The 279,254-nt window shown below is 45.0% G+C and overlaps 14 protein-coding genes, 1 long non-coding RNA gene, 1 other non-coding gene and 3 pseudogenes across 40 annotated transcripts; 9 read left to right on the forward strand and 10 right to left on the reverse strand.

The window, feature by feature from the left end:
- The first annotated feature begins 1,884 nt into the window (after positions 1-1,884).
- On the forward strand, positions 1,885-3,599 carry LOC122489315 (annotated as a pseudogene).
- A 1,476-nt stretch (positions 3,600-5,075) lies between these two features.
- Positions 5,076-5,179, reverse strand: LOC122490680. Its single transcript, XR_006299220.1, has one exon. It is a non-coding gene; the product is annotated as a U6 spliceosomal RNA (small nuclear RNA).
- A 28,835-nt stretch (positions 5,180-34,014) lies between these two features.
- GNL1 (G protein nucleolar 1 (putative)) lies at positions 34,015-41,070 on the reverse strand. The gene is made up of 12 exons (XM_043590978.1): positions 40,959-41,070; positions 40,384-40,549; positions 39,874-40,010; positions 39,564-39,715; positions 39,385-39,456; positions 38,204-38,411; positions 37,940-38,035; positions 37,347-37,541; positions 35,394-35,572; positions 35,154-35,316; positions 34,730-34,870; positions 34,015-34,364 (listed from the first exon to the last, which is right to left on the reverse strand). The coding sequence occupies exons 1-12, from the start codon at positions 41,029-41,031 to the stop codon at positions 34,123-34,125; spliced, it is 1,824 nt and encodes a 607-aa protein (XP_043446913.1). The 5' UTR covers positions 41,032-41,070; the 3' UTR covers positions 34,015-34,122.
- A 733-nt stretch (positions 41,071-41,803) lies between these two features.
- PRR3 (proline rich 3) lies at positions 41,804-47,320 on the forward strand. Of its 5 annotated transcripts, none has more exons than XM_043590979.1 (5): positions 41,804-42,260; positions 43,000-43,062; positions 44,959-45,141; positions 45,490-45,780; positions 46,030-47,320. In XM_043590979.1, exons 1-5 carry the CDS (start codon positions 42,155-42,157, stop codon positions 46,134-46,136), a joined length of 750 nt encoding a protein of 249 aa, XP_043446914.1. In that variant the 5' UTR covers positions 41,804-42,154; the 3' UTR covers positions 46,137-47,320. The 5 variants fall into 5 exon arrangements, with proteins under 5 accessions (XP_043446914.1, XP_043446918.1, XP_043446919.1 ...); XM_043590980.1 differs by lacking the exon at positions 41,804-42,260 and adding an exon at positions 42,401-42,516; XM_043590982.1 differs by lacking the exon at positions 41,804-42,260 and adding an exon at positions 42,580-42,748.
- Positions 47,321-54,083: 6,763 nt separating this feature from the next.
- On the forward strand, positions 54,084-69,075 carry ABCF1 (ATP binding cassette subfamily F member 1). Of its 4 annotated transcripts, none has more exons than XM_043590991.1 (25): positions 54,084-54,227; positions 58,589-58,635; positions 58,855-58,944; positions 59,057-59,186; positions 59,337-59,374; positions 59,460-59,567; positions 61,003-61,077; positions 61,159-61,275; positions 62,118-62,222; positions 62,825-62,947; positions 63,357-63,457; positions 63,551-63,636; positions 63,911-64,050; positions 64,136-64,284; positions 64,608-64,691; positions 64,892-65,016; positions 65,205-65,317; positions 65,437-65,608; positions 65,774-65,848; positions 65,941-66,011; positions 67,499-67,531; positions 67,614-67,782; positions 67,959-68,023; positions 68,110-68,182; positions 68,307-69,075. In XM_043590991.1, exons 1-25 carry the CDS (start codon positions 54,155-54,157, stop codon positions 68,471-68,473), a joined length of 2,529 nt encoding a protein of 842 aa, XP_043446926.1. In that variant the 5' UTR covers positions 54,084-54,154; the 3' UTR covers positions 68,474-69,075. The 4 variants fall into 4 exon arrangements, with proteins under 4 accessions (XP_043446926.1, XP_043446927.1, XP_043446928.1 ...); XM_043590992.1 differs by having other exon boundaries at positions 59,060-59,186; XM_043590993.1 differs by having other exon boundaries at positions 54,085-54,227; positions 58,570-58,635.
- A 5,448-nt stretch (positions 69,076-74,523) lies between these two features.
- PPP1R10 (protein phosphatase 1 regulatory subunit 10) lies at positions 74,524-95,536 on the reverse strand. 4 transcript variants are annotated; one of them, XM_043590987.1, is made up of 20 exons: positions 95,227-95,536; positions 93,233-93,755; positions 86,935-87,052; positions 86,161-86,247; positions 85,871-86,006; positions 84,612-84,663; positions 81,261-81,338; positions 80,949-81,122; positions 80,626-80,731; positions 80,401-80,513; positions 79,168-79,268; positions 78,761-78,908; positions 78,525-78,683; positions 78,177-78,423; positions 77,929-77,992; positions 77,634-77,828; positions 77,390-77,465; positions 77,037-77,150; positions 76,077-76,877; positions 74,524-75,784 (listed from the first exon to the last, which is right to left on the reverse strand). In XM_043590987.1, the coding sequence occupies exons 3-20, from the start codon at positions 87,039-87,041 to the stop codon at positions 75,675-75,677; spliced, it is 2,868 nt and encodes a 955-aa protein (XP_043446922.1). In that variant the 5' UTR covers positions 87,042-87,052; positions 93,233-93,755; positions 95,227-95,536; the 3' UTR covers positions 74,524-75,674. The 4 variants fall into 4 exon arrangements, with proteins under 4 accessions (XP_043446922.1, XP_043446924.1, XP_043446921.1 ...); XM_043590989.1 differs by lacking the exon at positions 95,227-95,536 and adding an exon at positions 94,302-94,429; XM_043590986.1 differs by lacking the exon at positions 95,227-95,536 and adding an exon at positions 93,978-94,103.
- Positions 94,547-100,778, forward strand: MRPS18B (mitochondrial ribosomal protein S18B). Of its 2 annotated transcripts, XM_043590998.1 has the most exons (7): positions 94,547-94,697; positions 95,877-95,985; positions 96,095-96,192; positions 96,320-96,388; positions 97,727-97,793; positions 99,563-99,622; positions 100,199-100,778. In XM_043590998.1, exons 1-7 carry the CDS (start codon positions 94,620-94,622, stop codon positions 100,492-100,494), a joined length of 777 nt encoding a protein of 258 aa, XP_043446933.1. In that variant the 5' UTR covers positions 94,547-94,619; the 3' UTR covers positions 100,495-100,778. The 2 variants fall into 2 exon arrangements, with proteins under 2 accessions (XP_043446933.1, XP_043446934.1); XM_043590999.1 differs by lacking the exon at positions 96,320-96,388 and having other exon boundaries at positions 94,565-94,697.
- Positions 100,779-101,290: 512 nt separating this feature from the next.
- On the forward strand, positions 101,291-115,301 carry ATAT1 (alpha tubulin acetyltransferase 1). Of its 3 annotated transcripts, XM_043590995.1 has the most exons (13): positions 101,291-101,397; positions 101,831-101,891; positions 102,018-102,109; positions 102,229-102,289; positions 102,407-102,520; positions 102,716-102,817; positions 109,709-109,754; positions 109,874-109,942; positions 111,509-111,580; positions 111,751-111,994; positions 114,520-114,599; positions 114,691-114,733; positions 115,066-115,301. In XM_043590995.1, the coding sequence occupies exons 1-13, from the start codon at positions 101,291-101,293 to the stop codon at positions 115,238-115,240; spliced, it is 1,266 nt and encodes a 421-aa protein (XP_043446930.1). In that variant the 3' UTR covers positions 115,241-115,301. The 3 variants fall into 3 exon arrangements, with proteins under 3 accessions (XP_043446930.1, XP_043446931.1, XP_043446932.1); XM_043590996.1 differs by lacking the exons at positions 114,520-114,599; positions 114,691-114,733; positions 115,066-115,301 and adding an exon at positions 112,517-113,664; XM_043590997.1 differs by lacking the exons at positions 109,874-109,942; positions 114,520-114,599; positions 114,691-114,733; positions 115,066-115,301 and adding an exon at positions 112,517-113,664.
- A 147-nt stretch (positions 115,302-115,448) lies between these two features.
- Positions 115,449-119,410, forward strand: CB2H6orf136 (chromosome B2 C6orf136 homolog). The gene is made up of 6 exons (XM_043591001.1): positions 115,449-115,879; positions 117,232-117,630; positions 117,901-117,989; positions 118,172-118,372; positions 118,964-119,033; positions 119,112-119,410. The coding sequence occupies exons 1-6, from the start codon at positions 115,808-115,810 to the stop codon at positions 119,223-119,225; spliced, it is 945 nt and encodes a 314-aa protein (XP_043446936.1). The 5' UTR covers positions 115,449-115,807; the 3' UTR covers positions 119,226-119,410.
- A 48-nt stretch (positions 119,411-119,458) lies between these two features.
- DHX16 (DEAH-box helicase 16) lies at positions 119,459-135,485 on the reverse strand. The gene is made up of 20 exons (XM_043590985.1): positions 134,758-135,485; positions 133,096-133,343; positions 132,847-133,009; positions 132,482-132,538; positions 128,676-128,930; positions 128,286-128,489; positions 128,014-128,205; positions 127,258-127,368; positions 126,971-127,086; positions 125,096-125,306; positions 124,801-124,899; positions 124,544-124,696; positions 122,995-123,135; positions 122,193-122,355; positions 121,976-122,094; positions 121,795-121,862; positions 120,922-121,084; positions 120,657-120,818; positions 120,192-120,365; positions 119,459-119,677 (listed from the first exon to the last, which is right to left on the reverse strand). The coding sequence occupies exons 1-20, from the start codon at positions 134,962-134,964 to the stop codon at positions 119,549-119,551; spliced, it is 3,135 nt and encodes a 1,044-aa protein (XP_043446920.1). The 5' UTR covers positions 134,965-135,485; the 3' UTR covers positions 119,459-119,548.
- Positions 135,486-137,210: 1,725 nt separating this feature from the next.
- Positions 137,211-146,717, reverse strand: PPP1R18 (protein phosphatase 1 regulatory subunit 18). Of its 3 annotated transcripts, none has more exons than XM_043591012.1 (4): positions 146,328-146,717; positions 143,632-145,323; positions 138,776-138,986; positions 137,211-138,131 (listed from the first exon to the last, which is right to left on the reverse strand). In XM_043591012.1, the coding sequence occupies exons 2-4, from the start codon at positions 145,255-145,257 to the stop codon at positions 138,112-138,114; spliced, it is 1,857 nt and encodes a 618-aa protein (XP_043446947.1). In that variant the 5' UTR covers positions 145,258-145,323; positions 146,328-146,717; the 3' UTR covers positions 137,211-138,111. The 3 variants fall into 3 exon arrangements, with proteins under 3 accessions (XP_043446947.1, XP_043446946.1, XP_043446944.1); XM_043591011.1 differs by having other exon boundaries at positions 143,632-145,335; XM_043591009.1 differs by having other exon boundaries at positions 143,632-145,473.
- A 545-nt stretch (positions 146,718-147,262) lies between these two features.
- On the reverse strand, positions 147,263-150,239 carry NRM (nurim). 2 transcript variants are annotated; one of them, XM_043591014.1, is made up of 4 exons: positions 150,001-150,230; positions 149,229-149,425; positions 148,437-148,613; positions 147,263-148,087 (listed from the first exon to the last, which is right to left on the reverse strand). In XM_043591014.1, the coding sequence occupies exons 1-4, from the start codon at positions 150,131-150,133 to the stop codon at positions 147,806-147,808; spliced, it is 789 nt and encodes a 262-aa protein (XP_043446949.1). In that variant the 5' UTR covers positions 150,134-150,230; the 3' UTR covers positions 147,263-147,805. The 2 variants fall into 2 exon arrangements, with proteins under 2 accessions (XP_043446949.1, XP_043446950.1); XM_043591015.1 differs by lacking the exon at positions 148,437-148,613 and having other exon boundaries at positions 150,001-150,239.
- Positions 149,940-156,115, forward strand: LOC122489328. Its single transcript, XR_006298892.1, has 4 exons — positions 149,940-150,047; positions 150,477-150,630; positions 151,325-151,466; positions 153,198-156,115. It is a non-coding gene; the product is annotated as an uncharacterized LOC122489328 (long non-coding RNA).
- Positions 152,951-169,169, reverse strand: MDC1 (mediator of DNA damage checkpoint 1). 7 transcript variants are annotated; one of them, XM_043591002.1, is made up of 16 exons: positions 169,086-169,168; positions 167,771-168,037; positions 165,408-165,546; positions 164,475-164,855; positions 164,320-164,389; positions 162,568-164,033; positions 161,756-161,821; positions 161,498-161,587; positions 160,015-160,791; positions 159,866-159,909; positions 157,362-159,395; positions 157,161-157,280; positions 156,850-157,032; positions 156,494-156,619; positions 156,272-156,382; positions 152,951-154,473 (listed from the first exon to the last, which is right to left on the reverse strand). In XM_043591002.1, the coding sequence occupies exons 2-16, from the start codon at positions 167,771-167,773 to the stop codon at positions 154,306-154,308; spliced, it is 5,778 nt and encodes a 1,925-aa protein (XP_043446937.1). In that variant the 5' UTR covers positions 167,774-168,037; positions 169,086-169,168; the 3' UTR covers positions 152,951-154,305. The 7 variants fall into 7 exon arrangements, with proteins under 7 accessions (XP_043446937.1, XP_043446943.1, XP_043446941.1 ...); XM_043591008.1 differs by lacking the exon at positions 160,015-160,791 and having other exon boundaries at positions 169,086-169,169; XM_043591006.1 differs by lacking the exon at positions 161,498-161,587.
- A 289-nt stretch (positions 169,170-169,458) lies between these two features.
- Positions 169,459-174,130, forward strand: TUBB (tubulin beta class I). Its single transcript, XM_043591013.1, has 4 exons — positions 169,459-169,906; positions 171,279-171,387; positions 171,658-171,768; positions 172,066-174,130. Exons 1-4 carry the CDS (start codon positions 169,850-169,852, stop codon positions 173,121-173,123), a joined length of 1,335 nt encoding a protein of 444 aa, XP_043446948.1. The 5' UTR covers positions 169,459-169,849; the 3' UTR covers positions 173,124-174,130.
- Positions 174,131-175,398: 1,268 nt separating this feature from the next.
- FLOT1 (flotillin 1) lies at positions 175,399-187,924 on the reverse strand. 3 transcript variants are annotated; one of them, XM_043591017.1, is made up of 13 exons: positions 187,816-187,924; positions 187,196-187,252; positions 186,827-186,902; positions 186,645-186,735; positions 186,265-186,408; positions 186,009-186,128; positions 185,825-185,920; positions 185,449-185,601; positions 178,273-178,454; positions 178,066-178,111; positions 177,810-177,947; positions 177,387-177,551; positions 175,399-176,043 (listed from the first exon to the last, which is right to left on the reverse strand). In XM_043591017.1, exons 2-13 carry the CDS (start codon positions 187,236-187,238, stop codon positions 176,014-176,016), a joined length of 1,284 nt encoding a protein of 427 aa, XP_043446952.1. In that variant the 5' UTR covers positions 187,239-187,252; positions 187,816-187,924; the 3' UTR covers positions 175,399-176,013. The 3 variants fall into 3 exon arrangements, with proteins under 3 accessions (XP_043446952.1, XP_043446951.1, XP_043446953.1); XM_043591016.1 differs by having other exon boundaries at positions 187,559-187,849; XM_043591018.1 differs by lacking the exons at positions 186,009-186,128; positions 187,816-187,924 and adding an exon at positions 187,559-187,730.
- A 172-nt stretch (positions 187,925-188,096) lies between these two features.
- IER3 (immediate early response 3) lies at positions 188,097-189,738 on the reverse strand. Its single transcript, XM_043591019.1, has 2 exons — positions 189,153-189,738; positions 188,097-189,053 (listed from the first exon to the last, which is right to left on the reverse strand). The coding sequence occupies exons 1-2, from the start codon at positions 189,360-189,362 to the stop codon at positions 188,793-188,795; spliced, it is 471 nt and encodes a 156-aa protein (XP_043446954.1). The 5' UTR covers positions 189,363-189,738; the 3' UTR covers positions 188,097-188,792.
- Positions 189,739-211,702: 21,964 nt separating this feature from the next.
- On the reverse strand, positions 211,703-211,798 carry LOC122490720 (annotated as a pseudogene).
- A 33,702-nt stretch (positions 211,799-245,500) lies between these two features.
- Positions 245,501-246,475, forward strand: LOC122490430 (annotated as a pseudogene).
- Positions 246,476-279,254: the final 32,779 nt, after the last annotated feature.

The raw sequence follows: 279,254 nt of genomic DNA on the forward strand, positions 1-279,254 counted from the left end.
TTGAGATCATACCAAGCATATCTTCAGATCACAATGCTTTGAAACTTGAAATCAACCACAAGAAAAAATTTAGAAAGCCTCCAAGTTCATGAAGGTTAAGGAACATCCTACTAAAGAATGAATGAGCCAACCAGGAAATTAAAGAAGAACTTAAAAAATATTTGGAAGCAAATGAAAATGAAAACACGACAGTCCAAACCATTTGGGATGCAGCAAAGGCAGTCCTAACAGGAAAATACATTGCAATCTAGGCCTATGAAGCAAGAAAAATCCCAAATACAGAATCTAACCTCACACCTAAAGGAACTAGAAACAGAGCAGCAAAGAAACCCAAAGCCAGAAGAAGAAGATAAATAATAAAGATTAGAGCAGAAATTAACAATATAGAATCCAAAACAACAACAAGAACAAAAACACGGTAGAACAGATCAATAAATCTAAGAGTTGGTTTTTCAAAAGAATAAATAAAATTTATAAACCCTCAGCCAGACTTCTCAAAAAGAAGAGAGAGGGGACCCAAATAGATAAAATCATGAATGCAAGAGGAAAGATCACAACCAACACCACAGAAATACAAACAATTATAAGAAAATACTATGAAAAATTATATGCCAAAAAACTGGGCAATCTGGAAGAAATGGACAAATTCCTAGATACCCACACACTACCAAAATTCAAACAGGAAGAAATAGAAAACTTGAACAGGCCCATAAGCAGCAAAGAAATTGAGTTGGTCACCAAAAGTCTTCCACCATGATCAAGTGGCATTTATTCCTGGGTTGCAGAGCTGGTTCAATATTCACAAATCAATGTGATATACCACATTATTAAAAGAAAGCATAAGAACCATATGATTTTTTCAATAGATGCAGAAAAGGCATTTGACAAAATACATTATCCTTTCTTGATAAAAACCCTTAAGAAAGTAGGGGTAGAAGGAACATGCCTCAACATCATAAAAGCCATATATGAAAGGCCTACAGCTAATATCATCCTCAATGGGTAAAAACTGAGAGCTTTCTCCCTAGGGTCAGGAACATGACAGGCATGTCCACTCTCACCCTGTCATTGAACATGGTACTGGAAGTCCTAGCCTCAGCAATCAGACAACAAAAAGAAATAAAAGGTATACAAACTGGTAAAGAAGTCAAACTTTCACTGTTCACAGATGACATGATACTCTACATAGAAAACTCTACATAGAAAAGAGTCCACCAAAAAAACATTAGAACTAATACGTGAATTCAGCAAAGTCACAGGATATAAAATCAATGTACATAAATAAGTTACGTTTCTATACACCAATAATAAGGCAGCAATAAAGAAAAATCAAGGAACCAATCCCATTGACAATAGCACCAAAAACTATAAGATATTCAGGAATAAACCTAATCAAGGAAGTAAAAGATCTGTACACTAAAAACCATAGAAAGCTTATGAAAGAAACTGAAGATATAAAGAAATGGAAAAACATCCCATGCTCATGGATTGGAAAAACAAATATTGTTAAAATGTCAATACTACCCAAAGCAATATACACATTCAGTGCAATCCCTATCAAAATTATGCCAGCATTCTTTACAGAGCTAGAACAAACAATCCTAAGCAAAATTAGTCAGTCAGAGAAAGACAAATATCATGTGACTTCACTCATATGAGGAATTTAAGGTACAAAACAGATGAACATAAGGGAAGGGAAGCAAAAATAATATAAAAACAAGGAAGGGAACAAAACATAAAAGACTCTTAAATACAGAGAACAAACTGAGGGTTGCTGGAGAAGTTGTGGGGGGGGATGGGCTAAATGGGTAAGGGGCATTAGGGAGGACACTTGTTGGGATGAGCACTGGGTGTTATACTATGGGATGAATCACTGGAATCGACTCCTGAAATCATTATAGCACTATATGTTAACTAACTTAGATGTAAACTTAAAAATAAATTTTAAAAATATTTTTAAATAAAATTATTTCTGTCACACATGGCCCAATTTCATATGTAGAAAAACTTAAACATTTTTACAACAGATTTGTCACCAGAACACAGGTGTCATGAAAACCACCACTAAACCTAAGCCAAAATGGGAAAGGAAGACTAATATCAACATCATAGTTATTGAATATGTAGATTCAGGCAAGTCTACCACTCCTGGTCATCTGATCTAAACATGTGGTAGAATCAACAAAAGAACTATTGAAAAATTTGATAAGGGGGCATTCAAGATGAGAATGGGCTTCTTTAAGTATGCCTGGGTCTTGAGTAAACTGAAAGCAATGGTGAATGTGGTATCACCATTAATATCTCCCTGTGGAAATTCAAGATCAGCAAGTGTTATGTGACCATCATCGATGCCACAGGGCACAGACTTTATAAAAAAAAATCTCAAGCCAACTGTACTGTCCTAATTGTTGCTGCTGTTGGTGAATTTGAAGCTGGTATCATGAATGGCAGACCCATGAGCATGCCCTTCTGGCTTACACACTGGGTGTGAAACAACCATTTGTTGGTGTTAACAAAATAGATTCCACTGAGCCACCCTACAGCTGGAAGAGATATGAGGAAATGTTTAAGAAAGTCATCACCTACATTAAGAAAATTGGCTACCATCCCAGTAGCATTTGTGCCAATTTTTGGTTGGAATGGTGACAACATGCTCCAGCAAAGTGCTAACATGCCTTCTTTCAAAGGATGGAAACTCACCTATAAAGATGGCAATTCCAGTGGAACCATGCTGCTTGAAGCTCTGGATTGCATTCTGCCACCAACTTGTCCCACTCACAAGCCCTTGTGTCTGTCCCACCAGGACATCTACAAAATTGATTGTATTGGTACTGTCCCTGTGGGCCAAGTGGAGACTAGTGTTCTTAAACCTGTTATGGTGGTCACTTCTGCTCTACTGAATGTTAGAACTGAGGTAAAGTCTGTTGACATGCACCATGAGACTTTGAGTGAGACTCTTCCTGGGGAAAATATAGACTTCAATGTCAAGAACATATCTGTCAAATATGTTCATCATGGCAATGTGGCTGATGATAGCAAAAATGACCCATCAATGGAAGCAGCTAGCTTCCAGGATAATCACCTGAACCATCCAGGCCAAATCAGTGCTGGATATACAACTGTGCTGGATTTTCACACAGCTTACACTACTTGTAAGTTGCTGAGCTGAAGATTGATCATCATTCTGGAAAAAAGCTGGAAGATGGCCCCAGGTTATTGAAATCTGGTGACGCTGCCATTGTTTGTATGGTTCCTGGCAAGCCTATGTGTGTTGAGAGCATCTCTGACTACCCTCTTCTGGGCCATTTTGCTGTTTGTGACATGAGACAGACGATTGCTGTAGGTGTCATCAAAGCAGTGGACAATAAGATAGCTGGAGCTGGCAAGGTCACCAGGTATGTCCAGGAAGCTCAGAAGGCTAAATGAATATTATCCCCAATACCTGCCACCCCAGTCTTAATTAGTGTGGAAGAATGGTCTCAGAACAGTTTGCATCAATTGTCAATTTCAGTTTAATAGTAAAGGACTGTGGCACAAAAACAGACACACAGACCAATGGAATTGAATAGAAACCCCAGAACTAGACCCACAAACGTATGGCCAACTAATCTTTGACAAAGCAGGAAAGAACATCCAATGGAAAAAAGACAGTCTCTTTAACAAATGGTGCTGGGAGAACTGGACAGCAACATGCAGAAGGTTGAAACTAGACCACTTTCTCACACCATTCATAAAAATAAACTCAAAATGGATAAAGGACCTGAATGTGAGACAGGAAACCATCAAAACCCTAGAGGAGAAAGCAGGAAAAGACCTCTCTGACCTCAGCCGTAGCAATCTCTTCCTCGACACATCCCCAAAGGCAAGGGAATTAAAAGCAAAAATGAATTACTGGGTCCTCATGAAGATAACTTCTGCACAGCAAAGGAAACCAACAAAACTAAAAGGCAACCAATGGAATGGGAAAAGATATTTGCAAATGACATATCGGATAAATGGCTAGTATCCAGAATCTATAAAGAGCTCACCAAACTCCACACCTGAAAATCAAATAGCCCAGTGAAGAAATGGGCAGAAAACATGAATAGACACTTCTCTAAAGAAGACATCTGGATGGCCAACAGGCACAAGAAAAGATGCTCAACGTTGCTCCTTATCAGGGAAATACAAATCAAAACCACACTCAGATATCACCTCATGCCAGTCAGAGTGGCCAAAATGAACAAATCAGGAGACTATAGATGCTGGAGAGGATGTGGAGAAACGGGAACCCTCTTGCACTGTTGGTGGGAATGCAAACTGGTGCAGCCACTCTGGAGAACAGTGTGGAGCTTCCTCAGAAAATTAAAAATAGACCTCCCCTATGACCCAGCAGTAGCACTGCTAGGAATTTACCCAAGGGATACAGGAGTACTGATGCATAGGGGCACTTGTACCCCAATGTTTATAGCAGCACTCTCATCAATAGCCAAATTATGGAAAGAGCCTAAATGTCCATCAACTGATGAATGGATAAAGGAATTGTGGTTTATATACACAATGGAGTACTACATGGCAATGAGAAAGAATGAAATATGGCCCTTTGTAGCAACGTGGATGGAACTGGAGAGTGTGATGCTAAGTGAAATAAGCCATACAGAGAAAGACACCATATGTTTTCACTCTTATGTGGATCCTGAGAAACTTAACAGAAACCCATGGGGGAAGGGAAGGAAAAAAAAAAAAGAGGTTAGAGTGGGAGAGAGCCAAAGCATAAGAGACTCTTAAAAACTGAGAACAAACTGAGGGTTGATGGGGGGTGGGAGGGAGGAGAGGGTGGGTGATGGGTATTGAGGAGGGCACCTTTTGGGATGAGCACTGGGTGTTGTATGGAAACCAATTTGACAATAAATTTCATATATTGAAAAATAAGTAAATAAAAACTCAAGTCAGGTCATATAAAAAAATAATAATAGTAAAGGACTGGTTAATGATAACAATGCACTGTAAAACCTTCAGATGGACAGGAGAATGTTTTGTGGACCACTTGGGTTGTGTTTGTGTCTGTGTGTGTGTGTGTGTGTTATCTTTAAGTTACTAGTTTTTAAAATCAGTACTTTTGGCATATCATCCTTGCACATGGGGCCATGCTGATCTTCTCTGCATCGCTCCAACTTTCATATATACTACCAAAGCAAGCCCTAAAATCAGTACTTTTTAATGGAAAAAAACTTCACCAAAAATCTGTCACAGAATTTGAGACCCACTAAAGCAATAGTTTAATAAAAAAAAAAAACTTAAAGATTATACACACACACAAACTATTAGAACCAATAAATGAAATCAGCAAAACTATAGGATAAAAATCAACACATACATATCAGTTGCATTTCTATACAGTAACAATGAACTATCAGAAAAGGAAATTAAGAAAATAATTCCAATTACAATAGCATCAAGAAGAGTAAAATAATTAGAAATAAACTTAGCCAATGAATGAAAGATTACAAAATGTTGCTGAAAGAACAAGTAAATGGAGACACATCTCATGTTCATGTTTTGAAAGGCTTAATATTGTTAACATATCAATACTACCCAAGAGATCTACAGATTTAATGCAATTTAATTCAAAACGACAATGGCATTTTTTGCAGAAACATCCCAAAATTCATATGGAATCACAAGGGAACCCAGAGCCAAAACAATCTTGAAATAAGAATAGAGTTGGAGATCATGCATTTCCCGATTTCAAAACATATTACAAATCTTCAGTGATAAAAACACTGTGGTACTGGCACAAGGACAGACATATAGACTAATGGAGTAGAATAGATACCCCCCCCCAAAAAATCCTCAAATGTTTGGTCAAGTGATTTTTGACAGAGGTGCAAAGACCATTCAATGGGGAAAGGAACTTTTCCAACACATGGTGCTGGAAAAAACTTGATATCCACATACAAAAGAATGAAATTGTACCCTTACATCTAACATCAAACAGAAAAAATAACTCAAAATAGGTCAGAGACTTAAAACTATAAAACTCTTAAAAGAAACCCAGGGCAAAAGCTTCACAACATTGGATTTGGCAATGACATCTTATATTTGACACCAAATGCATAGGCAACAAAAGAAAAAAATAGTTAAATCATACTTCATGATAATTTTGTACATTGAAAGACAGTAGCAACAGAGTAAAAAGGGAACCCACAGAGAGGGGAGAAAATATTTGCAAATAATATATCTGATAACAGATATCCAGAATATATCCAGAATATATAAAGAACTCCTAAAGCTCAACAACAACAACCACAAGAAAAACAAAAACCCAATTCAAAAACGGTCAAAGGACTTGAAAAGACATTTCTCTGGAAAAGATATATAAAAAACCAACAAGCACATGAAAAGATGTTCAATGTCACTATTCATTAGGGCAGTGCAAATCAAAACTACAATGAGATCTCACTTCACACCTATTAGGGTGGTTGCTATTAAAAAACACAAAACAAACAAAAAAAGACTTCTGGCCAGGATGTGGAGAAATTAGAACCCTTGATCACTACTGGTGAGAACAGCCACTGTGGGAAACAGTGGTATGGTGTTTCCTTGAAAAATTAAAGGTAGAATATGATACAGTAATTCCACTTCTAGGTATATGCCAAAAGAACTAAAACCAGAGTCTCAAAGACAGATATTTGTACACCAATGTTCACAGCAGCATTATTCAGCATTACAGCTAAAACATGGAAGCAATCCTAGTATCCATTGACAGATGAATGGATAGGCAAAATGCAATCTACATACAAAAGGATATTCAGCCTTAGAAAGGAAGGAAATTATGACAGGTGCTGTAACATAAATGAACATTGAGCATATTATGCTAAGTGAAATAAGGCAACCCACAAAAGGACAAATATTCTATGATTCTACTTAATATGAGGTACATAAAGTAGTTAAAATCATAGAAAGTAGAATGGTGGTTGCCAGGGGATGGGGGAATGGGGAATTACTGTTTGATGAGTAAAGAGTTTCAGTTTTACATAATAAAATGAGTTATGGAGATCAATGATGGTGATGGTTGCACATTATGAATGTATTTAATACTACTGAATTTTCACTTAAAATGGTAAATTTATGTCATCTGTATCTTACCACATATTTTAAATCAGAAAAAAAATGTTTTTCAATATTTACTTATTTCTGAGAGAGAAAGAGACAGAGACAGAGCACGAGCAGGGAAGGGGCAGAGAGAGAGAGACACGGAATCCAAAGCAGGCTCCAGGCTCTGAGCTGTCAGCACAGAGTCCAACGTGGAGCTCAAACTCGTGAACTGCGAGATAATGACCCGAGCTGAAGTCATTTAACCGACTGAGCCACCCAGGTGCCCCAGAAAAAATATTTTTTTAAAAAAACTTTAAACAGAGTAATATGACCAACCAATTCCATTCACAGGTATATATCTGAGAGAAGTAAACACATACATCCATACAAAAACTTGTGCACAAATATTCACAACAGCATTATTCCTTAATAGACAAATGGTAGAAATAACCCAGTTGTCCATCAAATGAATAAAATAAACAAATCATTGCATGATTCCATTTATGTGAAATATCCAAAATAGTTAAATACATAGAGACAGAAAATAGACTATTGGTTACTTAGGGCTGGGAGATTTGGGGCTAAATGGGAGAGAGAAGTGACTGCTAATGTGTACAGGGGTTTCTTTGGGGCTGATGAAAATGTTCTAAATTGATGGTAGCGATGATTGCAAAACGCAATGAACAGGGGTCCCTGGCTGACTCAGGCAGTAGAGCGTGTGACTTTTGATCTCAGGGTCATGAGTTCAAGCCCCACATTCAGCATAGAGCTTACCTTAAAATAATAAATATTGGGGTGCCTGGATGGCTCAGTTGGTTAAGCCTCCAACTCTTGGTTTCAGCACAGGTCATGAACTCACAGTTCATGTGATGGAACACTGCACTGGGCTCTATTCTGTCAGAGAATCTTAGGATTCTCTCTCTCCCTCTCTCTCTGCACCCCCCCCCCCACTCATGCTCTCTCTCTGTCTCAAAAATAAACTTTTAAACAAATAAATAAATATTAAAATGTTATGAATGTACTAAAAACCATTTAATTGTATGATTTAGGTGGAAAAATTGTATGGTATGTGAGTTATATATCAATAAATATATTATAAAAACACATATCTGTAAAGACGATACACTGAAACTAGTTAAGGCATTTTTAAACATTTGTAACATAGATTAAAACAGGTATTGATTAATATTTGTACATACTGCTTGCTTTTTTTTAAATTTTTTTTAAACGTTTATTTATTTTTGAGACAGAGAGAGACAGAGCATGAACAGGAGAGGGGCAGAGAGAGAGGGAGACACAGAATCTGAAACAGGCTCCAGGCTCTGAGCAGTCAGCACAGAGCCCAACGCGGAGCTCAAACTCACGGACCATGAGATCATGACCTGAGCCAAAGTCGGACGCTTAACCGACCAAGCCACCCAGGCGCCCCACACACTGCTTGTTAAACTTTGTAAATAAATTCTGCTTCCTGAGGGACTGTCTACATTGACTGATACACATATGATCCACATTGTGCTATTATCCCTGGATATGATATACAAACAATTGTAATCCACCTCAATCCCAAAGTCACACAAATATATTCCTTGATGGAGTGAACTCAGGTGCATTATGCGAAGCTTGCAGGACACTTTGGCATATGAGAAGTGGCCAAAATCCTCATGGAAACTACCTTGGGCTCCTAGCTCTTTGCGGGGTATAGTTCTCAAAACAGAAGTTAACAAACAACAACAAAAACTGTAAGAGAATCACTATCTGACCCGATGCAGCCATCAGTTGTCTCCTGAACTAAAGAGAGAGTCTCCATCCTGCCACCTTCCATTGTCCAGAGGTGCTTATTATCTGTCCTTGAGCTCTTTGAAGAAAGATATTTTTCCAGAAGGGAATAGGAAAGACTGAGGAGAATCTTGAGTCAAGAGTCTCTGAGTCCTTTTCCCTGCCCAGTTCAGGGCAGAGATTCTAGAAAATGAAGAAGAAAAGTAAGCTGAGAGTCAAGCTAATATCACTATGTCTTCTTTCTTCCTCCTTCTGAGTGTTTCGGGGCAGGACTTGGTCTTGAGACAATGGGCAAGGGTTCCCTATGTGGCAGAGAAGAGGGCTCAGAGAAAGGTACCAATGTCTGCAACTTTGATCTCAGGGGTCCAGCACTGAGGGTAACCTCTGGGATGCAGAAAATAACTGTGGTGGTGTAGTGTGGCCAAATGTGGAAGGAGGCATCTGGGAATCCCCATTCACACAAGGGTTAGTTTTATGTTTGTTTTTTTCAGAAGTTTCACTTTTCAATTTCACAACCTCTTTCATGCCTGGAGACCCATGACACTTGTCAATATCTGTTTCCACTGGGTATCCTATTCTAGAGAAACCAACTAGATGGAGTTTATTTTTACAGAGGAGCAGACAGGTAGCCAGAGTTCCCAGACTCCGAAGTCCTGAGGCACCAGATCACTGTGGTCCAAAATCTCCACCTGTTCCTCTCAGGGATGCTAATTCCGACAGAGACCCAGGAGAGTGAGTGTGGGATCTGGAGTGAACCTGCCTTTGAGGAGGAAGGAAAAGAGGTATATCCCTTTGGATCTCTTCTCCTTCCTGCCTCCTTCCTCACCTGCCTTCTCTGATCCTCGTCACCTTCCCTACCACCCCAACACACACACACACACACACACGCACACACACACACACACACACACACACGAGACCTGCCTACCTCAGAGGGTCCCACTTCTTGAGGTACTTCGACACCACCCTATCCCCAGCCCAGATTCGCAAAGCCTGGGTACTTCAAAGGCATGGATAATGCACACAGTTGTATTCCTGGGACACCACTGGCCCCACATAGAAGAGAACTGTGAATGACCCCTGATCTGGCTAACTACTGTCTTGGAAAGGGGATGCTGCGGGGCTGGGGCCAGGGTCTCATACCGTCCTGTGCATGCCCCAACCGAAGCCTTTGCACAGTTGTGAGCCGCCTCCTACCCCTATGCACATTGCATCTTCCTCAAAAGGGACCTGAGCTCTGGAGTAGAGGCTGGACTACTCGAAAGGGAAGGCAGCCTGGTCGGTGCTGTGCTTCCAGACCTACCTGAAGGGTACTGCCTGGATCCCCCACATAGATCCCTGGAGAACCAGAAGGGCATGCTTCTTCACCTAGGTACCTGGGGACCACAGAGCAGCCTCCCTGGACCTCCTTTTTGACTGGGACAGTGTCTGTAGCGCTGTCCCTAAGAATGGGAACAAGGCAGGGATCAGAGAACCTTTCATACAGTTTAAGGGGTTCTGATGGAGAGGTTGAATTTGTCTGGGTCTCTAGGACAGTTTACCCCCATCCAGGGCCACTGCTTTCTGGATCATTTTGGAATAAGAGGTTTTGGGGAAGGAAGGTAGGGAGAAAGACCTCCAGAAATTGAAAGGCAATTTCTCTTTGAAACTGATCTTAGAGACCCAGCTTTGTTTGGATTTCTTTCCCTTAGACTTTGCCCTAAACCACTTTCCAAGGCCTGCTGCTCAGTCTGATTCTACATTTATCTCCGATGGAGCCACAGTTCCTCTTCTGCTGGCCTGAGGCCTCCATCTCTGTGTGGTCTCAGCTTTAGCCTAGAATCTGCTCTAAAATAGCATTTCCTTCTGTGCCTTGAGGAGGCTAGTGTTTGATTTTCTAGTTTCCCTCATCCATTCTCCTGTCCTTTCCCAAAGTGGTTACATATGCATTTCTTTGATGGATAACAGGAAGAAAATCAACAGAAATTGTACAAGTAGATAGTATGTATAACTGTATAGAAGTGGTCATAAACACAACAAATCATCTCAGCTTTTTTAGCTGAAAATAAGTTCTCTAACTTTATTTGCCTTTTTAAGAATTGCTTTAGTTGTTCTGGGTCTTTAATGTTTTCATATAAATTTTAAAATCAGCTAACCAATGTTTACCAAAAGTTATCCTCAAATTTTGTTTTGGGATTTTGTTCAATCTATAGATCAATTTGGGGAGAACTGTCATCTTTACAATGTTGAGTCTTTTTTATATGTTTATTTATTTATTTTGAGAGGTTGAAAGAGGCAGAGAGAAAGCAAGAAAGAAAATCCCAAGCAGGCTCTGTGCTGTTAGCACAGAGCCAGCCCAAGGGGAGACGGACTCAATCCATGACCTGGGGGGAAATCAAGAGTCAAAAGCTTAACCGACTGAGCCACCCAGAACCCCACTTTTTTTTCTTGATTAGTCTACCTAAAGGTTTGTCAAGTCAACAAAGAACAAAGTTTTGCCTTTGTTAATTGTCACTGTTGCTGTCTGTTTTTTATTTAGTTGATTTTTTTTTTGTTATTTCCTTCCTTTTATCCTTTGGATTAATTTTACTCTTTCTAGTTTCTTAAGGTGAAATTCATGTTACTGCTTTTAGGGTTTTCTTTTTTTTTTTTTTTTTTTAGTATTTTTTAATGTTTATTTATTTTTGAGAGAGAGAGAGAGAGAACACCCACAGGGAAGGGCCAGGGAGAGGGGGTCACAGAGAATCTGAAGCAGGCTCCGCACTGTTAGTACAAAGCCCTACTTGGGGCTCCAACCTATGAACCGTGAGACCATGACCTGAACCGAAGTCAGATACTCAACTGACTGAGCCACCCAGGTGCCCCGAGGTCTTTCTTCTTTTCTAATCTAAACATCCAAAGCTTTAAGTTTTCCTCAAGTGACTCTTTTAACTGCATTCTACAAATGTTAATAAGTTGTATTGTTGAAATTTTTAATTCTAAATATTTTTATATTTCCCTTGTAATTTTGTCTTCAACCTATGAACTATATAGAGGTGTGTTGATTTCCAGATATTTGGGCCTTCCTATATATTCGATTGGTATTAATTTCTAATTTAATTACATTATATTCAGAGAATACATTCTGTATGATCTCTATCCTTTTTAATTTATTGAGACTTGTTTTCTAGCACAGTATATTATCTATCTACTGCATGCACTTGAAAAGTTTTATTCTTCAATTGCTGTGAGGTAATGGTCTATAAATGACAATTAGATCAAGGTGGTTGATAGTTTGTTATTGGGTTTTTTTCAGGTTCTCTGTCTGTTAACAGATAACTCAATATCTGTTAACAGATAACTCAATATCTGTTATTGATATTTTGTTTAGTTGTTTTATCAATTGCTAAAAGATGGGTTATATAAATGCAATTGGAGGAGCAGGGATTTGGGGAATTGAGGGTTTTGTTTGTTTGGGGGGTGTTTGTTTTTCTTTCTTTTTCTGCCCCCACCCCCAACTCCACCCCCCATTTCTGACCTCCAGGTAACCACAGCTCCACCAGACAGGGGTCTCAGCAGCTTCAGCGAGGACAGAGCCCAAGAGGCTTTTTAGCTTCCCCAAAGGAGAGGCCTCCCTTGAGCCCCAGGAAGCTGAGGGCTGATGCTGTTTTTGGAGAGAAGTATACCAAGAAAAAGACACGTTCTCCTGCTGGCCCCTACCAAGGTCAGCATGCCAATAAACCGGTGCCAGGAAACGAGTTAGTGGAGGACGATGGGCCTCCCGGCTTTTGTGCAGCTTGTCCCTCAGGCCTGGTGCCCCCTCCACTCTCCGGATAACTGAGCCCCTGCAGACTATCCCCTCCCTGAGGCCGACCACCGGACGCCAAGACAACCGTCTCCAAGGGGGCCGAAGTGCCCACAGTAGGTGACACATTGGAGACTACTGAAGCCTAGCAGGGGGGCTGGCGTGCTGACCGTCCTGCCAGTCCCCCAAAGCCTGTCCTGGAGCAGAAAAAGCCTTCCCGGTGTCGCACCAGGACAGCAGAGCCCTTTAGGGAGCTTATTGAGGCCGTGGATTCTGCCAGTGAAAAGCCCTCCAGGCAGGAGCCAAGGAATGGTGACTTGGGAACCTCAGACCTCCTTGTGAAAACGCCACAAGTGATTTAGTGACTCGTGGCTTTAGAAGCCAAGAACCGAGCTGAGGAACTGGCTGCCCAGTCCGAGTAGGATGAGAATGAGGGATGGGGGTGGGGTACAGCGAAGCACAAACGGATCAAAGAGAGGCGGGGTTAGGGGCACCAGGCTGGGAACCAGCTGTGTGGGGTACGTTTTATCCTGTTTCATACAACGCAGCGGCGGGACCCAGGGCGCTGGGATGAGACCCACCATGTGTGGGCTCCGCAAGGGGGTCTTGGCCCAGCGCTTGCAAGTCACCGCTCCTTCCCGCCCTGTTCATCTCTCTTATTTCTTCCAACTCTGCCAGCTTCTCCCCCCTCCTCCTGCCCCTCAGGCTGCAACCCCTCAACCATCCTTCCCCTCAGAGAATTCAGGGAGTGAAACGAAGGTGGCATCAGGCGTTCCAGTTAGGGTTTTGGAGAGATCCCAGGAGCTGCCCTCTCAGGCATTACCATTGACAGCATGCTCTCTGGTTACAGAATACTTTCCTAAAAGATTTCCTCTCCTCAGCTATGACAGGCAGGCTGTCTGATCACCCTGTGCCTGGGGAAGGAAAGTGAGGTGCAGGCGGAGAGGCTGGCCAGAACACAGAACCCCTCAGCTAGACTAGAATCCAGGCTTCTCTGTGATGGAGGCCATCTCCCAAGACCCCCAAGAGTCAGAGACTCCAGTCCAGGACATTATATTCTGCATCTTGTTTTCAGAAATAGGGATAGAAATGGCACTAACTTTCCCCTGCACCCTTTGGGCTGGGGAGGAGGTGCGAGAAAGGGGGGAATAGGTCCCCTGAGCCTGGGCACCCTGCGACTGCCAAGACTCAGCTTTCCCAGCCACAGCTAGCCTTGACTCCAGAATCTGCCCCTGAAAAAGAGGAAGAAAATCCCATATGCATGACCTCAGAAGTTTACCTCTGCAAACCACATGTCCAACCAAGGACTTATATCTTGAATACATTTTTAAAAAATCTAAAAATTCAACAGTTAAAAAAACAACCAATACAATAGGAAGATGAACAAAAGACATGAACAGACATTTCCTTAAAGAGAACATGCAGATGGCAAATAAAGACATGAAAGGATGATTAACAGCTTTGGCCGCTAGGAAAATGCATATTAAAACCAAAATCAGAATGGATAAAATAAGGAATAGTGATTAACACCAAATGCTGGTGAGGATGCAGAGAAACTGAATTCAATCATTGCTGGTGGGAATGTAAAATAGTATAGCTACTTTGGAAAACAAGTATGGCAGTCTTTTTTGTTTGTTTAATTAACATGCAATTCACTATTTAGACATTTATCCCAGAGAAATGTAATCTTAAATTTACACACACACACACACACACACACACACACGTGTGCATGAATGTTCATAGAGCAAATGTGTGAGCAAACAAGAAGAGCTCATTGGTACAACCAGACAGAATCAGCTCCAAGAACTCCCACAGGGACCAGAAGCCACCAAGGTCTGTGGCCTGCACTGGCAGAGAGGGTCTCAGAAACATGGCCTCAAGAGGGAAGATGAGACCAGAATTGAGAAGCAATCCTTTTATCACAGCAGTTGCAAACACAGATGAGGAAGAGATTATTATCACAAGTCAGATGAGTAATTACTAGGGGCGCTGAGAAAGGGTATAATAACGTGAGAGGTGCACAGTTGTGGGGTTCTGACCCCATCTGCTTCTTGGCCTGCATGTTGCTTACATGATCATAATCACTAGTTAACTCTATATGTGGTTTCAGTACTTTTCTGCATATATTTTATATCTCATAATATTAAAAAAGAAAAGAACAAGAGATCAAACCCTTTCAAGAAAAAAAAAAAAGAGGAGGTGTCATACAAAACACAGTGAGACCTAGTACTTGCCTTTGCAAATACAACCAAGTACTAGCTCCATGACCCCACTGAATACCTAAACCTTCCTATCCTCAGTTTCCTCATCTCTATTGAGACCCTACATCTGCAAAGTTTGAACAGATGAGAGTGGATGGATCTTACTACCACAAAGCAGGGCTAGATCTTGTGATTACACACACACACACACACACACACACACACACATCCTCTTAACCACACTCCTACCCCACCTTCATTCTCATTCCCTGGTAATGCAGTAATGGAGCTGGGCTCTGGATCCTGAAGGTCTACAAATTTCACCAGAACCATCAGCCTCAGAATCACTTGCTCATTGTGGCAAAGACTCTGAGCCTCATTTCTCTATTGGCTGCTACAAACTCAAGTGCTCTGCAGCACACAGCACCCTGGCCTCATATTCAGGACTTCTGAGTTCTAACACTGCCTCTAATTCTCTACCAGGCTTTGGTTAAAGCAGTCATCAGTTTCAGACCCTAGTTCACACCTCCAAAAAGTGAAGGACTCAGACTGAGTCATCTCAATGTTCTTGACAAGTATAAGGGTGTACAATCTCTAAATCCCCTATCTGATGACCAAGAATGAATTAGGTCTGTAGTATGCTGCCCATCCCCTTCTAAATAGAGAAGACAGGATCTGAAAAATTGGACATAGTCTTGAAAAGTCCCATGTCAAACTAGTTATAGGATCCTGGAAAATGCAGCAGGGAGCAGGAGGGCTCCTGTTGGAGACAAAGGAGGTTGTGAGGTACCATTAGTACTCTAAGGAAATTATATATCCTCAAGGATTCTATCTACTCATTTCTGTGCCCAGAATTACTTTAACCAGCACCACCACCCTCAAAAAACCTACTGTTTTTAATGATAGGAAGCATAAGAGAATGGTGGTAATGCAACTGCTTTCTCAGAAGGAACATTTTGACAACCTAAATCTTTACCTTCACCATTCCTCACCCACTTTATTACATATACAATTCAATAGTTCAACAATTTTAGTAAGCTTATGGAGTTGTGCAACTATCACCAAAATTAAGTTTTAGGACATTTCCATTATTCAAAAATTTTCCTTGTTCTAATCTCCATTCCCAGCCCTAGTTCTAGCCATCCACTGATCAGTTATTTTTAGCCCTTTTTAGATGTATCATATAAAAAAAATTTTTAATGTTTATTTTTGAGACAGAGAGAGACAGAGCATGAACAGGGGAGGGTCACAGAGAGAGGGAGACACAGAATCTGAAACAGGCTCCAGGCCCTGATCCATCAGCACAGAGACCAACACAGGGCTCAAACTCACAGACCGCGAGATCACGACCTGAGCCGAAGTCGGACGCCCAACCGACTGAGCCACCCAGGCACCCCTAGGTGTATCATATAAATGAAATTGTACATTACACGGTCTTTTGTGTCTGATTTCATTAACTTAGCATAATGCCTTTGGTGTTCATCCATGTGATAGCATGTATCAGTTGTTTGTTCCTTGTAATTGCTGAATAGTAAGTACTCCATAGTATAGATTACCAAAGTTTGTTTTTCCCACCATCTATTGGTAGACATTTATGTTCTTTCCAGTTTGGAGGCTATTATAAATATTGAAGCCATGAACAGTCATTTATATGTCTTTGTGTGAACTTGTGTTTTTCTTCATCTTGGGTAGATTCACAGGAGTGGGATGGCTAAACTCTATTTTAAATTTATGTTTAATGATTTTTAAGAGAGTGTCAAATTGTCTTCCAAAGTGACTCTACTAATTTACTTTCCCACTAGCGATGTATGAGGGTTCTAGTTTCTCCTTGACAATGCTCTTCTCTTTATACAATGTTTTTTCTTATAATAGCCATGCTATAATTGTATCTCAGTGTGGAATCTCATTTGGTTATAGTTTTCCACCTGATGACTAAATTGTTGAAATACTAATCTTTTCATAAGCATAATAGGCATTCATATATCTTCTTTGGTAAAATGGTGATTCAAATCTTTTGTCCATTTTTTATTTTAATTCCAGTTGGTTAACATACAGTGTAATATTAGTTTCAGTGTACAATATAGTGATTCAACACTTACATACATCACCTGGTGCTCATCACAAGTGCACTTCTTAATCTATCACCTATCCTCTCCTCTGGTAAATATCGGCTTGTTCTCTATAATTAAGAGTCTGTTTATTGACTTGTCTCTCTTTTTTCCTCCTATGCTCATTTTTTTTGTTCTTAAATTTCACCTATGAGTGAAATCATGCTATCTCTCTTTCTCTAACTGACTTATTTCATTTAGCATATTTTCTGGCTCCATCCATATTGTTACAAATGCCAAAATTTCATTCTTTTTCATGACTTAATAATATCTTATTATATATACATATATATATCCACTAATATGTATGTGTATCTCACATCTTCATTATCCATTCATCAATGGATGGACCTTTGGGCTGCCTCTGTATCTTGGCTATTGTAAATAACACTGCTGTATAATGTTTATGCATAGGGATGCATGTATTCCTTTGAATTAGTGTTTTTGTATTCTTTGGGTGTTCAATTTTTAATCAGCTTATTTATATTATTATTGACTAATAGTTCTTTATATATTCTGGATACTAGTTCTTTACCAGATGTATGGCCTGTAAATAATTTATTCCAGTTAGTGGCTTGTTTTTTTATTTTCCTTACATTTGGACCTTACATTTAGGTCTATGATCCATTTCGAGTTAATTTTTGTGTTTGATGTGTGGTAAGGGTCAAAATTTATACAATGCATGCAGATATCGAAATGTCCAAGCACTATTTGTTGAAGAGACTTACTCTCTTTCAACACCTTGAAAACGAACTAACCATAAATATGAGAATGCATTTCTAGATCCTCAACTCTGTTCCATTGCTTTATATGCCTGTCTTTGTGCCAATATAACACTATCTTGATTACTACGGCTGTATAGTTAATAGAATTCTGCTACCAGTTTCCAGTTGTGGGGGTCCCCATACAGACAACAAACAATGCTTCAGACACTAGCTAGGTGTCCTTCAATGTGACTCAATTCTGACTATCTATCCAGAGTTAGCATCAGATTCCACGGGTTAAAGATTCTGTCCTACAAGACTGCCCCCCTCCAACCCACTAAATTCAAATGCCAGTTGAAAGCCCAGGTTGTTACCTGTGCTTCTGACCAACTGGCTATAAATCAGAGGTTCCAAGGACTCACTCCTCTGGTTCAATTAATTTGCATACAGAAGCTCACAAAACTCAGAGAAACATTTTGTTTACTAGATTACTAGTTTTGGGGCACCTGGGTGGCTCAGTCGATTAAGCATCCAACTTCAGCTCAGGTCTTGATCTCCCAGTCTGTGAGTTCAAGCCCTGCGTAGGGCTCTGTGCTGACAGCTCAGAGCCTGGAACCTGCTTCGGATTCTGTGTCTCCCTCTCTCTCTACCTCTCCCCTGCCTGCACTCTGTCTCTCTTTCTCAAAAATAAATAAACATTAAAAAAATACATTTTAGATTACTAGTTTCTTATAAAAGGATATACCTTAGGAATAGCCAGATGGAAGAGATGCATAGGAAAGGGCACAGTTTCCAAGCCCTCTCTACATGTGCCACTCTCTTAATACTTCCCTATGTTTACCAACTCAAACCTCTCCAAACATGTCCTTTTGGGTTTTTATGGAGGCTTTATTACATAGGTGTGATTGATTACATTATTGGCCATTGCCGAATGGATTCAATCTCTAGCCCATTTTCCCTCCCTGGAGGTCAGGGGTTGAACTAAAAGTTCCAATCTTCTAATCACTTGCTTGGCTCTATTGGCAAATAGCCCCCTTCCTTAGGTGCTTTCCAAAAGTCATGTCATTCACATAACAAAAGACACTTTTATCATTCTTAACACTTAGGAAATTCCAAGGGTTTGGGGGGCTTCGTGGAACCAGGAACCATGGAGAAAGACCAAATATATATGAGATATATGAATCATAAGATCACAATAGTAAATTTTGAACCTGGGTGGTATGAGTCCTCCTACTTCATTCTCCTTTTTCAAAATTGTTTTGTTATGCTAAATCATTTGTATTCCTGTACAAATTTTAGCATCTGTGAGCCAATTTTTATAAAAAACAGTTGCTGGGATTTTGATAGGGATTTTATTCAATTTAGAGAGAATTGTCATTTCGACAATACTGAGTCTTCCAGTCAAGAACATTAAATGTCTCTCCATGTGTTTAGACCACTCATTTCTCCCAGCAATGTTTCAGTTTCCAGCAGACAAGTCTTGCGCTTATTTACTTAAATTTATTCCTAAGTATTTGATGCTTTTATGAATTGAATTGTTTTCTTAACTCAATTTTCAGTTGTGCCTCTTTAATGGCCTACCTGCCAGCACTGGAGACTAATGCTCAGCCTATAATATGGCAATATTCTTCAAAAATACTAACCAGCTACTTGATGGCAAGTTGACTACATTGGATTTCCTCCACCTTCAAGAGCCAGTCGTTCATTTCTTACAAATAGACACTGATTCTGGGTAAGAATTTGCATTTTCTGTTCTTAGAACCTTGGCCAAATACCACCATCAAGGGAATTACAGAGTGTCTGGCCCATACAACATAGCTCTGTCCAGGAGACCCACTTCACAACAAATAAGAAGTGAAAAGTGGGGCAATGACCGTGGTATCCACTGACAATATCACACATTGCACCAATCTGAAGCTGCTGGCAGAGCCCTGGGATAATCTGCTGATACTGCTGCTGAAGCATCAGCTCAGAAGTAATACTTTTCAAGATAAGGTGTCAATGTTCATAATGTAGTGTATTTATTGAATCAGAGACCTTTATCTGGTGTTATGGCCCCAGTGAGAACAGTACACAGGACATTGGTCCAAGAATGAAGGGATGGGAGGAGTGGGCTCATTTTCTATTACAGCCAATAACCCATTGGGGGAATTTGTGCTTCTTGCTTCTTTTAGTCCTGGCTATGCTGGATTAGAAGTCATGGAACCCTCTTGCCAAGTGATACAGTAAGGGTCATACTGACCTAAAACTGTGGCTGCTGTCTAGACATTCTGGTCTCCTTGGATCCAAACACCAATAGAAGAAAAAAGGAGATTCAGTACTGGTAGGAGTAACTCTAACAGGAAGAGGAAGTGGGCCTCCATTATGAAGGCAGGTAGGAGTCTGTGTAGAACTCAGATGATCCATGTGGGTGTCTCTTGGTACTCCATGCCCAATTATGACTATGAAAGCATATGTGCAGCAACCCCAGCTGAGAAAAATATGATTACCAGGGCCTCAGATCCCTTGGGGATAAGGGATTGGATAACACCACCAGGTAAACCATCAAGACCCACCAGATTCAGGTTGCCTAGGTGGCTCAGTTGGTTAAGAAGCCGACTCTTGGTTTTGGCTTGGGTCATCATTTCGTGGTTTGTGAGTCCAAGTCCTGCATTGGGCTCTGTGCTGACAGTGCAGTGCTTGCTTAGGAGTCTCTCTCTCTCTCCTTCTCTCTCTGTCCCTCCCTCTCTCCTCTCTCTCTCTCTCTCTCTCAAAATAAATAAACTTAAAAAAAAAACCTGCCAAATTCAAGAAGATTTTCAGCTTCCCCAGATTAACAACAGGCAAGACAGTACCAGACCATGTAGTGCTCAGAAAAGCCCAGGGCAAAGGATGCCTTTGGAGAGAATTATATAATGAAAAAGTCAAGTTAGATGTTTTTCCATCCCCTAACAAGTCCAGTTTGTCAATTAACTGGGCCCAGAGAGGATGGTGTTTGAACTGAAACTGGTCACCTAGGTTCTTATCCAGTACCTCTCCTTTAAAACTAGATCTCTCCAGGGGCACCTGGGTTGCTCAGTTATTTGAGGGGACAACTCTTTATTTCAGCCCAGGTCATGATCCCAGGGTCTTGGTATAGAGCCCTGCATCAGGCTTTCAAGCCTGCTTAAGATTCTCTCTCTCTTTCTCTCTCTCTCTCTCTCTCTCTCCTTTTGCCCCTCTCCCCACTCATGCGAGTGTGTGTTTGCTCGCTCTCTCTCTGTCTCTCTAAAATAAAAAATAAAACTGGAACTCTCCTAATCTTAAAAACCAGAGAACCCCCAGCAGGGGATCCTACCTCCCATGCCTTGAATTCAGCACCCATATCCTGCCACTCTGCTTGATCAAACACTGCTTGGGAACTGATAACACCTAGAACGGATTATAGCTTAGAATGCAGGAAGAGCATGGTCGGGGGAAGGTGAGTAAGTGCAGAGGGAGGTGAGTGAGTACAGGGAGTTAGTTGGGGCACTGGAGCTATTTGGTTGTCCTGCAGGCTGTCCTGCAGGTTCCCATCAGGCAAGTTCTGGCGCTGAAAGGGTGTGTGGAGAGTGCAGAACAAGAGAGGGAGTTGGGGGACAGGAGGAAGCTCCAGACTACAGAATGACAAGGAAATGAGTGCTATGGTCACTCAAGGCTTTGCTGGTCATGACAGGAGTCCCAAAAATGGCTACCTTGAAGAGTATGATGGGAAGAATAACATGATGGGAAGAAGAGCACCAGGGAAAGAGTTGGGGATGGGGGGTGAGGAGATAGCAAAGAAGTAAAGAAAGAGCTTGGGGATGGTGATGGTGCCAGTCTAAAAATCAGGAGCTCAGTTCCATTTTAGTAGGTTTCTGACCAAGTTGGTATGGATCTCCTGGTAGATAGAGAAGTGAGAACTGTAAAAGCAGCCAAATGTGGGTTTCCAGAGATATTCCCAGGTTCCACCCCTCTATCACACTTACTGTGACTCATTCTGCAGGCTCTTCCCCCATCAAACTATCCTTCCTCCTCATTTCCCCTTCCGACCTCTTATGCTTTTCCCTCCATCCTTCTGTTCTCCTGGCTGTGATTCCCATTTGCTCTGCCTCTCCTCTCTTTCTTCCTCCGTGAAAGTTCAGGAAGGAACATAAATGCAGGCTGTCATTTGCTTTTTGTTTTTTAAAATATGTTTGTTTGTTTTTTAAGTAATCTCTACACCCAACACAGGGCTCAAACTTACAACCACAAGAACAAGAGTTACATGCTCTAGTGACTGAGCCAGCCAGATGCCCCTTTTTAAATTTTGTTTTATTATTATCAAAGCATTTTCCCCCACATCTGATCCTCAGCTATGTGAGGAAGGCCTTCCAATCAGTACATTGCCCAGGGAAGGAAACTAAGACCCAGAGCCTAATGATGCTTATACAAGGTCACCTAGTCCTTCAGCTTAATCTCCCCAAACAGGGACTTATTTTTTTTTTATTTTTTATTTTTCAACGTTTATTTATTTTTGGGACAGAGAGAGACAGAGCATGAACGGGGGAGAGGCAGAGAGAGAAGGAGACACAGAATCGGAAACAGGCTCCAGGCTCTGAGCCATCAGCCCAGAGCCCGACACAGGGCTCGAACTCACGCACCGCGAGATCGTGACCTGGCTGAAGTCGGACACTTAACCGACTGCGCTACCCAGGCACCCCCAAACAGGGACTTATAAGGGACCTAAGAGTCAGAGAAGACCTCAGGCCCTGGTATTATTGTGCTGCCTGCTTGGGTAATCGGGATAGGGATGATTCAGATTCCTCATCAGGAGAAGGGCCATCTGTGCACCTTGATGGGGATCTTCCTGTGACCCTAGATGTCCCTGCTGGGGATGACCATGACTCCCAAACCCACTCCCATAAAATAGAAGGAAAATAAGACATTAAGGAAACTAAGATTTTCTTCCTGTGAACCTTTTTTGGGAAGTATAGGGATGTACTCCAGGAAAAGGAGGGTGTATACCAAAAAAGATGTGGAATCTTGGAAACCAGAGCATCAACCCACAAGAGAGAAAAGGGAGTCACCAAGAAAAGTCAGGAGGAAGAAGAGTCTACGGGACAGCTGGGAGAGGCCTAGAAGGGCTAGGGTGTCCTAGGTGCTGGGAAGGCAGAAGGGAGCCTTCACCAACAAAATGACCTAGACAACAACCATAATGAATCTGAAGGGATTGAGAAGGATTCACATTTATAAAATTAAAAGATCATGAAAAGTAAGAAAATGAAAACATCAGGCAATTATTAAATCCCCGAGAAACATTAGTGTGTATGAAAAAGACAATTAAGGGAGCTTAATGTGTGACTGAGACGTCAGTAACATTCTTATAAGTAAATAATTGTAACTCTGACTCCCAGTCCAGTCCAAACTACCATATACCTGCACCAGGAAGGTAAAATTGCATGGGAGGATGTGTTCTTGGGGAGTGGGGCACCAGCATTCAGGCCAAGCAAGGTCACTGAGGCTGCCTTAATGAAGAGAGAGGTAAGAGAAATTACGAACCCTTTGACCTGAGCAGGTTGGCATACTCTAGTCTCCCTCATGGCTCCTTTCATGGGATTAATATGACAAACTGCCTCTAAATTCATTCACTTGGGTAGAATTCTTCTCCCAACTTCCTAACAGCCCTCGCCACCACCATTTCATGAAGATGATGTTCTGCACATTACTCATGGATTGTTTTTGCCAGCTGATGAGAGAGGATAGAAGGGGAGTTTACCCACCACAGCCAGAGGGAAGCAGCTGCAAACACTCCTGTGGTCACCAGAGCCCACCACAACCCAGAACTTGAAGTGCCCAGTGAGATTCTCAGCTCTGAGGGGGAAATCTCCTGTGGGCAGGAAGGAAAAATCAGAATTGGGAAGCTATTCCTTACTTCACAGAGAGTGCAAACACAATGGAAAAGCATACAGCAAAGCAAAGAAACTATTACCACAGAAGAGGGAACCATGCTTAGTTGGGATGGGGGTGAGGGGAGAAAAGATGATTATGATGGAGAAGGGGCACTCAGGACTTCCTGGGCACTGGCTGGGGTTATAACTCCTGACTAGGAAGTGGGTTCTTGAGGATTCAATATAATTACTAAAAGAAGACTACACGCATGTTCATATATTCATATATTTTTTAAAAACAAGCTTTGGTATGGTATAATCAACACTCAGCTCTGAGTCCTGCATTTCCAAATCCTATTCAGCTACTGGCCCTGCACCCCTCAGTTTCTACTCCTGTAATGAGACTCGAGGACAAAAAGTAGAAGACAACTCCCCTGAGCTGAAGCCCAGTCACCTGTACTCACAGATGAGAAACCCAGTCTAGCCTGATAGGGCCTAAATATGCAAAATAAATAAATAAATAAAGTTTCCACCCCAGGTCAGATTTTCCCTCCTTGAGATCCCCAAGTGCTGAAGGCTGAACCCTATCACATTTTGACCATGAGCCTCCTCCTAAACCCTGGGACCCATTTTCCCCCTTCTTACTCCAGTCTCCCAGATCCACAGTTCTGGATTCAGGTTCATCATGGGCACTGCTCCCTCTTATATGGCGGAATTTTCGGTCCAGTCTCTCCTGACAATTCGGTCTGGCCTCCTCTGGAGAGTGCCCACCATGCCCTTTGCTGAGTAGTTTGGACTAAGGGAGATCAGGCTGTGCAGTCGAAAGGACCTGTGTTAGGAATGGGTGTGGTCTTCTAACCCCATACAAGCTTACCCAGCTGATAAACAAGAGAGACCTGTGGTTTAGCAAGGTGACAGGCCAAACCTCAGCCCTCTGCAAAAGGAGCCAAAACCTGAAATATTTTAAGGCTGCCTGCTTGGTTTCAAGGGTTAGCAGAAGAGGAAAGGCAGGGAGGTTTATCCCAGAGGGCTTCTGGAGAGTGACCCTGGGCTCTGTGAACAGGACCCCTGCTCCTTCTCTCCCTGGCGGAGTGAGGTGGCTGGTGAATAACCCTTCCTTGGGCCTTGGGATATTCAATTCTGGTTCCAAATTTGGACCACTGGGGAAGCCCTGAAACTCAGCCAAGCCAGGTTGACAATGAAGGCAAGTCCAAATTGAGAGGACTGGCTGGGTTCACCGGGTGAGCAAGGTAGTGGTAGCTTCTGTTAACATTGTTTAGCATTTTTACTTTTTATCAAACAGCTTTTAAGTACACTCTGTACCCAACTTTTACATCATTAGCTATACCAACTACTTTCTGTCTTTTCTTTTTTTTCTTTTCTTTCTCTCTCTCTCTCTCTTTCTTTTTCTTTCTTTTTCTTTCTTTTCTTTCTTTCTTTCTTTCTTTCTTTCTTTCTTTCCTTCTTTATTTATTTCAAAGAGAGAACACATGTATACAAGCAGGGAAGAGAGGCAGAAGGGGAGAGAGAGAGAATCTTAAACAGACTCCACACTCAGCGCAGAGCCTGATATGGGGCTTGATCCCATGACTCTGGGATCATGACCTGAGTCCAAAATCAAGAATCAGACACTTGACCAACTGAGCCACCCAGGCGCCCCACCCCACTATTCTTTTTAGATACCCAAATTGCCTTTCATTTAAAAACACAAATTATTTGTCATGTTTGGTACTACTTCCTGCACAATATCAAAAGATCTTCCCTTGGAATACAAAGACTCAACATCATAAATATATCGATTTGCCCAAGTTAATTGATAAATTTCATATATTCCCATTGTTTTCTTCTGGAGTTATTTAGTCTTATTTTAAAGCTCATATAGAAAAGTTAACAACCAAGAATGTCTGAAAAGGAAGAACATTTGAGGGCAGGGCAATCTGATTAGATATTTAAGTAATATGAATCCTCCATAATTAAAGCAGTATGGTATTAGCAAGTGAATAGAGAAAGAGATTACTGGGGAAGAATACTGTGTTAAGAAATAGGATCAAGTAAATATAAAAATTTAGTGTGCAATAAAGTGGCATCTCAAATGCCTGGGGGAAAGATAGGCTTTTTAATTTTTTAATTAATAGTATTGAACAACTAAATAGCCTCTGGGAAAAGATAAAAATAGAGCCATACTTGATTTCACATACTAAAATAAACCCCAATAGATCAGAAATTTAAATATAAATAATGACACCATACAACTGCTGAAAGAATACATTGATTAATTCCTTTATAACCTGTGGGTTGGGAAGGCCTTTCTAAGTATGATTCAAAATACAGAATAAAAGAAAATATTAACAAATCTGACTATATATAAAATTAAAAATACATGTGTTTTTGCAAAATAATAAACAAAATTGAAGGATAAATTATAAAGATGTATAACATATCACAAGTAATTTATAGCTTATCTCCCTGCTATAGTTCTTAAAAATACAGAACACAAACACACATACCAAAACAAGAAAACTGAGCAAAAGACATCAGTGGAGAGTTCATAGGAAAGGAAAAGCAGGGGAGCCTGAGTGGCTCAATGAGATTGAGCCTCGCATTGGGTTCTATGCTGAGTGTGGAGCCTGCTTGGGATTTTCTCTCTCCCTCTCTCTCTCTCAAAGTAAACATTAAAAAAAGAAAAAGGAAAGGCATATGGCCTTAATACATATGAAAAGATGCTCAATTGTATTCATAATAAAAAATAAATAAATAAATAAAACTACACCAAGATACAATTTCCCATTGATCTGAGTGACAAAAGTGCCAAAGTTTTTCAAAACAACCTATTAATGACTGTGGAGAAACAGGCCCACTATAACATTGCTGATGGGAGGGCAAAATGTTTACTAGAATCCTTGTGGAATAAAATTTAGCACCATCTAACAAAATTACATCTATAATTACCCTTAGACTCAGAAATCCCATTTCTAGTAATCTACTTACAATACATGTTTCTACAAATGTGAACATGGATGAGAGTATTCATTTTGGCATTGTTTGTCATAGCAAAACACTAGAAACGACACAATGTCCATCTGTAGGATACTGAATAAACCATGGTACATCCAGACAACAATGCTATGTAGCTGTAAATAAAGAATGAAAATAACCTATACATACTAATATGGATCAACCATCAGGATATATAGTTAAATAACAAAAGCAAAGTGCAAAGATGTCTATATAATGCTACTCTTTGTATAAGAAGGGAGACTAAATAAGAATCTTATACATATGTGTTTATTTTTGTAAAAAGAAATTGTGAAATAAAACAGAAACCAATAAAAATGGTTAGAGGGGGAAGGAAGAAATGAAAGAGAGGATAGGATAAATATACTTGTCTGAGTACATCTGTTTTTAATTGTGTTTTTACTTTTAAACACTTTAAGCATTTTACATAATAAAAATGAAATTAATTTTGAAAGAAAAAATAAAAGTCTAAAACTGAAAACTAAAGGAAATAAACCTATTTATTTAGTAATTTTAAGGTAGCCATTAGAGAAAATAATTATCTCAGGTGACTTCTGAATGCAGTACTCTGTACATCCTTTACAGTAAATACTCTAAGGAGTAAAAAAACAGCAAATAAATATTAAATTTCATTTAGCGATTTTATTGTTAGTAGTACTATGATTGTTGCAGTTCTGAAGCTATTTTATGTATATCTTAAGATAAAGCAAATAGGTAAATATGTCCAGGTTATTAAGAGCCAAGATTTTCAATTACCTTGGGGGCACCTGGCTGGCTCAGTTGATAGAGCACAGACTCTTAATCTCAGGGTCATGAATTCAAACTCCATGTTGGGCATGGAGGCTACTAAAAAGAAAAAGAAAAGAAAAGAAACCTACAAGATTTTCAATTACCCTGATAAAAGATGTAAAGTATAAAATCAAAGAAAGGAGAAAACTATAATATAAAATTTGAATTGAAAATATCAATATAAATTCATGATTTTTCTAAACACTGCCTTAAATGTCTGAAAGCGGTGATATTTCTGAAGCAATGAACTCTCCCAGCTCCTAAACAGTGCTTTCTAAAAATCATTCCTCATTAAAAGAACCAGTGATCCTTGGAGAAATGGCTGATTCCATGTCCAGAGCTTGGGAAAGTAAGATTGGGCCTGGGACATCTTGTGCCAAAAGCAAGAAAGTGCTCACAGACAACTTTGGGGGCACCTCAAAAGGACACAGAAGTCAAGTTTTAAAGGATGCCCACTGGACATATTTTAGTACAGTTTGAGCACAAAAAGAATGACTGTAATTGGTTGTAAAATACTAATACTACAGGATAAAAACCCTGATCTCACAGTTAAAGAAAAAGACTGATTTTCCACCTGTGTAGATTAATATGCCACCACCTTACTCTGAAAATTGGTAATTAATGAGAGATAATAAAGCATTTACCCTGCGTTTTTAGAAGGAACTCTAGAGTCCTAGTTGATGAAGGAAAGCTCCTCTCTAGATAACTACTCCCTTATAAATGCAGGAAGGGGAGAATTAGAAATGCACTGCTTTGTAACCACTGATGAAATAAATTCACTCAGGGAAGGATCACTATAGATGCCAATTATTAGGTGAAAGTGTTTTAGAATAGTCATGGTGTCAAAGAACCTTGCAGATGACTTGTTAATTGCAAAGGGGGAAACTTTACAGGACAAATCTGACAATGTCCACCTTAACCAAGTGATCACACTAAGCATCATTAGTTGTGGGATGATCTCATCCCTTCTGATGTGAGGCAATGTTAAGCACTTTTAAAGAATTAGTCCCCAAATTGGGTAATCAGAATCTAAGTTTTTAATTGAAAAGAAAAAATACAGAGGGATTGGGGAACAAGTTAAATGCCCAGACAGAAATAATAACAGAATCCATAACGTTGGACATTCTATAAAACAACTGGCCTTAGGGTGCCTGGGTGGCTACTTGGTGGAGCATCTGACTCTTGATCTCGGGGTTGTGAGCTCAAGCCCCACATTGGATGTGGAGCCTACTTTAAAACAAAACAAAACAAAACAACTAGCCTAATGTCTTCAAAAAGTCAATTCTATGAAGAAAAAATACTGATTGTTCTGGATTAAAAAGAAAAAAAGAGAGAGGAGGACATAACAACAACAACAACAAAGCAACATATGGAACTTGACTGGATCTTGGGGGTTTTTTAATTAATGCTATAAAAGATTTAAATTGGGAAAGTTTGAATATAGATTAATGCTAGATGATATTAAGAATTATTAACTCATTAGGGATGATAATTTCATCTAAGTGATGCAAGATATATACTGAAGATTTAGGGATGAATGGTCATGGTGTCTGTAACTTGTTTTCAAATAGTTCAGGAAAAGAAAGATATGTACACAGATGGATAGACAACAGAGACTATTAAAGCAGATACAGCAAAATATTAAGATTTGTTGAGTCCTTGTATTGAGTGTTCGGGTGTTTATCATCCTTTTTCCTCAGTTTTTCTGTGTATCAGACAATTTTCAAAATAAAAAGTTAGAAAGAATTTCTACATGAATATTCTGATTTTTACACAGTAATGGAAGACATTCCAGGATGCATCTCGTTAATATTTCTTCTTTGTTCCCATCAGCAATCAAGAGAGTCTCACTTTGAGACTTCAAAAGACATATTAAGAAACATCCAAACTTTGTTGTCTCGTTATGCAAGTTTGGCATCAGTATTTTATTAAAAATTCTTGAATTTTTAAATATTAAAACACTGCAACTTACTGGCACAAGAATGACAATATACTAGCAATAAAATCAAAATGAAGCTAAACTATTTAGAAGCAGTAGCAACTCCATAATTCAAAGATAATTTAAACAGGCAATTTTAAAGAGTGCTTCATAAATGTGCAAAGCAACTCTCAGCCTGCAGTGATGCTGCCACACCAGCAGATAATGCTACAGAGCATTTCAGGTGCAGGGGAAAACCCTTTACCCATGGCTGTTGCAATCTCTTAATTAGCTTGAGTTGATGAGTTCATATCAGAATTTGTTTTATTATGTTTATTGCTTACTGCAGTTATTCTTATACTACTTACTAACTGGTACAAAAGTGTTTTAACAACTGGTTGAGCTGTATCAGTGCAGACCAGCTGAATGTCAGTGCTGTTTCCTTCTATTAAGACAGAAGCCACTCAGCTCCTGAGGGAGGGTACTTCCTGCACTGGGACTCTCAGTGCATTACCTGCTCTCCAGGGCTTGTTCCATCCTAATTCCCACTTTCCCACATTTCCAACTTTTCCTCCTCACTTGATCCTTCTTCCCAACATGTTAACACAAAGTATTATAAAAAAAAAAAAAAAAGCTTCTCAATTCTATATAATCTGCCCCTTCCATTTTTCTTTCCTTGCAAATACAGCCAAATTTATTGAAGACTATATCTCTTCCTCCACTGCCTCCATTTTCTTCCTCCAAATTATTCCTCCATTGCCTTACATCCTGGGGCTTCTGATCTCACCTGTCCAACGGAACTACTCCCACCAATATCACCAAGGCTTCTTGTTGCCAAATCCAGTAGCCACTCTTCATTCTTGGTGTCAGCATTTCTTAGGAACATCCCACACTTCACCCTTCCTTCTTTCTTACCTGGGCTTTCATTGCACCACACTTTCCAGGTTTCATCCTGTCTGCTGGCTTCTCTTCCCCTGCCCACCCTTTTATGTATGTTCTCCACTTTCTTCCTTGGCCCTCTTCTTTTCTCATGCTGAACTTTCTGTGGGTTATCTACTTTACTCTCCTCCCAGTGTGTTGATGCTGCCCAAATCTGTCTGCAGCCATGACTCCCCCCTTCCTCCAAGCTCCACTCGAATAAACCCTGTCTCAGGAAATAGCACCATCACCTACTCTGGTTCCAAGTCAGAAATGGTACAAAATCTTGCCTTGTCTCTCTCCCTCCCCCACACAGCAAAACTATTCCCCAGACATTAACTCTACCCTCTAAGTACCCCATAAAACTATTTCTCTTCTTTCCATCAGCCACTACCTTAATTCTTGTTTCCATTCTCTTCCCTTGGATCACTGCAAAAGCCTTGGATCTCTCTACCTTTCCAAACCAGTCTCCACACTGAAACCAAAGTGATCTAAGGCACAAATCTCTCCTTGTTCTTAGGCTTAAAGTTCTTCACTATTCCTCTGGATAAACTCTACACCTTTAGTATGTCTGACAAGGCCTAGCAAGAGCTGGCCCAAGCCTCCCTCTCCAGCTTCACTTTTCCCCACCTCTACCTTGCACCCTAAGCCCCTAAGCCATGCTGAATACATTGGTCTTCCCAACTTGTCAAGTGCTTGTTCCTTGAGCTTTGCTTGTTCCCTCTGGAATCCTCTTGCCTTCTCAATGCCTGGCTAACTCCTGCTCTGTCTTCAGGTCTCAGCTTGGATCTCTGTTTCTCTAGGCTTCCTCTGACTCACCAAGACTAGCTTAGCTGCCTGCTTAGTATTTCCATAGCAATTATTTACCATAGACTACTGATTTTTTTTTTTTTTTGCATCCTTATATAACTTGCTATCCAAACACAGCTTCCAGCCCTATACCACTCCTTCCTGATCAGATCCCAAGCACCCCCCCACCAACCAAATGGAGCCACTACTAACTCACGGGATCTTGTATGACTCTTCTCACAGCACTTACTATACTCTTTTTGTAATTGTCTGTTTCCATTCTCTAGTAAATTGTGAGCCCCACAGAGGACCACTTCTATATCACTTACCACTTAGGAGCAACTGGCAGATAGTGATTGCTCAACAAAACTTCATTGGGTGAATGAATCCTTGGGGTGATTATAGTTCTATCCACCTTGGTTATGAAGTTCAATAGATACATATAATTAATTTGCGTAGTGCTATAGAATTATTGTATTATTAGTATCTAGCTGTTTTACTTCTTGAGGGTACAGTCTATGCCTTATCCAATTTCTTGAAATGTTCCAGAAAACTCAGCATGTCTGGCACATATCGTTTTCAACCAACTTGATTGTATTGGTGATCATAAGATATTAAGATAGAAAGGCCCAGATAACTGAACTACCCTATATTGTACACAGCTACCTTGTCCCAGAAACAGGATTAGAACTCAGTCTGAAAAAAAAAAAAAAAAAAGAGGGGGGGGAGGAGGAAGTTGCTCAATATCTAAATAGAATGCCAGCATGAATGAGAGAAGCAATGAGTTCTCTCCATCAAGAGACTGGTCAGAGAGGTACCTGGCTGGCTCAGTCAGTAGAGCATGTGACTCTTGAGTCACATGAGTCATGAGTTTGAGCCCCATATTTGATGTAGAGATTACTTAAATACATAAACTTAGAGAGAGAGAGAGACAGAGAGACAGAGAGAGAGGCCAGAAGCAATGGGAACTGTCAGGGCCCCAGACCTCCATGGTCAAGTATCCCCATAGTGGACATGACCCAGGCCAAGGAGTGTGAGGACGGGGGTGTTGGGTATATCAGCATGGAAGGGAGACTGGACCCTGGCTTGTCTCTTTTAGGCAGTTTCAACCTTCAGCCCCAAGCACTGGTATTAAGGTATTATTTGTCCTTCTCTGGAATCTATTTATTGCTAAGATAGTTCTTTTCCCAGTGTTACTTTACTACAGTGAGTGAGTCACTGACAGGGGCTGGGAAGAATCATTTACAGTATAGCCCATTGGGGATGTTAGAATTGCCTCCTTCTAAGTCTTTAGCATAAACCTACCCCCTCTTCAGCTTCCCCTCCAGCTCCAGGCCTCAACTTTTCATCCCCACCCCCAGATTCTCCCTATGGCCCTAGTGAAACTCATGAGAGAGACAGCAAAGATAAAAAGATAAATGAGAAGCAGCATTGTGGTGGAGGCAGGGGGTGGGCGGACAAGTAGAATTCTGATTTTCTCCCCTTTCTCCATTTTTTGAGAACACTAACGTCCCTACGTCTAAGCAGCAGATGAGTCTCTTGCTTCCCTAAACATCATGAACCCTCAGAGGAAGCTGAGCCTGGAGCCCCTTTCTTCTATCAGAGCCTTCTAAAGAGCCAAAAATGGGAGACAGGTGGGTTTTTCGCTAACTGGGACTTTTTCTCTTTTATAGCATATTTTGAGCAACCTTTAAGCACATTCACATGCTCACAGTATTTAATCTGTGTTCTGGAGTGCAAATTCCAGGACTTATGTCTGCACTGCACCAACAGAGGATGAGCTTGGGAGTATGTGACTAGGCTTCAAAAGCCAAACATATCAGCTTCTCCTAAATATACTTAGTTTCCTTCACTCCTGGATTGCAGGGTTTCTATTGGCATTACCGAAAACTGCCCCATGTCCCAGATCCTGCATGGGATGCTTTAGAGTGAAGGAAAAAAATCTGGTACTCGCATTTTCTCCTTCCCCTACACCTAATGGTTTGTCAATCTGTTAAACAATACTTTTTGCTACCACTCAACCCAGACAACATTGTGGCAGCCAACAAAACAAATCTCATTCTCCTTTTCCTCCAAGAATTAAGTCTAGGAGTCCAGTTGCTTGCTTAAGAAAGTACAGCAAATGTTAAAATACCCTGACTCACAAAAGAACTGCTGCTGAAATGCACATGACTCCATAAGACAGCTGTCTACCTGCTGACTTCTAGCTCAGACCCTGCACTGCTCATTTTAGCTTCATTCCAAAACCAGGGCAAATGGGATTCAGAAGGCTGATTCTGTGCCCTCCCTTATGAATCTCACAGACCTTCCATGCATGTAGACCTTTAAATAATAAAGCTTAACACTGTACTTAAGAGGCTGGTCTGCTCAAATCGTAAGTGTGCACACTAGTTGTTTGCCAGTAATTAAGATGTTACTTCTACACATTTAATCACCATTTTCACAAACATTGTCTTAACTAAAAATTCTATCAACAGGAAGTCCTAGAATTATAGTGTATGAGCCCCAAAGATTTGGAGAACATCACATACCCTTCTTAATCCAAAAACTTGGTTATCTGAAAATGGGATCTTAATCACGGCAAAGCTGCACATTTAGGTCAGGTCCTGTTCGTGCATCTTTATATGCTCAGTACTTAGCACAGATCCAGACAAACAGTTGACCCTCAAAAAGTAGTTGTTGAATTTCAATAAATCCTGTAAAAATCTCACATGGAGACATCAGCTTGTCACACCTCTTACCACTTCTTCTCCAAAAAGATCCTAGTATAACCCAGGTCTAGCAGCAGGGAACACACAAGGCTGCTGCTCAAATCTGAGAAGGAAGGAATGGCATGAACTCCAAAAGAGGGTTGGATTTAGACCAGGCCTCAAAGCCTGAAGTGACTTCCCCGCCCCATGTTGATAACAGGATCCATAAAGTGCAGAATGGGAAAGTGAGCAGAGACAGTGGATTTCAGGGCCTTAGAACCCAGTGAAGTAACCCTTAAGAGAGCTCTTCCTTCCCAAAAAGAATGCACGAGAAAAGAAGGGAGAAGAAGAGAGAAGTCTCCCACAACTGTCGGCCTAAAACAGCCGCTCTCACCTCAGTCCATCTGGGGAAGGGGCTACAAAGCAGACAATCTTTATTCACAATTGGGATGGCAGAGGGGAGGTACCCTCAGGTCAGTCCAAAAGCAGAGATACTGGGTGGAGCAGATGGCACAGGGCAAGGACTCAGCACTCGTCCTCACCCAGTAGGGCATAAGGGTTTCGGGCAGCCAGGCTGGACCCTGGAGCTGAAGTCGGGGTGTCCTCATCCCCTTCCCCCTCCTCATCCGCATCCCGGTCCTCCTCTCCCTCCTCCTCACAGGAGCTGCTCAGCTCTTCTTCTTCCTCCTCCTCCTCGTCACCTGCTGGCCCCACCCTGCCCTGCAAAACCACCAGCTCTGTGGTCTCCGGATGGGACTCCCAGGTGCCTGGGGAACCAAAACAAGAAAAGAATGGAGGAGACTTTTAAGCAAGGAACTAAAGCCAGAGAAAGATGGGGAAGAAGCAAAAACTAAGAGTAACAATCAGTTCTGTAGCTGCTGGCATTCATTCATTCATTCATTCATTCAAACTCCCACGGGCTGGGCACTGAACAACAGCTCTGCATACATTAACTCTACTCTCTACCACCACCTTACCAGGAGGCAACTATCACCCTGGTTTTGCAGATCAGGAAACTGTCTCAAAGATGTTTAGTAACACAGAGCTGGCTAACAAGTGTAGAATCCAGATCTGACCCTGAGCCACAAAGCCTTTTGCCTACATCATAGCACAGGAACACTGGCTGTCTGACCTTTCTGTTCACTGTAGCCTGGCGGATGAAAACACAGGCTGAGCCGGCCATCCAGTGCCAGCCGCAGGAGGCTATTGGCTGCTCTGTACACATCATTCCGGGCTGCCTTGGCTGTCTTATAACCACGTTTCTCTGCCCAGGCTGAAGAGAGAAAAGAATAATGGGGAGGGAAGCCGTTAACCAGACCCAGTCACCATCACCCTATTCCCATAATGTAGTCCTTCCACTTTTCTCTGGAACATTTTCTCTTTTCTCTGGCCACAGCTTCATTTCACTTTTCTCTGGCCACAGATCTTGCTGGCTCCACGACAGAAATCCAAGCATGAGTAGCCAGATATTTTACCAAGAGCAGAACCTCTGAGAAGAGGAGAGGAGATAGAGCAGGGTAAAGGGCAAGGGGAGAAGCCAGGAACATGGAGCCCACCTTCACAGATGTCCCAGGCACACCAGGGATGTTCTGCTGAGGGATCCTTGGCCTCTGGGTGGCGCAAGTGAAGCAGGACCTGCACAGGGATTCGAGAGGCCAGATAGCCCACTGCAGTGTATGGCTCCTGGATTTGGGCAATGGGGTAGATCCCCGCCAAAACCTGAGGGGAAACAAGAATGCTCAGCCTGTTCCTGGCCTTCTGCTTTCTCTCCCTCCCTGCCCCATCATACCTCATACCTGCAACTGCCTGGGCAGAAGGGAGGGGAATATGAGGCCAGGGCAGTCACAGAGCTTCACAGAGGGAGTGAGAAAGTAGGTCTGAAAGTATCGGGTATGGCCGGGGGTTCTGGAGACACTCACGACCTTCCGCCCCACCAGCCCGTTGATCAGCGAGGACTTTCCCACATTTGGGAAACCTAAAGAAGGCAAGGAAAATTAACACTGGACAGATCCCTACTCTGTGACAGGTAAGACAACAGCTATAGAGAAAAAGGGAAGTAAAGCTCAGAAATCAAGGAAGCAGTATAACCTTAAAAGTTTCAAACAAATCAGGCTCTGGGCTGCCAGGGTTGAATCCTGGCCTCTCCACTTACCAGCTTTGTAACCTCAAGGCAATTTGCTTCACTTTCTGAGCCTGTTTCCTCATTTTACAAGTGAGTAGTCAGGATTAAATAAAACAGAAACAAATAGAACTGTGTGGTTCAGTGCCTGCAGCAGACCAAATGCCCAACACAAGTGAAACATGTATCTCATAATCTTTACAACTTGTCCAAGAAGAAGACTATAAACCCTTGGGGGCTCACTGCTGCTCTCTTCAGGACCACCTCCGTCATTCTGGGTGACTTTGGTATCTGCACAGGTGTTCTGTTTAGCACTCTGACCTCTCGGTGCCTGCATCTATTTTCCAAAGATCATTTCCTCAACTACCCATTGTCAAGGTTGTACTCTGGACCTTGTCACTTCACACCTTCAAAATCTCAACCACAGGCACCACTCTCTCTGCCCTGACATCCTATCAATTCAGCTCACTTACTCTGTTTCCTCAGTTCCAATAAATCTTCAACTCTGACTCTAGTACAAAACCACTATTCAATACTGAACTCATGTCCTTACTTCTCTTCTTACCCAACTGAGGTCCCAGGCCCCAGCTCTATAGCCAGTAGCTTTCACTCTTGAGTTCACCTTGAACTTCCCGGTCCTGCCCCTCTCCTCCATCTTACTCAACCCCATGGCTCCCATCCCCCAATGCCCTGACACTCTGGCTTATCCAAAAATCACCAAGCTCATTCCCACATGAAGACCCTCTCATTTACTGACCCCTTGGTCAGGAAGGCCCTTTTCCCATTATCTCCAAATAGCTACTTCCTCTGAACATCCTGGGCTCTTCTCAGAGGGAGTTTTTCATGAGAACCCTCCTCGCTGGATCACCCTCTACCTTTCAATGCCCCTAAATAATATGATTTCAAATCATGAATCAACTTACTTTCAAGGAAATAAGCTCTGTGAGGGTAAGGACTTCTCTGCCATTTTCACAACAGCATAACCCATCCCTGGAACAGCACCCGGCACTCAGTAAATATTTGCTAAGAACTAGAGGTAAATGAAACCTCAGGACTGCCTGTCCCACAGCAAAGGAAAGGGTCTCTGGGCCTTAATCATACATTCCTTTCCTCCCCAAAAAGAGCAGAGACAAGGCTATTAATTCAGGGAAGATGCTCCTTGACAACAAACTTAATGGGATAAGGCTCAGAAAGATACTAATGCTAACAAAGCTCCTGCTCTGATTTAATGATTGCTCTACTATTGATTACTACCATGTAAACAGTTAAAATCTATGTCTTTCAGAATGACGCCTGGTACATAGTAAGTACCACATAAATATTAAATTTCAACAATCATGATTATTACCATTATCACTATCTGTCAGGCATCATTAGGCTCTCTGTATGCCATTCCCTTCATTCCTGACATCCATTCTAATTGGGTATCAGCATCCCCATTCTAAAAATCAAAGTAACTAAGACTCAAAATGGGTAAATAACTTCCTCAAAATTAATAAAAGGTAAGGAAAAGGGGAATTTAACTCAGGGGTGCCAGGATACTTCCACTATTGCCGACACCCTCCTTTTCCAAATAGTGAAACTCTGTACCTCATAGGAGGCTGCCATGCATGGGCCATTGCTTCCTTACCCACACAGCCAATGGTCACCACTCCGTCTTTGTAGCGCTCCCGGGTTGGGCCGGTTGGCTCCATTGCTGAGTCAGTCTGCTGCTCCACAAGGACTGCAGGTCCATCCTCTTCTTCCTCCTCCTCCCCAGAGCCATTTCCCCAGGTGGCCCCAGCCACATCTCGGGCAATCTTCTCCCGCCAGCTATTTAAGTCCACTGTTCCAAGAAGGAGATTATGATGAAGGTTCTCCCTAGGGCCACCATAAATGACTGCACAGACTATACACTGCACAGCTGATGTAACTGGCGCCCCGAGAGTGCCAACCTGCACCATACATTCTCCCCAGCCTTCACTTGACCCCACACAGAAATCATATGAATGTTTGAGTTTCAGAAAAATACTGGGAAGACTGAAAGCAACAGACCACTGGGGCTCCTGTCTACCTGCTGCCTCTGTTGCCACCAAGTCAGTCTGCTCCCTCTTCTACCCCTCCCTCTGGCTTCTTGCCTACATCCACAAAGAAGGGACTGACTTTAAGGAAGGTAAGCAAAATGACTTCAAGCCTTGGGCTTTCCACATATCGTCCCACAGCTCCCCTCTAAGAGGTATATACCTTTCCCCGCAGTGATGGCTTCACAGGCTCTCAGTAACTGCTCTGGCCCCAGTGCCCGAGTCCATCCTCTCCCCCGTCTCCGACTCTTCTTCAAAACTGAGATCAGAGGGCACAAAAGTGTTAGCACATGGGCTTATGCACCCCATCTCACCCACCACCCTTAAGACCAATATCAGGTGCTCCTTTGTCAACAAGCCTCTCTGTTCTCCCTGTTGTCCCCTGCCACCCACCTCTCCCATACTGCCTTCCTCATTGCCCACTCACCACTACTAGGGTCCTGTGGGGTCCGTGGGTCCCGAGGGAAAGAGGTAAAAAGGACTATGTGGAGCTGGGGATAGTGCTGGTGAAAATAATGCTTCCAGGCAACGACGAGAGCCGGTGGGGCTAGATCCACCTTGTTCAGGACCAAGACCAAGGCCAACCCAAGTTCTCCAGTCACGTACTCGTAAAGTGCTGGTGGGAAATTCACAACCTGGGACAGGGTTGGTGAGAGGAGGGAGCAATGAGAGATCAACCCAGAGTTCTCTGCCTCTAGCTCCCCACTCACCAGGCACAGCTCAGAGACAAGGCTCTAGTGGTAGCAGATTCTGGGGCAAAAGGGTAAATCAGCCGAACTAAACTAGGAAAATAAAGTAATGGTAAGCAATACCTGCGCAATTGTCTGGGGAACTTCTTACAGGTCCTAATTAGGAATGGAAATGAGCCAAACACAAGACAAGGAAATAGTGATACCTAGCACACTGGGATAAAGGCTGGGGTCAGGAATAGGGGTGGGGGTTGGGATCAAACTTCGCACCTATTTTTATGTGCATGCACTTATGTTTATACACATGCGTATGCACACACATATGCGTGTGCATGTTTGTGGCAAGCATGTGTGGCTGTGTGAGTGCATGTGAGTGCACACATATGTGTACCAATGCGTGTATATATGTTGTTAAGGACTTCCAACCTAAATGTTCCCACAGACCTCCCTTTCTCTCACTAGAGGACAACAGTGAAGTGGTAAAGCCAGATTAACACAAGGGTCATCTAGCAGCAGGGACTAGAGCCTTAACCACTGTCTTAACCACTATTGCAGGTGAGGCTGAATTCTGTAGTGACTAACATGATGGAGCAGGGGAAGCCCTAGCTGCCTTCACAGAATCCCCTGGAGCTCCACACTAGAACTTTCTATGGGTCTAGCTCTGGTGGGATGGGAAACAAATTATGTAGTTTTTCATCAAAGGAAGTAAAAAAAAAGGATCAATTAACCAGAGCAGAAGTGGTAAGCTGTGACACTGATGAATAAAAGACTGAGTTCCTGACTGCAGACATTAGTCATACTGACAGAGAAGACTAGAAATGAAAGATACCTCTCCAGCTCCCAATTTCTGCCTCTGCCCTTTACCCTACAAGAATCTTCCTTCCCCCTCCCCCTTGCCACCCTCATTCCCAGTACTCACTGGATGTCGGATATCAGTGATAAGCAGGACAATGTCAGACATCTCCAACACGCGCCACAGCTGCCTCCATGTCTAAAAAGACAACATCAGTGGAAGAGTACCTAAGCCTGGAGTCCCTCTCCTACCCGACCCCAGACCAATTTGATGAAAGGTCACTCCTGTCCCCACTGCATTCTCACCTCCAGATTATGCTCAAAGTAGCTGAGTTTCTCAGAGGTGTAAGCCCCATGAATCTTTGCAAGATACTCCTGGAAGCTACGTTCCTCCTGGCTCATTAGCTGCTCCTTGGACATCTCATAGCTCCAAGGAGGACGTCGGGGAAAGTCCAGGACTGGGAAATCAAGAAATAGTCCAAGTAAGTCTAAGAACAGTTTCAGGGCTCAAGAGTACATCGCAGAACCTCTCCTTCCCAGCAGTCAGGTCTTCCTCTTCCAAGCTCCTTCCCCGAGCCCACTGCCTCTCCCAAACATCCGTGTGTTGAGCTCTCACCTGAGCCAGGCTGATAGACCTCTCGGATGTCCAGCTCCAGCAGCTCAGCACTGACTGGCTGTAGCACTTGCTCCCGGGCTGCTTTCTTTCTCCTTTCCACCTCCTCCCGGCTGTCTCGCTCAAAATGCAGCCGGTATCTAATGGGACAGGGACCGCGCCATCTCTTGCAATCCTGTGACCACAAACTCCCCTCTTGGGCAGACAACTTCGTAGAGCTTTCTCTTCAGAGTTGTTCAAGTCTCCTTTCAGTAAGCCCTCCCTCAAGTCTCTCTTTCCCACAGTATTCGACCTTCCCCTAAGCCTCGCCCTTCTAAAAACCAAGAACTCTCTCCAGCCCCTCCGGAAGAGAGAACTGTGGCCTGCTCCGGTGAGCCCAGCTGCCTGCGGAGAATGGTGGCATCCCAGCCCCATCTCCTCCACCAGCAATAGCCGAGTTTCCCCCAATACTCTCACATCCGGGTAGGCGGGGAAGCCCGGACCAGTACACCCCCCTCCCCCGCCTACTCTCACCGATTTGGGTCATAGCCTCGAGGACCCAGCCCCTGGGAAGGCTGCTGGTTGAGCCTGCGGATATGATGGGTCACAGACTCCCCGTCTGAGGTGTCGGTTTGCTCCTCCCGCCGCTCCCGGCTCCCGCTGCGGCTGTTGGAACTGGATCGCAGCCCATCTTGGAGCCCTGCGGGGAGGAGTTGGTGACGCTGAGCTGGCGGGTTCTAAGGGGCTGTAAGACCCCCTCCTCGGTCAGCCTGGCTTCTCACAAGACCCCACTTCTTTTGAGGCCGGGGGCTCCCAGCCATCCCGCTCAACACCCTACCGGATGTGTGTGGGGGGAGTCATTCCTCCACCAGAGACCTGCGGGGATGGCGCCCGGTTAGAGCTGGAGGGGTTCCCCTCCCCCAACTATCCATCCTTTCCCACCCCTTCCAAGGAGCCTGGGGTAAGAGAATCCCCTCTGCGGTGGCCCGCGAGCGTCCGCGCGCGGCCACCGCCCACTCCCACGCCCCGCAGAGGTGCGGCCGTCACACCCCTCCTTCCAGATGTGCGGGAGCCCGAGCCCCGCCCCCTCCCCTCGCTCCTGCACTGACCTCGCTTCCGCTCCCGCTTGTCCTGCAACTGCTTCTTCTTTTGCTTCACGCTGAAGGGCTTCTTTCTCGGCATGGCCTGGACCAGTCACCTGGCCCAACCTCCGCCGAGCTCCGGCCGCCTCAACGGACTCCCCCCCGGCAACCCCCGCCGCAAGGGCCTGGGACCCTTGAGGGGGCGGGGCTATGAGGTGACGTCAGCGAGCGGGCCTGGCCGATTCGCCCCAGTGGCCTGGGTGGAAGGCGGACGAAGGGAAATACAGCCACTTTCCTCTGGCAGCGAGGCGAGAGGAAGATGCGGGGTGGGCTACCCGCACGTGAGACTCAGTGGCACGGACAGGGCGCAGCTGCGGCGAGGAAGGAGGCGCGCGTGGGAGGATCAAGCTAACTTCGTCACGGACGCTACCAACTCGCGTTCGGAAGAGGGGGGACGCGTGTCATCACTACCTTGCGCGCTGGGGGAAGCTACCACTCACCTGGAGGGGTCGGTGGAGCAGAGGGCGGGTCCTACCACCTAGGGGAGAGAGAGGCGTGGATGCGCTTAAGATATTTTAGCAACCCCCGGGCTTGACCTTTGTGGAAAGACCGGACTGCGTGTCTTGGCAATGAAGTCAAGTTGCTGAGCTACACTGGGGACAGGGTCTGACGTCTTGAGGGACGGGTGGCAGTCTAAAGAGTCCTGGGCGCGCCACCTTCGTGGGACCAAAATTCCTTGTGGGACGATGATAGGGGCACAGATCATACAATACGGGCAAGCGCGGGCGAGGAGGGAAACCCAGGCGGGACAAGGACTTTTGAAGAGAGGTCAGAGGGCACGAAGTTGTGTCTGCAGCTGTTACCATGGTAACCCGGGACCGGATGTGGCGACTTAAAGGTGCGACAGTGGCCTCAGGCCTCCTGGCCCGACAGTCTATCGACTCTATGGCACATTGTGAGGAGCCGGTTGTGGGGTCTTTTCAGCGAGGAGAGAAGAGAGGAATTTTCTTTAAGCATTTATAGGAACGCAACAAAAGAAGGCTTGGGCCTGCCATTATCGTCTGGCAGAGACCGAGCCCCACAAAGGCTCCCCGGAGCCTTCCGGAAATGAAGGGGCAGGAGCCTCAGCTTCTCAGTCCACCCAACGGAAGCGGAAACAGAATCCCAGTGTGCCCCTTCCTCACTGCCCTCCAAATCCCGCTGCAGCCATTGCCGCAACCACGATGCCGAAACGAAAGAAGCAGAGTCAGCAGCAGCAGCCGCCACTGCAGCAGCCCCCGCTGCCAGAGCGGGAAGAGACTGGAGACGAGGAGGATGGGAGTCCCATAGGTGAGGAGCCCGGGAGGGGTGTGCACATGCCTGTCAGCTGGTCAAGGCAAGGGGACGGGGTCTGAAAAGGCGCGGGGGAGGGGGCTCTAACGGAAGGAGGAAGGGCGCAAGCGCTGGGGCGGGGATAGGAGGCTGTCCGATGTGGAGTCCTGAGCGAGTTCTCTTCCTTGACTCCTCAACTTCCATCCGGCCCCTAACCTTTCTGAAGAAGACAAGGGAGAAAAGGATAAAGAGCTCGTGTGCGCAGCCGCAGAAGGCAAGGGGGGGGGGAGGGGGCTGGAGAGGTTGCAGATTGCGAGGTCTAGAATAACAACTTGTGACCAGACTTGCACAGAGAAAGTGGAAATGCTGCCTTCTCTAAACTGCTCTGGGGCGGGAGGTGTGAAGGGATCGCTCTGATTGGCCAATAGTTAGGGAGAGGAATTGGATCACCTCTGGAATCACCTGGGATGTTTTGGATAGCAACTATGTGAGGGAAAGAGAAAGCTGTAAGTATCCTTTCCGCATTGTGTGCTCTCTTTGACTGAGTCTCTACTTTTTTTTTTTTTTTTTTTTTTTTTTTTTGCAAACTCAACGCTTGGCAGAGGAAAGGGCAGATAGATGGGCTAACAACTTGTAACACTGATGAGAATATATCTGGCTGTACTGATTGGATTAAAAGATGAGTAGCAGAAAACCATAACAGGATCATCAGTACTTTAGTCCATTCTGGTGACTATATTTTCGTGTCTACTCTTAGGACCACCCAGCCTTCTGGGCCCTCCCCCCATGGCCAATGGAAAGCCTGGTGACCCCAAGTCAGGTGAGGACAAGGGGGCTCTGATCCTTTGATTAGGTCCTGGAGAAGGGAGCAAGGGAGGGACTACAACCCCGGAAGGACTCAAAACCAAAACATCAGGGATTCTTTACGTAAATTAATGGAAAAATGTTGTATATTCACAGATTGGAAAGTTCAATGATGTAAAAATGTCACTTCTTCCCAAATTGATCTACAGATTCAATGCATTCCCAGTTACAATCCCTATAATGGAAATAAGCCTGTGTTATTACGTGGAAATGCAAAGGATCAGGCTGAGAGATTGCAAAGACAGTCTTGAAATAGGAGGACTTATTACTGTAAAACTATGGTTACTATGATGTGGTATTGTCATAAATCAGTATCTCAGTTCAAAGAGACTAGTAACAGGCCTGCAGATATGTAGACAATTCATTTGTGATGAAGATGGAGCTGAAATAGTGGTTGTTGCAGTAGATCATGCTGGATCAATTGGATATTCACGGGTGGGGGGGATGAAATCTGAACTATTCATGTGTAAACATCAATTCCACGTGAACTGTAGATCTGAGTGTTAAAGGTAAAGAAAATAAATACATTTCATAGTCTTAGAGGAGATACGAGTTCTTAAACAGACAAGAAGCACACACACACTAACCATAAAGGAAAGATTGATAAACTGAACTACATTAAACTTTTATCAACCAAATAACACCATTAAGAAATTAATAGGAAGCTAGAGAGTAGAAGATATTTGCAATAAGTATAACCAATAAAGAGCTCATATCTAGAATATATACAGAACTCTTCCAGACAACCTGTTAGAAAAGTGGGCAAAGGACCAGAGCAGCTGTTTCTCAAAAACTGAGATCTAAGTGACCAAGAACATGTGAACAAGAACTCAGTATCATTAGTTGTCAAATAACTGCAAGATAAAAACACACCACTTTGAAGTTGAGACCCTTGTGCACTGTTGCTGAGATAGTAAAATGATGCAATTCTATGGAAAACACTATGGCGTTTCCTCAAAAAAATTAGAAATAGAGCTACCATGTGATACAACAGTCCCACTTCTGGGTACATATCCAAAAGAATGGAAAGCAGGATCTTGAAGAAATAATTGCACACTCCTATTCTTGCAGCACTATTTACAATAGCCAAGAGCCAGAAGCAACCGAAGTGTCCATTGAGAGATGAATGGATATACAAAATATGGTATATTCATACAATGGAATATTATTCATCCCCAAAAAGGAAGAGAATCCTTGTGTGTTATATAGCATGGATGAACCTTGAGGCCATCTTGCTAAATGAAACGAGCCAGTCAGAAAAAGACAAATGTATGATTCTACTTATTTGAGGTATCAGAAGTAGTCAGATTCATAGAAGCAAAGTAGAATGGTGGTTGCCAGGAGCTGAGTGGAGGAAAGGAGAGTTGTTAAAGATTTGTTTCACAACAGTGAGGATTTACTGAACACTACTGAAACATGCACTTAAAAATATTTAGATGGCAAATTTTACATGCCTGGCTGGCTCATTCAGTAGAGCATGCGACTCTTGATCTCAGAGTTGTGAGATCGAGCCCCATGTTGGGCATGGAGTTTGCTTTAAAAAAAAAAGATAGCAAATTTTATGTTATGTGTTCTACCGCAATTTAAAAACAAAAAACAAAAACTCCCCAGAATGGCAAAAATGAAAAAAATTTATATTACTAAGTGTTGTCAAGGCTATGGAACAATGGCCAGTGGGAGTTTAAATTGGTACAGCCACTTTGAAAAAGAAAGTTTGACTTCATTCAATTTTACCATACATATACCCTAGGACCCAACAATACCTATACTACGTTTATCCTCAACAGAAATGCATACATATGTGTAACAAAGACATGTATAAAAATGTTCATAGCAGCATTTTTCGTTATAGCCCCAAACTGGAATCCACCCACATGTCCACCATCAGTAGAATGGATAAATAAGTTGTTGTGTGTGCATGCAATGGGATACTACACTGCAATGAAAATGAACGAACTCCTGCTACAGGCAACTTGGATGAATCTCACAAACACGATGTTGAGCGAAAGGAGCCAGACAGAAAAGAATGCAGACTGTATGATTCCATTTATGCGAAGTTCAAAAACAGGCAAAAACTAACCTATGGTGCTAGAAGTCAGGATAGTGGTTCCCTTTGGGGAGGAGGGTGGAATAGTGGGGGAGGAGGGGCACAAATGGGGGGAGGACTTCTGAGTGCTAAGAAGGCTCTATCCCTTCACCTGGGTGGTAAAAACACAGGTGTGTTTACTTTGATGGTAATTGAGTTGTGCTTTTAAAATTGGCGTATTTTTCTCTATGTATATTGTACTTCAATAAAAAGTAAAAGAACAACACAGGGCTTTTTTCTCAGGATTAAGGTGGCCACTGATCACCTTTCTGTGTCTGTCTTTCTCTTTCTCTCCAGCTCTTCACAGAGGTCCTCCAGGCTCAAGGGGACCAATGATTCCACCACTGCTGAGTCTCCCACCTCCTCCCCGGGGCAGAGGCCCAATTCGGGGGGGCGTAGGCCCCAGATGTGGCCCATATGGTCGTGGTTGGTGGGGGGCCAATACTGAACCTCCTTTTCCTGGACCAGGCCATGGGGGTCCTTCCAGGGGAGGCTTTCACAAAGAGCAGAGAAATCCTCGAAGGCTCAAAAGTTGGTCTCTTATCAAAAATGCCTGCCCACCCAAGGATGGCCCCCAAGTTATGGAAGGTGAGGTCCTTTTTTTTTTAAATGCCTGTGACTCTTCTCTTTTGGGCTATCCTTTGTCCTTTTGAAGTAGAAGTAGCCCTGAATGTGTTTTTCTGCCAGAGAATGACTACCGTTATCACTACCACTACCAAATAAATACCTGGAAATGGTAGGGAGTAGGAAATCTGACTGCCCTCTCTATTTCTGGTTTTTGTTATATCTTGTTTTCTTTCTTATATTTTAAACTGACCAATTTTTACTTGTTCACAGACAAATCCAACCGCCCTGTCTGCCGACACTTTGCCAAAAAGGGCCACTGTCGATATGAGGACCTCTGTGCCTTCTACCACCCAGGCGTCAATGGACCTCCTCTGTGAGACTGTGCCTTCCCATCCAGGCTGGAAGGAGCCCTCTGTGACCTAGCGGCCATATATTTCCCTGTGGCCCTGTGATGGCTACTGTGAGGCTGTTCACCCACCACCCTCAGTCAGTGACACCCACCTCCATCTGTCACCTTCCCGTTTGGGGTTCAGAGTTGTGTTTCATCACTGGTGCCCAGTGTGTGATCCAGCCTCCAGAGACTCGCCTTCGGGACCCCATCTTTGCTCCCTTCAACTGCCTCCTGGATCCTCTTCCCCCTCACCAACTGACTGCTGAACAGGAAACCTCTTTGGTGCTGTTTCTTGTGCATCTGCCCACCCAGCCCCCAGTACTGCCCTCGATTCCTGAGAGCTCTGGAGCAATTTCCTACCATTCCCATCTAGCTGCTTAAGTCCTTTTTATGTGACAACCCTTACCCCAAAAGTTGCCAGTTGCTCTGTGAAACTCACCAGGTTGACCTGGGGTTGAGTATGGATGACTGGTGCAGAGTTACTTCCTGAAAGGCCACTCTCCCTGCTTTTGGATTTTGTAGTTTCTGCATCAGTAGCATGATCCCCACCGCTCTGGTCTGTGATCACTGTGCTTTGTGAAACTGTGCATCCCCTCGTACGTAGCCTCTCTCAATGTCTGTGGCATCTTTGTGACTTCCCAACACTAGAGTAAGTTTTTCTGCCAAAACAAGTGAGACTCGGTGCCCTCTAGACTTTCCACGCCTCCCAACGTGGGAGAATTGTGAACCTTTCTGCAAGACTGCCTCCCTGGTCTCCCCATCCTGGTGTCGGTTTTTCTGGGTTTGACACAAGCCCATGAGATGTCCTCTAAAGCTCCTGATGGGCAACCCTGTCTCCTCTCCAGCCCACTTTAGTTAGACTATGTCATTGTGAGGCCACCAGCCCTTTCGTCTGAATTCTGTGAATCTCCACCCGGCCTACCTTTGGGTGGAACCTGGACAGTACTGTCGCCCTCGTCTAACCTTCTTCCCTGCATCCCTGGCACTGGTTGTTTTCTGTGAAAACGGCAGTGAACAGGCTCAGTTTTGAACTGGCCCTGAGGAAATGGGTCAGGAGTTGTGTGGGCAAGAGGGAAGGATGAGAGCCGTTGGAGAAAGAATGAATTTTTTTTCTTTTTAACATTTTTTTATATTAGTAATAAATGCAGTGGAAACAAGCATTTTCTTCAATCCCTGTGTTCCAGTCATCTCTGGAGGTACAGATGAGGCTGTTCTTGTTGGAGTCAACTTTATTCTTTCATTTGTTCATATACAGTAGTAATAGAGAAGACAACGCTTGAGTTTCTTTCAATCTGAAGGAACCAGTGAGGTCCCATTAACCTATAAGCATCAAATACACACCAGGCTGTATTACGTTCAAGGGTAAAATTTTATAGGAAAAAAGAAAGGCCAAGTATCCGTGGAGTAATTTCTAAAGACTTTACCCATGTTTGCAGATTTGATGTTTATGGGAGTGGTAATGACAAAACAGTCTTTGAGCAAATATATGTGGAGTGACTGTGGGCCTGACAATACACTAGGCACTAGAAATAACAGACGAAACCAATGAATTTATAGGGGACACCCGTTAATCATAAAATCAGGAACATGTGTAAGGTTGCATTTGTCAAAAGCAAGACATGATGAGAAGGGAGTATGTAATAAAGGGAGACTGGGAAGGTGACCTTTACACTAAGCCCTGAAGGAAGTGAGGTGGGAGAGTGAAGTCTAAGAGTGAAGCGTTTGGTTAGAGTTGGGAAGAGTAGGAGATGACGCAGAAGAAAGAGGAACTAGACCACTCAGAACCTTGCAGAACACAGATTTGGGTCTTAAGACCAAAGCCTTTGAAGAGTTTTAGGCAGGTGAGTATAATGGATGAGATTAGTTTTTCAAGAAGATCCACTCGATATATACAGCTGGCCAGGCTTGGAAATGCCTTTGAAGGGAACTTCAGTAGTCCAGGTGAGTTGTGATGATGGTATAGACTTGGGGACTGGAATGGAAGAAAAGTAATTTGAAAATAGATCAAAATGGAAGTATTTTAGGTTTTAGTTTTTACTATGTTAGGTTTTTCTGGTTTGCATAACTACCATTTAAAAAAAAAAAGGTAAGAAAACAGGCATAATGCTGCTAATTTGTTTTTGAAATTAGTGAGCTTCCTTTTAAGACTTACAAGAAGAGAGATAAAAAAAGGTATTTGCACATATAGGTTTGGTATTTAGATTAAAACTGGTGACATAAATGTCTGCTGCATATCTGAGTTTTTTGCATATAGATGGCAGTTAAACCATATGCATAGAAACATTTATTCCCTAAATATTAAGTGCCTGCTATGGCCCAGTTTATCAGCTTTTCAGTTCAGTTGTAACAGAACAAAATTAGTCTTAGAAGTTTGTTTCACAACTTCAGAGGTAGTCCAAGGCGTCGTGCCACCACAAGGTCCTCAGGTATTCAGAACCCATCCCTCCAGGTTTCAGCTCCATAATTCCTTGAGTCAGATCCTTTTATTCATGGTTTGGGGAGTGAAGCTTTAGCTTGCTTATCCATGCTCCAAGCCTCAGTATGGACCAGGAAGGGCAGAGGATACCACCTGTGTTGGAGGAAATTTCCTTAAAGCTAACACAACTTCAACCTTGTGCCACTGGCCATAACAGTCTTGTGGCCAATACCTAGCTGCCACTGAGGCTTGGAAAAGTACTCTTTATTCAGGCAGCTACATATTAAACAAAATAATTGGACTTTCAGGATGAATGTCCTCAGCTACTCTGCTAAAATTTGTGGATGCAACAGAGAATAAGACAAAGTGTCAATACCCTCTAGCCAAAGCCCATGAGGAACATACACACCTGTGGTTAAACAGTTGGATTTATTTCGTCTGCAGAAACCATCTCCCTAAGAGGGTTAAGAATGACAGAATTAAAGGTTTGTGTTAGGTGATTTGGGGGGAGGGTTCAAGGAAATGAAATGGTTCTGGATTGGGTGCTGTCAGGAAGTGAGGGCAATTCTATGATTGCACTTCTTAACTTACCTAGAAGGAGGGAGGAATGAAACATGGCTAAAGCCATGGCTGGTTAAAAAAACCATTCATTTTAGCTGAGAGGGGGCTGTTTAATATTTATGGTTTGCACAATGATCTTATCTTTGTGTTTAGAAAGATTCTAAACTTTGTCTTACTTTATGACGGTCACAGTAACCTTGTCTGACATTGGTGTTCTATGAGGTTATGTTCAACCTGAGCTCCATGGCCTAGCTGTTAGGATCCCATCGTCAGGGGCTGTTTTTCTCAAAAGTGAACAGATGAATAATTACAGGTTGTGATTGGGAGTACTATATAGAGAATAATGGTTGGGGGCTACTCAAGACATGGTGGTTGGGATAGAACTCTGAAGAATCTGTTGCTGAAATCACCTGAGAGGAGAATGTCAAATGGGAAGAAGAGAGGGCTCAGGATAACCTGACAGCCTTGAGGAGGGCTGACATTTGATGGCCAAATAAGGACAAGGATGAACCTGACAAGGGGATTGAGGAGAGATGGCCAGAGAGGTTTGAAGAGAGATCTCAGAGTGTAGCGTCTTCTCTTTGCTTCCTCTGTGCAAGGTACCATGTCAAGTTTTTACACTTACTGTCTTATGTAAGTTTCACATTAATTCAATAAATACTTTAATGCCTACTCTGGGCTAGGCATTGTTTAGGGGCTGGGGATATAAAAATGAGAAAGACAAAATTCCTACCTATATGGTGCTTACAACCTATTGAGGATGATAGACAATAAGTACATGTGTAATATAATCTTAAGTAATAAGTGCTCTAAAGAAAAAGTGAAGGAAGAGGCTGGAGAGTGACAGGTGGAAGAGAATAAATCAATACTACAATAGGGCCTCTTAGAGGAGATAAGATGTGAATAGAGGCTGAAATTGAATAAAAAAGCAACCATATGAATTTTTGAGGGAAGTGCATTCCAAGCATTGGGAACATCACAAAAGCCCTGAGGCAGGAATGAATTTGAAGTAAAACAGAAGGCCAGTACGGCTAGACTATGGGAGATGAGATCAGGAAGTTCAACAGGGGCCGGGTCATACATAACCTGGTAGGCTTTGGCAAAGCACTTGAATTTTATTCTGAGGGTTTGAACAGCTGATTTACATTTAAGTTTATTTTTGAGAGAGAGAGAGAGTGCGCGTGCATGCGCAAGTCAGTCCCGCGAGAGCAGGGAAGGGGCAGAGAGAATCCCAAGCAGCTCCAGGCTTGAACCAGAGAGATCATGATCTGAGGTGAAATCAAGAGTCAGATGCTTGGGGCATCTGGGTGGCTTAGTTGGTTGAGTCTGGCTTCAGCTCAGGTCATGATCTCACAGTTTGAGAGTTTGAGCCCCACATCTGGTTCTGTGCTGACAGCTCAGAGCCTAGAGCTTACTTCGGATTCTGTGTCTTCCTCTCTGTCCCTCCCCCACTCGCACTCTGTCCTTCTCTGCTTCTCAAAAATAAAGAAATGTAATAAAAAAAAATTTTTTTTTAAGAGTCAGATGCTCAACTGACTCAACAGCCACCTAGGTGCCCCACAACTGATTTACATTTAATTTTTTTTAACGTTTTATTTTTGAGAGAGAGAGAGAGGAGAGAGACTGGGGTAGGGGCAGAGAGACAGGGAGACACAGAATCCAAAGCAGTCTCCAGGCTCTGAGCTGTCAGCACAGAGCCCGACATGGGGCTCAAACTCATGAACCGTGAGATTATGACCTGAGCTGCAGCCATGCAGGTGCCCCAACTGATTTACATTTTAAAACTACTACTAATGTAGGTGTGAAGATAGACTAGAGAATGAGAATGACAGCAGGGCCACCAGTTAGGGACCACTTTGGTGGTCCAGGGAAAAGAGATGGTGGCTTGGTCTGGGGTAAAGGTGGAGAGAGGTGGGCAGATTTGGGATATGTCTTAAAGTCTCAGTTGATGGCAACTCCACCTTCCTATTTACTCAGTCCAGAAACCTTGGAGTCTTATTTATTTATTTATTTATTTATTTATTTATTTACTTATTTATTTATTTATTGTCACACCTGACATCCAAAATCCAACTCATTACAAAACCCGCTGGCACTTTTTCAAACATATCCAGAAATCAGTCCTTTTTTCCACCTCCAATACCATTGCCCTGGTCTGAGTCACCAACACCCCCTAACATGTCACCCTGCTTCTGCCATTCCTCCCCACCCTGTGACCCTCAGTTTATGAGAATAAACTGTTGAACAATTTATTCTCAGCTCGACCTTCAAAGTCATCCTTTTAATATGTAGGCCAGGTCATGTCACTGCTCTGCTCAAAACCTTGTAATGACTTTCTATTTTAGTCAAGAATAAAAGCAAAAAAATTTTTTTAATTTTTTTAAGTGTATTTATTTTTGAGAGAGAGAGAGACAGAGTGCAAGCAGGGGAGAGGCAGAGAGACAGAGACACAGAACCCAAAGCAGGCTCCAGGCTCTGAGCTGTCAGCACAGAGCCCAACGTGAGGGTGAGGCTCGAATTCACGGACCATGAGATCATGACCCGAGCAGAAGTCCACCACTTAACCAACTGAGCCACCCAGGCTCCAAGAAGCCAAATTCTTGATGACCTGCAAGACCCTTCCCAATCCAGACCCTGCTTTACTTCTCTGTTTGCCTCTCCAACAACTTCTCATTCCCACTGCTCCAGCCACTCTGGCCTCCTTGCTGTTTGCTCCTCATATATGTCAAGTATACTTCTGCTATAGAGCATTGCTCTAGCTATACCTTCTCCCAGCAAGCCTCCTTTCCTGGAAATCCATACAGCCAAAAATCTCACCTTCTTCAAGAATTTGCTTGAATTTCACCTCACTGAGGCTTCATGAACATTTTAGTACTATAACCCCTGCCCTCCTGATACTTTTTACCTTGACCTGTATTTTCTTTTTTCCTTAGCATTATCTCCCCTGCTAGAAATGTAAGCAGAGATCTTTATTTCATTCACTGATCCCAGGAGCCTAAAAGAGTGCCTGGCATATACCATGTGTGCGCTCGCTCGCGCGCTCTCTCTCTCTCTCTCTATATATATATATACATATATATATTTAAATTTTTTTAATGTTTATTTCTGAAAGATAGAGTGTTGGTGGGGGAGGGGCAGAGAGCAGGAGACACAGAATCTGAGGCAGGCTCCAGGCTCTGAGCTGTCAGCACAGAGCCTGATGTAGGGCTTGAACTCACAAACAGTGAGATCATGACCTGAGCCAAAGTCAGACGCTTAACCAACTGAGCCACCCGGCACCCCAATAAATATATTTTTTAAAGAAATGAAGTATGATGAGGGGGAATTGAGAAAGAGAATGACTTTTCAAGTTTGGGCCCAAGTAACTAAATGAAAGGTGGTGTGATTTCTTGATGGAAAACCTGGAAGAGAAACAGAGTTGACAAGTAAAAACAAGAGCTCGGTTTAGTATATACTAATTTGAGATATTTATTAGGGATCTCAGAGAGGATATCCAATAAGCAGTTAGATTTGTGAGCCTGGAGCTTAGGGCAGAAGTTGGGGTCAAAATAAGATACACTTAGGGATATTCATCAGTTATGGGTAGTAAAGTCATGAGACAGGTGATAAGTCTAGATAGAGAAAAATGTCAAAGAATGTGCCCCAAAACATTTAGACTTCAAGGGAAACCATGAGAGGGGCACCTGGGTGGCTCAGCCGGTTGGTTAGGTGTCCAACTTTTTTTTTTTTTTCAACTTTTTTTTTTTTTTTTTTTTTTTTTATTTTTGGGACAGAGAGAGACAGAGCATGAACGGGGGAGGGGCAGAGAGAGAGGGAGACACAGAATCGGAAACAGGCTCCAGGCTCTGAGCCATCAGCCCAGAGCCCGACGCGGGGCTCGAACCCACAGACCGCGAGATCGTGACCTGGCTGAAGTCGGACGCTTAACCGACTGCGCCACCCAGGCGCCCCTCCAACTTTTGATTTCGGCTCAGGTCATGGTCTCACGATTCACAAGATTGAGCCTGAGTCAGGCTCTGCGTTGACAGTGCAGAGCCTGCTTGAGATTCTCTCTGCTCCTCTGGAGCATGCTCTCATGCACGTTCTCTCTCAAAATAAATAAATAAACATTTAAAAAAAGAAAAAAGAAAAAAATCCAGGAAAGGAGAGAAGGGGAGCAGCCTCTGAAATGGAAGGGAAACCTGCAGAGAGCAGTGTCCCTGAAAAAAAAAAAGAAGGTGGGAATGATCATCTGTGTCAAATGCTGCTAGCACAGTATGATAAAGACAGAGAATTGGTCCCCTATCTGTTGACCTTGGGAAGAGTGGACTCAAGCAATGGTAGGGACAAGAGCATGATTGTAATGGGTTAAGGAGAGCTGAAAGAGCTATGGGAGCATCTTGCTCCCACACCTATTAAGTGGTAGGGTTAAGAAGAGGAACTCAAATCTTGATTGTGGTGGCAGTTTAATGGGTGTATATATGTAAAAACCTTGATCAAAGTGCAATTTATTGCCTGTCAATTTATTGTATGTGCGTTTATCATACACCAATTATATCCCAGTAAAACTGTGACTTCCCTCCGCCCCCCAAACTGCCCCCAAGCTTTATCACACCGTTATTTCTGTTAGGCTACAATTCCTAGTTTACAACCCTACACTCAACACCCATCCTCTTCCCAAGTAGATGGACTACGTCTTTCTGCTCCTAACCACTTAAAAAACAAAAACAAAAAGAAGGATGCTTCTGCTCCTTCGTACTAATCCGAAATTACTGTGCTCAGTACCTATTCACGCAGCGTCGCGGACTCACTGCCACAGCATTCGCACACAGCCATAAATGCTTTATTGACTTTGCGGGGCCAAGCAGACGCCGGCCCCGCCCCATCGCCGCTGGCATGCCCCCGAGATGACGCCGCGGAGCGCACGTGCACCGCCCAGGGGCCGGACCGTGGCGCCAAAGTGGAGAGCCCGCCCCATTCGGGACCCCACGCTGCCGGAAGCGGAAATACTGCCCGGCGTCTCCAGAGTAGCTGTAACTGCCACCAAGATGCCGAAGGGACCCAAGCAGCAGCCGCCGGAGCCCGAGTGGATTGGGGATGGAGAGAGCACGAGCCCCACAGGTGAGGCTGATAGGCAGGGAACCAGCGAGATAGAAAAGGGAAGAAGAGAGCGGACGTATTTTAGGAGGGGGGGTCACGGGTTGTGAAACTGACCGGGCCGTGAGGGAGGCTACTGCACATGCGTGTAATGGGGCCGGCCGGAAAGAGTTTACCCAGCACGCCAGTTTGGGGTGGGAGTGAAGGTGCCTGGCGGTCACGCACGAGTTTCAGTGGGATTTGGCAAGAAACGAGGGAATGCGTATGGTACCGTGGAAGAGATGGGTAGAAATGAGAAAGTCCTCCTTTCTTCCCTTTTGGACATCTTCCCCACCGCGCTGTATTCCACGTTCCATGGGAATCTGTCAAGCAGGGCGACACCCCACCCACTGCGCGCTCACGCACACATAAAACGTCACACATCCACCCACCCACACCCTCTCAGGAGGAAGAGATGATTCCCTGGGTTCTTTCATAATACACATCAGACTCATCTGGAGCAAGAGTGCAGGGTAGCTGCTAGGTGTTGCAGTGAAGGCTAAGGTTTACTTAAAAGCAGCGAATGTTTGTTAAACGTAAGCAGCACCTATACTGTGTTTTGGGAAGGGAGAAAAAATATGAAGACATCCTCCCAAATTTGAAGGCACTTCAACGGGAGATAAAATAATTACAGTAGATACACAGTGACTCATTTTACAAGCAATTTTTGGATGCCTGCTGTATACCTGATACTGTGCAGAGAAACTGAGAATGTAGAGATAAAAGATCAGACTTGCCCCAAAGGGGCACCCAGTTTAGTAGAGGGGACAGCATGAATCCAAAAGTGGTTGACAGAGTGATGAATGTGCTTGAGAATGCTGTGAGACTAGAGAAGAGAGGAGAAGCATCTACTCAGACAGCTAGGGTAGGAATGTCAGCAAAGCCTCCCAGAAATATGTAGCAGCTGAGTTGATTCTGAAAGAATCAATATGAGTTAGCAAGGGGAAGAGCATTCCAAGCAGAGGAAGAAATTTGTGCAAAGGTAAAGACGTAGGTGAGCCTGGCCGTTCCCCATATTGGGTGACTAATGTAATGGGGTTGGAAAGGTGTGCAGGAGACAAATAATGGGACGCTTTACACGGTATTCCAAAGACTTTAATTCTGAAGACATTAAGACTAATTGAAGTGCATAAGGCATAGTGTGATCAGCTCATCCTGACAACACTGAGCAGTGGAGAATGACTTGTATTGGTCAAGATTGGAGGCAGGGCTACCATGTAAGAGGTGCTGGCAATGATCTAGGTGAGAAGCAGTACCAGGGTAAGCCAAGGCAGTGAATATTAAAGAGTTACTAAGGACATGGCATTGAGCAGGTCTGAGAACAGACTGAATGAAGGGAGAAGAATTAAGGATGACACTCACTTAAGTAACTCAAAGGGTAGTATACTATTGTTTGAGATCAGAAATGGGCTGTAGGGTTGGGAGTGGGAAGAGATAAGGTCAGCTTTTGAATGTCAAGTTGGGGATTCCTGGGGAACTTCTAAGAGGAGATGGCAGGGAGAGATCTAGGCTAGAAGTAAACACACAAGCAAGTGTTGTTGAAATGTTGAATTCAGAAGAGTCCCCTGAGAGAGTATGCAGATTGAAGCCAAAAGAGGAAGAAGACAGGAACCCAAAAGATCCTCAACAATTAAGGGAAGGTAAGGAAGGAGGTAGAGGAGATGACACTGAGAAAAGTGAGCAGCCAGAGAAACTGAAGGCAAACCAGGAGCCAACAGGATCCCTGAAATTAAGTAATGACAGGAGGGAAGCAGAGGATGAGGAGGTGGTAGCATGGAATATTGCAGAGAAGTCATGCAAAATCAGGACTAAAAAAATTCTTTTTGGGTTGAGCAACTAAGGGGACAGTGGCAACTTTGGCAAAGGTAGTAGTCATTAGGAGATGATACCCAAATCAGATCGGAGTATGCTCAAAAAGGAATGGGAAATGAGGAAGCAGAGCTAGTGTGAACCTGTGGAGACCAAAGTAGAAAGCAGTAATTGGGGGAAGAGATAGTAAGGAAGTGTTCTATTAGGCTTTGAAGTTAGCTTAAGTTGTGTGCTGAAGGGGAGGAGCTATTAGGGGAGGAGCGATGGAGGAGCAATGGAAGAGCGCATTGCTTTAGCGGTACTTAGCTTTTTCCTCTTCCTTGGTGATCATACCTTGTCGCACTTGAACCTGTGCATAGGATTTTCCTTTCTATGGTTAGGAGGATCAAAGTGAGGTTTAAAGTTCAAAAGAGAATTAAAGGAAGGGAGAGATGGTTGCGTTGTGTTAGTCCTTGGGGAGAGATTAATACCTGGGAGGAGTCACTCCTCAGTGTTGTCAAGGTGAGCTGATCATGCCATTCCTTCCTCTGTACTGCAGTGGGTCCTCCCTCCTAATGTCTTTAGGATTAAACTCTCTGGAATAGCATATAAAGCCTTTCATTATTTCTCCACATCTTTCCAATTCATTGACACTATTCACCCAATATGGGGGATCAAATTTTGATGAAATGTGTTCTGGTTGGAAGATACAGATTAAGCAAAGACAGACCTACATATGCCTGAGACTTAATCAGGGGGCAATAACAGGTCAGTGTCCAGAACATAGGTGTGGGTAGGAAAACAGAGATATAGCAGAAAAGATAGAATAGGACCCTTTTAATTTGTAAAGTCTTAAGTTATAGGGATTGTTCTTTGATAACACTAGTTTTGGGCATATGGGTGGTCAGTAAAACTTTCCTCAATAATTGGTTACTACAGACTATGTGGAATTCTAGTTTAAAAATACTTAGTCAGTAGAGCATGTGACTTTTTTTTTTAATGTTTTGTGTGAGAGAGAGAGGGTGCATGTGCATGGGGGCGCAGGGGGAGGGGCAGGGGCAGAGAGAATCCCAAGCAGGCTCCACACTTGGTGCCCCACGAGTTCAAGCCCCACATTGGGTGTGGAGCCTAGGAGCCTACTTTTTAAAAAAAATGAAAAATAGGGGCAGCTGGGTGGCTCAGTCGGTTAAATGTCCAATTCTTGGTTTCAGCTCAGGGCATGATCTTGTGGTTTTGTGAGTTCAAGCCCCATGTCAGTCTCTGCTTACAGCACGTAGCCTGTTTGGGATTCTCTCTCTCCTCTCTCTCTGCCCCTCCCCCACTCGCACTAAATAAATTTTAAAAACTTTTTTTTTAATGAAAAATACTTAATGTAGGTAGCAGAAAGCCACTGATATATATATATATTTTTTTTTTTTTAATTTTTATTTATTTTTGAGAGAGAAAGCAGGGGAGGGGCAGAGAGAGAAAGAAAGAAAATCCCAAGCACACTCTGCTCTTTCAGGGCAGAACACGATGCAGGGCTCAAACCCTCAAACCGCGAGATCATGACCTGAACCAAAATCAAAAGTTGGATGGTTAACTGACTGAGCCACCCAGGTGCCCCTGATTTTTTTTTTTTTTTTTTTTTTTAACTAAATGATTACAGGAGTGTTTCTGGATAGAATTGGAAAGCAGTGGATGGATAGGATGATTTGAAGGGGAATGTGATAGTGGGTAGGCCCGGACAGGAAGAGAAATCATAAAGCTGCTGGCTGCCTCCCATTCTCATGGGGGAAGGGAGAGAGGGAGTTAGACATAGTCTCCTGCCTTCAGGGAAACAGGGTTGGATAGAGGGGAGGAGCTGGAATTTGTTCAGTCAGTCAGGTTTTGTATAAGACTTCCTACTTTGTTCCATGGGAACGCAAGCTAAACAGTCTGTCAGGTTGCTCTCTGGGTTGAAAGACTAATGTACAAACAGTTAAATATAACAGTGTGATTTGTGCTAGAATGTTATTTGAGCAGACCAGGTGGGGCATAGACCCAGATGTTCATTTATTAACCAGACAGCTCCGTTTACACAGTCTGCAGCTTTTCACAAATTACATATGGCAAACCAAATTTATACTATCTTTGTCCTTTTAGAGGGGACCTTCTCTTCCAGTATGTCCTGAGTTAATAAATGGTACCACTATCCCAACTAATTTTGCCCAGCTAAAAACATAGGAGTCTTTGGGGCACCTGGCTGGCTCAGTCGGAGGAGCATGGGACTCTTTGGGTTGTGGGCTTGAGCCCCGTGTTGAGTATTGAGATTACTTAAAAATAAAATCTTAAAAAAAAAAAGAAAATGTAGGAGTCCTCTTTGAGTACTGTGTCTTCCCACTTCTGTCTTCACTCTATAAATTCTACTTCTCCCTTCCACTGCCACTCTAGACCAAGGCACAGTTGGGACAGTGCAAATACCTAAGGAATGATAGAAAGTAGTAAAATAGGATGGAGCCACTGAGAGCTTTGCAGGGGATGTCAGGCTGCTTTGGAATTTGTAGATAAGCATTCACAGTGTCTGCTTAACCTTCTAGACAAAGTGGTGAAGAAAGGAAAGAAGGACAAAAAGACCAAAAAGACGGTGAGTAAATGAGGGTTGTGGATGAGAAATGACAGTGGGTGTTTCCAATCAAAATAAGCCCATGTGAAGGAGGCAGGGGGTCCAAGGGAGGAGGAAAGATCTTTTCAAGAAAGGAAGCAAGGTGAGGGTGGACTGGAGGTTCAGTGGGCCTGTGTGTGGCAGAGAAGGACTTGGTTGGTCTCTGAGCCACATGTACCTATCTCTTACCTCCTTTTACAGTTCTTTGAGGAACTGGCAGTAGAAGATAAACAGGCTGGGGAAGAAGAGAAAGTGCTCAAGGAGAAGGAGCAGCCGCAACAGCAACAGCAGGTTCTCAAGTGTCAGGGGGTCCAGCCCACATTGGTTCAGTCGGTTAATGGGGAACTCTCTGTGCAGCGGAGAGGGCCCTGGGCTTCGTTGTCTTACTCTCTTTTCCTTTCAGCAGCAAAAAAAGAAACGAGACACCCGAAAAGGCCGGCGGAAGAAGGACGTGGACGATGATGGAGAAGAGAAAGAGCTCATGGAGCGTCTTAAGAAGCTCTCAGTGCCAGCCAGTGATGAGGAGGATGAGGGTAAATGACCTGAGGGGAAATGGGTTCCCAGAATCCCTGAGTCATGAATAATAAAGTGCCTCATTTCTTGATTTTGAGTTGGATTAGATTGAGTAACCAGACATTATAATTGTTTCCTACCTCATCTTCCCAACCGTCGTGTCATTTCAGTACCTGCCCCAGTACCCCGAGGAGGGAAGAAAACCAAGGTAAGCCATCTGTGTGATAAACAAGAGACCCCAGGGCTGCAAACTTGACCATCCCACTGATTTCTCTGGCCCTTTCATTCTCTAGGGTGGTAATGTTTTTGCAGCCCTGATTCAGGATCAAAGTGAGGATGAGGAGGAGGAAGAAAAACATCCTCCCAAGCCTGCCAAGTTGGAAAAGAATCGGATTAATAAGGTGAAAGTGGCCACTCTGCTGGTCACTCCCACCCCATGTAGCACCTTCTGGCCATGGTGTGGTAATTCCCCTGCTCTTTTTCCTGCTTTTATTTTTTTAATTTTTTAATTTTAATTTCTTTTAAGATTTTAAGTAATCTCTATACCCAGTGTGGGCTCGAACTCACAACCCTGAGATCAAGAGTCACATGTGTCACTGACTGAGCAAGCCACACTCCCCATTTTCCTGCTTTTAAACTAGTTCTTTTAGGGGTGCCTGGGTGGCTCGGTCAGTTGAGAGTCCAACTTTGGCTCAGGTCATGATCTCATGGTTTGTGGGTTCAAGTCCTGTGTCAGGTTCTGTGCTAACAGCTCGGAGCCTGGAGCCTGCTCCACATTCTCTGTCTGTCTGTCTGTCTCTCTCTCTCCCTCTCTCTGCCCTTCCCTTGCTCACACTCTCTTTCTCAAAAATAAACATTAAAAAAAAAAAAAAAAAACTAGTTCTTTTAGTAGGTCTCACACTATCAAAATCATCTTTTTTTTTTTTTTTTTTTTTTTTTGTTAACGTTTATTTGAGAAAGAACATATGCGAGCAGGGGAGGGGCAGAGAAAGGGGGACAGAGGATCTAAAGCAAGCTCTGCAGTGACAGCAGAGAGCCTGATGTGTGGCTTCAATTCACAAACTTTGAGCTCATGACCCAAGCCGAAGCTGGACGTTTAACTGACTGAGCCACCCAGGCTCCCCAGATTAGACTCAAAATCTAAAACAAAGGGCCTCAAGTTTTTGCTTTTCCACTCGGACCCCTTTTGCAGGGTTACTTGGGATTCTTCTGTGTATATGTTTCAAATTAGCCTGTTCACACCTTGGCGTTCAGTTTTATGCCTGTGTTGAAGTATTTGTGGTTTTGTTTGTTTTTTAAGTAATCTTCACATCCAACTTGGGGCTCAGACTTAACCCCAAGATCAAGACTTGCATGCTGTACTGACTGAGCCAGCCAGGTTGCCCGCCCCCCCACCCTTTTAAGCACTACCCCAACATAGAGTTTGATTGAACCCATGACCCCAACATCAAGAGTCGTGTACTCCACCAGCTGAACCAGACACGCACCCCAAAGCCTTTCTTTTTTCTTTATGTTGTGTCTTCCCTTTTCCTTAGAATGCTCTCTCTACGCTCAAGTCCATTATTTCCTCTCAAGATGTGCCCTCTCGAGGAAGCCCTCCAGTGCTAGTGCCACCCCACCCATGTTCGTTTTCCTGACTCGTGTTCCCTTAGCTTTGCTGACATCATCTAACTATTTTTTCACTCTTTCACCTCAAGGTAGAAACTAGGGTTTTCCTAGGTCTCATTTGTTTTCGGAGGAGCACTCAGTATAGTTAGCTCCTAGTTCTAAACTCCCTAGAAATGCTTGATAAATAAGTTAACAAATTAATTTTCTGTGTGTGTGTGTGTTCTCCAGGCTGTATCTGAGGAACAACAGCCTGGGCTGAAGGGCAGAAAGGGAAAGGAAGAGAAGTCAAAGGGGAAGACCAAGGTGAGGGAGTATTGGCAGGAGGAGGTGCTGGGTCTCAGGAATTAGAACATTTCATCAGATCTGTTGTTTTTTCCCTGTTAGCCTCAAAATAAATTTGCTGCTCTGGACAATGAAGAGGAGGAGGATGAAGAAGAAGAAATAACAAAACAAAAGGAGCTTCCCAGACAAGGGAAGGAGAAGACCATGAAGGCAGAGGAGGTGTGTATTTTGGTGTTGGGGGGAAGAAAGATTGGCTGAGGGACTGGCCTTCTGTGGCTCTTGGTTGGGGGAGGGGAGCAGGATCTGGGGGTGGCATTACTACCCAGAGCAGGAATTAGCAGGCTTTTGTAAAGGGCCACATAGTAAATATTTTTGGTTTTGTGGACCACATACAATCTCTGATGCATATTCCTGTTTTTTAAAAAAATTCTTTGAAAATGTAAAACCATTCTTAGCGCTTGGGCCGTATAAAAATAGGCATCAGGTGAGATTTGGCCCGCAATCCATTTAGCTCCTGATTCAGAGAGGAAGGGACCCTGGTGGTAGCCTCAGATGATCTGGGTTCTGGCTCTGCCACTCACCACCTGTGTGACCTTTCCACCTTCTCAGGGCACGGTTATCTGTATGATCTAGTGATCTCTGCAGTCCCTCCACCTCTAGAACTTTCTAATTCTGGATTCTGTTAGATTTCTTAGTGCTGTAAGGGTTTCTGGACGTTTTCTTTGCATGTTAACATGTAAGCCACAGATACTCATTTGATACACGAGTAAAAGCTGTTTCATTTATTTCCTCCCCAGTGGTATGGGCAGTTTTGTTTGTAGGTGGGTAGAACTGTTATACTTTGTACATACACATTCATACTATTTGTCTTCTGTCATTCCTGACACAGAAGTGGGTAAAGGACTCCAGGGAGCCCAGGAGTGTGTGTGAGAGAGTGAGAGGACCCACCAAGAAATTTCAGGACTCTGGGAAAGGAATGAGCTAACTGTGGGGCTGGGTGAATGACATGAAATCTGAGTTCTAGAAGGGGTCTCTTGTTTTTCATCATCTCGTTCTCACAGGGTTCAGAGGAAGAAGGAGAAGAGGAGGAAGAAGAAGGGGAGTCTAAGGCTGATGATCCTTATGTGCACCTTAGCAAAAAGGAGAAGAAAAAGCTAAAGAAACAAGTAAGATCTCGGTCAGAATTAGGAGCGTTTGACTTTTTATTTATTTATTTATTTATTTATTTATTTATTTATTTAAAAAAATTTTTTTTAACATTTACTTATTTTTGAGACAGAGAGAGAGCATGAACAGGGGAGGGTCAGAGAAAGAGGGAGACACAGAATCTAAAGCAGGCTCCAGGCTCTGAGCTGTCATCACAGAGCCCGACGCGGGGCTCGAACCCACAGACTGAGATCATGACCTGAACCGAAGTCGGACACTCAACCAACTGAGCCACCTAGGCGCCCCGTGTTTGACTTTTTTAATATTTCAGTTGGACTCCTGGCTGGCTCAGTAGGTGGAGCATGCAACTCTTGATCGAGTTCCAGCCCCACATTGGGTGTAGAGATTACATAAAATCTTTAAAAAAAAAATTTTTTTTAAACTAGGGGACATCTGAATTGGGGCAAAAGGGAGCTTTTGATGTTACTGCAAGAACAACAGTTGGAATAAAGAAACAGGTGTATTTTGTGGACCTTTTTTTGGTGTCTGATGACATGTGGCTGTGTTGTGACGGGTAACTGGCAGACAGTGGCCTCATATGTGGGTTTTCCTTCTTTCTCAGATGGAGTATGAGCGCCAGGTGGCTTCATTAAAAGCAGCCAATGCTGCTGAAAATGATTTCTCCGTGTCCCAAGCAGAGGTGTCCTCCCGCCAAGCCATGTTAGAAAATGCATCTGACATTAAGGTAAGGTCTGAGAGGCTCCCTCCCAACCAGTTTGCTCAAGGAAGTGCCACCTTTCCCTGAGTGGCCATGGCAGCCGAGGAAGCCAGGTATGAGTGGTATATTGGAAGAAAGCTTGGAGGTGTTTTCCATACCTTGACTTCTGCCAGCTTCAGTGAGAAGATAGGAAAACCAACACAACTAGAGGGGTCCACCCTTGGGGGGCAGGAAGGGTGGGATGGGCTGGACTCATTTAGAATTTGGGAGACTCCCCTTCAAAGCAGTGGACAGGAAGTGGACCAGCATGGTGAAGAGGGTCATGCTGGAGCTATCTGTTTTGTCAGAGGCTTCCCAGCAGGGAGAAAGTTGTCTGAAAGAGGGGGGTTCTCATGTGCTTTTCTTTCTTCTGCCACTGCTTCCCTGACAACTGCAGCTGGAGAAGTTCAGCATCTCGGCCCACGGCAAGGAGTTATTTGTCAACGCAGACTTGTACATTGTAGCTGGCCGCCGCTATGGGCTAGTGGGACCCAACGGGTGAGGAGAAGGGCTGGAGCTATAAAAGGGAAGGGGCTGGAAAAAAAAAGGTTTTTCAGGGATGGCCTGGTCTTAATAGTTCTCGTTCCCCAGCAAGGGCAAGACTACTCTCCTCAAGCACATTGCCAACCGGGCCTTGAGCATACCTCCCAACATTGACGTGCTGCTGTGTGAGCAGGGTGAGGCCAGTGGTGGGATGGGCCTGAGGGGTGGGCAGTTGGGGGTAGAAGAGTCAACCAAGAACAGAAGAAATTGTGGTTATGGAGTGGGAAAGGTTCTAAAGTAAGATTGGGGACTGGGAGATGGATGCTAAGGAAAGACTAGAGAAAATTTCTTTGGAATAAGTACAATGAATTGGGCAAGGTCAGACAAACCTGAAATTGAGCTGAAGAAAAGAAGGAATGGGAGACTTGGCCCTCAGGGCAACCGGCCTTTTCTCCCCTGACCCCCCAGAGGTGGTAGCAGATGAGACGCCAGCTGTGCAGGCTGTTCTTCGGGCCGACACCAAGCGATTGAAACTGTTGGAAGAGGAGCGACGGCTCCAGGGGCAGCTGGAGCAGGGAGATGATGCAGCTGCTGAGAGGCTAGAGAAGGTAGAGGAGATGGCGCAGGGGACATGGGCTAAGAGTTGGGGGTTCCTGGAACCTTTGGACATGTGTCCTCTTCTCCCTCCTCCAGGTATATGAGGAATTGCGGGCGACTGGGGCAGCAGCTGCAGAGGCCAAAGCCCGGCGGATCCTGGCTGGTCTGGGCTTTGACCCTGAAATGCAGAATCGGCCCACACAGAAGTTCTCTGGGGGCTGGCGCATGCGTGTCTCCCTGGCCAGGTGGGCCACCCACCTCCCTGCCTTTCCCCTTTGCAGCATCAATCCACGCATGGGCAGGGATGGCAGGAGGCGGGGCTTTCTCTTCTTCCTGTTCTTCTAAGGCCAGTTGGGAGTTTCAAGTCTTCCTGCTCCTTCCTGTATTGTCTGCATTGCCAGACTCAAGATCTTTCTTCTTGGGGGCATAATCTTTTCAACATCTCCTGCTCTCTGAGGAGAGATATGGAAGGAGTGTTCATGATCTCACCTGCCAGAGGTTTCTGTGGAGTTCTCTGAGCGAGAATCTTCCTACCCCTGACCCTACATTCTGGTGCCCCACCTTCTAGGGCATTGTTCATGGAGCCCACGCTGCTGATGTTAGATGAACCTACCAACCACCTGGACCTCAATGCTGTCATCTGGCTCAATAAGTGCGTCACCTTTGACTACAGTCTTTGCGTCATTGGTTGTCATTCTGTCCTTGTCTCCTCTAGCTGTTTACACTCTGTCCTTGACAGCACTCTATCCAGCCCCTTTCTCTTTTCCTCCCTGTTTTCATTGTCAGTCTGTTTCCCTGACTTAACCCTAAACTGACCATTGTGACCTGTCCACACTCTTCTCTAAAACCCAGCTACCTCCAGGGCTGGCGGAAGACATTGCTCATCGTTTCCCATGACCAGGGCTTTCTGGATGATGTCTGCACCGATATTATTCATCTCGATGCCCAGCGGCTCCATTACTATCGGGGCAATTACAGTAAGGATCATTTGTTGGGGGGAGGAAAGAGACGAGGCCTTGGAGGGAGGACCCATAGGGATGCAATGATTAGCTAAACCTTAAAAGAGTCTAGACAGTGATGCCCAACTCTGTCCTCACCAGTTCTGGTTGTCCCTCTGCTGGGGAGGAAGACAACCGTTGTTGCCCATCCTCCTTTTCTGCCTCAGTGACCTTCAAGAAGATGTATCAGCAGAAGCAGAAAGAACTGCTGAAGCAGTATGAGAAGCAGGAGAAGAAGCTGAAGGAGCTAAAGGCAGGTGGCAAGTCCACCAAGCAGGCGGTAAGCACCTGCGGGGCTTTTCTCTCAATATGGAGAAAGAGGGAACTCTGTGACACTGCTCTCCATTTCAGGGACTGCTGTGAAGGGTGTGAATTTCTCCTTTTCCCCTTCCTCTCCAGGAAAAGCAAACAAAGGAAGCCCTGACTCGAAAGCAGCAGAAATGCCGGCGGAAAAACCAAGATGAGGAATCGCAAGAGGCCCCCGAGCTCCTGAAGCGCCCCAAGGAGTACACTGTGCGCTTTACTTTCCCTAATCCCCCACCGCTCAGCCCTCCTGTGCTGGGTCTGCATGGTGAGCAGCTGCAGACCCCACCAACGCAGGGCGGAAGTGTGTGCACCCCATGTCTTCCACCCAGCGTGGGATCCATTCCTTTTCTCCAAGGCCAGGAAAGGACTTTAGGACACCTTCAGAGTGATTCTGAAAAGAAAGTATATCACTTCTTTTCCTGATTCTCAGGTGTGACGTTTGGCTATGAGGGGCAGAAACCACTCTTTAAGAACCTGGATTTTGGCATTGACATGGATTCAAGGAGTGAGTTGGTGTCAAGTGGCTTGGGGACGTGAAGCAGGGCTACAGGGACAGTTTCTGAGGACCTCTTTGACCACCTGTCTTCCTCCTTGCAGTCTGCATCGTGGGCCCTAACGGTGTGGGGAAGAGCACCCTGCTTCTGTTGTTGACGGGCAAGCTGACACCAGTAAGTCCTGGTGCCAGGACCAGAGAGCATGACGAGTGTGAAAAGGCAGCTGTTCACCAAATGCTAGAATCAAGGAGCCCCCTCTGTGCTGGAGATTTAAATACAGAATTCATCGTAGATGATTCCTTTTCCTCAGAGGTGCTAGAGAGGAGAACACTGTAGATCAGGGGAGAGAGCCAGGAGAAGTGGGGTTGGACTGGGGGCACCACTCCCCCATGTGTGTTTTGGTTATAGAATAACTAGAAATTGCATGAGTCAGGGGCACCTGGGTGACTCATCCGGTTAAGCTTCTGACTCTTGATCTCCGCTCAGGTTATAATCTCACGGTTCCTGGGATTGAGCCCCATGTTGGGCTCTGTACTGACAGCAGGGAACCTGCTTGGGATTCTCTCTCCCTCTCTGCCCTCTCCCTCTCTCTCAAAAATAAAAAACTTAAGAAAAAAAGAAATTGCAGGAGTCAGAAAAGTCTGGAGATAACCAGTATTAATTTAGATGGATTACTTTCTCTTCTCTGCAAATGTGCATATAATTTTTTTTTAACAAAAGTGGGTTCTCAGATGAATTGTTTCATAGCCAGTTCTCAGATAATACACATCAAGTATTTTTCCATGCCAATAATTACCTATGTACATTCGTTTCTTGTGGATTTATAGTTTTTGATCACAGTCGTTTAGATTTTTTTCTGGTTTTTCACTGAAGGTCAATCCTATAGTAAACTTTTTTTTTTTTTTTTTTTTTTTTGAGACGGTGTAAGTGAGCAAGGGGCAGAGAGGGTGAAAGAGAAAGAGAATCCCACTGGCAGAGGGAGGGAGAGAGAAGGTGGGGCTCATCCAAAGGGGGGCTTGAGCTCACCTGATGCGGGACTCAAACTCATGTATCGTGACATCATGACCTGAGCCGAAGTCAGGTGTTTAACCAACTGAGCCACCCAAGTGCTCCAGTAAATATTATTGTACATGTTCATGACTGTAGTTTTTTTTTTTTTAGGATAAACTTCCTAGAATTGTTTTTAGGATTTACAACATACTGCTATACAGTGCTTTTGATTGGTTGTAACCATCTTTACTCCCTCCAGGAAAATGTTCAGAAGGGCCCATTTCTTCATACACCTCAAGTTGTTTTTTCTTAGATCCTCTCACAGTCTCTTGACTCCCATATGAGGCAGAACCCTGAAAAAGTTGCCATTGGTGGATCTTGCTGGGTGGGAAGGGGGTGTTTGTTGGTTGTGGTCAGTCCCCTCTTGGTTCTGAATCTGTGCTTTTTGTGTCCCCTCCTTTATTGTCATCTCACTCCCCTTTGCCCCGTACTCTTGTCATTTCCTGGATGTGCCTTTGTCACATTAGGGAGGACATCCGCGTTCCCCTTCTTGCATGGACTGATTCCCAGCCCAATTCTGGTATTTGTCTCCCCTTAAGAAAGGTGACGATGTGGAGGGGCAGCATCTTCCTCTCCATTCCCTTATCTTCCCACTTGCTTTTTCCTTGCAGACTCGTGGAGAAATGAGAAAGAACCACCGGTTGGTAAGTTGGCTTTGGGAATTAGGGAGGAAGAGTCTGATAGAGGAAGTATGATTTTTACAGACCGCCTTCCTCTCTTGGGCAGAAAATTGGCTTCTTCAACCAGCAGTATGCAGAACAGCTGCGCATGGAGGAAACACCCACTGAATATCTGCAGCGGGGCTTCAACCTGCCCTACCAGGATGCCCGGAAGTGCCTAGGCCGCTTTGGCCTTGAGAGTCATGCCCACACCATCCAGATCTGCAAACTCTCTGGTACCACTGTAGGGGGCTAGGGAAGGTGTCCTCAATTTTCACACCTCCAGACTGTACCTAGAGTCAGAAGAGAACAGCTAGGACTTGGGGAATCTCTGCACACACACATCTTCAGAGTTTATCTTCAGAAACATAAGGCAGTGAAGTGTGATGGCCCTCTTTTTCCTTTGCTACAGGTGGGCAAAAAGCCCGAGTTGTGTTTGCTGAGCTGGCTTGTCGGGAACCCGATGTCCTCATCTTGGTGAGTGAGCTGGACTATGGGAGGGGGTAAAGGTGACAGTAATGAAAAGAATTGTAACACTTGGTCATGGAATGTTTCTTCCATAGGATGAACCCACCAATAACTTGGACATTGAGTCTATTGATGCTCTTGGGGAAGCCATCAATGAATACAAGGGTGGTAAGTCAGCTCAGGGTGCACCCTCCTCCTTTCCTGGTTCTCATTTGTCTCATTTGTTCTTCACGTTCTCATTTGTCTTTGCCTTCTTTGTCCCTACTCTCCCTGCTCACATCTTTTTTTAAAGCTGTGATCGTCGTCAGCCATGATGCCCGACTCATCACCGAAACCAACTGCCAGCTGTGGGTGGTGGAGGAGCAGAGTGTAAGCCAGATCGATGGTGACTTTGAGGACTACAAGCGGGAGGTGTTGGAGGCTCTGGGTGAAGTCATGGTCAACAGACCCCGAGAGTGAGTTTTCCTTCCTGGAAGTCTCCTGAAAGACAAGCTTGTGTGGCCTAGAAGTCCCCTGTTGTCTCCCTTTCTCTGCTTGGAGGCCTGCCTCTGGTCTGCAGCTGACCCAGCAACTACTCAGACACAGGAAGGCAGAGCATGGTCTTGATGTGACCAGGGTACCACTTTGGTTCCTTTTCTCTGAAAAACTAGCCTGTTACAGTTTTCTTCAGATAACTGAGCTGGCCTTATCCTTGACATTCCTCCATATACACGGAGATGACCTTCATCATTGTGGGCTCCATGTAGCCAAACTTATGTGGCCAGTTGTCTAGAGACTTTCATCACCAAGAACCCTGCCTGTGGTCCACCAGAAAGCTTCAGGGCTATCTGGTCCCCTGGTCTTTGAGTGGTGCTGTTCTTTTCTGGTGGATTTAATGCTGACTTACTGATACAGTTACTGCAGCTCAGTGCTGGAGGCAAGTTGTGAGGCCTAGGCTGTTACCCGGCCTAGGGCTTGGTGCCTGCAGTCTTTTTGTAGTTGGGGACTTGGGGCAAGAAAATTACCCCTCAACTTGAATCTCCCTTTACAAGGGGAGGAAATAAAGGAAAGTTGTTGTTGCCGTCCTGTCACTGTTTGGAGATTCATGGGCATTGGGACTATTTTTAGTTTTGATTCACTTTATTGCTAGCAGCATTCAGTATCCATGCTTCCCCACTAATACAGATGGATCTAATTTGTAGTCTTAGGCATTTTAGATGGTGCTTGCTGTTTGAGGATTCTCCAACCCTTCAGATAGGAACAGAAAGGGGTTCATCCCTTCCATCTGGGACTCTTGGGCCTCCCATTGTCCAAGCTTTGCTCTGTGGTCAGGGCCCCACAGTACTGATACTCTGAAAAGTTCTTAAGTAACTGACATCACATACAGCACTGTGGAGTGTACAAAAAGGAAAAGACAAGGTCTGCCTACATCAATAGTTTAGCTACAGAAGACTTTAGAAAATGAGACATGAGTGTAAAGGTGATTTGGTTAATTGCCAAATGTGTGTCCTCTAGATGCTATAAGTTGCCACGTGCTCATAGAAGGGAAAGATGATCCCTTGATTATTTGATAGACAGGATCACTTCAGGGTGGGCCTCTTGAAAAATAAAAAGAATTTGAATAATGAGAAAATAGGGAGTCATTTTTGGAATGTAGGAAAAGAGAGATCTCAGGCCTGGAAAGAAGAAAAAACTATTTGGGAGTTAATGAGAAAGTGAAGCTGGTGTGGCCATTTTTCTTACTATTATATTGGAGAGGTAGATTTGGAAAGTAACCAGTGGCAGGTGGTTAGTGACTTTAGGTGGTGATGGGTGAGGTCGACTATAGAAGTATATGGAATGGAATCCATAACTTGTGGGTGAGGTAACTAAATGCTGAACTAGGGTAGGGGAGGCATGGGAAGGAAAGGACGGGAGAGGTGTGTGGGAGTTGGGGAGAAAGAAGAGAATGATCTGATGTATCCAGTTCCAGAGGGAATATGAGGAGCTGTTTGGTTAAGTCTGACAGCTTGGATATCTATTTTGGGGAAACTATTTTTTGACCAAGTGAATAAGTAATAGCCTGAGGTACAGATTTTGTAGTGAAGTGTAGTTTTGGTGTGGAAATAGTGTTGTTAGGGAACATCTCAAATTAGAAAGGAACTACTCCTCTTACAGAATTTGAGGGGAAAAAATCAGGGTCTTAAACCAAGCACCTGAGTAAGATGTTTTATGTAAAGTAATTTCCACAATTATGTGAAGTAAATCTGTCATAGAACAGTGGGAGCCAGGTTTCAAGTCTACTTACTAAGAGTATGATGTTGGACAGGCTACTTAGCCTCTTGGTACTGGTTTTCTCATCTGTAAAAAGAAGATTGAAAGTGTGTACCTAGGGACACCTGGGTGGCTCAGTCTTAACCGACTGACTCTTGATTTTGGCTCAGGTCACCATCTCATGGTTTGTGAGATGGAGCCCCGCATCAGGCTCTGTGCTGACAGTAAGGAACCTGCTTGGGTCCCTCTCTCTCCCTCTCTCACTATGCTCCTCCCCTGCTTGTGCACTCTCAAAATAAATGAATAAACTTAAAAAAAAAAGTAGCTACCTTGTAGGATTATTAAGGGATTAGGCAATTATTTTCTAAAGTGTTTTAAATTTTTTTGTTAGATGTGTTTCACGTTACACTCTACACTTTTCAGTTCACTGGTCTAGATGAGATGATGCATAAAATATATAGGAATGTTATTTATAAAGTGAATACCAAAATTTTGCATTTCAAGTTTTTTATCAACTTCACTACAAGTACTTGATGCTTCAAAACAGCTTCCATACATGGACACAAATTGTACTTTTTCCTTCAATATACATACTTAGTAATGGAGTTATTAATGCACTTAAATGTGGGCAAAAAATACAATGCAAAAAGAACAAAAAAATATGGTTTATATGGTACAGTATGTATGGATAACCCAAAGCCTGGAAAATGGAATTTTGTTAACAAATATTGTTACTCATAGACAACTTTTATTATCTATAAGTCATGCACTAATGTACATAATAACTACCATAGAAATGGTTTTGAAAAGCAGAGATTCTTCTGCATACCTTCCTAATGAAACAGAGGACACTGACCTGCCCACAACCATCCGCCCTCAACAGAGATGGTTGTTGCTGATATGATGGCTCTCATTTAGCTGACTCCAGTGTCCTGGATATTTTCCCTCTTGTGTAAAATGTGGACAGGGTAACCAAAGCGTGAGTCCTGGAAGAGCATGAGAGCCAGGATAGCACTGTGTTTTAGGAACACACAAAGAGGTTTTAGGAAATAGTGCCAGTACACTACAGTAAGAAACTACAATAAGAAAAGTGAAAACCAGGATTGAGCCTTGTGGCCATACAGCATGGGGGTATCCAAAGTTGCCATTGTGTGGCCAGTGCTAAATGCAACAACTGGGACACCGAACTGGCTGTTCTGGGTAGTGATGTTCAAAGTGTCCCAGACCAGCAGCATGAGCATCGCTTGGGATTCTGTTAGTGCAAGGATAGGAACTCTGCTGCCTTTGGAGCTAGGATAGAAAGGGTAGGGGGTGGGCTTTAAATCCAGTGAATAAGAAAGACTTCTCAGGAATAACATTAAAGCCAAGGCCTGAAGGTGGTGAAGGAACTAGGTGAGTGGCAAAGAGCCCTCAGGGAAGAAACCATAGTGTTTCAGGGACCCTGGAGCCAGAAGAGCTTGACATAGACAAGATAGGCAGCTTGAAATAGAGCAGGGGCCAGACACTCAGAGCCTGTAAGCCTTGATGGTGAGTTGGGATACTGTTTGAGGAGCAATGGGAGGCCATTCTCACACAGTGGTGAGAATTTATTATTTTTAATGTGTATTTGTTTTTGAAAGAGTGGGAGGGGCAGAGAGAGGGAGAACACCCAAGCAGGCTCTGCACTGTCCGCACAGAGCCCAATGTGGGGCTCCATCTCGTGAACCAGGAGATCATGACCTGACCCAAAATCAAGAGTCCGACACAACGATTTGAGCTACCCAGGTGCCCGTGTTTTGATTTTTACAAAATTGTTCTGGCTGCTGGGTGAATAGTTGAGTGGGTAGAGGAGATGCTGAGAGAGGGTTAGATACTGCCTTGAAAACTGATACCCTTCTTCCTCTGGGAAAGGAAGATCACATAGGCTCAGATATTTTCAGGTGAAGAAATGGTGCTCACACTGGATGGATCTCATTCAGGAGCTCGGGTGCCAATCAAGAGGAATTGCCAAGTAGCAGTAAGTGTTGAGTTGGTGTCAAGATGGTAGGATTTTGTGTTTTTTGCAACATTAGGTTTACTGCCCAGGAGCAGGAATGGGGAAACTAGAACAATGATGATCCAGAATTGGAGATGGAACTGGTGTGCTTTGGGTGGGGTTGACAGAGAATGTCTAAAGTTGAAAGGGTATTTCAGGGGCAGGGGGAATGGAAGCAGAAAGGAAGAACAGACCAGCTGAAATGGAGAGAAGTGCCTGCAGGGGAATTGGTGAAGGCACGGAAATGGGTCGCTTTGGATTTCCATGGAGAATTTGAAAGAAAAATGGCTGAACTAAATTTTAAATTAACATAGAAAAAACTTTGAGCTCTAAAAGTTCCTGTGGCTTGATGCCAGAGATAGGGAAGCACAAGCCAGAGAATGGCCCACTAGATTTTTCCACTTGAGCTGGTACTACATTTTTTTTTCAACGTTAAAAAATTTTTAAGTAATCTCTGCCCCCAACGTAGGGCTCCAGCACACACCCCTAAGCTCCAGAGTTGCACACTCCACTGACCAAGCCAGCCATGCACCCCTAATTCATTCATACTTTATTTTTTTTTAAATCTTTTTATTACCTCATATTTTACCTCTTTTTAGGTGCTTTTCTCAGGTCCTAAGTGCACAGAGCTTGTATACGCTGACTGGGCACAACCCCTCTGAGGACTCAGCAAAGAGAAGATAAAATTAGCCCCATTGGCCTTGCTAAATGTAAATGACACCTGTGAAATTTAGGTTATGCCGTCGTGTGACCAATCCTGTGTTCTAGGGCAGTGTCTTTTTAGTGTTTTCCAGATCAGCATCAGCAACACATGGGAACTTGTTAGAAATGCAAAATCTCCAGATCCATCCCAGAACTACTCAATTAGAAAATTTGCTGGACCCCATTCCTCATGTCTTTTAATAAGCCCCTCAGTTGATTCTGATGAACACTAAAAGGTTGAAAACTATTCCTTTTTTTTTTTTAATTTTTTTTTTAACGTTTATTTTTGAGACAGAGAGAGACAGAGCATGAAGGGGGGAGGGGCAGAGAGAGAAGGAGACACAGAATTGGAAACAGGCTCCAGGCTCCGAGCCATCAGCCCAGAGCCCGACGCGGGGCTCGAACTCACGGACTGCAAGATCGTGACCTGAGCTGAAGTCGGACGCTTAACCAACTGCACCACCCAGGCGCCCCTACTGTTCCTTTTTAAAAAAAAATTTTTTTTTAATCTCTGTGCCCAATGTGGGGCTCAAACAACCCCAAGATCAAGTTGCATGCTGTACTGAGCCAGCCAGGTGCCCCAAAACGAGCTGCTTTCTCTGAAATCTCTATGCCCAACATGGGGCTCAAACTCATGACCTAGAGATCCAGAGCCTACTGACTGAGCCAGCTAGGTGCTCCTGAAGACCACTGTTCTTAACCCATGCCCCAATATCCCCACCTTCCTCCTCAAAATGCACTATAATTCTAATTTCCCATTTCAAAATTAGCAAAACTTCGTATCTGTAGTAATCTTATGTTCTGATCTCTAAGACCTGTCTCCGCAAGAATCTTACTCCATCAACTAGGCCCTCAATACTTGCCCTTAAGAATCCTGCATCATCAGGACACCTTGGTGGCTCAGTTGGGTGGGCATCTGACTTTGACTCAGGTCATGATCTCATAGCTCGAGTTCAACCCCCACATCAGGCTCTCCACTCTTGGCACAGGGCCCGCTTTGGATCCTCTGTCTCCCTCTCAGCCCCTCCCCTGCTCATGCACTCTCTAAAAAATAAAAATTAAAAAAAAAAAAATCCAGCATCATCTACCAGCAGTTAGTACAGTGACCTCTATTTTGCAAAGCCACTTCTTGGGGGAAGAGGAGCGTACATTTTCTGCTTTTCTTCACTTTCTCCACTGGAACTGCTCTTAATAGGAGCCACCAGCTTTTCCTCCTTTCACCCACCCTCACTTAAATTCCTTCCCTAAGCAACTCCACAGGCATGTTGAAGCGAATGTCCACCTACACCATCTGTAGCTCCAGCAATCTGTGAAAAGCTGTGTTCCCCTAGGTCCCAATGCTTACTCAAATAATGTTGACCCATGGGATTTACTCTGTACCTATGGGTGTTTTGTGTTCAAAATATTCCTTAATTGTTTCACTTACTACCAACACTGACCTCACAGAACAAATGTTAGCTCCTCAAGAACTGAAAACACATTCCACAAATGTTTGTCCTAATGTACCTAAAACAGCAGATAATGGCTGGGTTTTAAACAAAGAGCCCAAACACACTAAGGGTTAAATAAGCTGCTTCTCTTTCCACTGTTTATTATTAATGTACAAAATATACAAAACCAAAAGAAAAAAGAAAATATTCATCCCTCAAATCCATTGTGGCTCTAACCCAAGACCCTGCACAAAAGCCAACCAATCCACTGTTTTCACAGAAAACAACTGATGCCGAGACATGTGAAGGAGAGGGCTGGGGAAGGGCAAGTCAGCTTGTTGCACCCACCCAGGAAGGCACCTGGTGGGATTCAGAGGTGGCTGACAGGGCAAGGGAGCCAGAGGCCTCACACCAACAAGGTTCCAGGTGGGGGCAAAGAGTGAGCCAACTCCTGAAGGCAGTGCATGTAGTGTGACTGTCAGGCCCAGCGTGCTGGGCAAGTTGATGAAAAGCTGGTCTCACTGAAGTGTTTTACAAAGTTTCCAGAATGAGTTGTAGGCAAGGGTGGACCAACACCAGCAGCCTCACCTATACCAGCTAAAACTTCCACTGGATGCAGATGTGAATTGGCCATCACTGAACCTAACAGACCCATGATGCAGACTTGGGTGTTCACAGAAGGTTGCAAAGTCTTGAGAAAGGACTCAATGTAAAGCCTGTGTCAGGGCAGAAGTGGGGATGATATTTTCCAGAACTCAAATCCAGCCTAATTGAGCCCTCTCAGTGCAGTGGGATATATAATACCCCTTTTACCATCTCCCCACCCCCATGAGGAATAATGAACTTGGCTGGGATGATTTCATAAGTGCAGCTGATCCCATGTCAGTTCTGTGTGCATGTGGAGGACCCACAATAGGAGAGTAGAGGTGTTCTCCAGGATAACCAGCTTTAGGTTCTCGGGCATTAAGGGCAATACTGGAAAGGGATTTGGGGTTATAGGGCAAATCTCCTCAAAAAATGAAGCCAACTGGGTCTTCTCTTCAGCAGTCCAGGGTACAGAATGTATCCAGTCTCTCCTCCCCAGACTGGAGGAAAATATGTACATCAATACGCACCAGTGATCGAAAACCCCCAGAAACCCAAGCAGGTGGGAACTGAGGGGGCCGGCTCCTCATCAGCTGGGGAAAGGGGAAAAGTGGGCCTCACAGAAGCCATAACAGGGTAGAAGGAGCAAGGCTGCAGTCCACAGGGGTGTGTGTGGGTGGGGCAGAGGAGGTGGTCCCTAGGGCAGGGGGGGCCCGTTGACACCCGGGTGGTAGAAGGCACAGTTGTTCTCATAGCGGCAGTTGCCTTTCATCATGAAATGTCGGCAAACAGGGCGGTTTGACATGTCTGTGGGAATGACAGTGGAATGGTTAGATAGAAAACGGCAGACAGGTCAATGCCACCCTCACCCCCACTTCCTCCCACCCCACCCCCACCCCATCCACAGCATCCTGAAAACTTCTCTTTCAGGGAGACCTGGAATCTTACGGATTTGGGGGAAGGGCAAAGGGTAGGAACTGAATGCATGCTGAGAATGAGGTGATCTCATGTTTGGCCTAGCACACCTGGGGTACTAATGCTCCCCTAACAACTTGTATGGAACACCAAAAACCATATAGGGAGCAGGAACTATTCTCACCTCCTCCATGGCTGTGGCCTCCATCATGCCCTCGGTGGCCCCCTCCTCCATGGCCAGGGCCATCATGGCCACGGTGCTCATGAGGCGGTGGCCCTCGATGGTCATGGCCTCGGTGACCAGGGACATCATGAGGCCGGTGGCCATGGGGCCCTCCATGTCCAGGACCTTCATGGGGGCGATGTCCACTGCTTCCACCCATGCTCCCACCAGGGCCTTCATGGGGGCGATGTCCGCCACCAGCACCCATGCCTCCACCAGGGCCTTCATGGGGACGATGTCCACTGCCTCCGCCCATGCCACTGCCAGGGCCTTCATGGGGACGATGTCCACTGCCACTGCCCATGCCACCGCCAGGGCCTTCATGGGGACGATGTCCCCCACCTCCACCCATGCTACCACCAGGGCCTTCGTGGGGGCGATGCCCACCACCCATGACACTGCCAGGGCCTTCATGGGGACGATGGCCACTGCTGCTGCTCATGCCCCCACCAGGGCCTTCATGAGGACGATGCCCACCACCTCCAACCATGCCCCCACCAGGGCCCCCTCTTCCATTTGGGGGTCCTCCTCCAGAGCGACCTCCTCTGGCCCCTCGGAAGGGAGGAGGAGGAGGAGGTTCATTTCCTCCTCGGCCACCACGGCCTCTATGGTACGGTCCAGGACCTGGTCCTGGACCCCCCCGCATTGGGCCACCCCGCATGGGGTCACCCGGGCCATCCCAGAAGGGATCACCCCCTCGTGGAGGGGGTGGGGGACCCAAGAGACGTGGACCCACTGGCCCACCGGGGCCTCCGTGAGGACCTGTTAGGGGGAAAAAAGAAACAGTAACAGTTACCTGTTACACTCAGGGACAGCCTCTCCCAGCCTAAACTATCTCCTCCCACCTTTTGGTCAACCTACACTATTACCATACCACAATCAAGCAGGTAAACCCATTCCAACCTCTCGTTTACCACCTACCTGGCATAGGTCCCCCAGGTCCAGGGGGGAAGTGCTGCATGGCCTTGGGGCCACCAGGGCCTCCTGGTGGGAAACCATTGGCTATTGGACCAGGGCCTAATAATCCATGTGGCACTATTAAAAAAAAAAAAAAGAGAACAGTCAGCAAGAGGATTCTAGAAGAGTGGCATGACTTCCTACTCAGGTACGCCCCTCTGGCCCTCTCAGACCAACTTGGCAGAGCAATGTTCTATCCAGTCTTCCCCTCCCCATCTAGCAGCAATACCCCTGGCTCACCACTGTGTGAACCCTACTCCCCACACCCCAAAGTAGTCTTTCTCCCCCCAGGTCCCAGGGCTGGCCCTGGTGATTACCCAGCATCTGCTTGATCTTGTCTGAATAGTCTGGTTGCTTTAGCAGTTCCTCTGAGGGATGACTATTTGGGCTACCCTGTGAGGAGGCAAGGTGAATAGAGAACAAGGTTAACAACTGGCAGAGAAAAGAGAGGCAGATGAGGGGGTAAGTGAGAAGATGAGTATTAGCGTAAAAAGACAAGCAGATTCCAGAGAAAGTGGAAATGAGGAAGACGGAGGAAGGAGGAGGAAGGCGGACTCTTACCATGATGGAGGTGAGGATCTCTTGGACATTGATGCCCCCTCCTCCAGGACCCTGGGGGCTCTTTCCAGCACCCATGCTTCCCATGAGATTGGCCAGGACAGGAGGCAACTTGGAGCTACCTGCCCCATCAGGTGAGCCACCAGCTCCCCCGGGCTCCAGGGTCTCAATATATGGGGTCTCATCCATAGAACACTCCTGCAAGAACAGGAGAACAATTCCATTTGAAATGGAAATGAAATGTGAAAGACACGTTAAAATCAATCACAGTCTCCATTGCCACATAGCATTCGCTCACCTCATCTAGGGGGATGAGCTTCGGGGGTACAGGATCATAGGGCTCAGGATCAGGCTCATGAGGACTATTAGGAATGTCACAGGTAATAAAGAAAAAAAAAGATAGTCAAATTATTTATTCAAGCTCTCACATTCCCTCCTAGCCTACACCCCCTTCTGAATTACCCCAGAGTGCATGTTCCCCTCAGCAGTCCAAGCACTTAATATGGATATGGTTCATGCCTAGAGCGTAAACCCTGTTCTGCTCACCTTTCCTTGTTCAGGAAGAGCTCCTGAAGGATTCCTTTCTCCCTCTCAGCCTGGATGTATCGCTCCTGGCTATTGCTTCCAGGGGTGACAAGAGGTGAGGGTAGAACCAGGGGTCGCGGGCACACCCAGGGAACCTTCTCCTCCATATTGTCATGGCTCAGACGACGGGCCGTCTCAAATGCATGTCGGTCTGACAGTATCTCTCGTTTAGCTGCCTCACCAAAGTCCTTGATCTTATTCACATTTACTATTGGCAAGGAGAAAAAAACAAGAGCAAAAGTAAGTACAACCACGTCCTTTTTAAACTCTCTATACCCACCTACTACACGGGAATCTACACATGCTAACCTCGTTCAGTTTCATCCAGTTCAAAATAGAAATATTCTCTCAGTTTGCCCTCCTCAGGCCATGTTACAGTCTTCCTCTTCCTGCCTTTCCGGGTCAGCTGGCTAGGATCTCCAGGACTCTCCACTGGCTTTGCATCCAGTGCTCCTGGCTCTAAAGAAGCTGTAAGCAAAAGAGGTTTTAGACGCAGGCCCTTTCTTTCAGAAAACCTCCAAATCTGAACCAATTTCTAGACTTACCTGTATCCATGAGCTCTGGGACTTCAACAGGGGGAACTGGGGTTCCTGGGCGGTCTGTATCCATAGGCTCACAAGGAGGTGCTGGTTCTGGGGAAGAAGGCTTGGCTGTGCTTGGTTCTGTGCTCGTTTTCCCTTCAAATGGGCTTGGCTATAATGAAAGAAAAAGAAGTTAATGAGCTGATAAGAAAGCCAAAGTTAAGGTAAGGCAATTAGTCCGTGGTCCTAGACAGAATCTCCCATGAGTTCCTATAAAGGAAGACTTTGTCTCTCACATTGACAACCTCCCACCCGCACCCCAGCCTACATCTTGTTGTCCTCCCTAACCACCCCTACCTGCTAAACCCTTCCCTTCCTTCTACTTTACTTTTGACATCCTGTCACTGACACCTACTGCCCAGGGCTCATACCTTGGCAGCTGTAGGTGACAACACCTTCTTCTTCTTCTTAATTTTGATGCCTGGAACAGGGGCTGAATTGAGCGCATCCAGAAAGCCCAGGCCCTCCATAGCTATAAAAGGAAAAAGCATAACATGGAATCATTAGACCTCTTTCACAATTCTATTCCTATACACAAATCTGGGCAGAAAATGGGCCAATGGAGACCCTGCTCCAACTTAGGACATCATAAGGGCTGCCTACATGACTCTGTCGTTTAAGAGTCCCACTTTGGCTCAGGTTCAGGCCCCACATTGGGCTCTGTGCTGACAGTGCAGAGCCTGCTTGGGATTCTCTTCCCCTTTCTCTCTGCCCCTTCCCCATGCATGCACTCTCTCTCTCAAAATAAACTTTCATGGAGTTGTTTTTTTTTAATGTTTATTTATTTTTGAGAAAGAGAGACAGAACGTGAGCAGGGGAGGGGCAGAGAGACAGGGAGACACAGAATCTGAAGCAGGCTCCAGACTCCGAGCTGTCAGCACAGAGCCTGACACGGGCCTCGAGCTCACGTGACCTGAGCCTCGATCATGACCTGAGTCAAAGTCAGATATTTACATCAACTAAACCACCCAGGCGCCCCTCAAAATAAACTTTTAAAAAATAATAGTAGTAATGAAAAAAAAAAGAAAAGGATTAAAAACAAAACAAAACAAGAAAACTTAGGACATAATAAGTTCAAGGTGCCAGGAAGCATATGCTGGATTCATATAAGAAATGCTTGTTATTCTTACTAAAAAATTTTTTTATTTTTATAAAATTTATGAAAAATTTATTAAAAAATTTTATTTTTATCTTACATAATCTCTATACCCAATGTAGGCTCAAACTCATGACCTGGAGATCAAGAATTGCATGCTCCTCCAACTGAGCCAACTGGGCACCCCATTCTTTCTTTCTTTTAAAGGCAAACAATTTGTAGCTTTAAGTATGAATTAGAGCTCAGATAACTGAAGAAGCCAGCCCCCATTGACATAACAGAATATCCTGCAGCTGGGAGTGCTCCTAACCAGTCACATACCTCCCAATACCATCTCTAAAAGTACCCCTAAGTAATCCTACGAAAGGGGAGCTCCAGAAGTGCAAACATTAAGACACACACACACTTAAGACATGAAGAAATCAATCCCCTACCTACCCCCCAACAATCATTCCCATGAAAAGAGTTTGTTCCCAATTCCAAGTATATCCCTTCACTTTAGACTCACGCTGTGGTGGGATGATCTTCACTTTGATCTCTTTGGTGGCATTGGGTGTGGTGTTCAGTGGCTTGTATTTCTTCTCTGCAGGGGGGGCAGCATCTCCTGGAGCAACTGTGGTGCTGTCAGAAGAGGAATGGTCAACAACATCTCTGATTCACCCTGACTTGCCCCTTCTTTCTCCCTCGTGTCCACAGACATAACCCACGCAGAAACCCAGGATGTAGTCCATACCTCTGACGCTTGAGGGGGATGGGTTTAAGGTTGTACTTGTCAGAAACCACCACTGCACTGGCATTCTTCTTCACAGGCACCAAAGATGGGGTCTCCAGCTCTAGCCCTGGCGGAAGGAAAAAACATGATATTGGGGTTGAACTCACCCCCATTCTCTTAACTCTTCTTCCCTGGTCCAACCCCAAATCTTCATCCAGCCCAAGCTTCACCCACTAGTCTTCCCTCTTCCATGTGTGTGCCATTTCATAAACCGGCTATTCCACCACAAGACCCTAGGTATGCATCCGCCCACAGACTGTCCCAAGACTGGTCAACAGCCCTACCAGTGGAACGGAACTTGGCATGACTGGGTGCTGTGGTTCGGAGAGACTTGGGCTTCTCCTTCTTCTTCTCTGGGGCCTCCTCAGCCCGGGTCTCAGCCTTCACCTCAGTCAAGGGTCGCTCAGGAGGGGTGGTTCGACTCTTCCCCTCTTCTTTACGTTTTTTTTTATCTTTCTCTGTTGTTAAAAAACAAAGCAGAAAAGGATTTTACTTAAAGAGAAAGACTCTCAGAGATGAAGAAGGGTAATGGTACTGAAAGCCATGTCCCAGTGGGAAAGAAATAAATACAAGGGATAAAAGACTAAGGAGCTTACCAGCAGGCTGGGTACTGCTCTGGGAGCGGATGACAGCCATCCAGTCACTGACAAGGACTGAAGCCAATTTCCGGAGCTCTGCAGGTGAGAGTAAGGAGAAATGCCTAAGTAATTAAAAACATTACTCTTCCAATAACAGAAAACAGAGATGTTTAAAGATATACTGTGAAAACCTGTGTAACAAAAAAAGTAACTCAGAGTTTTAAGAAAAACATGGGATAGGCTGAAAAACCAAATTCTTCAAAATGGAAAGATGAATCATATAGCAGTCTTCTATTCCAATTCAACACTGGGAGGGGAGGCGGGGCGGAGGTGGGGAAGAGGGAGAATGAACATCAATTACACATAGAATACATTATAAAAACTACATCAATTGTTTTATGTATACTTCATGTGGTTGTTATATTCCAAAGATTTTTAAACCTCCTTCACAAAGTGAGAAAGAGAAAGCTAGAAAACCAGAATGAAGCCAGTGCCAATGCTCTTCCCCTAACCAGTATTAGTTTGTGTTGTGCCTAAAGACAAAGTTCAAAGGAGGCAGGTTTAGATCCATCTTTTTTTTTTTTAAGTTTGAGAGAGAGCAAGCATGAGCAAGGGAAGGGCAGAAAGGAGAGAGAGAATATGAGAATACCAAACAAGCTCCATGCTGCCAGCACAGAGCTGGACTTGGGACTGGAACCCAGGAACCGTGAGATCATGACTTGAGCCGAAACCAAGAGTCTGACCCAGGTGGCTCAGCTGGTTAAGCATCCAACTCTTGGTTTCAGCTCAGGTCATGATCTCACAGTTCGTGAGATCAGGCCCCTTATCAGGCTTCATGCTCAGAACACTGCGCCTGCTTGGCATTCTTTCTCTTCCTCTCTCTCTGCCCCTCCCCCCTTCAAAAATAAATAAACTTTATTTTTTTTCAACGTTTATTTATTTATTTATTTATTATTTTTTATTTTTTTTGGGACAGAGAGAGACAGAGCATGAACGGGGGAGGGGCAGAGAGAGAGGGAGACACAGAATCAGAAACAGGCTCCAGGCTCTGAGCCATCAGCCCAGAGCCTGACGCGGGGCTCGAACTCACGGAACACGAGATTGTGACCTGGCTGAAGTCGGACGCTTAACCGACTGCGCCACCCAGGCGCCCCTAAAAAATAAATAAACTTTAAAAAATCCTTTATAGCTCTTGGCTTTTGTACTTGGCAAATAACGTATCTATGGCACCTCTCCTCTTACCAACACTTTCACTTACAGACTCACTTAATAATGAGATTGTTTAAAACATTAAAACCTAACTTTTCAAATATTCACAAAACCAGCAATTTCTATACTTAAGGCAACATGAACCCCAAGGCATCCCCAATGCAGGGATATTATAAACCTTTTTGGACCAAATGAAATTATGGTCTACTGAAACTTTACAGTCTATAAGGAATATATAAATTACAGTATCCAAAGAAATTATACAAGAATTACACCTATATTCAAAAGTGGCAGCATACAATTGAGCCAACTAGAAAACAGGGAACAATATACCCGACAATGAAGAAACAAGAGATGGGCAATGATTTAAAAGGATCTTTTGTGGGGCGCCTGGGTGGCGCAGTCGGTTAAGCGCCCGACTTCAGCCAGGTCACGATCTCGCGGTCCGGGAGTTCGAGCCCCGCATCAGGCTCTGGGCTGATGGCTCAGAGCCTGGAGCCTGTTTCCAATTCTGTGTCTCCCTCTCTCTCTGCCCCTCCCCCGTTCATGCTCTGTCTCTCTCTGTCCCAAAAATAAATAAACGTTGAAAAAAAAAAAATTAAAAAAAAAAATTAAAAAAATAAATAAATAAATAAAAGGATCTTTTGTAATGTATTTTTACATTACAAATTATTATTAAAGATGTCACATTATTTGTGATGTCACACATTATTTGTGATGTCACAAATCAGAAATGCTCAGTATTTAAAGGGCTTAAAAACCAATAATTAATACAGCTAAAAGAATAGAAAGCTAGAAAAGGTCTTTCACTGAAACAATTCTGTGAGCTAAACCCTTTATCTTTGTACATTTTCTGTGTTTTCCTCTATAGCTAAAGGAACTTCAGATAGGCTTACCCAGGTCTACATGCTCCTTCCACACCCAAACCACCAAAGCCTCTTTTCAAAAGGACCTAGCACACCATTCCCTTCAGCCAAAAGAGCAAGCCTGTATTCTGATCAGGGGATTAGCTCTGCTAGAATACTGCTCACTTGTGGGATACTGGTGTCTTGTGCTTGTGGTTTGTACTCTGGGTATAACCCCCCTTTTTTTTTCCACTAAAGAAAAGGCTGTAACTTTCTAGAGCCAGGCTCTGTCTTCAAGCCAGAACTGTATGGCCCTTGCCAAGGAGTCCACAACGCTTTGTCTTAGAAAAGGAAAGACTCGGGGCACCTGGGTGGCGCAGTCGGTTAAGCGTCCGACTTCAGCCAGTTCACGATCTCACGATCCGTGAGTTCGAGCCCTGCGTCAGGCTCTGGGCTGATGGCTCAGAGCCTGGAGCCTGTTTCTGATTCTGTGTCTCCCTCTCTCTCTGCCCCTCCCCTGTTCATGCTCTGTCTCTCTCTGTCCCAAAAATAAAATAAAAACGTTGAAAAAAAAATTTTTTTTTAAAAAAAGAAAAGGAAAGACTCTGTTGCCACCAAAGCTATAATCTGTCTACTCCAGCAGTCAGGATTCTGTCCGTGCCCTAAAAGAAGGTGTTTACTGGTAGAAATAGTGTATCTGTTGTTAAGAAAATACACACTTGGGGCGCCTGGGTGGCGCAGTCGGTTAAGCGTCCGACTTCAACCAGGTCACGATCTCGCGGTTCGTGAGTTCGAGCCCCGCGTCAGGCTCTGGGCTGATGGCTCGGAGCCTGGAGCCTGCTTCCGATTCTGTCTCTCCCTCTCTCTCTGCCCCTCCCCCGTTCATGCTCTGTCTCTCTCTGTCCCAAAAATAAATAAAAAAAAAAACGTTGAAAGAAAATACACACTGAAAGTCTCAGAATATGCTTTATATTTAGAAAAACAGAGTGATGATGACACTCTCTAGGATGATGCTATTTTCCCCAAAGAATTTTAAGTGTATACCAAAATTTTACACCAAGAGATATTAAGAATCAGCTTCTAAAGTGCGGTGTCTTGTTTTACATTCAACAGTAGAGAAATGGACAAATCCCATTCAGAGTTGAGAACAGGAAAAGAGGACAGGTTAGAGAAGCTCAATTTTTAAAAGAAAGAGAAAAGCAAGGTGAGGTAACAAGGAGTGACAGGACAGTTCAAGGATGGAAGTCAGACATGGCATTAACTAAGTAGAAGTAATGAGGAAGGGCTGTGACAGAAAGTAAGGACTGGCCCCTACCTTCATCCTCACTTGACTTGCTCAGTTGCTTCACCAGTTTGGCCGTGTTGTTCTATGAGAGATGGGGAGAAAAGTTAAGTGCCAGGAGGAAAATAAGTCCTCTCAGTTAACAACTGCACAAACTCACCCACAGTTTCTTTTATTCTTTTTTAGATTTTATTTTTAAGTATTTTTAAGTATTGGGTATTTTTAAATACCCAATGTGGGTGGGGCTTGGGCTTGAACCCGTAACTCCAAGATCAAGAGTGACACACTCTTCCGACTGAGCCAGACAGGTACTCCAGCCACAATTTCTTTTTTTTCCTTAAGTTTATTTATTTTGAAACAGACAGACAGCATGAGTCGGGGAGGGGCAGAGAGACAGAGGACAGAGAGAGAATCCCAAGCATGCTTGCTGTTGCGGGGCTTGAACCCATGAAGGCGTGAGATCATGACCTGAGCTGAAACCAAGAGTAAGAGGCTTAACAGTCAGCACAAAGCCCGATGTGGGGCTTGAACTCACCAACTGTGAGATCATGACCTGAGCTGAAACCATGAGTTAGACACTTTAACTGACTGAGCCGCCCAGGCACCCCTTTGTAGACATATTCATACTTAACCCTGAAAACAACCAACAATAGGGGTGCCTGGGCGGCTCAGTTGGTTATGCAACCGATTCTTGGTTTCGGCTCACACTGGGCTCTGCCCTAGCAGCACGGAGACTGCTTGGGATTCTCTATCCCCCTCTCTCTGTTCCTTCCCCACTTGCACTCTCTCTCTCTCAAATAAATAAAACCTAAAAAAAAAAAAAAAAAAAGTGGCACATCACTTAAAAAAAACAAAACCCCAGTAATGGATGAGAAAACTAAGGCTCAAATATATGAAGTGCCCCAACCACACATCTATTACATTTAGTTTTCTGATACTAAATTCCTATTTTTTCTTTTTCAATTTTTTTTTTTTTTTAACAATTATTTTTGACAGAGCATGAGCAGGGGAGGGGTAGAGAGAGAGGGAGATACGGAATCCAAAGCAGGCTCCAGGCTCTAAGCTGTCAGCACAGAGCCTGACGCGGGGCTTGAACCCACGAACCTTGAGATCATGACCTGAGTTGAAGTTGGGACACTTAACTGAGTCACCCAGGTACCCCAAATTCCTATTTTTTTCTACCACTCTCCTTCACAGGCCCAAGACTGCAATGCCATCAGTGCTACTGTGGGTATTTTATCTGTTAGGCTAATGCAAAAAGGAAGCACTAGGGTTGTAAAGACTTAAGGTACCTGCTTGAGGTGGTCCACAGTGAGTGGTAGGTGCTGCAGGGTCAGCAGAATTTGCTGCAAGAGGGGAATGTTGTTGGTTGTCTTTGAATAGGTCAGCCAATTGTTAAGAAGCTTGTAGCCACCAACATCAATAAACCTGTAGGCAGGTAGGAGAATCTGTAATGACCTTCCTAGGTTTTGCAGTGCCACATCCCACACTCTTACTCCCCCATCAATAATCTAGAAACCCAGGCCTCACCTCCCCCACTTTCTAACATCTTCCCATCTCAGCCGCCCTGCTCCCCACTTACTTGACCAATATTTCTGGTGACTGGGTCTGCAGGAGAATGTTCAAGTAAGTGCATCGACTCACCATCTTTCGTGCTTCCTTCATAAGACTGTAGGAGGGAAATTAAGGTTAGACATGGAGCAGCTAGAATGCCTCTTCTTTCAGCAGAAGCATCTCTAACTGTGGGAGTGCGTTAATAATCCTAATGACTTGGGACTTTGCTACAGGGTAGGAGGGTCACACAAGCCTCTTGGAGGATGATATGGATCCAGAGTGAAATGGAAACCTATGAGAGGATGGAAGACAATTCAGGAGACACTGAAGTCTCTGATCCAGGGAGGTGAGCATCACTGCTTCTAACACAGGACACACGTGATTCTGCTTCCTGGTCAAGAAACCTAACACTAACAGCCATCCGTTCATAGTCTGTTCAGGACTGGTTTAGTTCTTTCCCTTCCACTGGGGAACTGGAAAGGTTCCTGAGGGAAAATAACACTTTGGGTATAAGGAATGTGACCTAAAACAGAACCAAAAATTCTGCTCCCCTGCTCCCTTCCTTCCAAAGTGTGACTCCCTCAAGACTGTGGATATCCAAATATTCAAATTCCATTATGGCCAGGAACCAAGGGATCACCTTTTCCTATCGCTTACTCTAAAATTATTGGATTCCAATCATATTCCCACTGACTCTCCCTTTCCCCTCCAAGAACACTCATTCCTGTCTGCCTTACTTAAGGTTATATTACAACATACAATATCTTCTACTCACAATGAATCCAAAGATAGGCAGACTCACCTGAAGATCTTGGAAATGCCATCCACACTCTTGACTTCCCCATCTCGGTTAAGGAAGCTATCCAGGCCCTTGAGAAGCTCTTTGGGATCTATGGGACCCGAACCCATGATCGAGGTTTCTAAGACAAGGAAAAAGCAAACCCACAGAATAAGTGGGTGGCAAGGACAGTCCCACTATGCCCTCTAATAACTTCCATTTCTATATGTGACAAAATTCTGTGACTAATTATTCAATCTATATTCAACTACTCTCACCATTTTCTAGATATGAAAAAATCAACACAGACCATCACACCACTGAGAAAAAAAGCCCTGGCAAGTTAAGCATGGTACTAATACAGGACTGAATGGGAAGACAATGGACTGGGCAGTACACCTTTCTCTCTTCCTCCCAGTTACATCCTTTCTAGATAGCTAACTTCACTAAATTGTATTAGGGCTAAAAAACAAGTGCCTGTAACAAAACACTCAACATTCTAAGGCATTTTTGCTTAGTTAGTTCCTGTTTCTACTTAGCAGCTGATAAATTTGGCCTGAAAAAAACCTGTAGTTTGATAAGAACTGGGCAAATCTTGGACAGGGCTAAATGTCTTCTAAGATTAGTCGGTTCCTTTTTATCTTAGTCTTATTTAGCCATAATCACCTCAAGTGGTAGGATGAGCTCTGCTTGCATCAGAAAATCAGCTAAAATGGCAGATGATATAAAACTTGATAACAGAAGCTTTCCCTCAAGAGAGTTGAGGGGAGCTCCCAGAAATGGAGACAAATGGACATAAAAGATATCAAGCTGGCACTCCTCAGTCTTGAATAGAACTGTCATTCATTAACCAAATACTGTACATGTTTTTATTGTTTTAAAGTCAAGAGAAAGACTGCTTTGTGATTTCAAAAGCAAAGACACAAATCTGAGCACTACTCCTCTCCAAAATCACACCACCATCCAAGATCTTCAAGAAAGGCCTGAAATTAGAAACCACAGAGGCAAAAAGAATGGAGTAGAGCTAGAAGCTGGAAAAATGCCATTAAATTCTTAAGTAGCTACTTTAGACCAGGTTAGAAAAGGAGCTCATTAAAAGCTAAACTCTGTTATGGGATGAAGTGTGAAGCAATTTCTAGGCCAGAACCCAAGATAATCTTGAATCAATGTGGCTCTGATTGGGATTTTTATCCACAATACCTCTAAGTATCAACTTCTGAGAACCAAAAAAGAAAGCCACCTCAGTAATACTTGCATTTGGAATATAAGGTTAACATTGGGTAGAAAGGAGGCAAGAACAACTTCTTGCCTCCTGCTTCTAGTACAGATAACAGACAGAATCTCAGTAGAAGGGTGGGAAAATCAGTGTTTTACAACGATGACTGAACTTTGTGCAGGAAAGAGAACAAGTTTCTTATAACATAAATTCGTTCTGTATGTTCTCAGACAAATCAAAAAGCATAACAATCTCAACCTTTTAGTCCTCTCAACAAAAAAGCCAACAAATTTTTAAATAGATAGGTCCTAACAACCTAAGGAAGAAGCAGCAGAAGCAGGGAAGAGGCTGGTTCTTGAGATCATAACCTGTGGGCTGAATAGAGAGGAAATAAGGTAAGAAATTCCGAGAGGTGAGCAACTCTGGGTTAACTGTGCTGTTGTTGTTGCCGCCCTGGAACCTCCACAAAGACAGGTAGAACCTGAGGTCAGAGAAAAAAACACTCAAGTAGAATACTGGGTAAGATTAGAAGCCCATGAGCCAAATCCACTGAAATGTGATGATTCTTAGAGGCAGACATGGAGATAAAGGCATTTTTTCCCATGTAGTAAGACACCATATAAAGTGATCCATAGACACTACTATACCAAGAGATACACAGACACAATGGGATATATAAACCGACTTCCCATTTGTTGGGGACTAAAAAAGCAATGAGTGAATCCAAAGTAATACATATCATCAACCAAAATATACACAATTTGACAAAAGCCTTCAATTAAGTAACACTTTAAACCAGTGCTACCTACCCCCCCACACCCCTTCCAGCCAAATACAGCTGATCCCAATGATTCAAACCAAGAGTAGGATATACATCGCCTTGGAGAACTACCTTTGGCATATCCAAGTCCGAGCTAAATCAACAGGACTGCTCCCCCTACTTCCTTCAGAAACAAAAAAGTGTCACCTGAGCTCAAATGTTCCTTCACTTAAGAGGGTGAGAGAGAAGAGAATAACCATCCCCAGGAAAGAGACCAATGAGTCCAAAGCTAAATTCTGTCCAGTGCCTTCTGCTGGAAATGGGAACCAGGGACAACTTTTTCATTCCCATTCATAAAAAGCAAGAATAATCAGGGGAAGCTAGAAGGCAAAGCAGATATATTAAATATTAGGTTTCCACCATTGTTATTCCTATTTATAATTTGGAAGTATAATTAACAAAAACTAAGTTTTGTCTCCTAAGTGCCAATTGTGAGAAAATGTAAATGGGTTTTCTCATTGTTTTCCTATAGGCAAATTAGTTTTCACTAAAATTAAGGACTCCAAATGTCTTACAACCAAATTTCCTTACTTCAAAGTCAGTGCATTCTGAAAGAAGCTTACAAGGCACTCAAGTGGAAAGAAATGAAGAGCCTAAATTCCTGGCACAAGCCTACAGTGGAAAAGGCAAAGGAGTTGAACAGGGAAGGAAGGGCAATAACTAAGTGTCAACATTACCTAGCCATATCTGGAGCTTGGAATGGATGCTTGAGGAAGCTTTCTGGAACCAAAAATAATCTAGGGCATGACATGTTAATTTCCTCCAAGATAGAACATACAGAATAAGAAGGGGCGGGGAGAGGGAAATAACCCCAGCCTTATCTCCACCTTCTCCTAAGCTGTGCATTCCTTCTTATGGAGGATATTTGCAAGCAGAGATGAGCACTACTGACACAAGGCACTGGGAAATTTTCTATCTTTCTTACCAGAAACTTAAAAAGTCCTTAAGTGACACCAATTCCTGCCTCTGAAATGAGTTTTCCTTGAGGGTTACTCAGTTAACAAGGTGAAAAATATCTAGCTTGGCGAAAATTATTCCATACCCATCACCAAGAAAAAAGAACTTAATTGGTTCAGGATAAAAACCCTATGCAAATCAGAGCCCTTCTAAAGACAATCACAACACTCATAACAAGGAAGGAGTCTGAGTTTACCTTGACTTAGAGAAGTCTTAGCACTTCTGGAAATGAAAATGTCTTGTACCTGACCTCTTACACTCCCCCCACCCTTCCTTTCCTTGGTGTTTGAGGTATTTCCTAATAGGACTCAGTGAACTGAATTAGGTCTCTTGGGTGATGTACAAGGTCTTACCTCTCCTAAGCATAAGCCCCTACCCCTTAAACTTCTTTTGAAAACCTGATAGTGATCTCCCGGAAACCTTATTTGCCTTTCAGTAAGTATGTAAAATCACCCCCCACCTGCCAGCAAAGTATCCCAGAAAATAACTCTGGCCACAAACTACAAGGATCAGGTTCTCCAAGGTTCTCTGGATGGATGTGGTTTCCCTATCTCCCATGTTAAGGAAGATCTTCTTTATTAATCCCCTGTTCACTAGAGATCAGGAACCCCAATGGGTAGAATGTTCAGCTCCCAAGGAAGGTATGCTGCAGAGGCACATGGCAAACTGCTTAAAAGATAAAAAACTTGTGGTCAATAGACATGTGGAAGAGTCCCTCCCACCCAATCCAGAAGTTTAAGCACTAATTGGAGAATCAGTACCCAACAGAAAATTAGCCCTGAAGTCTCACCAAGTCACCACAGGACAGCTGTTCAAAAGGGCTTTCCAATTTTGCCCAGAAACTCCACGCTTCAAGGCAGGACTTTAAAAAATGAAAAGTATATGGAGAGTTGGACAAAGATTTGACTGAAAAAGTTGGAGGAAGATAGATAAGGGACAGGATACCCAATACCACCCTCAGATAGGGCATGGCTTTGAACATGCACCAACTGCTAAAGCACTGCACAAGTTGAAAAATGAAGACATTATTTTCCCATTAATGTTTTTAAGGAATTTCTTTCTAAAGGGAAGGAAAAAGAAATTCAAAAAGGGTGGCTCTTTGGAAAAAAGAAATGAAGGTTGTGAAATGTAATACCAGAAAGGTTTTGCTTACCAGACACCGTAGCTTGCATCCCCCTGCCTTGAGTTTACAACTGCTGCTTCCTTTCCTATTCACTTCTCATCCTAGTACCAATGTACAGGAGCTAAGCAACTGGAGAACGTGACACAGCACTGAACACAAAGAGTTTATCCCTAAACCCAGAGGTGGGATAAGGGAATAAGGGTGATTTAAAAGAAGTCCTCAGGTACCCACCCTCCCCCGTCTCATTATACAAAGCGACCAAATGCAGGCCCAAGGACTGGTTCCTGGACAGAAAGGGCACATTTCAGTATTAGGCCCCACTTGTCTATTCAAGTCACTTCCACAAGTTCTCCTTTCCCCAGTATCCCCTACACCACACCACACCTACATACATACATGCACACAGCTCTCACACACACACACACACCCACACCCACGCACACACCACCAGAAGGCTCCCAGTCTTAAAGTATAGTTGGTTTGACTGGTTTTCCACCCCTGGCAACTGAAGCGGGGAAAATTTCCAAGCTGTTGTGATGAGTGAAGGAAGATGAAAATAAAAGCAACAGGCTTTGATTGTTAAATATAAAAACTAGAGCTGCCCAGGAGATGGACAACTTCAAGACCTAATCCCTATAAGCTTTTCCCTCTTAAGAATATAAAAGATACTCTAAAGAAAATACAGAAAATGTCTTTTCCTGTCTAGCAGCAGCGTGCACAGGGAGTCCAGAAAGCATCTGCTCAGGGGTGGAGTTTCAAGAGGGTGGAGAGGAAGAAAGCTGATTACATCACCTTTCCATGCTGCTCCTCCCCCTTGACCAAGTTTCTAGGGCGGCCCTAAGCTCTGGATGGCAAAAGGGGGAGAAAAAACAACAAAGAAGCAGGGACGACGCCATTTTGTAATGGAGAAGAGGAAAACTTAAAAAAGCTATCCCGGCTCTGCCGGCAGCTAGTTACATTAGAAAACAACCCTTCTCAGTAAAATACCCCAAACCAGCCACCCACCCTGAATGGTCTTTAACCTAATTTGAGTAAAAGAGTTGTGAAAATAAAACCAATTAAAATATTTAAAAGAACATTTTTCTGTGGGGAAGAATTGAATTTGCAATTGAGGTTCAACCTGCTACCATCGACCACCCCCATCCTCCCTATAAAGGGAAAGGGGGAGGACTTGGACCCCTCTCAACAAATAGGGTTGAGGTGGGAGGACAGGAGAAAAATGGGCCAAGACACAACCTGCAACACCGCTTTGAAGACAAAAGGACAAGGAAAGTCGCCATATTGAAGCAGGGAAGAAAAAAATTCCTTTTAACGACACAAATCTTTTAGAAAGCTAGCATTCAATTGCACTAAATGGCTTTTAAAATTATACTCCTGAATTCCACATTTCCCAACCTTTCCACCCCCTATTAGACTGTATTCCCACCCACCAAAACGTATCAAGTTAAAATGTTAATCACTTTTTTCCTCTTAAATAACCTGCGCAACCTGCAACAATTAAAAACATTCTTTACCTCCCCATTATCTTGTATGTACTGGCACTAAGATTATATTTTTGTACTGAATTAAGTGTCTTGCAATCTTTATTCCTAGATTGCCACCTATTTTAACCACACAAATATATCCCAAGCAAATTACATTAAAATTGAGAGGATTTAACAATCATTTCAAGTCATAGCCAGCTATTATTTCTCTGCCCATCTCCTTACCCTGCAATCTTTATGTACAGATTGCTTATTAATCTGGCAAATTGAAAGGCGCCCTGCTTGTCTCACACACAAAGAAGTGGGACTTCTGGGCCACAAGATCCACCATCTTTTGTATGTGAGCTCATTAACCCTTTTGAAGACTGCTAACAAGAGGAAGTTAACCATTCCTCCTTATAAAAAGCAAACACTTATGGCTTTGGCAGTCTGGAAATTGGCTGGATTACCAAGGGTTAACCATCAAAATCCTCACTTGCTGGCCCTCCCTCCACCCTTTCCTTGCCTGCAGCAGGGCAGGAAGGTTGGTGGCAGGGGAGAGAGAACAAGACTGTTTAGACCAAAGGCCCTTTTTTTAATGGAGATTAAACGACCGGCTTGGTCCTTCTCCAGTTCTCTATTTTGTTCTATTGTCTCATTTCTTCCTCTCATTATTTTTGGTTTCACAACGGGAAACGTTGATTTCTTGTTGCAAGGCTGGTTTTGGAAAATTCGACACTTACTATCCAATTTTTTTGCGACGTCAGCACCTCGGGCTCAGGGGGGGAGGGGGCTAAAATTTTGGAGAAAAAAAATAAAACAACCAACCAAGACCCAAAACTCAATTATTTGGGGGGCCTCATTGGATCAAAAAGTCTCTTAAAAAAACGAAGGCCAACTCAGTATTCATTTTCCCCCCACCCAACTCCATTTAGGGAGGGGGGATCGTAGAAAAAAAGTTCTGAGTGGATTCAAAAAAGTAAACGCTGGATGAGTGAATTTGGGTGGGTTTGGGAAGGGTGGGTGGTTGATTATTTTTGAAGTTATGTGGTGACGGTCCTTCGGCCACAGATTGCAAGTCCCATGCAGCGTGGGCTGGTGGGGTGGGCAAGATAGGTGGGAAGGGGCAGAAGACACAAGTGGTTGGGCTGGTGGCTGCGGTTTTCCCTTTCCCCCCTCTCTCAGGATCCTTTCAAGGGCTTAGATGTTGCTGCGGCTTGTTTTTTTCCTCGTGGCCGGCCTGTCTTTCTCCGAGAAAATTCAAACCTAGGATAAAAGGAACACAAGGGAGAAAGATGTAATCAATACGGGCTGCTTTAAACACCCAAAATACCAGATCTGTTGTCTCCAATCACATCCAGGTCCCATCCCGAACACAGCCGCCTTTTATAAGCCATGATCCTCCACAGAACCCATCCCTAACCCCCTCCTCAGTCCGACGAAATCAACAAAACTTAACCCTCCAACCGACAAAACACCCAAACTTACCTCTAAACGAACCCCAGAATGGCGGCTGCCTGCTCGGGCGGAGTCTTTTATACCCGGACGCCGCCCAACGCGCCCAAACATGCTAGTGAAACGCCCTTGTCGCGAGACATTGTGCGCGAGGCATGAATTCATTGGCCAACCCGAAAGACAACTCGCTAGCTGATTGGCTATCCTTCCTTCACCTTCGCTCAGCCCCTTCCTCCCCCGGGACCTTCTTCCGCCTTCTTCCTGGCCCCCCCCCCCCCAAGCAAGCGCGTGACCGCAGAGCCTAGCACCTCCCTTTCCTCTGCTTCCACCACTTCCGTCCTCCAGAACTTTTCTCACCTTGGTTGGTAGAACCGGGCCGGCGCGTGCGCATTGAGAAGACGTTGGTCGAAATCCCCTTCAAAATTGTTTAAAATGCAAGCCCTTAGTATGAGATCTAAGAATCGTAATGACTGGTTTAGGAAAAACGCAATTTTGAGGCCAAATTCAATTGTGACGCAGTTGAAATTGGCTTCTCCCCATAGCCCCCCCTTTTACGCTTCCGTCCTGACGCAAGTGCGGGGCCGCCTCCCGCACTGCGGACTAGCCCTTGGCCCTACCGTAGTCAGTTTCTTGGAGCATGCGCAGTCGCCTTTCGTGCCTTGGGCGTACGTCAAGATGGCGGCGTCCCTATCGTGTTCGTTGCTGAGGCGCCTTCTTAACCTTTCGCCCTTCAGAGGTGCCTACGGAGTTCAGGTAACTCCTTGGAGCACACTTTGCACAACCACAACTTAGTTATACTTTCTCTAGGTTATTGCTGGGAATCCAGGAGCGGAGACCTTCCCAAGTGCTTATGCCTTGGCCGGCTAGGCAACACTGCTTCCACCACCCTTACCTTCTCACCCTTTTTCAGTGCTGCGCGGCTTTTTAATCTTTAGCCCAGGGCAAAGAGCCCGGGTTAGATATCATTCTTTTCCCGTTACCATCGCGGCTAAAGAACTAGGTAAAGGATTGGACCTCTTGGTCATACACAACTAACTCTTAAGTATGCGTATGGTGTTTAAACCTGATTGTCTAGAGTGATCTTGGGTTGAGGGAGCTAACTTTTACCTGCTGTGATATCTCCCGGTAAAGCCAGGATACGTTCTCAAGACCTGGGGACCAATTTCTCCGCTTTCTCTCACTAAATTATTTTATTGTTGTTATTATTATTTTAATCAGAGCATACATGAGACCTTAACTCAGTCCTTTGGATTGAGGTTTCCCTCCAGCCTCATGTACTCACCACACTGGAAGTTCTTGGTAGGGCACGGTAGGTTCTTGGTAGGGCAGGGTGAGATAGAAAGGCTTGCACAGCTGCCACTCCCTAAAGTGGGACTGAAGACTGGTGACAGGGGGTCACCACGGAGTTAATAACAGCTTTGGTAGCTTTAAAGCTAGCGTTCGTACTCAAGTTTGTTCTGACCTATGGAATGTTGACCTTCAACTTTTTTAAGACTGGGCAATTTCATGATCCAGGATTGGATTGGGTTGGAGATTCCCCTGTCATACGCATCCTCTCCCTGCCAGGCATCTTCCTTCCAAGAAGTTAGACATTCTCCCTTTTCCTTTCTTCTCACTTTCCTCCACTAGACTCAGTACATTCTCAAAAGCACGACTATATCATAGGTGTCTTCTCAAATACGCCTGCTTCCCAGTCACTTAACCTAGTTACCCTCTCATATTAGCTTTTCCTTCAGGGTCCAGTCAGAGACAGGAATAGTGGTTGATGATACCAATTTTACCCTAACAAAAATGCTACTTTCTCTGTATATTCTTACTATATTCCATTAGTACAGTGGACATGAATTCCCCTTCTGCTAACATGTGGGCAGTGAGACAATCAGGTCCTTTCCTTGAGCTCTTTTTCTGATTTTTTTGGCCCTCTTTTTATAGGTTCCCCTCCAGACTCTTTGCACCAAAGCCCTTCCTGAGGAAGATTCTTTGCCCCTAGATCCCATAACCCCTTATAAGAATGAACCCTGGAAATATCTGGACTCAGAAGGTACCTCTGAATGGGAAAGGGGAGGATCACAGCGGTCTGAAATAAGTGGACAGAGACATTTCTATTACCCACCCCCCCCAGAAATAACTTGTGTGGTTTTTCATTTCAGAATACCAGAATCGCTATGGTTCTCGCCCTGTGTGGGCTGACTACCGTCGAAACCACAAAGGTGGCATACCCCCTCAGCGAACTCGAAAGACCTGTATTGTGAGTTTCTGAAGGCGGTACACGGATGGGATGTAGAGTGTGGATGGAGACCATAGTGACCATGGCAGCAGTACTTTTTCTCATAGGACTTTGAACATCTTCACTTACCAGTTTTTTCTCTCCACAGCGTAGAGACAAAGTTGCTGGGAATCCCTGCCCCATCTGCCGGGATCCCAAGCTGCATGTCGACTTTAGGGTAAGGGGAATCTTTTCTTCAGAATAAGGACTTGGAGTTTCTTCATAGTGCTAAAGAGATTACCATAGGTGTCCTACTCTTCTTCATAGTGTAGTACTCCTATAGTTTATTTTGCATTGACTTTCTAGTAACAGAAAAACATTCCTCTCTCCAGCCTCTTGTTCTCTATTGTGGATCATACTAAAAAGTTTCATTTCTTATATGTGAAATTTACAGTTTACATTGTAAGGCCAGAAGAATACCTGTTTCTAATGGGAGAGCAATACCCAAAGGTTCATTTGTATCCATCACAATTATTGGCAAGTAGATTGGGCTAGTTTTTTTCTGTGCGTGTGTTTGTTTTTGTTTTATTGTTGTCATATTGTGTGATGGCCTGCTGAGACTTGGGGTTGGAGAGCAGATACATGAAGCAAGATACAGAGTCTAATTATTTTTCAAAAAGCCTTTATTGCCAGGACAGAATTTCCTCCCTAAAGAGTTCAAAAAACCATATAAAAATATGGGGAAAAAATGGGAAAATGCTATTCTGAGCTTGCAGTGAAGGCATTAGAGCAGAAGCTGAATGGTCATCAAGGGAGTTGGAGGAAATTCGTGTATCAGTAAGCAGATGGGGGTGTCTGACTGCTCTCAGGTCCTTTCAGACACAGTTGTGGAAGGGTCCAATAGATAGATAATATCTCAATTTCAACTGTGTACAATTGGTTATAAAAAGAGAACATAAGCAGTTGTATACAGTTCAGAAGCCATTACGTGACCGAGGAAGAGACACAGGTTATAGGTTGAATAGTTCAGATGATTCTGCTTGCTCTTTTACTCCACACACGTATCTAGTTTTTCCCTTGGGTGTCATCTCCTGTTGATTGACCTGCTGGCCAACGGGCATTCTACACAATTAAGACTATAAAATTGTTCTTAGTAAATATATATGTTATACATAGTATGCTGTTGTGTACATTAATATTTTACACGTGTGCATAACAACATATATTTCTGGGTGATTTCATGGATTGCCAACTGACTATCCCCAATTTGTTTTGCATGAAAGGCTGATTTTAGAACCTAACCCCTGCGGGAGAGGATTCTATGTAAGTCTCAGTGACAGAATGTAGAGTGTGCACATAAAATGGTTGGAAGGTCAAGAAAGGGGAAACGTTTGCTGGAGTTTTTAAGAATGTGTTTAGCAAAGTGATGGGGCTAGAAGGAGGGTAACACCTGAAGAGACACAGAGGAGTTAAGGATGTCTGTGCACACGTGTACAGATTGTGCACTTCCAGTCTCTCAGGGTCTTGGTGCTCTCCCTGCCGTCTCTCATGTTTCCCCACCACTTTCCTCCCACAGAACCTGAAGCTCTTGGAACAATTTGTCTGCGCCCACACGGGTGTCATCTTTCATGCTCCGTACACAGGTTAGCCCATCATCCCTGTCACCACCAGAATAACTTTTCCTTGGAGCACTTCTTGTTTATTCAGTCACACAACAGGTATTTGGTGGTTCCTACGTATGGCATAAAAAAACATTGATTGAACGTGTTTGGAAATCCTGCTTTAATGGGAATCTTCACATGGTAAAGCAATTATATGTGGACAAAAGATATAAGCAAGTACCAATGTAAGTAAACTATCTCAACAGAGCTCTTAGAAGATAAGTCGTGGTGATTATCTCCTTTCTGTAGAGTCTCTGCTTTTACAAAAATTGACTGTCATTGGTCACAAACAGACACAAGTCTCCAGAGTGAAATCCCATCGTGCAATTTTTAGGCACTGTCTCTTAATCCCTTCCCAGTCTACAGCTCCTGCCGAGCACTCTGGGGGCTCTCCTGCTCGATGGAGGCTTCAGCTGGGTTTGTGAGGGGCACCTCGAGCATTGATTGGCTCAGGTGGGGGACCACTCTCTTCTCGGAGATGACTGATAAATTGACTGCATGTAAGTTCTTTTTGCCATCGACAATCCAATTAGCTCTAACTCTCTCAAATTTGGAATTGTAATCCTAACAATGCAAGGTGACATTCATTCCTTAACGATGGTCACAGGCCAAATATGGCTCACTGCTGTTTCCATTTATTTTCATATTGTCTACAACTGCTTTCAAACTACAATGGCAGAGTTGAGTAGCTGAGACAGAGACTGTAGGACCTGCAGAGCCTGAAATTTATGTGGCCCACCACAAAAATTTTGCCAACCCCTGCTCTAAAGCAAGATAAATTTGCAGAACTAATCTGAATCCACCATTTTGGGGAAGGCAGCATGATCAGTGGAGTTTGGTTTGTCGGGGAGTTTTAAAGAGGAGCATTTATAGTCAAGCTATAGAAAGTTAAAGGGACTATTTCGCTACTCTCTCAGATCACCTCCAGATCTGGAAACCTTTCTTCCTTTATATTTTGTTTCGGTTTATTTATTTTCTTTGAGAGAAAGCAAGAGTGAGTGAGGGGGGTGGGGCAGAGAGAGAGAGGGAGAGAGAGAGAATCCCAAGCAGACTCCATGTTCAGCGCAGAGCCTAATGCGGGGCTTGATTTCATGAACTGTGAGAACGTGACCTAAGCCAAAATCAAGTCAGATGTTTAACAGATTGAGCCATCTAGGCACCCCCCCTTTCTTGCTTTATTGACTCATTCTTTGTGGATTGTCCAATCTAAATCTTTAATCAACCATACTTGCCCTTTGAATTTTGTCCTGCTGTCTTGGAGGCTTTACCATCAAATGGCTTTTCTGTGGTGGCTAGATCCTCTTAAAGTCTTCATCTCAGCTCTCAGAAAGGGGGGATTCTTTCCATTGGATAGATGGGGAAACTGAGGCCCATGGAGGGGTCAGAGAACTGGGATTATTAGAGCAACTTTTTCAAACCCAGCTCTTTATCATCATATAGAAGTAGTTATAGGGGCGCCTGGGTGGCACAGTCGGTTAAGCGTCCGACTTCAGCCAGGTCACGATCTCGCGGTCCGTGAGTTCGAGCCCCGCGTCGGGCTCTGGGCTGATGGCTCAGAGCCTGGAGCCTGTTTCCAATTCTGTGTCTCCCTCTCTCTCTGCCCCTCCCCCGTTCATGCTCTGTCTCTCTCTGTCCCAAAAAATAAATAAACTTTGAAAAAAAAAAATTTTTTTTTAAAAAGAAGTAGTTATATACTTTATTTACTGTGCTTTTCAGAACAAGCACCAAGTTCTCTCTCTTTCTCCCTTCAGGGGTCTGTATGAAGCAACACAAGAAGTTGACCCAAGCCATCCAGAGAGCCAGGGATCATGGTGAGCATAAGGGGCACAGTGCAGTTTTGTGCCATAAAGAAGGTGATTTAGGGCTGGAGGGCGGATATAAATGCTACCGATCTGAAAAGGTGGTACCCAACGTGCTGTTCCCAAAAAATCTTTCAGCACTCCACTGGTCCCTTTTTCCCTCCTCTTCTGAGTCTTTTACCTTGTCCTTGTCCTATTCCGTTATTCTTCCTCTTTCCTTTCTCTTCCCTAACTATTGGTCCCAATGCCAGAGATAAATCATAGGGGATCTTTGTATAAATCTCTGGCCCTGGGCTCCATGACACCTTCACAGAAATTTTAAAAAGGTATACCTCTGCTAGGGCAGGTGCACCTTTATAGTCCTGGTGCAGAGCTGCACGGTTTGGCAGGCAAGAGCCCAGGCAGTAAGTATGTCAGTCCTCATTGCCCCTTGTCCAGTTGCCTTTGTGCAGTGTACAACATGCATAAATGTACGCAGTGGCTCTGACTGGTTCCTCCCTCCCTTTATAGGTCATTTTATTTATTGTCTTGACCTGAACTACTCTTCCTTGCTTCCTTCCTTCACTTTCTCTTTTTTTAATCCCCTAGGTCTCCTCAGGTACCACATTCCTCAGGTTGAACCTCGGGACCTTGACTTCAGTACCTCTCATGGAGCTGTGAGTGCTACTCCACCAGCGCCCAGCCTGGTGTCAGGTGACCCCTGGTACCCATGGTACAGCTGGAAACAGCCACCAGAGAGAGAGCTGTCCCGTCTTCGACGCCTCTATCAGAGTCATCTCCGAGAAGAGAGTGGTCCCCCACCAGAGTCAATGCCCGAATTGCCACTCACAACCCCAGCTGAAGCCTCCTCCACTGAGCAGGAGAGCCCCCAGAGTGCTCTGTAGGAGCTGTATCCTGGGAAGGGATTATAAGAGATAGTGCCTAAAAATTGCATAATGGGATTTGACTCTGGAGACTTGTGTCTGTTTGTGGCCAGTGGCAGGCCCAGGGCCCGAGAAAAGAAATGATTGTGTTGTTGAAGGGAAAAAATACATTTGAGGCTTAGGGAGGGCAGGACAGATGTGTATGGGAAACCCCAACCCCTATATATTGTAAATAGGCTAAACATTCTGTTACTGCTTCAGACTTCTGCTAACTCAACTTTCCACAATAAAGCTATATCTCTGTTTATGGTCTGAGTTTCAGATTAATGCCATTTGTGTGGGGGAAATGGGTGCTGCTGTGGGGAGGGGAGGGGTGAAGCTTGCGCCAGACCAGCCAGTGACCCTTGGAACCAGGAGCCACCAGAAATGAGCAGTTGGGCCATTAGGTCATAATCACCTTTCTGGCCTCCTGTGCCCAACTCTGTGTTAGTGTTCCCACCATACCAGCTGTTTGGCGGGGTGGTATGTTAAAGGGTTGGAGAATGGGTCTTTAGGCTAGGAAAAATGCATTGCTATGGCCCTAGCTATGGGGGATGTGGGGTAGGGGAGTGGCATTGCTAAGGGACTGACTGGCCTGGGGAGAACGGCTTCTCCAGGGCTGGCTGCCAGGAAGCTCGTGCTGCCCCTAGAGGCGGGTCCTGAGCCCCTCCACTGCCAGGAAATAAGGGTTCCCAGAAGCACTTCCTCCCCTCCGCCTCCTTCGAGGAGGAGCGGAAGTGACGTGTTGCGGGGCGGGTCTGTCCACGCACAATGGGCCATGGAGTTCTCTTTCGATGTGGACGCCCTGCTGCCGGAGCGGATCACGGTGCTGGACCAGCACCTGCGACCCCCAGCTCGGCGACCCGGAACCACAACGCCGGCCCGGTGACATCTCAAATTCGCCCCAAGGCCCTTCTCTCCTAGTTTCTCTCAAAAAATGGTCCAGGCACCACGCCCCCTTTTCACGGAATAGTGGCCCTGCCTTTTGTGGTCCTGGCTTGCCCTTTGGTGACCTTTGACCCTAGACCTGGTGGAGTTGGTCGCCACTTGAATCTGTAACCTTTCACTCTTAGGCCTGATTTGTTCTAACCAAAGCCCTTCCGGCTTCCCCACAATAACCTCAGGGAAGAAGGAGTGTACTGTATTGAAAAGAGGTGTGGCAAAAGTTTGGGTTCCAGAAAGGTGGGGCGGAAAATCAGATTAGAAAGGTAAAGTCAGAGAGTCTTAAGTGCTGAACCTGGATTGAGGTTGTGGCCAATGTTACCAGGATCCTCTAATTCAGTAAGTATCTGACTCTTTGTTTCCTTTCTTTCTGTAGTGTTGACCTGCAACAGCAAATTATGACCATTGTAGATGAACTGGGCAAGGCTTCTGCCAAGGTACTGGGGAGTCTTTAGATGGAGAAAAGGGCGGGGTGGGGGGAATCTCTCTGGGGCCAGTAGATAAGAGAGGCCTAGGTCCTTGGGAATGGACTTGCAGAAAGTCTCTCTTCATCTTCCCGGCAGGCCCAGCATCTTCCTGCTCCCATCACCAGTGCATTAAGGATGCAGAGTAACCGCCATGTTATGTATGTGCTCAAAGACACTTCAGCGCGACCGTAAGTGCCAAATGCCCTTCCATCCCATATTTTATTCCTTCCAACCCCAGCCCCTCTCCCTTTTTTGACTCTCCCGATATCTGCTACTAGCTTGTTTCATTATTATTCCCATCCTGCAGAGCTGGAAAAGGAGCCATTATTGGCTTCCTGAAAGTTGGATACAAGAAACTCTTTGTGCTGGTGAGTGTTACTGGAAGCTGAGAGTTCACATGCCTTGGCTTTTGAGAATAAAAGGGCTGGATGTTGGGAGGGGGCAACGATGTCTGTCCTAAAAGATATTTGTTCTTTACCTCTTAGGATGATCGTGAGGCTCACAATGAGGTAGAACCACTTTGCATTCTGGACTTTTACATCCATGAGTCACTTCAACGCCATGGCCATGGACGAGAACTCTTCCACTATATGTTGCAGGTGTCATTTAGCTTTTCACCAGTCCATCCAAAATAGAGATCAAAGGCCCCTTTGCCCTGACCCCTCCCAAAGGCCTTGACTTCCACCCTTCTCCCTGCCACATTCCCATATCCTCCTATCCCCTCCCAGGCTGCTGGGTTCCTCTTGGCATGCTTTCCCCAACCTTCTCCTACCCTGAGTCTCCTGTCTTTGCAGAAGGAGCGGGTTGAACCACACCAACTGGCCATTGACCGACCATCACAGAAGCTGCTTAAGTTCCTGAATAAACATTACAACCTGGAGACCACAGTCCCACAGGTTAGAGGCTTCAGAGGGTAGATCCTCATTGAACATTCCCATTGAATGTATTTATTATTTGGGGGCAAAGAAATGGCATCTTCCATGCATTCCTTATTACCCATTATATAGGATTTATTCTGTGTAGCTAACCTCTTCTCCCCCAGCTCCCCCCCCCCCCATTTTTTTATGGTACCATCTCTCATTCTGCAGCTATTCACTTTCATGTATTTTGATTTTTCGTTATTGGCTGTTCTGTATACCCAATAATATGTTTGTGCCCCAAACATAGCCAGTTTTCACCTCGTTTTTACACAGGCCTTTACTCAATCAATATTTATTAAGGCCCAGAGTAATATATATTCCTTGTTTTGGGGGAGTTTTGGCCTAATAGGGAAGGTGGTTTGTGTATAAGTAAATATGATACAATGTACTAATGCTACCCATTCATTTAACAAATATTTATTGGGCAGTTGACACTGTTTTGGACACTAGGAATACTTTACTCAACAAAACAGACAAAAGTCTCTGCCCTTGTGCAGTTTATATTCTCGGGGAAACAACCGTAACAAATGACTATGTAGTATGGTTGATGATAAGTGCTCTGGAAAGAGGAGAGCCACTGAGAAGGCTTGCAAGTACCATTGTGGGGATGGGAGTTCATGGAGTTGCAAGTTTAAATAGGATGATCAGGGGCACCTGGGTGGTCTGTTAAGCATCCCATTCTTGGTTTTGGCTTGGGTCATGATCTCACAGTTCGTGAGTTCAAACCCAGCATTGGGCTCTGTACTTGGCTGCTTGGGAGTCTCTCTCTCTGCTTGCTCCCCTGCTCACTCTCTCTTGCAAAATAAATAAGCTTCAAAAATTTTAAATGGGATAATCAGGGAAGGCCTCACTGAGAAAGTGCCATTTGAGCAGTAACTTAAAGGAAGTGAGAATAAGAGCCAGGTAATATCTGGAGAGAGGGCATCCAGGCAGAAGGAATGGCTAGTGCAAAGTCCATGAGACAGAATGTGCCTGAATGAATGAATTGGCTGGTGTGGCTAGAGCAGTTTGAGTGAATGGGAGTGTGGTGGATCAAGTAGCAAGGGAGAGGAAGAACATTTCAGACCTTACAGGTATTGCAAAGGCTTTGGCGTTTGCTCTAAGTGAAAAAAGGAGAGTCATCATAGGAGTTTGAGCAGAGACATGATACAATCTGATTTAACGAGACCACTTTGGCTATCAAGAATAGCAATAGGGGAGCAAGGATATAAGCAAGCAGACTAGTGAGGAAGCAACAATCCTGATGGAAAATGGTGGGGCTGAAACCAAGATGGTAGCATTAGAGAGGGTAAAGGGTGGTCAGATTTTAAATATTTTGAAGTTAAATAAGATATCCTAATAGATGATCTGTGGAGAAAGAGAAAGAAGGAGTTAAGGATGATCCCAGACTCGGCCTGAGCCATTGGACAGATGAAATTTGCTTAACCGAGATGGTAGGTGGAGCAGCTTTGGAGAGAAATGGTAGGAGTCCATTTTGATTTTGTTAATCCTAGGTTGAGTTGATAGTTGGGTACTTCTTTGGAGTCCACAGAAGAGATTTGGAATAGAAAGGTCTCAGCATACATAGGGTGTTGAAAGCAATGAGATAGGAGGAGATCACCAAGGAATGAGTATAGAAAGAAAAGTGGTTCAAGGACTTGAGCCACTGAGCACTTTTTTTTTTTTAAGTTTATTTACTTTGAGAGAGACAGAGCTGTGAGTGGGGGAGGGGCAAAGAGAGAGGGAGAGAATCCCAAGATTCCAAGCAGGCTCCACACTGTCAGTACAGAGCCTACTGTGGGGCTTGGTCCCATGAGCCATGAGATCACAACCTGAGCTGAAACCAAGAATCAGGTGTTCAACCCAGGTGCCCCAAGCACTCTTTTAAGGGGTGTCACCAGAGGAGGAGAAGAACCAGCACATGTGACCAAGGAGCGACTAATGAAGTAGATGAAAATTTACAGGTAGGTAGGGTGACCTGGAAGACTAATGAAGAAAACATTTCCAGGAGGAAGGAATGGCTTAATGAGTCAAATGCTGCTGATTAGTGAGGTCAGAAGAGGCCTGAGAGGTGACTGTTGTATTTAGCTGCCTGAGGCCACTGGTGATCTTGACAAGGGGTTTTGGTGTAGTGGTGGGTAGAAGCCTGGATGGATTGGGTTTAAGGAGATTGAGAAGCCAGGAAGTGGAGAGGGCAAGAATAGGCCATAAATGCTGCTTTAAGGGGAACAAAGAAATAGAGCAAGAGCTAGAGGGGAAAGTGGATTAAGACAGGGTTGACAATTTGCGTTTGGAAGAACCAGCAATATAAGAATGACTTAATAGAAAATGTGATGTCAGAACATGGGGAGAATTGCAGAAGCAATGCCATTGAATGGGCAGGAGGGGTTGGGATTGGGTTGACAAGTTAGCTTTGGATAGGAGCATGGACAGTCCACTAACATGATTTGATTGATGTGCTTACAGAAGAAGGTATAAAGACATGGTGGTGAGTGCTACCTTGGGGTGGGGGTTGGGTAAAGGAAGGCTTGACTTAGTTTAATTGTGAAAGCTGAATGTCATGGGGACAGAAGTAGGCAGGCTAAAGTGCATTTCCTATAGAGGAACCAGCATGAGCACAAGCAGATAGGTATTCAGATACCTTTTAGGGTACTACAGGCAGTATGGTGTGGCAGGAATGCTGTGCATGTGCAATAATTATTGCTGGAGTAGGAGGGTGGGCCTGTAGACAGGGTCAAGGCAGGAGATAGGCAGGATCTATTTATATTTAGAATGTCCTCCCCTAATACATTGTTCCATTAAGAGGCAGTGGAGAGTGGTGGGAGGAGCATACCATATTGGGCATACCAAGGTAACCTGTAGACCAAAGCATTGTAGAGTATAATTATGTAAATAATGATTCATGAGCTCTGTGTGCTGTCTACATGCATCATCTTAGTTGATCTTTGTACCTCTCTTTGAGATGGGTGCTTTTATTGACCCCACTTAGGGGTTTATACAGATGAGCAACTTGACCAAGTTCACACAGCTAATAAGTGGCAGGGCAATAACCTGAACCCAATGCCCACTCTTTTTTTTTTTTTTTTTTAATTTTTTATTTATTTTTGAGGGAGAGAGAGACACACACAAAGTATGAGCAGGGGAGGGGCAGAGAGAGGAGACACAGAATCCGAAGCAGCCTCCAGGCTTTGACCTGTCAGCACAGAGCCTGACATGGGGCTAGAACCCACGAATTGTGAGATAATGACCTGAGCCAAAGTCAGATGCTTAACCAACTGAGCTACCCAGGCATCCCAGCTATTGGCCACTCTTTATGACTACACTATATTCCTGGCCGAAATGCTGCAGCTAGAATCAAGATTCTGGGGCTTAAGTCCTGGCTGTGTCACTTGTTAGCTACTTGGCTTTCGGCAGGCCATGTTTCCAAGCCTTTTTATTCTTCTTTAACATTATGACTACAAGGATTGTTGTGAAGGTCAAATTGAATGTGGGTTGACAAAATAACTCTAAAATGGTCAATTGGCACCCTGTCCTCCAGCATGTCTTCTCTTAACAATTCTACCCATTTGAACCCTGCTTAATTCTTAGTTTTTCTCATTGTTTATATACTTAAACTATTTGGTCTTGTTAATGTGTGTGAATGTTTAAGTTTTTGTTTTGACAGTTCGGGATGCCTCATCTTCCCTGATGTTTTGTGTGCTGTCTTTCCCATTTGCTTGGGTCCTGGGAGAACTAAAAAGTAGGGTATGGGTTTTTGTTTTTGTTTTTTTCTGGTTTTTTATTTTTTTTTTTTCTTTGGGTTTTTTGTTTTTGAGATAAAATGCACTGTTTTAACTATCTAAAATATACAGTTTAGTGATTTTTAGTATTTTCACAATGTTGTGTGATTATTCCTGCTAATTCTAGACCATTTCTATGATAAAGAGAAACCCAGAACTCATTAAGCAGTCACTTCCCATTCCCCTTTCCCCAGCCTTTGTCAACCAGTAATTTACTCTGTGGATTTGCTTATTCTGTACATTTTATATAAATGGAATCATACGATATGTGGCCTTTGTGTTTGGCTTTCACTTAGCATAATGTTTTCAGAGGGTTCATCCGTTGTAGCATGTATTGGTACGTTATCACTTTTTATGGGTGAATAATACTCCATTATTTGGATATATCGTATTTTGTTTATCCATTTATCATTGTTTATCCATTTATCAGCTGATTCAGATTTGGTTGTTTCTACTTTTTGGTTATTATGAATAATACTGCTGTGAATATTTGTGGGCAAGATTGTGTTTGCACATATCTTTATAGTTCTTTTGGGTATATGCCTAAGAGTAGAATTGCTGGGTCAAATGGTAATTCTTTATCTGTTTGAGGAACTGACAAGATGTTTTTCCACAATGACTGCAACATTATACATCTTCTACCAGCAGTGTACAGTATTCCAAGTTCTCATTATCCTTACTAACATTTGTCATCCTAGTGGCTATGCACTGTTATCTCTTTGCAGTTTTGATTTGCATCTTCTTGATGACTAATACAGATCTGCATCTTTTCAAATGTTTATTGGCCATTTGCTTATCTTCAGAGAAATGTTTATTCCAAGTCCAATATCAAGTCCCATTTTTAAATTGTGTTCTTTTTTTAAAATTTTTTTAATGTTTATTTTTGAGAGCGAGAGACAGAGCGTGAGAGGGGGGAGGGTCAGAGAGAGTGGGAGACACAGGATCCCAAGCAGGCTCCAGGCTCTGAGCTGTCAGTACAGAGCCCAACGTGGGGCTTAAACTCACAAACCATGAGTTCATGACCTGAGCTGAAGTTGGACGCTTAACTGACTGAGCCACCCATTTACACCCTCCCTTAAATTGTGTTCTTTGTTCTTGAGTTAAGTGTTCTTTATATATTCTAGATATAACACTCTTATCAGATGTATGATTTGCAAAGATTTTCTATTCTGTGAGTTTTTTCATTTTTTCCTTCCTTCCTTCCTTCCTTCCTTCCTTCCTTTTTAAGTTTACTTATTTTGAGAGAGACAGAGCACAAGCAGGGGAGGGCCAGAGAGAGGGAGAGAGAGAGAATCCCAAGCAGGTTTCATGCTGCCAGCCGCAGAGCCTGATTCAGGGCTCTAACTCAAACACCAGGAGACAGTGACCTGAGCTGAAACCAAGAGTTGGACGCTTAACCAACTGAGCCACACAGGTGTGCCCCGTCTTTGCATTTTCTTAGTTGTGTCTTTGGAAGTACAAAAGGTTTTGCTTTTGATGAAGTCCAATTAATTTTTTTCTTTGCTTTCTTATGCTTTGGTGTCATATTTAAGAAACAATTGTCTAATCCAGGCATGAATATTATTCCCTATGTTTCCTTTTAAGAGTTTCATAGTTTTAGCTCTTAACAATTAATTCTTTGGGGCACCTCGCTGGCTCAGTCAGAAGAGCATGCAATGCTTGGTCTCTAGGCTGTGAGTTGAACCCCATGTTGGATGCAGAGACTACATACATACATACATACATACATACATAAAGTTTAAAAAATTAAAAAAGAAATTGAGATCTTTGACCCAGTTGAAGTTATTTTTGTCTAGTGTGAGGTGTAGGCCCACATTCAGTATCTTGCATGTGAATATTCAGTTGTCCAAGCACTGTTTTTTGTTTTGTTTTGTTTTTTCCTTTTCAAATTTTTATTCAAATTGTAGTTAACATACAGTGCAATATTGGTTTCAGGGGCAAAATTCAGCAATTCATCACTTATATACAATTCCTGGTGCTCATCATAACAAGTGCCCTCCTTAATAACCATCATCCATGTAGCCCATCCCCCACTTACCTCTCTCCATCAACCCTCAGTTTGTTCTCTATCTTTAAGGTCTCTTGAGGCACCTGGGTGACTCAGTCAGCTAAGCGTCTGACTCTTGATTTTGCCTCAGGTCATGATCTCATGGTTCGTGAATTCCAGCACTGACAGCACAGACCCTGCTTGGGATTCTGTCTCCCTCTCTCTTCCCGCCCCCCTGCTTATGCTCTCTCTCTCTCTCAAAAAAAATAAAGCTTAAAAAAAATTAAAAAGCAAAAGAGTCTCTTACAGTTTGTTCCCCCATGTCATATGTTCATTTGTTTCATTTCTTACGTTCCACATATGAGTGAAATCATAAGGTATTTGTCTTTCTCTGACTTATTTCACTTAGCATAATACATTCTAGCTCCATCCATGTCGCTGCAAATGGCAAGATGTCATCCTTTTTTATGGCTTAGTAATATTCCATTATAGATATACCATTTCTCTCTCTCTCTCTCTCTCACACACACACACACGGACTCTTTATATAGTTGGACTTTTGTTGATAGTGCTGCTATAAACATCGGGGTGCATGTTCCCTTTTGAATCTGTGTTTTTATGTCCTTTGGGTAAATACCTAATGGTGCAATTGCTGGATCACAGTGTAGTTCTATTTTTAACTTTTTGAGGAACCTTCCAGAGTGCCAAGCACCATTTGTTTAAAAAGCTGCTTTTCCTTGCATCGAATCATCTTGGCATCCTTGTTGAAAATTGACCATAAACACATGGGTTTATTTCTGGGTTCTATTCATTCCAATGGTCTCTCTCTCTGTCCATCTTTAGGCCTCTTCCATACCATTTTGATTACCATACCTTGTAGAAAGTTTTGAAATCAGGAAGTGTGAATCCTCCAAGATTGTCTTGGCTATTTGAGGTCTTTTATAATTCCATATCAACTTTTAGGATCGGCTTATCAGGGTTTGAGTTTTTGACTGATTCTGTCAACAAGGACAGGAAGGCTGGCTTTTTGTTCCTCCCACTATGTTTTTTTTAGGACAAGTTCTGTCCCCAGGTAGTGCTGAATGGCTGAATGGACTATATTTCACTTGTTTCATCTTATAGGTCAACAACTTTGTGATCTTCGAAGGCTTCTTTGCCCATCAGCACCGTAAGTTTTCTCAATTTGTGTGTGTTCGCCAAGTAGTTGGGGTGAGGGGAAGGAAAGAGGTGGATTCTTGATCCCATTGGCCCCCTCACTGAGGGGCACCACCACTTCCTTCCTCACAGGGCCCCCTGCTCCCTCCCTGAGAGCATCTCGACATTCTCGTGCTGCTGTGGTTGATCCTACACCTGCTGGTAAAGCTGCAGTGAATGGGTAGAACTGTAGGGCCATAGTGCCTAGTTCCTCTGGAGGCCACGGGGAGCATAGTGCAATCATGGGCAATTTGGGAGAATTCTAAAGCAGCCGAAGTCTCTGGCAATTGTTACCCATTTGCCATTGCCATTGTGAGCTTAGTGCATCTTAGGTTTGTTAGAACTTTAACCAAGTGAGTTCACTGGGAGCCTGTTTGAGGATTGGTATCGATGGAGTCTCTTGCCCCTTCAGGTCCGTCAAAATAGGCCAGAGTCACATTCCTTTGCAAACCCCTCAGGTTTCTGTCAGTCAGTGAGGGACAGACAAGTGTAGTCAGCCCTTCCATTTCCAATCATAGAATAGTGACACAAATGGTCCAAAGTTTAAATGTATATTAGTTTTAAAAAACAATGCTCAGAGTTTAGTATTTCCAACCAAATAATGAAATTGATCTGGAGAAACCAAACCTAGGAGGTACTGAAATGCTGCCCAGCTTCCCCATTCCATCATACACACATGTTCCTTGCCAGTTTGGGCCCCACTCCTCCCTCTTCCTCACTGCCTCCCACAGGTAGAGAAGCACAGCTTGCACAGAAGTGCTCCCTTGTTGATCTGGTTTTGTGGCTAGCTCTCACCTTGTCCATGGCCAGGAAAGGGAGTAGCAGCCACCCAAAGAACAGTCTGTTACCAGTTATTAGTTTCGACCAGCGTCAGGCACTGGGAGGCAATTCATATCCATGACTCGCTTTGCTTGCCAAGGCTTCTTCCATCTAGCTCCTGCTGACTTACAGGCTGTAAGAGGGAGTGAGAGCCAACAAGGACAGTGAGGACTGAGATCCACAGGGGAGGAGAGCACAGATAAAGCCTAAGTGGATTTGTTGAGAAGTCTCTCATTTACCACACATGATAGAGAACCTCTGGAAAGGGAAAGGGAGGGAGCAAATAGGAAAGTAAGGGGATGGAAAGTAGAGCTTTGGATAATATGTTAGCCTCCCATTTACTCTGCTAACTCCAGATGTCTTTGTTTTCTCCTCAAACTTTTATTTTTCCTAAAAAAAAGCTTAAGTTTTGTCCTATTTTTGCGCCAGAAGGAGAGGTTCTGCCCCCCCCCAACCTCTCCAAAGCAATCCTCATTAACCAAGGGCTTTGTCCATCTCATCTAGAGGGACCTGGGGTCCTCGTTGGCCCAGCTGGGACCATTCCACTGCCCCAGAATCCCAGGGGGGCCTGACAGCACCCACTGACAGTAAGAGCTTGCCTCCCTTAGCCATCCTTCTCCTGCATCACCCAGGCCCCAGAGTCTCCCCCTGGAACTTTTCCCCCAACTCTGCATTTGACCTACTCCTTCTGGCTCCCCTCAAAAATGCTCCAACATTTTCCTTGAATTCCCTCTTGGTGTGAAGGCATTACCACAGAGCTGCTTCTGTGATGGAGCTGAACTCTCCTTCCCTGGGAAGAACTGTGGTGTCAGGGAGTAGAGGTTGGGGGTCATGGGGGTAGTGGCTGGGAGGAGGGGTGCAGGGTATGTCTCCTAATGCTTGCTTTGCCTGTGTCTTCTTCACTGACAGCTCCAGCAAGAAAGCTGCCACCCAAGAGAGCAGAGGGAGACATTAAGCCATATTCCTCTAGTGACCGAGAATGTAAGACTGGGGTAGGGTGGCTGGCTTGGGGACCTTAATCCAGGGGAAGGATTAGTTCTCTCTAAAGGCTCTGATTTCTCTTTTTTCTACCCAAATCTTTGCTGTCATCACTCTCTTCCCTCTTTTTTTTCTTCTTTCTCTGTTGTGGTCTGTATTTTCCCTCTTGCCAGTTCTGAAGGTAGCTGTGGAGCCTCCTTGGCCCCTAAACAGGGCCCCTCGCCGTGCTACACCTCCAGTTCACCCACCCCCCCGCTCCAGCAGCCTGGGAAACTCACCAGAACGGGGTCCCCTCCGCCCCTTTGTGCCAGAGCAGGAGCTGCTGCGTTCCCTGCGCCTCTGCCCTCCACACCCTACTGCCCGCCTTCTGCTTGCTACTGACCCTGGGGGCAGTCCAGCCCAGCGTCGCCGCACCAGGTAATAGGAGTTAGGGAGGGTTAGGGAGCCTCAAAACTGTCAGAGAGGTTGTTAGAAATGGCAAAGGGCAGTTTGAATCCACCAGAGATGTGAAGCAATAGGACATGTGGATTGGAGAGGCCTGAAACCTTTTGATAAGAATATATTGGAACAGAGTGGTATGGAGTGGTAGGAGTGGTATAGAAATAAACGAAGGAGCAGAGTAGTATTTTATACGGAATCGAGTGTTTTAAAGTGAGAGACAGGAGGAAGGAAGAACACAGATCCATTGAGTGGGGAAACGGAGTCAAATTGGGGAAATCTTGGTTTAATACTTACTGGGAAGATGCAGTCTCTGACATTTTGGGGAGCCACTGGCCCCATGTTAGTGCTTTGTATGGCAGCAGCCCATCTTAACAGGTGGAGTGGGCATCTCATTGATTTCTCTCCCTAGCTTTCTCTTCACTTCTGACTTTGCTTTCTGTTTTTCTCTCTCCCCCATTTTCCCTTTCCCTTTCTCCTGTCCATAACACCCTTCCTCAGCTCCCTTCCCCGCTCTGATGAGAGTCGATACTGACAGACAGCTACCCCTTCCCCTCCCGTGGAGACCCGGGATGGGCAGAGCCCCCTCTCCCTGAGAACCCCAGACCCACTCTTCCATTGTAGTCCCAGGTTTCAGTGGAACCTGACAGAGCTCATAGGATTCCCTCTTCCACTTTCTTGGGCAACAGTATTGTCAGGGTCCTACATGGCCAAATACTTTGTAGCTTTTCTGCCTTCTTCCTAAGTGGGCTGCGAACACTCCCACAGACAGCCTGATTTGCTGCCAGATCCATTGATTGGGTGGCTCATACTGATTATCCAGAGAAGCACACTTTTGCTTGCTGTGTTAGACCCTAGAACACCAAGGAAGGTCCAAGGGCCTCCTCTGCCAGGGAAACTTTTAAGGAGTCTTGTCCATGGAATAAATCCCATAGTCCTTCCACAGTGTTACTGGTGGCTCTAATACTGCTTTGTGCTGCCTACTACATTTATCTTCTCAGCCTGCTGAAGCCAACCAATGAGCTTTGCTTCAGAGCAGCTCAGTGATCTAGGACAGGGTCTTACCAGCTCCCCAAAGGGATCCACTCAACATTGCCAAACTCTAAATCTCCCCATGTTTTGTGTATGTATTGGGAACCCCCAAGCTGATGTCTGCTTTGAGGCTCTAGACTCCCCACACTTCTGAAGATACCATCACTTCCCCCAGATCCAGACACTGTGAGGGAGTTTGTTTCTTGGCAGCAGATCCTGTTGAGCACCCTGTGATCACTCTTAGCCATGTTTCAGAAGATAGGCCCTGAGTCTCAAGTATCTGTTAGCTCCTGGGATCCCCTCTTGTATACATCCCTCCCCAGTAGCTAGATGCTGATAAATGCCTGTCTGGTGAGGTTGTCTTGAGATGATAGAGGAACTCTTCCTCTGGCCTTCCTTTCTTTCTTCCATAGCAAGAACCTTCCCTGCTCCATACCCAGGGTATGGAACATCCTTCCCCCTCCCTACCTTCTGAATGTGTGGTAGATCAGGTTACTCCCAGTGTGTTCCCCCATCCCAGTACTTGGGAGCAGGATCTCCCTCTCTCCCAACTCACTCCTTTTCCTTCCCCTTCTCACTGTTGTTTGAATAAACTGCATTCTTTTGTGTTTTTTAAATGGACATTTTCAATGAAAGAAAAATCAAAAAAAAAATACAAAAACAAAAAAACCCCCAAACTTCAGGTCTCAGCCTCGTTTGTGTGTCACCTGTTTTTTTTTTTTTTTTCCTTGGGATCTCTGGACCTCTGTGCCTCTCATCTTCCTTACCTCTGAGATCTACTGGATCTTCTGCAGGTTCCGTCTCCTGTCCATGTAGTCACTGGATCCTCTGTGTAGGCTTCTGGATCTACTCTCCCATTCCCTCCAGAAACCTCCAGCTTTCCCCAGTGACTTCTACCCTTTTGCATAGGCCAGCCATTGCTGAGATGTCAAGATTTGCCAACATCTCTGGGACCTACTCATTGCCTCCTGACTGTTCCCTGGATTCCTCTTCCCATTCTGGTTTCCTGCCCCTCTCCCACCCTTGGACCTCTCTCCGTACAATTTCTTTTACTCCTAAATTAAGCCTTGTCACTCCCTATTTCCCTCTGGTCTGACATATCCTATAATTAAAATAACCATGTTTTCTAAACCAAACACCAGGGCATCTGGTCTAACAATTTTTTTTGCCTATATGTGACTCTGGTTTTCTGACATAACTCGAATCACATTTAGCCTTATTTTTAACACACTACCTCAACTAGAACTAAGACTACAGCAAACTAGGACTGCTCCAAAAAATCTTGCGTATAAAATGAGCTCCCTACCCTTTTCTGAAGCATAGATTAGATTAAAACCCCATAGGAATGGTAATTACCCCTTTGTCTTTATCCTGTACTATTCCTTTCCTTTCTCTTCTCTGATTCCCCCCTCCATACCCACTTATCTTTCTTCCTGTAGCCTCTTCCCCATCATCTCCCATTTCTTCTACAGGGGGGCTCCCCCAGGGCTGGTAGCCCAAAGCTGCTGCTACAGCCGCCATGGGGGATTGAGTTCCTCATCCCCCAATACAGGTAAGTATTCATCCTTCCTTATCCTCAAACCAAGTAGACCATATTCACTACCTACTCCAGCCTTCCCATGACATGCCTGGTGTTTCCACAGGCAACCAAGAGTGGAAGCAGGGGGAACAGGAAACACAGAATAGGTGAGGTCTGAGCCCTTCCTCTACCAGCTTCCCACCACTTCTGACTCCTTTCCTAACATCACTGTCTGCTACTTTCTCCTTTGAACACCAGCTCCTCCCATAAATTGTTCTACCTAACATCCTTAAACCCTCTTTCCCCATAGGTTCAACTCGTGCTTACTTTGGCACTAAGGGGTTTCAGATTTGGACACATAGCACTAATGGTTTCAGCCTCATACTCACTCCATCATGTATCCTACTCTACATTAGGGCCAGACCTTGAAGAGCCCCTGATCTTAATTGCCACTCTAGTACCCCAGTAATTCACCTTCCATCTCCCTCTCACCTACCAGGTCTGCCAGCGAGGAGCAGGTCTTGTCACAGGATGGGTCTGGGGAGGAACTCATGCACACAGTTCCTCCACAGGCCCAGGCCCTGCCAGCTCAGTCCTGGACAATGGGTGGGGACATGTTCAACGCCAGGTTCATTCGAAACTTGCAGGACCGTCGCAGCACTAGGCCTTGGTGATGGAAACCCTTTCTCACACCTTCAAAGTCAGTATAATTTCTCACTACAGGAGGTAGCCAAAGCCCGCCCTCATAATAGAAATATTTATTCATTAATTCTTTCATTCATTCAACAGCTTTTCTTACCAGTGCCAAGTCATTTGTATTTTATTTTTAACGAGAGCAATAAAAGTTTATTTTTATCACGAGAGCTACTAAAAAACTTGATTGTCGTTATTTCAGTCCCACCCCTCGTTCTTTGTTGCACCTGGTTCAGGCCTATCATCCATCGCCCAGCCTTTTGCGTAAGCGCCGCACGTGAGGCAGCTGTGTTCCCCTGGACGCTACACTGCGCAAGCGCTCTGAGGCAGCCTCAAGAACAGGCGAGCGCAGGCGCACTTAGTGCAGACAAAGTCACCGCTTCCCTGGAATCCGCTGCAGTGCGCAAGCGCGCAACATCTCCGTTTCCCTCCCTTCAGCCCCTTAACCCCCCCCCCCTCCTTTCCCCTTCAAGAAACCGGCTCCAGGGCGCGCTCACCCCTGTGAGGAAGCCGGACACGGGAGGCGCTGTCTCCGCTCCCGGAAGATCATGTACCAGCCCAGCCGGGGGGCGGCCCGGCGTCTCGGCCCCTGCCTCCGTACCTACCAGGCTCGCCCCCAGGTGAGAGTAAAGGGGAAACCCGAGAGAGGAGGGGGCGGGGTGAGACCCTCCTCAGAGCCGGCGCGTAGGGCGGAGCGCGCGCCCCGTCCGCGCAGGCGCAGTGGCGTCCTACCGCCCCTTTTCACCTGGGCTGGGCGGTGCATGGAGGGGCGAGGGGTCGAGAGGATTGGAGGGTTGTGCCGCCATCGGTGGCGTACACGGGATGTTGGTTCTCCCGGGTCTGGGTTGTGCAGGTTGGATTGAAGCTGGGACGGCGGGGCGAGGCCGCATTTCGTCCCAGCTTCTGCGATTACCTGTGCCTGGAGGTGATTTGAAGGGCAGTGGGTGGAGAGGTTCGCAGCCCCGCCGCGGAGCTGCCCCGGGAGTTTCCAAGTCCCGACCGGACAGACCTACGGGCCGCGCTTTGCAGCTCGCGCATCTTCCACCCGGATAGCGGTCCTGGCAGAAAGGCCGGCCCGGCTGGACCGGACTCGGGCCCCCGCTCCAGGGTGGGCAAGATGGCCACGCCCCCGGCGGAGACGGTGCCTCACGGACACCTTTGGGGACAGAGGTACCTGCACGGCCCGCCAGCCTTTCCGGTAGTGAGACACCCCCCCCCCCCCGCCCGGGGGGGTTCCTTGAGAGCGGAGAGACTTGGGCTAGGCCTATGAGTGGCCTCCCACTCATCGCACTTTAAGCGTAGGTAAACCAGAGGAATGAAGCCCTCTGGTTTCATTAACCTTCGTTAAAGGTCTGGAGACCTTTATCGGTCTCCTGGGCTTGTTTCTGTCATTAAGGGGGGCCCGAAATGATAGTAGCTTACATCTACATAGTACTTTATAGGTCGCGGAGTTTTATTTACATTTATTAGGTCATATAGTCCTCATAATAACTCTGTGGCTTCATCGTCCTCGTTTATAAGAGGACATTTATAAGAGATAGGCATATGTAATGAGAATGCCTAACGTGTCACAATGTAATCGGAGCTCAGAGAAATGTCTCCTACTTCCAGTTGGATGTTTTTCTGTTACACACTGCTTGGTGGAGTTCCCTTACAGGCTACGTTATTTCATCCACAGTACGCGAAAATCTGTTACTCGTTCTTTTTCCAAAAAATATGATTCTTCCTGTAAGAGAGGTGGAATTGCCCCCAAACAGTGTTAGGATCTTAAACAAGTGTACTGTTTCCTGTGTCACAGGAAACTCTTCCCTCCTGTTTTCAGTAGAGATGAATTCATCCCATTTTCCTCTAATAGTTTTCTCTCTCCTGTCAGGAGGAGCAGGATTGGAAGCATATTAATGAACAGAGTTTAGATGCGGGGGTATCAGGCAGCTAGATTCTTACCTTTTTTCCTTTTATTCTTCCTCCTTAGGACCAGCTTTCTCCACGGGCTCTACCATTTCCTCCACTTTGGCCCCACTCCACAACAACCACTTCTCCATCTTCTATTCTCTGGTCTCCCCCACTCCCACCCCCTCCTATCTGGTTGCTTCCCCGAGCTCCCCACCTCCCTCTCCCTCAGATCCAGGCCCTCAGCTCACCATGGGTGGTTCTCCCTCCAGGAAAGGGAGAGGAGGGACCAGGACCTGAGATGCATAGCGGCTGCTTGGATGGGCTTAGGAGCCTATTTGAGGGACCTCCCTGCCCCTATCCTGGGGCTTTGATACCTTTCCAAGCCCCTGGGACCTCTTGCCCTTGCCCTGCCACTCCATCAGGAGATCCGAGTATGGAGGAGCACCTGGCTATCATGTATGAGAGACTGAGACACGAGGTAAGTCAGCTTGAAAGTGGGCTTCACCCACAGTGAGAAGGGATGTAGGCAATACTTGGAAATAGAGGATTTTCTTGAAATCACGAGGCAGGCAAATATATGTATTATGTTATTTCCCAAGGAAGAGATGTTCTTCAGTTTTGATTTAAGGGAAGTTAGACATGGAATGAGATTTCCTTTCAGAGGGGAGTAAAGAGGCACCAAAAAGAGAAAACTGAGAAATAGGATAATTTCTTTCCTACTGGACTGATGCCTTCTTCTTCCACCTAGCTTCCCAATCTCTTCCTTCACTCCCACGACTATACTCTCTACTCATCGGATGTGGAATTCATCAATGAGATCCTGAACATACGCACCAAGTGAGAATCCAGGCACGGGTAGGGCCTTGGGAAAGAAAACCACCCAATGCTTTATACTTGACCTTTTTCACTTACCAGAGAAGGTCCTGCTACTTCTCACAACTGTTTCCCATTCCCCAGAGGCCAGTGAGGTTTTTCTCATTATGCCATCATAAGATAGCTTTCCCATCCCTTCTTCACAGGGGCCTAACATGGTACATTCTGTCACTGACCCTCTGCCGCTTCCTGGCCTGGAACTATTTTGCACAACTTCGGTTGGAGGTTCTACAGCTGACCCGCCACCCAGAGAATTGGACCCTGCAAGCCCGCTGGCGGCTTGTGGGGCTGCCCATCCACATGCTTTTCCTGCGTTTCTACAAGCGTGACAAGGAAGAGCTTTACCAGTAAGAGAAAAGATCCAGTCAGTTTCCTAATCCTACTTTAGGACTCTGATGGTCTAGTCTTCCAGACAATCCTTAATCTACTCTGACTTGACTGCAAGCTTTTTCTTGAGGGCAGGGATTTTGTTTTAGTCTACTTTAATATACAGAAATATACAGAAATACAGAGTGTGAGGAAACCTCTAAACTCGGGTTTCTTCATGTACATTGTGTGGTACATAGTAGGCATTCAAATATTTATTGAACAAATGAAAATTCTTGTGTAATAAGTTGAGCCTCGCAACCCTAGGTAGAGTATTTGGTAAGTTTCTGGCAAAGAGTAGAATCTCAAGAAATCGTTAGGCTCAGCCCAAACCAGTGGTCCTCAAAGTTTGCTGCATGGTGGAATCATCTAAGGATCTTTAAAAAATATTGGTGCCAGACATTCTGATTTAAGTGGGACAGGGTACAGCCTCGGCAATCAGGACTTTTCAGGGTTCTCCAGGTGATCTAGTGTGTAGCAAAATTTAGCAACTACTGGTTTAAACAAATGCTTGAATTAAACTTTGCGATCAGTCACCTCCCTCAGTAAGCCTTTCTTTCTCTCTTCACCAGGACCTATGATGCCTATTCCACCTTCTTCCTGAATTCCAATGGCCTCATTTGTCGCCATCGCCTAGACAAAGTGAGTCCTTTAGACTGGATGGGGATGGGGTGAAGGGATAGAACATCCACCAGCTGGCATTAACCTTTGTTCCTGCAGCTGATGCCTTCACACTCACCCCCAACACCTGTGAAGAAACTGCTAGTGGGAGCCCTGGTGGCTCTAGGACTGTCAGAGCCAGAACCCAACTTACACCTGTGTTCTAAGACCTGATCCAGGAACTGGGTGGAGGCAGCACTGAAGACTTTGCTACATACGCACAAGTGGTGGAGGTGGAGGTGGCCTAGAATCTCTGGGAGTCAGCTTCCTCCTCTCTTTTCTCTCCTTTTTTGCCATCTCATGCCATGTAAAGCTGCTGTGTAATTTAATTTGTAAATAATAAAGTCTAAGTAAATACATGAGAATTTTCACATCACTTTCTCTGCATCTCAAAAGTTCCTACAAGCTTTATTCCAAAAATACTTTTATTAATAGATATTAAATAATACTACAGAAAGAAAAGGAGCTGGCGTTGGGTTGTTTGTGTTCCCTTCTCTTTACCCTAGCTCTTCTCGTGTCTTGCCTATTTTTTTTGGCATTTTCTTAGAATGGGGATCTTCTAGCTCCTTGGCCTTATAATAGTGGGGAGCTACCTCCAGAAGCCAACTGCTTTCAATCTCTAATACCTAGAAGAGATCAAAAAAATTAGCAGGGTTCCCCTTTTTCCAACCTAGATTCATAATGTACGTATTTGACCAAAAAGTTTCTTTTTTTCCACCTTTAACTACAGGGCTAGGGGAAAGGTGCCAGGTTCTAATACTATATACCCCAAAGGAAGACACACCTCTACATGTCATTCAGGATCCCAAGCAAACTATCCCTAAAAAATCTGATCATAAAGCTATATAAACTACACTCATGACAGAGACCACATCTGCTTTGTTCACCATTCTCACCCCAGCATCTGAAAATACTGAGACAACAGGCATTCTCATTCACTAATTCATTGAATGAGTATGCAGATCTTAGTAGATGCTGACACAGCTGTTAGAAACAATGTCTTTCTATTTTATCCTACCTTAAATCAATGTGTTTTCCTTTCTCTGCTGGTCTCAGCAACTTGAATCTGGATTTTGAGCTTGCTAGGATCCCACCGCCCCACACATCTCCACCTTCCTGGGCAGGGGAAGGTCCCCTCACCTGTCTCATGAATTCCTTGGTGGTCAAGACAAGTTCATGGTAGAGCAGCCAGCGTGGCTGTTCCTCAAAGAGAGAGGAGTTGGGGTGAATGAACACTGTCTGCTGTTGTTTGACTGTGCGATAGCCACTACGAGTCAGTCGCGCCGTGTGGTAAAAGTAACCAGCTGTGATGGCCTTAGGGGCAGACAGGAAAGAAAGTCAACCAGAAAGCCAGATATCCAAGCACCCTAAGCACTCACTACCTTTTTAGTTCAGGCTTCTGGAGAACTAGAAAGGTAAAGGATGCATGAAGAACCCACTGAGAAGGAACCTTCATTGGCGTGGGGGGAGAAAGCACAGAAGAGCACACTTTCCACAGGGGAAGAGGACATATCCTCAGGCTGGAGGGATGGCTGCAGGCCGCTGGAGAAGCTTGCTCCATAGATTGAGGGGGTGTGGGGAACAGCAGACTAAAGAAACGCTGACCTTGCGTACACGAATATAGTCCCCTTGGCAGGAGCTGAGACCAACTTCCACTCGTTCCAAGAGCCCCTCCAGCTGTTCCCGCACATCCCTGGCTCGGCGCATTGATCTGAACTGTACAAAGTTTTCATAGCACCACTGGGAAGAGTAACCACTCTCAGCCCACTGTGAAGATGGTTAAAAAAAGGGGGTAGAAGTTGGGGGGTAAGTAGCAGAACCAGAGTCTCCCCTCATGTCTCCCTCATTCCCATCATCCATGCCCAGTGACCTGTGTATAAACGTTTAGCAGAACCAGGTGGTCCCCACCAGGGAGGAAAAAGTTGACACGGGCATTGTCGGCATGGACGACCTTGTCCTTGGGTCTGTAGAAGATGGAATTGTTGACAGAGAGCATGGCAGCCACTGTCAGGATCTCTTCTGAACAGCTATACCTGGGGCAGGAAGGGGAAAACATGAGGATTCAAAGGAAGACACACAGGAACAGACATACGGTGAGGGGAAAAGTGATCACTGTGTGTAGCTATGTCCTCACATGGAAACTGTTGGTTAGGATAATGGCTACAAACCAGAGCAGACAGATTTTGGTTGCAGCAATGGCAATATGGGTGTCGAGGACATGAAACATAACAGAGGAGGGCTATCCTTGGAGGTGGGGACAGGAAAGCACTTGGGACTTCTGAGGGTTCTATAGGGGGAAGGTGTGTATTGTGCGCATCAGGGAAAGACAGCACTTCATGTAATCACCTCTGACCTCAACCATGGCAGGGGAATGGCATTTAAAGGTGATCCCTCCACAACTACATCTGAATGTTACAGTCTGAAACCTTAGGAATGAGTAAGTCCCCAAACCAGTCCACAAATAGCACTCTGCACAGGTGTGAAGGGACTTCCACATCCATTCATGCCCCCAAATTTTCTGTTAGTCAATCTTATCCATTTCATATCACGATCAAGGAAGGGCAAGACAGTGTCTTACTGCCCCCTGTGAGCCTCAAAAGGGGCAGTAAGAGCTTTCTAACTTACTTGTTAAAGAATAATACAGTAGAGAAAAAAAGCAAGATAACAAAGATGGCCCCAAGAGACAGAAAGAGGCACAGCCGGTTTGTGTGCTGGGGGTTTGGGCAGGGTGAGGGTTGCTTACTTTTCAGAGGCCAAGATCATTTTAGATAGCATGGGATCCACCGGTAGCTCTGCCATCTTTCGACCAGACTAAGGAAGGAAAGAGAGTTGAGGCCAGTCCTCCTTCAGGTGTCTCTCCACCATTCAAGAGGTTACCCCCAATCCCTTCATCCTGCCCAGCCCATGCTGCCCTCCCACCTCACCGTGGTGAGCTCCCCAAGGTGGTTGAGGGCTCCCAGAGCATACAACTGCTCCAAGGCCAGCAGCAGGGTCTCATATGGTGGAGGGTCCAGGAAATCAAAGTGCATTAGGTCATGGATCCCTAAAGAAAGATGTGAGGGAATAGACAGTTTCTCTGCAGGGACCAGTGACTCTAACCCCACCTCCCTCCTCTCAGGAAAACTGGGGGACCCCAATAACCTAAGCTCTTGAGCAGCAACACAACATTGCCCAGGCTGGTCCTCTGGATCTCTGGCACAGTGGTTTCCTCCAGCTCATGCTGATAGGCCCAGGCGGTATACAGGCGGAAGCACTTCCCTGCAGCCACCCGACCCGCCCGACCAGCTCGTTGATTGGCTGAGGCCTGGAAAGAAAGGAGAAGCAGGACAGCTGACAATCTGATGAGGGAAAAGACAAAGGGCAATATTTATGCAAGATATCTGAAAGGATGGGAGCACCTGGGTGACTTGGTCGGTTAAGCATCTGACTTCCGATCAGGTCACAATCTCATGGTTAGTGAGTCTGAGCCCCACGTTGGGTTCTGTGCTAACAGCATGGAGCCTGCTTTGGATTCTGTATCTCCCTTTCTCTCTGCCCCTCCTTGCCACTCGCACTCAGTCTCTCTCTCTCTCAAAAATAAATGAACATTTATAAAAAAGGGGGCACCTAGGTGGCTCAGTCGGTTGAGCATCCAACTTCGGCTCAGGTCATGATCTCGCAGTCCATGAGTTCTAGCCCCGCGTTGGGCCCTGTGCTGACAGCTCGGAGCCTGGAGCCTGCTTCTGATTCTGTGTCTCCCTCTCCCTCTGCCCCTCCCCCGCTCATGCTCTGTCTCTCACTCTCAGAAGTGAATAAATGGTAAAAAAAAAAAAAAAGAAAGAAAGAAAGAAAAAGAAATCTGAGAGGATATAGGTTGCTTATTTCCTGTCCTCTGAGAAGCTCCCACAGGTTTCTGAGTTGAACCTTCCCCATGGAGACCCTGCTAGAGCCCAATCAGGCTGACCTTGCTGCAGGGTGTGACAGTAAGGGATTCCATGCCTGTGCGAGGGTTGTAGCTCTTCTGCTTACAGAACCCTGGATCCAGCACATAAATGATGCCCTCAATGGTGAGTGACGTCTCAGCGATGTTTGTTGCCACAACCACCTGAGTGAAAGGATGTAGAATCACCCAGGGACCCCACCCACCAAGTTACCTAGAAAAAGTAATCCTGGAAGATTCAAGTAGACAAGTAGGTGCAGACAAGGGGCAAGAGCTGAGGGGATTCATATCCAAAGGCAGGAGAGGGGCCCAAGGCCAGGCAGGGGCAAGGGAGAAGTAGGGATAAACAGGGACATGATGTGGAAAGGGAATAGGGAGAAGAGGAGTTAGAACTTTTTTCAGAAATGGGAGAGGGTGGGTCCAGGTCCCTGCCTCCATCTTGTCCAACACCAGTTTCACATTCACCCTCCCCCACTACTTCCTGCAATAGCCTCCTCATGTGTCTTCCTGGCTTTACTCCAAGCCCTGTTTACCTGGCATCCAGATGGTTCTTTAAAAATGTTAACTTGTCACATCTCTAACCCCATCCTTCAATGGCTTCCTGCCTACTTGAGAATTATATACAAGTCCCTTAAGGCCCTTAGTCCTCCAGCCCTGGCTACCATTCTGACCTTACCTCTGAGTAAGGGCTCCCAGCCAGGGTCCCAGGCTGGTCCGAGCATACTCCTCACTCAGGTCCTTTGCATAAGCTCTTACCTCTGCTGGACACACTCATCTCCCAGATTATCAGCCTGGCTCCCTCCCTCACCAGGTTCAGGCCTCAGCTTCCCTTTCACCTTACTGGAGAGGGAGAGGCCTTCCCTACACCCCAAGGAAAATACTTTCCTGCCATTCCTCACTCCCACCCCCTAGAGTCAGTCTCCATCTTCCCAAGCTGCACTGTATTTCTCCACAGCATTAGCATTTGTCATAAATCAGCATTGTGTATTTACATGTCCACTGTCTCCTAACCTCTGTTAGACTATAAACTCTGGGAGGCTAGGGACTTAGTTCATCACTGTATCTTCGTTCCCTAGAACAGTAACTGGCATGTGGGAGAGCTTGTTAAATATTTGTTGAATGAAAGTTACATCTTTACTCAAAACCTTTTGAATGCCACCCAATCGTCTAAAGTCCAAATGCTTTCAACTGCTATGAAAAGCCCTCCCTAATATCAGTCCAAAGTTTTCACCTTGTGAACTTTCCACTCAGCCTTCTAGATAACGCTCTGATCTCAAACTCACCTTAGGCCTTGCTCTGATATTCCCCACCATTTTTCTTAAAGGTCCAGATCAAATCTAACCTGCTGGCACACCAAGGACCTCCCTCCTCCTCTGCACCCCTACAGTGCTACTTAACAGATCATGTATTTGGCTATGTCTCAGTTCATGCTGAATTATTCTCTCTCTCCAGCTCTGGAAGTGAGGGACTCTTACTGAACCCTGTAGCTGTAACAGTGCCCAGGACATATCCTGCACAGGGCAGGCACATACTCTCTTTTCCATTACTAGTTGTGTGGGTTTCTCCAACTAACCTTTCGTGCCCCAGGGGGTGTGGGCTGGAAGATTCGAGCTTGCATGTCAGAAGGCAGGTTGGCATAAATGGGTAACACCAAGAGCTCCCGGATTTTGGAGCCCAGGCGGCGGCAGCGATCCTGGAGCATCTCACAGGCGGCCTCAATCTCCTCCTAGATTTGGGATGGGGAGAACAGTCCAGTGACATACAGCTGACATGCCAGCTCTGTCTTCCCCTGGGATACACACATCATCATCCCTCCCCTACACCTCACACCTGTCCTGTCAGGAACACCAGGATATCCCCAGGAGGCTGGGTCACATGGATCTGCAGCACAGACACCACACAAGCTTCCAGGTAGTCAGCCTCTGGAGCCTGGGAATGAGGAGGAGAAGGGTCACAGGAAGGCCATCTGTTCAGGAAACCTCTTCCTCTTCTCCCAGCTCAGTAACCACTTTATCCCAGTTCCCCTTTGGACTCTCCATTTCCCCTTCCTTCTTTACAACAACCTTCTCCAAAGGCTCAAGCTTTGGTGCCTCACACTTAAGTCCATCCTCCCTGAGGGGAGCACCTTGGTATAGAAGATGTCAACTGGAAACCTGCGTCCAGGGATTCGGAAGACAGGGGCGTCATCAAAGAAGGTGGAAAAACGGGCAGTGTCCAGTGTGGCTGAAGCCACCAAGACCTTCAGCTCAGGCCGGAAGCGAGCAACATCCTTGATCAACCCAAAGAGAATGTCTGTGTGTAGGGTCCGTTCATGAGCCTCATCTACCATCACCACGCTGGGGAAAGAACAGGGAGCAGTGAGCAAGGAAAGCTGGGCATTGCAGGAGAGGACACTAGGGTGCCCTGGATAAGGGCACAAATGGAAGTAAAGAGCCCAAAGGTGAATGTGGGAGGAGGGAGTTCCAAGGAGAAGCCAATCACCCCAGTTAAGGAAGACCAACAAAAAGTTAAAGAAGGTCAAGACCCCAGGGTCTGCAGCCTATTCCAGCCTGGCAGACAACAATAACCAAGATCTGGAGGCTGGAAGCCAAGGCCAGGACAAGTCAGACAATCCTCTCTGGATCAGAGTCAAAGGTCTGTCAGAGTCAACAGAAGTAAGAATATCTGTTTTAAAGCGGAAAAAAAGTGAGAGCAGGGCCTCTTCAAATAAGGCTGGGCTCCCCAGGCTGGCTGGGGATGAACAGACAGATCTGAGCCACCACGATCTGAACAGCCCAGAAGTTCCCAGGCTCCCAATGGACTGCTGTGGTGTGTCCCTGTTGGTCCTGCTGCCTCTTTGTGGAGAGAGGGAGCGGTTAAGTCTTTCTACCCCAAACTTAAAGGACCTTGCAGAGGACCTTGCAGGCTTCTTGGTTTCCTCCTTAGTTACATGTGTGCCATGCTTCTTTATCCTTGCTCAAGTCTTTGGATTTCCAGGTGACAGTCAAGCCTGCAGGAGCTCACCCCCTGGCTCAACCCTTTGTGCCTAACCCGACTATGATGGTGTAGTCCCCAGCTGTTTCACAAAGCAGGCTGATTTGATGGGAAAACCCCATGCCCCAAACACTCTTACACTGGCTAGCCTTCTATGGGTTCTGAGATTTTTGCAAGGGATGTGAAGGCTCAAATTATATTTGTTCTATTGCTCCATATATGATATCCTAGGACCAGAAATCTATAGCCTCCTAAAAGTTAAAAAGGCACATATTGCTCAGCTGGCCTGACCCCACCACTAGCCCATGCACAGATCCCTTCTCCTCCTAAACACATGTTCATGCAAAGCCCTGCTTGGCCAACACCAACACTGAGAACTCACTATTCACAGGCCAAGGCACTCCAAGACTTTGGCCAAAGGCCCAAGAGTGAGGGTCCAGGCATACTGACAGCCCCTCTGATCACCACTCTGGCTTCTTGGTATTGCGCTGAAATCTGTCTCACTATAACCTCTCCCATGGTTGCTCCATGTACTCTCTGTAGTCATGTGAAACAAGTCTGACCTTTTTTTCCAAGTAACACCCCTTCCCATGTTTAGAGGGAACCAGGATGTGTCCCCTGAGTTTCTTCTCTCTAAGCTGAACACTCTAAGTTTCTTCAAAGGGTCTTCACATGGCTTTTCAAGTCTCTACAGCACTACTTTACCATCCTGGTGTTTTCTACACTCTGGAAGCAACAGGGCGGGGGGCGGTGGGTGGGCAGGGAAGGGAGAGGACTTCTCTGCAGTCTCTTCTACCCCATCTCCATGGCGCCTGCAGTTCAGTCCTAGTACCATCCACACCATAAAGATCTAAGAAGTGGTGGGCTAGTCAGAAGACAAAGGCCAAACTAGCTGGGTAAGAATGAAGAGAAGAAAGGCCAGAGATTAAAGGAGATACAGGAAGGTACTGAAGGGGGAGGAAGGCAGCAGATGGGGTAGAGGAGAAGATGGTGGCTCTCTTGTGGGAGGTGGGGACCCCTTGTGTACCTGTAACTTGCAAGGTCAGGTTCAGAGAGGAACTCCCGGAGGAGCATCCCATCTGTCATGTAGCGGAGGACAGTTCGCTCCGACGTGCAGTCCTCAAAGCGGATGCTATAGCCAACCTGTTAAGGGGGCCATTAGCAATCAAAATTGGGCTGGTGCTCCCTGAAGGGAGTGCAGGGCTAGGGGATGAGGTGCCAGGGCCTGGACCTGTGGTGTGAAGCCCTGTGCAGTGTGGGCTACGTCCCAGACCCTAGAGGCTCCCCTCACCCTTCGGTCCCCACATATCTCACCTCATTCCCAAGCTTCACACCCATCTCCCGGGCCACTCGGGCAGCCACACTCATGGCTGCCACTCTCCGGGGCTGGGTGCAGGCAATCTTCATTCCCTTCTTTGTGTAACCCTGAATGACAAGAGAAGAGGTTTTCCCTTTGTTAAATATGCTCCTGGAACCCAGGACAATTCAGAGAAAGAGATGTAAATTCATGACAGGGCAGGGGGAATGGAGGGAACAGACAGAAACGAAAACCAGACCACAAGGGCAAACGGATAGGACAGCACACCTAGGGCCCCTGAGGGTGTTGTCACCCAGCCCTGAGAGTCCCAGCGTCTGGGTAATCATGTTCAGGCCCTGCTAGATTTGAGGTGGAACAGGACAGATAACTGGGGCAGACCCAGATGCAATGGAAAACAAAAGAAGGTGAAAAAGGAAAATGAGTCCTTTGACTCTTCATTCTTTGGCCCCTGCAGAGGAGCAACAGCTGAGCTGGCTGGCATGGGAAGGTCCACAGCCCACCATCTATCCGCTTACATGTTCTTCCAACATGAATGTACGGAACTAGACACAAACATTGTGGCAGGAAGTGAGAATAGAAACATAAAGGGTTTGTCCTTATTCTTAAGAAACTCACAATTTAGAGGAAAAAACTAAGTGACTGAAGATGAAAAGGTAAGCAGCTACTCAAAACACCACGTAAAAGAAGGTCTGACAGGACTGTGCTTGTCAAGGGCCAGTGCCCAGCAACCTGGAGGGTGTGGATGACTGTACCTCCTCAAAGAGATACTGTGGGATCTGGGTGGTCTTCCCGGAGCCTGTCTCACCCTCGATGATGAGGACCTGATGATTAGCAATAGCAGCCAGGAGCTCCTCACGGAATGGGAACACTGGGAGGCTGCGGCGGACAGCCTGGATGGACTCTTTCTGCTGAGCCTGGGTTGGAGGTGGTGGGCCTGATGGCTCCTGAGAAGGAGAAAGAAGGGCATGAGCTTCAGAGCCAGCTTCCCAACCTCCTTAGGATGTCCCAGAGTTCTCCCGCTCACCTCATCACCCTGGAGCTGAGTGGCCCGGACAAACTCGATGGTCTCCTCTTCCTCCAGCACCAGCTGATACTTGGGCTTCTGGGAGGCAGCATCTCGGGCCCCAAATTTCAGGGACGCTGCCCCCAGCCGGGCCTCCTCCCAGCGCCGCTGCTCCTCCCCAGGGGCACCTGATTCCTCCTCCACTAGATCCATAGCTCGTGCTGGCTATGGAGAGGACATGTGAAGACAGGTGATGCCTTCTTTCCAGGCCCCTCCTCCCCAGTCACTACCCCTGCCCACCAGGAAAGGCAAGACAAAGAAGGGGCCAGCCACAGCCCTGGTCAATGCCTTCAAGACCTCCCTCCCCTCAGCTTGGGGAGCAGGGCTGAAGCTGATTCTGCTTAATCTCACCTGTCCTCGGGTCTCCTCAGGCATATGGTAACGATTGGTGGCCTCCAGCTTCTCCTGCTCCCCAGCAGCCCGGTACTCTCGGGCCAAGTCCCGCACTCGCCGCTTGTATTTGAGCTCCCGCCGCTCATGTCGGCTCAGCTCCACATCCCCAAAAAGGAACTCCTCATCAGCCAGCTCAGCCTCCAGATCCTCCAGTTTCTCTCGTTCCCTCTTAGCCAAGTACTCTCGGCGGGATTTCTTCCGCAGCTCAGGGACCTGGGTCAGGACAGGGCAACCAAATCCTTATCTTATTAGAATAGCAACCCCTTTCCTTATCTATCTGTAAAAGTGACAAATTCCCCAACAGGCTGGCAATGTCCCTCTGCAATGTCCAACCTAATGGTATACTCCAAGCTGGGCCTCTCTGAAAGCCACACACTGACCCCACACACTATCTTCTAGCAGCACAATCCAACTGGAAGGACTTCTGGACAGTCTCACCATCTTTGTCAATACAAATACATCAGGGCAATTATTTGAGTATTTTAGATTATATTCTTATTATTTTATTCAACTTAGTGGAAAGGAGGAAAACAAAAGGGCTAATACCAGCATTTAGAAGCACAGGTCTCAAACGAAAACCACTGGCTGTGCCAAAAACAGTAGGTAATCTTCAGCCTGTTAGATGCTCCCTGGTCTTAAATCAAATGACTATGGTTTGGGAAAAGGGGAAAAATACACTATATACAAAAAAATGGAAGTATAACATCAGAAAAGTGTTCTGTAAGGCAAGATGTAATCAGAAAGGCCTAGCTCTCTGAAACTAACCTCTTCCCGCCTCCTACAATGTGTCATTTGGCTTCTACAGGTTCCTTTGATATGAGCTTTTTAGGACATATTATGGATACCAATAAAAGACTGGCCACATCCATAAGACCTTTCTCAGCTCTCATCCTGAGCCCTCCCACTGTGGCAACATTGTCTTCTCCGGATCACAACAACCTCCTCTACTGTGGTGGCAAAACCTCATTAAGCCCTTTCGTTGGGGACTCCAATTCGATTTAATTGCTTGGCTTTTCTTGTTCGTTCTGTAAAGACTTAAAAGTTTATGCTCATGATCTAATGTGAGTACACAATCAAATACCCTTCCAACCTGATGGGTAAAGCAGAAGACATCCTTTTAAAATATGGACAAAAAACCAGGGCAATTTGAGGGGCACTTGGCTGGCTTAGTCAGAAGAGCATGGAACTCTTGATCTCAGGATCCTGAGTTCAAACCCCACACTGGGTGTAGAGATTACTAAAACAAACAAACAAACAAACAAACATACAAACAAACAAACAAAAACAACCCAGGGCAATATAAACATCAAAAAGAATCATGATAGGGCACCTGGGTGGCTCAGTCAGTTAAGCATCTGATTCTTGATTTCAGCTCAAGTCATAATCTCCCTGTCATGGAATGGAACCCTACATTGGGCTCTGCATTGACAAAGTGAAGCCTGCTTGGGATTCTCTCTCTCTCCCTCCCTCTCTTTCTGCCCTTCCCCAACTCATGCACATGCACTGTCTCTCAAAATAAAAAAAAAAAGAATAATGATATGAAACTGTAAAATACTGCAAAATAGAAATTCGTGAGTCCAATGTGACACACATACACACAAAGAATGGGAAAAAGCTTTTGCCCCCAGTGAGGTGGCTGTTATACCAAACTCCTTACTCTGAAAATTAGTAATTAAACATTTTCCCTGCCTTTTAAAAAGGAATGATAGCTCATTCCTACTTGTTAAGGAAAAGCTCTTCTTTACATAACAAGGTTAGCCAAAAAATGTAGGAGGGATGTCAAACTCCAAAAATCACCTTTCTGCAATCCCCAGTGAAACAGCAGATTCAGGAAAGGATCTGCATCTAATGGCTACTAAAACCATTAGATGAAAGGCTGTTGGCAGAAAGGATATCTGCACTAATAGGTAGACATCGGATAGGATGTCCCCCCTGATGTGGTATAATGTGAAGTGCACATCGCCACCCAAGAGGTGTTCCTGTCACAACTTTTTAATCTGAGTTGAGGCAAGATTTAGATACAATTTCCACTTTAAAGGAAGCATGGGGCATAGAAGAACTCAATACCACAAGATAAGCGTCAGATAAATCCAGAATGTAGGACATAGTATAAGATGAGAGAGAGAGAGAATGAAACAAAAAAATATATAACAGTCTGAAACACCAAATGTAATGTAGGAAATTTAACTGGGTTCCTGCTTGGAAAAGCAGTTACTAAACACATTTTGGGGTAACTGGGGAAGTTTTACTATGGACAGGTTCCTAGTTGACACATGAGAAGTACTGTTCATCTTCTGGGGTGTGACAATGGCACTATGGCTTTAGAGGACAATATCTTTATTTTTAGAAGGTACATGTTAATAGGATAAAATGCCATGTCTAAACTCTTTTAAATGGTTCAAAAAGAAAAAAAAGCCTACACTCACACAGACATTGCAAATACTACACTATTAACCATTTCTAGGGGTGCCTGGGTGGCTCAGTTGGTTAAGCATCCTACTTCAGTTCAGATCATGATCTCACGGTTTGTGAGTTCGAACCCTGCATGGGGTTCTCTGCTCTGAGAACAGAGCCCCCTTCAGATCCTCTGTCCCCTCTCTCTCTCTGCCTCTCTCCCGCTCATACATGTGCTCGCTCTCTAAAATAAACATTAAGGGGCGCCTGGGTGGTGCAGTCGGTTAAGCGTCCGACTTCAGCCAGGTCACGATCTCGCGGTCCGTGAGTTCGAGCCCCGCGTCAGGCTCTGGGCTGATGGCTCGGAGCCTGGAGCCTGTTTCCGATTCTGTGTCTCCCTCTCTCTCTGCCCCTCCCCCGTTCATGCTCTGTCTCTCTCTGTCCCAAAAATAAATAAAAACGTTGAAAAAAAAAATTTTAAATAAACATTAAAAAAAAAAACTTAAGAAAAAAATTAACCATTTCTGAATCCAGTCTATATGAATGTTAATTATACTAATGCTTTCAACATTCTTATTTGTTTGGAAGTTTTCATGATTCAAAAAGAACAGGAAAATTAAATTCTGGCAAATAAAAACTTTACACCTGTACAGACAAATGTCTTAGTACTCTCTGACCACAATTGTTTTGTGGGGTGGGTCATGAGACGGCTTGGTCAGGAGAGACCTGAGTTCTAATAGGTCATTCTTAGGACATCAAGAGTCTCAAAATTCTTTTGAGAAACCAAAGTATAACCTTACTTGGGAAGACCAAACCTTTGGAAAACCACCTACCCTAACTAAACTTATACCATAACAAGTTCAGTTCATGAATTACAAGGGTTGTGTCCCCATTCAGTAAGAAGACCAACTCAGGAAACTAGAGGAAGATCACAAGGCCATGTCCGGCATAGAGAGACTAGATGGTAGGAAGGTATTTGGAACTAGGTGTGTCCAAGCTGAATGGTCAGCATATCCCTAGGCAGATCCCTGGGCAGTGGGATAGCTGCCCTGCCCCTGCCCTCCAGCCACCCCCCTTGATGTTCCAGCTGCCTTTTGATTACATCTCATTAAGTCTCAGGAAAAGGGAAAGCTCACACTTCCTTTACGAACACAGCGTGATTTAATTCTAAGGAGTCAGGAGGGTTTGTGTGTAGCTTCCTTCCCTCTACAACTTAAGTTTGTCCTTGGTAGGCTCCTGTCAACAGGGACCTGACACCCCATCAGCATCCCCACTGTATTTCATGTCCTTTTTCCCCTACCCCAAACCACTTCATTAGAAAGTCTTTCCTTTTGCTTTCTGATGTTGGCTTCTTGGGCACTGGGACTCACCATGGCTTTCCGGTCTTCCTCAGCCATCTTGAGGCGCTTCTGAGCCTCTTCATAAGCCTAGGAAAAGAAACCAAGAGTAAAGCGCTGTGAGGACAAAATCTCCCAAAGCCACAGTCACTCCCCCTTTAGAATCACAAGGTTTTGATATACCATAGCATGAAGAAATGTCCCTTCTCAGTGGGAATCTCTAGGGCTACAGGTTCAGCAGAGGGTCGCCTTAGCCAAAGCACCCAGAGGGGTCCTCTTACCATACAGATGAATACCACCAGAGGCCATCGCTGGTCTTCCCAAAGATTACTATCTCTGCAATCACACCCAACCAGGAATATTCCTGGGGATTTATAAAACATGCTGCTCCTATGTACCTTCTTGTCTGACCGCTCCAGGACATTTCGAGTCCGATCCTTGTCCCGCTGCCGAACCCTCTCAGCAAAGGCATCACGTTCCTCCAGGTCCTGAAGGCGCTCTCGCTCAGTCCTCTCCCACTCATCCTCCGACTCTGGCTTCTCAGTCAGCTGTTTACTTCCTCTGCAGCCCAGCCCGAAGGATCACATAAGGCCTCCTAGAAGGTTTATCATCCCATCATCCCCTGCCCCATCCTGCTTCTGTCTTACCCTGTCTTTCTCTTCTCCTTCTCAGAAACCTCTTGCTCCTCTTCTTCCTCTTCATCCTGACGTTTCTTCCTGAGGTGTTTCCGTTTTTTACGCTTCTTCTGGACATTGCTCCCAGCTCTACCTACGGTCTCCTCACTGCTCTCCTCACTGTCTTCCAGCAACTTATAGGATAGGTTCTTCTCTAGCAGGGCTCGGGCCTCTCGCTCTGCCACTCGAGCTGGCTTTTCTACCACTGCCTTCCGTGGTACCTTTCAGTAGGAGGGAAGATAATGGGATGTGAGCAACTCCTGATCTCTGCCCACCAAGTTTGCCCCATTCCAAATTTAAGGAATGACCTGATCTTAAACCAGCCTTCATTGTCCCTCTTCCCAATGGCTTCACACCATGTTCATCCAGTAATTAACATTTATTGAAACCTGTCCAATGCACCAGGTACTTGCTAGGTACGAACACAGGAATAAACAAAAGACAAAAATCCTTGCCTTCATGGAGTTTATTTTGCATTCTCAAGACCAATTCTCAGTTGCTCAGCCTCTGTTGTTCCTCATGATTAAGTCATTCTGATACCACTGCACCCAGTGCTCCAGCCCAGCTGGTGTCGCTATGATGACCCACGCTGCCCTGTTCCTGGCCCTGAATTCTCTGAAGCAGCCATGCTGGCGGCCGACATGCTACGAGGATTGATTTGCAAAGGCTTGTCATATGTCTGGCACTGTATCAGATTCCAGAGACGCTAAACAGATTAACATAAATCATCTACCCTCATATTACTTACATTCTAAACTTGTCTCTCACCAGGCACCATATCTCTCACCAGACAACTAAAGCAGGCTATTTGCCATTCTAGGAACATGCCAAACACTTTCACTCTTCCATATACCTGTTTTGTAAGGTGCTGTCAGGTGAGAGAAATACAAAGACAAGAAATACACAGTTCTGTCCTCTAGAAGCTCACCTTTACACCTTTACTACTTTCCCCTTCTCTGACAAATTTCAAGGAATTTTTGGGCCCACATGCCTTAATCAGTACTGCTACCTTTTTCTGCCCTTCCACAGAACTTCTCTCTCTCTCTCTCTTTTTAAATTTTTTAATGTTTATTTCTGAGAGAGAAAGAGAGACAGAGAGTGAGCGGGGGAGGGGCAGAGACAGAGGGAGACAGAATCCGAAGCAGGATTCAGGCTCTGAGTTGTCAGCACAGAGCTGGTGGCAGGGCTCCATCCAACTCACGAGCGGGAGATCCTGACCCGAGCTGAAGTCGGACGCTTTACCCACTGAGCCACCCAAGTGCCCCAGCACCTCTCTTCTCTGGCCTCGCTATTCAAAGTGTAGTCTGTGGACTATCGGATTTACCCGGAAACTAGTTAGAAATGCAAAAATTAAGATCCCATCCCATAACTAATAAATCGGAATCTGCACTTTAACAAGGGTCCTGAATGAGTCTCTGCATATTAAAATTCAAGAAACACTGCTCTGTAGCACTTAACCCTCCTTGAACTTCTCCCCACAGCTGGACGTCCAGCACCTAGCACAGTACCCAGGCGACAACGGACAAGGCTAGGTGCTTGTAAACTGAGCTTATTTAATTCCCCGAAGAACAGTTAGCCCAGTCTCACCAGGACAAATAAACTGGGGCCCCTCCCCTGCCCCACCCCTTCCCACACCTTGTTCCAAAGTCTCAGGGCGAAGTCCCGGGCCGGCCCGCTGAGGTCCAGAGTATCGGTGTCTCGGAGGCGCTGCACGAACTCCTCGGCCGAGGCACAGCGCTGCGCGGTACCGATCAGAAATTGGGCTACATGCCGTTCGCTCAACCCCAACACCGAGTGCAGCTCGTCCTGCACCCAGCGCTCCAGCCCAGCTGGCGTCGCCATGGTGACCCACGCTGCCCCGTTCCTGGCCCTGAATTCTCTCGAGCAGCCACGCTGGCGGCCGTCCCGTCGGAGGCCCGGAGACCTGGAGTCCTAGGCTGGAGTCTCAGCTCCGCAAAGGACCTCCCTTAAGACCTTGAGGTTTGGTTTCCAACAGCCCCAAACCTTCCTCCCGGACCACCGAGGCCGGAAGCGTCCGATCATTTCCGGTCTAAGCACTATGGTGGCCGAGCGAGTTCAAACCTCGCGGTACCGCCCCTGAGGCTCGGGATAAAATGTTCTATTTCCGCCTCTACTAAGTTCCTCAGTCGTCCCCTGATGGTCGGTCTGTGGATGACTCTCTCACTTATTCATTCAACAAATGCTGTGTGCTAAGCACAATTTTAGTTGCTGGGGATATGGCAAAGAACTAATCAAAAAATCCCTTACTGAAGGGAGGGTCGAAGACAAGATACATAATAAAACATGTAAGTCCTATGGTTAAAAATATGTCAAAAAATAATGCAAGGTTTGTGTGTTGTGGGGGGAGATTCTCTTTTTTTTTTTAACGTTTATTTATTTTTGAGACAGGGAGAGACAGAGCATGAATGGGGGAGGGTCAGAGAGAGGGAGACACAGAATCCGAAACAGGCTCCAGGCTCCGAGCTGTCAGCACAGAGCCCGATGCGGGGCTTGAACTCACGGACCGTGAGATCATAACCTGAGCCAAAGTCGGCCGCTCAACCGACTGAGCCACCCAGGCGCCCAGGCGCCCCGGAGATTCTCTTTCAAATGGAAGGTCAGGTCCATGCTGATGAAAGATTAGCCCATGCTGTTTAGGAGTTACCTTTGTTAGCACTGTGCCTGCAGCAGGAATGAATACAGGTTAGGAATAAGCAAGGACCTCCAAGCTGGAAGAAACAGGATTTGGGGAAAAAACAAAGGTTCCCTCTTTTCTTTGTGCTGTCTTAAAGTTATTTTTAAAAGTCTCCAAACTAAGGAATGTGTAAACTGTGTTCTACATTTTCGCTAACCGCTTGAATTCTCTGGTGGCACTTAATCAAAAAATAAGCAGAACTTGTTATCTTGCTCTCTGCTTATCTGACGTCGGTTTGACCCTGTTTCATACTGTTATGACTAACTGGACTGATCAGACACTACTGTTGGGAAATGAAATAATCCAAAAGCCACAGGTAGCTCCTTAGCATTGACTTCTTAGATGCATTGTTTTCTGTTTCTGAGATGGACTTTGGGCACCACAGGCATATCAGAGCTTCCTGCCCCGATTTCCTGGGTTACAACAGATTAGGATCTTTACTTAATTAGCTACTAATGTAAGCATTGTTTCCCTCTATACTCACACCCTCTCTAAATTGGCTCATTGTTCTAACACCTTGCTTGTTCCTTTGCTAGTAAATTGAAGACTTTTGGTACGTGTTTAAGATCACTTTGTCTTATTTTGTATTTAGTAAAAGGGAGTCTCCTCTGACTAGGCTGAGAAAACTCCTGTAATAGTAGGACTATAACTACTCAAACTAGTCTTTACTACCTTAGCAAACTAGAAAGAAAAAAAAAAGACTTGATAAGCAAACTACATGTATAGATCTTCCACATTTATAGAAGATAGAAATTCTTTGAAATGCCAACATTCAGTGTACTTGGGCAACAAACCCATGAATTATCAATGGCTCTTAAACCTTTAGGTATAAAACCCATTGTCTAGCGGACTCTTTTTCAGAAAACTGCACTTCTGTACATACACTATATTTTGCAGCAATTTTAGTCTTGTTATATATGGTCCCAAGTCTTGAAGTAAATGCCCCTGGACTAGCCAGTGTTATACACTAGCTGGCTGCTTCTAGCAGGCTTCTAAATACTGAAATTCTTCAATTCCAGTATTTTAGCTATTTTCATCTATTCCTATATTTGTTCAGTCATTCAATCTAGTAATAGTTTTGTGAGGCCTGGGCTACTTCATTAAACCCAACTGACATCGTTTGCCCTTGTGGCACTTCCAGTTTAGTGGATTCTTCCTGCCCTTCCTCAAACCAGTCCTTTTCCTGCTAGTCCTTCGAGAAACAGATACAGGGCTCTTACAGAGCCCTTTCTTCATGTCAGTATTGAGTTCCTGTTTCACTTCCATCATTTTTCCCTCCTGCAGCCATAGCCACTACCTCTTCAAGGCCAATAGGAAGATGGGAGAGGCTTGGTATGAGAAACACAGAACCTCCCACACACATACTTTTTTTCTAAAGAAGGAAAAGCAGCAGGAGAGTTGGAGAGATCTCCATTTTATTATGGAAAACTTCAAAACAAACAAACAAACAAAAAAAAAAAAACCAAACAGGCAGTTGATAAGGAGAAATGGGAGAGAAGAGTTGAGGTGCATTGTTTGTCACTCCACACCCTTGCAATTCAATTGTGAACCACTAGGAGGAACAGAATTAAATAACTAAATGGGGGTACAAGGTTAGGGTTAGGATTCCCAGACTTTCCTCTTGGGGAAAACAGAGGTACAGACTGAGCAAAAGTGGAAGAAGCCACACCCCCAATGAGGCAGCTGCCAGGCACAGGGGAGAGGATTCCACATAGACTCAACATGTAGGTGTGGTTGTAAACCTGGGACTTTGGCAGGTAGGGCTGGGAGCTAGTGGGGTTTGTAAACCAGGCTGGCGGTCAAGGGAGGTGGCAGGAGCTGTAAACAAAGGGGCAGTGACCTAAGGAACAGGAAGGAGAGGGGCCTGTAAATAGAATGGGGGCAGGCTGCCCAGGATGAGTGTTTAAATTGTAAGAGCCCTCAAGGGGTGGTGGGGAGTAAAGGAAGGCTGGAGAGTGTACTCTGTCCATGGAGATGTAAGAGGTGCTTCATCTCCCTCCCCCAACCCCTCACCCCCATGAGCTCTGTGCTCCTCCCCAGGACTTGATGCTCACTCTTGAATCACCCAGGGTGCACCAGCATGTCTGATGCACTCACATCAGAGACCTTTGGTGAATGTGGAAACTGGGTAACTAGCTCTGCCCCTATAAACAGGATGAGGAAAGCAAGTTGGAAGATGTCGGTTGCCTTCCCTTCCAAGCTCATGTTCAGGGTTTCTCTGTTCTCAATCTTCTGGGCTCCAGGATCTTCAGTTCTGGGAAAGGGGAAGGTATAGACCCTATGTTGGAAGAGGGTCACCTCCGGCAGGACTCATCTGTGGGAGAGGAGGCAATAATGATAGAGAATGAGTGAGGGCCTCTGCCACCCGCCTTCCCCCCTTACTCTCCACACTGAAGATAAGTCTTTATATCTTTCATGCTGAGTGCTTGCTACTACAGTAACAGCAGCCATCATTCACTAAGCTTGCATTCTGTGCCAGGCATTCTTACAACCTGTTTAATCACACAATAACCCCAGATGAGTTTAAGTAATTTAATGTCCAGCCATAGTTCCAAGATGCTTCATAAAAATTACTGAACCCTCTCAGTAAACCCCAGGAGGTGGTTATTTTTAGCTCCATGTCATAATTGCTAAAAATAAGGCCAGAGAGCAGGTGATTTCCTGGAGATTACACCACAGGTAAGAGACAAGATGGAATTTAAACACAGTCCTGTCTGACCAAAACCTTGTGTTTTTAACCACAGAAAGTTATGGTTTTGAAATCTGGAGATCCCTTGTGCACTTCACTTTCTAAGACCTTGGTTTCCCCATTTGTCAAGGGAGTGGGTGGGGTTAGAGGTCCTACCAAGTCTCTTCCAGGAGCACCAACATTAATTAATTCCTCCCCTTCCCTCCTGGACTGCAGTGCCCAATAGGAACACCAGGGGGTGTCCTCGGACCAGCAGAGCCTCAGCTCACCCACGATCAGGGCCTTGGTGCGCAGGCCGCCCTGGAGCTCCCGTTGTAGCAGCAACAACTCTTCCTCATCCTCTTCGTCATCGGGTTGGGCCGCTGGGGGGCTGGGGGTACTGGGAGCCTCAGGCTCTGGGCCCAGCTCCTCCAGCACTGAACTTTCAGAGGGGTATTGATACGTGGTCTCCAATGCTGTCTCGCTGAAGGAGATCTTGAGCTGAGAGTAGGAGAGAAACGCAGGAGGCATGGAGTTCAGCCGGGGAAAGCTCCTAGGGAAGCACGTGCCAGGTGGGGAGGGGAGCTGGATTTGGGCACCCTACTGACTTTACCCTCCCTATCCACTCTGGGGCCCAGGGATCCAGTTTTCCTTTTTTTTCCCCTAAATTTTTATTATTTTATGTATTAATTATTATAATATATATAGCACATATATAATATATAATAATAAATTATTTATAAATATTACTTATTATGCATTTATTAATTTAATACTTGTTTATTTTGAGAGAGAGAAAACGTGAGGAGAGTTAAAGAGAACCTCATGGGGTGCCTGGGTGGCTCAGTCGGTTAAGCGTCCGACTTCAGCTCAGGTCATGATCTCGGGGTCCATGAGTTTGAGCCCTGCGTCGGGCTCTGTGCTGACAGCTCAGAGCCTGGAGCCTGTTTCAGATTCTGTGTGTGTCTCTCTCTGCCCCTCCCCTATTCACGCTCTCTCTGTCTCAAAAATAAATAAACGTTAAAAAAAAAAAAAAAAAGAGAACCCCAAGCAGGCTCCTTGCTGTCAGCATGGAGCTAGCCGTGAGGGGGCTTGAACTCACCAACTGTGAGACCATGACCTGAGCCAAAACCAAGACTCCAACACTTAACCGACTGAGCCACCCAGGCATTCCACCCAGTTTTCCTTTTGATATAGGCTCTCCAATCCCAGATTTCCCTTCTTCTATCATATCATTTCCAAAACATCAGACTTTTGCCTGAACTTTCACACAGGTGCAGAAGTGAGTAATACAGGACCCAGCTTCCTACTCTTTAGACTGTGGGTGGCAGAAGGGTAAAAAGAAAATACGTGGAGATAACCCCTGTGATCAGAACCGAATCTTTGGGTACCCTGAGGGCAATCAAGAAGGCTTCCAAGAGGTAGGAAGTTTGAGCTGGCAGGAAATAGGTGGCTAGAGGGAGTCCCAGGCAAAATCAAGGAAGAGCACTTTGGTTTCCACATCATCAGACCCTTGGCTGTTCCTGAGAAACCCTGGACACCTGTGCCCTCCTGCTCCCCCCCTCACTCCTCTCCTACAGCTGGAGTGAACTCACAACAAAGTGGGGCTGGGGCCTGGGAGGGAAGAAGAGACTCTACTGAAAAGCCCAGAGGAAACAAGACTCTCCCCTAACACAGAGAGGAGATGGGCCCTTGAGTCCCTGCAAGGGAAGCTAGGTGAGGCATCAGGGGCAGAGAGGAAAGTCCATGCAAACACAGGTTGGGGTGGAAAGCCCAACAGGAGAAACATGCAGAGACAGAGGCAAAAAGCCAGAGGGGACCTGGAGGGGGCAGAAATCCTCCACAAACACAATGTCCCAAGAGCAGGCGAGCCCCAGATGTTCTCACTCCCTTTCTACTCTTCCCCTTTGCCCTTTTAAGAAGCTCAGGGGCAGGGGCAGAGTGGGATTAACTCTGGGAGCCAAAGCGATTAAGGAGACAAACAGGAGGATTCTGTGTGAACTACTTGGAAAGGTCCAGACTATCTATTCAGGTCTTCCCAGAAGACCTGTTTGGGAAACTTGGGGCTTGGGCCCTGCATCCTTGAGTCTCCACATGGACTGGGGTGTGAGAAAAGAGAAACCGGGAGGGTGTCTGGACAAGTGGATGCTAAGGGCTGTACAGAATGTGCAACATGGGTTCCATGGGAAGCTGGAACTCAGAGACTCCTTGGCTCCAAACCCAGCATTGACTCCCCATTTCACTGGGAGGAAAAGCCAGAGCCTGACTAAGGCCCACAGGGTACTCCCACTGTACCACTTCTCCCTACCCCCCACTTCTCAGGCAACTATCTGCTCCCACTGCAGCCACCCTGGTCACAGTTCCTCTAAGGCCAACAGGGGCACTCCAATCTTAAGGCCTTTGCACTGGCTATTCCTTCTGCCTGGAACACTGTTCCCCCAAATACCCCCATAGCTCCCTCTCTCCCAGTCACCCTATTTAAAGTTCATATTCACTCCCCCAACTTTCTCGCTGTCTACGTTCCACTTACCCTGTTGTAATTTTTTTCCATAATCATTTACCACCTCCTAATCTACCAGAGAATTTACCTGTTATTCTGTGTCCACTGTCCATAGGAGCATGAAAGTTGCTATGGTGAGTAAGGAAGAGTTGGTTCAGACCTCAGGTGTGGTCCCCACAGACAACCAACACTGGGGACCAGTGTGGAAGGTACACAGTCTATCTGTGGAACTGCTGGTAGAAATGCATGACAGCAACCAGATCCCTTATATCCCAATTCTTCAGAAGGACCAGTTCTGGTTCTGTTACTGACAGATTTACCCAAACTTCTGGGAACCCATTTGTTTTCTTTTCACATTCCCTTTTGGGATAACAAGCTCCATGGTTTGTTATCCACTCTGAAAAATGATTCATTTTATTTGTTCTCAATCATGTTTGTCTCTCTTCTCCAATCCTGCTTCTCTGCTCCCCCCTCCCCCCCCCCCCCCCACCAACTTCTGACTGGGCTTCTCAGGAATGCACAGCCTCCATGGGAGTTTGGGGGGGGGGGGAGTACAGAGGGGTGTGACTCACTTGCTCCTCTCCCATCAGCTATATAAAGTCACAAGGGGGCCAAAGAGGGGAGGGGCCCATCTCTCAGCTAGAAGGGCCTCTGGGGAAGGGCACCAGCCACAAGACAGGGCTGGGATTTCTCTCCCATGGCAAGGATGCATTTGATGGCCTTAGCTTCCAAACAAGAGTTATTTCGGGAAGGGGGTGGGGGGCAGTCCTCTGGTCCCAGAGCAAGTGGATTGGGTCAGAGCTGGAACAAGCATGTCAGTCCCTGCTGAGCAGGGTGCAGAGACAAGGAAGAAGGCCTGAGACAGGGTGGAGGGGGAGGTGTCTGGGTCTAGAAAACTCTGTGCTGCTTCTCTCCACCCCCACCCCTAGAGCAGCCATGGCTTCCTCATTCTCTCACCACATCCTGAGCAGTTCTGGCAGGCCTAGGGCCCAGCGGTTCCCCACTCAGCCCCACCAGCCTTCCGGCCCCCACCCCAGGCTTCCTGTTTGGGTGATCTGCTTCCGGCTTCCCTGCTCCCTAACCTAGGTATGGTCACCATCACAGGTCCTGTCCTGCACTGACATGGTCCCCAGCTTTGGGCCCTGAATTTCATGCCTCCCTCTGCTCTTCCTCCCCAAAGGCACAGGCCAACCTCTATAGGAAGTGACTTGTCTGAACACCTCACTCTGGCAGTTCCTGGCCTACCTCCTAACATCTGTCCAGCCCAAAGGGGAAGGGGCGGGTAGCAGTCAGAGTGCTCAGGACAGACTCAGGTACCATGGCTCGGGGAGGGGAGCTTGAGCTGCACATGAGGATGAACTGGGGGATCAAGTGTCCCGCAAGCTTAATCTAGGTCTTTGGTCCCTGTGGTTTCCCACTGACAAAGCACGCGCGTGCGCGCGCACACACACAAGACAAATCTGAGGACGTCAGATGAGATGACAACTGGAGACTATGAAGGGCTTCCCAGTCTCTGGGGAGATGTGTTAGGTGCAGGGACCTCTCTTTCCTTAGAGATTTTCAAGCTGGAAACTGATTGGTGTGTAAGGAAGGGGTTGGGCTGAAGCCACAGCAAGAAGCCTGGCTGCTCCCACTTCCTGCACTTTGTCCTTTTTCCAGTTTAACCTCTAACCCTCTGCTGGCCTCAGCCCCCATCCCTGTCCCCAACTCCCATTGTATTCCCTGCTCTCAGCTCAGTGTCTCCAAATTCACTTCTCTCTTTTGCTACCCCAAAGGGAGGGAGAGGCCAGGGCAACAGGAAGAGAGGGGAAAACCAACTGCTGAGCCAGTTCTGGGGAGGGAGGGGAAGCCCAGGGAGGAAGGAAGAAGGGGAGTGAGGGGCGGGGGTATTTTGGAAGAAGAGAAGGCTTTTCTTGTCCCAAGAGAGAAGGGAGCACTGTTTAAAGCAGTGGCCCAGCTGGGGGTGTGCAACCCTGAGGTCACCCACTTCAAATGGCTTCTGTGTGTGCCTCTCCCATGGAGCAGACTTGGGGTTCAAAAGTCTTCTCTTTGGCCAGCCTTATTCCATTCCCCCACCCTCATCCCAGTAGTCCCCTCACTGGCTCTGCCCCCTCTGCCTTGGGACTGAGAACTTCCTCCACTCATTTCTCCCTGCCATTTTCCCCTAGAACCCCAAAGGCACCCCCCTGTGCCTCTTCAGGCTTCCTGGCCCCACATTCCCTCCCCTGGGAGGCTGTGTGTGCTTTCAATCTGAGGACCCTGCTCTCATAGATTCTAGGCTGTAGCCTCAGCTCAGTTCTCCACCAGACGGGTTGTGTCCCAGACTCAGAGGAAAGGAAGGAAAGAAATGGGGGGCAGGGAGGGACTCAGAGCCTGAGGGAATGAAGAGTGAGCAGCCTGGGCACACCCTGAGAGAGACACACCCAGAGACAGCACTTGATTTAGGGCAGGATTCTTGGGCTTGGAAATGAATGGAAAAGGAGGGCAACAAGAAGGAAGGGTGTGTGTGCAGAGGAGGAAGGGTTGTGGCAGGAATTAGCACGAAAGAATAGAGAAAGACCAGAACATAGGGATATAAAAAAGAAAGGAGTACAGAAAGAACCGATGAGCAGGCTTCTAAAGAAAGCTGGCTTAGCTGCTCCCTACCTGTTTGTGATGCCTTTCAGGGGACCCCTTGACAAGGCAGCTGCGGCTGAGACGGAGGTAGCCCCCCAGAACCAAGATCTCCTCAGCAGTTGGGTACCGCTTCTTCCCAGCTCCGGGGACTGCAACATCAGCTGTGGCTGGGGTGGCCGGAGGAGTGGTGGGGGCTGCAGGGGGCAGGGACCGCCGGGGGTTGACTGTGAAGGTGTGTCCACTGCGGCGAGGGGCCCCCACCCCTGGCCCTGCCTTCACCCCATAGAACAGTCGGTTCATGAGGGGATCCCCAGGGGACTGGGGGGCAGGTGGGGCTGGGGGTGGGGGAGACAGAGGGGCTGCTGGTGGGGGCCGGGGTTGCACTGCTTCCTCTTCCTGCCCTCTAGAGCCTCCAGTCCCAGCGTCCTCTGGTGGGAAGGGGGAGGGCACAGAGCTGCAGTTCTGCAGGGTTCTCAAAGGCCTGCCCAGAGCCCCCGCCTTCTCCTTCTCAGCCTCGCCTTCTCCAGCCTCTGTACCAAAGGGCCCCAGATACTTCTCAGCAGACTCTGGAGGGACTGGTTTCTGAATTTGAGTCTCTGTGTCCCTGGGTGTCCATTCTCGAACCTTCCCAGAATTCAGGGTCCATTTCCATCCTTCTGTCAGCCTCAGTCCCCTCTCACCATCCTGCACAGGGCTACGCCTTTGTTCTGCTGCCTCCACTTCTCCAGAGCTGCTGTCTGGAGCCTCCCTACTCAGGGTCTCTGACAGCTCTGTAATCTCTTCTGAGGCCAGCGTTGGAATTGGCCTCTCTTCTTTTCTCCCACATTCCTCTGAGCAGTCTTTTCTTTTTTCTAAGCTCAGCCTCCACTCTGATATCTCCAGTTGTACCAAACTCTGTTCCTGAGACTCTCCAGAGTCGGGCCTCCATTTATGGGCCTCTGTCAGGCCCATCTTCTGGTTGTCAGACTCCGCTGGGCTCAGTCTACTTTCCACCACCTCTTTTCTCCTCGGGCTTTGTTCTCCAGGCTCTGCCAGTCTCAGACTCCACTCTGGAGTTTCTCCCGGGCTCAGCCTCCATTTCCGCGCTTCTGACAGTCTGGAGCTCTTGTCTCCAGCCTCTCCTGGGCTCTGCCTCCAGTCCCAAGCCTCTGAAGGCCTGGGGCTCGACTCTCGGGCTCCCCCTATCCTCTTCTCTCTGGCCTCCCTGGGACTGAGCCGATCTTCTCTCGACTCTCTTCCCTTGGGGCTCTGATCCCGCATCTCCCCAGGGCTGGGTCTCTGCTCCCTGGCCTCCAAAGTCCCGGGCCTTCTTTCTGCAAGTAGTTCTTCATTACGCTGCTGCTGCTGCTGCTGCTGCTGCTGCTGCTGCTGGCGCTCCTGCCGAATGAATCGGTTCTGGTGCACTGGCCCAATGGCCTCTAGGAGGACAGCCGACTCGTCTGGGTCTGGAGGTCCAGCCTCTGTAGTCCCAGGTGTAGGGCTAGGCTCCCCAGGAGACAGACCAAGCTTGGCCCGGCGGCGCTCCAGGAGCCCCCGCTTCCAGGCTGGCATCTGGGACAGACGCTCCCGCTCTGCCTTCTCTCGGCCACGAAGGGCTGCCTCCTCCTGCCGTCGCCGGGCTAGCAGCTGTAGCTTCCAGTCTGGGATGGTGGCCATGACCGCGTTGAGGTAAGGGTGCCGAGCGCTGGGGCCAGAGAACAGGAAGGAGAGGCTCCAGAGGCCCTGGGGGTGAGACTGGGGGTGGGCGGAGAGGAAGTAGAGGGGGAGAGGTGGTACACAGAGATGGGCAAAGAAGCTGAGGGTGAAGACAGAGGGAAAGAGGGAGAAGACGGAAAGCAGAGAAAGGGGAAAACTAAGAAAGTGAAGAAACAGCTGTGGACCAAGTGGGGGTGGGGTCGTGGCAGTGAGAGGAAGAGTGGAGATTCAGGGCAAAGAGGCAGGAGTCAGATTTGGTAATGTACGGTTAATGGTATCACAGTCCCAAGGATGTGAGAGGAGAGAAAGGCGGAAAAAGAAGCCGGCATGAGGGAGGAGAGAGAAAAGAGAGGCGGGGGAGGGGGGGTTGCGGGGGAGTAGGGGTCAGGCGAGGTTTCCCCACAGCTACTCCAGAGGCGGTTAGAGTGGGAAGGGAGGTCAGGGAATCCCGCCCGAGAAGGGGTGGTGGGACCTGAGGAGGGGGGGCGTGGAGGTGAGGAGGGGCGGAGAGTGGAGAGGTCCAGGGGAGCAAGGAGACTCCGGGGGCAGAGGGGAAATAGAACTCCGCGGGAGGAGAGGGGCGCGCGTTTCAGCGCGGGCCGGGGAGGTCCTGGCTCCCCTCCCAGATCCGCTCGGGCCACGCCTCTCCGGCCCCCAGCCGCCACCCCTCCGCCCTGCACTCCGCCCCCAGGCAGGTCGGGGGGGAAATACCCTCCCTTGAGGACTTTCGGAACCCTGGCGTCCACCCCCACCCGTCCCGCCACCACCGCCTGCCTCTCCCACCGGCCGTGCCCGGGACCCTGGGTGCGGAGCACCGGCTCCACGACTCTGCTCTCCGGACCTTCGAGTCCTATGCCCGGGTCTCCGATCTCACGGAACCCTGACATAGCCGGCCATCCCCACCCAGCTCGGACCGCACAGACAATCTCGGCACAAAGAGGAGACAGCCCAAGGTCCTGGCTGGGGGCAGGAGCGGGGACAGAGGGAGGAGACACCCCTTCCCCAAGTCTGAAGCCCCTCAGTCAACTCACTAGCCAGCGGGGTTCCCAGGGGAGGGGGTGCGGAGGAGCCTGGCGTCCGGAGGGAGGAGGAGAGAGGAAGAGGAGGAGAGTGGGATTGAGGGAGATCCGGAGACAGGAGGGAGGGGGGGAGGGAAGGAAAGGAGGAGGAGGGAAGACGGAGTAGAGGAGGAGGGACGGAGACAGAGACTTGGGGGCCGGGCGGGGGGCGGCGACCGCTTTGTCTGAGGACAATGGGGAAAGGGAAGGGGGCGCGGGGCGGGGCCCGAGGGGGCGGGGCCTCGCTCCAGAGACCCCGCGTGGGACTAGACTTTCCGACTCACCCCTTTCCCGCCGCAACCCCTGGCCCTTCGCTCTCTGTTTTCAGGACCCTCAACCCACCCCCACCCCCCAGTAGCCCTGGAGAACCTAGGTGTCCAGACCCTCGCCCCCAGCTCACAGACTCAAGCAGCGGCCCATGACTCAGGCCCCTCCAGGGACTTGGAGAGGAAGCAGCAGCTGCTGCGAGCCGGGCCCGCCCTTCCCATCTCCTGCCGCTCCTCCCCACGCTTTTGCCTCCCCCCGGCCCCCCACCCCGACAGCCTTTGTTACTGCGGGGTCCAGGGCCGCCACCAGGCTGCGGTGGGTCTGTGGAGAGCCGGGGCGGCTGGAGAAGTGCTCAGAAGCCAACGACTTTGGAAACTGGTTCCCCCACCAGAGCCAATGCCCCACTCTCTAGCTTCATCCTGTCTTCCATGGGTCCCCTGGTCTGCAGTGGGAAAATTGGGGAATTTGGAGGAAGGGGGACCGGGGAGATGGGGGTGGGTCTGCCGGAATGGTCGCCGCCCAGCTGTCGCCAGAGGGCGCGGTGGCTGCCCAGACTCGAGTTTGGCGTGCCCTGGCTCCGCTTGCCTTCCGTCCCAAAGTTAGCCCTCTGGCTAGAGAAGACACTGACAGACTACATGGCATATGTAGAAAAAAAGGCTGAATTTTATTTTTCTGCTGCGCGTGTTCCTCGGGAGAACAGAAGAGCGGAAGGATCCTCTCAACTAGGTTAGAGGACAGAGCCAGGGACAGGGCCTAAAGAGGCCAGTGGGGCAGGCACTACCATCAAACCTGCAGACTCTGCTCCTAGGAAGGGAAGCTGGAGGAGAAGGAGATCCCTGAGGCACAGAATCAAGTAACAGTGGGAGGGAAGTGGTCAGGCCCACCATTCTTCCTTTATAAGGAGGTTCTTGAGGCAGGTGGGTGGGAGGGGAAGGGGGGGATCAAGCCCTAAACTGTGAGGAGACATAAGTTTCCCACCTCCTTTTCCTGGCTGGTGAGAAGATCTTGGAGGTCCAGTGGTTGAAACTCAAAATTTAGGGTATGGAGCTGGGCCCAAGGAGTGGAGGCTCAAACAAGGGAAGGGACAGCCCCTTCAGTCCATAGATTTGGGCCTCTGGTCTGAAGCAGCCAGGGCCTGGATGTTAAAGGAGAGGAAGTGCAGGGCTTGGAACCAGGCTAGCTCTTCACTCAGCCTCACCTTCCTGGGGCCGGGAGAGCAGGTTGAGTTTTCTTTGTAACTGGGCCCGGAGGTAGCGGAGGTCTTGCTGGTCAAGTCCGTGAGCCAGGCCCAGGTAGAGTGTAAGGAGGAGAGCAAGGAGGAGGCGGTCAGTGCCCAGGGTGGGCACCACCCACAGCACTGTCAGCAACTCCACACAGACTGGGTGGCGCAAGTGGGAGAAGAGTCTCAGAGCCCGGGGAGACTTCAGGGCCAGAGGCTCACCCAGCCCCAGCACATGGTAGTATACCTAGGAGGGAGAACAGCTTAGAAATGAAGTCAAACCCTTTTTGCAATTTAGCCACCTCTTTCCTCCCTTTGGAGGAAACTTCCCCTTCTATAACTCAGGCCCAAGAACCACCCTTCTGAGACCTGGACTCCTGATTCTCATCTCTGCTAGGCCCAGGAGGCCTATGGTTTCTGACCTTTGAGGGAAAGCTGAGGGGAGACTCTTTTATAAGAAAAGGAAGTAGGTGAGGGAGTTGAAAGAAGAGGAAGGTGGAAGAGCATGGGAGGAGGAGGAGGAGGGAAATCCTTGAAAGGGAAAGAGGCATTCTAGAGGGAATCAGAGGTCTCAGGTAGGAATCTGGGAGCCTCACCTGTTTGAGGCCCATGAGCTCGGCGTAGTCAAAGACGAGAAGGATGCTGAAGATGAGGAGCCAGGCTATGACGTGGAGCACAAAGCAGAGGAGGGGCACCCAGGTGGCCCATGGCTCAGCTCGAGCCTCCCACAACACAGGGCCTCTGGGTACAGGTTCCCAGTACCGCATCACCAACTGGGAAAGGATGAGGGGCTGGGTATCTCAGCAGCCTACCCTAGAAAGACCTAGAACCAGAGGCTGCCCCCACCCCAGGCTGGCCTGCAGTTCTCCCCACCTCTACCATGAGCATCATAAACAAAAATTCACCATGTGGAGCATCCCATGTGGGGTCCCAAGGATGTAAGGATAACCTGTATCTACCCTGAGGACTTAAGAGAACAGACGGGGGTGACCAGATAGGTACATAAAGTAGCCTGTGCCAAGCACACACTGAGAAAACAAATGTGTACTAACTGGGAAGCCTCCTCTTGAGACCTCAAGAAGTGATTCTGAAGAAAGGGTAGGACTGAAAGAGGTGTCACCAAAGGGATCTCAAGCAGAACAACATGAACAAAGTTGCAAAGGTAAGAATGCACATATGGTACTTGGGGAATGAGGAGTGGTACACCATTCTTGATAAGAAGAAGGATATGTGCTGTGGAGGAATGGAAGCTGAGATTAGAGTCCTAAACACCCTAAATTCCCCTAAACCCACATTTTATCAGAAGGCTAAGGTCCTTGCCCCTTCAACTGAGGGCACCCTTCTCACAGATTGTTTCCCTTGGGGACTCAGTGGCCAAGGCCTCATACCTGCAATGCCAGGGCAGTGCATGCCACGTACAGTGACCTCTGAAGAACCCCAAAACATCGAGACATCCACGCCTTCACTGTCTCAGTTGCCATGAGGCTGTGCTGCCCCACAAATAGTATCAGGAGACCCAGATCCCAAGCCAGGGGGGCAAGGATGCTGCAGTCCTGCAGAGCAGCCAGCCATCCTTGGCGGGCATCTAGGGGGAGTTCAAGAAGGGGACAAAAGATCAAGAAAGTTTCAGGAAACACCCCCTACCCTAATCTCCTCTTGGGGGTCCCAGGCCATGTCCTTTAATGCTTTCAAAAGCCTTAATGCTTCCTCTCCTGGTTTTTCCCATATTGCTTTTCCATTCTCTGCCCTTTCCCTTTTCCCCAGGCCTCCTTCAGAGTGGGGAGGAGGATTCCTTCAATCACAAAAGGCTTGGCTGGAGAGGCCACCATTGGACTGATCCTCGTGTTTTCGGTACTCCAAATGTGCCCTCTTTTTAACACTCCCCTCTCCATAGTCCTCTCTACAAAAGCACTTTCCTTTCCTCTGCTTCTTATCGCCTTTTCTCTCACCACTCAGTCCTAACTCTTCCGCCTCTCCAAACCGCTAATCCCTGAGTTCCTAATTTAGCCCTCCGGTCAGCCCTGAAGCTTCTCGGGCTTTCAAGGTTCTAGTTCCCTCTCCCGGACTTCCCCTGTCATTTGTCTCGAAGCCCCGCCCTCCCTCGCTCTCGTCCGGCTCCACCTCCAGCCACAGAGCTCATCCTCGATCCCTTCCGCTCACCCGGACCCCCAGGCTCCGGGAGCCCTCCAAGAAGTGGCCGAAGAGAGGTAAAGCGCACGAACTCCACTCCGGTGCCAAAAGCCAGGATGAAAGAGGCGAGGGCAGCAGGGACGAGGAGCAGAGTTGGGGCCATGGCGACACTCGGAGGGGTTGGGAAAAGGGCGGGTATGGGATTCCCGCGGCCGCAGGCCCCGCCCCCGCCCCCACCTCCAGCCTGGGGTCCTGCCCAGGAAGGCGTGGCTCCTTCGCGCCGCTGCCTCTGCGTGCGTTCTCCGCGCGCTTTTTTTTCACACTGTCCCTAGGGCGGGTACCGGCGCCTTGACTTGAGCCTGCGGTCGCCGCGTCATAGAAGGGAATGTTAGAATTCTGAGTGACAAGTGGAAACGTAGGCTGCTCTGCAGCCACTCGTGTGGGTTGAGTCGCAGCTCGGCTAGTTGTCTCATCTAAAATGAAGACAGTTCGTTCGTTTCTTTCAGGGTTCTTGTAGAAAACGAGAATTATAAACCCCCTTTTCTGTAACCTTAGCCACTAAACATAGCCAAAGTCAGAGGTTACAAAGCGTCGGTTAACGCTTCAAATAGGAAACGGTGAGAGAACGGAAGACTGTTGACCGAGGCTGAAAACCCAAAGGTCTGAATCACCTATTACATCTTGTTAAAAAGTTAGTGACCATTTTACCATAAAGTAAATTAATGTTTATTCTGTAACTTATTCTCTCCACTTGCCAAGGACAGAGAATTTCTCTGTAACACTTAGATTATTTCTAATAATGCCAAAGGCTGTTGATCTATAATCATGAGAATAACAATGTTAAATATTTGTGATAGAAAATTTTGTGTTGTAAACTTTGTAGTAGGTTAATTTTACCCAAGCTTGTGATAATTATGACTTTACTCTGCAAGCTCATAAGCCTGACCACCATCCACGAGTCAGAAACCGCTAAGATCTTTTGTCTGAATTTTTTCCTCCAGACCTGTTTGTAATACCTACAGAATAACATATTTGAAAAGCAAAGTAAAAATAAGGTTTTCCTCCATCTGAATTAAACATCATGTTGCTAAGGACCTAGTCACAGTACCTATGACCATAGCAGGGACCTTAGAACATCATGTAGCGAAATCCTTCAGCTTACAGACATAAGAATATAAAGAAAATTTACCAAGATGAGAACTAAGTTGCTGCTAGTCCTGTGGGCTCATGGATGAGAAAATTGCCAGGCAGCATCCCACAGCCTTTACTTTCCTTCTGTTGGAGGATCAGTACTCCCACCCTCCTCTGAATCAGTGCTGTTGTAAACTATACCAGTCTTATGTTTTCCCTCCAGATGCACCCTTCACCCTTCTTGTTCGAGGTTGTCCCGAATGGACTAAATCAATGAAAATCACAGCTTTTATTGAGGAAGCCCTCTCTGCATAACTGCTCTCTCCTCTCAACCTTTTGGACTTAGAGGTGGTCACAATAGAGCTGTGAGTACTAGGGTACTGTAACATTATGATTTCTCTACACTCTCCCAACTTCCTTGTCATTTTCACTGTATTAAACTCTCTCCAATTATCCTAATTTGACTGTGCTGTTATTTCCTGCTAGGACCCTGATAGAAATACATTATTTGTACTACTATAGTATTCATTGGAAGTACAAGAAAAGATCTCTCTTCTCCAGAAGTTTAAACTGGGGCACTTCAATGTCACTAAGTCAAGGTGCAGATGAGTGCTAAAATGGGGGTATAGAGACAGCTAGTACTGTAAGGCGCCCCATGAACCTCAAGGCCATAGACAGTTTCACACAGTACAAGATTCTGAGTGTGCAAGGGGACTAATATTTATTTGGGTCCTACTGTGCTGACAGCTCAGAGCCTGGAGCCTGCTTCAGATTCTGTCTCCCTCTCTCTGCCCTTCCCCCCCTTGCGCGTGTGTGCTCTCTCTCTCTCAAAAATAAACAAACATTAAAAAAGAGAGACATGTTTATATGTTTAAAAGTCAGCAGTATGTGGCAAATCTCATGCTCTTTCTACTACACCAAAGTTTTACAAACTTAAGTATAATTTACTTGCAGAAAAGCCACTAACTAATCACCCATCTTTGTTATTAAAGTGAAATTCACATAACATAAAAACAACTATTTTAAAGAGAACAATCCAGTGACATTTAATACAATTCATAATGTGTGCAATCACCACCTCTATCTAGTTCCAAAGCATTTTTATCATTCCAAAATAAAACCCTATACCCATTAAGCAGTCACTCCCCATTTCCCCCTTCTCCCAGCTGCTGACAACCACTACTCTACTCTGTCTCTATGAATTTACCTATTCCAAGTATTTCATGTAGGTGGAATCATCCCAGGTGACTTTGTGTCTGGCTTCTTTCACTTAGTATAATGTTTTTGAGGTTCATTCTCAAAACATTGTAGCAAGAATTGATACTTCATCTCCTTTTATAGATGAATAATATTCTGTTGTGTGGATATGCCACATTTGTTTATTCACCTGTTAATGAATATTTTTCTTTTCACCTTTTGGCTCTAATGAAGTATAGATATGAACATCTGTGTACAAGTATTTCAACATGTGTTTTAAGTCTTGGGTGCACACCTACTAGTGGAATTACTGGGTCTTTTGGTAATTCTATGTCTAATTTTTTAGAAATTGTCAGATTGTTTACCACAGCAGCTGAACCATTTTATATTCCCACCAGCAATATGTGATAAGGGTTCCAATTTCTCCACATCATTGAAATCAACCAACTTTTAAACTTTAAATTTAAGGGGCACCTGGATGGCTCAATTGGTGGAACATGCAACTCTTGATCTTGGGGTTGTGAGTTCAAGCCCCACAGTGGGTGTAGAGCTTACTTTAAAGACAAAAATAAATAAATACATAAATAAGATGTAAGATTATAAATAAATAATACATAAATTTAAGATGTTTAAAAAAACCTGCACTACACCATAAGGCACAGAGTGAATATTTATTTATCACAGAAATTAAACCTAAGCTCTAATTTTATAAATACTGGAAAAGCAGGCCAGAAAAGTGCAAAGATCTGCTCAAAGTCAAAACTAAAGAACACTTCTAACAAGATGGGGTGAAGAGAGAGGAAAATAATGGTAGCATTCCATACCTCCAACCTCAAATTTACTCACTCCAAGCATCCCTTCAAGTTCTTGACACTAAAATTGTTTCTACTCTCTTTCAGAGGATGAATAAGAATCCCAGTCAAAGAGGGAGAGAGATGGCTTCCAAACAGGAGGCAGGACACCATGTGTGCCACACAGCAGTAAGTACATCAGTCCTGCTAAGGGCAGCCACTTATGATATCTGAGAATGGGATTACCCATCTCTAAGTGGCCATTTGAGAAATCTGTGTCTCATCAGGTGACCCAGCTGCCTCCCACTCCTTGTGTCTCAATCTAAACATTGAGTGACCACTGACATGCTCCAACTCCTGGGCTGTAGTGTCTTTGTGGAGATGGTAAATAGACCTGAATAGCTTATAGGAGGCCCCTCCCTTCTCAAAGATGGGAGGGGTCTCTGCCTCAGTTTCCCCTTCTAGACAGCAGAGGGCTCTGGCTGTCCCCCACTGATATCATTATGGAACCCCAGCTGGGGTCCCTATTCAGTGCTGACTCCCCCCTCCTAGCAGCTGCTCTTCCAAACACACCCCTCCTCCTGCTGCCCCAGCCCTTGACACTGGCTGGCCTTCCCCCACACACAGTCCACGAGATGGGCTCCTGAGACCCTCCCCCAGCAAAGGGCTGCCTGCAGCTCATTCTGGAGAGAGAGAGCAGGCAAAAACTTGGACTGGCAGATAGAGGCCTGGGGAGTCAGAGTGCCTCAGTTTCCTCCTCAATAGCAACTGAGTATTTATAGTATCTGAAAGCAGGCTTGATACTTGATGGCACAAATGTAGACTTCATCTCCTTTCCCGCTTCCTGCAGGAAGCAGGATGGGGGCAGGTAGCACCTGGTAGGCAGGATGGTTTGCCCCTCCCTCCTCCATCCCTTCTGGAAGTTTTGGGGCCTTAGTGCCTGCAACAGCCAGCCTTGGGCAAATAAAAGACTAGGTTGTTTACTAAAAAAAAAAAAACCAAAAAAAAAAAAACCAAAAAAAAAAACCCAACTGTGGCTAAAATCTCATTATCTTTTTGTTTATCCATAAGCCTTTTTAGCCCCACCCATGTTCCAAGACAAATCAGGTCAGTATACCCAATTCTTTCTAAAGCCCTAGGTTCTTTCTTCCAAATCTTTTCTAACACTTTATTTACTGGTCTGGGAGGGAAAACAGTAAGTACTGTGGTGATGTTTTCACGAGGATGACATTTCCAAAGTGGAGAGGATGAAGGCCTCTGGCTTGGCTTCCTGCTTCAGCACTCCTGTCAGCAGGAACTCAGGTGAGAGAATGGGCAGCCCAACCCGAAATGGAATAGAGCATCGAGAGAAGTCCTGGGAGCATGTAATCACAACTCTCTGAGGCTGGGAAAGACAGAGAGCAAAGACAAAGTCATGGGTGAAAAACAATCCTAGAAATAGGTTTGGAGTCCACAAATCAGTTTCAGCATCGCTACAATATACCTCCTGATAGGAAGCACACTTGCTGGAAGTACTCTTCCCAGAAAAACTGAACCTGAATTTATTCAAGCTTTTAAAATTAACTACAATTTACAAGGAATGTAAGAGATGGAAGAACAAGATAAATTACACAGCAAAGGAGCAAATAGAAAAACCCAGACTGGAACATTCTAAAGAACAACTGACATAGTTTCTGCAGGAAGTCAATGGAATAAGAAAGGCTGGGTGGGTTGGGGGGGGATCTTCTAGAGTAAAAGAGAATTAAGAGACATGCAATTGTGAGGGGAGCCTGGGTGGCTCAGTCAGTTAAGCAACTTATTTCAGCTCAAGTCATGATCTCAGGGGTGATGAGATGGAGCCCTGAGTTGGGGCTCTGTGCTGTCAGGGCAGGGCCTGCTTGGGATCCTCTCTCTCTGCCCCTTCCTGCTCACATGTGCAAGCATACTCTCTCTCAAAAATAAACAGGGGTGCCTGAGTGGCTCAGTTGGTTAAGCCTCCAACTTTGGCTCAGGTCATGATCTCACAGTTCATGGGTTTGAGCCCCGCCTCAGGCTCTGTGTTGACAGCTGAGAGCCTGGAGCCAGCTTCAGATTCTGTCTCTTTCTGCCCCTACCCTGCTTGCACTGTCTCTCTCTCTCTCTCTCAAAAGTAAATAAACATTCGGGGCGCCTGGGTGGCTCAGTCAGTTAAGCGTCTGACTTCGGCTCAGGTCATGATCTCACAGTTTGTGAGTTCGAGCCCCACATTGGGCTCTGTGCTGACAGCTTGGAGCCTGGAGCCTGCTTAGATTCTGTGTCTCCCTCTCTCTCTGACCCTCCCCCCTTTCATGCTCTGTCTCTGTCTCAAAAATAAATAAAAATTAAAAAATAATAATAATAAACATTAAAAAGGTTTTTTTAAATAACCATTAAAAAAAAAGGAGATTGCAATTGTGGCAATACTTGGACCTCATCTGAATCTTGACTTGAATTATAAAGACACATTTTTGGCCAATTGGAAAAATCTGACTAATGGACTCTGAGAAAATGACAAGTTAATTTTGTTATGGATCAATAATGGCATTGTGATTATGTAAACAAACATATATCATTTCTTACAGAAGTATACTTTAAGTATGTAGGGGGAAATAATATGATGCTTGTAGTTTCCTTTAAGATACTTCAGCAAAGGGGCGCCTGGGTGGCTCAGTCAGTAAAGCATCTGACTCTTGGTTTCAGCCCATGACATGATCTCATGGTTTGTGAGTCTGAGCCCCGCATCAGGCTCTGCGCAGAGCCTGCTTGGGATGATCTGTCTCCCCTCTCTTTCTGCCCCTACCTTGCTCATACTCTTTCAAAATAAATAAACTTTACAAAACTTTTTTTAAGTACTTCAGCAAAGAAAAAAAAAAGGGATAAATGCAGACGATATAGCAAAATCTAAGCTACCTTGTTAAATCTGAGTGACTGATATATGGAGGTTCATTGATATATGGAAGTTCTCTCTCCCTTTGTGTATATTTAAAATATTAAAAATGCAAAATAAAAATCCATTTGGAATCAGCAAACCTCTCCTACATTCCTATCCCTTTATATACCACAGAGCTTACCCCCACCCTCTCACTACTCTGTGTTTCTATCCATACCAGTATTCTCCAAACTTTTCCCATTCCAGCCACCTCTTTAACTGCCACCTCACTAGACCCAAAACATACCACCCATACCTTATAGGAGCGGGGCATGCTGGGTAGGACAGTGCCTCCACAGCAGCTGATGATCTCTCCCATTTGAGGTGGTGGTGGCTGGACTCCTGGAGTCACATGGATCTCATAGCCCTAAGCAGAAGAAAACAGTGAAGATCATAGATGTATGCACTGAGAACCCATGAACAGCTGGAGAGCCTCAGGAAGGAGGCCTGAAGCATGGGGCAGAAGACAGCCTCTCACCTCTAGCAACCTTCTCTCCCGAGCCCGGCTCAGGGCATCTCGAAGGCTGAAGCCAAAGTTCTTCTCCTGCTCAGGATCAGTCACCACATATTCATCCGGGGGCAAGAAGCAACCAGCCTTGCGGGACTAAGGATAGCAGCAGTGAGCATCAAAGCTGAGCCCAGCCTACCACCCAGCTCTTCTGCTCAGCATGTGGACGGAGCTAATGAAATGTTCTTTGATTTAAGCTTTCTGCCTCATTCACCTCCCTTGTCTTCCTTTACCCCCTTTCCCCTCACTACTTTCTAGAGCATCATGTGAGCAGTCTTCTGCCATCAATATCTCTGCTGGTGTGCTATCACCTCCTGGCCTCTCACCTGGTGCAGCCAGTCCAGGGAGAGGATGGGGATCCCCCGCCCCAGGGCACACAGGAACTTGACCGTGCGGCGGACTCGATCAGTCACCAGGTGGGAAGCCTCTGCCACTGAGCTGGCCAGACTCCCACCCAGGGCCAGCACCGCCCGTTCTCCACGGGCATCCACCACACCTGTGAAGAGTACCTGTGGAGGGAGTTAGCCTAAGCTGGTCACGGCAACCCATGCCATCAGTGTCTATCTCTGAACCCCTAAGTCTCCTCCCATCTTCCCATGTCTGTCTCCCACCAAGCCCCAGGCCCCTTCTCTCCTACTTTGGGTGCTGTGGACTCTTGGTTAGGTTTGACCCGCCGAAGGCTGCGGCTTGGGATTCCCCTGGGCTCCTCCTCTGTTTGGTCTCTCTTTCTCTTGCCTGGTCCTGGAATCACTGCCACCTGGGATTGAGAAAGATCTTGCTGGGAGTTTCCGAGCCTCCAAGCCCTTTCCTAGCTTCGTGGCCCCAGCCCTCACCTCACCTCGTCCTTCCTTGGGCTCTCTGCTGAATCTTCTTCCTCTTTGTGGAGGGACACAGTCTTCTGTTGGAGCCGTTTTTGAAGTGGGGGTGAATCCACAGTAGCCAAAGGCCTCTTGCGGCTCTGAGAGGGCTTAGACTGGGGCTCTGGGGTGAACTCAGATCTGCCTGCTGCCTCTACCTTTTGGATCTGGGTAGCATGAGTGGGGGCCTCAGGAGGCTGGGCAAGAGCAGGCTCGGGAATGGTCCTAAGAGACTCCACTGCTCTCACTGCTCGTCTTTGGTTCTTTGAGGATCGAGAGTTAGGTTCAGGGGGTGCAGAGTGGGGCTCATGGACAATGGGAGCTGTGAAGGACCCATGCTTCCTTGTGGCCCTCCGCTTCCTGCTGCAGTTGGCTTGAGGGATGGGCTCAGGGGGAACAGGCTGGCCTATGGGGTCAGGATTCTGGGATTCATGGGTGGTAAGAACTGGCACAGCACTTACTGTAGACCTTAGTGTCTTACCCTGACCACCCTCAGCTATAGCCTTAGGGGAGACCAGTTGATCTATGGGGTTGAGAGATTCAAGGTCAGAGGCTGTAGATTCAATTGGTTGGGGGATCTTGACAGAGGACCTATGTATCCTTCCCCGAGTGGCCCGAAATGTAGGCTCAGGGGTGACAGGCTGATCTGTGGAGATGGAAGGCTGGAGCTCAGAGGCTGTGGGGACAACTGGCTCAGGGGTCTTGACCAAGGACCTTTGTGTCCTGCCCCGAGTGGCCCGAGGTGTGAGTTTGGGAGTGACAGGCTTGTCTGTGGGGGTGGAAGCCTGGAGCTCAGGGACTGTGGGGACAACTGGTTTGGGGGTCTTGCTATAAGACCTGGGTGTCCTGCCCTGAGATTTACGTTTGGGGGTGACAGACTGGCCTTTGGGGGTGGTAGGCTGGAGCTCAGGGGCTGTGGGAACAGTTGGTTCATGGGTCTTGACAAAAGACCTGGATGTCCTGCGCTGAGATGTAGGTTTGGGGGTGACAGACTGGTCTGTGGGGATGGAAGACTGGACTTCAGGAGCTGTTGGGACAACTAGCTCAGGAATCTTGACAGAAGACCTAGGTATCCTGCTATGAGTGGCTCCAGATGTGGGCTCAGTGAGGACAGACTGGTCTTTGGAGGTGGTAGGCTGGAGTTCAGGGGCCGTGGGGACAGTTGATTCAGGAGGGATCTTGACAGAGGACCCACGTGTCCTGCCTCGAGTGACTCGAGATGTGGGCTCAGGGGTGACAGGCTGGTCTTTGGAAGTAGAAGGCTGGAGCTCAGGGGCTGTGGGGACAATTGCTTTGGGAGTCTTGACACAAGACCTACGTGCCCTGCCCTGAGTAGCCCCAGATACAAACTCAGTGAGGACAAACTGGCCTTTGGAGGTGGAAGGCTGGAGCTGAGAGGCTGTGGAAATAACCAGTTCAGGGGTTTTTACAAATTTATGTGTCCTGTCCTGAGATATGAGCTCAGGAGCGACAGACTGGTCTTTAGAGGTGGAAGGCTGAACATCAGGGGCTGTAGGGACAACTACTTCAGGGGCCTTGACAGAGAACCTTTGTGTCCTACCCCGAGTGATCCGCGATGTGAGCTCAGGGGTGACAGGCTGGTCTTTGGAAGTGGAAGGCTGGAGCTCAGGGGCTGTGGGGACAACCAGTTCAGGGGTCTTCACAGAGGACCTACGTCTCCTGCCCCGAGTGACCTGAGATGTGGGCTCAGCACTGAGGGGTTGGTCTGTGGGAATGGCAGTATGAGGTTCAAGGGCTACAGAAGAAACTGGAGAGGGTGTCTTCCTGGAGGACCCTCGGAGCCTGACTTTGGATTTTGGCAAGGGAGTCTCTGGAACTTTCTGATTCCTGTTTTGCCTGGTCCTGGGAATGGGCTCTAAAGAAGATGGAGAGGAAGAACAGAAGGGCTGAGGCACAGGATGTTTTTGACTCTGAAAGAGGAGGGGGTTTTGGTGTGGGGCTGAAGCTTCAGGCACTGCAGGAGGCTGACAAGCATCTGTGGATTCCTGATCACCCTGAGGAGAAATAGAAGCAAGTGAGGGAGGAAGAGGCAGAAAGAAGAAAGACAGTACTTGAATACTGTTCTTGATACTTGTTTATGGTTAGACTGTGTTCCTGGCATTTCACTTGTCTATGACCTCCCTTCCTAAGACTGGAAACTTCCTGGGGAGGGAGCAGTCCTCGTTCCCACAGACCCCACCTCATGCTAGAATAGTGTTTCTCCATAGATGGATGATGGCAATAAGAGGATGGTTGGAAAAAAGAGGGAAAAGACACAAAAAAATGGATATTCTGAGTTAGGTACAGGGAGACAGAACTTGAAAAACAGATACAGAAAATGACAGGTGCCAAGGGAAAGGGAAAGAAACCAACTAAGGAGTGGTGACAACAGATTAAAACTGGGAAGACAGAGAAAGGAGTAGATTGGAGCAAGGTTAGGGAAAGGAACAGTGGAATAGGAGGAGGCAGAAACAGCAGCTCTCACCCCGAAGGCCTTCTCAGCAGGTGGCACCTCACAAGTCAAGTGGCCTAGACAGAAAGTAAAAACAAGTGTAGCTGAGGTCTAAGCAGTCAGTCACTTGGGGGTTGATTAGCATGAAGGCTAACCTGGGGTTCCCCTCTGTCTTCACTTACCTCTCTGCTGCCTCCTGGGGCTCATTGGGACTCCCTCTCCTCCACCTGACTGGCTCCCAGAAGCTACTGAGGCTGAAGCAAGTCCCTGATGACCGCCTGTCCCTGTTTCAAGCTCTAGTGTTGGACTGGAGGCTTGCCCTTCCTGGTCCTGGCTCCCTTTCTCAGTCTCCCCTCTCTGTGGGCCTCTCTCCAGTATTACTTCCGGTACCTCAACTCCTAATCCATTTGGCTCACCCTCTCTCTCTAGTACTAGTTTCTCTGTTTCTCTCTCAAATATTTCTCTTGCAAGAATCTGCTTTTCTATTTCTTTCTCTTGTATTTCCCTGGTTATCTCAATTTCTACGTTCAAACTCTCCATATTTCTTTTAATACTTGCAATTTTCACCTTTTGGTCAGACTCTTGTCCTTGAGTATCTCTAGCTAACACCTGTATCCCTCTGGTTAACTCTTCTTCTCCTATCACATCTTCTTGTTCTCCTGATGGCAGGTTCTCAGTTTCCCTGTCCAATGGTCCTCTCTCAGGGGCCACCCCCTCTGCTGCTTCTCTTGGTATCCCCATGTCTTTCTCCATAGTCTGCATCCCTTTGTCCTGAATCCCCAATGGCTCTATGTGAACTGGGCTTCCTGGATTTTGGCCTTGTGGTATTGTCCAAGGTGTAGAGAGGCAGGATCCATGGGCATCAAGAGGAGCAACAATGGGCTCGGGCTCAGGGGCCTCAGACTCTCTCGGACAGAATGGCTGTGTTGCCAAGACCTCCCACGGCTCATCCAAGGTACCTGGAAGGAGAGAGGGAGAGAGAGATACAGATTGAAAATGTAACAGGTTGAGAAAAGATTAAGATAAATTCATGAACAGTAAACCTAAATGGATTATTAAAGGAAAGTTGGGAATAAGGAGGACAGTTATAACATTTAGTATTTGTCTAAAAAATAAGACCGCACACACATACATAAATTCTCATAGGGGTGCCTGGGTGGCTCAGTTGGTTAAGCATCCAACTTCGGCTTAGGTCATGATCTTGTGGTTCATGAGCTCAAGCCCCACATCAGGCTCTCTGCTGTCAGCACAGAGCCCGCTTCGGATCCTCTATCCCCCTCTCTCACTGCCCCTCTCCAGCTCGTTCTCTCTCAAAATAAATAAATAAATAAAGTTAAAAAAAAAGTTCTCATAGCAGCCTCTTTAAAAATGACGGAGGGGCGCCTGGGTGGCTCAGTTGGTTAAGTGTCCGGCTTGATTTCAGCTCAGGTCATGATCTCATGATTCGGGATACTGAGCCTTGCATCAGGCTCTGCATTGACAACGAGAGCCTGCTGGGGATTCTCTCTCTCCCTCTCTCAAATAAATAAATAAACTTAAAAAAAAAATTAAAAAGATGATGGAGATGGAGAAACATCAGCAAAAGTCAAACAATATGAAAAAAACATGTAGAGGGAGAAAGCAATGATGCCAAGTTAGGGGCATGAAAGACAGAATAGCTTATACCTGTATCCTGGAAGCTACAGCAGGAAGGACCAGGCTCTTGGGGTAGAGTAACCAGAAACGCCTGGGTGGCTTCATCCTCCATGCTCTGGGCTGTTGCACAAGAAAAGCCAACTCAAGCACAGCTCCTCCACAGAACTCCAGGGTCCCATTCCTGGTTTCTTGCCTCACCCATGCTAGCTTTCACAACCTTCAAGGACCACCACTTTGGGCTCCCAGGTCCCACCTGCACCAACATCCACATGACATGGATGTCCTCACCTTCCAGATTCTGATTGTCTCTCTCCACAAAGCACTGGGTAGCCTGTAGGTCCAGGTCTTCAGAATCTGGTGGAGGAAGAATAGAGGATCGATAATAAAAACTCTACCTGACCCTTAATTCCTTACTCTCTCTACCATTTTCTCCCTAACCCAAATCCTTCTGCAATGGACCAAATGTGTGTATCCCCCAAATTCATATGCTGAAATCTAATTTCCAACGTGAGTTTATTAGGAGGTGGGGCCTTAGGGAGATGATTAGTACATGAGGATAGAACACACGTAAATGGGATTAGTACCCTTAAAAAGAGACCCCAGAGGGACCTGGGTGGCTCAGTCGGTTAAGCATCCGACTTTGGCTCAGGTCATGATCTCGCGGTCCGTGAGTTCGAGCCCCGCATCGGCCTCTGTGCTGACAGCTCAGAGCCTGGAGCCTGTTTCAGATTCTGTATCTCCCTCTCTCTCTGCCCCTCCCCCGTTCATGCTCTGTCTCTCTCTGTCTCAAAAATAAACGTTAAAATAAAAAAAATTTAAAAAAAAAAAAAAAAAGAGAGACCCCAGAGAGTTCCCTTGTGCCCTCTGCCATGTGAGGACATAGTAAGAACACAGCTGCCTATGAACAAGGAAGCAAGTCTTTACCAGAACATGACCAATCTGGCATTTTGATCTTAGACTTACCAGCCTTCACAACTGTGTGAAAAATAAATTTCTGTTATTTATAAGCCACCAGTATTCTATTATTACAGCCCAAATGGACTAAGATACTCTATAAGCATTCTTTCTTTTAGGGGTCAAGGGAGAAAGCCAGCACTTACCACCGTGGTTGTCTCCAGAGTCCTGGGTCCTGTCCATATGTGGTTCTCTCTCCCTTTCTATGGAGGTCTGGGCTCCCTCTCTCTGTGGCTGGCTGGATTCCCCTGAAGTGCCTGTGACCACCAGATCATTAATATCCTCCCTTGAGACAGGGAGGTGATCCTGCTCCACCTGTGACACAAGTGACCCACCCTGGGCCCTCGCCTCAAGATCTCTCTTGTGCTCAAGAACAGCTACAGCCCTCTTTGCCCCAGCATCCTCTTCTGCTGGAAGCTGGCTCTTTCTTGTATCTGCCACCACTGAAGCTGCTAAGGATATGCCCTCCACATCTGTCTCACAGTCCCCAGATAGAGGTTGGGCTTCCTCTAGATGCATCACAGGCAGCTTCGCTTGGCCCTCTTCTACTTCCACATCTGTTTGATCTGTCCATACCACAGGCACCTGATGCTTCTCCACAAGTAGAACAGCTGACTCTGGTGGCACTTTCTCCTTCACTTGTATGTTGATGTCCACTGTGGCAGAGGCTTGGCTTCTCTCCAGATGGACCCCAAGTGAGCTCTTATCTTTGTCCACCCCTAGATCACTGTTTTGGGGAGGAGGTTGCCTCTTTTCTGAATATGCCTTGTCTGTGTGACCCTTGAAAACAGTTCCTCTCTTTTCCATTGGGAGCCCCTCCTCCTCCATGTCTGTGTCACTGTCTCTCCCAGTAGAGGTTTGGTTTTGCTCCCGAAGGGCCACAGGTTGGGCCCTATCCTCTTCCAAATCTGTATCTCTGTTCCATGTAGTGGCTCGGCTCTCTTTCAGATGTGCCAAAGCGAGTGCTGCTAAGACTTCTTCCTCACCATCTGTATTGCTGTCAATCACCACAGAGGCTCGGCTTCTCTCTAGAGGGACTGCCAGCTGGATCTCACCTTCCCCCACATCTGTATCACTACCAGTTGGGCTCTCCTGTAGATGTACCAAGGCATGTGTCCGAGGACTCCCTGTACTAATTCCATGGAAGATTTGCCTCTTCTTCATAGGAACTACAGCTGGGGTTGCAGGGATCTCTTCTTCTTCCACATCAGTATCACTGTCTATGAAGTCAGAAGGCTGAGCCCTTTCCAAATGGACCACAGCAGGCCTTCCTGGAGGCCTGTTCTCATCATCCACATCTGTGTCACTGTCTTCCCCAGCAGGTTGGTTCCTCTCCAGTATCACCCCAAGTGGGACCACCCCATTCCTTGCATCCCTTTCAACTTCTGTGTCATTGTTTCTCTCTTTTACTGAACACTGATTCTTTTCAAGCTGGATTTCAGTTGCCATAGCTGTAGACTGTTTTGTCTCTGCAGTGGAGCCTCTTCTGGCAGTTGAGGAGGCCTTTCCTGATGCTGGATGTTGACTTTCTTCCTCATCTGTGTCACTGTCCAGGTTGAATGCAAAAGGTGGCCCAGGGCCATCTGGGGCAGGGGAAGGCCCCTCTTCATCACTGTGAAGGGAACAGAAAGGAAAGAATCTAAAGCATGTTTCCCAAGAAGGAATATTCTACTCAACAGGGAGCTCCCTGAGAGCAGACACAAGGCAGTAGCTGTTTTTTTCTCCCCAGCAATTAGTTCTCTACTTGGTACATCAGGTTAATGAAAAGTTCAGCTGAGCAAAAGACTATGTGCAATTCCCCGGCCCCACTTTCATGATAATCATCTCTCAGAGATGGATCCTATAGCCCTGGTTCCTCCTCCTTTTGAAGACTCAAGTATCTGGTCCTCTGTACTCACCTCTCTGGAACCACTGCAGCTAGAGGGCAGGTTCTTGGTTCTTTCACCACACACCTTTCTGAAGGAGAATCTATAAAGAATAGAAAGGAGTAAGTTGACTATTTTAAACTCACTATCCCCATCTTCTCACCCACCCTCCCAATACACAAACATACCTACTTCCTCCTCTGAGTCCTCAGCCAACAGGAGTCCCTGGGGTTGAGTTCGTCCCTGTACCCTGGGTGTCTCTTCTATAGTTAGAGGGCCCCGGGAAACAAAGGGCAGGGGAACATTCAGGCGATGGTACTGGCAGGGCAAGTCAGCAAAGAGAATCAACTCCTGGTCCCTCAGCCGATGACTCATCCCTGGGCTTAGGACCTTAGGAGGCCTTAGGACTTGAGTACCATTGAGGCTGCCACAATCTTGAAGGACAGGTGCCTTGTCCCAGGCCAAGATTTCAATCACTGCATGTTGTTTGGAGATGGATGAAAAGGGCAGGATCACAGAGCAATCAGGCATTCGGCCTACCATATTCTTCCCGAGATACAGAGGGAAATCTAAGAATTAGAGAGGTAGATAGATTAAGGCCAGAGTCTTGGCCTGCTATCAGGAAAATATTCCTGTTAAGTACCCCACTACTAACTCAAGGTCTCCATATACACAAGAAAATAAAAGGCTGTAGTACACCTAAGTATTGAAGAATATAAGCAATGTTATTCATTGTCAATATCTATCCATCCATATTGGGTTTTTTTCTATTGTGGTAAAATATATGTTAAAATTTACCATGTAACCATTTTTAAGTGTACAGTTCAGGGGCATTAAGTACACTCACATTGTTGTGCAACCATCGCCACCATCCATTTCCAGACTATGCTCAATTTCTATCTGAATCTCTTCACCTTCTCCTACCAAAGTAAAATTGAGCCCATTGAGTCCAGGGCACTTGCCTGGAACAATCAATTCAATCAGCCCCCTCTTCTCCATTCCCAGTGAAAAACATTTTCAGATCTCCTTGAAATATATATAAGCTTCTTGCAACCTTCCAACTACCTCCCCATAAAAATAAGGGGCCTGTGTCAGTACTCGAGCATCTAATAACCTCTGACCTTTTTCTGGTCCATGGGCACTACTGAAGATATGCAGTCGTCCTACGGGCTCCAAGCTACACCCCAAGGATTCACTGGGTATCTCTTTCTCCTCCTCTTCCTCAACCTCCCAGTTAATAGCTTGGGTGTCTTCCATGACCTGGGAAAGAAACACATTATCATCATCTCTATCACAACATTTAATTAAAAAATATTTGTGATGGTTAGTGAGTTGGAGCTCAACATTGGGCTCTATGCTGTCAGCACAAAGCCAGCTTTGAATCCTCTGTCCCCCTCTCTCTCTGCCCTTCCCCCACTTACACACATGCACATGCTCTCCCTCTCTCAAAACTAAATAAAAATTTGTGACTATGATAAAAAATAAATATTGGTGGGGGATAAATATTACAAGGTCCCAAGTACACAAATATATACAAACACACGTGCTTACGTACAGAGACAAACATTTTCAGAAACAATGTTTGCCTTAGGATATACAATATACTAATAGTTTTCATTCCCGTTCTCTATTTTTTAAATGCTGATTTGCAACACACAGTTTGAAAAAAAAAAAACATTTCAAAGGGAGCCAAATTATGCTAAGCATCAACTATATGTTGGGCATTGTGGTATATGTCAGGCATAGCAGACATAGGAGGCATGCATTTAGGAAAGTAATGCTAAAAATATTAAATGAGTTGCTCAGAATAACATAGCAAGTAGGTGGAAAGGACAAGAATAAATATGCTTCTGGAGGCAAAGCCCATGGTTTTTACACTTTGCCAGAACATCTCAGTATGATCAGAGTAAACTGCAAAGAATCCTAACAGCTGATATACATACATGCTTTCTATGTGTGAAGCACTGCTCTAGTTAGTTTATATCTATCTATCCCTATATATGTACATATATACATATAAGTACATATATTAATATATACAGATTAAGTCCTCACAAGAATCTTGTAAACAACTATTACTATATTCTATTTCTCAGATTAGGAAACTGCAACATACATGGGTTCAAGAACTTGCCCAAGATCACCAAGATACTGTCCATCCTCTGTTTAACATTTGGTGGCTTTTCATGCCCACAGAACAAAGTAAAATCTCAACTCCATAGCAAGACCTTCCATGATCTGAACCTCAGGTCCTACAATGTATGCTCCCCTGCCCCAAAGCCTATGGTTCAGCCATATGGACCTTCTCCCCAATTTCCCAACACAGTTCCTGTTGTCTCCCACACCTGCATGCTTTAGCCAGTACCTTGGCCCTTAACTCCTAGTTTTCTGATCCAACTCCTACCCATGATTTATGATTCAGTTCAAATGTCACTTCCAACAAAGCCTTTCCTGGAGTCTTCCCTGCTTTCTGGCGTTCTTTGTGTACCCACATGTTCCACAGTGGTCAGTAAACTTGTCTTTCCCCTAACCTTTCTCACTATATTGTAACCAGTACTTTCCATTTCTGCCTTCACACACCCTCTCGAGAACTGGACCAGCAGAACTGTGTCTTTTCCCCTAGGGCACATCATATTCGCTCGACAGTACCTATTGTGTACCTGGTACTGTTCAAACCAAACATAAAATTAACCCTGCCCTCCTGTTGAAAGGGGATGAAAACTCAAAACAGGATGGGTGGAACTCACTTAGAAGGATGCCATCCCAGAGGTTAATTGTTGACAGGGAAAGTAGGACGCGTCCATGGGGATAGTGCTAACTCCGTCCTTAAGACTGGAGGATTTGGCGGGAGCCCGGGACCCTTGGCTCCAATCCAGTGGACCACCATCTTTGATCCCTACCCCAGTGGGTTCCCTCCAGGCCCAATGTCTCATACCTAAACTCGGGGAGGGGCGTCAAGTAAGGATGAGTATTATAATCCGAGAAGCAAACTTCCAAGTATCCTCCGCCCAGTCGCACCCAAGGCACGCCCCTCCCGCCCTCCGGGAGAACCAAGATGGCACCCGAGGAGTCGTGGGCGAGGCCCCCAGAACTCACCTACTTTGAGTCCCCGCGCGCGCCACCAGTAACGGCCACGACCCAGTGGCGCTAGAGCTCGTGCCGGGAGGGGGCCGATTCGCTGATTGGCTCCTGCTGCTGTCTTTCACAGCCCTGCTGCGCGACGATTGACGAAGCTCCCAACGCCGACACAAAGCCCCGCCCCCACCCTTAACAGTTTTCAAGGGGCTGCTTCTCCCGGGAACCCGAAATCGGTTGAGGGAGGCGGCAATCGGAGGTCGCTCTGTGCGCACAGAATCGCGCACCTCGATTGGACAGCTCCGAGGCACAACCCACCACCGCTTCACCACCCACCGCCCACTTCCCGCGTAGATTTCCAAACCGCAACCACAGAGTCTGGCTGCCGCCGGCGGATAGAGGGGCTTACCATAGTCGTTGCCGGATGCGTTTACTGTAACCAGAGAGCCCTTCCCCGGTCCTCCGAGACATGGAGTCTGCTGACTCATGAGAAGTGAAAATGAGGTGTGGGTTGCAGTCGTGGCTGGAGGCTGCAGTTTGGAGAACGGCCCGTAGGCGTGGCGCTTGAGGACTCCCTCATGGAACTTCATTTCCTTCTGATTTGGCTTTTTTAGTAGAAGTCATGTCTGTTGCTCCCTGAGAATACATCCCTGATGGACATTTGGAGGTCATTTTCCTAAGGATCCGTAGGCGGAGAGAACTGTTTTGTTATCTTAAAGGTTGACCAAGGTCTTTCAAGAGGTGTAGAAAGGATGATAAAATCATCTCTTTCATGATCTCATACTAAGAGGAGAAGAAAATAGTAACAATTCGATAGTGTATAATTTAGGAAGTCTTTTTGCGTTCTTTATCTCACTTTCTTCCGACCACAACAATCAAATAAAGAGTAGATTTTACAGAAGGAATTGAAGGTCTGCGCGGACCTCCCGAGGTTCCTACAGCTAATGTAAGGTAGAGACAACTTGAAACAAGTCCTCTAATTCTAAATTCTGAGCCCTCCCCACTACCACAAAATAACTGCTTTCATGGTGATCATGCTCCAAAACATGAAATATTCTCTTTTTAGTGGGTAGAGGGGGTCTTATACAACTTGATGTTTATTTTTTTAGATGAGGAGAAATGTGTTGAATGGATTGTGAATGATGATCTTGTTGTCCCATATTGTTACAGTGCTTCCCACACTCCATTGTTTATACACTTCCCACCAAATTGCAAGATCCTGAAGACCCGGGAGCTAATTTTTACTCTTTTTGTATCCGTAGCTTCTGGTTTGTTGGACACCCAGTTTCTATCAAACGAATTAACCCCTAAGAAGAGGCATGCTACCCTGACTTGAGCCCATCCAATTTTCTCCCATCAGCTCCCCTCTTTTGTTTCAATCCTGAGGCTTTTGAAAGATTGCAATGACCAGCCACCTAGTCAGTGAATTCAGCAAACTGAAAAACAGTTCCAGTGAAGTGTCTAGAGAGGCAGGCTGGAAGACACTAAAATTCTACCACGCACTTCATCTCAACAGTTCTGTGACAAAAAGCGTCTTTAGTGCTGCTCTAAGGCCCAGAACCCGTTACACGTAGACAAAGACTTCTGGCTTCAAAGATTCCAGATAGTTTCTCTAAACCATTCAACTTATTCTTTGAACACACCCTCAGACAATTATATCTCTCTTCTAAAAAGCCCTTGCTGCAATTTGGTTTCTTTCTAAACATTATCATTAGAAAACTTACAAGGAAATAGAGAGGCAATACGCTCTTTCTATCTGGGGGAGCAGCGGCTCACTGTCGCTCATGCCTAGGGGATCAGCCGTTAGATAGCAGAGCAGGGTGCCGCATTTCTCTCGTTTTCGCTGAGCTAAGCGGCCCTCTCTTCCCAAGAGCTACGGCAGCAGGGAGCGTTCGGGGCGTGCCCACTCCACCTTCCAACGCCTGGCACCCTAGGGTTCCCAATTAGTGTGTCCCCGAAAACTACTCCCTCTTAGTACAAAAACTCAGGCATGGGGGAAAGAAATCTTGCGCAAGATCACTTTTCATCAAAACAAAAAACAAAACCCAAACCAAAAATCCCGTATCCACCCATCCCTCCCTCCCTTTTGCAGCGTGGACAACAATGGAGGACTACAACTCCCAGTGAGGCCTGCGTTCCTCCATCCAAGCAGAGACCAATGGACGTCTCATACGTGAGTGGCATCGACTAATCAGGGCCAGCCTAGATAAGGCTTTGTCTCGGGACCGCGGCGCGGGGCGCGTTCTCCCGCCTCCCAGCCTGGGCGCACGCGCGCCCCGCCCTGCCCGCCTTCCCTCCTTTGCCCTCCCCTCTTCTTTCTCCCTCTCAGAACCTTCCTGCAGCTGCGTTCGGACCTCGCTGCTCTAGGCTCCGGGACACGTCCCATCCTTCCAGCCTGCGACTAGCAGTATAGAAAAAAAATTCCATATCATTTTCTTGCCCCCTACACATCTTGAGGCGAGCAAAAAATTTAAAATAAATTTTAACAATGAGGGAAATCGTGCACATCCAGGCCGGTCAGTGTGGCAACCAGATCGGTGCCAAGGTAAGGATTTTAAACCTCTTCTTTTAATTATATTTCTTTTGAGATGGAAAAAGTCCAGATAAATGATGAAGAATAGTTGTGGGATATATTTTCATTTCATCCATAGTTGAACTTTACCCCCCAAAAGTTTTCTATACATAATAGACCTCTGTAACTAGATTTCGCTTTTGAAAAACGGGGAATTCTTGGCTGGCTTATTTTGGGAAAGCTATTAAGTACCTTTCGGGTTTGGGGGTGGGAAGACCGTGGTTCTGTAAGATTTTACCTGAAAGTGTTCTAACGGTCTGAGGACCGGGGAGGGAGGAAGATGCGGAAACGGTTCGAGACAAAGCGAAGCGAGGTTTCCCCCATGTGCATGCCCCTTGGCTGGGTTTCTCGGAGGGGGAAGGAGAGAGGTTGGGCGGCGGCTGCGGAGAGCTCGAATCCCACCCGTGGGCTGGGGGACGCGGTGCGCCAGGGTGGGCTGCGGTGAGCGGTGCCCTTCGCAAAAGATAGGCATCTCGCGCGCCCGCGATCCCTGAGGGGCGGCCCCGTAGTTCTTCGTGGATGGAAGACTAATAGGTGCTGAATTAATTTTATTTCCTTTCATCTCCCGTAAAGAGACCCTTTTAGGGCGTGAACAGATACCGGGAAGGAGGGCGGGAGAGTCCTTTTCTTTAAAGGGTCCCTCAGGAATAACCAGGGGGAGAAAGGAAGATAATCCGTATTTAAAGCGAGGGCTTAAAAGCTAGCCAAGGAATAAAATACCGAGGCCAACCAAGGCAGAGCTGGGGAGTGGTGGTTTTTTTTTTTTTTTTTTTTTCTTTTTTGCGCGCCGTTACAGTGTAGCGGGGGAAGGGCGGGGAGGAAGTGCTGCTGCTACGTTGTAGCAGAAGGGCGGGGCCGGGCGCCCCTGGCGCGCGGGGACAATGCGGCCCTGCCGACCGGCTGGGGGCGCGCTAGTCCGAGTTGAGCCCCGCCTCGCGCGGAATTCACGCCCCCGCCCACGCGCGACGCACCCTTTGTCAGTGGTACGGCGCGCGCGTGCGCCTCAATCGTGGAGGAAGGGTGGTCCACCGCAGCAGCTGCTTCTTTCTCTACCCCTTGCCCTTTGTACAAGTCCGGGAGGTGCGCTTGTCCAGTCTGGTCTGCCGCCTCCATCCCCCTCGGCACACTCCCACCCCACAATTTCCTGCTATCGCCGGGCATCCTCAGCCGCAACTCCGCTCACATCCCAAGCAGTGAAACCTGCGGGTGGCTCGTGGAAGGAGGTGGCAGGCAGATGGGAGAACCGGGCTCACCACCGGGGTGTCTGGGATTAAAATGTGTGGATCGGGGGAGCCTAATTGGCTGGGACCAGAGCTTTTGAGGTCTCATTGCTTTCCCTCGGCAGTTCTGGGAGGTAATCAGTGATGAACATGGCATTGACCCCACCGGTACCTACCACGGTGACAGCGACCTGCAGCTGGACCGCATCTCCGTGTACTATAATGAAGCTACAGGTAAGGGCGGGAGCCCGGGAAGTTTGCCTCCTATCTCCTCTCCCCCTTCTCTGGGGTCTCTTTCCAACCCTGGAGAACCCTTTACCACCTTCGGATGGGTCTATCTTTTTTTTTAAAGGAGAACTCAACTTAATTTGACTTCCCTGTGGAGCAAAAGATTGGCTCTCCTGCCCCCTGGTGGCAGCACTTGGAATCACGAGTTTGGGTCCTTGGTCTCCCAGCCCCAATTTATCTTGTCTGCCAATTTTTACTTTACTTTCTTCCATATAGGTGGCAAATATGTTCCTCGTGCTATCTTGGTGGATCTAGAACCAGGGACCATGGACTCTGTTCGCTCAGGTCCTTTTGGGCAGATATTCAGACCAGACAACTTTGTTTTCGGTGAGTTATACACATAATAGTAGATAATGTGCTGTTCAATTTACTAGTATGAAGGAAACAGGAAGAATTAGGAGATAATTGTTATACTGGAGAGCTTACCTGGGGCTGTGTTCTGAAATCTCTAATGCAGGGTGTTGGTAGTGACTACCCTAGGTTGTAAATAATGGGGGGGGGGGTATATCACAGGTGAGTGAGAAAGAAGGCACATTCATGGACATTTTTCCAAAAGTTGAAGGTGGAATTTGGTCTTTTATCTCTCACCTTACTAACCAAGATTGCCTCCTGACCCCATTCCAGGTCAGTCTGGGGCAGGCAACAACTGGGCCAAGGGCCACTACACAGAGGGGGCTGAGCTGGTTGACTCAGTCTTGGATGTGGTACGGAAGGAGGCCGAGAGCTGTGACTGCCTGCAGGGCTTCCAGCTGACCCACTCACTGGGTGGGGGCACAGGCTCTGGAATGGGCACCTTGCTCATCAGCAAGATCCGAGAAGAATATCCTGACCGCATCATGAACACCTTCAGTGTGGTACCTTCACCCAAAGTGTCTGACACTGTGGTTGAGCCCTACAATGCCACCCTCTCCGTCCATCAATTGGTAGAGAACACAGATGAGACCTACTGCATTGACAACGAGGCCCTTTATGACATCTGCTTCCGCACTCTCAAGCTGACCACTCCAACCTACGGGGACCTGAACCACCTTGTTTCAGCCACCATGAGCGGTGTCACCACCTGCCTTCGCTTCCCTGGTCAGCTCAATGCAGACCTCCGCAAGCTGGCAGTTAACATGGTGCCCTTCCCACGTCTCCACTTCTTTATGCCTGGCTTTGCACCTCTGACCAGCCGTGGAAGCCAGCAGTATCGGGCCCTTACTGTGCCTGAACTCACCCAGCAGGTCTTCGATGCCAAGAACATGATGGCTGCCTGTGACCCCCGCCATGGCCGTTACCTCACTGTAGCTGCTGTCTTCCGTGGGCGGATGTCCATGAAGGAGGTAGATGAGCAGATGCTCAATGTGCAAAACAAGAATAGCAGCTACTTCGTGGAATGGATCCCCAACAATGTCAAGACGGCTGTCTGTGACATCCCACCCCGTGGCCTCAAGATGGCAGTCACCTTCATCGGCAACAGCACGGCCATCCAGGAGCTCTTCAAGCGCATCTCAGAGCAATTCACGGCCATGTTCCGGCGCAAGGCCTTCCTCCACTGGTACACAGGTGAGGGCATGGACGAGATGGAGTTCACTGAAGCTGAGAGCAACATGAACGACCTTGTCTCCGAGTACCAGCAGTACCAGGATGCCACCGCAGAAGAAGAAGAGGATTTTGGCGAAGAGGCTGAAGAGGAGGCCTAAGAGCATCATCACCATAGCCTTCTCTGTTCCCTCAGCCTTCTTCCTCAACTGCCCCTGTCCTCTCCCTCAGAATTTGCATTTTCTGCCTCTATCTTGTTTTTTGTTTTTCCTTTTTTGGAGGGGGGTTCCAAGAACAGTGCCTGGCACATAATAGGCGCTCAATAAATATTTGTTGTTTGTTGAATGTCTCCTCTCTTCCACTTTGGGAAAACCTAGATTTCTGCCATTCTGGGTAACCTGGTATTCCCCTTAGGTATACATTTCTCTCATCTGTCCAGTTGATATTTCCCTTTGTTTAAGAAGCTGGAATTCATTAGATCTCATTTAGAACCATATGCTGAAAACCCAGTAGATGGCCACTATCCTAAGCCCATGTGGTAGCCCAAGGGAAAGGAAACCAACCCACCTCATAACAGAGGTACCTATAAGGAAGGGTTAGGGTTTTCTATTCCAGAGCGGTTTTGGGGAAGGCTATTGAAGTCCTGATTTCCGGGAATTTCCCTGTTATTTCTCAGCTTTAGGGAAGGTGTTAACAGTATTATCTCCATTTTTAGTCTTCTTCCAAGCTCTGTCCTGTTTCCTTTGTAGGGTTCTGCCCACTCTGTTGAGTGGGATCCTTCCCTCTTCTATGCAATTTCTTTCACATGTTGGATTCCTTTTCCCATGGTTGGAGAAGGCCAAAAGGGGGAAGAGGGACTGACTTTGGTCCCTAAAGCCTCCAGAAAGGCCCTCCCCATCCCCACTTTTTCTTACAAACCTAGCCCTGCCATGTATAAGGTGTATTGCCACCTAAATACTTGAGTCATTCCTCCAGAGAAGGGACAAGGAGAACCCTCCATCTTTTGGCAACATCTCATCTCTTCCTTTTTCTATTCCTTTTATCCACCTGCTCTTGGTTTTGTCCTGTCCTACACTTCAAATTTCTATTTTGTGTTGAACTTGCTTTTTTTCATATTGAAAAGATGGCATTGCCCCAAGAGCCAAAAATAAATGAGAATTGAAAAGAAGTTGTGAGGTGTGTGCTCATTTAGGGAAAGCTTGCAAGTGGACACATGAAGCTCAAGTTCAGTTATACATATACTCTGCTTTCCATAAGCTGACGAGAATATCCTTATACTTAATTGACTTTCACTTCTTAGCCCTAGTACCCAAACCACCCCACCACCCTTACTACCAGTCTCAGTAACTGGGATAGGCATAGGCTCAGATGCAGGATCTATGGACAGAAATGGGAACTGAGATGAATGTTAGTGTGTAACTGGTTCCCAGACCAGCAGGCATCAACATCCTCTTGGAACTTATAGAAATGCAGATCCTCAGGCCTACTGGGATGTACTAAACCAGAAACCAGTTGGCTACAGCAATCTGTTTTAACTGTAGTCTGGGAGAATCTCATGAATGAAGAGTTGGAAGCTACTACTGCACCACTTCCAAAGTATAGCGCATCCAGGGTTCATTTGGGTTATGGCTCTGTGTCCTGTTTTCTGTTACCCTTTGGTATTTTCTCAGTTAACACAAGGGAAAGATAACTAGTGAGGGATGCCACGTCATGGTCTAAAGTGACTTACACCTAAAACCTACCCCATACTTCTAAGTACACAAAATAAGTCTCAAAGCTACCTTAGAAATTTAAGTTAACATAATTTTCCTTGGCCCTATTTTCAGTAATTCTGGGGACTAGTGCAGTTCTCTCCATTCCTCTCATTTCAGCATGCTTTCTGCCTGTAGCCAACTTTTGCAGGAAAAAAAAGTTGTGCAACTTTAACAGTGTATAAGTAACTTCTCCCATTCTAAAAAGTACTTAAAAAAATTTTTTTGTATCTTTTTTGTTTTTGAGAGAGAGAGAGCACGAGTTGGGGAGGGGCAGAGAGAGAGATGGAGCCACAGAATCCGAAGCCACAGAATCCAAAGCCAGCGCCAGGCTCTGAGCGGTCAGCATGTGGGGCTCAAATGCAGGAACCGTGAGATCATGACCTGAGCCAAAGTGAGTCACTTAACCGACCGAGCCACTCAGGCGCCCCTTAAAATTTTTAATGTTTATTTTTGAGAGAGAGAGAGAGCGCGTGCGTGAGCATGAGTGGGGGAGGGGCAGAGAGAGAAGGAGACACAGAATCTGGAACAGGCTCCAGGCTCTGAGATATCAGCACTGAGCTCAATTCGGGGGTTGAACTCTGGAATGGCAAGATCATGACCTGAACTGAAGTTGGATGCTTAACTGAGCCACCCAGGTGCCCCAAAAGTCTACTGAATGAAGGGAACAAGCTACATACTAGCATTCATTTTGAAGGAATTCTGCTTTATTAATTGTTCATCAGTATTTGTAATTTGTAATTTTTTTTATGTTTGAGAGAGTGTGAGCAGGGGAGGGGCAGAGAGACAGGGAGACACAGAATCCACAGCAGGCTCCAGGCTCCAAGCTGTCAACACAGAACCCAATGCAGGGCTTGAATCCACAAACCGCAAGATCATGACCTGAGCTGAAGTCAAATGCTTAACTGACTGAGCCACCCAGACACTCTAGTGTTAGTGCTTCTTAACAGCAATTGATTTGACAAAGTTGCGAACCTCCAGGCCATCTCTCAAGTTTGGGTCAGGAAAATTCTAGACAATAGGCTCACATAGTGTAATTAGGAAGTTAAATAAGCTGGGTGAGTAGGATAATCAGAAGACTGGCATGGGAACCCTGGGGGACCGATACTCTTGGCAGTGTAGGGTTGGCAAGGGGAGCAACCATTCCCCTTCAAGGCAAGGCACAGGCAATTTGGCAAGGAGATGAGGGGTGGGACCCCAATGTCAAAGGACATGCTCAGGGAAGCCAGTTGTACATGCAGTATGGGAACCATTCTGGCAACTTGAGCCATGAGGCTAGGCATCAGCGAAGGTTGACGGCTCAAGCTGTTCGCAAAGGCTTGTGGTTAACCTGGCAAAAAGACAATGGTGATGACACTTGGGAACCAGGTACCCTATTCTCCCAGCTCCCCATTTGGATGAAGGCTGAGGGGAGGACATGCATTTCCAGGAGTCTTCTAAGAAGTTTTTTTTCTGCCACCCTACCCTACCCTCTTGTCAAGTGGTCATTAGGACCCATGTACAGCAACATATCACTGAAGAGGAGCGGAGAGGGCCAGAGCCCTTTCACAGACCCTCCTCAGCTCCTAATCTCTCAGTGCTTTCAATGAAGGCCTCAAGAAGGCTCCAAGGAAACTAACTTGAAGGGCATTTCTATATATTTTTAATTTTTATTTTTTGAGAGAGAGAGAGAGAGAGAGAGAGGGAAAGCAGGGGAGGGCCAGAGAGAGAGGGAGAGAGAATCCCATGCAGGTTTTGCACTGTCAGCACAGAGCCTAATGCAGGGCTCGAACTCAAAACTGAGATCATGACCTGAGCTGAAATAAGAGTTAGACACTTAACCAATTGAACCACCCAGGCACCCCTGTATATATATATGTATGTATATATATATATATATATTTTTTAAATGTTTATTCATTTTTGAGCAACAGAACAGGAATGGGGGAGGGGCAGAAGAGAGAGGGAGACAGAGGATCTGAAGCTGGCTCTGAGCTGACAGCAGCGAGCCTGATGTGGGGCTTGAACTTACAAATCGTGAGATCATGACCTGAGCTGAAGCTGGATGCTCAATCGACTGGCCATCCAGGTACCCCATATTTTATATATATATAAAATCCCCTCAGCAATTCAACATAGTAAATAGTATTATTAACATGATTTTAAGGTGAGGAAAGAGGTACAGGGAAGTAGAGAACTTGTCTAAGATCACAGTTAGCAGGCACTGAAGCCAGAATTCACACCAGAAAAGTCTGGTTCCAGGGCCTGCTTTCTGACCTCTACCATAATCTATAGGTGAATAAACAGACACCAAGAAAAGCAGTAATATGCCTTGGAATTAATTGTCAACAGGCTGCAACTAGTTTCTTGTGCTAGTGGGGCCACAAGGCTCTAGAGGATGGTCAGCCTGGGCTTGAAGCCTAGCTTCACCAGCTGTATGACAGGAGCTAAGTTCCTTAACATATTGGAAGTTGTTTCTTTACTTTGTAAAATACTACTTACCCAAAGGATACTTTGATTTTAAAAAACAAACCATATGTGTAGAAGCTTAGCAGTGTGTCTGGCACATAGAAAACAAAAATGTCAATGGTCCCCAAACCTCCTTAGTGCTGGTCCCACTACTAGGCCCGCTGCATCACATGCCCCAGGAACCCAGAAATTCTGTTCCACAGCTCCCACCCTACAGACCCTCACCTGGGAGATGCTGACGCCTGTGAGTCTTTCCACGCTCTCTGGCAAGCGGCTCAGTATGTCCAGTACTTCCCCTGTCACTTTGGCCGCCCCCATGGCCCCGCCTCCACTGGACACCAGTGTGATCTTTTTGGCAGAAGTCAAGGGACCACTGATCTCCTCTGCTACCTGGTAGGTGAGAGATGCCCACTCAGCACCTGTGGTCTGACCACACTCCTTCCTAAAACGCCTTACCCTGGGCTTCAAGATCCTTGATCTGCTTCACTTTGTAAAGATCATCCTTCCTCACTTTGGTTGCTGGCTTATAATTCCCACCCCTAATTTATGGTCCCCTAGCCTGGTTCTCCCCAAGCTCTTGCCCCTCTTTCCACCCACCCTACATTCCCTGGTTCTGTTCTTCTCCTGGTGCCCACACAACCTCCAGACCTGGGGCAGCTTCTCCAGCAGCATGTCCAGCTGAGCAGCCTCCTGGTACAGCTGGAATGCTTCCGCTTTCTTGGCCATCTGCTCAGCCTCGGCCCGGGCTCGAGCCCCTATGGCAAAGGCCTCAGCCTCCCCACGCATCTGAGAAGGGTACAGGAAAGTTGTGGTACTGATGGCTATAGTTAAGGATAAGGAACCCCAGCTGATACAGCAACCCCTACTCCCTCCACAAGCCAGCAAGAGCCCCCTCTTAACTCACCCTCACAGATTCAGCTTCTGCCTCAGCCTGCATAATCAGTTGAGACCTGGGCACAGAAGGGGAGGGAGGGGCTGAGGAGGGGCAAAAGGCAGACCCCATTGGAGAGACAGAGGCTCCTGTAACCCGAGTTCCATAGAACTCAGTTCTTCATCTGGGGGCACCCACATGGTAAAGGATCCAGGATGGGGCCTGGGAAGGGGCATTTACTTCTCTGCCTCAGCTAGGCGCTCCAGCTTGTAGCGCTCAGCCTCAGCTGGCTTCCGAACTCGGGCCTCCAGCTCCTTCTCTCGGCGGGCGATCTCCTGTTCCTGCACTGCCACCTGCTGGGCCCGCTCCACCACCTGCACCTGTACCCGCTGCTCCTCGATCTGCTGCTTAGTCTTGGCCACCTGGGTAGGAGTGATGCTCAACATCAGGGCTGAAGGGCAAGTTCCCAGGAACCGCAGAGAGAAGCCAGAGCTCCAGAGAGAGATATAAACAGAGTAGGTACATGAAGTTAGTCCTTGGAGGGTTCAGCCAGCCCAGCAAAGTCCATTTCCCATATGGATCCCAGTCATAGCTTGGGGGATGGCCTGATCCTTCTCAGAGGCAATATCAAGGGTAGGGCATTTTCTAGGCAGCCTCAGCATCAAGAGATGCATAGGGCTGGGATCCAGTCCCTGTTCTCCCTTGGCCATGCTAAGTTTCCCTCTGTTGAGCTCCCCTATTAGTCTATTTCTCCACAGTGTCCATTGCTAGAGTACGAGCACTGGAGGGCTCTGGTGCACAGTGGCCGTCTTCCACCTTTAGGCTCACTCAAACCCATGTACTTCTCTCCATCTGTACTCCTATAAACTTCCTGCAAGTCACCCTCAATTCTAGCCTGACCTGCCAACAGCTGCCTACTGGCTTGGGGCGGGGGCAGGGGCGGGTGTATGTACGTATCTTTTTCACTTTTATTTTTTGCATATGGTACAAATTCAAAAGAAAAAAAATGAATAATGATAAGCAAGGCTTCCATCCACTTATTTCCTCAAACCACCTTGTTCCTTTCCCCAGAAGCAACCATTGTGACCAGCTTCTTGTGTATTCTTCTCCCAGGGACATTCAAAGCATCTACAAGAATGTGTACATATAGAATTCCTCTTATTTAGGCACATTTCTTTTTCTAATTCCTTGTAGAGTACAGAGATCAGAAGGCTCTTGCCAAGATTTGGTGAGATAATAAAAACATGTGTCTTTATTATCTCAATGCTCTGGCTCAGCCATGTACCAACATCCCTGTGGGTCTTATCAATACCAGAGATGGTGCCCAGCCTCTAATGCAGCCATCTGTTCACTCGAGAACAGTGCTTCTGAGTATGGCACCCTCCAGTGTCTTTGACCCTAAAATTCCAAACAGGTTCCAAACTGGACTAGTTGCTCTCTACCCCAGAGTGCAGGATCTCTCTGTGTTGGAGTCCCTCCTGCCCGCTCTAAGCCCACCTTTTTTTTTTTTTAATGTTTATTTTTGAGATAATGCGAGAAACAGAGTGAGAGCAGGGGAGGGGCAGAGAGGGAGACACAGAATCTGAAGCAGGCTCCAGGCTCTGAGCTGTCAGCCCAGAGCCTAATGCAGGGCTTGAACCCACAAACCATGAGATCATGACCTGAGCAGAAGTTTGACGCTCAACCCACTGAGCCACTCAGGCACCCCTCCTGTTTAAGCCCACCTTTTGATGAAATAACCCCCAGCAGCTTCCTCAGAAAGAGTATGTGGACAATAAGTTTTTGAGATCTTGCTTTTCTGAGGCTTTTTTCCCCTACCTTTCTATTTGAATGACAATTAGGTTGAGTACAAGTTATTATGTTAAAATTCATTTTCCCAAAATAAATAAATAAAGTTTTAAAAAGGTTGGGGGGGGGGGGACACCTGGGTGGATCAGTCAGTTAAGCGTCCGACTTTTGATTTCAGCTCAGGTCGTGATCTCACAGTTCATGGGTTTGAGCCCCACGTTGTGTCAGCTCAGCCTACTTGGGAATCTCTCTCTCCCTCTCTGTCTCTCCCTCACTTGTTCTCTCTCTCTCTCTCTGAAAATAAGTAAGTAAACTTTAGAATTCATTTTCCATCAGCACTTTGAAAGCATTTCTCCATGGTCTTCTAGTTTCTTGAGAAATCTGAAGTCATTTTGATGCCTGACCCTTTGAGATCTGTTCTTTTTCTGTGGAAGCTTTTAGATCCTTTCTTTGTTCTCCATGTTCTGAAATTTCACAGTGTAGTTGTTTTTCATTCATTGTATTACATACTTGGTAGAGGGTTTCAACCTAGAAAGTCATACCTTTCAGAATAACCATTTAAAAATGTTTTCCAGGGGCGCCTGGGTGGCTCAGTCGGTTAAGCGGCCGACTTCGGCTCAGGTCGTGATCTCGCGGTCCGTGAGTTGGAGCCCCGCGTCGGGCTCTGTGCTGATGGCTCAGAGCCTGGAGCCTGTTTCCGATTCTGTGTCTCCCTCTCTCTGACCCTCCCCCGTTCATGCTCTGTCTCTCTGTGTCTCAAAAATAAATAAAGGTTAAAAAAAAATTTTTTTTTTTTTTTAATTTTTTTTTCAACGTTTTTTATTTATTTTGGGACAGAGAGAAACAGAGCATGAACAGGGGAGGGGCAGAGAGAGGGAGACACAGAATCAGAAACAGGCTCCAGGCTCCGAGCCATCAGCCCGGAGCCTGACGCGGGGCTCGAACTCACGGACCGCGAGATCGTGACCTGGCTGAAGTCGGACGCTTAACCGACTGCGCCACCCAGGCGCCCCCCCCAAAAAAATTTTTTTTAATAAATAAATAAATAAATAAATAAATAAATAAATAAATGTTTTCCATTGGCAATTTTCCTCCCAGTTACTTTGTTCTGTTGATTTATTAGATTAATAAATCTACAGATTAGGATTAATGAATTTATTAAAATTAGAATAATTTATTAGAATTAGGTTAATAAATCCCTTGATTAGAATTTCTTTCAATGTGATTTCCGCCCTCATTTCTGCCATCTTATTAATTTCTAGGAGCTCTTTTAATTATTTACTTATTTTTAATTATTATTATTATTTTTTATTTTTGAGAGAGTGAGAGCACACACGCACACACCAGTGGGGGAGGGGCAAAGAGAGAGGGAGACACAGAATCCGAAGCAGGGTCCAGGTTCGGAGCTGTCAGCACAGAGCCCAACACAGGGCTCAAACACACAAACCGTGAGATCTTGACCTGAACTGAGGTCGGACATGCAACCAACTGAACTACCCAGGCACCCCTAGGAGCTCTTTTATTTATATGTTTATTTATATTATTTTTGAGAGAACATAAGTGGGGAAGGGGCAGAGAGAGGGGGAGACCGAGAATCCCCAGCAGGCTCCACATGTCAGTGCAGAGCCTGATGCGGCGCTCAATCTCAGGAACCGTGAGATCATGACCTGATCAAGATCAGACGTTTAACTGACTGAGCCACCTAGGCACCCCTAAGAGCTCTTTTTTTGTTTTCTGTTCTATGTCCTGATTTTCTGGATGTGAATTTTCCTCTTATCTCACTGGGGGTATTAAAATTTTTTTTTTAACTTTCTTCTCCCTGCATAGTATATATATCCTTCAAATCACTTCGCTGTTTGTGGTTTTGGTCTCAGTCTTCCATGTTGCAGTATTCCCTCATATATCAGGTAATTCTTGGCTGTCTGCTCACAGTAAAGGAGGTTTAAAACAGTGAAAGGAAACTGTGGGCATGTGGATAAAGCTTGTTGACTTTCAGGTTCACTCTAGGGTGATTGGGCAGGTCACCTGCTGAGGAACCTCTGATTCAGAATCTTTAAGCCTTTCCCTTTGGATTGGTCATGTTCCCCAGCATGGTCTTCTGATGTCTTCTTTGGAAGATGGAGGGTCTGGGGGGCAAATGGGGTAAGGGAGTTAGGGGAGGCTGTCAGCATTTAGTATTCAATGGTCAGTCACATCGTGCCTGTCATTGATAAAGTACCAGGCCCTCGCCTGTTTCTAGCTGGCTCATATCATATCCTCTAGTTTTCTCTTGTCAGATAATAAACTTCCCAATGTCTACTAGGGCAGAGAAGGGCCTATGACCAAAGACATAGGGAGCCAGAGAGGAGCTGAGAAGTGACTTTTTATCACATTTACCTCATTTCTCCTCATTTCAACAGTCTCATCACAACTCCAGAGGTACCTGTTGCTGCTATCTCCTGAGCCTCAGCTGATTACATTGTTTCTCCCTGCAGCTCTGGCTCAGCTGTCTCAGACTGGCTTAGTCAATTATGATGGCTTTCTGGCTTCCAAAATGATATTATGCTTTCTGTTCCTTCTGATTCTATTCTCTGCATCTGTTTTCGTCTTCCCTTTCTTTTCAAAAATCACTCTATGTGGCTTTAGTGAGGTTTTAGAGGGAGTGCAATTAACTATATTTATTCAATCCATCATCTTTGAGAAAGCTTCCAACTTGAATTCCTGCTTCCTCTCTTGTCTTCTGACAGTCAATTCTCCACATAGCAGCCAGACTGATCCTTGTGAAAATGTAAATTAGACCGTGGCACCACGCTGCTTAGAGTTCTCCAATAGTATGGGACACCTAAGTGCCTCAGTCAGATGAGCGTCTGACTCTTGGTTTTGACGCAGGTCATGATCTCATGTTTCGTGGGGTCGAGACCTGCACTGGGCTCTGCACTGGTAGTGTGGAACATTCTTGGGATTCTCTCTCCCCCTCTCTCTCATCTTCCCCTGCTCTTGTGTGTACACTCTTTCTCAAAAAAAAAAAAAAAAAAAAAAAAGTTCTCCAATAGCATTCTACTGGGTTTTGAATTCTAAGTCTCCATCACGACCACCTGAACCCTATGTGACCTGGCCATGCCTACCTTGCCATCTCACTGCATACCAGCCACACCAGATCAGAACCTCCTTTCTGTTCCTGGGATATACCAAGCTTTCCTACCTCAGGGCCTTTGCACATGATGGTCCTCTGCCTAGCCACATATGGCTATTTATATTTAAATTAATATTAAATACAATTAAAATTCCTGTTCCTACATTTCACTAGCCACATTTGAAGCACTGAACATCACAGCACAGAGACGCCTGGGTGGCTCAGTGGTCAAGCATCCGACTTCAGCTCAGGTCATGATCTCGCAGTTCGTGAGTTCAAGTCCCACATTGGGCTCTGTGCTGACAGCTCAGAGCCTGGAGCCTGCTTCAGATTCTATGTATCCCTCTCTCTCTGCCCCTCCCCCACTTGCATTGTGTGTGTGTGTCTTTCTCTCTCAAAAATAAACAAACTTGAAAGCGAATAAAAACAATTAAAAAATGTGTAAAAAAAAATCACAGCACAGATTTACAGCACTTCCATCATCATAGAAAGTTCTATTTGAACAGCATTGGCCTAGAATGTTCTTGGTCCACAACTCTTTACATTGCTGGCTCCTTCTCATCTTCAGGTTTATCTCATAAATCACTTCCTCACTGAAGCTTTCTTGGATCACCCCTAACCTAATATAGTACCTCTCCACTGTTTTTTGCTCACTCTGTGTATTTCTATCATAGCACTTAAACAAGAACCCATAAAAATTATGTACTTGCTTATTAGCTGTTTCCTGTGTTATAATGTAAGTTCCACAAGGGCAGGAATCTTTTCTGCCTTATATCCTTACCTCCAAAACAATGTCTGGCACATAGTAGGCACTTAATACATATTTATTGAATGGATCCTTATTTCATGAGCACCTAGCACAAAGCCTGGCACGAAATAAAGAACTCATAAAAGCTGGAACAGAGCCAAAATCAGCTCAATCCTTTGATCTTCAGACAAATAAAGCCATTTTTAGAAGGTTAAGGACCACTCAAGCAAATGGTTTCCACAATGTTAATGCTTTTCAAACTCCAGTGTGTACATGAATCTCCTGGGGATTTTGTTAAAAATGCAGGCTTTGGGGGCGCCTGGCTAGCCCAGTTGGTAAAGCATGTGACTCTTGACCTCAGGGTCGTGCATTCATGTCCCACACTGGGTCTGCAGCCTACTTAAAAAAAAAAAAAATGCAGATTCTGATTCAGTCAGTAGGACTGGAGCCTGAGATTTTGTATCTAACAAGTTCCACAGTGATGCTGATGCTGCTGGTAGGCAGACCATGCTGAGGAGCAAAGCACTATGCTACACTCAATTACCTGTCAAACCACCAGGAATTTAACATCATAAACTAAAGAGGTTTTGCACTTCATTAGGCTTTCAGCCTGTACCAATTCTTGGCAAAACCAAATTTCATAATATTGCCATCCTTTGGGTAAAGGTCTCAAAATACAGTTGATTTTCATTATTTGTGGTAGATCTGTTCTATAGAGTAGCCATGAATGCTGAATTAGCAAATACTTATTTTGCTGTTAGGTTCCTGTGAGCCCTTGGTCACAACATTTTCATCAACAGATTAGTATATGTCCTTGTTTTACATGTGTTTCTGTTGAAAGATACCTTATGTAATATACATTGTTAATTCATTAACAACGAACTCATAGCCAAAAGCACTATAACTCCTGTCTGAAAGAAGCTTATCTAACACATGTATTTTCTCTATAGGCATATCACAGCCTCCTTGAACTTAGAAATACTTAGCACTTTAGCAGTACGCTTGGGGGCCATTTTAAACAGCAAAATCACCAACAAAAAGTACAAAAATGCAAAAAACGTGGCAGTAAATATACTGTGAAAACGACAGTTTACCTTATGAGAGCTGAAACAGGAAGGCAGAACATCTTGTTCAACCTCCGCTGCACTGTTAGGCAACTCAAAGTTTTCACTGCTCTGTGCATTGTGTGCAAATGACCACAAAGGTGCCACAAGTACTGTTTCTGGGATTACCAATAAATTTTTGAGTAGGCAAATTATCAAATACAGAATCTGCAAACAAAGAGGACTGATCATGCCTCCTTGCAATATCAAGGGCTGCCCATATCTCACTTTGCAGAATTCAAAGCTCACATCCATGTTTTTCTTCCTCATGCCCTTCTTGGATCACCAGGGCTGCTGTGAGCCCATGGAAAATCAGAAAAAGGTGCCCCTTCCCCTGGGTGGATGCGGAACCATTGACCTGTGGCAGAATGCACAGTATGGTGAGCAGAGCATGGGCTGGATCCTAGCTCTGCTTCACCCCATTCACCCAGGTGCCCTTTCACAGGGAACAGTCTGCCCAAACATATGACCAGTCCTATTGACCATATCCCTTCTTGGCCTTTACTTTTCAACTGAAATGGTTAGGTTTTTCAAATCTTCCTCATATGGAGGAGTTGGGTCAGAAATGGACAGCCAGAGGAAAGGGATCAGAGTTAGAATCTGAGAAAGTGTGGTAGCCTGAGATGGAGGGCCTGAGAGGAACTGCCCAGTGTGGTAGCTCTGACCTGAAGCTGATAGGCCAAGTCAGCCTGTGCTCGGCGGGTGTTGACCTCGATGTCATATGCAGCCTTCTTTAGCTCATAGTCTCTCTGTGCTTTGGCCATCTCGATCTCACTCAGGTACTGAGCAGACACCTTTTCCTGCTTGGCTTTGGCCTCCTGTCCACACAGAGATCAGGAAGGAAGTCAGAGTAGGGAGAGGAAGGCCCCGCGGGGAGAGCCTGCTCCTCACCAGGCTCCCCTGCACGTGGCCTCATCTATGTCCTCTGCCAACCCAGCTCTACCAGACCTCACTCAGATGTGCCTCTTCCATCCCCTCTCCCGCTGCATGCCCAACAAATCCATAGTGACCAACTGACCCCCCAAGTGGGATCTATCTCACCCGGATCCCAGCATCTCTTTTGGCTTCTGCTTCCCCAATCCGAGCATCTTTTTGGACTTGAGCGGTTCGAGCCTTCCCTAAAGAGTGCAAATAATCCTGCGGGAGAGAAGCAGAAATCAGAATCCTCAGGAAGGTTTAAGAGATGGGAGCAGGGAACTGGAGAATATCAGCCACCTAGGTATACCTGATCATCATGAATGTCCTTCAGGGTATAGCTAACCACACTGATGCCCATGTTGACCAGGTCTGAGGAGGCCACTTTGAAAACTTGCTCTGAGAATTTCTGCCTGTCCTTATAGATTTCCTAGGGTAACAGAATGGTAGGAAGGAGGAATTTAAGCTCTCAGTCGTCTGGCTACTGTCTCCCACAGACTAGCTTGGCCCAGAGGCCCAACTCACTCTGGTATGCCTTCCAGATCTTTCCCTGCCCTCAAGCCCACCTCCACAGTCATGTGGGCCATGATAGCCCTCTGGTGGCCCTCCAGAGTCTCCAGTGCAATGTGGGCAATCTCAGCCTCTGTCTTCCCCAGGAACATCTGGCAGGCAGCTGCCAACATCTCCTTGTTCTGCCCCTGGATTTTCACCTGTAGCCAGAATAGGGATAGAGTGAGTGTGGTGAAGGTCTCATGAAGCCAGGTAGGAAGCAGGAAAAGGATGGAAGAGTCAAGTGCCTCGGGAGTCCCTGGAGAAGGTGAGACTTCGCAGAGAAATTTCTCTGCGCCAGAGGTTGGGAAGGCCATGGTCAGAAGATTCTTAATGTCTGGGGACACAGAAGGTGATGAAGGAATGGACATCAGGGGAAAGGCTCTGAAAGCCTCACCTGGGCAATGCCAGTGACTGAGATGGGGACCCCATGGCGAGTGTAAACCTTTTCACTCTTGACATTGAGGGTCAGTGTGTTGAGAGAGATCCTATGGGAAAAAGGAGTGGACAGTGAGAAAAAAAAAAAAAAGGAAAGAGAGAAAACTAGGGTTCCCCTTCCCTGGTTCTCCTTCTACTTACCTCTGGATTTGCTGGATGCAGGGCAGGACAAAAACACGCCCTCCAGCTACCATGACTGGGGGGCTTCGGCAGAAACCTGCAAGGTGAGGGGGCAGTAAGTTGCAGTGGTGAGGGGTAGGGCTAGAATGTGGAAGATGAAAAACTGGGGTTGGGGGGATAATCCCCACGAGGAAATCTGGGAGCTGGAGGGGAGACAGTCTGGGCCTCGGAAGGGTAGCGACTGGTAATCACAAATGGGTGGCTTGCAGCCATGGGGGGTGGGGTGGACAGAAGGCTTGGCGCTGGGGAGCTGGGAGGGAGAAGAGTAAAGGGCAGAGGCAGGACCGCAAGAGTCTGGGGGGCACTGGCTGAGAAGAGAACATTACTTACCGGAGACCACCATGGCCTCATTTGGGCCACAGGTGAAAAACATGGCTCAGGTTAGAGCTGGAGGAAAGGGAGAGAAAAACTTTGCGGGCGAGGTCCACAGAAGTGAATACTCTCTCTTTCCAAGGCCCAGTCCCTTCCACACCCGTGGGTCCGTTAAGACATTTCCCTCTGCAGTCCCACAGATCCCCAGCGGCTCCCTCCCACGCCGGCTTACGGCCACTCCCTGCCCCTGCCCCGTCCCGCCTTCAGTGAGGACAGTTTCTCGCTTATCTGATAATGCTCTCCCGCGCCTAGCGGACCCCAGACCTTGAGCCACCCTCCCCGCTCCTCCGCAGCCCGACTACATCTCCCCTCCCCACCCACCTCCCCGCACGCTGGCTGCGGCCGGGCTGGGGTCTCGGCAACGGCTGGGGCGCGCAGCCGATCTGGGGACTGAGCAGCGGTCCCGCCGCACCGCCTTCCGGAAAGCTGGGCCTGCGCCCGCGCGGCTCACCCGGCCGCACCCTGTTGCTGCGGCAAACGCGACCCCGCCCCACGCGGCGAGCCAGCCCCCTCGGCCCGCCCCTTTCCCGGCAGGCCACGCTCTGGTTCGCAGCCAGCCAGCCAGCAGCCGGGCCTACCGAGGCTGCTGGGCTAGCTGCCGCCCCCGCCGTCGCCCTTCCCCAGCTGCGAGCTCCGCCCCGGGATGCAGGACGTGACTTCCGTGGGCCTGGCAACCCAGGGCGGGGGACATTGCTTCACCTCGGATTTGCTCGGCTGTGCTAACTGGGAAAACCACGCGTTGGGCAAAGAACGACCGCATCCGGTCACCTGGGGCGGAGCGCCCGCTAGGGACGTGGACCCAGCTCCTCCCGCCGGCCCGAGGAAGAATGGGGAATCGCCGCTTGCAAAGATACATTCACTGACTGTAAATCGAGTTTATTTGTGTTCACAGAACATACCGGGCGACCCCACAGCCGCCCCCGATAGCCCACCGACCTTTGACACTGTAGCCACCCCTTGGGGGCAACTTCGAGGAGCTCTTCGGACAAGGACCTTATTCCCAACAGTCCGCCAAAGCCTCACACAATAGATCCGCGGAGGTGACATCCTGGAGGACGGAATACCAGTCCCTAAACCTAAGACCCGCCACCATCCTTGCCTCAGCCCGGGCGCTCTCCAGGACCCAGATCCTCTCCATTCCTTCTCGGGAGAAGGATCTCCCTAAGTTCTGGGAGCCCTGCTTCCACGTTTCCCACAAAGCTCAAATACTAAAGAGATCTGCATTTTCAGTAGGGGGGCACATCTCACACCCCTGCATAAGTTAAAATAAATATTACATACACCCCTCCATCACCTAGGGGAACATACATAAATACATATATAAATATTAATTAGGATCAATAAGAAATAAATTAATGACGTTCTTCCCCACCCGGTCTCGCCCCGGAGTGTCGGTGCTCCTCTAATCCCAGGCTCGGGCTGGAGTCTCCGCTGCAGTGTTGTGACTTAAAATTGCCTCGGAAGTCCCAGTTTGGGATACGCTCTCGCGCACCAGGTACACCTGGTGTTTCTTTGGTTTTTCGGATTCTTTTGAGGGGGATGTGGGGAGTCCCGGTTAGAAGGCGGCCGGGTGTTGCTGGAGAAATGTGCTGAGGTCCAGAGCGTAGTCTGAGGGCTCAGAGGTCAGATTAAGGGACTCGAGGACCGGGGGCGCAGGGGTGGGCGTGGGGGATGCGCCGCTGGAGGTGTCCTCCGGAGCCAAGGGTGCCGGCACACCCTCTTCAGCTATCAGGATCTGGCAGAAGATGACGGTGAGCAGAAGAAAAAGGAGCCTTTTGGCAGGGTTCGGATCCTCGACTGGCAGCTGGCGCCGGACCTGAAGAGAGACAACGAAGGGAACAGGTTAGCTGAGATCTCGGGGTTCGGCTGTTCCCGCTGCCCTGCCCCACCTGCTGCCTACTTCCTCCACACTCACCACTCGCGGGTACAGGACCCTACGGCTGCGCTTTCGATGCCCGCGGGAGGCGCTGGGGCGCGCGGCAGGGGCCACCGCGGGCTCCGGAAGAGGGTCGAAGGTGAAGATCTCAGGACCAGATCCCCGCCGGGGTCCGGGGCTGGTGGAGGAGACAGGGGTTGGGGCCCGCAGAACGGTCATGGTGGGGAGGGAGCTGCGAGAGTGACACATCGTGAGCTGAGCTGGGCAGAAGACCGAATGAGGACCCGTGGTCGTGCGGAGCAATTTTTGTGCGCCCTGGAATGGGCGGATCCTTTTCGACTCCACCCACGACTGGGAGTGGTGGCCGGAGCGAGCTGGAAATTCCGAAGATTAAGCCGAGAGAGGGAGTGGCCTATGCAAGTTTAGGCGCCCAAGTGTGTGTTGTGAGTGTGTGAGTTGTGAGTGGAGTGGGTGAGTTCCCGGACTTCAGGCACATGTCGGGACATGTGGTAGATGGAGACGGGCTAACAGCTTAGAAGGTGGTTGGGCCACAGGTCCCATCTCTTGGGAAGCAGGAGGACTTACAAAAAGAAATCTTACTGCTACAATAGTGACCTAGCAAGTCAGGAAATTACAGTTACACAGGCACATTTATACCCTCGTAGATGCACGCAGAAAACGCACACACCCCAAGAGGAAAGTCATTACTGAAATAGCCAAGACGACATGGAAAAATGAACTACACACAGACACAATGCTTCCTGCCTCAACACACACTGTACTGTAGGGGCAGTAAAAATGGTCTCTTCTTTGGCTGGTCTAATAATTAAGTTGATATAAGATAGATTAACAGGAAAAACAACAAGTTTAATTACCTACTTCTGGAACCCAGGAAGCCTTGAGACTCAAGGCAGTAAAGCAATTGAGGCTTGTAAGCAATCTTGAGCTAGGGAATGGATCAGTGGCCTGGGACTTCAAAGAGGAGGAGGCCAATTCAGAGGAAGATAAGAACCGAAGTTTGGGAGTCAGAAGTTTGCCTTGCCCAGAGTAAGTCTTTCAGATAAAAGGTTATCTGTGTAATAGCTCTCTTTATCTTTCAGGCCTCTATCTAAATTCTTTTAGCCAGTTGAGGGAGAGAGGTAAAAAGCTTTTCCTGAGTCTTCTGGGCGTTGATTGCCTTCAGCTCAAAATAATTCACTTGGCATAGTGGCACATTTTGGGGTGGCCTATTCTGCTCTTCTTTAACGTGTACATAACACATGCATGTGCGTGTGCGCGCACACACACAGAGCAAAGGTGCAGAGACTTTGCAAGGACAACATAACAAAGCTACCCACTTAGATGTGTGCAGAAATGCTCACGTAAGGCTGGTGCAGAAAGGCAAGAGGTTAGCAGCCACCCAGATTTGTCCCTTGTCATATAGAAAAAATAACAAAATGTATGTGAAGAACATTTTAAACTGTGAGATGTTATGCAAATATGGTAATGGTAATAAGAAGGGAGAGGTGCTTGGCTAAAAAAAAAAATAGAGAATTGACACATTTTCATAACTGCCTTAGAGACAGCTGCTCATGGACACACAATTTAACATCCTTTGAGCATTCACTGGTGCTGGGTACCCTGTTGAAGGTACTGATCAAAGTACTAGGGTTATGAATTCCAGCATATGGGCTGCTGAGTGAGGCAAGCCAGATTTAGTGGGCACCTCACCCTTGTGGGCCTTACCTTATGCATGCGGGGGGGGGGACCCCAATCAGGAGAACTGTTTTGAGGATCTTTTTTAATTTTTTATTTAATTTTTTAAAATTTCCATCCAAGTTAGTTAGCATATAGTGCAACAATGATTTTAGGGGTAGATTCCTTAGTGCTCCTTACCCATTTAGCCCGTCCCCCCTCCCATAACCCCTCCAGTAACCCTCTGTTTGTTCTCCATATTTAAGTGTCTCTTATGTTTTGTCCCCCTTCCTGTTTTTGTATTATTTTTGTTTCCCTTCCCTTATGTTCATCTGTTTTGTCTCTTAAAGTCCTCATTTGAGTGAAGTCATATGATTTTTGTCTTTCTCTGACTGACTAATTTCACTGAGCATAATACATTCCAGTTCCATCCACGTTGTTGCAAATGGCAAGATTTCATTCTTTTTGATTGCCGAGTAATACTCCATTGTATACATATACCACATCTTCTTTATCCATTCATCCATCGATGGACATTTGGGCTCTCTCCATACTTGGGTTATTGTTGATAGTGCTGCTATAAACATGGGGGTGCATGTGCCCTTAGAAACAGCACACCTGTATCCCTTGGATAAATGCCTAGTAGTGCAATTGCTGGGTCATAGGGTAGTTCTGTTTTTAGTTTTTTGAGGAACCTCCATACTGTTTTCCAGAGTGGCTGCACCAGCTTGCATTCCCATGTTTTGAGGGTCTTAAGGAAACTGAAGACTAAGTGTAAAGGGGGACCCAAAGGAACTAGTGTTCACGCCTGTCTAATCAATAAGGTGAAAAAAACAAAAAGGTAAGACTTCATGGAAGAGTGGCATTTGAGATGACTTTGAACTGTGGGTGGGATACCACAGAGTCAGATGTGTAAGATGACTGTGAGGAAGAGAATGGAATCAGCAAAGGCCTTGAGCTGGAAAAGTACAGGATATGTTTGGGGAATCACAAGAAAAACAATCTTACAGTAAGTTTCCTGTAAAGGAGTAGTGGGAAGTAATGATACTTGAAAGGAGGTAGGCAGAGTGGAGAGAACTTAGCTGCCAGGCCAGGAAATTGAGTTTGACTCTAGATTGTGGATTCTGTGGGTCATGGGAGGATATAAAAGGAGGACAGTTCAAGCTGGGAACTAAGTAGGGCACGGGATAGGAGGCTATTGGAAAGGTTCAGGTGGAAGATAACAAGGGCCTGAGATGGGCTATGGCAGAGGGAACCAGGAAGAGGGGTGCAGTAAGAGACACTTGTAGCACAAGACCACAGGGATTTAGTAATGAGATGGGAATCGTTAGAATCACGGAGCATGGAGAGTGCGGTGCTGACAGTTAAGAATATGAAGGCTTTAAGGCTGACTCCAGGGATTTGAAATGCATCTGGCTCAGGTCTTTATTCCAGATCATATTATGCCTGGTGCACACAGAGTACGTATATGATCTCTTCCATTACAGTCTGTGCTGTGTCACACACGTCTTTGTGCCCTCCATAAAACCCAGCAGAGTGCCTTACATGTAGTAGTGGCTCAACAGTCTTATTAAATGAAAGCTGAAAAGGCACATATGGTATTCACACAGTGTCTGGGTCACCCCAAGCTTTGAGACATGGATACACTCTTTCAAGCCGCACATACAAAGTTACATCTTAAGAACAGCTGGGACAATTCTTTTTTTTTTTTTTTTTTTTTTTTTTTTGAGAGACAGAGAGAGACATGGCACAAGTGAGAGAGAGCAGGAGACACTGAATCCAAAGCAGGCTCCAGGCTCTGAGCTGTTAGCGCAGGGCCCAATGAGGGGCTCGAACCCATGAACAGGAGCTCATGACCTGAGCTGAAGTTGGATGCTCAACCAACTGAGCCACCCAGGTGCCCCTAGCTGGGACAATTCTTACACACATAACAAACAAGGAACATATGATGGTGTTTCTCAACCAAGGACATGTGGGATGCAAATAGAGGACATCCCCACAACTGGGCTAAAATAGATACACTATTTCTGTATATACAACTGCTTCCTGGGCCTCTATGTTTCTTTATTTTACACCCATCATTGCTGTCTAAACTCATGTATTACACACTTCTTCCTGACCAACATAAAACACACCTCTACAGAAACACATCCCTTTCCCATACCTGCCTTTCACACCTGCCACCACCCAAGCAGTGAGCCCGCACAGCTACCTGCATCCTTATTCCAAGGGAACCTGCGTGCCACACAACTATTAAAATGAATACATGACTATTGGCATGCGTGCATGGGCCCACATACGTGCTCACACAGATGTAAATTGGGGGCGGGGGAGATAGTGATGATGGGAGAAACAGGCTTGGTGGGAGAGAGGTGGGGGCACCCAAGGTCAGGAATGCACAACTTGTTTATGATGGAAATTTTCTCTAGGGCATTAGGCAGGGGAGGGGAAACAAAGCGGGCTGTCAGGATCTTGTTTCACCACTACCTCCCACATCTGGAATCTGGGCCTCCAGCTGGGCCTAGTTATCTTTACTGTCCTCCCGGCACAGAGAGACCTTTCTTTGTGGCAAGGCTAGAATGGGACAGAGCAGAACCAGACAACCCATACTGCTCGCCATTCCTTCTCAACCAATGTCATCCCTGTTTCTGCTACCCTCAGAGACACACAGCTCTCCCCACCACCTCCTGACACACAGGAAGCTAGGGAAAGGTTGAGAGTGAATCATTAAGCCAATGAAAGGGTGCGGGGTGAGTGCTGGGGGATGAGTTAAGGCCAGGAAGGGCCAGGGGCTGAGATGGCAGCTGCACCAGTTCTCACTGCCCTAATCCTGGGCAAACAGGCCGCTGGCCCCTTTCCATTCCACTGCTCTCACTGCTCCTCATTTCCTCTCCAATTTCCCCAGGATTGCCATGCTCCTTCACTCCCCTCATTTGACCCGTGAGCTTGACCTCCTGCCAACCTCTTTCTTAGCCCCTTGTGCATTTTCTTACAACACTTGCTACCTTGGGGAATCATTTTATCTATTTGTTTACTTTTTGTTGTTTGTCTCCCCCACTGGAATATAATCTCCATAAATATACAGGACCACATCCGCCCTTTTCCTCATGATGTCTTGGTGGTGTCTCCAGTACATGGCCTTTCACCTAGCAGGGGGTTAATAAATATTCTTAAATCCATCTTCTCTGAGGAGCTACCCCTCACCCTCAGAGGTATCTGTTTATCCAGCTGTGTCCCTTCAAAGGTCCCCCCCCTCCCCCAATGCTTCCTCTCCAAAGAGGAGACAGGGGATGCTCAACTGTGGCTCAGGGGAATCTGCCATTAAATTGGAAATAACTGTGCAGGCAAGGGTTGCCAAAGCCCTGGCCCTCACTCTGTATAAATCCCTGGCATAAGGGTGAGTCGTGCCTGTTGGCCACCTAGAGTATTGCTGCATTGCTGACTGAAGGCTAGTATGGGGGACAAAGGTAATGGGAAGGAGACAGATATTTGGAAGTGGGAACTTTTGAAAAAGGGAAACAGGGTTAGAGGGCTGGAGTCAGGGTACTCAAGGAACAGAAATGGAAAAGCTCAGCAGCACCTGGATGTTTGGTAGATATTCAGTAACTTTGCTGACTTGACTTGGTTTTGCAGTAGAAAGGAGACATGATGTAGCAAAAAGAGCATATTAGAATCTAGTGGTGTTAGAGGAAACTGGGTTTAAACCCCAGCTTTGCTACCTATTAACTATATGATATTGGGCCAGCTACTTAATTTCTCTGAAAAGGTTCCCTCAATTGAAATGTGGGTGCACCTGCACCCCAAAGTTTATAGCAGCACTATCAACAATAGCCAAAGTATGGAAAGAGCCCAAATGTCCATCGATGGATGAATGGATGAAGATGTGGTATATATATACAATGGAGTATTACTCAGCAATCAAAAAGAATGAAATCTTGCCATTTGCAACTACGTGGATGGAACTAGAGGGTATTATGCTAAGCAAAATTTGTCAGTCAGAGAAAGACAAATATATGACTTCACTCATATGAGGACTTTAAGACACAGAACAGATGAGCACAAGGGAAGGGAAGCAAAAATAATATAACAGGGAGGGGGACAAAACATAAGAGACTCTTAAATACAGAGAACAAACAGAGGGTTACTGGAGGGGTTATGGGAGGGGGGATGGGCTAAATGGGTAAGGGGCACTAAGGAATCTACCCCTGAAATCATTGTTGCACTGTATGCTAACTAACTTGGATGTAAATTAGAAAAAGAAAAAAAAAAGAAAAAAAGAAAGAAAAATGGGCAAATTGGCTTTCAGTTTACTGTGAGGATTAAGTATATAAGTATACTGCTCCTAGGCACATAGCAAGCGCTTTTTCCCATGATGGCCACTATTATGATTATATGAAGAGGGGCTACTTCGGGGGAGATATGGGCAGCAGTGAGCTAATCCAGGAGTAGAAGACCAGGGTGACAAAATAGCCTCAAAGTGCTAACGTCATCAGGACCTAGAATTTCTCTTTTGGGGTGCCTGGGTGGCTCAGTCAGTTAAGCGTCTGACTTCGGCTCACGAGTTTGAACCCTGCATCGGGCTCTGTGCTGACAGCTTGGAGCCTGGAGCCTGCTTCAGATTCTGTCTCCCTCTGTTTCTGCCTCTCCCATGCTCATACTCTGCTTTTCTCTCTCTCTCAAAAATAAATAAACATTTTAAAAAATTAAAAAGAAAGGAATTTCTCTTTCTCTTTTCGCCCCAACCCCTTCCTTCCCTCTCCATCTCAGGCAGGTTTTGTGGCTTTTTTCTTTTCTTCAGAGAAGCAGAGACTTCTGCATTCCTAGTTCTTGTTCAGCGAGTTGACTGATTTTAAACACCCTTCCCCTGGCCCCATGCACACACATTCTAGCTGGAACAATTCTTGCCAGAGGCATGGCAGTAGGGTGAGCTGGTGAATTCTTGGCAGCAAGTTAATAAATGACCCTCAAAGATGCCCATTTGGGCCTTAGGAAGGTCAAGATCAGGCCCTGACAGTTTTCCCTGATGCAAAAGGAAGGCAAGAGTGCCTGGAGCACCAAGGCAAGGTCACAGAGAGCATGATATCCCCTGTCCTGGTATACAGCCTGGTCCATGCTAGTTCAGTCCAACTCAACCAAAATTTCCTGGAGGCTGCTGAGAATGGGGAGCTGGGAAAGGACCCAATGTGCCTGTTCTTGTGCCAACACTGGCTTTCTAGGACCCGGTGTTGTAGTTCCTCCCTTTGGCTTCACATTTCTTCCTATCAGATAATAACTCCATGAAAGCAGGACTTTATCCATCTTGTTCACTGCTCTATATTCAGTGCCTAGAACTTTACTTCTCCATCATTACAGGCTGCCTGAAAAAGCTGGACACGTAGGTCCCTTTAACTCAATGTTACAGAGTTGTTCATGTGGGAAACAGCTTGCATCTCTCTGTAGAGTGCTCCCATGTCAGTATTGGAGAGTATGATTGCAATTTAATTCAAAGCATAATATGGGTGGTGGGGAAGGGGAAAGTGCAACAAGTAAAGTATTCCCCCCTTTGTCCGACCTTTTCAGACACCCTGTATTTACTGGATGAGTATCTGTAAAGTCAAGTGTTTAGATTAAAGGCTCTCTGATGTCTCTCCCTCCTCTGCAACCCCATGATTCACAGTGTCTCCCATGGGTTCTCAAAAGTTAAAGTAGGCCTCCCTCCTATTTTCAACACAGCCACCATAAGCCCTTTTCTTTGAAGGTTGGGAGAGGCCTCTAGGGGTGGGATGAGAGCTCCAGGCTGGCCTGCTTCCAGCTGCCAGCTGGCCCTCCTCCTGGTATCGCGTGTTAGCACTAGGGCTTGACTGCCTGCCAGGGGGTGAGCCCTGAAGCTGGTTTTCTGGGAAGGGTAGGTGCCTGTGTGACTCAGAACCAAGTAGGGGAAAAAACATGTTCACTCAATCTCCGGCACCCTCCTGCCTGGCCTGGCTTTGGCCATGAGCTCATGAAAGAGGAAGCTGGGCCAGGCAGACAGTAACCCTGCCTTCCCTCAAGTTTTCTCTCCGTGGCCTCACAGATTCCCTGGAGTGTCTGGGCCTCATGTTGCCGTCATCCTGGCTCCAGAGTGGCCCTGACCCTTTTATGACAGTCTCCCTTCCCAGACAATTGGTCAGTTGTTTCCCCAGGTTGGAAATCCCACCCGGCACAGAAGGGGATTGCTCACAAGGGGAGGCTGAAAATACTCTGTCCCTTGGGTCTGTTGATCTCCACCAGGAACCATGACTTGTTTGGGTTTGCTCCTGTAACCACTGAATCTCTGGAATAGACCAAGAGATTCTAACCCTGAGAGCCTGAATTAAGGAGCTAGGGTTCCCAGTTCAGGAAAGAAACAGAGGGTCTCAAACTACTGTGCAGCTGAGCTACTCTCAGGGTTGCTTTATACTGAGACTTATCTAATATTTTTGGCATGCAGAACAGTCCACTACCAGAAATGCACTTTTTATTTCAGTGGAAATTATGACAAGGATGGGCCACAAAGAACCTTCCTAACTCTCCTCCCCACTGTCCATCTTCTATGTCTTCCCCAGAGCTTTCTTGTTAAAAGATGGACTTGACTGGGGCGCCTGGGTGGCTCAGTCGGTTAAGTGTCCGACTTTGGCCCAGGTCACGATCTCACGGTTCGTGAGTTTGAGCCCCGAGTCAGGCTCTGTGCTGACAGCTTGGAGCCTGGAGCCTGCTTCGGATTCTGTGTCTCCCTCTCTCTCTGCCTCTCCCCAGCTCATGCTCACACTCTGTCTCTGTCAAAAATAAACTTAAAAAAAAAATTAAAAAAAAAGATGGACTTGACCAAGTCAGTGCTTGCCAAGCAATTCTGTGCCTCCAAGCTCTCCAGTAGGGCTGCGCTGGTTTCCCGACCTAAGTCCGGGCAACTTCGTGGGCTTTCTCTCTCAACTCCCCCAATGCTTTCCTCCTGACCGGAGATACAGCACTATTTTTTCACATGTGCCAAACTCTTACTCATTGGACCCTTCACACATGACACATGCAGTTTCCTCTCTTTTTTCCTCTCCATCCTCCTGGGAATACCCTGCCCTTACTCCCACATGCAGAATTAGTCCATCTACTTCTTTTTAAAAAAGTATATTTATTTATTTTTGAGAGAGAGAGAGAGAGAGAGAGAGAGAACACAGGTGGGGGAAGGGCAGAGAAAGAGGGAGACACAGAATCCAAAGCAGGCTCCAGCACAGCAGGCTGTGCTGACAGCTCGGAGCTCCAATGCAGGGCTCAAACTCACAAACCTGTGAGATCATGACCTGAGCTGAAGTCAGACACTTAACCAACTGAGGCACCCAAGCACCCCTAGTCCATCTACTTTGTACATAAACCTCTTGAGGCATAAAACACAGTTTACTATAGTCATTTGTTTATTGATCTTTCTGATTGCCTGGACATGCCATTGCCCTTTCTGGTTGCCATGACCAGACACTGTGATGCAGCCATTTTGATGCCAGGAACATTTTGACAAGGCAAAAAAGGTTATTAAATTGGGGCGCCTGGGTGGCTCAATAGCTTGAACGGCCAACTTCAGCTCAAGTCATGATCTCGCGGTTTGTGAGTTCGAGCCCCACATAGGGCTCTGTGCTGACATCTCAGAGCCTGGAGCCTGCTTCAAATTCTGTGTCTTTCTCTTTGTCCCTCCCCTGCTCATTCTCTCTCTCTCTCTCAAAAATAAACATTAAGAAAAGTTTTTAAAAAGTTATTAAATTGTCAGCACTTAGAGAAAATAAAAAAGAGGGGTGCCTGTGTGACTCAGTCAGTTAAGCATCTGACTCTTGATTTCGGCTCAGGTCATAATCTCACAGTTGTGAATTGGAGCTGCACAACAGTCTCAGTGCAGAGTTCAGAGCCTGCTTGGGATTCTCTCTGTCTCTCTGTCTCTCTCTCTCTCTCCCTCTCTCTCTGCCCCTCCCCTGCTCATTCTCTCTCTCTCTCTCTCTCTCTCTCTCTGTCAGAATAAATAAATAAACTTAAAAAAATAAATAAAATCAGAAAGAAATGTACAAACCAGGTTTTCTCAACCCATCTCTATGAGTTGTGCTCATCCTGACTCCCACCTTTTCACATAGAAGTTGCTAGTGTTTGATGATATTATCTTTTATAAAAAGTCAGGTATATTGAAGTATAGCTTACATACAGTAAAATGCACCCTTTTTAGGAGTACAGTTTGATGAGTTTTGACAAACTAATATAGTTGTGCAAATGTCACCCCAACATGATATAGAATATCTCCATTACCCCAGAAAGTTCCTCATGCTCCTTTGTAGCCAATACCTGCTCTCCACTCCCAGCCCCTAGCGACTACTGATCTGATTTCCATTCATGTAGTTTTGCCTATCCTAAAATGTCATATAAATAAGACTATATGAGACACTCTTTTGTGTCTGGATTATTTTGCTTAGTATAATATCTCTGTGATTCATCCATGTTCTTGCACAAATCAGTAGGTCTTTCCTTTTGATTTCTGAATAGTATTCCATTGTATAAATATACCACAGTTGGCTACTCATTCACCATTGGTGGACATTTGTGTTTTTTTCTTCTTTTTGGCTATTATGAATAATGCTGCCATGAACTTTTTATATGACTCTTTTTGTGGACATGTGTTCTTTTATTTTTCTTGAGTAAGTATCTAGGAGTAGTATAATTAAGTATAGATTTAACTTTATAAGAAATTGCCATGTTGTTTTCCAGAGTGGTTTGCCATTTTATTCTTTGACAGGACTATTTTAAGGAAGCTGCCTCAAAACATCTCTGTTGCTGGGGCAGCTGACTGGCTCAGTTGGTAGAGCATGCAACTCTTGACCTCAGGGTGGTGAGTTCAAGCCCTACTTTGGGATAAGTATAGCTTACTTAAAAACAAAACAAACAAAAAATCCCCATCAACCAAATCTGCCAAGTGAAAATGTTTTCTTCATCAGAGAACAGGTTCTCTTTTAGATTACCTCAAGGGACAGGGATGGGATGGAATGCAGCTATGTCCTTGGTTAGCTATTGATCCTCTAAAGGACTGGCATGTCGTCAGGATGCTGCAGCAATTTCCCTTGGAACTGCAGCAGCTCCAGGAACACACCCTCCTGACCTCACCCAACAACCTTGTGGCTCAGTATCTCTGTCTGCCTTGCTTCCCGCTCCCTTGTAGGCACTGTTCTTTCTGACTGCTATACATGAATCAATTCAGTTAGTCTTCACAAACCCCTACTATTATTATTTATATCCTCATTTTACAGAGGAGGAAAATGAGAGGTTCGATGAGGCAGCTCAATTTCCCAAGACTGCATTACCATAAAGTAGTAGGAGTTAGACTGGATCTCTGGTCTATCTCATTCTGCAGTCCAGCTGTGTGGCATATTGATCAGAGTGAAGTCCAGAGCTAGTCCACTTGGGTTCAATTTCATTGTTCAAATTTATATAGTATTCATAGTAAGCCTCTGAAAAGAGGGCTTTTATAACATCTATTTTACAAGTGAAGAGATACCAAGGCTGTTATGCAGCAGCGGAGGGTGGGGGGAGTGCTGGGATTGCCATCCAGGAAGTTTGGTTCCAGGGACAGAGCAACCAACCTCTATATTTTCCTGTCTTTCAACAATCCTCATTACTAATGTTATTATTTGGTTCACTGCCCTGGCTTTTAGTGTCTTTGGGGTTTTACACTGCTTTGACATTTGCATCTTTGCTTAGGTTTCACTTTCAAACTCTGAATGCGTTGTGCACTCACTCCCCAGGACGGAATAACTTTGGTGGGTAGGCCTTTTGGGCATGGGTACCTCTGACTATATCACTGCCCTTTGAGAACTGCCTCTAGCTCAGGCAAGAATCCTAATCTAGCAGGCAAAGTCAGGGAGGTAAGTTATTTGCAGAAATAATGCCCAAGAAATCTCCTCCAGCTCTTTACCTCAAGAGGATAAGGACTTGAGATCATCTGAAGGGATTATTTGCTTCCATAAACAATTTTTTAAAATATAATTTATTGTCAAATTGGCTTACAAACAACACCCAGTGCTCATCCCAACAAGTGCCCTCCTCAATGCCCATCACCCATTTCCCCCTCTCCCCCACCCCTACCCACACACCCTCATTCCATTTTCTGTATTTAAGAGTCTATTGTGGTTTGCCTCCCTCCCTCTCTGTTTGTAACTATTTTTCCCCCTTCCCTTCCCCCATGGACTTCTCTTAAGTTTCTCAAGATCCACATATGAGTGAAACATATATCTGTCCTTCTCTGACTGACTTTTTTCACTCAGCATAATACCTTCCAGTTCCATCCACATTGCTGCAAATGGCATGATTTCATTCTTTCTCATTGACAAGTAGTATTTCATTGTATATATAAACCACATCTTCTTTATCCACTCATTAGTTGTTGGATATTTAGGCTCTTTCCATAGTTTGGCTATTGTTGAAAGGACTGCCATAAACATTGGGGTACATGTGCCCCTATGAATCAGCACTGCTGTATCTCTTGGGTAAATTCCTAGTAGTGCTGTTGCTGGGTCCATAAACAAATTTTGAATTCTTTCAGATGAGAGACAATCATTGAACCCCTTGTCAGGGCTTAATACTGTACCTGGCACATATTAGGTACTCAATAGATTTTTACTGATTGGTTGATTGACTGATTGAATGAATGAATAAAGGACCCTGATTCTCTTAGTTTAGCTCTGTGCTGTCCCATAGGGTTGCATGTAGCTATTTAAATTTGAATTAAAGAAAATTTAAATGAAGATAATGATGGTTATCATATTGGAAAGCATGGATATAGCACATTTCTATCATCACAGAAAGTTCTATTGGACAACACTGGGTTAGATGATGGGGTGAGAGAAGGAAAACTGGTGCATAGGGGAAAACATTTATTGAAGGCTGATAGCTTTACCTTGATTTTGATACTTTTAAAACAGCCTAGATCAGTCTTCTGTCATTAGATTATGTTGCATACTGCCCATTTAGAGGTCTCGGAATCACTTCAGAAATCTATTATTGAAAAAGAAAAATATATCTCTGATCACACCCATGACCCAAACTTCTGAGAAAAAGAAGACAGGAGATTGAAGGAGGAACTAAAGCCACAGTTTTCTTTCTGTCATAGGCCACAGGGAACTAATCCATCCAGGGTGCCTTGTGCCCATTATCTCATCTGGTCCTCTCAACAGCCCTGTAGGACACAGAAGGGCAGTGAAGGTAAGTGGCTGAAGGTCATGTACTTGTGAAATGGTGGAGGTAAATCCCCATACTCAAAACATCAGTAGATTGAGTAACAACTGTGTTCCAACTAAGAGCAGTAGAAGACAGAAGGATGGATAAAATATGCTTTAAGAAGCTTATAACCCAACGAAGGGAAAATAAGAGAAACACATAACAACTATATAATTGTACATATATACACATGTATTTATGTATGTATATTATATACATACATGTATACATTAATATGTATATATTATATGTATGCATAGATATATATATGTGTGTGTGTATATATATATATACATATATATATATATATACACACACATAATAGCATATAACTAACATTTGTTTGGTATATTAGAACTTATAAGTACTTTTCCTCAGCAAACAACTATGATGAATGTCAAATGAATGGAATGTTGATACAGAAAGCAAGCATTCTAGGAATTCAGAGCCGGGTGAGATCACTACAGAATGGGGTGAGGGGGAAAGTTTTCGTTGAGACACAGAACTAGCAAGAATGCTGGGCAGTCACACAAACCCAAATACAGCTTCTTGCTTCTATACTAGAAATCTGCCGTACTCTCCATTGCTTATAGTTTTTAATGAGGTGATTGTAAATTCATTTTACTTTCTAGAAAATAAAATGCTAACTGAGTGCTTAGAGGTCTGTGTTTTCTCTCTGATCCTCCATCCAAATGATCAACATATTAAAAACAACAACAACAAACCTCCCACACTTTTTTTTGAAATTTATTGTCAAATTGGTTTTCATACAACACCCAGTGCTCATCCCAAAAGGTGCCCTCCTCAATACCCATCACCCACCCTCCCCTCCTTCCCACCCCCCATCAGCCCTCTGTTCTCAGTTTTTAAGAGTCTCTTATGCTTTGGCTCTCTCCCACTCTAACCTCTTTTTTTTTTTTCCTTCCCCTCACCCATGGGTTTCTGTTAAGTTTCTCAGGATCCACACAAGAGTGAAAACATATGGTATCTGTCTTTCTCTGTATGGCTTATTTCACTTAGCATCACAATCTCCAGTTCCATCCATGTTGCTACAAAGGGCCATATTTCATTCTTTCTCATTGCCACATAGTACTCCATTGTGTATATAAACCACAATTTCTTTATCCATTCATCAGTTGATGGACATTTAGGCTCTTTCCATAATTTGGCTATTGCTAAAAGTGCTGCTATAAACATTGGGGTACAAGTGCCCCTATACATCAGCACTACTGTATCCCTTGGGTAAATTCCTAGCAGTGCTACTGCTGGGTCATAAGGTAGGTCTATTTTTAATTTTTTGAGGAACCTCCACACTGTTTTCCAGAGTGGCTGCACCAATTTGCATTCCCACCAACAGTGCGAGAGGGTTCCCATTTCTCCACATCCTCTCCAGCATCTATAGTCTCCTGATTTGTTCATTTTGGCCACTCTGACTGGCGCCTCCCACACTTTTTATGTGATTCTAGAAACATAGAGTAAGTTGGACATTCTAGATGTAAAAATATTTGAGTTGCTTTTACTTAATTACCCTGTGATGAGCATCCAGTGGTATAGCTCAAACACCTTACTTAACACTCAGGGTTATGTAATGTCAATTCTGCCCATCAATTCCTGCAGTGTAGAATACACAAAACTCTAGCCCTGCATTCTGACTGGTCTTGCCTCAGTTCTCCTTACATAATCATGGCCACTTCCCTGTTGGTAGTGATTTAGAAATGTCTTTCTAAAGCTCTGTGCGCTTTGCCTCAGCTTCCTTTAATTTTTTCTAAAGCTTCTGTCTTTCTTCCTTTGGATTTCTTTGGTTTCAAGCCACAGATACTCATTATGGCTAACTTAAACAGAAATGTTGAATCCTGGGAGGATATTGGATAGCTCACAGAATCAAAGGAAGGCTAGAGAACCAGGCTTAAAGAACAGAGAAACAAAGGCAGCTCCAGGGGATTCAGTGGCAAAAATTAAATCTTGCCCTTGCCACCTGCTGAAATGAATGAGTGACAATCAGATTTTTCCATCTTTCCCATTCATGTTCATCATTCCAAGCCCCAGAAGAGACAATCTGGTTAGCCTAGTTTAGGGGCCAGGGGGAGAAAGGAAACTTTACCTGACAGTCATGACGACTACATAGAGCAGAGAGTGTATGCTGGATGATCAAACCCCAGAAAATATCCACCATACCCCATTTTCTCTTCCTAACCTCCATTTCCTACTTTTTCTAATTATTCATAATAGGAGTGACCAACATATCTTCCAAGGTTATAGAAAAGATACTTAAAAAAAAATCCATTTATATTGGAATTTTTCCCAAAAGGTATTAATGGTTGAGGAAGTTTGGCCTTAACCCTCAGCAGGTGGTAGAAAGAGTTAAAAAGATAATGTACGCAAAATGCCTATTACATGCTAACATGTAAGTTTTGGTAAATGTTATTGCCATCCCAGTGCTTCACCAGTGGTGTGTCGGAGCCAGCTCATACAGCTCACACAAGGATCCAGGATCCAATCATTATATTTTTAGGATTTTTGTGGGCCAATTGACATAATATTAGTAGCTTGAAGTTGACCTTGATGGGAATTTTTACGCCATGGAAATTGGAATGTTGCAAATGAGGACTTGCCCCCTATCCCACCCTCAACATAGTTATTAATTATTTACCTGTCCACCACTGCATCCACTTCTTTCTTCACAAAATGTGAGTAGAATCATGAAGGATTGAGTGCCAGTTAGGATTGGATTCAGCTGTGAGTAAAAACAACAACAGTGGTTTACTACCTATAAGTTAATTCTCTAGATTGAGGTAGGCAGTTCGGGCTTGGCTAGTAGCTCTAATTTGTTGCCTCACACAAACATGGCTTTTACTTCATGATATAAGATGGCTGCTGTAGGGGCCAAGGGCCGGCTGCCCCAGGATAGGCCAGTTTGGCATGAATTTTATTTTGAGTTATAAGCAATCAAAATGCAGCTTCTCCTAATGGAGAAGCTCTTCACATCTCCCTCACTGCCTGTTTATACCAGAGGGAGCTCTCTTGTACCAAAGAGAGCTATTTATTTTTTTTAAGTTTTATTTATTTATTTATTTGAGAGAGAGAGAGAGAGAGAGAGAGAGAGAGAAAGAGAGAGAGAGGCAGGGAGAGGGAGAGAATCCCAAGTAGGCTCCCCACAGTCATCATGCAGAGCCTGACATGGAAGTTGAACTCATGAAACCGTGAGATCATGACCTGAGCCAAAATCAAGAGTTGGCCTCTTAGCTGAGTCACCCAGAATCCCCTAACAGAGATTCCTCTTTGCCTAAGAAACTTATCTGCATAATAGGGAGATCTTTGTTTTTTTCAAATATTCCTTTCACCTTCATGCTAATGGTCTCTCACCCCTTTGTATCATCAGACACTACCCCTCTCCCAAGCTCATATAAGCATCATGTTACCTCATTGTCTTTGGAATTTCATGTCTGTGTGGATTCCCTGCATGTATGTTACATTTGATTTTTTTCCTGTTAATCTTTCTTATGTCAATTTGATTCTTAGTCCAGCTGGAAAGACTCTGAATGACAGAGGAAATCTCCCTCCCCAACACTGTGTAAGCTCCACATTACAGCCAGTAGGGAAGAGAAAGGCAAAGAAAAACTCCCCTTCCTATTAAGGCCATCAATAGAAGCAACACACAACATTTCTGCTTATACGAAATAGATTGAGGTGAAGTCACTCAACCATATCTAGCTGCAAGGGAGGCCTGGACATGTTTATTTACTCCAGGCAGCCATGTGCCCATCTGGAAACTAGGAAGAAGGAGCAAGTGGATACTGGGAGACAGGTGGCCATCACTCTTGTTACCAGCTAGAACCCAAGACTTGAACCCAATGGCTTGAACTCACCGATCTTTGTCCCACATTTTTCCTTAACCTCTTTTTTCCAGCTTGTCTCTTAACTCAGGCAAATGGAAAGCAATACTGCCCCTTAAGCAATAGCAAGTGCTCTGACAAGACCTTCAGCCAGCCCAGACCACCCAGACCAGTTTGAGCTTAATCCCCAACTGGCACCTGCACAGATGGATCATGGAGTGACCTCTAGAATGACCTACCATTACCTTTACCTCATTATAATACTAAAACCTCTGCCCAAGGAGGAGCCTCAGCCTCATTTACATAACATACAATGTATCTGTAGGCATATTTCCTGAAGGTGCATGCATGACCTTAAGCCCACCTCTACATATGATGACAAGGTTTCCCTGTCTAAATATTTATCCTAACCGTAAATAAAATGGAACCCATCCACCCTTGCTCAGGGAGTCACAGCTTTAGAAGCTATTCCACGTGATCTTGTTTGCAGCAAATAAAGTTTTCTTTTTGCAACAACCTGGTACAGCATCTGATTCATCAAGGAGTGAACTCATGTTGATTCAGTTATACTCCTACTAATGGGTGGGATTTAGGAAAGTATAGGTGAGAGGGGAAAGTCCTGCTGGTGTGATAGGAATGTGTGTGTTTGTGGAACTCTGAAGGAGCTGGCTGGAACCAAAAATTAGAAATACTGAAAATGAGATTAAGTAAATAAGATGGAAGCTGGCCAGATCTCAGTCAGGGGCCAGGAAAGCAGACAAAAGAATCTTTATCTGGTGCCACTAGAAACAGGAGACGTTGAACTTTTGGGTAGGGGAGCTGTACAATCAGAGGCATTTAAAAATTTTTAATCTAGCAATTACATGCTAGACATGTTGGAGAAGGGTGGAAAAACAGGAAGCATCAGGCAGGGTGCAGGGGAGACTGATTTCACAATCCAGCTGTGAGGTAGGAATACATCTGAGAGCCATTCGCTAGACAATGTGTTTGGCTTGATGACTGGCCTGATAGGGAGTTTCAGGCTGGGGTCAAGACACAGAATTTACAGGGTAAACAGAACAAACCTGCCTTGGTAGGTGTTTTCAACTGGGCCACTTAGAAGCAGAGCCTGTGGAGCTCCTGGGTGGCTCAGTCGGTTGATCAGCTGACTTCAACTCAAGTCATGATCTCATAATTCATGGTTTCGAACCCCGCATTGGGCTCTGTGCTTACAGCTCAGAGCCTGGAGCCTGCTTCACATTCCATGTTTCTCTCTCTGCCCCTTAAACCCTTCCCCGCTTGTGCCCTTTCTCTCTCTCAAAAATAAATAAACAAAAAAAGAAGCAGAGCCTGGTGGGACATTTATTCAAGGGGCTGATTGAAGGAAGAAAAGAAGAGTAAGGACAATGGGATGGCAAAGGGGAAGCAGCTGAGCAAGTGTGTGGGCTGAGCTGCAGTCCATAGGAAAGCTCTTGGCACAGATGTCACAAGAGTGGGCTACAGCTGGAGGCAAGTGGGCTGGTGTCTTATAGTCCTGCATCAGGCAGTCATTGACTCACGCCTGCCCAAAGTGTGTGTAACTGGGGAAGGCTTGGCTCCCATTTGACCCAGGGCAATTCTTCAAAAAGGGGACAGCTGTGTGGTTATCAGACAACATGCTTGTGGGTGATGAGTGGACCAGCTGCTAAAAGGTCTGAGTGAGGCCCAGACAGAATCCGTTACAGTGGGTCCATTTTGGGTGTGTTGGATTTGAGGTGGCAAAGAAATAAGGTATTAGTACATAACTAGTGGGTCATGGGATCTACTAGATAGGAGTTCATGTAGAAGAATAGGGCTAGCTATGAAGATACTAGAGTGAGGGACTCTGACACACAGATGATAGTGTGATAAGAAGAAATAAGCTCTTTGAGGGCCATGGAGACAGAGAGGCGAGCAAGCCTTTGGAAAGAAAGTTGGTTATTCCCTAGTGGGAAGGTGGGTGGGAGAAGAGGAATCAATGAATAAAACAAAGCAGAGATCAGTAGAAAGACATATTAGTGTGGTAGTTTAACTTATCACTGGAAGTCAAGGGAAGAAGACATTGAAGAAGAATGAGTATGGAGAAAAAGTTGAGGTGTCTTGTTTTGTTTTGTTTTGTTTATTAGTTCAGATGTTGTTGGTGGCCTTTAAGGGAACAACGTCACAGCAGAACTGGGTTAGAAACCACATAGTGAGAGCTAGTAATGCTTTCCATATTTAATGGCATTCCATTCTGTTTCTTAACTCCTCTAGGGCACTTCTTGCTTCAATTGATATGCTGCTCATTCTGGCTTGTCCTAAGGTTACTCTATGTTCTGGTTACCTAGTATATATGCTGCCGAAGTGAGCACAATGTTCTGTTTACCTAATGTTGCCTAACAGATTACCCCAAGACTTAGCAGCATGAGACACCCTTAGTTATATTCATGGATTCTGTGGATTAGGAATTTGGATGGACACAATGGGGATGGCTTGTCTCTGCTCCATGATGTCTGGGGCTGCAGCTGGAAGACTCAAAAGCTGGGGACCAGAATTATCTGCAGGTTTCTTCACTCACACATCTGACAGTGGATGCTGTATTATTGGCTGGGGGCTTCAGTTTCTCTCCTGGTGGTCTAGATTGGGTTATTCCTGCATGGTGGCGGGGTTACTTAAAGAAAGAAGCAGGCATGAACTGTACTCTTTTTATAACCTCATCTTTTTTATGATCTACATTGTTCTCCCTGTACCCCATTGGTCAGTGCAGTCACAGCCCAACCCAGATTCAAAGGGAGGGAACATGACCCCACCCTGGAATCTATAAAACTACTGAAGAAGAGCATGGAGGTGGAGGGCCACTCATCTTCAGAAAATGCCATCTGCTATACTCTCTCAGAGCTTCTTATGAGTGTCCTCTTTATTCAACAACCATCAATAATAACAGTAATGGAATGAACTACCTGAGGCCTAGAGGGGTAAGTGAGGTACTCTAGATGACTCAACAAGGACTCCAGTGTGACATGGACCCAGGGCTTCTGGGTTGATGTTACTTTTATTAAGAACTGGATGCCTCCAAAGAGCAAATAAAACTTGTGGAGACTGGGACTGTTTCCTCAGATGCCCCATCCATCCTCACAGCAGCTCAGGGTCAACTACAGAGCTATGAACAGAGATCCCTCAGCCACTTACTGACTGGTCCTGCATTTGATACACCCATTTAATATGATGATTTAATATAATTTTGTATCTCTTTTCTCAGGAGAGCAGTCAAAGGCTAGGACACAGATCCTAATGTTGCATTCAACTTCCTGGCTAGAAGACCAGGATGAAGTTGCTTCTGATCTCTATGCTGGCAATGAGCAAGGCAGCACCCATGTCAGGAGTGTGAGGTAAGTGGGAGATGCCAAGGAGTATTCAGGTAGAGAAATTAGATGGTGATCTGAGGTAACTGCATAGGAAAAGCAGGGAAGGCTAGAAGGGAAGTGGCTGAGGCAATGGCTGTGGGTCCAGCTCAGAGGGGAGGGGAGCCAATTTCCACCCCCTCCTGAACTCACATCCCAGTTCTAAACATGTTTCACAGCCCCAGGGGGAGACTCTGGCAAAGGATTCAGTGTGGGTAGCAGGCATACTTATCACGATCAGGAGTGGGTGGGAGCAGATCTTAGAACTTACATCAGGTCTCAATTTTCCAGACCCTGCCTATGCCCTGCCCTTCCACCCAAACCTATCTTTGACTTCATCTCTTTAGAAATGTCCTTGGGCTAGCAGTTTCTTTCTCAGAGATTGCAGATCAGGAAGGACCTTTGGAAACCACAGTTTCCACTTCCGCTGTAGGGGCAGAAAGCATGGGGCAGCCCAACACCTCAATGCCTGGGAAGTAGCAGAGGAAATAACTGAAGCTGGCTCTGTGCTGTAGGACTATTGCCCTTACCAGGTCCCCACTATCCTGCATCAGCCCTGCAGGGACCTGTCAGGGGGTCTTTTTGCCTCTGGTTTCTCTCTATCCTGCTCACCTCTATAAAAAGGTATTTTCTCCCTGCTCAGGCCCCCTGGCAGTAGCTCACTGTGACTTCTCATCTTACCCCCAACTCCTTGGCCTCACCTTCATGACCTTGGTGTATCATTTGTGAGTCACCCTTGCTGCCTTGTTCCAGCCCCACTAATGTGCTTATTGCTCTCTCCCACATAGGAATTACTCACTGCTTATGTCATCAATCCCTCTGGAATGTGCCCCTTCCTCCATGACACCCATTCTCTCTTCATCCTTTATTATTATTTTTTAAACTAACAGTGTTGTCTTTTCCCCCCTTGGATGATTAAAATAATACATACTTTTTGTAGAAAATCTGTAAAATGAAAAATGTATACAAAAGAAAATTGAAAACCCATAACTCCACAGCTTAACTAACTGTGGTAACTAACATTACCATTCTGGTGGGCTTCCTTCTTGTCTCCTCCTCACCAAAACTCCTTCCTGCCTCAGGCCTTCATGCATGCTTACTATTCCTTCTGCCTAAAAGTCTCTCTCTCTTCCTTTCTCCTCTACCTACTACCCCCTCTTCTCTTCCCACCTGCATTCTGTGAGTAAATCAACTCATCTGTATAATCATAAAGGTCATTCTTGCAGAGAAACTGTTCCTCTACCTCCAAGTTATGTCTATTACACATTCACAGCACCCAGTACTTTTCCTTGTATCATTTACCACAACTAGAAATAAACCATCATTTTTGTCCTCATGTGTTTAATGTCTGTCTAAGCTACTTGACTTGACATAAGGTCCATGACTGGCTTACTTGTTTATTCTGTTGACCCTAACATCTGCCACAGTGCCCCGTATACAGAAAACACACAACACATTGTACCAAGACACCTTCCTAGAGTAACCATGTGTCCTCTCAGCACTTTAAAATAATCAGTTTAAAAAATACGATGACTCAATTACCATATGAGACCTGGTTCCAGGTACAGGAAACCTGGATCTTGCCCCAAGGAGTCTTCAGTCTTTTGAGGGAGACAGACAAGTAAGTGGAGGATTCTGATATGTCCTTGATGATCAGTTATAAGTATATATAATCAATAGTGTTAAGTAAAGCATAGAGAAAGGGCCCCTAAACTAGCCTTGAGGGAGGTGATGCTATTGTTTTAATTTGTCCTCATTAGTGCATTTACTTCATAGAATCATAGGATAATAGAGTTGAATAGGACCATGAGATCAATAGGCCCCAACTCTTTCTGTGAGGTGAGGAAATTAAAGCAGTGAAGGGCAATAAAGTGACTTGGCCAAAGCCCCTCGGTAATTTACTGGTGGCAGATCTGGGATTAGAGCCTCAATCTTGAGACTCCCAGTGCAGTACCCTTTCTAACTGTACCTTAGGGGCCTTTGGAGGAGGGGCCTTTAGAGGAGGCCCCCCCCCTTCCATTCTGTTAATCCCCAAGTCCTGCTGATTTTACCTTGTAAAGGTTTATTCAGTTTGTCTGCTTTTCCTCCCGTCCCCTCTATCACGCTCCAAACCTCCATCATCTCCAGCCTGGGTGCCTACACTCACTTCCTACCTTGTCTCTCTGCTTCTAGTCTTGTCCTGATCAGATTCCTTCTCCACTTTGCAGCCCAAGTGAGCCTTCACAGGCCTAAGTGTGAGCATGTATATCCCCAGCTTAAAGCCTCATTGAATTTTTCGTTCAAATTAATATGGTATGTTAGCTTTGGCTGCCATAACAAAATACTGCAGAGTGGGTGGCTTAAACAACAGAAATTTATTTCTCATTGTTCTGGAGGCTGTAAGTCCAAGATCAGGGTGCCAGAAAGTAGGTTTAATTCTGAGTCCTCTTCTTCTTCTTCTTCTTCTTCTTCTTCTTCTTCTTCTTCTTCTTTTCCGTGTCAGACAAGTAATGTGCCGAGGTCGTAACAGGGAGGCACATGTCACATAACAGTGTGAATATCCAATCATCACTCTTATGAACTACAAAAGGAGAAGAGCTCTCTTGTGTCTCCTCCTTTTTTAAGGACACAAATCCTATCAAATTAGGGCCCCAGTCTTAGGACCTCATTTAACCTTAATTACCTACAAAGGACCCTATCTCCAAATACAGTCACATTGGAGTTTGGGGCTTCAACAGATGAATCTTGGGGGCACACAAACCCATCCATAGCACACGGTCTATGAAGTCTTTCTTAATCTGGCCTACTTTACCCACTACCCTCTCTGCTTTCATGCTTCTATACCTTCAATCTCTCTTGGTTCCTTTAACTTGTTCAGTTTTCTGCAGCGCTGATCCCTCCATCATCTTCCCTCCTTCTCTGCCTCTCCTATTCCTATTTAGTCTTTGTAAGGAAATATCCATCTATCCTTGGAGCAAATGGATATGGTTTGCCCACTTTGGCTCTGAGTCCCCCAAGATATCATAGGACCTGTCTTGGATCTCTTTGAGAGTGCTTATTTTTTTGAGAACCGAGACCTGAAGACACCCAATTACAAAATAGAGTGTACAGCCCCCATTGTAAGCCGGAGATGGAAACTCAGTCCCTCTTTACTGGTTTCCTCCTTTTGGACCTATATCTCACCCTTTCTATTTCTGCTTGGGCAAACCACTGAATTATTTCTTGAGGGACATGGCCCTCCCTTGCCTAGTAAGCAGTAAACTCAGCTTCCCTCCTCTGCCAGCTCCCACGTCTTTGTATTTTGGTTTGTTACTTTCAAGTCTCAGTTTAAATATCGGTTTCCAAGGGAGGCCTTCCCTGAAACCCCATCCTGTGTTTAGTCCTTTGTCTCTCCATTCCTGTGGCAGCCTGTGTTCCCCCTTTCCTAAGAGTCACTACCTCATCCCTGTATGTTTCGTGTCTGTTCTTCTGAGCAACCTAGGCAGCATGCACCTCTGTCTACTCGGTTGCAGTTCCCCAGGTTAGTGCAGCACCTGCTCCTAGTAGGCTATTAGAAACTGTTAGCTTTTATTAGTGGAAGCTCTGTAAATATCCACTGGCTTGAGTTGTTTTCAAATAGTTCCTCAGATAGTATATGTATCTTGTTGTCTAAATTGGACTGAAATTTGTCAGAAGGATCCTGTCTGTTCCTTTCTTTAATTCTTCCTCATTATGCCCATTATGGGCTTCTTCATCCAAAAAACATTTCATAAATGATTTTTAACTGATCTCCCACAGTAACTTTCCCAAAAGGGATCATATTCTAAGAAATGATCAAATTCAAGAGTATGTGTGTAACAGGACAATTTATTATGAATTTATTGTAAGAATCTATTAACAATTAGAAAGGAATGCAGGTGTTCTCTTCCTCCTCTGCATAGCCAGGACTTTGTTTCCTTGAAGTTGTAGGTTTCCTGACCCCTAGAGGAGGTTGACTTTTTTTGTGTGTGTGTTTGTTTATTTATTTATTCAAATTTTTATTATTTTATTTTATTTGCATTTTTTTTTCATTATGATAAGTGTACTTTTTAATCCCCATCACCTGTTTCACCCATCCTCCCACCTACCTCCCCTCTGGTAACAATCAGTTTGTTCTCTATAATTAAGAGTCTGTTTCTTGGTTTGTCCCTCTCTCTTTCTCTTTTTTTTCTTTTGCTTGTTTGTTTTGTTTCTTATGTTTCACATATGAGTGAGATCATATGGTACTTGTCTTTTACAGACTGACTTATTTTGCTTAGTGTTATACTCTTTAACTCTATCCATGTCATTGCAAATAGTGAGATTTCATTCTCTTTTATGGCTGGACAATATTCCATTGTGTGTGTATATATATATATATATATATATATATATATTCTATTTCTTCTTTATCCATTGATCTATTGATGGACATCTGGGCTGCTTCCATAGTTTGACTATTGTAAATAATGCTGCAGTAAACATAGGGGTGAATGTATCCCTTTGAATTTGTGTTTTTGTATTTTTTGGATAAATACCCAGTAGTGTAATTACTGGATCCTAGGGTAGTTCTATTTTTAACTTGCTGAGTAAACTCCATACTATTTTCCACAGTGGCTGCATCAGTTTGCATTCCCACCAACAGTGCAAGAGGGTCCTTTTTTCTCCACATCCTCCCCAACACTTGTTGTTTCTTGTGTTTTTTATTTTAGCCACTCTGACAGGTGTGATGTGTTATCTCATTGTAGTTTGGATTTGCATTTCTCTGATAATTAATGATGTTGAGCATCTTTTCATGGTTTGGGGTTGAGTAGTTCTTTACGGATTTCGGATACCAACCCTTTATTGGATATATCATTTGCAAATATCTTCTACCCATTCAGTATGTTTCCTTTTAGTTTTGTTGGTTGTTCCCTTGTCTGCGCAGAAATTTTCTTCTTTAATGTAGTCTCAATAGTTTATTTTTGCTTTTATTTCTTTTGCTTCAGAAGACATATCTAGAAAAATGTTGCTATGGCTGATGTCAGAGTAATTACTGCTTGTGTTCTCTTCCAGGCTTTTGATTGTTCCTTTTCTCACATTTAGGTCTTTAATCCATTTTGAATTTATTTTGTGTATGGTGTATGAAAGTGGTCCAGTTTCACTCTCTTGAATTTTGCTGTCCAGTTTTCCCAACACCATTGTTGAAGAGACTTTTCCTCATTGTATGTTCATGCCTCCTTTGTTAAAGATTAATTGACCATATAATTGTGGATTTATTTCTGGGTTTTCTATTCTATTCCATTGATTTGTTTGTTTGTTTGTTTTAGAGAGAACACAGGGAGGTAGAGGGGCAGAGGGAGAGAGAGAGAATCTTTTTTTTTTTTTTCGGGTTGATTTGTTTATTGGGGGGGGGGCAAGTGTGAGTGGGGGAGGGGCAGAGAAAGGGAGAGAGAATCCCAAGCAAGCTCTGCACTGCCAGCACAGAGTTCGACGAAGGGCTCAAACCCATCAACCGGGAGATTGTGACCTGAGCCAAACTCAAGAGTCAGACTCTTAACCAACTGAGCCACCCATGTGCCCCTATGTATTTATTTTTATGTCAGTACCATACGGTTTTAATTACTACTGCTTTGTAATATAACTTGAAATCTGGAATTGTGATACCTCCAGTTTTGTTTTGCTTTTTCAAGATTTCTTTGACTCTTCAAAATCTTTTGTGGTTCCATACAAATTTTAGGATTGTTTCTTCTAGTTCTGTGAAAAATGCTATTGGTGTTTTAATAAAGATTACATGAAATCTGTAGGTAGTATAGAAATCTTAACAATATTTATTGTTTCAACCCATGAACATGGAATATCTTTCCATTTCTTTGTGTTGTCTTGAATTTCTTTCATCAGTGTTTTTATAATTTTCAGAGTACAGGTCTTTCACCTATTTGGTCAACTTTATTCCTAAATATTTTATTGTTTTTGGTGCAATTATAAATGGGATTGTTTTCTTTAATTTTTTTTAATGTTTATTTATTCTTGAGAGAGAGAGAGAGCATGAACAAGGGAAGGGCAAAGAGAGATACAGAATCTGAAAGAGGCTCCAGGCTCCCAGCTGTCAGCACAGGGTCGGACACGGGCTCGAACCCACGAACCGTGAGATCATGACCTGAGCGGAAGTCAGACACTTAACTGACTGAGCCACCCTGGCACCCAGGGATTGTTTTCTTAATTTCACTTTTTGCTGTTTCACTATTATTGTATAGGAATGCAACAGATTTCTGTACATTGATTTTGTATCCTGTGACTTTACTGAATTCATTTATCAGTTCTAGTAGTTTTTGGGTGGAGTCTAGGATTTTCTATATATAGTATATCATCTGCAGATAGTTTTACTTCTTTACTATTTGGATGCCTTTTATTTCTTTATACTGTCTAATTGCTGAGACTAGGACTTCCAGTACTATGTTAACTATCAGTGGTGCGATTGGACATATTTTGATCTTTGGGGAGAAGTTCTCAGTTTTTCACCATTGAGTATGATTTTAGTTGTAGGTTTTTCATGTATGGCTTTTATTACGTTGAGATAGGTTTTGTCTAGACTTACTTTCCAGAGGGTTTTTTTTTTTTTATCATGAATGGTTGTGGTACTTTGTCAAATGCTTTTTCTGCAACTACTGAAGTGTCATATGCTTTTTGTACTTTTTCTTATTGATATGATGTATCATGTTTTGCAAATATTGAACCATCTTTGTGTTCTGGCACTAAATCCAACTTGATGGTGGTGTGTGGTTTTTAAAATGTATTGCTGGATTAAGTTTGCTAATATTTTGTTGAGGATTTTTGCATCTATACTCATGAGAGATTTGGTCTGTAGTTCTCTTTTTTTGTGGTGTCTTTATCTGGTTTTGGTATCAGGGTGATACTGGTCTCAGAATGAATTCGGAAGTTTTCTTTCCTCTTATATTTTTTAGAATAGCTTGAGAAGAATAGGTATTAACTCTTCTTTAAATGTTTGGTGGAATTCACCTGTGAAGCCATCTGGTCTTGGACTTTTATTTTTTCTTTGGGGGGGGGTGTCTTTTTTTAAGTTTATTTTTGAGAGAGAGAGACACACACACAATGTGAGCAGAGGAGGGGCAGAGAGAGAGAGGGAGACGCAGAATCCGAAGTAGGCTCCAGGCTCTGAGCTGTCAGCACAGAGTTCGAAGCAGGACTTAAACTCAAGAACCACAATATCATGACCTGAGCCAAAGTCTGACACTCAACTGACTGAGCCACCCAGGTGCCCCTGTTTTGGGGGGAGTGTTTTGATTATTGATTCAATTTCATTGCTGGTAATTGGTCTGTTCAAATTTTCTATTTCTTCCTGCTTTAGTTTTGGTAGATTATTTGCTTCTAGGAATTTATCCATTTCTTCTACATTGTCAACTTTGTTGGCATATAGGTTTTCATAATACTCTTGTTACAATTGTTTGTATTTTGGTAGTGTTGGTTGTTATTTCTCCTATTTCATTAGTGGTTTTGTTTATTTGTGTCCTCTCTCTCTCTCTGTCTCTCTGTTTCTCTCTGTTTCTCTCTTTCTTTTGTTTTTTTGGATGAGTATGACTAGAGATTTAAAAAAAAATTTTTTTTTTCAACGTTTTTTATTTATTTTGGGACAGAGAGAGACAGAGCATGAACGGGGGAGGGGCAGAGAGAGAGGGAGACACAGAATCGGAAACAGGCTCCAGGCTCCGAGCCATCAGCCCAGAGCCTGACTCGGGGCTCGAACTCACGGACTGCGAGATCGTGACCTGGCTGAAGTCGGACGCTCAACCGACTGCACCACCCAGGCGCCCCTAATGACTAGAGATTTATCAATTTTGTTGATCTTTTCAAAGAACCAGTTCCTGGTTGCATTGATCTGTTCCATTGTTGTTTTCTTTTTTAAGTATCTCTATCATATATTTCTGCTCTAGTCTTTATTATTTCCTTCCTTTTGCTGGTTTGGGTTTTGTTTGTTCTTTTTCTAGCTCTTTTAGGTGTAAGGTCTTTTGTGTATTTTAGAAGGAAAGGAAAGAATCAGGCTGAGTGAGAGTCTAAAGGAAATCCACCTCTAAGTAGGCTTTAGTTTTAGAAGGTATTGGATGTCTGGTCTGAGATGGGAGGATAGACAGTATACCCCTTGGTTGATTCTTGGAACTCTGGGAACTCAGAGAAAAGATAGGGGATGCAACTTCTCCAGGGAATGTGGAGGTCTAGGCCTCTTCCAAAGCAGCCCCTTGGATGGTACTGGTTGCTAGGGTCCATGAGAACTGGGCCAGGATACTTTGGATAGGGCATTTTCAGAGCCTTGACAAATGTCCCCAGCCACCAGGCAAGGCCAGATCAAGACTGTAGAGAAGCACTAAAGATGTTACAGTGCCCCCCGCCCCCGCCCCGATAAAAGAGGTATATGAAACCAAAAAACAGCTTTAAGGGTATACTATAGATTTGTGATTTTCCCCAGTAGTGTGACTGCTTTCATGCTCTCCTCTCTCTCCATCTGCTTCTATTTCTCCTCTTTCTCCTCCTTCTCAAATATAAAATTATTTCCAAAGTTGGTTTTTTTTTCCCCCACTCCTGGCTTTGCTGGTGTCATGAATGGGTGATTAGGACCTGCCCAGGTCAGCTGAGTGGCTTGACTTCTTTTTTTTTTAGTTTATTTATTTATTTTGAGAGAGACAGAGACAGCACAAGTGGGGGAGGAGCAGAGAGAGAGGGAGACAGAGAATCCCAAGTAGGCTCCGCACTGTCAGCACAGAGCCTGATGCAGGGCTCAAACTCATGAAACTGTGAGATCGTGACCTGAGTGGTAACCAAGAATCAGATGCTTAACTGACTAAGCCACCCAGGTGCACCTGAGCGGCTTGATTCTAATGCACCCCACAGACCTAGGCAAGAAACAAGGAATACAAGGCAGTGCTGACCACCATGGTCAGAGCAGCAGACTCTCCTCTTTCCTCAGGACAGCGTGAGCCTAAAGCTTCCCTGTGTGACCCAAGGGGGACAGTCTGAATAGTGTTAGACTCTAGAATTCTAGTCAGTGATGGTCAGGGCTGAGGTCAGACTTGATATGAGTGAGTCCATAAAGAAATAAGACATTACCTGTGCCCCAAGAGCTGTGGATTAGTTCATTCATACCTGTTACATGTATATGGACATACATGCTTACATGCACATAACTCTTTCTAGATAGAGAAGGAACTAGTAACAATTATGGCTTCTGGGAAGTAAGACTAAGTCTGCCTATTTGTTGTTGTTGTTTTTTGACTAGGTTTTTTGAAAAAACATTGAACAGATGTTATTTTTATAATAAAAATGTACTTCAAAAATTAACATGACAGCAACAATAAACTCATCAGATTGCTAATATCTTCAGATTTCAAACTCTAGGACAGATGGAGAATCTGCTTTTCAGGAAGAGCTTATGACCCAGGGCTAGGCTATTAGAGGGGGACCAGTGATGCCTTCCAGCTGTGGTGTGTCCAGTGCAGCTGGAGAGGAGGCTAAATATAGAGTAGGCTGTGCAGTGTAGCAAGATGAGTCAGGGCTAGTGCTAGAACATTCCTTCATTCTGTCAATGGGCATTCACCTTGTACCTGAGTTCCAGACACAAGGACATAGAAGTAACAAAGCAGCGGGGTCTGGCTGGCTCAGTCTGTAGATCAAGCAACTCTTGATCTCAGGTTCATGCGTTCAAGCCCCACACTGGGTGTGGAGCCTACTTAAAAAAAAAAAAAAAAGGTGAACAAAGCAGACTGAGTCCTTGGTCCCTGGATTTAGAGTCTAGAGGACGTGATGTGTGGGTCACACTGGGCCACACTGGCTTAGCTGGAGAACCAGGAGAGAGAGTGTGAAGCATAGAGGGCCCAGGAAAATCCCAAGGTCAGGTATGGGTAGAGGAAGGTTGTGTACCTTTTCAGGGCACTTAGTTCTTTAGTGCCTCTCCACAGGGCCTCTTCTGTGTTGTTTGAGGGGCTAGAAGGTTTCTTTTTATTTACTTATTTACATAGGGCTTGAACTCACGACCCTGAGATCAAGAGTCACATGCCACACTGACTGAGCCAACCAGGCACCCCTAGAAGTTTTCTTTTTAATTTAAAAGATTTTTTTAATTGAAAAAGTTATTTTAAAATTCACATAAAGTAAAATTTACTTTTTTTAGTGTACATTTCTATGAATCTTAAAATTTTTTTTGAATGTTTATTATTTTTGAAGGAGAGAGAGAGAGAGAGACAGAGCGTGAACAGGGGAGGAGCAGAGAGAAAGGGAGACACAGAATCCAAAGCAGGCTCTAGGTTCTGAGCTGTCAGCACAGAGCCTGATGTGGGGCTCTAACCCACAAACCGTGAGATCATGACCTGAGCCGAAGTCAGATGCTCAACCGACTGAGCCACCCAGGCGCCCCTCTATGAATCCTAATATGTGTAAAAATTCATGTAATCACCACCACAATCAAGATATAGAATAGTTCTGCTGCCCCAAACTCCCTTATGCTATCCTTTGTAGTCACATCCTTCCTCCCATCCCCTGCAAACCTCTTGCTGGTTTGAGCTATTCTCCATTACTGTTGTTTTGTCTTTTCAAAAATGTCACAGAAATGGAATAATATAGCCATGGGACCTTTTTTAAAAGATTTATTTATTTATTAAAAATGTTTATTTATTTGGGGGGTGGATAGAAGGAGAGGGAGAGAAAAAGGGAAAGAATCCAGAAAGAATCCCAAGCATGTTCTGCACTGTCAGCATGGGACCCGACACAAGGCTTAAACCCATGAACCTAACCACTAACCGTGAGTACATGACCTGAGCCGAAATCAGGTCACTTAACCAACTGAGCCACCCAGGCACCCCTTAAGATTTTATTTTTAAGTAATCTCTACACACATCATGGGGCTGAAACCCACCACCCCGAGATCAAGAATCACATGCCCCACCAACTGAGCCAGCCAGGAGCCTCAGCATGAAACCTTTTGAGATCAGATTTGTTCATCTAGCATAATGCCTTTGAGAGGCATCCGAGTTGTTGCATGTATCAATAATTTGTTTCTTTTTGCTTCTAGATAGTATTCCATGGTATGGATATGTCAAGTTATACATTTACCCATTTTAACATAGTTTTGGGTAAGTACAAATAAAGCTGCTGTAAGCATTTAGTGTACAGGTTTTTGTATGAACATATCTTTACTTGTCTCAGGTAAATACCTACAGGATTGCTGAGTTATATGGTAAGTATGATTGACTTTATAAGAAATTGCTGAACTGTGTTCGAAAGCAGACTTTGTGCTCCACTAGTAACAAAATAGAGTTGCTCTGCATTCTTGTCAACATTTGATGATGCTGTCAATATCTTTTACTTTAGCTATTCTAATAGATTTGTAGTGGTAATGCATCATGGTTTCAATCTGCAAAATTGATGGCCAAATGTTGAGTTTATTTGCCTTCTTGCTACCCTCTTAGTGTAAGTGTCTATTCACGTCTTTTGCCTATCTTTAAATTCGGTTGTCTGTTTTCTTGCTGTTGAGTTTTGAGAATTCCTTATGTATTCTGGATACACGTTCTTTTTTTTTTTTTAATGTTTACTTGAGAGAGAGAGAGAGGGAGAGAGAGAGCATGAGCGGGGGAGGGGAGAGAGAGAGGGAGACACAGAATCTGAAACAGGCTCCAGGCTCTGAGCTATCAGCACAGAGCCCGATGCGGGGCTCAAACTCACAAACTGTGAGATCGTGACCCGAGCTGAAGTCAGACACTTAAGCAACTGAGCTATCCAGGCACCGCTGGATACATGTTCTTTGTAGGATATGTGATTTGGAAATACTTTCTTTCACTTGATATCTTGTCTTTTCATTCTCTTAGTAGAATCTTTGGCACAACATATTTTTTTTAATTTGGTAAAAAATATTTTTATCACTTATTTTATTGAGATGTAACTGCTATTTAGAAACATGTACAAATAGTAAGTGTACAGCTTGATTCATTTTTACATTTGTATTCACTAATTTAGGCACAATCTCCCCCAAGATAGCATCACCCCCATTACCCCAGAAGGTTCCCTTAAGCCCCTATCTAGTCAATATACAGCATTCCCTCTCATACCCTCCTTTGAAATAACTGCTATTCTGACTTCTGTCACCATATATTAATTTTATCTAGAAGGTTTCAAAGAATTGTGCTCCATGTTTTGTGACCTACTTGGTTTTGTCTTGGAAAATGGAAGTCTCCAAAAACCCCACTTTGGAGACAGATGCCGATGCCCTCACCAGATGTGATGCAGAGGTTGGTTAGCAAGACTGGGTTTCTTAGCATCTTGTTTCTGGCATGCCTTAAGCCATGCTTCACAACAGGGTCCAAAAACTTGGTAGAAAATGCCAGAAGAGGTCTAGGCACCCTAAAAATCCAATGACATGGAAAGAGAAGAATCTCAGGAATCAAAAGACATGGGTTCAGCCTCCCTCTCTGACATTTCCTGCATGTCCTTGAACAAACTACATAAACTTCTTGAGCCTCAGCCACCTCATCTGTAAAGTGGGAAGAGTATATCCACTGTGCTTATCAGGCTTGTCCACAAATATGTGAATCTCTTTCTTCTTCCAGGTTCCTAGGAAAACTGTACTTTGCCACCCCATTTAACTCTTACCAATTAACCTAGGCATGGCTGTGTAACTTAAATTGACTAATTACAATATGTCTCTTCTATGCGGAATAATTTTAAAGATTTAATTTTTAAGTAATCTCTACATCCAATGTCGGGCTTGAGTTTACACCTCCAAGATCAAGAGTCACAAGCTCTACCAACTGAGCCAGTCAGGCACTCCCTACTTTCCCCATCTCCAAATATTTATTTATTTATTTATTTATTTATAAAAGTTTATTTATTTATTTATTTATTTCATCAATCTCTACACCCAATGTGGGGCTCAAACTCACAACCGTAAGATCAAGAGTCACACACTCTTCCAAGAGGCACCCCTCTTCTGTGTGGAACTTTTAAAAGCCAACGTGTGCTTTTCTACATTCTCTCCTCCTACTTATGGCAACTGGCAATGTTTTAGATAGTGGCTACCCTGTCAACCTAGGTCTTAGAGTTAGGACCATGATGACTCAGAGTAGAGCCTCAGCCAACCCAGGAGCAATAAATAACTTTTTGTTGCATAAAGACATCGAGATTTTAGGGATGCTTGTTATAGAAGCATAACCTAGCTTCTTTGGGTGACATACTATATTATAGACATTACCAGAATTATATGAAAAAAATGTGCAACTTCTGGGGACATAATAAGGCTTAATTTTCTTCCTTTCAAAATCTTTTTCTTTCTTTCTGAAGGGTCATGAACCTAAGGATGTTCTTACCAGCCAAGAACCCTTGATGATCTATAAGAGAACAGACATCCATTCAACCACAGAAGAAAGAAGAGGAAGGGATGCAAAGCAACAAAGGGTACAGAAATATGACACAAAGCAAGGAAGAGAAACAAAGTGAAAAAAGTGAGACAAAGTATAAAAACAGGGAGAAGAGAGGTACAGAGGATGCCTGAGACACAGACAGAGATGATTCAAAGAAAAACAACTGCTGAGGCAAATGGAAACTGTATCTGTTTGGGATGTTCACCCCAGCCCAGGCAAGTAATGTCAACTGTTATGGTAGCTGAACAATCTTGATTAGTTCTTGGTCTTCCATTCATCAGTCTTGGCACCTAATGTTTACTGAGCACCTACTGTATGCCTGGCACTGTGCTTGTGCTGAGTTTAGGGAGGTAAGTATGACCCAGTGCTAACAGCTGCTTTCAAGAGTCCCCTAATCTGTTGTGAAGCAGTCACATGAAGAGTTAGAATAAAATTTGGCCTGTGACATGATGGAAGTGCCTGCAAGGAGTTAAGGGAGGAGAAGGGGAACCAAGCCCTGTGCAGAAGAGTGAGGAAGGACTTTCTGGAAGACATGAGACTAAGAGTCTTGCAGGATAACTAGGAGTTAGTGAAGGCAGGGTGGCAGAGGGGTAACAGGGGCCAGGTGGTGGAGGTGAGAACCTGCAGGTAGTTTGGGGTTGCTGGAACCTTGACGAAAGGCATTGGGCATTAGGAGATGAGCCTGGAGAGGGACTAGGGCCTATCTCTGGGGCTTGATATCTTTCACTGGGTTGGTTAGGGAAGATTTGCATGGCTAAGCAGAGAAGCTAAATTGCTTTGCCTGCTGTGTGGACAGTGGATTGGGGGCAGAATCTCTTTTTGTGATATCTTTTGGGATTAGGCTGAATGCCCAGCCTATGGCCCAGAGGTGCACAAGATGGCCTCTGGAATAATCACCCCAGTCAAGGCTTAGTGAATGCTGCCACGAGTGAGGCAGTGTTCTATATGTCTTATGGACCCTATGTGGAGTAACTACTTCACTCTCCTGACAACCCTCTGGTGAGGGTATAGTCTTATCATCCCCATTTTGACCACCAGTAAACTAGGCACAGAGAGGTTAAGTTGTGCATCCCTGCCCTAGAGCTAGTAAGCAGCACACCAGCATTCCAGGGCAGGCTGCCCAGCTCCGATCTGCCTCTAACCATTCTCCCTCAGGCCTCCTCAGGGTTGGCTGCTGTCAGGAAGGCCCTCACAGAGGCATAATTTGGCTTTGGCATCCTGCTTCAAGTTTATGAAATCTTCCACATAGATGACCTAACTCCAGCTTGCAACAATAACTTCTGTGAGGTAGGTAGTATTATTCATAGCTAAGAAAACTGACCAAGGAAATCGAATGATTTGTCAAAGGTCAAAGTTAGACTCAGACGTGCGTCTTCCAAGCTGGAGTCCAGTGTCAGGTCTCATGTTCATTTGTCAGTCAAGGCTGAGGCCAGCCTCATGCTCAGCACGTTGCATAGTTCACAGGTCAGAGCACTTTCCACTCCTATTGCCTTTTGTCCAGGAAAAATGCTTTTCTGAACTGAGGGAAGGAGTCACAGAGAAATGTGTTGTTGGCATCGATTTCCTGTGGTTGGGCAATAGCTTCCGCCATCCAGACCAGGTGACGTCAGCTGTCTGGATTCCTGCCAGTGTTCTCCTGCCCAGGAAACAGACTTCCGGCCAGGGCTAAGCTGTCTCTGGCTTCCTGGAGCAGTAGACCTCTGAATTTGCAGTGAAAGACTGAACATCAGATCTCAGGGAAGGTTTCACTACAGGGGAGGAGGTAAAAATGGGGAAGAGGAGTTGAGAAGACACTGTTTAGGGATAAGGATGGAGCCCCTCTGCCTGGGGTCTGGGGTTTTCCTTCCAGCATGAGGGCAGGATTCAGTGATCAGAATGAGAGGGTTAAGACTGTGACTAAGAGGGGCGCCTGGGTGGCTCAGTCATTTAAGCGTCTGACTCTTGATTTTGCCTCAGATGATGATTTCACGGTTCTTGGGATCAAGCCCTGCACTGGGTTCAGTGCTAATAGCACAGAGCCTGCTTGGGATTCTCTCTCTTCTTTTCTCCCTGGTCCTCCTCTGCTTGCATGCTCTCTCTTTCTCTCTCAAAAAATAAACATTAAAAAAAAAAAAGAGAGAGACCGTGACTAAGAGACTTAAGTAAATTGAGGGTGGAGGGGAAGAAAGGCAAGCAAAGCTAAGGAAATCTGGAAAAAATTACACATAGAGATACAAACACAGAAGGTCAAACATAGGCCAAGAATAGAATGTTGATCCCAATCCTCATGCACTTTTCAGTGGATATGAGTCTTGAACAAATCAGTAATGCAGGAATATAAACAGCTCTCATTTATTTTTCTTTTCTCTTTTTTTTTATAATTATGAAAGCATAAACGTTATTTAAAACATCTGAACAATAGATACATGAATTAGAGTAGAAAATGAAAGTGTGCCACTATCATCCTGAACCCTACTCTCCAAGCCTGGTTCATAAATGGTTTAGCCATTCCTTCAGCCAATGTTGATGTCAGTTAATCCTCACAAAAACCCTATGAGGTAAGAACTACTATTATGCCTTTATTATTATTATTGTTTTTAAATTGTACTAAAATGTACATAACATAAAATCGACCACATTAGGGAGTCCTGGTGGCTGCTGATGGTGAGTGGCCTTCATGGCCTTCAGGCCCACCCGACTCACTGGCAGACGGTGTTGCAGCCTTCTGAGCGGGTTCTGTGCCACTGCAAGTCACAGGGACAAATACTGGTTCTTTGCTTGTTTGAGGAGAACCCAGTTTGAAGAATATAAGAATGAAAAGGATTTGGGAAAGGCTGACAGCTACCTAGGGAGGCGGAGGCAGAATCTGGCACAGTCAGCCTCCACCACCATGTGTCTCCCTCTTGGGAGACCCTCCCAGGGCATCTGCTCTGAGAGGTAGGAGTGTTACAAGGTTCCTCGTGGTGCAGAGATGACCTTGCATCCTTCTGAGAAAGCAATGTATCGTGATTTCTTTGCCAAGAGAGGTCAGTGGAAGAAACTGGGGAGGGAAGCTGGGAGTGAGAGGCTAAGCAGCTGCAGGAGGACACCTGCCCTGTGGTCCTAAGACAGAAGCTTTGCCCCTTGCCTGAAAAGCAGGTGAGTTGCTCCCATTGTGGCACATTGTGACCAGGCCCCAAGAAGAGTTGACGTAGAGAGAGACAAGGACACCTCACCATTCAGGCTTGCAAGGAAATAAGTTACAGAACATACACACACTTGCCCTAATAAAAATAATAGACATGGGAAAAATTTACCATTTTAACCATTTTTAAGGATATAGCTCATAGCATTAAGTACATGCACAGTGTTGTGCAACCATCACCACCATCCATCTCCAGAGCTTTTTCATCTTCTGCATCTGAAACTCTGTGCTCATTACACAGAATCTTCCCATCCCTTCCCATAGCCCCTGACAACTACTATTCTACTTTTTAAAAAATACTTTTTATTATTAAAAAAGTTTTTTTTTGAATGTTTACTTATTATTGAGACAAAGAGAGAGACAGAGCATGAGCATGGGAGGGACAGAGAGAGGGGTGACACAGAATCCGAAACAGGGTCCAGTATCTGAACTGTCAGCACAGAGCCTGATGTGGGGCTTGAACCCACAAATCATGAGATCATGACCTGAGCTGAAGTCGGAAGCTTAACCAACTGAGCCACCCAGGCGCCCCTAAAAATACTTTTTTATTTATTTTATTTATTTTTATTTTTGACAGAGAGAGAGATAGAACATGAGTGGGGGAGGGGTAGAGAGAGAGGGAGACACAGAATCTGAAGCAGGCTCCAGGCTCTGAGTTGTCAGCACAAAGCTCGATGCGGGGCTTGAACCCACAGACTGCGAGATTATGACCTGAGCTGTAGTTGGCTGCCCAACCGATTGAGTCACCCAGGCACCCCTAAAAATACTTTTTAAAGTTTATTTATTTATTTTGAGAGAGAGAGAGAGAGAGAGAGAGAGAGAGAGAACATAAGCAGGGGAGGGGCAGAGAGAGAGGGAGAGAATCCCAAGCAGGTTCTGCACTGTCAGCACTGAGCCCCATGCAGGGCTTGAACTCATGAACTGCAAGATCATGATCTGAGCTGAAATCAAGAGTCAGATGCTTAACCAACTAAGCCACCCAGGTGCCCCCACTATTCTACTTTCTGTCTCTATGAATTTAACTATAGTAGATCCCCCATATAGGTGGAGCCATGTATTTGTCCTTTTGTGACTGACTCATTTTACTTAGCATAATGTCTTTGTGGTTCATCCATGTTGTAATATGTGTCAGAATTTTCTTCCTTTTTAAGGCTGAATAGTATTCCATTGTATGTATACACCACATTTTGTTTATCCATTCATCCATCAATGGACACTTGGGTTATATCCACCTTTTGGCAATTGTGAATAATGCTGCTATGAATGTGGATATACACATATCTATTTGAGTTTTGCCTTTACTTTTAATAACAACTGTATTGAGATAGAATTCATATACTACACACTTCACCCTTTTAAAGTGTGCACTGAATGGTTTTTAGTGTTCTCAGAGTTATGCAATCAGCACCACAGTGAATTTTAGAACATTTTCATCACTCCCAAAAGAAGCCCCATACCCATTAATTGTCTCGATTTCCCCTCAGATCTCCCCCGACTTCAGCCCTGGGCACCCACTAATCTACTTTTTATATCAATAGACTCGTCCATTCGGGACATTTCATGTAAATTAAATCATACAATATGTGGCCTTTGTGTCTGGCTTCTTTCATTTAGTGCAGCATTTTCAAGGTTCATTCACATTATAGCATGTATCAGTTCTTTTTCTCTCTTCTCTCTCTCTTTTCCTTCCTTCCTCCCTTCCTTCCTTCCTTCCTTCCTTCCTTCCTTTCTTCCTTCCTTTCTTCCTTCCCTCCTCCTCTCCTTCTGATATATTTTTTGTGGTTTGTTCTCCTTACAGTTTTGGTTTTATTTATTTATTTATTTATTTATTTATTATTGAAGTGTAGTTGACACACAATGTTACATTAGTTTCAGGTGTACAGCATAATGATTCAACAAGTCTACATGTTATGCTATGCTCACTACAAGTGTAGTTACCATTTGTCACCGTGGAATGCTGTTATAATTTAACTGACAATATTCCCCATGCTGTACCTTTTATCCTTGTGATTTATTCATTCCTTACTGGAAATCTGTATCTCCCACCCTCCTTTATCCATTTTTCACATGCTCCCAACCTCCCTCCATTCTACCAACCATCAGTTTGTTCTCTGTATTTATGGGTCTGTTTCTGCTTTTTGTTTGTTTGTTTGTTTTGTTTATTCATCTGGTTTTTAGATTCTATATATAAGTGAAATTATATGGTATTTGTCTTGATCTGTCTGACTTATTTTACTTAGCATAATATATTTTCTCTCTATTTACATTGTTACAAATGGCAAGATCTCATCCTTTTTATGGTTAATATTCCACTGTATACGTATAGCACTTCTTCTTTACCCATTCACCTACCAATGGACACTTGGGTTACTTCCATATATTGGCTATTGTAAACAATGCTGCAATAAACACAGGTGTGCATGTATCTTTTTGAATTAGTGTTTTGTTTTCTTTGGGTAAATAGTAGTGGAATGACTGAATCATATAGTATTTTTATTTTTAATTTTTTGAGGAACCTCCATATTTTTTTCCACAGTGGCGGCACCAATTTATATTCCCACGAACAGTGCACAAGGGTTTCTTTTTCTCCACATCCTCACAAGCACTTATTTCTTGTCTTTTTGATTCTAGCCATTCTGACACGTGTGAGGTGATACTTCATTGTGGTTTTGATTTGCATTTCCCTGATGATTAGTGATAGTGAGCATCATTTCATGTGTCTATTTGTCATCTGTATGTCTTGGGAAAGTGTCTATTCAATTCCTCTGCCTATTTTTACATTGAATTGTCTGTTTTTGGTATTGAGTTGTATAAGTTCTTTATATATTATGAATATTAGCTCCTATTGGATATATCATTTGAAAATACCTTCTCCCATTTAGTAGGTTGCCTTTTAGTTTTGCTAATGGTTTCCTTTGCTGTACAAAAGCTTTGTTTTCTGGTGTAGTCTCAATAGTTTATTTTTGCTTTTGTTTCCCTTGCCTGAGGAGACATATCTAGAGAAAAGTTGCTAATGCTGATGTCAAAGAAATTACTGCCTATATTTTCTTTTAGGAGTTTTATGGTTTCATGTTTCACATTTAGGTCTTTAATCCATTTTGAATTTATTTTTGTGTATGGGGTAGGAAAGTGGTCCAGTTTCAGGGTTCCTGGGTGGCTCAGTCAGTTGAGCGTCCAACTCTTGGTCTCAGCTCAGGTCATGATCTCATGGTTCATGAGTTCGAGCCCCGCATTGGGCTCTGTCCTCACAGTGCGGAGCCCGCTTGGGATTCTGTCTCCTTCTCTCTCTGCACCGCCCCCCCAACTTACTATCTGTATCTTTCTCAAAATAAATAAAACTAAACTTAAAAAAAAAGAAAGTGGTCCAGTTTCATTCTTCTGCATGCAGCTGTCCAGTTTTCCCAGCATTATCTATTGAAAAGACTGTCTTTTCCCCATTGTATATTCTTGCCTTTTTTTATTGTAGATTAATTGACCATACTTATTCATTTATGGCTTATTTCTGGGCTCTCTATTCTGTTCCATTGACCTGAGACTATTTTTGTACCAGTACCATACTATTTGACTACTACAGCTTTATAGTCTATCTTGAAATATGGGATTGCATCACCTCTAATTTTGTTCTCCTTTCTAATAATTGTTTTGGCTTGTGCTTTGTTTCTTTTTATTGCCAAATATTATTCCACAGTGGGGATATATACACACTTTATATAACCATTCATCTATTGATGAACGTTTGTGTGGTTTCTGTATTTTGGTTATCACGAAAAATGCTGGCATGAACATTCATGTACAAGAATATGTGTGGATAGGGGCCCTTGGATGGCTCAGTCGTTAAGCGTCCGACTTTGGCTCATGGTTCGTGAGTTTGAGCCCTTGCATCAGGTTCTGCACTGGTGGTGCGGAGCATGCTTGGGATTCTCTCTCTCCCCCTCTCTCTGCCCCTTCCCCACTCTTTCTCAAAGTAAATAAAGAAAATTAAAAAACAGAGAATGTGTGTGGATATATATTTTTATTTCCCATTGATATATACCTACAAGTGGAATTTCTACGTCATATGGCACTTCTCTTTAGCCTTTTGAGGAACTGCCAGATTATTTTCTAAATTGACTGCACCATTTGACATTCTCACTAGCAGTGTTTGAGGGTTCCAGTTTCTCCAATCTGTCTTTTTGAGTCTAGCCATTTTAGTGGGTATGAAGTGGTATCTCATTGTAGTTTATATTTGCATTTACCTGATGGCTAATGATGTTGAGCATCTTTTTATGTGCTTATTGATCATTTGTATTTCTTTGGAGAAATGTTTATTCAGATCCTTTGCCCATTTAAAAAAAATTTTTTTTTAGCATTTATTTATTTTTGAAGGAAAGAGACACAGAGCGTGAGTGGGGGCGGGACAGAGAGCTAGGGAGACACAGAGTCCGAAGCAGGCTCCAGGCTCCAAGCTGTCAGCACAGAGCCTGACGCAGGGCTCAAACTCACAAACCACAAGATCATGACCTAAGCCCAAGTCAGTTGCTCAACCGACTGAACCACCCAGGTGTCCCTGTTTGCCCATTTTTAAATTTGGTTATTTTTCATTACTGAATTGTAAGAGTTCTTTATGTATTCTAAAATTTTTAAAAATGTTTTTATTTATTTTTGAGAGCAAGAGAGAGAGAGAGAGAGACAGAGTACAAGCAGGGGAGAGGCTGAGAAAGAGGGAGACACAGAATCTGTAGCAGGCTCCAGACTCCAAGCTGCCAGCACAGAGCCTGAAGTGGGGCTTGAGCTTATGAATGGTGAGATTAGGACCTGAGCCAAAGTTGGATGCTCAACGGACTGAGCCACCCAGGTACCCCTCCCTTTTTTTTAATAATAATTTTTAAAAATGTTTTTATTTATTTTTGAGAGAGAGAGAGGGAGAGACAGAGAGAGAGAAAACGAGTGGGGGAGGGACAGAGAAAGAGGGAGGAACAGAATCTGAAGCAGGCTCCAGACTCTGAGCTATCAGCACAGAGCTCCACATGGAGTTCTTTATGTATTCTAAATACAAGCCCTTTAACAGATATATGATTTACAAGTATTTTATACCATTCTGTGTGTCATCTTTTCATTTTCTTGATGGTGTCCTTTGAAGCACACAAGTCTAAGTTTTTATAAAGTGTAATTTAGCTATTTTTTTCTTTTGTTACTTGTGTACTCAGTGTCATATCCAAAAAACGATTACCTAATTCATGGTCACAAAGATTTATGCCTATGTTTTCTTCTAAGAGTTTAATAATTTTGGCTCTTACATTTAGGTCTTTGATCCATTTTGAAGTAATTTTCCTATATGGCATGAAGTGGGGATCCGATTTTATTCTTTTGCATGTGGATATCCAGTTGTCGCAGCATCAGTATGCCTTTTTACAGATGAATACATTGTAGAGTCCCTGAAAAAAGGGACAGTGCCTGATTTTGCTCACCTTTGTCTCCTCAGGATTCATTTAGCCCCATGCCATATACAGAGTGAATGAGTATATGAGTGACTGAGACTCAGAGAGGTTACATAACTTACATGGGTCAGTCAGCTGGAAAGTGGCCATATGTGGTTCAAACCCAAGGTTTTCCAGTCATTTCTAATTACGAGTTGTTGTGCCTCTAGGTTTCCAAAACTGTCTCAGGTTACCAAAAGCTCTTTATCACAAGAAACCAGATTTCCTCAAAGTTTCATTTGATGTCCCTCTCTGTACCTTTCCAATAATTCCATTGTTTATGAACAGGCAGCCACACTTCTCAAATCTAGTGAGCCTCATGTCCCTTCCACCTCTGACTCCCCTCCTCTTTCCACCCTCTCCAGCCACAGAGACAAAGACTACTTCTTCTGTGGAGGTTTTGTAGTTGGAAAACTCTTCTAGATGTCTGACCACAGCCTTCTGCTGCAGAATTTTACCATAAATCCCCATGAGTGTTAGGTATAATAGTTTATTATGGGACCTGGTTTGGTGTGGGAGACATTTTGACTGTGCAGGAAGCTTTATGTGCTCTGCACTGAGTGAAGTACAGTTTGGGTGAAGCCCCCTGCCCTTGCTCTAGTCCCAACTTGGTGCTCCCTTCATAGACCATGGTTTCTGATTCAGGGTATAGCATGCCATCTCAGAGAAAGAAGCCAGATGGCATAAACCTCAGTTTTAAAACATTCTGATGGACTCACCTCTTTAGGGATGAGGACAAGGGAGAGCCTGGAAGAGAGAAACCTTTGCTCCTTAAAGCTTCCCCAGTTAAAGCCAAGACTGGTGAGAGAGTTGGGCTGAATTACCAGCCCCCACCCTGACAATGTTGAGTTTGGGCTCCCCCTGTTGGGCCCTTTGGAAAATAATTATGTGAACTACAAAAAAATTAACATAAGGCTGGGGGCAAAAGAAATAATGTTTATGGAGAGCTTGCTATATACTAGGCATTTTGTTTAGGCATTTCATTTCATTCTTTTTTAAAACTATTATTATTATTATTATTTTATTTTGGAGAAAGACAAAGAGAAAGAACAAGAGTGTGCAAGTGGGGGGAGGGGCGGAGGAAGAGAGAAAGAATCTCAGGCAGGCTCCACGCTGAGTGTGGGCTCCATGCCAGACTCAATCTCATGACCCTGGGATCATGATCTGAGCCAAAATCAAGAGCTGGACTCTTAACTGACTGAACCACCCAGGCACCCCTCATTCATTCTTAAGTAATCCCATAGGTAGGTTTTTATCAATCGTCTTTTGTAGAGTTGGAAACCGAAACTTGCCCAAAGTCATACAAGGATTTGAACCCAGAGCTTTGACTCCCTAAAGTCCATACATTTTCTGGTACTCTGAGCCAAGAAAGCCAGAAGGTAAAAATGGCACATAAGGGCCCCTCCCTCCCTTCACTTCCACTGAATCTATTGCTTATTTTGTTGAGACAGTTCGGGGACCTAAGAATGCTCTGGGGAATCCCCTTGAACCATTGGTGTGCTTCAGCCAGCTCAGTCCAAATGGTGAGAACAATCTGTTAACAAGCTGGTTGTTAAATGGGTTTTTAGTTGGAAAGAGGTCATGATGAGAGGGAGCTTTTACATCATGGAAATTGGTAATCAGGGTCCTACTCCTCTAACCCCACATGCTGGTTTATCAGCACACCACTGTAACTGAACTCTCCTCTGAGGTCACAGATGCCCTAACAGAGCCTTAACTTTGAGGCCTTGAGTGAGAGCTGAGAATGCCCCCAGTGGTCACAAACCTTCAGGTGCAGGCTGAGGAAGGATAGACATAACCGTTGGAAAATGAGGAAGTGTGTGCACATGGGAGAGAGAAAAGAGACTGTAAAATATTGGTTATTCACACGTAAATAAAATGCCAGCGTTTTTAATCATGGGGATTTTGGGGGGAGGGGTTGTTATCTGTCATTAAGTTCTTTTTTTTCAGAGCAATGAAAGAGATCCGATTCTTGTGGGAACTAGAAAAGTGCCCTGGGTCGACGGGGGGGGGGGGGGGGGGGGGGGGGGGCGGGGGCTCTGCACAGCACAGAAGAGGGGAAATCTCGTTTGTGGAAGGAAAGATGACTCTGAGCCTTGAGGTCTTGGGGTGGGAGGCAGTTTGCTTTTTGTTATTTTGCTTATTTTTTAAGTTTATTTATTTATTTTGAGAGAGAAAGACACACAAGCATGAGTGGGGGAGGGGCAGAGAGTGAGGGAGACAGAATCCTAAGCAGGCCCTGCACTCCCAGCGTGGAACTCGAACTTACGAAACCAAGAATCAGATGCTTAACTAACTGAGCCACCCAGTCTCCCTTATTTTATTTTATTTTATTTTATTTTATTTTATTTTATTTTATAAGTTTACTATTTTGAGAGAGAGTGTGTGTGTGCACAAGCAGGAGAGGGGCAGAGAGAGAGGGAGAGAGAGAGAATTCCAAGCAGGCTCTATAGTCTCAGCGTGGAGTCCTATGTGGGGCTTGAACTCATGAACTGTGAGGTCATGACCTGAGCCGAAATCAAAATCAAGAATGGACACTTAATCGACCCAGACATCCAGGTGCCCCTGAGAGCAGTTTATAGACCACATTCCTGAGACTGCAGCTGGGATCCTTTTACCTGCCAGGTGGTGACAAGCCTCCCAGATTACCCAGGGCTACAGGAGTCTGTGAAGAGCAAAATAAATAAGCATCAGGAGAACAATCTCCAGAGCCAACTCTGGGTGCTTTGGAGTCACCTCCATTTGAGGACTGGAGTCAGGGACTTTCCTCAACTGGTCTACGTGCTGCAAAGAAACAGCCGCCTTTTGTAATAAAAGAGGAACATCTGGGGGATGCAGTTGGAGGGAGCATCTCCTTGGGGAGGGGAAGGGACTTCCCAGCCCTGCCTTGTCCTCAGAAGTTTCCCTGTCCCTTTATGCTTGCAAGCAACCACTGTTGAAGCCATTGGCCCCGCATGGACTCAGAACAATTAAATAATACTTCCCTAAAGGTCTAGAGTTAAGAAGAGGATAGTAAAGAACTGAGTAGCAGGTAACTAGATAATCTGATTCACAAGACAGCTGATTTATCTTCAGCCCACAGGCAATTACAGGGATTGCTCCTCCTTTGCTCCTGGCTTGCTGCCTCCATCTCAGAAAGACTCCCTGAGTCTGAGGGAGAAGGATAGACAGCTGCAAGTTCATATCCATGTCTGCCCAAGGCTCTCATTCTGAGTTCCAGGTCCTTGCCTGAGGACCGACCTCACCTATGCCTGCCTGATGCCAGAAATGCGCATCTCTAAGAGACCATGCTTACTGACAGGCATGTGACTTTGGCCTACAGGGCACACCAGGAAAGCCACAGTCCCCAGGTAACCTCATACAGTGAGGGGTGGAATGGGGCATCGTCCTTTGTTCCAGGTGTTGTGACTCTCAACCCTAGGGCTAGAGACTATGATCAAAGGGACACCTGATTGGATGGGCCAAAGCTATGACACTGATGTGATTTTTAGGGTTAATTAGCCCTTTGGGCAGGGCAGGCTTCCACCCACTGGTATAGCTCCCAGGCTAGGCGGGCCTGGGTAGACTTAAGGGGCAAGGCAGACAGCAGAAGGTGTGTGCAATGGGAAGGAGACTTGAACTCAGAGGCTGCTGGTTTCTGTTAGGCAGAGGTTAACAGAAGACCATGACACAGAGACAGATAATATATAACCTAACTACTGACTGGTACAACACCTTCTCTAATCTTTGAGAGAGTCTGCTCCCACTGCTTGTTCACATCCATTCATTCAACAAATACTTATTAAGTTTCTCTTAGATGCCAGGTGCTACACAAGACACTAGATATAGTAGTGAATAGGACAGCCATCTTGCCCCCTTGGAGGTCACAGGACATTGTGATGAAAGACATTGAACAAATAATTAAAGGGTGATGAGTGCTATGAAGGAAAAGTATAGGGTGTATTATGAGGTACCTAATTAGCAGGAGGCTCCAAGAGGACAGGGACCATGCTTAGCTTGTATACTAGTGCCAGTGTCTGGCATGGAGTAACCATGGAGTCCATGGAGTAACCATGGACATGTTTGATTGAGAGAACCAAGGAGTCTAGCTGAATAAAGGGTGTGTGTGTGTGTGTGTGTGTGTGCGTGTGTGTGTTGTGTAATTAACCCTCCTTTAGCTCAGCTTGGTAAGCAGCTTTTATAAAACTGCTGATCCTCTTGAATTAATGATAGGTAAGAGCATGATATTAATGAGATATTCACCATTAGAGGCAGCTTACTAATAGAACAAGCCCTGACATAGATTCCTTGCCACCTGAGTTTGAACCCTGAATCTACCACTTACTAGCTATGAGGATTTGAGCAAGTTGCCCACATTTGCTGTGCCTTGTTTTTTTAAATTCTATCTCCTAGCATTGTAAAGATATAAGGCAATGTATACTGTGACATTAATACTATAACTATTACTATAGTATAACTATTATATCTATCATAAATAGTATAGTATTATATATAACGTAGTATTATATACAGTATAATAACTATAACGTACCTTAACTGTTAATATAATTAATAGCTATAATACTTGGTAGGTACTGTTATTTTTCATGTACACCAAACTTATATCCAAAAGGACTTTGGTGGTTAAAGAAAAGACATAAACACGATAAACCTGGATATGACAGATAAGAGTAGAATAATAAATCACGTAGAAAGGGAGGAGAAGGTGTGTTTACAGTGCTAGATAATATCTATGTAGAGAGAGGATGAACCCTTGGAAGGTGAATCAGAAGCCTTTCCTGTTGGAAAGGGGCCTCTGTGCTTGGCATGCTGGTGGCTTTTACCAACCTTCCTACCCCCCCAAAACAATCTCATTCCAACGAGTTCAGAATTTTTTAACCTCCAAAATCTGTTTGTAGCAAGTTTGGGATGAGGGATGGCGAAATGAAGGGGAGATTGATGTGTGTGCACCCATTGGCCACATTTGCAGAAAGGATAGCAGACCCTTTTGACCTTTACAAGAAGCACCAGATCTTGCATATCTCCAAATTAGATGATACATACTTATCCAGATTTTCCAGGCCTTTTTCAATTACATTTATGTTAAGAGGCTGCTGTTTCCTGTTTATATTCTCTTACCACGAGTTAACCGTTCTCCCTACTTTCACTTAAGTTTTGTATCTTGCTCTGTGAAAAACTTTTAAGCTGCCTGAAAACATTTCCTGAAATTGTTTCTCAAGTCTCTTTTCAAATATCTGCATTTATTGAGGATTAATAAAGCTAAGCTGCCATCAAGATCAAAATGCCTCTCTTTACCCTAATTTGCAATTCCTAAAAACCATTATTTTTTCAGAATGCTTCACATTTTCCTTCTATTAGTGTTAATGACTGAGTTTCTTTCTGGGAAATTTTCACAAAGAAATAAAGTTTTTAAAAAAGTTTTTCCAGGGGTGCCTGGGTGGCTCAGTCGGTCAAGTGTCTGACTTCAGCTCAGGTCATAATCTCATGGTATGTGAGTTCAAGCCCCATGTTGGGCTCTCTGCTGTCAGTGCAGACCTGGCTTCAGATCCTCTGTCTCCCTCTCTCTGCCCCTACCCCCCCTCAAAAATGAAAATAACAAAAAAGCTTTTTCCAGTAGGTCTTTGCCTACTGGACTACCCACTGAGAAACATGGAGCTGCTTCCCGAAGCTGGGTGGTCGGCTCTCCTCGCCCAACCAGACCCAGCTGGGCAGTGCCATTCTTGCTGTGCCTCAGCAGGGTCTTCACAGACAATTGAAACAGCCTGAATAGGGGCGCCTGGGTGGCTCAGTCGGTTGAGCTTCCGACTTCGCCTCAGGTCATGATCTCACGGTCTGTGAGTTCGAGCCCCGCGTCGGGCTCTGTGCTGACAGCTCAGAGCCTGGAGCCTGCTTCAGATTCTGTGTCCTCTCTGTCTCTGACCCTCCCCCGTTCATGCTCTGTCTCTCTCTGTCTCAAAAATAAATAAGCATTAAAAAAAAAAGAAACAGGCTGAATATAAAATTTGCAGATGTCATGTGTACTGATTATCCATATCAAGAAGACACCAACAAGTAATAAAGACGTGCACCCCATTATTGCTTCACTGCAATAATTCTAGATATGATTAGTTACAGCTAAAGAGTTAAGTCCCATTGTTAATTATGTTTTGGTGTTTTGGGGGGGGGCAAAGTAATGGGTATATAATCCAAATGTTGCTCCTTTACAGGGGTCAGATGGATCTCACATGAGATCTAGTTTGCTTCTTTGCCTTGTGTGTCAATTCCTTGCCCTATCCTGTCATTATCATTTCGCCATTAGTGAATCTTCAAGGCCTGACCCTTGTTAGGAAATGATGGAAAAAAGTCAGTTGCTCTATAATTACCAATTACAGTGTGACTTCTTACAAATAAATGCACTCAACTTTCAGCATTACTCATTTGTTGTAAAATTGTAAAAGTCCATCTCTGTTTAGAGATGTGGTTCATGCTTTGCTTGCTCTACTTCCTGGAAAATAATCCAAAATGGTGATGGCCAAATGAAACACTGTGAGGGGAGCAATGGCTGGTCATGGGTCACATCACATGCAAAGCCCTGACTAGAGAAGCGTAGTATCTTCTGGACATCTTTTGCAAAGATAACAGACTTCTTTAGGTAGGCCTTGCTTAGATATTAAGTGGAAGAAGTTTTGTTGACTGTGTTATAGAGGTCTTTGGCCCATATATTGTATATATGTTGGCCTATATATTGTATGAAACTTCAGTTATTATGTATAATTGCCAGGTGTTTAAAATAGGAAATAGGTAAGGAATGCGTTCCTGAGAAGAGGGAGCGAGGTTGCCTTTAAGAGGAGGTGAGGGCGTTACCTATTAGGTTGTTGAGGGTATTAAATGGGATGATGCATGAAAAGGACAGCCCAGCACCTGGCAGGTAGTAAGACTCAATAAATGTGAAATTATTATTACTATTATCTGCCTAGCAGCTTCAGCCCCCTTGGCTTCATGTGCCAGCAACACTTCCCAACTTGTTCACTTCTTATCCTTCCTCGGGTTCTTTTGTTTATCTTAAGTTCTTCTTCTATCTTCTGAAATAATCGTATCTCATATCTACAGTTGAAGAGCTAAGAGCAGCGAGGGACCTCAGGTGCAGATGTAGTCATAGATAGGGATAATGGCGAATTCTCAGGTCTTTTAACTTAAAAAAGTTCAGGTCCTAGGGACTTTTTACCTTTTTCAAGATGGAGTCCTGTACTGTGTAGGTTACAGTTATTCTAGTCCATGGAGTGCTGGTAGTGGTATTTGTATCCCATCTGTCTTCCATTCCATATCACAGGCCCAGTTGTGATCAGGGATGTCAGCTACTTCACACAATCAGAACTTGTTCATTTGGGGCACCCTGAATGATGCCAGATGGGCAAGAACCTGAATGAGAACCACCTCAAGAGAACCTCTTGCCTGGAACCTCATGGTGAATTGTTGAATGTTTTATACTCCTTGTTCTCTCCGTTGCAGTCAGTTGGCCTGGGAGGAAGGGAGGGTGGGGAGCTGCGAGGGCCTTATTATTTAGGATCTTCCTCTGATAGTAAAGAGCCAATTGGAGGGAGCTGTTCCAACTCTGTGGTTCTGGGCTCTGAAGTGGTCTTTACCTACAATAGCAGTGATGCCTAGGCTCAGATCAGTGGGAAAACAGCCTGGAGTTTAGGAGCCTTGGATTTTTTTTTTTCAGATTCCCCTAAATGTCTCATATTTTTTTATGAGTTTATCTTTTTTTTTAAATTTTTTTTAACGTTTATTTATTTTTGAGACAGAGAGAGACAGAGCATGAACAGGGGAGGGGCAGAGAGAGAGGGAGACACAGAATCTGACATGGGCACCAGGCTCTGAGCTGTCAGCACAGAGCCCGATGCGGGACTCAAATTCACAGACTGTGAGATCATGACCTGAGCCGAAGTCGGACGCTTGACCGACTGAGCCACCCGGGCACCCCAAGTTTATCTTTTTTGAATCAGAACTGAAATAAATTCCAAATAGGCTGATATTTTTATCTTTATTTTTTAAATATTTATTTTTAATGTTTATTTATTTTAATTTTTTAATGTTTATTTATTTTTGAGAGAGTGAGAGAGAGACAGAGTGGGATTGGGGATGGGTCAGAGAGAGGGAGACACAGAATCTGAAGCAGGCTGAGCTGTCAGCACAGAGCCCGATGTGGGGCTTGAACTCACGAACTGTGAGATCATGACCTGAGCTGAAGTCAGATGCTTAACCATCTGAGCCACTCAGGCGCCCTAATGATTGTTTGTTGTTTGTTTGTTTATTAATGTTTATTTATTTTTGAGAGACAGAGACAGAGTGCAAGTTGGGGAGGGGCAGAGTGGGAGGGGGACAGAGGATCTGATGCAGGCTCTATGATGAGAGCAGAGAGCCTGATGCAGGCTCAAACTCAGGAACCATGAGATCATGAACTGAGCTGAAGTCGGATGCTTAACTGACTGAGCTACCCAGGCACCCTTATTTATTTATTTTTGAAAGAGAGAGAGAAATCACGAGAGGGAGAGGGGCAGAGAGAGAGGGAGACAGAGAATCTGAAGCAGTCTCTGCACTGACAGAGTTTGATGCAGGGCTCAAACTAATGAACCATGAGATCATGACCTGAGCCAAAATTAAGAGTTAGATGCTTGGGATGCCTGGGTTTCTCAGTTGGTTAAGTGTGAGACTTTGGCTCAGGTCATGATCCCCCAGTTTGTTGGTTCGAGCCCCATATAGGGCTCTGTGCTGACAGCTCAGAGCCTGGATCCTGCTTCAGATTCTGTGTCTCCCTCTCTCTCTGACCCTCCCCTGCTCACACTCTGTCTCTGTCTCTGTCTCTCTCTCTCTCTCTCAAAAATAAATAAGCATAAGAAAAAAAAGAGATGCTCAACCGACCGAACTACCTAGGTTCCCCTTATGTTTCTTTTAATGTGTAAGTTCTTTCATCCATTCTATTTTTCTTCTTGAAATGTATTTGTTGAAGACACTGTGTTGTTGTTATTGTTTGTTTTGTTTTTGTCCTGTAGAGTTTACGTCAGTCTGGGTTTGGCTTATTTTGCAGGATTCCTCAGAGAATGTTGTGAACTGCCAACAGAAGGTAAATAATGTCTGTTTACCTCTCTCTTGGTTATGTTATCAGGCTTTAGTCATCATTGACTAATCTGTGATTTTCTAAGACGTTGCAAAATGGTGATATTGGAATTCTATCATTCTGTTCTTCATTTACTAGCTGGACTACTTCTGTAAGAGAAATTCCTCATCAACCACGTGGTCAGGTATGGTTCCTATAGGAAAGGCAAGATAAATGTTGGCTTCTCTTTATGACCAGTTTTCAAATTATTGAGTTGTTTACCTACAACTCTCCAATTAAAAGTGACCAATTAAAAGTGGCCAATTAAAAAAAATCATTATAAAGTCATGGGTTTAAATATATTTGGTGTATTTTAGTTTATTGCAGTCTGTTGCGATTATTATTCTTATGAGTGCTTGAATTGTCCCATCTTTGGCAAGAGTCTCCTCACCTCCTTTTGATGTAGTCCTAAGATACTTTGATAGCTTCTTGAGTTTTTGTTATAATGAAACATCCAAGCACATCTTATACATTTCCTTCTCCAGCTTGAGAACAAAACATTTCTTTAAGGTTTCCATTGATAGGAAATGGCAATTAGAGACCACAGTCTGAATCCCAAGGACACTCATTGTAATTGGGTTGATCCTTGTTTTCTAGGGCCTTCTGGTGGACAGGAAGTACAAACATATATATTCTAACATAAAGTCATTCTTTGTTTATACTAATACTTTTGATTTAAATAAGACTTCCATTATTTTACATGACTTCATCTAATATCTACTCTTTCTCCCAACCAAATATTTCAGTTCCCAAACATATCAACATTTGCTTTATCTCTCCATATTATCACCTTAATTGATTAGTCATTAATCAATTAATATAGAAATGAAAACCATTTTTCAATTTTGTTTGTCCTTAGGATATATCTCACAAGGCATATACAGTCAAGTTAGTATGGTTTAAAGTTGTTTGAAATAGTTCTTCTCTTTGTGATTATACCACTAACTGTGCAGATAGGTTTTGTTTTATTTTCCTTTTGCTTTTTAAGGAAAGCTTTTTGTTTGTTTTGAGAGAGAGAGAGAGAGAGAGAGATCGCGCGTGCGAGCAAGGAAGTCAGAGGGAGAGGGAGAGAGAGAATCTTCAGCAAGCTCCATGCCCAGCATGAAGCCCAACTAGGGGCTGGGTCTCATGACCATTAGATCATGACTTGAGCCAAAATCAAGAGTCTGATGCTTAACCGACTAAGCCACCCAGGCACCCCTGGGGAAAGCTTTTTAAAGTTAATTTTTTTGGTAATTATTTAAAATATTTACACAGTTTCAGAGTCAGATCTACAAAACAAAGTATATCAGAAAAACCTGATTTCTATCCCTATTTCCTCTACTTGATTTCCTCCTTCTCCCATACATAGACATTTAAAAAAGTTTTTAGCTTATTCTTCCATTGTTTATATATATATATATTCACTTATTCTTAGATATATAGTAACATTTTATGTAGTTTTCCTCACTTTTTATTTAAAAAGTTATTTTATTGAGATATTTATATATAGTTCTACATTGCTTTTTCTAGACAATGTATGCTGGTGATCATTCCATGACAGTATATAGAGACATTTTTAACCCCCCCCCTTTTGTTAATGCTGCACAGTACTTCATATTTAGTTCAACCAGTTTCTTATAGTTGTACATTTGGACTGTTTCTATATTACAAACAGGGCTGCAATAAATAACCTATGTAAACACTTTTCATATTTTTGCCAGTGATTTTTTTAGATAGATTCTGAGAAATGGTATTGCTGGATCAAAGAGGAAATGCATATGTAATTTTACTAGATATGACCAACCGAATTACCCTTCATAGGGGTTGCCTCTTTCTGCATTCCCATCAACAGTGTACTAGAATGACTGTTTCCCCACAGCTTTGCCAACAAATTGGTTGGATTTTTGCCAATTTGATAAGTAAAAAACACTACTTTAGTACACTTTGATTTGTATTTTTCTTGTTAGAAGAAAAGTTGAACATTTTTAAAATATGTTATGGAGCCCTTTTCATTTATTTCTGTGAACTGTTTGTTCATGTCTCTTCCAATTTTAAAAAAATTTTTAAAAACTGATTTAAGTAATGTCTATACCAACATGGTGCTCAAACTCACAACCCAGAGATCAAGAACTGCATGCTTCAGGCACCTGGGTGACTCAGTCGTTTAAACATCTGACTTTGGCTCAGATCATGATCTGACAGGCCATGAGTTCGAGCCCCGTGTTCGGTTTTGTGCTGACAGCTTAGAGCCTGGAGCCTGCTTCAGATTCTGTCTCCCTCTCTGCTTCTCCCCAACTCGTGCTCTCTCTCTCTCTTTCTCAAAAATAAATAAGCATTAAAAAAAAAAACAAAGAAAAAAAAGAGTTGCATGTTCTTTCACCTGAGCCAGCTAGGTGCCCTGTTCTTGCAATTTTTAAGTTGAGTTTGTAGGGGCAGAAAAAATTTCCCTTCTTCCTTTCTAGGTTCTTTGGCTGGTCTAATAGTTAAATTGACAAAGATTAACAGAAGAAAAACACAATTTATACTTACAAGAGCCTCATAAAAAATATGACATTCCAAGACAGTCAGGTAACTGAGGTTTATCTGCTAGCCTGAGCTAAGGAATGGGATAGAGGCCTAGGGCTTCAAAGGGGATGGGCGCAATTCACAGGAAGATGAAAAGAGGCATTATTTTGTAGTCATGTCTTTGCCCTGTCAAGCAGGTAAGTCAGATAAAAAGTTATTAGTGCACCTGGCTGGCTCAGTCAGTAGAGCATGTGACTTTTGATCTTGGGGTTGTGAGTTTGAACCCCATGTTGGGTGTAGACATTACTTGAAAAAAAAGTTATCTCTGGTAATAGCTCTCTTTATGGTTCAGGTCCCTATATAAGTTCTTTTAGGCATTGAGGGAAGATAAAAAGCTTTTCCTGAGTCTGCTGGGTGTTGATTTCCTTCAGGTCAAAATAATTCACATGCCAAAGTGGCACATTTTAGAGTGGCTTATTCTGCTCCCCTTAAAGTTGTTGGTTCTTGGGGCTCCCGGGGGGCTCAGTCGGTTAAGCGCCCGACTTCAGCTCAGGTCATGATCTCGCGGTCCGTGAGTTCGAGCCCCGCGTCGGGCTCTGGGCTGATGGCTCAGAGCCTGGAGCCTGCTTCCGATTCTGTGTCTCCTTCTCTCTCTGCCCCTCCCCCATTCATGCTCTGTCTCTCTCTGTCTCAAAAATAAATAAAACGTTAAAAAAATTAAAAAAAAATAAAGTTGTTGGTTCTTTTCCCTCTAATTTTAGAAGTTTTTTATATATTAAGGATGTTAGCCATTTGTGACATGTTTGTCATTTTACTGTGCTTATGGCAATGTTTTCCTTATGAAAGTGTTTGCTTTTAAATTGTTTTAAGGTTTATTTATTTATTTGAGAGAGAGAGAGAGAGAGGCAGAGAGAGAATCCCAAGCAGGCTCTGCACTGTCTGTGCAGAGCCCAATGTGGGGCTCTAACTCACGAAATGTGAGATCATGACCTGAGTCAAAACCAAGAGTCTAATGCTTAACTGACAGCTACCCAGGTGCCCCTTCTACAGTTTCAATTTTTAAAAAATATCCTATGTAGAAGTTATCCTTTTGTATGCTATGATAAATGGATCAAATTTTATTCTTTTTGTATAGAGTCTCAAATTTATTTATTACTAGTTCCCCTCCCTCCCTTCCTTCAGCCTGCCTTTTCCTGGACATTGTATTCTTTCCTAGGTTTGCCAAAACTGGACATGGATCAAAATAAACATCTGTTCGACTCCCTGCACTTGATCCATTTTGTTGCCTGTTTTTCTTTCCTGTACTCTTTGTGATTTCTGCACAGTGTTTTTCCAGCAGCTCAAGGGAGTTATGACCTTTTGGGTTTCAGGAAGAGTGGGCTAAAGATCTGTCCAGAGAGTGATTCAAGCTGGAGCAGGTCCTGCTGAGGCTGAGGAGGGCCAGCTCTGCTTGGGGGTGAGGATAGGATTGGGTAGAAAGTGGTTTCCTGGGGGCAAAGTGGGGGTACTCATTCAGGAGCATTCAGGAGCTCAGTTGTTTCCTGTTCCCATATACCTCCTGCTCTTGTTTTCTATGTTTGAAAGTACCAATTTTCTAACTGAGGAAGACTGGTGACAGAAGGAAGAGAAGTGGGCAGTAAAAGGGAAGAATGGAATACAGAGATTGGAACCTCTCTTCCTCTATACTCATGTGATAGTCAGGGCAGCTCCATATCATCAATGCCAGCTCCCACTTGCCATTTTCTACAACCAAGTGCCAGGTACTCTGCTAAATGCTTTATGGGGAGTAAGTCATCTAATCTTGACCTGTTAGTTGGCTAAGGTTGTTACTACCAGAAGGGAAAAGAGGCTCAGAATTAAGGTCACACTTGTAAGTAGTAGGATGATGTCAGTCTGCATGACATTAAATTCCAGGCTCAATATGCCTAAGTCTGCGGCCTCCATAATAAAAGGTTCATAATACCCTATAGTTATATTTCCTTTTCCATCTGAGGACTAACCTCATCCCATTTCACTCCCCAGATCCACTGAGCTCAGATGTGGGCAGTGTGGTTGACTCTAGACTTTGCAACCCTCATGCTGGGTTGTCAGTCTCTGTGGCCTGGGAGGGCCCCATGCTGGCCATCTTTTATTCCATTGCCAGCACAGTGCCTGGCACATTGTAGATACTCATTACATATCTGTTGGATAATTGAATAGATGAAAAAGAACGGGAAAAAGAAATGTGTGTTGGTGATGAAGAGGCAGGAGTAGAGGAGGCACAGGGGGAGAGAGGCAGATTTAGGGGTAAGACAGAGGGGCTGGAAGGTGCTGGACTGGTGACTGGAAGGGGTCCATGTTGATGTTTGTTCAGAAGCACAGAAAAGTTGTCACTTGCAGGTCAAGAAATATTTCAATTTTTTAACAACTTGATCATGAGGAAATGACCTAGACTGCAGTAATTTTCTGTCACTTATCCCTTATCAGAGGCATTTTATTTTCTGAATACATCATCTAATGGGTCCAGGACTGAACAGAGCTCCCCTCTGTGCAGCAGATATGCACTTCTGCTTCCATCCTTCAGATTTTGAATATTTCTGTTCCATATTCAAACGTCCTCAACTGTCCTTTCAATTGGAAAACAAAACACAAACACAAACTCTGACTGTCTTCTACAAACATGCTAAGGTGAAGAAGGTATTGAGCTTTTTCAGGTTGCAAAGAACAGAGAAACACTTAAGTTACCTTCAGGGAGGAACTTTTTCTAAGGCTGTACAGGTAAGTAAGAAAAATAGGAAACGGCTTTTTCCCATCTTGCAAGATGGTGGGTGAAAAAAGCTGAGAAGTGAGATACTAAGGAGAAGAAACCTAAAACCTAGAAGGCTGATGCTGGTGGCAGGGTTCAGAAGGGTAACCTCAAGGCTAAAACGGCAAAGAAGGGGAAGTGGGAAGTCCCATGATAGCTGAAATCCTGTCCTAGTCAGAGGAATTGGCAGATATTCCCCCATTGACTATGTATTCCAGAAGGGCCATGTATAAGAGGAAGTATTCAGCAGCTAAATCCAGGGTTGAAAAGAAAAAGAAGTTTCTTGCTATTGTCACAAAACCAGTTGGTGGTGACAATGGTGGTACCCTAGTGATTAAACTTTGAAAAATACCTAGATATTATCCTACTGAAGATGTGCCTTGAAAGCTGTTGAGCCATGGCAAAAAACTTTTAAGTCAGCATGTGAGAAAACTGTGAACTGGTGCCACTCCTGGGACCATTTTGATCATCCTCACTGGGGGCAACAGAGGCAAGAGGGTTGTTTTCCTGAAGCAACTGAGCAGTGGCTTGCTACTTGTGACTGGCCCTCTGGCCCTCAATCGAGTTCCTCTGTGTAGAACACACCAGAAATTTGTCATTGCACCTCCACCAAAACATCTCACTGATGCTTGCTTCAAGAAGAAGCTGTGTAAACCCAGACACCAGGAAGGTGAGATCTCTGACATGGTGAAGGAGAAATATGAGATTACAGAGCAGTGCGAAGTTGATCAGAAAGCTGTGGACTTGCAAATTCTGCCACAAATCACAGCTCTTCCTCAGCTTCAAGGCTACCTCTGCTCTGTGTTTTATGTCACAAATGGAGTGTATCCTCACAAATTGGTGTTCTAAATTTCTTACAAAGAATCTAATTTAATAACTGATCCATTAGAAAGAAAGAAAGAAAGAAAGAAAGAAAGAAAGAAAGAAAGAAAGAGGGGTACCTGGGTGGCTCAGTTGGTTAAGCATCTGACCCTTGATCTCAGCTCAGGTCTTGATCTCAGGGTTGTGAGTTACGGCCTCGCATTGGGCTCCATGCTGGGTGTGAAGCCTACTTGAAAGGAAGAAATGAAGAGAGAAAGAAGGAGAGAAAGAGAGAGGAAGGAAGGAAAGGAAAGGAAGATGGAAGAAAAATAGGAAATGGTCTGTGTAGGCCTTGAGGAGAGCTGGAGTGCCATTCAGGATATAACATGGGATGGGGTGGCCTGGCAGAGAAGAGGAAACTGCTCTCTGTCCTTGAGCATAATGACAGTAACTCCTTCATTTCACAGCTCTTCCGGGGCCTGAACAGATTACCTCCACATCAGCTCCAAACTTCTACCTTTGCTGCTTCTCTCTCACCTGTCTCTTCTTTCCTCTCTAGTACCACAACTTCTACAAGTTAGCTACTCTTCTTTCCTTTTCTTTTCTTTTCCTTCTTTCCTTCTTTCCTTCCTTCCTTCCTACCTTCTGTCCTTTGTTTTTGCCTTAGGGTATGATGGTATCACTAATTTGTGGGCGTATTGCTCTTTCTTAAAAAATTTTTTAAAGTTTTATTTATTTATTTTGAGGGGGGGAGGGGCAGAAAGAGGGTCAGCTCTGAGCTGTCAGCTCCAAGTTTGACATAGGGCTCAAACTCATGAAACTGTGAGATCATGACCTGAACCAAAATCAAGAGTCAGATGCTTGGGGCACCTGGGTTGCATGGTTGGTTAAGTGTCCAATTCTTGGTTTCAGCTCAGGTCATGATCTCACAGTTCATGGGTTTGAGCCCTGCATTGGGCTCTGTGCTGTCAGCTCAGAGCCTGCTTGGGATTTTCTCTCTCCCTCTGTATCTGCTCCTCCCCTGTTCATGCTCTCTCTCTCTCTCAAAAAAAAAATAAATAAATAAATAAATAAATAAACTTTAACAAGAAGAAAAGATCTGCAAAATAAATGAAAAAAGATTATTAAAAAAAAAAAAGAGTTGGACACTCAACTGACTGAGCCACCCAGGTGCCCCATTAATTCTGGGGAGTTATTGCTCTTTGTAAGAGAAAATCTATAATGTACTCTTTGATTACATGAAATTAAGGCAGAGTCTGAACTGAGAGGCTGATCCAAGAGGTGTTCCATTGCTGAGCACAATTCCTTGAGCAGAGAGGTGAGAAATGTCTAGAGTGGGTCCCCTGAGACAGAAATCATTTTAGGAACAGTCACCTTTGGTATGGAATTCTAATGTGTCCCTGTTCTGGGTTGTAATTCCCCTACTCATTGGCCTATCCATGGTTCAAGCCTCTACTAAGCTGAGTTGACCCCTAGCCCGTTGTTAGCTTGTAAAGGAAGGGAAGGGCTACAGAGCCTGGATGCTCACAGAGAAGTGGTAAGAGGAAGAAGGAAGAGGTAATATTGACCAGGAAAATGGTGGCACTTCCTGGGTCAGGGTCCTAGACTTCCTGTAGCTGTAGAACAGTAGGGGTTTGAGTTATTTTGTAACTGGGGCACAGGAGTACAAGAACACCTGCTGCAGGGGTCCCAAACAGACGAGGTTTGATCACTTTCCACTGACAAAATCGAAAGTCAGAGACATGAGTGGTGGTGAAACAAGAAAGGAATTCATTTCAGGGAGGCCTATACTGGGAGGATGGCAGACTGACTAGTGTCACAAAGACTGTCTCCAAAGTGCTGGAAAAGCCTCTAGGTTTATTATTTTATTTATTTATTTAATTTTATATTATATTATATTTTATTTTGAGACAGAGAGAGCACAAGTGAGCAAGGGGCAGAGAGAGAGAGAGAGAGAGAGAGAGAGAGAGAGAGAGAGAGAAGTGGGGCTCACCCAAAGCAGGACTCAAACTCATCTGATAGGGGACCCAAACTGACAAACTGTGAGAACATGACCTGAGCCAAAGTCAGATGCTTAATGACTGAACCACCCAAGCACCTGCCTCTAGGTTTATAAAGGGAAAATGTGGGACAAATGTTGGTGGGTATGTGCAGGTGAGCAGCAAAAATCAGGTTGTTCATTGTCTTGGAGTCAGTTATGTGGGGTCTTGCTGGGTCAGAGCACTCCTTATTGCTTGAGGGGGTAGTTTCTGTCCCCAGTGGATGCTTTGCCTAAAGGGTCTTTTATCTGAGTTAAGAGAGAAACTGGAAAGAGGAACTTAATCAGAAAATACTGACTGCGATCAGAATGGAGGTAGTTGCAGTCCTTTTTCAATTTGACTATCAAAAGAAAGTGAGAGGAGACTGGGTGGCTCACTCAGTTGAGCGTCCAACTCTTGATTTCGGCTCAGGTTATGATCTCAGGATTGTGAAATCAAGCCTCACTTCAAGCTCTAGGCTGATCATGGAGCTTGCTTAAGATTCTCTCCCTCTCCCTCTGACTCTCCCCACTGCTTGGATGCTCTCTCTCTCTTTTAAAAAAAAAAAAAAAAGAAAAAAAGAAAAGATAGAAAGACAGAAAGATGGAAGGAAAAAAAGAAAGTGATGGCCAAAGGCTGAGAACCCGGGCTTCCCTTTCACCATATGGAGCTGGTGTTCTCCCTGTGGTGCCTGCATATTCCTGTGTCTCTGTGGAATGATTCCAAATCCCCACCCTCTGTCTATAGAGGCCCCACTACTTCCTACCTCTTCAAATATCCTCCCCTTAAACTAGTTCTTCTCCCACTTTTTTTTTTTACCTTCTTCCTCTCTTCTTCACTCCCTCCCAATCTCTTCTCGTTCACATTCTTCAACATCTTTTTCTTTTGACTTCTATTTTAATCTTTCCATTCCACCATCTTCAGTCTTTTCTTCCATTTCCTCCTTCTTTCCCATCTCCTTGCCTTACCTAACTTGGCTTTCTCCCACTTTTCACTGCAACAGCTTTTTATCCCATCCATTCAGCATACCCCGAGGGTGCAAACTCATGGCCTGCTGCCTGATAACTGCAGAGACATATAATATGTAACAGAATGCTTACCAAAAATATTGAATTCATTCCCAACATTTAAAAATGGGATATTTCACCTAAAAAAAAATCCAGATTTCAATTTCTAAAAAAATTGAAACTATCTGGCATCATGAGGCCCATAACGGCAACAGTCGAGGAAGCAGGATGGTGGCGGCCCCTCTCAGGTCACCAGAGTCTATTTGGTGTTCCCTGGTTTCCCTCACACTGAGGGAAAATGTCAGTTAGCAATTATCATTTAGTTTGAGCAGCTTTTTTTCCATTAGCAGAAAAATTTCTGTTCAAACCCACATCTTTACTCAAAAGTGGGAGAACAAAGAGACAGCAAAAGCCTTGTTTTTTTCTCACCCTCGAGTGCTTTATCATTTGCATTTCCTGCTTTGCCTCTGCAGGCGGCAAAGTCTGCAACCTCTGCTATAGACAAAGACCCCTATCTCCCTTCCCCATTTCTCTACCCTCACCTCCTCTTTTTCCGTAGTACCCCGCCCACATTTTGTTCGTGCGAAGATTAGTTTTTAATGCAGCACTGTAAGGTTAAGTAACTTCAGGACCACTACTGAAACTTTCAATCTTCAATCTACAGAAAAGTTCTGTGAAAAATCATCATATTTTTGCAGTGGTGCTTTGTATATGTTCATGGATTGGAGTAGTTACTTTATTGAGAATCTATTACTTGTCTTGCTATTTGTGTCATCTGGCTAACAACCTATTCATATGGATAAGAGCTGAGGAAATGTTTACTGTGCATGCCCAAGACAGCCTTCTTTTAGGATCATTATCAGCTTGGGGATGGCATTTAGCTGGTAGTAACAGAAACCTGAAAAACAGTGACATAACAATTTAGGGGCTTAATTTTTCTGCATTTAAAATCAATCTCAAGGTGAGAACAGAGCTCCTAATAGTGTAGCAAGAAGCTGGCTCCCTCAGCCCCTGAACTGTCTCTTCTCTAGGGCTGGTTGTGTCTTGCATCATCTCTTCCTTTATTTTCCTCCTTAACCCTTACCATATTCTGACATATTATATAGCAATTAGTTGATGATCTGTCTCCTCTCACTAGACTAAGTTCACTGAGGGAAGGGATTTTTGTCTATTTTCTTCATGAGGAGTCCCTAGCACTGAAAACACCATGTGTTTGTTGAGTAAATGAAGAAATGCTGTCCAGATGACTGCTGGAGGTCCGGCTATCATGTTGATGCTTCAGGCAGGGGTAAGTGGGAGGATAAAGGCCAAAGAAGACCCAAGCCTGTAGAGTCAGTTCCAGAAAAGGATTTTCTTGCAAGTCCCATTTAGTAACTTAGGAGTCTCACTGAACTGTGTCACAGAGCCACTCCTACTTGCATGGGAAGCTGAGGGAAAAAATTATTTTTAAAACAGAGGAACATTTCTAACCAAAGTAAAACTGGAGTTTTGTCAGTAGGAGGAATGGAGAATGGATATTGGGTCTCTGCAAGATGGCTCTGATGCACTCTCTGAATGCATGAAGCTCCAGAAATCCTACACAAAGCTCTTGACCATAGCCCTATGCCCTATGCCTCCTACTTAATTTACTCTTGTGAGTAACATCAGCTTCCTTGAATTCACTACACTGTGATTCCTTAATTCCATACTTACCATTTACCTGTTGGGTTTCTAAAATGTAATTGCATATAATACTAAGAACCATGAATAGTAAGATAAGCCTCATCTTTAATCTACCAATTATTCTATTTTAGGTATTGCTATTCTTTTTGAAACATTCAGTGGCTTAAGCTCTACCCAACAGGCCTCTGACTTTGTGTGTGCTTGCATGTATGCATGGGCATGCAAGTGTGTATGCATGGGTTCACATGTGCACAGATCTGTGTCCACATATCACAAAAAAGGGGAAGGGAACAGAAGCTTCTCCCTGTCTCTTCCTCCTCCCTTTCAAGGCAGATGCTGTCTGGAGCTAAAAAATGCTTTGATGTGTACAATGCAGGACTGTGCATCCCAACAGATAACCTGAGGCACAGGGAGAATTGGGCACCTTGGGCCCTGCCTATGAACTCACAAAGGTGGTGAGTGTGGCTAAATTCCAGCCTCAGCCTCAGCTCCCTTGGCCTCATGCACCAGCAGGGCACAGACTGCCTGCCCAAAGGAAGGTGGCTTTTTTCCTAATTTGCACAAAAGGTGCCACTTGTGAAGCTCACATACCTATGGGCTGCCTGCGCCTATTTAATTCAACCCAGGAGGAGTCTTTTAAAAATGCACACAAAGTCTCTCTGTAAGCAGGCTGTAGCCAGCTCTCCTGTATGGAGGTCAGTAGATTTCTCCCCTACTAAGTCTGAGAGCCAGAGATCTGTATGTGAGTCCTCACTGAAATCCCCACTCTCTCCCTTCCTTCTTTCCTTCATCTAGTCCGTGTGTGACTATTGAATGAAAATAAGTGGAAGACAGACACAGTCCAACACCTTCTAAGTAAGACTGTCTCTCCCTAGGCATGCTGCCCTGCCAGAGAGATGAAGCCAAGCTTGTGGGGCAACTGGATGGGTGGAAGCTGGTTGAGTGGGCAGTGAAAGAATTCACCCAAGGCAGGACAAAGGAGATAGAGGCTTATTGAATACACTGCAAGGGAGCAGCAGCCAGGAGATCAAAGAAGAGACTCTGCCTGGAGGCAGTGGGGGATGGGGAGGGGCTATAGTTAAGGGGGGGTATGAGAAGGTATGGGAACATGTGGAATTTTCCTTTTTTGGTACCTGTGCCCAGTTGCAAGTAGCCCATTGGTTAACTAGGACTTATGGCTATTTTGAGGTGGGTCACCTAAATGGGCCTGTTTGCACTCTGCCGGGCGGTCACTGTGGGCCCTGCTACCTTACTCAGTTTTCCATTGCTCAAGCTTGCTGCCTAAAAGAGGCCTTTACAAAGCTCACAGTGCATGTAGCCCATACTGTACTCCACTGAGGGACTCTTGTCAGGGGCATATCCTGGCTCCCTCCAGATTGCCTCTGGAGGTGTCTAACCCCATTCCCCCCTCATTTTAATTCCATTTTAGACAGTGTTGTCTTCTGATGCTGGCACCAAACAGGTATGAGCTATTTCTGGAGCCCCTTGTGCACTGGTCACACTTTCAAACTCAGAGGACCTATTGAATGTATGAAATAATTAGATCTATCTTAAAATGCTCACCAAATAATGAATGTACACAATAGTTAGTTATACAGCAGAATGGTTTATTTTTTATTTTATTAAATTTTTTTTTTCATGTTTATTTATTTCTGAGAGGGAGAGAGGGAGCGAGAGAGAGCATGAGCAGGAGAGGGGCAGAGAGAGAGGGAGACACAGAACCTGAAGCAGGCTTCAGGCTCTGAGCTGTCAGCACGGAGTTCCATGCGGGGCTTGAACTGTGAGATCATGACCTGAGCCACCCAGGCGCCCCCAGAATGGTTTTTAAAGTAACAGTTTAGGGGCTTCTGGGTGGCTCAACTGGTTGAGTGTCTGACTCTTGATTTTGGCTTGGGTCGTGATCTCGTGGTTCATGGGATTGGGCCCGTGTCGGGCTCTGCACTGGTGGTGCAGAGCCTGCTTGGGATTCTCTCTCTCTGACCCTCTCCTGCTCTCTCTCACTTGCTCTCTCTCTCTCTCAAAATAAACAAACATTTTTAAAATAAAATAAAATAACATAACAGTTTAGCTCTTTTATCAAATTAAATCTCATAGAGAAAGAAGCTCACTATACGAGAAAAACACAGAGGTGGAACCTCTCTGGATGAAGAGGCCCAGGAGTTAAGGCCTGGCCACTGTGTACCAATCTGCGTACTAGCCAGGGCCCCTGGAGGCCATTCTGTGGATCTCCAAGTGTCCCTTGAACATGGTTTGCAAATGTATAGGGTGGTGGAAAGAACTCAGACTCAAAGTTGGGGATTGGTGTGCGTTCCCGCTTTGCTGTTGAGTAACCTAGGGCAAGTGAAATAAGCCACTCACTCCCTGTTAGCCTCATGCCCACACCCGCAGGAATGGGAGAACAACCCACACAGGCACCTACACCCCAGTGGAGAATTACCCAGATGTCCCCTCCCTGTCATCTACTCAGAAGGTCCTTTCTCAGCAGCCTCCTCCGTCTTATCATTTGACTGTTTATCTTGATGGCTATGTATCTCTGACACTGACAGAGCTGATTGCTGCCTCAAACTCCATCATCCTCTTCTCCCTCAGCAATGGTATCTGAATCTTGTATGAGGGACAGTGTGCTACTTAAGAACACTTACTTCCCCAGACTCCCTTGCATCTAGGGGTGGCCACATGACTATTTGGATAATGAGTCATCAGCAGAAGTCCGTTTGGTGTGGCTTTCAGGAATTCTGTTGCTTTCAGATAGATTCAGTTGCAACATACCTTTTGCTCTTTCCTCTTCCTTTCTGCCTGAAATGTGGGTATGATGCCTACAGCAGAACAGCTACCTTACACCCATGAGGCAGAAGGATGGACTGGTATAGATGTGAGGTAACACCTCTGGCAACATTGGGGACATGTTACCAAACCAGAAGAGATGGGTCAACACAGCAGCAGTGTCTTTCTTAGTGAGCACTGTCCTTGCAGAGCTGGAGAGAGGTGGGGTCTTGGAGTCACTAACACCCATCCTGCCTGATGGTAAGAAAGGGAATTCCAAAGAAGTTGGGTCTCAGCTGGGGCCTATGAAGGGCTAATTGGGCAGTGATCTTGCCTCTCCTACCTACCTCCTTGTCCTAATATTATCCTAATAATCGTTCTCCCACTCTGTCTCCCAGGATATTCCTACAGTCTCAGTATTTGGCCTCAGCTATGAGAAAAATTTCTTACTATTATTCTTTGTTTATTTTGTAGTTCTCTGAAGATATTCTTCTGATAGCTTTTTGCCATTTGTCACTCTTTTTTCTCTATTCCTTGTGTGTCAGCATTCTTTCTTGCTTATTTCTGTTACACGCTCACTCCCTGAAATTTGATCTAGCCTTCAAGGTGTGTCCCAGATGATTTTGGGAAACCAGCCTGGATGGAGACATTTCCCTTCTCTGTAACCCCACAGCACGTAGTTTCTGTGGCTTCTATGATCACCAGCATACTGGCATGTGCTTGATTAGACTTATTCCTTTTATTACCCTCTAAATTCCTTAAGGCAGGGAATGTCTTGTACTCAGCCCTGCCCTTAGCACATTGTATGTGGCCCATGAGTATTCATTGAGTTCAACTGGAAATTCCAATTTGAGAAGAGAAGACACATAGATACACACAAAGCACGATGTATTTAAATAAAGTGGAGATTTCATTTTCTTCGAGAAATGCCTCCTCTACAGGCCTTCGCCACACATATACAGGACAGGGGGAAAGAAGGCATAGCTGTAAACCACCCACTTGGAGAACCCTTTTATTCAGGAGAAACACAAGCTGTAAAAGAAATCACTATCACCTCTTATCACCTGTAATAAGGAAATTCTGAATAACTCTTTCCTGGGGATCCAGTGAGTCAGAGGTTCACACCTGGTTAGGTAAGTAGTGGGTGTGATCAGGGAAGAAGTGATGAATGTTCTTTTGGATTCAGCACCCAGCATCAGGTATTTCTACAGCAGTGATGCAGGTTTCCACGTAGAGTCCTTAATGTTGTTCAGAGTGCTTTCACACACATGTCCAAACAGGATGAAGCAACGGTAGTTGCCTAGAAAAGGAATTTGATGGAGCAGATTCAAAGGATCCAATTGTTGCACTAGGAGAAGCCTTCTTAAGGATAGGAACATAGCAGGAAAGGAGAAGCAGAACTTCCTTGTCTTGACAGTGTTAGTGTGGACATGTCTAGCAACCAATTAACTGTGAGAATTGGAAGCTGAAGAGGGAGGGAATGGGCTGGAGAGTAGATTTTGGAGTCACTGGCACGTAAATGGAGATTAAACCCTGACTCTGGGCAAGATCACCTTGGGAGGGTATGAAGGAAGGGGAGGATGGAATCTGAACACTTAGGTGGTGAGTAGAGGACAAGACACTGGAGAAGGCCAAGAAGGGCCAGCCATAGAGGTTAAGACTAAGTAGGAGATGGGGAGCCTGGGAGGCTCAGTCAGTTAAGCACTGGACTCTCTCTCTCTCTCTTTTTTTTTTGAGAAAGAGGGTGCAAATGAGTGAGAGGTAGAGAGAGAGAGAGAGAGAGAGAGAGAGAAAGAGAGAAAAGGAGCTCACTTCAAATGGTCTTGTGTTCACCTGAAGCGGGGCTTGAGCTCTCCTGAAGCTGGACTTGAACTCACGAACCGTGAGATCATGACCTGAGCTGACATCAGATATTTAACCAACTGAGCCACCTAGGTGCCCAAGCATTGGACTCTTGATCTCAGCTAAGAGTCGTGAGTTCAAGCCCTGAGCCTACTTAAAAAAAGAAAAAAAAAAAACACCAAAAAACAAAAAACTAAGTAGGAGAGGAAATTATTGTGGAAATCAAGGGTTGAGACTTCTGAGAGGAGAGAGACAGAGAGACAGAAATAACACCAATGAATGCAAACAGAGTTTCTGGGAAGGGGAGAATCACAAAGTACCAATTGGATTTGGAGTGGGGCAAAGGGAGGGGATACATGGGATAAAAGTGGAGATGAAAGGAGAATTTCCAAGGTGCCAGAAAGAAGCAAGGAGAGTGTGGAGACACAGAAGTAGGGTGACGGTCACCAAATGTCAGCTCCTTCAGGGTCCTTGCTTTTTCTGGGCAAGCCCCTCATGATGACTGAGCAGGGCTGGGGTTGGAAAGGCCTGGCTGTTTTCACCCAATTTGGTTTGCTCTGTGGGGGCTCTCCATAGCTGTCTGAAGCTCTGCAGGCCCTCCCCTTACCGTCATAGAGGTTGATTTCTAATCAACATCTTACATCTCAAATTCCATCCTGGTGTCTGCTTCCAGAGAACCCAATCTCTGACACAGTGGTGGAAACAAGTCTTTGAAGAGTTTAGTGGGAAGGAGTAAGGAAGGGTTTCTAAAATTTTTTCTTTTGTTTGTTTTAAGAGCAGGAAGGAGAGGAAGGAGCCCGTGGAGAGGGAGTGCTTGACGATACTGGAAGGGGACAGGATGGTTAGGAGGTGAGGCCTGGGGAGAAGGCGGAGGATGGACTTTAAGGCAAAAAAGAGTGATTGGCTTGGAATAAGAGGGATCAGTTGCTCAGTCTCTGAGATTGAGGCTGATGGTGTATTGATTGGGTGAATCTAGATTGTTTTTGGGGGTAGTCAAGGAAGTGAGGAACACTCTGCTCAGGGACTTCAGTGACCAATTGCTGGAGAGAGGAAAGCAGGAATCCTCGAGGTTAAGGTGGATTAGATGCTTTCACCTCCAGTGAGGATTTGGGGGAAGCAGGGCAACTTTTAGCAGAGCTGTAAACAGAGGAGAAACTCTGGGCAAAACCCAGATAGAGATAGAGATCTGAGATAGAAGACCCATTTCTTCCTGTTAGAATCTGTTTGGTCTGACTAGATGGATTTGGCGTACTGATTCCAGAATCCAAAGGATTTTCTATGCCTTCAAACTCCATGCCATCCTCATATCTGCTGAACACATCCTCTGTATTACACACAGGACATGATACAAATGTTGATCAGGGCAGGATTGACGTGAGAACCCTCCAGCACCTTGGAATTCTGTCATTTAACCAATTCCAGTTTCTCCTAACTGTACAATTATCAATTCCATATTTCTCCATTTGTTCTAGAAGGATATAATTTGAGATGTCATGAAATGCCTTAATCAAATGCACCCCCTTGGGTCTGCTATAGTGCCTCATTCTGTCAGTCTCCCTGACAAGACAACATAAATGAGGACAGTCTGGCATGACCCTGGTGGCCACATTTACTTCTTTTAAGGTCTCACAAGACACCACTTAAAAAAAAAATGTTTATTTATTTTTGAGAGAGACACACACACACACAGAGCGTGAGCATGGGAGGAGCAGAGAGAGGGAGACACAGAATCCGAAGCAGGCTCCAGGCTCTGAGCTGTCAGCACAGAGCCCGAGGCGGGGTTCCAACTCAGGAACCGTGAGATCATGACCGGAGCCAAAGTCGGATGCTTAACTGACTGAGCCACCCAGGTGCCCCACAAGACACCTTTTTGTATGTCATTTGAGGATTTTTGCCTATGGTCATTGTTAAGGCCACTGATTTGTAATTTTCAACATTCGCCTTTTGTCCATCTTTGGAAGTCAAAGCTACCTCCAGCCTTCTAACACCTGTCTTCCTTTCCATGATTTCTCAAAGATCACTGATGGTGACTTGGTGATACTCTTAGTATCATAATTTTTTTTTTTTTACTCTGGCCTGTAGTCCATTCATAGCAGATATTTGAACACATTTGGTGCAACTACAGTTTCTCTTACCTTCTTTTTTTTTGGGGGGGGGGTTGACCCCTACTTACCAATAGTCACCTTACCCTTTCCATTCAAAGGCCATGGTTCTTGTTGAGAAACTAAAAGCACTCAAAGATTCTGTTGTCCATCCCTCATCTGGGAATACTGTATGATTGGCATGAGGGCGGGACGCATTCCTTCTTCCTTTTTAATTTTGTCATAACCAGTTTCACACCATCCCAAGATCAAACCTCCTTATCTTTCCCTGTAGGGATCGAGATACTATCAAGCTCAATGCCCTGCCACTCCCTATGCAGTGACTGATATATTCTTTTTTTAAAGTGTTTTGTTTTTTAATTTCAGAGGGAGAGAGAGAGCAAGCACGGCGAGCAGAGAAGAAGGGCAGCGGGAGAGAGAGAACGTTAAGCGGGCTCTCACCTCCTAGCCGGACTTGGCCAATCCCGGGGCTCTAGGATCACGACCTGAGCCGTAATTGAGAGTGGAAGGCTCAACCTACTGAGCCACGCAGGCGCCCAATGACTGACATATTCTCATGGGAAAATGGGGGTAAGGATTAAAAGGAAAAGGGAATAACTCTATTCACACGTTCTGCAACTACAAAGGCAGAATTCAAGGTCAGTGTAATTGCGTGTTTCTAATTTATTTGGCCGCCAGATGGCGAAACAGTGTGCCTTTAAAAAAAAAAAAAAGGATGTCCGCCATTCTAAAAAAACAATAACAAAACAGTTACTAGACACAGGTACGCCCTGCTTTTTGGAAGTTTGCATTATGCCATTTCACTTTTACAAAAGACCTACATTAGTACCTGCTTGCGCTCACCGAAAGAAATCGGAAAAGGATTTTTGCTTTTTTTTTTTTTTTAATTTTTTTTTTCAACATTTATTTATTTTTGGGACAGAGAGAGACAGAGCATGAACAGGGGAGGGGCAGAGAGAGAGGGAGACACAGAATCGGAAACAGGCTCCAGGCTCCGAGCCATCAGCCCAGAGCCTGACGCGGGGCTCGAACTCACGGACCGCGAGATCGCGACCCGGCTGAAGTCGGACGCTTAACCGACTGCGCCACCCAGGCACCCCAGGATTTTTGCTTTTACGGAAAAAAAGTGAAGGTAGCACTCAGCACTGATTTCCATCGCAGCCCTTATGGAAGCAGCAGGGACCACGAGCAGCAGAGTGGTGCCACCAAGCGCCTTCGCAAGGAACTACGCTCAGCATCTCGGTACCAACCTGCCAGAGCTGTGTCCGTGAGCATCTTGTGCTTTATCTTGATTTATTTCGTGTTTCCGTTAGCAAGATGTGTCCTAAGGTATCAGAAAAGCCGAAGGGAGGTTATTTTTTGGTTCTGGGGATGCTAAATTTTTTTTTTCATATAAGTTAATGCTAATTGTTTCTTTGCTTTATGCCATTTTGGCTTCCAAAAGTTTTCATAGGAATGCTCTATTTTTGGAAAGGGAGGGAAACCTGTAATCAACGCTGAAAATGCCCACAAGAAAGCACATTTCACGTGTCTGTTCTAAGGGACACAGTTGATATTTTGATGTGGTTTTCTTGCCATCAAGGTACAGACAAATTCCTTTCTTAACCTTAAAATAACAAATATGGGCCTCCTGACCCTGTTTAGTCTGTATTTTCCTTTCCTGCCTTGTGTATAGAAAGCCACCTGGGAGTAAAAACTGGAAGTGGGCTTGTCTTTATCTGCATCTAATGTGTACTTCTCTTTGCTATGGTCTCCTTGCCATTAAGCCATTGAATACTAGAGTAGAAGAGGTCAGTGAGGAATTATTGCTAATATCAACATTATTGAACTAAAATATGTATCCCATTTTGTGAAGAGAAGTGCTGACTGTCCTGTGGGTGTCTGAAGAGGAGTAGACTTGACCCTGAGTATTAGCCTATATCTTTTGGTTACATTCAGATTGGATTTGGCACTTGTAGAATCTGGAGTCCAAGGTAAGAAGTGAGTGCCTGAGAGTGTGCCATAGGTCTTTGTGGTGGAGAATGTGGGAGTAGGAGGCACAAGGCAAGAGGGAACTGAGAACAGTAAAGACATTCAATGCTTGTTTTGTGCTTCTATCCATTTTTGACCCTGGGGAATTTTAAAGAACGATTTCTAACATTTATTTTAGGTGGGTGGGTGGATGGATGGATGGATAGATGGATTCATTCATTCATTCATTCATTCAATAAATATCCCAGGCATGCTGTAGGAGTTGGGGTTCAATAGTAAATAAAGCAGAGCTCTATGCTTCAAGGCACTTTCTAATTTTGGTCTTTAGTCCTACAAGGACAAGATGAGATCCCAATAGAGGCTCTTCACCTGAGGTCCTAGGAAACACTCAATGCCCACAAGTATGGATGGAGACACAACTCTAAATTGAAGCAAAATTTCTTTCAAACTTTGTTGATCGTAAGGAACAAATCAAAGTGGCAAATATTCATGATAACATCCTGGTTCATTTCTTATACAAGGGAAGATACTGAGGGTTTGCTGAAGGAAGAAGGAAAAAGCAGCATAATGGGAACCATGTTGCAAAAGTGTAAATTGCTTCCTAGTCATTGCCAGGATCTTGATGATCTGAGAAAACAACTAGTGTATAAAGCAGAGCAAATACACCCTTGTTATAAGCCAGAAATTCCAACCACAGGGAAAGAAAGATGTATACCAAAAGGCAGTGCAGAAGTGTATTGGAGAAGATCAAGACTGGTGTCAGGAAAAATAGTTTGGAAGCTATGGAAACTGTCTCACTGACAGGCAATGAAAGTCTGAATTAAGACAACAGCCTAAGGGCAGTCAGGGACAGATAGGAGACAGATTTCCGGGTAGGAAGGATGGATATAAAGCTGAGGGAGAGGAAGAATGATGGGAGAGGACATCACTTTCGGTGGCCTGACCTCAAGGCCTGTGTTTTTTTTCTGAGATGTCATTTTGCCTTGTCATAGAACAAAGACCCCACTTTTAGAACCGCCTGAGGGAGCCTATCCAAACACATGTGCCTGGGCCCAGACCTAGCCAATCAGAATCCCTGGGCTGGGACCACTGGCTGATTCCAGGAGGGCACACAAGCTTCTCTTCCTGCCATGATCTTCCATAGGTGGTTCTGCCTGAACCACACTTTATTTTTCTCTGTTTCATAATTACATTACATAATCGCAATACATTACATAGTCCCACTGATAGTTGGAAAGGCTCTGAGTGTTTAGATGGAGAACTACATGTAAGCAAACACCAAAATCCTTCTTCATAGGCCCATTAGTGGGAATAAACTAGAACTAATTTGCAAACATCTCATTGAAACTATAGGAGAGGGATTCTTAGGAAGCTGCTCTGCAGTAAGGGAAGGTTAATGGACAATCATTGTTCAATAAGAAGTTACCAATCTGTTTTATAAAATTGATAATGTATAATTTTATCTTACTAAAAATAAAGAATATTTTTTAAACATAAAAAAACAAAATCTTAAACATTTAAAATTTGTCATAATAAAATTTATCATCTTAATCAATTTTTTAAAATGGTTATTTATTTATTCTGAGAGAGAGAGAGAGAAAGAGAGCACGAACAGGGGAGGAGCAGAGAGAGAGGGAAAGAGAGAATCCCAAGCAGGTTTCATGCTGTCAGAGCAGAGCCTGACTCAGGTCTTGATCTCACAAACCACAAGATCATGACCTGAGCCAAAATCCAGAGTCAGACATTCAACCAACTGAGCCACCCAGGTGCGCCACAGTCCTAATCATTTTAAAATGTACAATGCAGTAGTGTTTAGTACATTCACATTGTTGTACAACCAATCCCTGGGACCCTTTTCATCTTGCATGATGGAAACTCTGTGTCGGTTAAACAACTCCCACTGCACCCTCCTCCCAGGCTTGGGCAACCACCATTATACTTTCTGTCTCTATGAATTTGACTACCTCATATAAGTAGGTTCTTACAGTATTTGTCTTTGTGGCTGGCTTATTTCACTTGGCATAGTGTCCTCAAGGTTCATGCACGTTGTAGCATGTATTAGAATTCTTTCCACAGGGAAAGAAATCTCTGTTCTTCACTCTTTTCTTCCAGTGACTAAGCATTTTTAAGGCTGAATAGTATTCCATTCCATATATATATCATGTTTTGCCATGTTTTGTTCATTCATCCATGGATGGATAATTGGGTTGCTTCCACCTTTTGGTTATTGTGAATAATGCTGCTATGAGCATGAGTGTATAAATATATCTTTGAGACTCTGCTTTCAATTCTTTTGGGAACTGTAGGACTGCTGGATCATATGGCAATTCTATTTTAAATTTCTTGAGGACTCACCATGCTGTTTTCCATAGTGGCTTTGTCATTTTACATTCACACCAAAAGTGCTCAAGTGTTCTCATTTCTCCACACCTTTGTCAACACTTGCTCTCTGTGTCTACTGTAGTCATCCTAATGGGGGTAAGCGGTGGCATAAAGCCTTTTCAGAACATAGGTTTACTAAAAATTTTGATCTCCCCTACCCCAAACTTTGCATAAAGTCCTAAGTTCTTTAATCATAATTCTTTCAGGGGCACCTGGGTGGCTCAGTCAGTTAAGCGTCTGACTTCAGCTCAGGTCATGATCTCAGGGTTCGTGGGTTCGAGCCCTGCGTTGGGCTTTGTGCTTCGGATTCTGTGTCTCCCTCTCTCTCTGCCCCTCCCCCGCGTGCTCTCTCTTTCCAAAAATAAATAAACATTAAGAAATTTAAAAAAATCATAATGCTTTCATCCAAGGAGATTTTTTAGGATGGTTAGAGAAGGAATACTCTATTGTCATTTTAACAATGTTTGCCAACTAAAAAGGTAAAAATTAAATTTTATTTTGATTTTTTTCATTATTGGGAAAGTTGGAGTTTTTGACTGTGATTTTTAACTAGTTATGGCTTCTCTGCTGTGAACTGTTTGTGTCTGAATTTCTCACACAGTACAGTAAAACATAAAAATAGCTGTTGAGTGCTTTCCATGTGCTAGTTACTGTTCTAAGAGCTTCACAGGTAGTAAGTCAGTTAATCTTGACTCACCAGCAAGCAGATGCAATGATTAGTCTCAGTTTATGGAGGACACAGAAACATGAACAAATCAAGTATCTTCTCCCAGGTCATACCAAGAAAGTTTGGATTCAAAGCCTGTGCAAACTACTAAATGGGCAATATTTCCCGAATTTATTTGTTTGACTGTTTCCCCTTATTAACTATAAATATTAAAAAATTTATAGTTAAATCTATTAGTCTATTCTTTTCTTTTGCTGGCCTGGGTTTTTTGTTTGTTTGTTTTTTGTTTTTTGTTTTTTTTCAGCCAGCTTAGGACATCCTCTTCTTTTTAGAGATCAGAAAATATTTGGATTTTTTTTTAGTATGTTAGATGTTTTATACATATATGTATTTTCCCAAATAATCAATTATTTCTCTCAAACTGTTTATCAAATGATATTTTTGCTTCCATTGTTTCAGAATGGCACCTTTCTCCTGGGTTTTATTTCATAATTGCTTGTTTTTTAATGAGCATTATATGTTCAGTCACCTCTTTGAGGATACTGAAGTCTCTTTCTGGTTGCTCTTTTCTTTTCACTTCATTTGATATGAATCTGTCTCTAGACTGTTGATGCTGTTGGCTGCCTTTCTCAGTGTGAGTTTTCGTGTAGTTTGGAACTCAGCCTCCAGGTTCATTTTTTGTTATTTTCTCTCTCTGCCTCCCTTCTCTGTTCTTCACTCTTTTCTTCCAGTGACTAAGCATTTACCCTCCCTGGGGTCTGTCCAGAGTGAGGTCTCCTGGGCAGCCAGGGCTGCTGCCCTGCTATGACCCTGAGGATGACTCAGGGCAGGAGGAGGCTGGGTCAGGTCTACACGCAGACCCGTTTTGGTGTCCAGGGGCGTCCCTATCCATCTATTTTCTTGAAGAGGGTAGGGAGAGGCCAGTCACAGCTTCTGGAATTTTGATCAGTGAACATGACTCTGGTCCCCCACCTCAAGTGGGCAATTTAATTCTTTCTCATCACTTGACAGACCTTGAATTCCTAGCTGTCCTTAACTGTATCTAGACGCAGAGCTCCACAGATCACAGCTTCAGCCCTATTCATTTTTTGCATTTATATCCCATTTCTGAGAATACCTATGGGGATATTCTTCCCTTGTTGAACGTAGAGTTTTATTTTCTCCAATATTTTATTCATCGTTGCTTTGCATGGTAGCCTCTGGGCTACCATGTGCTCCAGTTTGTTTCCCTTCTTCTGCTGCACCCATTTTCTCAGTGGCATAGCAAGGTGATCTAAACTTAGAACTGCACCAGCCTCTTTTGCTGTTCTGTTTCCCTCACGTGTCTGTGTCTTTTGTGCAAGCATTAATTGTAGCTTTATGCTCCTTGCTAGGGGGCTGCTCTGACCAGTTCCTCCAAAAGTTCTGATAACTTCCTCAAGGTTAGATCAGGTAGGAGGCTCTATACTACAGCAGTTACCCAAGATGAGGATGGGGAAAGTAGTGCTCTTTCCTACCCAACCTGAGGATGCATGCAAGGGGCCCTGGGATGGCAGTTTTAGGATAGGAGGAAGGTTTCTGCTTGGGCTTCCATGCCAACATTTCAGTACAGATCTCAAGCCAGGCTGGATCCAGCACGAGGGTGGATGTGAGAGCAAACACTGGAAGCTGGAGATGGTCCCTGGATGGACAAACAAGTTTCATATGTCATGGGTGTATATGATAGCAGGATGCAGCTGAGGCATTACGTAGCCATGTCCTTGGGACCCAGTGAGCAAATCACCCAATATTCCAAATCCACTCTGGTCTGAGTGAGCCCGGGATTCCCAGTTGCTTCCAGATAGAGGCAGGGCTCATGCATGGCTCCAGTTTGTGTCCCTTCTCCTGCTACACCCATTTTCTCAGTGGCACAGCAAGGTGATCTAAACTTAGAACTACACCAGCCTCTTTTGCAATATAAATAGAACCAGGGCTCCTGCTCGAGTCCCCCTTGGCTATGAATTGAGAGGCAGTAGGGAGCAGCCTCTGCCCCACGCAAAGGCCCTGGCTCCCCTTGAGCAGTCTGTGCTCAGGCCCAGTGGAGCTGAGGAGCAGACATGAGCTGGCTTCCCTCACACCAGACACACTGGGCTACCTGCTTGGTCAGACTGGGCACCAGTGAAAGTTTGTCCCAGAGGCCAGTTCTTCCTGGAACTGAGTGTCATTTCAGGACAGAGAATGTCAGGAGTCATAACTTGGCCCTGCAGCAAATGAAAGTCTTCCAATCCTGCCTGAGATGGCAGACTGCTTAGCTTGGGCCTTTGGCCTGAGTTAGGATTGCAGTTCCATGGGGAGTTGCTGGAAATCCCACCAGGGGGAGCCCCTTCCACATCTTGCCCCAGTGAGTCTCCATCAGCCTCCCAGAGTATTTGTGTGGGTGCACACTGATGTAGTTTTTATATGATACAACATTGAACCATGCCTCCATTTTCCTAACTCACATATTAAACTTGATCTACTGCCATGGTTCAGGTTCTATCGTGCTTCAGATAAGAGTAGTTATGACTGTAGTTACGTAACATTACAGGCATATGTTGCAGTGTGGGGTGAGAGAGAAACAAGAGTGATGTATCTTCACTCGCCAAATACTGCTTTGTCCACCCCACCTGGTAACCAAGGTTCTGAGAATGTTCTGAAGCTTCAGAGTCCCAGACAGTTGGAGGAGAGAGGCACGGGAGGTGGATCAGTATGTCGGGTGCTTGATGGGCTCCACTGCTCTCAGGCAGGCATCCCCACTAGAACAGATAGCCCTGGCTACCAACAAATTCTCCCTTTCCATTCTTGCCTTGTGCTCTGGAGACCACGGGTGGGGCGGTTCAAGGAGTGCTCAAGGAAGACACTGCTTGGGCGAGGATGCTGTGGTCACATCTGAGGAAGGGAGGTGGCTAACCCTGCCTCGCATGTGCTGGAGAGCAACTAGGGGCAGCAAGCCAGGTGACAGCTGGCAGAGAGGCTGAGCAGCGCAAGGTGGGGGCAACCTTTCCAGCTTTAACTGCTCAGATAGCAGACAGTCTGGCTCCCTATAAAGCACCACAGGCTCCCCTGCCTGGGTTAAAACACTGTAGGGTTGTGCTGTTAGAAGTGGTCAAGTAAGTTAGGGGGAATTCAGGGTCATGGGGCTTGTAATTCTCTGGTGCAGGCTGAGAAAATGCCAAGCTCTCCCAGGAAAAGTATGTTCCACAGAGCGCTGCCCACGTTGCAGGTAAGAGATGGGAGGAAGGAGGGCTCTAAGTGGAGAAAGGGTGGCAGATAGGACATGGTGATCCTTCCATGGCTCCTGAGTTTTAAATACTAGACCTTTGAGAGAATTGAAAAGGTTCACAGCAAAAGCCCAGGATTTAGGAGAAGGGGAGACTGAGAGCAACATTCTCCCCTTGGACTGGAGGGGAAGAGGGAAGGTGATGAGGCTGGGACATTTATGGGTCCAGAGGAAAGAGTCTTTGGGCTAAGCTCTGGGGAGGTGGTAGAAGTGCCAGGATGGTTTGTGGGATAGGAAGGAGGCTTTGCTTATTTGAGCCCTAGCAGGCTGGAGCCCTTGGGAAAGAAGCACTGTGTGGTGCTGCCGGCTGGGCCAGGTCTCAAATGCCTCAGACTGGTGCCCTGTGCCTTGGTGGCACCCTGTGTCTTGGTCAGGGCCTGTGCCTCGGTGATGCCTTGCATCTTAGTGGGGCCCTGTGTCTTGGCGGGGGCCTGCACCTCAGGAAGAAGCAAGACGATCAGAACGGCTCCCGACAGAGATATGCCTATGAGGGACCATGCTGCAGCCTACACCAGAAACTGCCCAAAAAGCTTTCCACAAAAGAACAGGAAGAAAAATTGTAATGGCTTCATGCAGTGAGATACTTCTCAGTGATGAGAATGCATCATCTCACAGCAACTTGTGACAACACAGGTGAATCTGCAGGCATGAAGTCTATACAAGGGCACATATTGTCAGGTTCCATTTATATAAAGCTCAAGTCCAGGCAAGACTGCAGAAGTCAGGAGAGTGGTTACTCTGTGGGGAGGGTAGTGACTAAAAGAGGACATGAAGGAGGCCCCTGGCATCCTGGGAATGTTCTATTCCTTAATCTAGGCGCTGGTTGCATGATGTACTCAGTGTGTGAAAGTTCATCGTCTGCACACTTACGATTTGTGTGCCTTTCTGTATGTGTACTCTATTTATGTAAAACAGTTTTAGAAAGATTTAAGTATGAGAAATGAAACTACAGAATGGAGTGAGGAACATGGGAATGGTCTTTAGTCAATCTCAGTGTTCACTGTCCTCTGTGCCCTTCTCGTAGGATCTTTGCTCTTTTCTCAAGAGGAGGGGAGGTGGTGCAGAATTTAAATCATGAAGGACTTTTTTTTTTTTTTTTTTTTGCTTACCCTTTTAATGGCTTCCTGAATTGATCTCATGCATTTTTAAGCTCCTGGAAAAACTGAAATGAATTAGACGGGTTGTGTTATTGAGAGCTCCTAATTTGCTGCCTCCTTCATAAAATACTAGCTGGACTCTTGAGCATGAGCATCAGCATTTGTAAATCCATGAGTAAGGCCTGTGTGCTGCTCACAGCAGCCACACAGACACTACTGATCAAGCTGGAGGTCTTCTCACTATCTTCTCCAGAACCATCAAGTTTCATAGGTGCTGTTGCTAAAGCAGGACACAAGTCACCTAAAATCACCCAGAGGGAGGGGTCCACTTCTATCCAGTGAAGGAGATTACAGATGACTACAAATCCTTTGCTGCTTGTCCCATTAAGAGTTGAGGTTCCCTTGAATCTGGGTGGATTCTATGGCTTTTTGATCAACAAAATTCAGTAAAGTGATACTGAGCTATTTTCCAGACCTAGCCAACTTCGGCTTCCTGTCTCTTGGAACACTCTGGGAACCCTGACCTGCCATGCAAGATGTTCAAATTCCCCAAGGCTGCCGCCTGGAGCAGTCATGTGTAGCACTCTTGTCAACTACCACCAGAGTCCTGCTGTCCCCACCAGAGACAGAAATGTGAGGGATGCTGTCTTGGACACTCTAGACCAAGCCCATCCGCCATCTGATGGTGCCAAGTAATTTCAGTCAACATCAAGAGTAGAAGAGGGGTGTCTGGCTGGTTCAGTTGGTACAGCATGCGACTCTTAATCTTGGGGTCATGAGTTCAAGCCCCACTTTGGGTGTAGGGATTACTTAAATAAATAAATTAACTGTAACTCTTACATTAAAAAAAAAGAGTAGAATTGCCAAATTGACAGAGAAAATCATGAGCTATGAGGCACTGGTTGTTGTTTTAAGCTACTGGATTTGGTATAGTTATTTCTCAACAGAAGGTAACTGGAAAAGTTTAATCTTTATCTGGAGCACAGCCTTCATACCTGTGCCTTCATTCGTTGGCTCTGTAAGAACTCATTTACTTAACTCACTTCGCCAAATTGTGGCTACAGTATTTATTATCTCTTCATTCCATTAGAATTTATCTAAGCTGCCAGGCTTGTGTCAGGATAGTTTATTGTGGAATTATTTTTTATTTTGATTTTGTTGCTCTATGTACATTTTCCTCACTGAGAAAATTATGAAGTTGTTCTCAATTCTGAGCTTCTTTTTGGGTATGGAGCAGATGGGTGGTTGTTGGCATCTGGATTATGTACTAACACGTAGGCTGACAGAGACAGAAGTGGCCTGTGGGTGTGTGCTGAGCAGAGGCTGAGGTTCTCTGGGATCTGGAAATTTGGGACTTTCGCCCTATCAGTGGTGGAGACCCAGGCACCTAATTTTGTCCAGGACATTCCTAGTCCGAGGGATTGCTACAGAATGCTTAGAGAGGCTGGGCACAGTTTCTCCTAGTAGGAGCACATAAGCCAGAGTCTCCCAGGTAGACTCTCTGTCAGCCAGGACTGGAGGGCTTGAAAGCAGGGGGAGCAACAAAAACAATGGCTGCTGAAATGGACTGCATGTTTATGCCACCCTATGTTGAAGCCCTAATCCCCAGTGCAATGGTATTTGGAGTGGGGCTTTTGGGAGATAATTTGGTTTGGATGAGGTCATGAAGATGGGGCCCCCTCCCCACACATGATAGAATTAATGCCCTTATAAGAAGAGGAAAAGACTAGAGTCAACCCCCCACCCCTGCCATGCGAGGTTACAGTGAGAAGATGGCCATCTGCATGCAAAACAGGAAGAGAGCTCTCACTAGACACTGAATCTGCCAGCACCTTGATCCTGGACTTCCTAGACTCCAGAATGTGAGAGAAATGTCTACTGTTTAAGCCACCTAGTCTATGGTGTTTTATTATAGCAGCTTGAGCTAAGGCAGCTACCACTAAAAGGACCTGGCATTGCTTTCAATTTTTCTGATACTGCATAAGCCCCTGATATTTTGTAACCTTATAGAGGGAGGACAGAGCCCCACTAATGACAGGATTGAATTTCTTCCCAGCCTGGCAGGTTGGGGCACAGAGTAGATTCCATTTGATTGAGAAAAAAAGAAGGAATGTGACATTTGGTATAAATTTTATAACCAAAATCAATAAACATGATTCTCAAGGCATTGGAACATTTTATGACCTTCTCTTTTTTGCACTGTGGCTCCTATGTCCATTTAATTCTAGGCATTTTCCTTTGTAGGATTCTCCTGAAATGTCTCCAAGGTTGGAAATTTTATTTTATTTAATTTATTTATTTTTTTTATTTTTTTACAAAAAGAAGGGAATGGAAACAGAAGAGAGGCTTCCTCAGAAAAAGAAACCCCAAGTATTTTTGATGCATGTCCCTTATTTCTTGCTTACTGAATATCTGCTTTCAGTATTTCTTTATTTTTTTAAGTTTATTTATTTATTTTAAGTGAGAGAGAGGAAAAGAGAGAGTGAGCAGGGGAAAGGCAGAGAGAGAGGGAGACAGAGAATCCCAAGCAGGCTCCATGCTGTCAGCACAGAGCCCGATGCAGGGATCAAACTCATGAACTGTGAGATCATGACCTGAGCTGAAACCAAGAGTCAGATATTTAACCTACTGAGCCACCCAGACGCCCCAGTTATTTCTTTAATCTTTAATAAATCATTAGAGATTTTTAAAAAGTTTACTCTTTTCTCCTAACAAATATTTCTTGGGTTTTTCATTCTTTTCTCTGTTTCTGTTCAGAAACTGGTATGTCTTCCAGTTCACCAAGTATGTTTTCTGCTATTTCTGACCCATTGTTAACCCATCTATTGAGTTCTTAATATTAGATGTAATTTTGTATTCCAGAATTTCCATTTGATTATTTTATAGAGTTCAATTTTGTGGTGAAAGTCTCCATTTTAATATAGCTTCTCCATCTTTTCCTCTCTTTCTGTGAACCTATTAACTATAGTCCTTTTAAAGCCCTTTTTGTGTTATACAATATTGGGATCACTTGTGTTTCTATTTTTATTGCCTGTTTTTCTCTTGGTTTTCATTTTTATGGAAGTGACTCTCACCATGTCTGCGGATTTTGATTTGATATTAAATATTATTTATAAAAACTGTGGCTTAGGGGCACCTGGGTGGCTCAGTTGGTTAAGCATCCAACTTTGGCTCAAGTCACCTGCATCAGGTTCTCTGCTGTCAGCACGCGGCCTGCTTCAGATCCTCTCCCCAACCACCCCTCCCGCCCCCGCCGACCCTCCCTCACTCTCTCTCTCTCTCTCTCAAAAATAAACATTTAAATAATAAAAAATAAATAAAAACTGTGACTTATTCAGATGATGATGTCTTTTACTACAGAGTTCACTTTTTTTTTTCTGCTAGGCAGACAGAATGGAAGCTGACCACATTGATCTAATTGGTGACCTAGCTGTGCTAAAGCTGAATTGCAGTTATTTATGTATTTAGTTTTTAAGACTGTAGTCCACCTTTTATTTGTTTTTGTTCCTAGGGTATAATTCTACAAGGTTTTGTAAGAGCCTAGTGTATTCACTGGGAATCTTTCCCCTGGAGGGTCCTTAACTCTAATCTCTAGTGTTCAAAATTCTGAAAGACTGTGGAAAACATTCATTTCAGAGGTTTCTGCTTGCAGCCCTATGTGCATTCAAAATTTGGCAAATGTCTTAAAGGGATACTGTGGTTTTGAGACCTCTTAACTCTCCAGTTTTGTCACCCTATCTCCATCCATGGCACTCTGCCTGAACCAAGCTCAGAGTCTTAACCTTTTTCCTGAGCCCAGAGTCAGCAAATGCCTCTGGGAAAAAAGCAGTTTCAGATCAAAAGCTCACTTTCTTAGGTTCTCCCTTTAGAACTTTGACAAAAATTAGTTCTATAGTATGAATTGCTTCCTCAGATCTCTGGTGATTATAAACATTGTTTTTCTAGTTGTTTTTTGTTTGTTTTTAAGTAACCTCTACACCAAACATGGAGCTTGAACTCACGACTCTGAGACCAAGAGTCACATACTGTACCAAATGAATCAGCGAGGTGCCCCTATAGTTTTGTGGCCACTTTAGTTTGTCACAAATTATTATAGCTTACCCAAATTGGAAGTCTTCTTGTTTAGGTTTTTAACAATCTTCCAAAGCAGCATTGTTTAAAATTTAGTTTTAAAATATTATTTATTTTAGGGGCGCCTGGGTGGCTCAGTCAGTTGAGCCTGACTTCGGCTCAGGTTATGATCTCAGGGTCTGTGAGTTTGAGTCCTGCATCGGGCTCTGTGCTGACAGCTCAGAGCCTGGAGCCTGCTTCGGATTCTGTGTCTCCCTCTCTCTCTGACCCTCCCCCATTCATGCTCTGTCTCTCTGTCTCAAAAATAAATAAACCTTAAAAAAATTTAAAAATATATTATTTATTTTATTGAGCTATAACTGACATATAACATTGCATTAGTTTTAGGAAGACTTTTTAATAGATATTAAAATTATATAGTTAAAAATGCAAGTGATATCAACAGGTACATGAGAAATATCATTCCCACCTCATCCCTACCTTTGTTCTCCCTTGCTTTGCCCATGTAAGTAACCATTTTTATTATAATAGTGTCTTATTTATTCTTCCAAAGTTTTTTTATACAAATATAAATACTTTTATTTTGTCCCTTCTATTTTTATTTTCTATTTTTATTTATTATTATTATTTTTAAGTAAGCTCTGTGCCCAACATGGTGCTTTGAACTCACAACCCCAAGATAAAGAGTCCCATGCTCTACTCACTGACCCAGCCAGGTGCTCCTATTTCCTCCTTTCTTACACAAAAGAGCATATTATATATATTATAAATATATATATTATATAAGTGTATATATAGTATATATATAATCTTAAAAAACAATATTATATATTCTCCTTCCTTTTTAAAATTTTAATGAAATATTCTGGATATACTTCCATATCAAAGCACATAAAGGAGGGCGCCTGAGTGGCTCAGTCAGTTGAGGATTCGACTTTGGCTCAGGTCATGATCTCATAGTTTGTGAGTTCGAGCCCCATGTCGGGCTCTGTGCTGACAGCTCAGAGCCTGGAGTCTGCTTCGGATTCTGTGTCTCTGTCTCTCTCTGCCCTCCCCGACTTGTGCTCTGTCTCTGTCTATCAAAAATAAATAAAATGTAAGAAAAAAAAATTCAAAGCACATAAAGGTCTTCCTCATGTCTTGGTCCCTTTTGATAGCTGTATAGTATTCCATTGGTACATATAGCAGACTTATGTGTTCAACCAGTCCCCTATTGCTGGACACTTGGGCTACATTACAATATAATAAGTTGTTATTACAAATAATGCCACAATGACTAACCTTAAAGCTGAACAAGTTTGTGTTTGTGTGGACAAATTTATAGGGTAGATTGCCAGAAGGGAGATTTCTGGATCAAAGGGTAAATGCATTTATAATTTTGGCATATACTACAGGTTTTGCTTCTCAGGACTGTGCCATTTGCACTACTGCCAGCAATGTATGGGATAGTCTGTTTCCTTAGTCTCACGCATGCACTGTGATGTCCACCTTTGAACTTTTGCCAACCAATGAAAGATTTATATAAATCTAACATGGATGCACTTAGTCTAATTCTCCTTCTGGCATTTCCCTAAGAGCATCTCAGATTCTTCTTTCATGTTAGACTACTTAATTACCTCTGAGATAGGGAAACTGAAGGTATCCCATAAAAAAAAGCCATTTGTTTTCCTTTGCCTTTTTTTTCTGGCTTCCATTCTTGTTAGGATCTGCACCCCTAGCCCACTCTACATGTGCCTTGTAATGCAAATAGTACATGTACTCCTTGGAAGGCATAAATAGATAATGATATCTTTGGAATCTCCCAGTACAATAGATAGCATGTAAGGAGTGACCAGGAGGGTTGTCATAAATGTTTTCCAAGACCACTGACTTCAAACACCTTGATGCCAAGACCACTGACTTCAGGGAATGAGTGACTTATGAAAGACACCTGGATCCTGTCCTTTTTCTGACCAGTTCCTGGATGTTTAAGAGAACATGTGCACTAGATCACAATCACCAGTAAGAACTCCAGACCCCAAGCAAAGATAAGACTCATTCTCTTTTCCTTTCTGAGTCTCCCAGACCTGGGTCCATATCTTTCTATCTTATCTTCAATAAACTCTGCTTTTACCTCTTGCTGGCTCCCATCTAATTTCCATCCTTCTTGAAGCCAAGGACCCTCTCGGCTAGTCCTGCGGGTCCTTGGACCTGGCCTGCCAGCATCAGCTTCAACTATCTAGGACTGGAATTTTTAACCAGTCTGTTATTTCCTGATCCATACTAATGAGGTAATCTGTATGGTAAGATCTCTTGCCTTCCCTGAAGGGGAGGTAACATTGCCTGAAATAATCCACTCTTTTAACTTCCTGTCCCTCTCTTTGTCTGTAAAAATCTTACATTTTGTACAAAATCTTCAGAGCTCTCTTCTATTTGTTAGATGGGATGCTGCTTGATTGAATCGTTTGATAAAACCAATTAGATTTAAATTTACTCAAATGAATTTGTTTTAATTAAAAATATTTATTTATTTTTGAGAGAGAAAGTGTGAGCAGGGGAGGGGCAGAGAGAGAGGGAGACACAGAATCCAAAGCAGGCTCAGTTGAATGTTTTTGAAAAACAGTATCTAGGGGCATCTGAGTGGCTCCATTGATTTAGTGACCGAATTGGCTCAGGTCATGATATCACGGTTCATGGGTTCAAGCCCCACATCGGGCTCTAGGTTTACAGCTCAGAGCCTGGAGTCTGCTTTTGATTCTGTGTCTCCCTCTCTTTCTGCCCCTCCTGCTTGTGCTCTCCTTCTCTCTCAAAAATAAATAAATACACATTTTAAAAAAAAATAAAAAAATAAAAGCAGTATCTATTTCCTTACTGGTTCTGTACTGGTTATTATATATATATATATATATACACACAATTATGGAGATCTAGAAGTTCCAACCTGCTCTGCTGTCTGCAGCTGGAGAATCAGAAGAGGTGATGGTGTATTAGTATGTTAAAATGTATGAGTATGAAGTCTCAAGAACCAGGAATGTGACCTCTGAGGGCAGGAGAGAGAGATGTTCTGTGAGAAGTAATGAGATGATTCATTTTCAGAAATACCAAATAAAAGCTGTGCTGTCTAGTTTATAATCTATTGGAAATATGTACAACTCCTCTACCCCCAATGGAGTCCCAAACCCTTAGACACTTCACTTCCTGGTTTTCTTCCCCTCTCCATTTCACAAGGTTTTTTCACAGGCTTTGCAATAAGCATGTACCAAAGAACTGAAGTCTCTGCATCACCTCAAGGAATGTCCGTCCATTTGTTCCAGTCAGACTACTTTTTGCCTTACGTGGGCATAGGCAACTTCTGGGTAAGGTTGTAACTTCTGTAGTGCTCAGCCAATGAGGAACCAGGGGAGGGACTTGCATGCTAGGAGATAAATTGTGTACTGTAACTTCCTTGAGTGTGCCTGTCCATCAGACACCCGCTCTTGCAAGAATGTTGATTAAAGCCTCTCTTCACTGTGCTCTGAATCTCCACGTCCTTCCTTTGATTGGGTCAGTGGGCTTACTTCTCACATGTTCCAATTCAGGCAAAGAGCTTCTTTCTCCTTTTTGTTCCATCAGGCCCTCACAGATTGAATGATGCCCACCCACAATGGGGAGGGCAATCTACTGAGTCTACTGATTCAAATGCTAATCTCTCTCAGAAACACCCTCATAGACAGATGCACCCACAAATGTTTTAGCAGTTATCTGGGCAGCTTTTAGCCAACTCAAGTTGATACATCAAATGAACCATCACAAGGAGTAATAACCAGGGTATAAAAACCCCATCAGAGTGAAGGACTCAAGGGAGAATGCCTGGATCAGCCTCTCTTGCTGATATATGAGACCTATAGTCCTACTTAGGTGTAGTTTTTGCTGCCTCAGAATTAACTATTATGAAAATTTATCTTACAACATTTTCATTTTGGTCTGATATTCAACATTTCTGTGATGAATTGGTAAGTCCATGAGGGAACAGGATGGCTGAAGAAATGCTGGAGGGATGGATCCGCTGATGAAACCATATGCCAATGACAAAGACATCTGGTGTCAGCACCTTGTCCTCTGCCATCTTGGGGGAATGGTGTTACTCAGCAAGTTTCCATCAGAGGAATCTCTTCAAAGAGCTTCCAGGCTATAAACAGATTGTTTCCTTTTTCGTGTAATGCAAGCAGGTGGTCTTCAATTCAGCTCAAAGGACATAGATCAAATATGGTTGCTTTTCATGAAAGTTCCCATAAAATTAAATGAGGCAGTTAAAATCCTCCTCCAAGAGCTAGAGGTAGTGATTGCTTTGCTCTTGAAGAAGCTAAAATAAAATGGGAAATGTGGTTGATAAATGCACCATTGCACCATCCTGGCTGGTAGCTTCATTAATATGATGTTTGGTCCCAGAAGCCAGTAGTCAACTAAAGCCACTATGAGAATCAGCTAATGGAAATCTGTGAGGCGAGAAAAGAGGCCACACTGAGAAAGGAAATATCTCAGGCTGTGACCATTGCTGAGACCATTCCACAGCGCGTGGAAAAGACAAGAAGTCGGGGCGCCTGGGTGGCGCAGTCGGTTAAGCGTCCGACTTCAGCCAGGTCACGATCTCGCGGTCCGTGAGTTCAAGCCCCGCGTCAGGCTCTGGGCTGATGGCTCGGAGCCTGGAGCCTGTTTCCGATTCTGTGTCTCCCTCTCTCTCTGCCCCTCCCCCGTTCATGCTCTGTCTCTCTCTGTCCCAAAAATAAATTAAAAAAAAAAAAAAAAAAGAAAAGACAAGAAGTCTCAGTGATACAAGAATCCTCAGTGCAATGAAAAGACCACCTGTGGGATGGGTAGCATTAAGTCTTTCAGCTCAGTTCAATGTAGCTTAGGGTAGGAGTAGCTTTTCATGGCACAAAATAAAAATAGGAAAGTAAAATGCCCCCTCCAATCCAGAAAACTTAAGCAATATATATTTTGCCTTTGTGGCAGTGATCAATATCGTATAATACTCACTTATTTGTTCTGTGTAATCCATCCATTCCTTTGTTCATGGTAAAGGAAACATCAAGATGACAAACCTCTTTGATGAAAAGTCAGGCTAAAGAATATACACTTAAAAAAACAAAATTCAACTCTCAAAATTTGAGATTTTATTGACTTTATTCAATGATTCATGAATTGGGCAGTATTTCGTCTAGCAGATGAAAAGGAGCTCCAAGGCGCTGTATAAAATGAAAGACATTTCTAGGCAGATGTCAGCTGGAACAAGGAGGCAGAAAGCAGATTGATTATGGCAAGGTCACTTTCCTTTAGGGGATGGCAGAAGTCTGTCAGACAGATCCCCAACTAGCGCTGATCAGGTGATTCCTGATTGACTGATTTAAGATTCTATTTCTGGGAGAGGCTGAAACTGTAATTAAGTTAGGTCTTGGCTTGGTGATTTGGGGCTTTGCATAAGCAACACACACACACACACACACAGCTGAGGAAATTCTGGAAAAAAAATGGAGAAAGTAGGAGAATGTTTCTTGAAGGCATACAGGTTAAACTTATGTAAATACATTATTAGTGTTGTCAAAATCTAGATAATCTAGTAAAATCAGAGAAACAAAAGGCATAACAGAGGATTGATGAGCAAGAAACTGTAAAAATTTAGGAATGCATATCAAAAGGTATTGGAATTTGTTTCTCTGGGTAAATTTGCTCTTCCTTGGCCTCTGACTTTTGTGAAATCATGCAGGTGGAGACACCCCAGCAAGGTCATGACAGAAAATACATGAATGAAGGTGGATAAAGAACTGGAATACTGCATCACAAATCTGACACGAGTCATCTGGAGTTAGCATCAGACTCCCAGATTAAGGGTACAGTCCCTAACATGACTGCCCTTATTTCAGATGTCAGCCACAAGTTTGAGGGTCCCCACTTGTTCTCTCACCAACTGGATTTAAATATGGAGGGTCCCCTTTCGGGTTTGATAATTTGCTAAAATGACTCAGAGAACTCAGGAAAATGCCATACTTAGAATTACAGTTTATTATAAATGATACTAATAAAGACCATAACTGAACTCAAGGGGTTCAGTATTTGAAGTGCATCAAATTGAACACAACCCAAGGAAGTGTTGAAAGCAAAGAGCTTTTTATTATTTGTTACAGGTAAGGAGACAGCAAGGTAGCTCTCAAAACACTATGTCCTTGTGGGGTTAGTGTAAGAAGCTTCTATTCAGTGTATTACGGGGTAGGGGCAAGGACCTTGCATATACGTTTTTGGGGAGGAAGAAATTCTTCTGCTCTTCATGGTCCTTCTAGCTTGACTAAGAATCAAATTGACATGAGACTGATTAACAGGAGAAAGTGAAATTAAATAGGTGTACCTATGGGGATTCCACACAGACATGGAAATTCCAAAGACAATGAGGCAACTTGAAGCTTCTATGAACTAGAGAGCTGGTAGGGTCTAAGGATACAAAAGGGCGGAAGGCCATTAGCAGGAAGATGAAAATGAGATATTTGAAAAACAAAGTTGCCCTATTATGTAGTTGAGTTTCTAAGGTAAAGAGAAATCTCTGTTAATAGTTCTCTTTGATGAAAAATCAGGCTAATGAATATCAGGCAAGCCATTAAGGGGAAGGTAAAGAGCTTCTCCTCAATTGGCTGGATTTTGATTGTTTTTAACTCAATTTTCATGTCAAAGTGGCCCATTTTTAGGAGGCATGTCTCCCACAACATTAAAGAACTCATACATATTCTATTATTTATGCACTTCAGTTAAATTGTGCATGCCTAGCACATCAACCTGCTAGTGCATGCATCGTATGTTCAAATAATGGTGGCAAACTACCTATAGGAGAAGATCTTAGTTTTATAATGAGCTAAAGATATCTTCGGGACAAGTCAGGGGGGCTTCTGTGCAGGTCCTCAGTAAGAGGCTATCAGGTGAGACATACATAGCAAGGGGCTATCAGGTGAAATACCTAACCGGTGTGTCCTTGGCTGAACCTGTTGGTTCTGCAAAATAAAACACATTCTTCCCTGCTTTTGCCCCTTACCCCTCTTCCCTTCTGATAGATTTTAGCCCTTTGATTTGAATAGCTTCTTATTGCATCTTGGCTAACAGTACCAGCCAAATGAAAAAACATGTAGGGTGAAATATAATTAGAAGGTCAAGTGAAGCCCTTATACCAGAACATATTAAAACTTCAGGAATTTCATGTAATTTCTAGAACTATAGCACTTACCTGAACAACATAAGAAATTTTATCATTGTTTGCTTGACAGTGCTTCCCATGTAATGTAACATACCAAATAGACAAGCCTAATTAGTCAAAAAGACTTCATTTATGATTAAAATCTGGGGGAAGTTTCAAAGTATATTCCTAGATAGGATCACAGATGATTATAAATTTAATATTTACATTTAACCAGGGTGGCAGTGAGGGATTGTATAGGAAGTTACATAGTTGTTAGCAAAACCCAGCTTCTTTAATACTGACAAGTTTCATTTCTATTAAGTAATCAAAGACCTGATAAAGACAACACATAGAAGCTTTAGTTTTCTGGGCAGATCAAGAAGAAAAAAACTTTGTTTACACTTTCTTACTAAGAGCAGACCAACAAAGAAAACTTTCTCTTTTTAACAGAGAGAAAGGCAGATTTTTATCTTTACCAGTGTTATTTTATTATTTTATTTATTTTTTATTTATTTTTAAATGTTTATTTACTTCTGAGACAGAGAGAGAACATGAGTGGGGGAGGGGCAGAGAGGGAGACACAGAATCCAAAGCAGGCTCCAGGCTGTGAGCTGTCAGCACAGAGCCTGATGCGGGGCTCGAACTCACAAACAGTGAGATCATGACCTGAGCCAAAGTCAGTTGCTCAACCGAATGAGCCACCCAGGCGCCCCACTAGTGTACTTTTAAAATCCATCCATTTCGGTCTTAGTCCTGACCACCAAAATATTCTTCTCCAAAGATTTTCCTTCACA

This window comes from Prionailurus bengalensis, chromosome B2, assembly GCF_016509475.1.
Source record: "Prionailurus bengalensis isolate Pbe53 chromosome B2, Fcat_Pben_1.1_paternal_pri, whole genome shotgun sequence".
Taxonomy (NCBI): domain Eukaryota; kingdom Metazoa; phylum Chordata; class Mammalia; order Carnivora; family Felidae; genus Prionailurus; species Prionailurus bengalensis.

Excerpts from the sequence above, each read along its gene's own strand:
- TUBB (XM_043591013.1), top strand. The coding sequence starts at position 169,850 with ATGAGGGAAATCGTGCACATCCAGGCCGGTCAGTGTGGCAACCAGATC. Across the intron at positions 169,907-171,278 it reads GCAACCAGATCGGTGCCAAG|TTCTGGGAGGTAATCAGTGA; the intron begins GTAAGGATTTTA and ends TTCCCTCGGCAG. Across the intron at positions 171,388-171,657 it reads GTACTATAATGAAGCTACAG|GTGGCAAATATGTTCCTCGT; the intron begins GTAAGGGCGGGA and ends TCTTCCATATAG.
- PRR3 (XM_043590979.1), top strand. The coding sequence starts at position 42,155 with ATGCCGAAACGAAAGAAGCAGAGTCAGCAGCAGCAGCCGCCACTGCAG. Across the intron at positions 42,261-42,999 it reads GGAGGATGGGAGTCCCATAG|GACCACCCAGCCTTCTGGGC; the intron begins GTGAGGAGCCCG and ends GTCTACTCTTAG. Across the intron at positions 43,063-44,958 it reads GCCTGGTGACCCCAAGTCAG|CCCCAAACTGGAATCCACCC; the intron begins GTGAGGACAAGG and ends TTTTCGTTATAG.
- IER3 (XM_043591019.1), bottom strand. The coding sequence starts at position 189,362 with ATGTGTCACTCTCGCAGCTCCCTCCCCACCATGACCGTTCTGCGGGCC. Across the intron at positions 189,054-189,152 it reads GGGTCCTGTACCCGCGAGTG|GTCCGGCGCCAGCTGCCAGT; the intron begins GTGAGTGTGGAG and ends GTCTCTCTTCAG.
- ABCF1 (XM_043590991.1), top strand. The coding sequence starts at position 54,155 with ATGCCGAAGGGACCCAAGCAGCAGCCGCCGGAGCCCGAGTGGATTGGG. Across the intron at positions 58,945-59,056 it reads AGCCGCAACAGCAACAGCAG|CAGCAAAAAAAGAAACGAGA; the intron begins GTTCTCAAGTGT and ends TTTTCCTTTCAG. Across the intron at positions 62,223-62,824 it reads AGAAAAAGCTAAAGAAACAA|ATGGAGTATGAGCGCCAGGT; the intron begins GTAAGATCTCGG and ends CTTCTTTCTCAG.
- MDC1 (XM_043591002.1), bottom strand. Across the intron at positions 157,281-157,361 it reads AGAGCCCAAGGAAGGACGAG|GTGGCAGTGATTCCAGGACC; the intron begins GTGAGGTGAGGG and ends TCTCAATCCCAG. Across the intron at positions 154,474-156,271 it reads GCATGCCCCGCTCCTATAAG|CCTCAGAGAGTTGTGATTAC; the intron begins GTATGGGTGGTA and ends TGTCTTTCCCAG.
- MRPS18B (XM_043590998.1), top strand. The coding sequence starts at position 94,620 with ATGGCGGCGTCCCTATCGTGTTCGTTGCTGAGGCGCCTTCTTAACCTT. Across the intron at positions 95,986-96,094 it reads GAAATATCTGGACTCAGAAG|AATACCAGAATCGCTATGGT; the intron begins GTACCTCTGAAT and ends TTTTCATTTCAG. Across the intron at positions 97,794-99,562 it reads CTTTCATGCTCCGTACACAG|GGGTCTGTATGAAGCAACAC; the intron begins GTTAGCCCATCA and ends TTCTCCCTTCAG.
- ATAT1 (XM_043590995.1), top strand. The coding sequence starts at position 101,291 with ATGGAGTTCTCTTTCGATGTGGACGCCCTGCTGCCGGAGCGGATCACG. Across the intron at positions 102,818-109,708 it reads TGGAGACCACAGTCCCACAG|GTCAACAACTTTGTGATCTT; the intron begins GTTAGAGGCTTC and ends TTCATCTTATAG. Across the intron at positions 109,943-111,508 it reads GGTTGATCCTACACCTGCTG|CTCCAGCAAGAAAGCTGCCA; the intron begins GTAAAGCTGCAG and ends CTTCACTGACAG.
- NRM (XM_043591014.1), bottom strand. The coding sequence starts at position 150,133 with ATGGCCCCAACTCTGCTCCTCGTCCCTGCTGCCCTCGCCTCTTTCATC. Across the intron at positions 148,614-149,228 it reads GCACTGCCCTGGCATTGCAG|TTGGTGATGCGGTACTGGGA; the intron begins GTATGAGGCCTT and ends ATCCTTTCCCAG. Across the intron at positions 148,088-148,436 it reads AGCTCATGGGCCTCAAACAG|GTATACTACCATGTGCTGGG; the intron begins GTGAGGCTCCCA and ends TCTCCCTCCTAG.
- CB2H6orf136 (XM_043591001.1), top strand. The coding sequence starts at position 115,808 with ATGTACCAGCCCAGCCGGGGGGCGGCCCGGCGTCTCGGCCCCTGCCTC. Across the intron at positions 117,990-118,171 it reads ATCCTGAACATACGCACCAA|GGGCCTAACATGGTACATTC; the intron begins GTGAGAATCCAG and ends CCTTCTTCACAG. Across the intron at positions 118,373-118,963 it reads GACAAGGAAGAGCTTTACCA|GACCTATGATGCCTATTCCA; the intron begins GTAAGAGAAAAG and ends TCTCTTCACCAG.
- DHX16 (XM_043590985.1), bottom strand. The coding sequence starts at position 134,964 with ATGGCGACGCCAGCTGGGCTGGAGCGCTGGGTGCAGGACGAGCTGCAC. Across the intron at positions 133,010-133,095 it reads AAGGAGAAGAGAAAGACAGG|AGGAAGTAAACAGCTGACTG; the intron begins GTAAGACAGAAG and ends GCTGGGCTGCAG. Across the intron at positions 128,206-128,285 it reads CTCAGCTCCAGGGTGATGAG|GAGCCATCAGGCCCACCACC; the intron begins GTGAGCGGGAGA and ends TCTCCTTCTCAG.
- GNL1 (XM_043590978.1), bottom strand. The coding sequence starts at position 41,031 with ATGCCGAGAAAGAAGCCCTTCAGCGTGAAGCAAAAGAAGAAGCAGTTG. Across the intron at positions 40,011-40,383 it reads CGAGGCTATGACCCAAATCG|ATACCGGCTGCATTTTGAGC; the intron begins GTGAGAGTAGGC and ends CTGTCCCATTAG. Across the intron at positions 38,036-38,203 it reads CCCACAGGACCCTAGTAGTG|TTTTGAAGAAGAGTCGGAGA; the intron begins GTGAGTGGGCAA and ends CTCTGATCTCAG.
- PPP1R18 (XM_043591012.1), bottom strand. The coding sequence starts at position 145,257 with ATGGCCACCATCCCAGACTGGAAGCTACAGCTGCTAGCCCGGCGACGG. Across the intron at positions 138,987-143,631 it reads CTGAAAGGCATCACAAACAG|CTCAAGATCTCCTTCAGCGA; the intron begins GTAGGGAGCAGC and ends TCCTACTCTCAG. Across the intron at positions 138,132-138,775 it reads CACCAAGGCCCTGATCGTGG|ATGAGTCCTGCCGGAGGTGA; the intron begins GTGAGCTGAGGC and ends CCTCTCCCACAG.
- PPP1R10 (XM_043590987.1), bottom strand. The coding sequence starts at position 87,041 with ATGGGTTCGGGTCCCATAGATCCCAAAGAGCTTCTCAAGGGCCTGGAT. Across the intron at positions 78,424-78,524 it reads ACTGGATGAAACTGAACGAG|TAAATGTGAATAAGATCAAG; the intron begins GTTAGCATGTGT and ends CCTTGCCAATAG. Across the intron at positions 77,466-77,633 it reads AGATCCTCACCTCCATCATG|GGTAGCCCAAATAGTCATCC; the intron begins GTAAGAGTCCGC and ends GCCTCCTCACAG.
- FLOT1 (XM_043591017.1), bottom strand. The coding sequence starts at position 187,238 with ATGTTTTTCACCTGTGGCCCAAATGAGGCCATGGTGGTCTCCG. Across the intron at positions 177,948-178,065 it reads CAGAAGCTGAATCTGTGAGG|ATGCGTGGGGAGGCTGAGGC; the intron begins GTGAGTTAAGAG and ends TACCCTTCTCAG. Across the intron at positions 177,552-177,809 it reads TGCTGGAGAAGCTGCCCCAG|GTAGCAGAGGAGATCAGTGG; the intron begins GTCTGGAGGTTG and ends CTCACCTACCAG.